The 288358-nt window shown below is 38.3% G+C and overlaps 5 protein-coding genes, 2 non-coding genes and 1 pseudogene across 15 annotated transcripts; 5 read left to right on the top strand and 3 right to left on the bottom strand.

The window, feature by feature from the left end:
• Positions 1-35848: 35848 nt before the first annotated feature.
• Positions 35849-42889, top strand: PTGS2 (prostaglandin-endoperoxide synthase 2). The gene is made up of 10 exons (XM_037159533.2): positions 35849-36015; positions 36818-36934; positions 37054-37197; positions 37757-37900; positions 38328-38509; positions 39173-39256; positions 39383-39629; positions 39924-40210; positions 40602-40749; positions 40902-42889. The coding sequence occupies exons 1-10, from the start codon at positions 35964-35966 to the stop codon at positions 41309-41311; spliced, it is 1815 nt and encodes a 604-aa protein (XP_037015428.1). The 5' UTR covers positions 35849-35963; the 3' UTR covers positions 41312-42889.
• Positions 42890-146816: 103927 nt separating this feature from the next.
• Positions 146817-153207, top strand: PDC (phosducin). The gene is made up of 4 exons (XM_037145710.2): positions 146817-146901; positions 148217-148301; positions 149567-149718; positions 152279-153207. Exons 2-4 carry the CDS (start codon positions 148241-148243, stop codon positions 152801-152803), a joined length of 738 nt encoding a protein of 245 aa, XP_037001605.1. The 5' UTR covers positions 146817-146901; positions 148217-148240; the 3' UTR covers positions 152804-153207.
• Positions 153208-168789: 15582 nt separating this feature from the next.
• LOC119049723 (uncharacterized) lies at positions 168790-168910 on the bottom strand (annotated as a pseudogene).
• Positions 168911-175465: 6555 nt separating this feature from the next.
• Positions 175466-206678, bottom strand: ODR4 (odr-4 GPCR localization factor homolog). Of its 4 annotated transcripts, none has more exons than XM_053658493.1 (14): positions 206538-206678; positions 203164-203284; positions 200773-200907; positions 197801-197896; positions 195455-195561; positions 194409-194445; positions 193528-193668; positions 192674-192769; positions 191837-191905; positions 188197-188325; positions 187398-187486; positions 183960-184147; positions 176988-177098; positions 175466-175805 (listed from the first exon to the last, which is right to left on the bottom strand). In XM_053658493.1, the coding sequence occupies exons 2-14, from the start codon at positions 203260-203262 to the stop codon at positions 175738-175740; spliced, it is 1365 nt and encodes a 454-aa protein (XP_053514468.1). In that variant the 5' UTR covers positions 203263-203284; positions 206538-206678; the 3' UTR covers positions 175466-175737. The 4 variants fall into 4 exon arrangements, 3 of the variants coding, with proteins under 3 accessions (XP_053514468.1, XP_053514473.1, XP_053514469.1); XM_053658498.1 differs by having other exon boundaries at positions 188215-188325; XM_053658494.1 differs by having other exon boundaries at positions 206563-206678.
• Positions 206679-206739: 61 nt separating this feature from the next.
• Positions 206740-266272, top strand: TPR (translocated promoter region, nuclear basket protein). 2 transcript variants are annotated; one of them, XM_037145705.2, is made up of 52 exons: positions 206740-206898; positions 207264-207566; positions 208157-208261; positions 210055-210128; positions 211313-211409; positions 212696-212799; positions 213134-213298; positions 213753-213845; positions 214252-214332; positions 214413-214500; positions 217226-217366; positions 217792-217883; positions 218150-218347; positions 221491-221598; positions 222530-222756; positions 223403-223566; positions 224018-224151; positions 224238-224386; positions 226374-226536; positions 227937-228071; positions 228574-228714; positions 229727-229892; positions 230948-231114; positions 232043-232195; positions 232599-232715; positions 233780-233983; positions 234091-234275; positions 234714-234861; positions 236457-236594; positions 236693-236824; positions 237980-238110; positions 239192-239402; positions 239673-239816; positions 240175-240373; positions 241338-241543; positions 241732-241793; positions 242334-242542; positions 243575-243847; positions 244041-244189; positions 244810-244893; positions 247302-247499; positions 248215-248346; positions 248554-248644; positions 255743-255924; positions 257048-257116; positions 257229-257320; positions 259005-259111; positions 260359-260454; positions 260590-260746; positions 262392-262510; positions 265417-265512; positions 266069-266272. In XM_037145705.2, exons 1-52 carry the CDS (start codon positions 206829-206831, stop codon positions 266122-266124), a joined length of 7305 nt encoding a protein of 2434 aa, XP_037001600.2. In that variant the 5' UTR covers positions 206740-206828; the 3' UTR covers positions 266125-266272. The 2 variants fall into 2 exon arrangements, with proteins under 2 accessions (XP_037001600.2, XP_037001599.2); XM_037145704.2 differs by having other exon boundaries at positions 257226-257320.
• LOC119049722 (small nucleolar RNA SNORA66) lies at positions 218622-218755 on the top strand. The gene has a single exon (XR_005082592.2). It is a non-coding gene; the product is annotated as a small nucleolar RNA SNORA66 (small nucleolar RNA).
• On the top strand, positions 224386-224491 carry LOC119049714 (U6 spliceosomal RNA). The gene has a single exon (XR_005082585.2). It is a non-coding gene; the product is annotated as a U6 spliceosomal RNA (small nuclear RNA).
• PRG4 (proteoglycan 4) lies at positions 266221-281419 on the bottom strand. Of its 5 annotated transcripts, none has more exons than XM_053658477.1 (13): positions 281362-281419; positions 280661-280759; positions 278027-278149; positions 276716-276835; positions 274157-274324; positions 273506-273628; positions 270204-272096; positions 269285-269362; positions 268418-268554; positions 267988-268144; positions 267318-267512; positions 266830-266955; positions 266221-266443 (listed from the first exon to the last, which is right to left on the bottom strand). In XM_053658477.1, exons 2-13 carry the CDS (start codon positions 280734-280736, stop codon positions 266319-266321), a joined length of 3321 nt encoding a protein of 1106 aa, XP_053514452.1. In that variant the 5' UTR covers positions 280737-280759; positions 281362-281419; the 3' UTR covers positions 266221-266318. The 5 variants fall into 5 exon arrangements, with proteins under 5 accessions (XP_053514452.1, XP_053514447.1, XP_053514458.1 ...); XM_053658472.1 differs by lacking the exon at positions 281362-281419 and adding an exon at positions 281089-281225; XM_053658483.1 differs by lacking the exons at positions 278027-278149; positions 281362-281419 and adding an exon at positions 281089-281225.
• Between the last annotated feature and the right edge of the window lie 6939 nt (positions 281420-288358).

Below are 288358 nucleotides of genomic sequence, written 5' to 3'. Positions count from 1 at the left end.
GTGTGCTAATGTTTTGTTGAGGATTTTAGCATCCATGTTTATCAGGGATATTGGCCTATAATTTTCTTATTCATAGTGTAGTTATGTGGTTGGGGGGCTAAGGTTATGCTGGCCCTGGGAAATGAGCTTGGGAGTCTTCCCTCCTTTTAAAATTTTTTTAACAATTTAAGAAATATTGGTGTTAGTTCTTCTTTGAATGTTTGGTAAGATTCACCTGGAAAGCCATCCAGTCCAGCACTTTTGTTTGTTGGCATTTTTAAAATTATTATTTCAATTTCATTAGTTGTAATCTCTCAGTTCCAATTATCTGATTCTTTCTGATTCACTTTTGAAAGATTGTACATTTCTGGGAATTTCTTTTTTTCAGATTGTTCAATTTGTTGGTATATAATTGTTCATAACACTTTCTCAAAATCTTTTGTATTTCTTTGGTGTCAGCTGTTACTTCTCTTTCCTTTCTGATTTTACTTGGGTTCTCTCTCTCTTTTTCTGGATGAGTCTGGTTAAATATTTGGCAATCTTGTTTATCTTTTCAAAGAATCAGCTCTTGGTTTGATTGATCTTTTGTATTGTTTTTCTTAGACTATTTCATTTATTTCTGCTCTGATCTTTATTGTTTCCTTTCTTCTACTCACTTTGAGTTTTGTTGTTCTTTTTCTAGTTCCTTTAGTGTAAAGTCAGATAACTTGTGTGAGATATTTTTCTAGTTTCTTGAGATAAGCCTATAATGCAACAAATCTCCCTCTTAAGGCTACTTTCACTGTGTCCCATAGATTTTTGATTGTTGTTTTCCCATTTTGATTTGCTTTAAGGTAACTTTTGGTTGCATCCTTGATCTCAGTTTGTGTTTTTCAGTTGTTTTTTTTTTATTGTGATTGATTTCTAGTTACATGCCACTTTGGCCAGAGAAGATGCTTGCTGTGATTTCAGTCTTCTTAAATTTATCGAGACTTGTTTTGTGTCCTAACATGTGGTCTACCCTAGAAAATATTTCACGTGCACTTGAAAAGTATGTACATTCTGCTGCTTTGGGGTGAAATGCCCATAAGATGTCGGTTAAATTCATCTGATCTAGTGTGTCATATAAGACCACTATAGTTACTACTTAATCTTAAAATTATTAGGAACACTATCACATAATTGCTACTTAAGTACTATTGTAATAGTTCTAGGACTATTTTTATAAATATTTCCACTCCAAAGAAAATATTTTAAAAATTATATAAATTTTTAGAAATAATAAGAAAACCAATTTATAAGTCCTGATTTTAACTGAAATATTTGGTTTCAAAGAAGACTTGGACAACTTTTCAGATAGTAGGTGTGTGAAACTGAACTATGCACATCTCATTTCCTTTGTTAACAGCTCTTCCCTGAAAACTTTAGGAAAATTCCAAGCTCTCCATTGATAAGGTATTGTTAAGGTAGGCACGGCTGACTAATGACAGCTGCTCAATAATTTACTTTGCTGGCTTTGGGTTTTTCTCCTACCCCCAGGTAGTGGGCACACCTAAATATGCCACTAGAAACTCATTTTAGATTGTACTAACAAGCTTCTCTGAAACAAGTTACTCTGAATAAAAATTAAACCAAACGTGGTAAAAACCTTAGTCTTTGTCATCCAAGGATGAGTCACTACACAAGCTAGGCCTGACTACTCCCTGTTATCCACTCTGAATAAAAAATCAGAAACATGGCCCTGGCTGGCATAGCTCAGTGGATTGAGCGCGGGCCTGCGAACCAGAGTATCGCGGTTCGATTCCCAGTCAGGGCACATGCCTGGGTTGCAGGCCAGTTCCCAGCAGAGGACGCGTGAGAGGCAACCATACATTGATATTTCTTTCCCACTCTTTCTCCTTCCCTTCCCCTCTCTCGAAAAATAAATAAATAAAATATTTAAAGAAAATCGAAAACAAAACCCTGGCGGGGATGGCCTTTTGGCACAAATAACAGATAATTCAATTAGGTCTCACTTGGCAAATACTGTCTCTTCTCTCTGCCAGTTTCTGTACAAGGGCATAATGATGATCACACTCAAATCTTTGCCTTTGAGGCATGTGTAATTTAGAGAATAAGACAGATAAATACAAGGGCAATCTCAAAATCTTAGGATGAGTGTAAAATGACAGGAGTGACATGATGAGTATTGAGAGGCTATTAATCTACGTTTGCGGGGCCCTGGAAGACTTCCCGAAGGAGGTAACCTAAAACAAGAACTTAAAGTAAGTAGAATTTAACTAGCATAGATCACCATCATTCTCCATGGTGCTTAACCTTACAGTCAATTTTCAACCTTCATCTTACTTAACCTATCAGCATTCTAGTCATGGTTGTTTGCTTCCACATCTTTGTAAGAAAAAAGATACTGGGATCTAAAATATGAGTGGAGGAAGTAAATATCAGGAGCTTACCTCTTCCATTGATATGAGAAGAAATAAAGGAAAATATATAGAGATTTAAGAAAGTGAAGTAAAAAATGGTGGTACATTTACGTAATGGAATATTACAGAGCAGAAAGAAAGAGGGAGCTCCTACCCTTCACAACAGCGTGGATGGAACTGGAGAATATTATGCTAAGTGAAATAAGCCTGACTGTGAAAGACAACTACCATATGATCTCACCTATAAGTGGAACTTAATTTAAAAAAAAAAAACCAAAAATAGGAGCAAAATAGAACCAGAAACTTGGAAATAAAGAACAAACTGACAGTTGCTAGAGGGGAAAGGAGAGGGGGTAATGGGGGAAAGAAGGGGAAGGGGCAAACGAAGGGGCAAGCAAAGTAACATGAATAGAGGACTCATGGGCATGGACATCGTGGCAGTAGGGGTGGGGTGGGGGCAGGGGTGAGCAATGGGAAAAAGGCTGGACTACTGTAACTAGACAATGATAAGTTGTTTTAAAAATGAAAAAAAGAGAGTTTGTAAATATAACACTAAGAATTTGAGGTGGCTTCTATCCAATGACCCTTCTTGCATCCAGGTGGCAATATTCAAGGTGGCAGGACTTTTCCTAGCCTTGGTCAGGAAATAAGCACTGTGACAACCTATTAAGACTGCTCAGGGTGGAGGGAGGTAGAGGAGGGTGAGAGGGGGATAAATTGTGGTAGAAGGAGACTTGACTTGGGATGCTGAACACAACATGATGTATAGATGACGTATTATAGAATTGTACACATAAAACCTATATCATTTTATTAACCAATATTACCCCAATAAATTCATTTTAAATATTTTTAAAAGACTGCTCGTAAAAATGCCCACAACAGTAATAAGATTGATCCCACTTGAATGTAGCAACTCACATCCCAGTGACCACCTTATTACAGGCAATAGTTGAGGCACGTTCATTTAGAACTTAATACAAAGGAAAGTGTATGCTATTTTCACTTTGTTGTGTTGTGTCATCTGTTCTTGATGAGATTCTAATCCCCTCAGTAGTAGGACTTCTATTTTGTCAATTCTTTATGTAAGACTATGTGAATCGTGGGTACCTGGTAAGTGTCAACTAATGAGTGACAGTGATAATGAGAGTCCTAACGTAAAAATGTGACAGACTTCAGACACTGTCTTTATCTCACACGAAGGAATGGAGAAGAAACACCCATTATTGACCCTCATCATGTTTAACAACAATTCTGGGGTTTTTGCACAAAGGTTAGAATTTTATAAATTAATTTTACATATGCAATAAAAAAGTTTATCTTAAGGAGATTCACATTCTAGACAAAGCTGGGCGGTGTCAGAACTGGAAATAGGTATTCTAAAAATGATAGGTTACGTAGGCCCAGCACATGCCTCTGAATCACCTGAGGGTGCCCAACTGAATCATCGTTGACCAAAAGTCAGGGTACGCCCAAGTAGAAACAAGTCTTTAAACACCTAGGATAGGTGGGAGTGAGAGATAGGTACAGCAGAAGAGTAAAATTTCTCCCTATTAGAACTCATTGTCCAGCATAAAATGTCATTGGATAATTAACTGGAACAGCTCCTATCATATTCTAAATTTAACTTTAGTCTGACAATTGAAGATGAAGCTTATTGTTTACTGACAGGTATGTTACTTCCAATTCTAGAGCTAGCAGGAAGCATAGCATTCATTCATTCACTTAATCAATCATGCACTGTTGAGTCAGCAAACATTTACTGAACAGCGATATTACATCAGAAATGAGGAATTCAGGCAAATATGAACATGACCTTTGCCTTCAAGCAACTTCACAATCCAGCCTAGCACCTCACATTCCAGTTGTGAATGATTTTTTTAACTGAACAGTAGTCATTGAATTAATATCCATAGAAAAGATTCAGTGTTCTGAGTTTGTATACTTAATATAATTCTCCAACTTCTCAGTTCTGTTAATATATTTTTTTAAATTTTGAGAGTACATTTATTAAATCTGGAGACAGTGAAAGAAGGAAGAGCTTAGGATAGAAGAAGCAACAAGAGAGAACCCGGGCGGGCTGCTTTGGCCCTCTGGAAGTGATACAGCAAAGAAATGAACAAAGCGGGGCTGCTATTGGCTCCTTGGGAAGTTAGAGAAAAGGGGCCTTGGAGACAGGTTCAGGGATTTTGCTGCCCCCTGTTCTCCCGGTTGCTAGGAGGACTCCTAGAGGATTTTTTTTTAAGTACATACCTGAGAGAAGGGCACAAATGCCCTCCAAGAAGTGCTCACCTGTTCTTTTAATATTTATTAGAAAAGGCATCTTAAATAAGCCAGTCAGAGAAAGATAAAGACCATATAATTTCACTCATATATGGAATCTAAGGGACAAACTGAACTAACAAGCAAAATAGAGACAGACTGATAGATAGAAAGCTGATAGCTATGGTGGGGAAAGAAGTTAGGGGGTGGAGGCGCTGAGCAAAAAGGAAAAGGACCCATGGACATGGACAACAGTGAGGTGATTGAGGGGGTGTAAAGGGACTAAATGGTAATGGGGAAATACAATGAAAAATAAAATAGTTCAAGTAATAAGATACATAAGGCCTTAAAATGAAAAGCAAATATAAAATGTGCAGTTTATAAAAAAGGGTGCTGCTCACCCTGGTCAGTGTGGCTCAGTTGGTTGGAGTGTCAGGGTCTGGCTGCAGGGTTGCAGGTTTGATTCCCAGGGAGGGCACATACTTAGGCTGAGGATTCAATCGCTGGTCCGGGTGCCACATGCCCCCTTGTTCGGGCACGAACCAGAGGCAATCAGTGCTTCTCTCTCGCATCGATGTTTCTCTCTCTCCCTTCCTCTCTCTCTCCTGTCTCTAAAAGCAATGAAAAAAACTTGTCCTCGGGTGAGGATACAAAAAAGGTGCTGCTCTTTCAATGATTGTATACTATGCAATAGAATTTTGAGTCTAGGCGATAGAAAACAAGAGTTGAAGAAGAGAGAAAAATCTTTCAAATTTGATTTTAAAAAAATAAGTAGGTTTAATGCCACAAACATGGTTTATTTTTCTACTTTGCAAATTGAGGTCTTGGCATTTAAGATATACTACTTCTCCTATTGGCCAATTATTGACCCGCTGTCCCCTCCCCTTATTTTCACCCTCCAAAGCAGTAGACAGCTTACAGGGACTGTCACTAATTACCAAAAAGGTACTGCTGAAGGTGTGGTTGGGAGGGGCTACTAGAAGTCTCCTCTCTTTTGCCAAGTATACATTAATTTTTCTAAATCATCACAGTACCTACATGACAGGACGCATCTCAGTGATTCAGCACATGAGTCACAGCAGTTCATTTCATGATCAATGTGAGGATTGCAAAGGACTGAGGATTTCAATCAGTAGAGGATACGCCACACAATGGTCTAATATGCAGCCATTGAATTTAAAATTTAAAGCTCTACAAATTGATTTAGAGGGATTTGCTCAAGGTGCAATAGGCAAAAAAAAATGCTAGAAACTAATTGAGTGCTTTGTGCATGGCAGCATTTTTTACATACTATCTTATTTAAAATCATCTACTGAATCCTATTGTTATTATCTCATTTTAAATTGAGAAACCAAGGCACACAAAAACTAACAAATTTGCCCAGGGTCACACACATACTAAGTGGCAGAACCAGAATTTGAACACAAGAAGTCTGCATCTTACCCACTACTCACTTAACTATACTGTTTGTCCAATCAGAGCTTGGGTTTGCTAAAATCTCTATGTGGCTGGTCATCACATTTTATTTACTACAAAATGTCACCGTGCCAGCATTAAATACCAGGATATCAAATGGCTACTTCCAAAGTACTATGAATTGTCAGTGGTGAAAATATACATATATATTATATATATAAATAAATATATATATTTAAATACATACATATTTTAACAACTGCACTACTTTAGTTTCTCATTTAGCATATTTGTTGGTAAAGCTATAGAAAGCCATACTGTGCCTGTTACTGTGGACCGGCAAGTTTCAAATCGTTCTATGCTAAGGGAATAGCAGTTTGTTTTCCCCCAGTTGTCCCATTGCTGCTTTACATATTGCTTCCTCCATTTGCTCTACCCAATTGGCTGGAATCTAGCAGGTACTATCATTTCTCTCTTTCTTCTTATGAGACAGATCATTTTTCTGACCTAGAATAGTTTTATTTTGATAACTAACCTGTCCAGAACTGAATAGACAAAATGCCAAAAGCCTTTAAGGCTAAAATTTGTTCCTTCTCCAAACTCCTTCCCCACCTCAGGTTAAGGAGCTGCAGACTCAAAGTTGGGGAAGAAATGCGAAGATGGGACAGATTCCCTTTCTATTTCTCTACCTAGTGTGTCCAAGGATCTTTCTGCTTTGTGCTAAGCCATAAAGCTTCTCTGCACTGTGCTCGGAGAACATTCTCTAAATAACTTCCATCTTGAAAAATCGTTGCAACTTGTTGATGGCCCAGGGCAATGTCAATGTTTGCAAATATTCCTTCTGTACTAGGAAATAGTGTATATTCTGCAACTGTTAGGTGCTGTCTTCTACACGTGTCCGTTAGGTTGAGTTCATAAACGTGTTGTTCAAATCTTCGATATCTTTTCTACTTTTTATGTCTGCTCCATCTTTCAGTTATTAATAGAGATGTGTTAAGTTTCTTACAATACTGTACATCTGCCTATTTCTCCTTATACTGCTGCAAATTTTTGCTTTATTTATTTTGAAGTATGTTGCTAGGTGCATTCGAATTTAAAGTCACACTGTCTTAATGAACAGAGCCTTATATCAGTGTGAACTGATCCACTCTATGGTAAATTTTGCCTTAAACTCCATTTAATTTAATAGTATAGCTATAATAATCTTTTTGGTTTTTTATAGGGGAGTCTAATTCTAACCCTTTACCCTTGATACTTCTGTAATGTCATATTTTAAGTGTTTGTATTGTAAACAGTAATTAAGTTTTGAATTTGTATCCAATCTGGCATTTTCTGTTCTTCATTCAGTTGGAGTTTTTGATTTAACTATAGTGTAATTACTGTGTGTGTTATAGTGTAATTACTGTATAGTGTAATATGTGTGTTAAATCTCCTTTCTATTGGTTTTATACTTGTTCTGTCTCTTTTATATACTCCTCATTTATTGTCTTTGGGGGGCTTCTCTCAACGTAATTTATTTCTGTCAAATAAATGTTGGTAGAAGGGAGTTTTTACATTAAGTGGTCCCTGGTTAATAATTTTCATGCCATGTCACCCACACAGACTCTCTCTCATGGGACCCGGCTTCAGGAATGCTATGTGCTCAGAATGGCAGCACTGTGTTTATTTTAAAAGAATCAATTATTGTCCTTTTTAAGAATGAATTTTGAAAAATTATTCCATTTCCTTCCCCACTATCAGCTCTTTTATACTAGTTTCAGTGATAAAACCAGAGTTACTCTTGTATCATTAAAATTTAATATAAATCTGAATCCTGAACTCTCCTCCTAACTTATATCATTGTTATCTTATATTTTAACTCAAATATTATATATTCCCTAATACATTTCATATTGTTGTTATTGCTGTTTTTAGCAGTTATTTTCTATTTAGGTTTTCCCTAGATTTATCATTTTCTCTACTTTCTTTCTGCTAACACCCCTGTCTTCAAAACTGGGATTATTCTCCTCCTGACAAAAAGTCTTTGTCCACTGCATAGTCAAGAAGACAGTCTGTTTTGATCAAGAGCTTTATAGTTTTAAGCCTCACATTTAGGTCTATTATGTATAAGATTTCACAGGGTATCCATTTGTTCTAGCATTATTAAATTATATTTGCACCTTTGCAAAAATGTCAAGTGATGTGTGAGTCAATTTCTGGGCTCTTTGTTCTGTTTCACTGATCTGTTGTATATATAGAAGCCAAAACCAAATACTCTATAAGTCTAAAAATAATCTTATTTTTTAAAATCTTTTTAAATTAATCCCCACCGGAGGATATGTTTATCGATTTTAGAGAGAGAGATAGGGACAAAGAGAGAGAGAGAGAGAGAGAGAGATAAAAGTGAAAGAGAAACATGGATTGGTTGCTTCCCATACACACCCAGACTGGAGAATTGAACCCACAGCTTAGGCATGCGCCCTCACCAGGAATCAAATCTGCAATATTTTAGTGTATAGGCTCACACTCCAACCAACTGAGCAACCCAGCCAGGGCTAAAAATAATTTCCATCTTTATTCTTCTTTATGCTTGTTTTGCCTTTTCTTGGTCCTTTGTATTTTGGGGTAAATTATAGAATCAGCTCGTCAATTTCCATTATATATTGATAATATATTAATATATCTATGTATCTGTGTCTATAACTATGTATCTAGATCTATATCTTTCCAAGAGACTATCCATATCAATTTTTCATCTTCTCATCCTCTCAGTCACCTCTTCTGGAGTTAGCAGGTACCTCTAAGAAAAGAGCAGCCCCAGATGCTGGGCTTATGTCTGGTTTTTTTCTTCTCCCCAATGTTGGCCCTCTACATCTTCAATGCCTTGCTAGCTTTCTCGTGTCATTAAGCAGATCATATTACAATATTTTGACCAGGCTTTCTAATTCTCAGTGGGAGGATTAGTTCAGTTCCCTAGTCTACTGTGATTAGAAGTAAAAATCCCAATAGAATTTGTATTTTCCTTTTTCTATTCAGTAGGCCTGGGGTTAAAGAATGGATGGGAAGATAGCAGAGATAAGAGGTAAGAAAAGTCCTACTTAACTGACACCAATATAATCTGCTATTGGTTTCTTCTCTCTGATGCAAGAGTTAAAAACTGTGTCTTTTCCCCCTGAGCACTCTGGGAGGGCTTATCATATTGTACCTGCTTTGATTCAAGCAACAGGCTTCATCTGCTAACTTGTGACCTCCTGTAACCAAAGATTCATTTCAGGATTTTTCTGCTGAGTTTGCCTGGCTCTTTATAAGACACTTTCTCCAGTGGATCTGTCTCAAAACAATTCCAGGATAAGATTTCTCCTGTAGATTTTATATCTGATCCTTAAAAACCATTCATCTTTGACCTAACCTGAGGTGGGATACAGATCTCAAACAGTCTTCCGCTCCTCTTGCATGGAGGCTTTTAGCCTTCTGCTGTCTTCTGAACTTTTTTTTTAACTTCATTTTTTATGAATTTATCCAACATAAGTCTCGGTGTCCCTGTCACTCAAGAGATGCACACAAAGTTCTTCAAGCGATCTTCACAAATCCTCTCTCACTGTGCTTAAAGTAAGGGGAAAGGACTCTTGGTGTATGTCTTGGCACAGAGGTCTTCATAATAAGAATTTGCCTCAGACAAAGGCTCAGTGTCAATCAACTCCAAGTGACTTCACTTCACACCATGTTACATCTGAATGGGTATGAGGAGCTAAGGACAGGAAACTACCTCATTCCACCTTCTTTGAAGTCCTGCAAAAGGACATCAACTCTTCATTTTGCTTCACAGGCCCGTGCTCAATCCACTGAGCTACACCAACCAGGGCTTCAACTCTTCATTTTAGAATTTGGGATTAGTTGGCCCATATTGCTTGAAGTCTTCGCCTAAATGGAGACATATCAAGTCCCAATGTACTGTGCTTTTAAAGGCACAGAGCATGAAGAGAATGAACAATTCTATATCACTTACTCCATGCCAGCTCCTATTCTAATAGCTTTATAAAATTTTCTGTCCTACCTATTAAGCTTTGTGAAGCCATACTGATGGTTGGTTGAAATTCATACTAACATATATTTTTATCTTAATATTGAGTAAAAGAATGAAGAAATAAGAAAATATAGAAGGAATGTAAAGTTAAGAAACATGATAAACTAAGCCATGTGTTTTATGTATTTGACTTAGAAATACCATATATTTTGAAACTTCAAACTTTCCCTTATGGTAAAAGTAAATTTTGTAGCTGCAATCTAATTCATTGCATAATAGGTAAATTACACCAGTAATCATTTCCTTGTGTCTATGCAATCACAGTGCCCTTCCCTTTGATTTTTCTTCGTATCTTCATTTCCATAAACTCACTGCTTTGATTCCTCATTACCACATTCTGCATCAACAAAACAACTTCTTGGCTGATTTCCAGCTTTGGTGTTAGCCTCTTTCAATTAGCCTCTTTCTTGAACACTGTTACAAGACCAATCTTCACAGCACACTGTCTTCATGTCATTCTTTAATAAAAAAAAAAAGAGTACCAAGATATCCTACTAGAAGCTATATCTCCTTGAAAAAGTAATTAAGCACAAATCCAATAATCCTTGACTAGCCAAGTGAATGATACCACAGCTAAATAGCTAAGAAACTTGTCATACAAACCAATGGAATGTGTCCTATTCTTTATTTTGAGCTCAAGTCTTAGGTCCACTTCCTTCCCAGTTTTGCAAGAACAGGAATGGTTCCTCTGAATAGGAACTTTCCCATAGGCTGCCTACAATTCCACAAGAATTCCATGAGACAGAAGTGCAAGAGAAACTTTGGAAAAAAGGTCCTCAACTCAGTTCTCTTTACAATTTCTTTACTACCTTCACTAAAAGCTCTAGACCCAGCAGAATTGGCTTCCATGAGCTCCCCCGGGGAAGTCAGAGCATTTATTAACACATGCTCTACCAAAATAGATTCACAATTCTCATTGTACTTAGAGAAGACCATGCTCATCCCAGCATCATTTGCTTGTAATTGAATAATAGACATACAAGCGGAGTGCAAAAGAATTTAAAAGTCTTCATAAATATCTAGGGAAATATTTGATTGTTTTATCCATTCGTTCATTTATTCACTCAGTAAATATCTTGAGCAGGAGCATAAGTTTTGCTTTTCAATGTCAGCAGATTTGTCTTTCCAACAGATACAAATGAGACGACCTACTAGAAATAAAGAGTACATTGGATAAGTATCTGAAAAGGGAAAAGTACCAAAGAAAAACTCCTTGAGACAGACTCAATTTGCCTTTTCAATTCACTAATTCATTCATTCATTCATTTCATAGTTTTGAGTGCTTATTTTTAATGTCAGAATGTGTTCGGTTTGGAAATTGACTGGTGAAAAAGTATGGTATCTGTCCTTCATGAAGTTAACAATCCTGATGGCTAACAGGTCAGGTGACAGGAAGGAAAGAGAAGAGAAATAAGGAATAGGAAAACAGAAGGCTTAGGGAGACAGATTTCAGAAGGAAGTGACATTTGAGTTGAACTTTAAAAGAGGAATACTTTGGGATTTGTAGGGGGGTGGAGGAAAGGGCATTGGTAGTGCCATGCAAATGTGTTACAGATGTGTCATACATCAATAACTAAACTGGAAATTTACATTTTGACTTCAATAAGATTTTTATTACAGGATTTTTTTTAACTTTAGAGAAAAGTTAGGAAAGAAAAGTCCCTCAAATGTCTGACCAATGACTCAATAAGATGATCCAAAGTACAGTAGAAGCTCAGGAAGGACCCGGGAGGGAATGGGGTGCAATAAAGATAAAATCCTGCTATTCAAATTATAATTTGGGACAACTTTGATCATTGCAATGTTATCTTAAAGGCCTAAAAATCCCACCTAAATTCAATTTATACAATATACCTACAATAAATAAACTTTCTTTCACCAGCACGACCTTGTAGAACAGTCAATGCCTTGCCTTTATACAGACTTAAAAGGCCATAAGAGTCTTTACCTTGACCAGGAGAAAACAAAGACCCAGACAAAGTTAAGGAAACAAAATTACACTGAACTTGTTGGCAGGGGCAAGTAAGTAAGACATAATTCAGTGCTGCATCTACTATTCCAACTGAATAAACCAAAATAACGCAGGAGGAAACATTTGTGTAGAGCTTCATTAAAACCATTTTCTTTGCGCAATCACTGTGTTACACTAACCTTTAAATTTTTCCTCCACAATTTATAATGCAAGAACAGATAGAGCATTTTAGTAGCAGTAAATCTTTGAATGGAATGATTAAAAGCACACTATTTTATTAATCAACTAATTTTTAAAAAACCATCCCTAAGGATCTGGAATTTTCCACTTGCCAAGTTCTCACCATGTTAAAATAGAAATGGAAAAACACAGATTATGTTATAAACCTCTTCAAAGAGATAATGCATTCTCATTAAAAATGTATTAAGTTGAACTTCTTCCATTTGAAGTTAATTTTTGTTTATTATAATTCAACAAAGGCTTATTGAGGACTCTCTTTGTGTATGGACTGCACCAAATGATAAGAATAAAGTAGGGAAATGAACATAAAATAGACTAATATCTTACTCTTGTGGCAAAAGCGGTCTTATAATGTCTCACAGTTGTTTTCAAAACTACTTATTTCAATCCTAAATCCATGTTGCCTTTCAGTGTTTCAGTCATTTTTATTAAAATTAGAGAGACAGATTATCTAACCACAGATCTGTTCTATCTCTATCCTCAAGATACTGACTTTTTAATTTTTGACAACCCGGTGGATATAAATGATAGAATATTGGGTTTGCAATTTGCACATACCTGATAGCTAAGCATGTGGAGCTTCCCATATTTTTATGGGTTATTTGTATTTCTTTTGTGAATGTCTATTTGTCCATATGTTGGTTGAGTCACTAGTCGTTTTCTTTTTGATGTTTAAGAATTCTTTCTGTATTATGGATCTTAGCTCTTTGTGATCATTTGTATTCTTGTGTACAACATGAGAGGCCAGAAGGCTTGACTTTGCCTGTGCTCCTTAGTGAATCCACTCTCAATGTATATGAGCCTGTTTTCGTCTTGGCATGTTCAAATCAGGCTTCCTTTGCCCCAATTTCCTGTCCTGGATTTCCCACCCACCATTAAAGGACATTCATCCACTCCTAGAGGTCCTAATAATCTTTGCGGTATTTTATTACATTAATATGTCCCAGCACTTAGAGGAGTGTCTGACAGACTGTGGGTATTTAACAGGTTAAGAAAATAAATGAGCGGATGGAGCCAATGGCCCAGGACCTGCCTCTCGCAATGTTGGGGCTACTTTATCATTCTTTCATGCACGAACAAATGCATGGGATTGGCTTGTAATAAATAATTCAGAGACTATAAAGATAAATTTTAAAACAGATTTAAGGCCTTGTGGAGGAAATAACACATTAAAATTACTAGTAGAGCAATAAGAATGATAGTAGGATGTAACAATTTATTTGCTTATCTCCTACTTCTTCCTGCAAATGATCCAAATGGAATTTAAAGCAAAAACAAAACAAAACAAAACTAGAATAAAAGCAAAAAAATTAAATATGAATTAAAAAATCAGAATCAAGTACATTTAAATTCAATTAATATGTCGAAATTAGGCATTTAAATATGTAAGTCATACAATTTTCAGATTTGATGTTAAAGTTACTAGCAAACAAAAGGGACAAGGACAGATCATAAACATCAGCTTTTTTGTTAGCAAAATGGAAAAAAACATTACAATATTTTAGACAATGTTTTCCTAGAACATAGTTTTAAATAGATTTCCCAAATGACACTTTATGTTAGAAGTGAGAAACAATGTCCTGGAAAATGTCTTTCACACAATCCTTCGGCATGCAGTAGAGTTGTATGGAGTACCTTCTTGCATCAATAACAGGTACGTACCAAGGGTTTGGGGAGAATTTGGGTGAAGTTTACCCACTCTGCTAACTCCTGTCCAGGGAATAAGGGAGGTGAGAGGAATTTCAAAAAGAGAAATGAGTTCGAGTTGAAAAAGAAGAAAAGGATAGATCAAGAGTGAATCCCAATTCTACGGAATGAAGGTACAGAATAGCACCACGTCTGACGGTGGGAAAACAAAACAAATGTAAGCATAGAGAAGGCAAGGATCAGGGTTGTGTGGGGATCTGAGGTTGAGATGGCACGTTGTTTCTTACAACAAGTCACCAGGGCAGCAACTGGCTGCTTCCGTGTTTCTTTGGAAGTCTCTATTTCATGAATTGGCCTACACAGGTCTTGATGATACAGGCTTTAGAGTATGAAGCTCTCTGGTTGATCCCATTCTCCACTCCTTGGGACTAAGCTGTCTAGGTCAAGTAGTATTTCATAGAAGAGGGCAGGTATTTCTATTCATTGACTTTCTATTTTGTACCAGGCATTTTTCATATATTATGGCACTTCATACTCAAAATATTTTTGTAAATTAAGGTACAATTTTTCATTTTTGCAAAAAAAAATGAATGATAATAGCTATTTATATAAATTTACTGGTAAGAATTCAAGTGAATAAAATTAAGTGAAATAAGAATAAGGTACTAGTCCTAGATGACCAGTCTTGATCTGGTACAGCCAAAACCAGGTCTTGTCACGTTAGAAAAGTTCAACACACAGTTGGATTTTGCATCACTCTATTCTTCATGGTAATCTGTAACTAAACTTGTGCCTGAGGTTTTATAACAAAACTTTTCTTTGGACCAGAATCTGACTTTTAATAATAAAAAAATTATCCAGAACCTCCCAATCATAGGTCTGAGGTTCTAATTCTTCTTGCTTCTCCTCAGAGTATTGTGATCCTGAGAGATTGCCCTCTAAATGAATCGAAACACTACCTCTTTCTTTCTGATTTTCCTGTACAAATTGCCAGGAAAGACTTTTCAAATGCAGTATCCCTTAAAGTTCTCTCTCATTATTCACTCCTCATTCATTAGGAACTGGGCTTTGAAACTATTACAGCTTTCCCAAAAAGCTATGTTCTGATAACATACACATTGGGCACCATGCCTTGCCTGCAGATTCTTTTTATTAGAGTTTCTAATAGAAGCACAGCATCTCCTTTCCCCATATACCAAAATAAAACTCACTCTAAATTTTATATACAATGCAAAGTGCTATTTTTAACATTATTTTTACTATCATCTAAGACACTTTGAGGAAGATATATTTTCTTAGACAATGAAAACTCTCAGAAGTTAAAATGCAGATTAGTGAGCATTTAATAACTATTAAGTAGTGAAGCTAATGAGACAAAATATTTTATACTTAATCATCATCTTTTAATAAAACTTAAGGCACTGTAAGAAAAATATCCACCTCAGCTTTACTATTCAGTGTTATGATGTTATATACTTCAACACAATCTATCATTTTAGTGTAAGATGTTTTCCTTTACTCCCCTTACCAGCTTCTTCCTCTGTTTCATCATTTCTGGTTAATTATGGTTTTACATATAATTTTATCTTGAGATTAATGTCCCATTAGACAACCACACTGAGGAAAAACTGCACTGAGTTCTCTAAAGACAAACTAAGTCATAGGAAATTGGTGTCTATCAGTTGACCCAGATAAACCTTAAAGATATGTCCAGTATTTCTCTAATTGTGACTATTCTAATCAGTTCTGTCATCTAGACTTTGTTTTAAAGTAGGTATGAAACTTACAGGAAGTTTCTCAAAAGGTTTCAACCATTCATTTGTTTTCACATAAAACTGTTGGGCTCTTAGGGATGGTGGTAACGTAAAAAATAGCTTTCTTGACAGAGGGCTCAAATCTTTGATTCTCTGTTGTCCATCAACATCAATTGTTAAAAATTACTATACTGATTTAATGTAGAGACAAGCATGTACACTTCGAAATAATAAATACATCTTAAAACTATCAGGTGACTTCTCTCCCCAAACCTCCAAGAAGCCTCTGAAAGATCTAAACTATCTGTGATAGGCTTTAGGCTTTCAACCCAGCACACCCCAAAAGATGGCAAGTTGAGCCAGGGAATCCCCTCTCTCACACTCTTTGTAAACTCAGTATTAAATTATGTGCTAACCAATGTAAAAAGGTCCAATATCTCCCCCCTCCCCAGCTATCTTTCTTCCTCATTCTTTATCTAAAAAGGATGTGGCTTCTTTTTATCTAAGAGACAATTTAGGTTCCTGGAAAATAAGCATCCATATCTTTCAATACTTAGCGCACAACAGAAATTTTGTCACCATTTCAGATTGAAGAAAGACCTCTGGACACCCATACTGTCGTTTGTGTTTGGCTCTCTGAAAATGAATGACATATGGATGACATATGGAATGACATATGGAGATTTGTAAAAAGACACTTCAAGGCTTATTTCATCAGCCTATTTCTAAAGTGTGAGGAAAGCCTCCTTGGTGAGAGAACTAAAAAAAATGTAAATTGCTTAACAGCAATTTACAACATGGACATAGAAACACATGCACACACTTTTTGTACTAGAATAATATCTAAATAAATGAAAGTGTGAATAAGAAGCCATATTCTTTGCATTTATAATTTATCTTAGTGGTGATGATTTATTTTTTAATTCCCAAACTAATGAAAAATGTATACACATGCACACACACATATATTTCAAAATACATTATCTCATTACAATGAACTTCATGACAAAAGTTTTGTAATCTTGTGTATTATTTGTGTTTTACAACTGAGGACGTTGAGACTCAGACAAATGAACAGGTTTGTCCAAGGCCACGAAGCTAGAGTGTCCAGAACAAATGCACCCTTGATCTTCCGTCCAGAATCTTGCACTACTCACTCCATGAAAGTTGCCTCAGGTTCTCTGCACAGGAAAAGTTCTCAGACATCATCTTAGAACCTTCTCGTGGTTCGGAATTTTGGCAAGTTGCCAAGAAAAATGTTTAAATGATTGAGAGAGAGAGAGAGATGCTACATAGAATAGTAAAGAAAATGAGCTTTGGAGTCTATCGACACTTAATTCATGCCCTAACTGGGACAAATTCAACTGTTCACAGAAATTTATGAAATGATTGAGAGTAATAAAAGTACCTGGCTCATCACTGGCACTTAAGTAAATGGCAGTTATAAAAAGAGTGAAGTGCATGAGAGCAGAAGTGGAACAGTTTGGCTCTTCATCAGAACCACCTGCAGAGCTTCAGAAAAACAGATTTCTGGGCCTTGACCCAAACTTGTAGAATCTGAACCTCCACAGATAGAGCATGGGAATCTCTTTGTATAAAGCCTTCTCAGATGATACTGATGATCAGCCAGATTTGAGAACCCTTGATTAATATGATATAGAATGCAAACATTTCTCTCTTTTCTTGACCTTAAAATAATGATGGAGTGTAGGGGAACATGTATTAAATGGCGTCTATGAGACAGAAACCTGGCCGAGCCCTTGACAGCAACCCAGTGAGCAAAAAGCTATTTTTCCCAAGTTAAAGGAAACAGACACTTGAAAAATTTATACATTATAAAGTCATGATTAGCCCTCAAGCCTAGCTAAGTCTTCTCACTCCACATATTATTTTTCTACAAGTTCATGTTTGCTGCGACTATGACATAGGCTGTCACTGAAGTTGCTTTCAAAGTTAATGTAATTATGGCAATGACGTACTTCTGAACCATAAAATTGTTGATGCTGATTAATGCCACATGAGGTGAATAGAGTGGAAATATACAGCATTGTGTAAATTGTTAGGTTTTCTCTTTAAGGACCAGGGTTGTTTACTTATTTCTCAAGACTGGACTTCTGAATATAGATCACTTTACTAATGTGAATCATCTCTTCTAATGATATTTAGTATAAATGTAATTGTCAAGTAGAAGATTCCACAACCTAACCTTTTCCAATAGAACCATATGCAGGAAAAGCTCACCCACACAATTACAAAAATGTGTAGTTATAAATTCACGTTACAGAGTACCCCTGATTTTTGTAGAAAGTTTAACTCACAATAAGATGTTTGCAACGTTAAATTTCAATGTGACAAATTAGTGGCTACATGGACAGAACTCATGGTCATTTATCATTCATTCCATTATTCATTCAATCACTAGATGAGGTGTACAAATAAGAATATAATGGTGGCCCTGGCTGGTGTGGCTCAGTGCATTGAGCACCAGGCTGTGAAGCAAAAGGTTGCCAGTTCAATTCCCAGTCAGGGCACATGCCTGAGTTGCAGGCTGGATCCCCAGTTGGGGGCCCGTGGGAGGCAACCACACATTGATGTTTCTCTCTCTTTCTCCCTCCCTCCCCCTCTCTCTAAAAATAAGTAAATAAATCCTTTTTAAAGAAACCTCTTTATATAAAAAAAGAATACAATGGTGAATAAAATCATCAAGGTCCTCCTTATAGAACTTATAGTCAAGTTGAAGAGATGGTTCTTACTCATATAATCAAGCAAATAAGCACAAAAATGCAACTGTTGTACTACCACGAGGAAAGGGTATATGGCATCATGAAGGACATTATGGTTAATTTTATGTATCAACTTGGACCATAGAACACATAAAAATTGGGGCCACTGTGCCATGGAATGCCCAGACATCTGCATAAACACAATTTCTGTCTATGAAGGTGTTTCTGGAAGAGCTTAACACTGGAATTAGTAAAGCAGATGGCCCTCCCCAATGTGGGTAGGCATCATGCAAACTACTGAGGGCCGAGAACACAAATGTGAAGGAAGACTGGGCTCACTGTCCCTCGGACTAACTGCTTGAGCTAGGATATTGATCTTCTGTCCTTAGTGCAACTGGTTCTCAGCCACCAGCAGCTTTCCTGAGTGTCCCGCTGCTCATGGGACTTCTCAACTTCCACAGTGACAGGAGCTAATGCCTTGTAATAAATCTCCTTTTGTATATTTTATTGGTTCTGTTTCTCCGGAGAACCCTCAGACAAGGGATTTTAATTAGACGGATTTTATGATAAAGTGACACTAAGTGTTCTTGGGAGGATAAATAAGACTTATTAGGTAAAGAAGGGTAGGAATAATATGCCAGGCAAAGAGAAGAGTCTGTATGTTCAGTTCTAAGAACTAAAGAGAGGTGTGAGTTATAAGGAGAAAGCTGAGATGAGAAGCAGGTGACGCCAGGTTACACAAAGCCCTGTAGGCTGTGTGAAAATTTCTGTCTTTATTCTAAAAGCATCTACAGACAGCAAAGGGTTTTAAATATGGAGATGGCTTGTCGAATCTTATTTTAAAAAGATCGTTCTGGCTTCAAGGAAGAACGTATAAGAAGGAAGTACAAAGAAGGCAATTATGACTTGACCCAGGTTCGTGGTGGTGGATTTAGGGGGGAAACCCACACAAAGACTAAAGATATTTAGGAAGTAAAATCATATAGGCTTTTATAACTAGATGGATAGTAATACACTTAACTCAAAGGGGAAGAGAGAAAGGCAGATTTGGCCTGGTGGATAAGAACCAAAGGCCACTGGGGCTTTCCGGCACGGGCCTGCCGAGTTTGAGATAACACTGTAACTTAAGTCAAGTGAAAAATGTAAGCCTTTAGATACTCAAATTTGGAGCTCAGAGAATCTAAACTAGAGAGGTAAATGTTTGAGCTATTGGCATATACCTGAGCCCAGGGAAAGAGCAAAGAAAGGAGAAAAGAGGGCCTTGGATCAAGTGTGAAAGAAGTACAAAGTAGGACAGGTAAGAATGACCCTACAAAGAGAAGTGATGAAGACTAGTCAGAGACAGAGGACAGAGGCCATGAGAGGGTTGTTTAGAAAAGTAAAAAAAAAAACAACCCAGCAGTTTAAAAGAGGAAAAGATCAACAGCCATTTGTGCTGCGGAGACATTAAGTATCATGAGGTCTGAAAACTCTACTAAGTTGTTATATTATTTTACTCCATCTTCCGTAATATATGCCTCCTATCTTTGATTACTTTAAACAAGTATTTACATATATTTAATTTCCAACACATTCTCTGATTAACCAGGGATGTGACTCTTTTTACAAAGGGCGAAATTTGGGGATCCTGAGAGGTAGCAACTAAAACAGCATTCTTCCAGGTTATATCTCTCAAATTAGAAAACAAATTGTCACCAGGTACTAATAACACATAGACATAATTTTAAGATCACTGAACTGTAAAATGCCAGGTGGAATCACGAGTTTTTGAAAAAATATTTCAAAATTTATCAGAGCTAAGTACATCTGTTGTCTAAAAGTTAAGTAAGAGGTATACTCATATAACCTCAGTTAGACCATTAAAAAAAAATACCTGACTATTTGCAACATGTAAAACACATACTTAAAAATAATTAAGGAAGGCTAAAAGCAAGAAAATTATTAATATAAAACAATATTGAATACAAGACAAAAGGCATTAAATGAAAAAAGAGAACTTTATTATTTTAGACGCCAAGCAAAAACAAAGATTCATTTGTTGTAAACCTTTATGAATGAAACAAAAAACTATTACAAATGATGGAGCAAAGTGCAAATAAATTTAATGTAAGAATCAATACAACTAATATAATATTCCATGTCAACTATAATAAAAAATAAATTTAAAAAAAGAATCAGCCCTGGCTGGTGTAGCTCAGTGGATTGAGCGCGGGCCTGCGAACCAGACAATCGTGGTTCGATTCCCAGTCAGGGCACATACAGGGGTTGCAGGCCAGTTCCCTGCAGGCCAGTTCCCAGCAGGGGACTCATGAAGGCAACCATACACTGATGTTTCTCTCCCTCTCTCCTTCCCTTCCCCTCTAAAGATAAATAAATAAAATCTTTTAAAAAAATAAAAAAAGAATCAGTACACAGAAAACAATATTAAGAAACTTTGACTTAACCTCACTGTATTAAGTTGCTAGGATTGCTGTAAAAATGTACAAAATCCAGGTTGGCTTAAACAAGAAATATTTACTCTCTCTAAAAATAAGTAAATAAAATATTTTTAAAAAATGAAATATTTACTGTCTCATGATCCTGGAGACCAAAAGTCTGAAATCAGGATATCAGCAGGTTGGTTTCTTCTTAAGACCTATTCCATGCCTCTCCTACTTTCTGGTGGTTGGCCAGAAATCTTCAGTGTTCCTGGGCTGGTAGGAGCATGATTCTAATCTTCAAATGGCATTCTCACTGCATCTGTCTTGCATCTAAATTCCCCTTTTGTTAGGAAAGTTCCATGCTGGATTGACAGCCTTTTGTTAATTTAGTCATCTGCAAAGACTCTGTTTCCAGATAAAGTCGCATACATAGGTACGAGAGGTTAGGGCTTCAATACCTTTTGGGGGAGACACAATTCAACTCATAACACTTACCCAGTTTATAATCAATAAGCTAAAAACATACGGATACTATTTAATGTAAGCAACAGAAATAAATACAAAATATGACTTTTTCAAACGGTCATGTAGTATTTATAAAAATTGACAAAAACCCAAGAGAAATGAAAACACAGAATTATATAGGAATATTTTATAGCCACCTTAATAATAATCTACCCAAACTGAAAATAAAAAATTGGTGTATTCCCATAATGGGATATTTCCTAGTAAAAACAAAAAGCAAACAAACAAATGAAGGAATTACTGATACACGCAACATGAATGCATCTCCAAAACATGCTCAGAGGAAAAGGGGAATATACAGAAGTGCACATACTATTTCATTCCACTAGAAAACAGGCAAACTGAAGTATTTATTATCTTTGTAAAAACATCCGTACCTGTAGAGAATTTTTCAAGAGTTTATTTGAGCCAAAATTGACGGCATATTCTGGGAGGCAAGATCTTAAATGTCCCAAAGAATCACAGTGTGGCACTTTCTTGTTTGCATTTGAGATTAAGTGGAGGGGGGGATGTAAGAAAGGTCAGGAGAAGGAGAGAGAAAGGTGGGGATTGGATTACAGAATAGTTAAGATTGCGAGCTCTCTTGAGAAAGGTCACTCACACGTTAGCAGAAAAAGTTCAAAAGGGAGCATTTCAAAGGTGTGTTAACCAAGATACACAGAAACAATAAACAGGGCTTCTTCCAGCAAAAATAAGCCCTTTTCTGAAGAAGTCATATGCCTGGGGCGTGTCTACCCACAATTCCCAGTTATCAATTTAGATCACCTTGTGAGGTTACATTCCATAGAACCCCTTTTTGTCCATATGACTGTGGAACAGTATTGGATCACGGATCCTTCTAAGGGTAAAAGGTGAGAACTGACTGGGAAGCAGCATGAGGAAACTTTTAAGTTGATGGTAAATTATCGTATATCTTAATATGGTCTGCATTACGCCAGTGTACCAATTTGTCAAACTTCAATTAAGGTACACTTAAGATTTCTGTGCTTCGTTACATAGTGTAATTTTACCTGGAAAGGAAAATGAAAAAGCTCTGAATGAGTGCTGAACTCTAGTTAATAAGCATGCTGAAGTATTGATAGAAAGTGGACTGATTTTTTACAGTTTACTTTAAAATGCACGAAAAAATAACATGAGTGGGTAAATAGATCAATCAGAGATAAATAGATACGTGAAAAAGTGAGTATAATAAACTGGTAGAATCTAGATGGTGAGTTGTCTGTAAAATTCTGTTGCCTTTGCTGCATGTTTTAAGAGTTTTCACAAGGAAATGTTTAAAAAACTGACAAAAAATCAATAAATGATAAAGTTCAGTAAATTATCAAAACTTGATCATAATGTAATAAAATTTTTAAATAATACAAACAAAACATAAAAATTTCAACTAAAAATATACAAATCAGGGAAATGCTCTCAAAATCAAAATTGCAAAATACCTAGAAAATAACAATAATGGAAACATCGCATTTAAAAAAATATCTTGGAAAACAGACAAAGAAAAAACAAATTAAACTTTCAATCCAATAGAGAAAGACTATTAACAGCAAAAAAAAATGAAGAGAGCAGAAAGAAGAAATCAACGTGATAAAGTCAGGAAATAATAACCAGATAAGAGAGTATGTATGAGGCGGTGGGGGGGGGGGGGGGGGGGGACAGAGTAACCAATACATGAACTTATGATCTACCTTTATAAATAAACAAAAACCTAATAACCAGCCAACCATTAGCTAGCAGAGCTAATCAAAGGAAAATCCCCAAACAACACAGCATGTAAATAACCACACCTTTATTCTAGATTGGCAATTTTCAGTCAGAGTGCCATAAGAATTTTTAAAGCGTGCAATACCTGACTGTTCAGTCAGGGGCACTGACCTCTCTTCCCGTAGACTGTCACATAAAAAAATGACAAGAGCCAACACCACAATAGCTGTCCATTAATCAAAGTGTGAATTAATCAAAATTATACCTATATTTTTTGGCAAATTGGCAAAAATACAATACAATTTCTTTTCTACATATTTTAAATTTAATTATTTTTCAATAATAAATTTTTTTGTGAGCCACAGAATTTTAGTAGTTTATCTGTGCCATGAGATGAAAGAGCTTGAAAATCTCTCTTCTAGATATTGCAATGTTAAACATTAAGTACTTTGCTTTATTCTATTCAAAAGCCTTTGAATATCTAGATTTTTAAAATCTGTTATTTTCAGAAAATATAAATGCCATATTTGAAACTTTAAAAAATGGTAAATTCACTGATTTTAACAGGGAAGAAAAAATGAGTGAGTGGTCAAAGACCTACTTCCTAAAATGGTACCAGAGCTACACAGATAAATTACATCAATTACTCAAATCATTTCGATAATGTTTTACTTATCCCAGGCCCTACAGAGAGAAAAGAGGTTTCCTATTTCAGGAGGGCTAGGGGAACTGCCAGCCTTGCTTTCCCAGACTCCTTTGCAGCTAGACAGAGGCACAAAACGTAGCTTCCATGGGTCAGATGTACACAGTGTGGACTGTGAGTCAACCAGCCACTCAAGGCCCAAAGCCCGTGCCAAACAAAATCTGAAAACAGGCAGCAGAAGCAGAACCACAGCCACTTTTGATTTCCAGAGACAACAATCAGATTCAGTGGCACCACTGAGAGGCCTGTGCTCCTTGCATGGGCCATTCAAGGCACAGCGTCTGGCAGTGAGCATTTGCAGAGAGCTGTCTTCTCTGTACCACCCTGGAGAGTGTCTAGGGGTCCTTGCTCCTACCTGTGTGGCCCCCAAGTCTAGCTCTCAATATTCTCAGATTCTCTGAGTCTCCCATTTTCTACTACTGTTACAGAGTACATTTCCACTCCTTCCAATTGAGAATGCAGTCAGATACACAGTAAAACACTGGTAACAAAGGTGGACAGAGATATCTTTTAAAAATACAGATCCATCTCACATATGTTATCAATGTTAATGTAAAATTCATTTAATAGTAGCAGCTTTAATAGCAGAAGAATAATTCGCCATGACTCAGAAGGGTTTTCCCCAAAGAAGTTCTTTCACTATCAGGAAATTTACTGCTATAATTCATATAAGTAAAAGGTCAGAGAAAATAAGCATTATAAATGTCACAAAGACATGTGATAAAATTAAACATCCATTACTGATTCAAAATAATCTTCATAGAACTGAAAGGATAGTTTCTTCAACATAATAAAATACATTTCTTTCAAACTCAAATTGTTTCACATCTAATTATTACCATGCTGTTTGGAGAACTGGATAAAGTAATTAGAAAAAAAGAAGAAGAGGCATAAAATTTGAAGAACAAGTGAGAAGTGTCACTTATTTTAGACAGGATGATTGTATATCTGTATCCTCAGGGGAATCAACTGATATTCAATTGTAAATAAAAATAAGTAAGCTGGATAAATGCAAAATAGACAGATACCAACAGTAAAACCTTTCCTCAATCAAGCTTCCTTACAACCACTTAGGAAAATGAAGTCAATAAAAGATTTGACAATAGCAACAATAAAAGATTTTACAATAGTAACAACTACAAAAACATATAGAAATAAACTTAATTAAATGTATAAGAATTATGTGATGAAAACTATTGCCAGAGACAGTGAGTAAAGTTGAATAAAGAGCAATGTATAAATTTGGTTGGGGGGTGGATACAGTTTAGTGCTGTTCAGTTATAAAGTTATTTTGTAAGTGCAAGGCAATTTTAATAAGAATACAAATATATTTTTGAAAGAATAAGACAAACCTACTATAAAATTATATTAAAAAATAAAGGTAAAAATAACAGGTAAATAAAGAAATAATGAAGTCCTAAGAGATATTTAAATCTGTTCTATAAGTACACTATCATGTAAAAAGAACAATACAATGAAGGCATTCAGAAAAAGACCCAAAGAGATAGAGGCATCTATACATAATAAGGCAGTATTTTGCAGTAGTGGAAGATGGCAGACCATGCAAAATATGGATAGTTTGGCTATCTGTTCTGGTGATTGTTTGGCTACCTAATGAAGAAAAAACAGCCATATTCCTACTTAATTCATTAGAGCATGAGAAATTCCAAATATATCAAATATTTCATGCAAATAAAATGAAAAAGTAACTCATATGAAACCATGAGATTTTAGTGGGGAGGCTGTTCTTCAGGTTCAAACCATGAACCATCTCTGTCTTTGGCTTCCTGATTGTGTAGCTAGGATTTTTTTTCAATAGTTATATTTGCATAGATGAGAAAAATACATGTGACAGAATATTTCCTGCAGTGTTGTTTATAATCTAAAAAACCCAGAAACAATATAAGGTCTACAAATATGGAACTGATTCGATACTGAGCACAGGTAAATACAATGGAGTACCAAGCAACTTTTGAAAAGGAGGTGGTAGAATGTGCTGGAAAGGAGCTATCTCCAAGGAATATTTTGTAGGTGTTAGAAGTATAGTGTAAACTAGTGGCTACAGTGTTCTCACATTTGATAAAAATTAAAAGTATACAAAGATAAAAATAAAAATCAAGTAAAATAAAATTAAAACTAAAAGGGGAATCTCCTTCAAAATTTCTGTTGGCTTATCAAAGATATCTGTCATATTTTTGTGATCCTCTATGAAAAGGGTTCCTGACTTATCCTCTTTGCAAATGCTGTCATTGTAGTCTACCCTATTAAATTAGCATCTATCTTTTTTAATTTTAATTGTTGTTCAAATACTGTTTTCTATCTTTTACTCCCATCCCAGTTCACTACCCCAGCCCTCCCCACCTCCCTCCCATTTCCACACCACCCTAGTTTTTGTCCATGTGTCCTTTATACTTGTTCCTGTGAATCCTTCCCCTTTGCCCCTGAAATTCCCTCCCCTCGCCCCTCTAGTCACTGTCAGCCTGTTGCTGGGGCTAGGCCCTCTAAATTGGGAAGTTTTCTAATTTCAAATTTAAAATTCAATAAATAGATGTCTCAATTCACATTTATATATAAGTTAGATAGTTTTCTTTGACTTTCATACATTTTCAAATGTGGTTGTTTTCTACCCTGGTTAGTTACTTCTACCAGAAGTGTTATAGGAAGTTTTAAAGATGAGAGACACTTGAGAAAACATTTTCAATATGAAGAAACTCAAGCTCATAAAGATGAAAGGTAGTAACAAAGATTTAGTACCAGCTACGGCCGGAAGCTGCTAGAATGCTGCGTATGACGGCAGTTGCGTGCCCCCTCTTGTACAAAATGACCTTTCAGTTAGATTCACGGGCAGTGGGTTATTTTTTTATTTATTTTTACGTGGACTGCTCCTAGGATGGTGTACTGTAAAAGTAATGAAGTTGAAGCCTCAAGCCCCCCGCTGGCAGTGGCTCCTTCTGAGACACCAGGAGAAAGCCCAGCTTTGTCCAGCCTGGTTGGTGTCTACTCAAAAGACATTCAAGATCGGTCCCTGCATGAGAAAACTTGATTTGCTCTGAAACCTCACCAAGCCATACAAAAGCAGCTTGATATTTTCCTATGATATATAACCACTTATTTTTGGTAATTAGTGATCATTGTGAATGACTATAATGCAAATGGGTGACTGAATGAACACGGTTCTAAGAATACAAAAGAATAACAATCATGTACCATCTGTCGTTTACCAAATGGTCCCAAGAATACAAAAGAAGGAACTCTATTCACAATTTGTCCTTTGCCAATCATCTCTGGAATAGTTGCTAAGAGCCAAAGATTAGCAACTACCCCCAATGGTATGATTACTCACGAAATCAGTCCTTCATTGTCTGATTGATCTTTGATTCAAAACCGAGCTCTGAATTGTGACTCAGATATAAACTCTATATCTCCTATTCATGCCTAGTAAGTGTTTTGCGAAAACATATACAGCAATCAAAAAGAACAGATATTGTGTCCTGGCTGGTGTGGCTCAGTGGACTGAGCATTGGCCTATGAACCAAAGGGTCACTGGTTTGATTCCCAGTCTAGGCACATGCTTGGGTTGCAGGCCAGGTCCCCAGTAGGGACTATATGAGAGGCAACCACATACTGATATTTCTCTGCCTCCCTTTCTCTCTCCCTTCCCTTCTCTAAAAATAAATAAATACAATCTTTGAAAAAAAAAGAACAGATATTGCATGGAATGAAGGAATATAAGATAGATACGTGATTTACCTCAATGTATTAAGATTATGTGAAGCTAGATTTTGGAAACAAACAATAAATGACCTAGTAAATATTAAACGCACCCTTGAAGTCACTTTGCCATTTTCATTTTGTTTATCTAAATCAATTTTTACATTAAAAAATTAGTAAGGAAGTTGGGGGTGAGGCTCTTCTTTAAATAGATTTTTCCCATCTGCTTCTAAAATAAATTACATGGATCACTTACAAATAAAAACATCTGATTAAGAAAGTAAGGTTTTGCTTAAATGCCAAATTAAGAATGCAATGTCTAAATGGAACCAATGGAAACCACAAAAAGGACACATGATCAGGACTGTTGAGCGTCATATCAGCCCTGTGATCATCTCTGTAGGAAATAAATTTTCTTTCCAACGACCAGCAGCCCAAGGGTTGTTCTGAGAATAATTCAAAGTACAAAGATAAAAATGGAAGAGTGGAAACACAGAGGCATGCAAAGCCTCAATGGCACGACACAGTAACAACCAGGTCACGTCTGAAATCATGGATTTCGAGGAGCCTGAACGTATTGGATTTAGATGTCTTCTGATAATTCAAGGGGGTCCATGTGTTTTATTCATTGTCATTACCAACTGATGTGTAGAAGAAAAAACTGGGAAATAGCAAATATAAGACTTGTCCAAGGTTGTAAGGTCATCTTTCAAACTGTTTCTTTCATTAAACTATGTTGGAAAGAACAATGGGGTTCTTAATATAAAAAAGATCTAGATACTTTAGACTTATCAAATCAGGGAATGTTGATTAAAAGTACTTGATAAGAAGATGGGAAGAAGAAATATAAATGTACTAAAAAGAAGTGCCTTGTAGTTATGAAGAGAATTAGGCATTCTTAGTATATAACAGAACATAATCCACTGTTCTGTGGTGACATTTCATTTCTAAACACATTTTTATTAAAATACTTATTCCTTATGACAAAGTAATAAGCATGCATTTAGAAAATATAGAAATATCAATGAACAAAAAACTGAAAGTAAAACTACCATCAGTCCCACCACTAACGTAGCCACTCTTAAAAAAATAAATAACTAAACAACATGCTTGCTAACTACCAGATACCACTGTTTCCCAGACCTCACCCCCCAAGCTCTTCTCATCTCTGTTCCTGCCAGGAGTGCTGGCCTTCCCGCGTTCCGGGAACATTTCTGACAGTGGCCATTTTTACTGTGTTACAGTTATGTATGTAAAGACATAAAAAGTAGAACAGTTCTTGGTATTTAATGGAACTCAATATATAAACACTATTAATAGTACTTACTTATTTTACTATTGTGAATTTTTTCAAGAAAAATGATCTCTTGCTTTTTTTTTGCTTCTTAAACTATTTTTTCCTCTGATTATTAAGCAATTCTTTGTTGATTTAGTTGCTCATGGCCTTTGCTTGTTTACTTATTGGTATGTTTGATTTTCTTTATTTGCAAGTGTTCTTCATTTCATACACTGTATAATTATTTAGCAAGAAATTTTCTTAGTGTGATTTTCTTTTAATTTTGTTTGCTGTGAGCACTAAAAATACATGAGTATTTAAAATTTTATCTCATCAACATCTTTGATATAACTTGTCTTAATCACCACATATTCTTAGTTATTCATTTAATATTTTGAGCACAAACCATGAATTAGGTATATATACTAGCTACCATACTAGCTGTTAGGGACACAGCAGTGAATTGGAGACAAGAACCATACTCTCATGATGAGTATGTCTGAGACAATCAGCAAGTAAATAAATAAATTTTAAAAATTAGATTGTAAAAAATACAATGAAAGAAGCAAACAGGAATATATAACAGAGAGAGTAACTAGGGGATACAATATTTGAGTTGATAGCTGAGAATTTAAAAAAAAAAAAATCAGCCATGCAGAGGAACAGCATTCTGGATAAAGATCACAGCAAATGCAAAAACCTTTGGGAACAAAAAGTGAGATGTGATTAAGACACGCAGAGCCCCGTGTGCCTGGATCACGGAAAAGGAGAATGAATTGCGTGAGAAAAACTGGGAGAGCTAGGTAGGGCCTTGTAGAGTTTAGATTTTATTTCAAGGGCAATGACAAGCCGTTAGACTTGACAGATGGAATGCAATGGCTAACATCACTTTCCCGAAGAGTCTATCTTTAAAAACTAAGAATATTAAAGCTGACATAAATTCAGCCTAAGTGCTTTCGGTATTAGCTGTTGGAACTCATTTAACTAGAATTCCATGGGTAGGGAAAATACTAGAAGAAATCAGCCAGGGCTTTACCTCAACGATGCCACTGAGGACCCAGGTTCCTTTTCGAATCCTTTTGGTCCATCCTTGATAGGTTGGCTTGAACCAGGTGACCACAGCAGCGCCAGGTATCACAGCGAGGGCACGCCAGCAGTGTCCGCCATCACCACTGCACTTAAAAACACAGATGCCTTTCATTTGGAGATTCCAATGTTAGGAAATGACTACAAGATGAAGTGATTTTTAAAGTTGATTTCACAGAGGACAGATGCACCATTTATTCAATAAATATTGATTGATCTCTAGTAGTACAGTTTTAGGCATTTAGAATATAAGAGTGAAAAAGACAGACAAAAGCCCCTACCTTCATGGGATTAATCTATTTGGTGGGGGAGGCAGATAGTAAACCAAATAAGTAAGTAAAATATGAATCACATTGAGATGCTCATAGATGCTAATTAATCATAAACAGGGGTGGATGGCGAGCCTGTTAACTTCTATGGAGAACATTAAAGAAAAGTAAGTTTTTGTTGCCGGGAGGTTTGGCTCTCAATACGGTCAGATGAAAAGATCCAGGAACAGCTGGAAGAGTAGTTATGAGACTGAGATTAGTTGACAGGGCAGGTGTGCAGCTTTAGAGACAAAAACGCCCAAAGCACTTGGGGACCTAAAGGGAAAAGGTACAAACCTCTCAGACAAGAGAGCAGTTTCAAAAAAGCGAGAAAGAAAGCCTTATATGAGTGCTGTTTCCTCGTATGAGAAGAACGAGGGAAGGAATAAATTCTCCGGATGTTTGCAAGGGGATCATTAGTGGAGAAATGAGCATCTGACATTATTTGGCCTGCAGCCTTCCACCTTTAAGAGGTTTTTTTTGTTGTTCTTTTTTTTTTACTGGTGATGATGACTAGTAGGCAAACAAATGCGCGTTGCCTTCAGCAAAGCAGTGTCGTGGCTCACGGGGTGGTGCACGTTGCTTTCTTGCATCACTAAGAATAAAGTGAAACATCTGGGCAGGGCGAGCCTTAATGTGTGAACAAGTAAAAGGAAAACAGCTAAAATCCAACGTCCTTATTTAGAAGCTGAGGTTCTTTTTTTCAACCGGTAAACTTTTATTTTCTAGGAGAAGTTTAAGGTCACAGCAAAAGTGAAGAGAAAGTACAGAGAATTCCCATGTGCCCCTAACCAGCTCGCCTCATCTGGCCCCATCACCATCTTCGCCACAGTGGCACATTTGTTACGACTGATAAAACTACGTGGCCACATTGTTATTATCCAAAGTCCACAGTTCATTCTTATTTTGAAGAAACCATTATGTGCTTGATCAATTAAAAAAAAGAAAAAGCTTTGTTTTATTCCTTCTATAATGCTCTTCCTTTCTTTATGTGGATTTGAGTTTCTGACATAAACATTTTCCTTCTCTCCAACAACTTCTTTTTGCATTTGTTGCAAGGCAGGTCCACCAGCCACACATTCCCTCAGTTTTTGTTCTTCTAAAAAAAAAAATCCCCTTCACATTTTCAAGGATAATTTCCCAGGGTACAGAATTCTGGATTGGTGATATTTTCTGTTTCAACATTTTAAATATGGTATTCTTTTCTCTTCTGGCTTATGTGGTTGCTGAGAAGCAGCAGAATGTAATTCTCATCTTTATGCCTCTAGAGTGTGCTATTTTTTCCTCTAGCTTCTTTCAATATTTTCTCTTTATGTTTTATTAAAGGCACTTGGACAAATAAACAATTCATGGTGTGTGGTAAGGTGGGGGGGGAGTGTTCTATAGTTCTACAATTAGGGCTCAGTCTTTCAGTGAGCCTGTGCCCCACCTTTGAATATCACCAGTGCTCCCAGTCTTCTGCTCCCACACCTTGCGTGGAACATATGGCTGGCAGGGTGTTCGGGTGCTTCCCTGCTCACCCGTGGAAGCCTTCAAAGGCACTGAAGTTGGGCATTTCCTTCCTCCCCACCCCGGTCAATTAAACTCTGATAGAATCCCAATAGTTAGGCTCTGGTAAAAGTTTCTCTTGAGTGCAGGCCTTATTTAAATACAACAGAACGCTCTGGCCTATGTCAAAATGTTTACTTTTCCCTGCCCCTGTCAATCATCCAAAGGCGGTGGATGTTCCTTCTGCTAGTCACTGGGACAACCGGATAGAACTTTAGAAAGTAAGAGTCATGAAAGGGCTTCCCCCACCACACCCCACAGAGTTTATAACCTCAGACATGGAGCATCCACCAACCCGTCCATTACTCGGGGGCGGTGCTGGTTGCCAAGGAGGTGTCTGGGGGCGGTGCTGGTTGCCATGGAGGTGTCTACTGTCAGGTTTCTGCTCTCCTACCGTTGTGAGTCCCTGGATGGCCTGGCCTCTCCACTTCTGGGGGCAGGTTTTATCCTGTTACCTCACTTCTCTGAGCGACCTAAGAAAAGTGTCGAGTGTTCAGCTCATTCGCTTTTTATTTGTTCTTAGGGTGAAGTGGCAACTTCCGAGCTCCTTGTGGGCCGGATCAGAAACCGAAAGTCCTAACCCTGTCGCTGAATTGGTTCGTGCGCTCTTGCCACGTGCACCACCCAGTTCCTCTGCTCACAATCTCCGGCACTTCCTTCTCTCTGAGATTCCCATCTCCAACTGTGGTCGATCTGCCCTGTCTCATCAGAGTAGTAACAGTACACAACCATGAACAGTGAAGAAAAAAGAAAAATCTGTACATCCGAGGTTGCAGTTATTTGAGAAAGATTATCAGTGTTTTATAAAACTTAAAAATGAATAGTATTTGGTATTTCTTCATTGTCTGAAGTGACGATGATATTCTGTTCATTAAAAAAATTTTTTAGGATTTTGTTTACAGCCTTAAAATTCCTGTCTGGTGTAGTCAGGGCTGGGCACATAACCAGTATTTGCTGAAGGACTAAAGAAGCCTTTTATAAGTAGCACTTCTGCCCTTCAAGGAACAGACATACTCCGTGGCATAACCTTGGTAAAACATCTTTTAAGAATAATGCTGATACACTATGGCAAAGCTCTTTCACTAGCCAGCAGGCCATGAATGAAAAAGGCCAGGGGCAATCTCCACTCTTTCCAAGTGAGTCTCTAAATCATCCAAAGTAGAATGGAGGGAAATGGGAAGAGTCTGCGTGCCTGAGATGAGGGATGTGGGCACCCTTCCCTGTCTGAGTGGTACAACCCTGCTCTGAGCAGTAAGAAATGTCTCTCTGAAAAGTGTGAGCTCATTTGGAATTTGGGGTCTTAACAATAAGTTCATTTTCTTCTAACTCATCTGAATGGCTTGTCACTTCCATTCATAAATATTGTATTCCTTTTCATTATATTCCTATAGATTAAATCTCAGATGAACACTGTACATGCAGCCTTTTAAGTACATGATGACACCAGACAGAAAAATCTACCCAGCGATCTTCACAGCATTACAGAGAAAAAGAAGTTAATGAAAACACAAGTGGCAGAAGGGGGCAGTAACACCCAGCAGAATAGTCCAGGAGACTTTTTTCCATCCAACAGACAACTGCCCAACGAATTTCAGAGACTAATGCAAGTACAACAGACATATCTATTTATCCAAAATACACACAGAAACACTAAATATGTACAAAAGTGAGAGCTCTAATTTTCACACAATCAAAACCTTGTTTTCTGTGGTATGCTATTTCACAGCACAATAGCAATAGTTTCCAAAGGAAATGGGTTTAGCCATTTCAGTTTGGTTTGGGAGACTGGATCTCCTCCCAACAGCCAGCATCGCAAAACGCACTGTTCCTTCAGACTTGTCAGAATGTTTGAATAAATCTCATCATCACGATGCTTCTCATGTCCATTCTTGGGCTTCCTTTCTAAACTGTGTCTGCCTTAGAGTGTCATTTTTCCTTGAACTCTTTCCTGCCTGTGTAGGTACATAGAACTCTCTCCACTCCACCATGCTGTAGAAGTTACAGATTAAACCAAGCAGTTTCACCCAAGAGCTGTTTTTACTGAATTTCCACTCTGAGGCAGACTTCAATTGCTTTCAGTTCCAAGTAGTGCAAACATGAATATTCTCTATGCTCTATTTTGTCCTCACCTTAGAATTCAGTTGCGCCGAACAAGATACACTTTCTGGACATGGTAGGTATATAATTAAGATCTGACGACAAGGATAGCGATGATATGACTTCCAAATGAATTCAGGATTACAATGTAAAACTGAAATACACCATCAGAGTCAGAGTATGGACTTTTACATGGTGACATCTAACCAAGTGTGAACTGGTAGCCCCAAAAATTATTTGAAATTTTGAGTTAGGTACAGACTACTTGAGATGAAACAGAAAAATTGGGTTAAAAGGAATTGTTTTAAAAATCTGTGCTCTTAGTTGGAATTTCATGGAAGACTCAGTACAAGAAATGGGAGTGTCCCAAATGATTAAAATATGACTTAGAGGAGGAAGGAGAAAGGCTTCCTGGATGAAATGGAATTTTAGTCATCTGTGTCTCATGTAGAATGTGTACATTAAGCAAAATGTTAAGAAAATAATTCCAAGTGTGTCTCTTTTTTTCTTAAGACTTTTACAAACTGTGGTATCTGATGTGGTTTTATTTTAGGTGTTATGCCATTCTCCTCTTTTAATGCTAAGAATGTATGGCTTCATTGAACTTTTTATTTGCTGTTGCTAATTTCTTTCTTTTCTTTATTTTCATATTTCACCTTCACGGACCCTTCCCCACCACTACCTAAAGGTTGATATTAAACAAAAACAACGGATGAGAAAATTCAAAATTGTTAAAAATTCCCCTTTCTTTCCATCCAATTCCTCATCAAACTATGCTCCCAAAAAAGTATAGAAAATTACCCCTAGAAGGATTTACAGGAACTAGTATAAAGGTCACATGGACAAAAACTAAGAGAGGTGGAAACGGGAGGGAGGTGAGAAGCACGGGAGGCGTGGCTGGGATGGGAGTAAAAGATAGAAAACTGTACTTGAACAACAATTAAATAAACAAATTTAAAAAAAAAGAAAATGATCCCTAAATGTGATGTTGTACTTTGATCGATTGCCACACCTCATCTTGGAAAAAGGGCAGAAAAGACAAAAAATTACCAAGCTTTAAAAAAGCCCCCTCTTATTTGTATCTCCTGTGAAAGGCTGGTGACCCAAAAGGTTGCAACCACACGGCAAAGACGGAAGTTAATCAAAGCAGACGTTCTGCGCATTTATCATCCCTGCGGACGCGGCGCCCCTCGGAGAAGAGGTCATATTACCACGGGGATAACTCTAGCTCAAGCGGACTGTTCACAGGCTAACTGCTTGGGAGCAGTATTTATCTCCTTCCTCTCCAAGAAGCAAGGAGGGGATGGTGCTTTGGAGAACAGTATTTCTTAGGGTAAACATAACAGAGCTCAAAAGAAAAGTTACACATGGGTGCACTCGCTGTAGCTATTATATTTCCTTCAGCTAAGTTTTTTTAAATTTAAAAAGGTATGTGTGATGCTTATACCGTTGGTTAAGGGTTGTCGCGAAAATTAACCCTGACATGTTTGAAATACTTGATAGGTGTAAAAAATGCAGCCTTTTGGGGGGTTTGCTTGTTCGGATCGGTCCACACTATGACTCCCTAGGCGGCCTGAAGGGAATTCCCTACTCGAGCTCTGAAACCCCTGGGCACTCCTTCCCGTCCACAAACCAGTGTCCCGCCACCTAAAATGGGGAGAAAGAAAAGTAATCTGGCGCAAACCCGAGGTCCCTGAGCAGAAGAACCGGGGAGTGGAAGGGATGGGGAAAAGGGGAGGCGATTGGATCAGGGCTTGCGGGGGCGGTGGGGTGGCCATGCGCTTTGCACCCACCTTGGAGAAGCGGAAAGTAGTTTCCCGAGTTTCCAATTTTGTCCTTTGTGTGCCAAAAAAAAAAAAAAAAATACAGCCCCGACTGACGCTTGCGCAATTGAGGGGAGGGGTTGGAGGGGAGTTGTGGACCAATAAGAGAAGGTGGAAAGAACCAATCAGAGTTACGTGAGCTGCTTTTCACAGCTTAAAAGGAAGGTTCTCTCCGCTAGTTTCCAGCTGTCAAAGGACTTCAGCGAGCTTCAGAAGTACGCCAAAGAATTCTGTCCAGCGCCTCGTCTAGCTCCATCCACTGCCCGGAGTCCACTCGCGGCTACGCCTCCGTCCGCCCGCAACCGAGATGCTCGTCCGCGCCCTGCTGCTGTGCGCTGCCCTGGCGCTCTGCGCTGCAGGTGGGTACCTGGTGCTGAGCACCGCGCGCTCCCGGCTAAGTTTCTGCTCTCATCTCCTGGGGACCTCCTCATTCAGAATACTTTCGGAATGGGAAGGCTGTAGACTTTGTACAGAACTTGGACCGCTTGAGTCCAAAAGAAGTGGGTGGAAATCCCTGCTTTACCACCAACTCTGATCATCACGGGCCAGTTGCTTCACCAGTCTGGGTCTCTTTTCTTAGCCGCTAAATAGAAATAGTGATACTAATTTGCAGGGCTTTTTGATAAGACTGGACATGGTCAATCTATGTGAAATGATTGTGTGTGGTACCCATTGTTACTGAGTGGGAGTAATTGTTTTATTTAAATACCCTAATTAGTGTGTTCCTGCCTCAGGAAAGCCCAGGTTATTTTTTTTTAGATAAGCAAAATATTTTTTAAATAAGCTCTTTATATTTTGCAATTTTCCCTAAACTTTGATTGAGGTACTAGATCTATCCATTTTAATTCTGAGATTGCTACTTATGTGAGCTTCTTCATAGTGTTGATTTGAATATCGGAAAACTTACTAAGAAAAAACTTAGCCACATGATTTCCTGGTTGAATAGCCTGTTATCCGTATTTAGAATAGGAAGTCAGTATTGCTACTTTATAGCCATCGTGTGAGGCACGCTTTTAAAACTTGTTTTCCATCGACTCCCCTGTATATTTCTAGAATTTAGTATTGTAAAGATGACCCGTAGTAAGGAAAACAATTAAACATGTAAGTCAAGATTAAGACACCGAAGAACAATTTATTTACTTGTCCTTACTTTTATTGTAGCAAATCCTTGCTGTTCCAACCCATGCCAAAACCAAGGAGTGTGTATGAGCGTTGGATTCGACCAGTATAAGTGCGACTGCACCCGAACAGGATTCTACGGGGAAAACTGTTCAACGCGTAAGTTTGCCCTTGGGTGCCCTCGTTTGGAAGGGGGTACCTAGAGTTCTCATTTTACAGATTTGCGTCTTATGATGTGTCCCATTAATTTCACCCTCCTTTTCTTTCTCTTACTGCAGCTGAATTTCTGACAAGAATAAAATTATTCCTAAAACCCACACCAAACACGGTGCACTACATACTTACTCACTTCAAGGGGGTCTGGAACATCGTCAATAATATTCCCTTCCTGAGAAATGCAATCATGAAATATGTGTTAACATGTAAGTACATTCTCTTTCTAAGGTTTTAAGCTTCCTTGAAGAAAAAATGGTTTTTGTAATACTCTGCATTGCTAAACCAAATCCAAGAAACTTATTTCCAACCTTGTCAAAAGGACTTTAAACACTTTAAATACACCTTTTTGGTGTGCCTTCTAGCTTCATGGCCAAAAATCTTGACATTTTGGTCCCATTTAAGTTAATAAAACTTAACTGTCTCACACTTGGAAATCTACATACTGTCTGTACCTTTTCTGGGTTCCTTGGATGGTTATTTGAAAAATCAAGATGACTAGACCATCTGGTCTTGTGTAAAGTAACTAAACTTCAGTATAGATATACTTTAACAAATCATTCTTTTTTAGTAAGTACAAGTGGCAGTTAGCTTTAAAGTCTAATTGTTTTAAAGTTAGTGGGTCTTTGTTGGAATTGAACTCAGTCTCTGGTGCCACTTTGTGCAATTAAGTGAGGGGTGGGAAGGGACATTTTACACTAAAAATGAACATTGATTTGCCTTTCATATGGGGACTAATCGAGCAACTTTTTTTCTTAAAATTTTCAGCCAGATCACATTTGATTGACAGCCCGCCCACTTACAATGCAGACTACGGCTACAAAAGCTGGGAAGCCTTTTCTAATCTCTCCTATTACACCAGAGCTCTTCCTCCTGTGGCTGACGACTGCCCAACTCCCATGGGAGTGAAAGGTGAGTGAGAGGGGTCAGAGATATATTGCAATGGGGGCTGGATTACTACTTAGAAAGTTTGGCCCTACATGATTATTCTTTGCTTACAAAAGCATCGTTTTTTATCCCTTTCTTATAGATAGCTAAAAAAATCTCCAGATTTTTCCAAAGTGTGAGAATGTGTAAATTATTGCTTGAAAGTGAATGGGCATTTTGGTTTAATGTCGTACTGTTGGCCAATCATTTCATGAATACTGAAATCATACTAGTTAAACAATAGATAAAATCATTCCATAAGAAGTTTTTCCCCCATATCTTAGACCTGTTATTTATATTAAGATCCTGGTCACGACTGTATCTCTCCTGTATGTGAGAAATGCCCTGAAATTAACAGTATTATCACCTTCCTTGTCTATATCATTGGAATCTTATCTTCCTTATTTTTCAGGGAAAAAAGAGCTTCCTGACTCAGATGTGATTGTGGATAAGTTTATATTAAGAAGAAAGTTTATTCCAGATCCCCAGGGCACAAATTTGATGTTTGCATTCTTTGCCCAGCACTTCACTCATCAGTTTTTCAAGACAGATCATAAGCGTGGGCCGGCCTTCACGAAAGCACTGGGTCATGGGGTAAGACAGAACTAAGTCCAAATTACAGCGAATCACAAGGAGGTGCTAACATGCAAGACCATATATTTATTTGCCACACCACATAATTCGCCCTCTTTTTAAAATGTGTCCAGTCTATAAAAACTTTAATGGAGTTTTCATTTGAATTCACTGGTTCATTAAAAATACACACACACACAGATGTCATTTGTAATTCGGTTCTTGTGTTTCCAGTTCAGAATATTAGCGATGCAAAAAGTTGTGTGTTTGAAACATTTGTACCCTTATTATGCTGCTTTAAATATTACAAGTGAGATTTTCAGAGCACTATTATCTTTTGTATTTCGGTGATATAATTTCAGTTTATTCATAGGAATTTTATACAAATAATAAATTTTCTGATGCCTTTTTAAAGGAGATAACCAAGTAGCAAAATGTATGATATATTTATCAGCTACATAGCATATACTAATGCCTTTAAATACAAAAGACCTATGTGTTTGCAGCTTTAGTGGTCAAACATATTAATTTAGTATTTTGTGGTTATGAAAAAAGTGCTTTTATTAAAAAATGTAATTGAAGCAAGATAAATCATCAAATTATTTAATGATAAATTATGTCATAGACATTTATATACTAACAACTTCGGCAGCAGCGAACTGAAATTTTTCTGTCTTCTTCTAGGTGGACTTAAATCACATTTATGGTGAAACTTTGGAGAGACAGCATAAACTGCGCCTTTTCAAGGATGGAAAAATGAAATATCAGGTTTGTCCCACTTGAATATTAAGATTCAATTCTGACTCACCACTTTACGTGTATTTTTAAACCTCTGACTAAAATTTACTTCTTAACTATTAAATTGATGTTTACTGATTACTGTCTTTTGTGTAGGTCATCGATGGGGAAGTATACCCTCCCACGGTCAAAGACACTCAGGCCGAGATGTTCTACCCACCTCACATCCCTGAACACCTGCGGTTTGCTGTGGGGCAGGAGGTGTTTGGCCTGGTGCCTGGTCTGATGATGTATGCCACGATTTGGCTGCGAGAACACAACAGAGTGTGTGATGTGCTGAGACAGGAGCATCCAGAATGGGATGATGAGCGGCTGTTCCAGACAAGCAGGCTAATACTGATAGGTAAGGAAGGCGAGTAAATAATTGAAATAAAACCATGTCCCCCAGACGAAACTAGTTCATTAGCCTTGTTATGTCTTCAGTCGTTCTGGGGGAGTGCAGTGAATGTAAACTCACATGCTCCATATTAACTCAGTCCGTGAGCATGATTGTAATGTATAACTAATTACCTTTCAGTTTCATGGTAAGGAAAAGGAGAAGTGAAGGAATGGCCAGTCAACAAAACGGCATTTTGGCTGCTTGAAAGATAGTGATCAGAAAGAATTAATGTTCTCGTTTTTCCTTTTGTGCCGACAGGAGAAACTATCAAGATTGTGATCGAAGACTATGTACAGCACTTGAGTGGCTACCACTTCAAACTGAAGTTTGACCCGGAGCTGCTTTTCAACCAACAGTTCCAGTACCAAAACCGCATCGCTGCTGAGTTCAACACCCTGTACCACTGGCACCCACTCCTGCCTGACAGCTTTCAAATTGATGACCAGGAGTACAACTACCAACAATTTCTCTACAACAACTCTGTACTGATGGAACATGGGCTCACCCAGTTTGTTGAATCGTTCAGCAAGCAAATTGCTGGCCGGGTAAGCAGTGTTATTGAAAAACAAAATAGGACAGGAGACTGCTCAGAACTACCATTTCTGCCATCAAAATGACTTTTCTTAAACTGACTAAAAAAGTGATTGCTTTGCTACTAAAATTCTTGAAATGAGAAGCTTAATGTTTTTTCAAATGGTAAAGCTTTTAGTCTACAGTTATCACATGGCAATATGTAATCGTACCTTAAATATAGATATTTTCAACAGCTTTCTATAGTCTTCTAGATTACAGAAATAAATACTTCCAACTTAAAGAGTTTAGGTCCCAGCTGAGAGCATTAGTCTTACCTCCTTTGTGCCCAAGAAATGCTATTAAAATCGAAATTGTAAATATGCCTAAAATTTTTGTCTTATAAATACGATTCATTTTCCACAGGTTGCTGGCGGTCGGAACCTTCCAGCAGCGGTCCGATACGTAGCAAAGGCCTCCATCGACCACAGCAGACAGATGAGGTACCAGTCCCTCAATGAGTACCGCAAGCGCTTTCGGATGAAGCCCTACGAATCTTTTGAAGAACTTACAGGTGAGAACCAGTCTCTGGACTTCCCAAAAGATCCAAAGGGCCAAATGGAAACAACGGGGCAGTTGGAAGCAGGCTGAGCACAGGGGTAAAACTGTTTTTGCATTTTGTACAGTTTTACATCCATCATATCTGTGTCTTTGTCACCTGCACAGGAGAGAAGGAAATGGCTGCGGAGCTGGAAGCGCTCTATGGTGACATCGACGCCATGGAGCTGTACCCCGCCCTTCTGGTAGAAGAGCCCCGGCAGGATGCCATCTTCGGTGAGACCATGGTAGAACTCGGAGCCCCTTTTTCCTTGAAAGGGCTGATGGGCAATCCTATATGCTCTCCTCACTACTGGAAGCCTAGCACCTTTGGTGGAGAAGTAGGCTTTAAAATCATCAACACTGCCTCCATTCAGTCTCTCATATGCAATAACGTGAAAGGCTGCCCCTCCACTTCGTTCAGCGTGCGGGACCCGCAGCCCACCAAGACTGTCACCATGAACTCGAGCCCCTCCCACTCCAGACTGGAGGATATCAACCCTACCGTACTACTAAAAGGACGTTCAACCGAACTGTAGAAGCCTATTGATCATATTTATTTATTTATGTGGATGATTTCTTTTATTTAATATTTATATTGAACTCCTTATGTGACTTAACAGTTTCTGTTAAGGAGAAAGGAGTTATACTGGTGAAGAGTTTCATGTTACTGATTTAAAGATGTCTTATCTCTATGTTAAAGGGAAAACCGGTGGTCGTTTGACATCTTTTTTACTTGAATTTCAGTTTAGATTGTTTTCGTGAGAACCTGAGAAAAGACATTTGAACATTTAGATGCTGTTACTAGACAACCAATGCTGCAAGTTTCTTTCTACACTTTCAATACTTACAGTGTATCTTCCACCACCCAAGGGAAGCAACTACCCGCACAGTCTTCCCCTGATTTTCTTCTAGCCATTTTGCTGAGAGAAACCTTTCTGATTAGTTTACTTCTTCTATTTTGTGTTCCTGGTTTCTGCATCTGAGTTTTCTCTTCTTTGGTCTCTGTATTTTCTTACCTGAACTTCTTCTGCAAAGTTTCAGGAAAATCTCAGCTCAGGACTACTATTTAGCTTCTCTTGTGAGGAATGAAAGAAAACAAAAGCTCTCAAAAAGGGCTTTGACAGAAATAAATGCTCATGTTTTAAGCAAAAGGCAAAACATTTTATTTATATTTAATTTTACTGTGTCACTGAAGATGCCTATCAAGAGACTTAGGGGAAAAAAAACTGTAAGGGAAGAGAATTATGGTCCTCCTCTAATGAATGTCCTTCCACCTCTGAAAACAAAAACCAGCAATTCCTGAGTAAGGCCCAGGAAGATCATACTTCTTCTTTTCCACATCTCATTGTCAGCTGACATTTTCTGGTACTGTATATTATTTAATTTATTGAAGATTATTATTTATATTTGTTAGGACATTATTATTATAAACTGGGTTGAAGCCTGTATTGATTTTTTTTGGCATTATGTCAGGATCACTAGGCCTTCTCTGGGATTACCTCTTTGAATTTTGGAAACTACAGAAGAAATTATTGGATGAAGATGTGAATGAATTTTCAGGGACATTGAGCTATTAGGTTGGAATTTATGTATTTAAGATACACGTACACACCAGCCCCCAGAGAACATCCTGTCTCATTAGCCTGGATAAGACATAAGACTAATCTTTTATACATTTTTAGGACCTGTGGATACTACATTAATTCATTCAGGCATAACTTCTTTGAGAGACAGTTTTTGCCAAGCACTGTATATTTTGATATTTTTTAATCGAGCACTGATTATGAATAGCATTAGTATTTTTGTAAATAATTAAAAGCATGTCTCTTAGGCAGAGGGAGATGAAATTTCATGAAAAAGAAATAACTCAGGGGATTTTTTTAAGATTTTATATTTAAAATGTTAATAGTTAAAAAAGAAATAGTCAATATTAGAAGGGCTTGCACAAAAAAAAAAAACCAACCTGTTAACTTTTCTGATTTAAAAACTGATTTGTTATTAACATCAACCTGCTATCTGAACCTACGAATTCAGAATGTGTATGTGAATTTTTTTGTGCCTTAGACTATATTTAAATTATGTAAAATACAAGTGTTGAAATATGCCTGTTTATTTTTATATGAAAGAATCGAAAAATCTCTTCTACAATAAATTCTGACTGTTTCTACATACCTTTGTCTTATGGCCTATGATTTCTCTGAAGTGTTAGACATACTGTAAACCATTATCTGTACTCTCCCATCTATTCCCCCATCTAGACCGGCCCTTAATGAAATGGTTCTGCCCTCAGTCACACAGAGGCTTCCTAGGATCACTATTTATAATCTCTCATTCACTGCCACACCATATCGAGAAACATGTGCTCTGTGCCATAGAAGGTAGCAACGAACTTGTGGTCATTGCCTAATCTTGAAGAAGGGAAAAAACTAAGTACACAAAGAATAAGAAAAGAATGACTAAGGAGGCACAAAATTAAAAAGGACGTTTAAAGAGGAGATTATACTTAGTTGGGTAAATCACTGACACCTGGGTCTTTGTCTTCTGTCATGTACACCCCTACTCCTGACATCTTGGTATTTCAGCATCCAAATGGGCCATGCGTTTAATGTTATTTTTGGCCTCTCTCTTCCTCAGCCTTCTCCTTCTCCATTCCTGTGATGCCTTTCTCCACCATATTCCCATTGATCATACATACATTCCTTGATCTCATCATTAATTACTGTGCCATTTCCTAAATCTTGATTTCAAGCATCCATTTTTTTACCAACACCTACAGCTTATCTATTTAAGTACTTACACTCTAATTCCCAAGTGTTCAGTTTCACTGTGCCTAATGACCCACCAATCTCATAGCTTCAGTATTTTTTCTTCCCGTTTGCCTCCACTTAGGAATCTAGCTCAGATTCCATTGCCCATCATCATGATGACACCCTCATTCTGGGTCTACTCTCCCTCCACTGTACTTAACTGGCAAAATTTAATTAATTTCAGCCGTCTTCCCAATCTGTTTGACTTCTCAGTAGCATTCAATTCAAATGTCTGTAGCTTCTTTACTTAAAAAAAAAACATTTCTCAGCTTCATGATTTGATCCTCCTCTGGTCTTGCTCTACTTTCAGAATGCTTTTGCAGATATTTTTTAAACTCTTAATTCTCTACTGTATCTATAAATTCAAGTATTTTGTTCCACCTCTCTTTAAGTATACTCTTCCAGGTGAATCTCATCCCAGCTCATACATTAAAACACTAATTGATTAATCATTCCCAAATTTATGTCTCTAGAAGCAACCTCTAATTGTCCATTGACAACTTTCACTCAAATACATAAATAATGGCTTATGTTACATCTCTATCCTCTCAGCACCATATACCCAAACTTATAATAATCCAAAAGATACCACCACCGCCCCTTAGTTCTCAGGCAAAAAACCCTGTGTTCTTCAAGCCCATAGGCAATCCAGTAACAATCTTGTTGACTAAATGCCACAAACAAATATTAAATCTGTCACTTTTTCTCCAACTCCACTCTACCAACCTAGTCAATGCAATAATCTCTTAGTTGTTTTTCCCTTTGCTATTATTGCCTCACTCCAAACCATTCCACTTGTGAGAGTGGTCATTTTCAAACATAATCACATCATGCCCCTCCCTTGTTTGAAATCTTCTGGTGGCTTCCTGTTACACAGTGGATAAATCTGAACTCCTTGCCCTATCCTATGAGACCTAGGAGGGTCTCAGTGATCTGTCACCTGCCTATCTATCTGATTTCACCCACTATGATTCCCCATCCTTGTTCACTGTGTTCCAGTCACGATTCCTCTGGTTTGCTCATTAGCAGTGGTTTCAAGCTGTTGCCCCTTTCTAGAATGTTCCTTCTGAAGATTTTCCCATGGCAGTATCCATCTCCATATTTAAATCTCAGTTCAGATTTCTCCTTTTAGGAAGGTATCCTCTAACACGCTAAGCTAAAGCAAGCACTAAAACAGTTTTATTTTCTTTATGGCTGGAATGTAATTTTTACAAAAGCAAGGATCTTGCTTGGATTATTTGCTGTTGCCCAAGCAGTGTCTAATACTTAAAAGGCATTAAAAACATTCAATGAATGAATACGAATAGGTTTCACAAAAGAAGTAGAATATGTGTTGATTCTTGAATAAAGAATAAAACCTTACAATAAAAACAGAGCTATCCACTCTCAAAAATTGTATGGCAGTTTCTTCTAAAACAAACCAAAAAATTACTTACTCTATATATCAGTTTTTTATTGACGCCGTAATAAATTACCACAAACTTACTGGCTTAAGACAACAGAAATGTATTGTCTACATTTCTGGGTCTACATGCAGGAATAAGAAATAGGTCTCACGAGTTCAACACAAGGTGTCCATAGGGCTATGTTTTTTCGGGGCTCGAAGAGAATCTGTCCCTCAAGCTGCAGCTTCTGGGGGCCACCTGCACCCCTTGTTTTATAGCCCTTTTGTCTGTCATCAAAGCCAGGACGATAACATCTCTGACTCTGACCCTCTTGCCTCTCTCTCAAAACGGCCCTTTTGATTACCTTGGGCCCACAAAGATAATTCAGGAAAATATCCCTTCCTCAGGATCCTTAATTTTTTCACATGTACAAAGTCCCCTTGGCCATGTAAGGCAACATGCTCACAGGTTCCATGAATTAGGGCATTGCCACCTTTGGAAGGCTATTATTTTACCTACCACCTCATACAACCCAGCAATTGCACCCTTGGGCATTTATCCCAGAAGAATAAAAACTGTATCCATGCAAAAATCTACACGTGAATGTTCATAGAGACTTTATTCATACTAGATTAAAAAACTGGAATGATCCAAATGCCTTTCAAAAAGTTAATGGTTAAGCAGAACTGTGCACACGGTGCTGTGTCTACACCACGGAGCACTATGCAGCAGAACGAACAAACCAACCACTGATACCAACTACTGATACGTGCAACAAGTGGGATGGAACTCAAAGGAATTATGTTGAGTGAAAAAAATGCCAACCTTATAAAGTTATCTACTGCAAGATTCTATTTATATAACATTCTTGAAATAACGAAACTGTAGGGTAACAGATTAGGGGTAGGAGACCAGCTATAACTATACAGAGAGTTGTATAAGGAAGCCTTGTGCTGGTTGACCATTTCTGTGTCTTGGCTGAGGTGGTAGTTCCACAAAGCTGCATATGTGACATGATTGCATACAACTCTACACACACACAGATGCATGTATGCATGGAGAAATCTGAATAAGCTCTGTGTATTTTACCAAGGTCGACTCCCTAGTCTTGACATTGTACTAAAATTACGAAATATGCCAACATTGGAGGAGGAGGTATGAAGGTTGCATGGTACCTCTCTGTACATGCCTTTGCAACTTCCTGTGAATTAACAGTTATTTCAAAATAAAAAGTTTAAAAAAAAGAGGAAATGATGTACTGTCATACTAGGTAGAGGGGATAGGTTTACAGGCAATTTTTGTACTATGTGATTTCCTTAACCCTCACCCAAACTGCCACAGCAGATTGGACCTACCTAACCAAAGCTAAGAAAATAAAATGATCTCTCCAAGGAATCTGAACTTAGGGTGGAGACCCTAGCTCAGCCATACAATATACTATTGAAAATGGTGTTGATGAAGTCTAGTTGGGTAAACCAATATACTATTGACAATGGTGTTGATGAAGTCTAGTTGGGTAAACCAATATACTATTGACAATGGTGTTGATGAAGTCTAGTTGGGTAAACCAACATACTATTGACAATGGTGTTGATGAAGTCTAGTTGGGTAAACCAAACCATCTCCTCCTAAGTGGTCTGGCAGGACCTGAACATTCCCCATGAAAAGAAAGAACCACAATTATACCTCAAAATACACACAGTTAATTCAAGATAGTTCATAGATATACAGGTAAAAGATGAAAGTAAAAGGCTTTGAGGAAAAAGCTTTTGAGAAAAAATAGGACATGTCCATAAGTAGGAAAGAATTGTAAATTTTTTTCAATTTGTATTGAATTTATTGGGGTGACATTGGTTAATAAAATTATATAAGATGTGTCCTATAATACATCATCTGTGTGCTGTATTGTGTTTTCACTAACCGAAGTCAAGTACACTCCTTTACCCTCTTCTACCTACCCCACCCCCTCTTCTCTGTTAATCACCATACTGTTGTCTATGTCTATAAGTTTGTCTGGGTTTTGCCTTGCTTAATCAGTCCCTTCATCTTTTTCACCCAGCCCCTGAACCTCCTCCCCTCTGATGTTGCCAGTCTGTTTTCTGTATCTGTGACTCTGTTTCTATTTTATTGGTTAGTTTATTCTGTTCATTAGATTCCACATAAAAGTAAAATCATATGGTATTTGTCTGTCTTTGACTGGCTTATTTCATTTAGCATAATACTCTCCAGGTCCATCCATGTTGTTGCAAAAGGTGACATTTCTTTCTTTTTCACAGCCTAGTAGTATTTCATTATATAAATATACCATAGCTTTTTTATCCACTCATGTACTGGTGGGCACTTGGGCTGATTGTAAAACTTGGCTACTGCAAATAATGCTGCAAAGAACACAGGAGTGCAAAAGAATTATAGATTTTATCCAGAAAGTACTAGCCATAAAAGAAAAAATATTAATACTGTGGACTTACAAAATCAGAAAGTTGTCTCACCAAAAGACTAGACTAGGAAAATAAATAGACAGGTCACAAACTCATACAAAATAGTCACAATACACATATCTAACAAAGAACTTCAACATATAATATATAAATAACTCCTCCAACTCAGTAGTGAAAAGACAAGTAAATTTTTTAAAAAGGACAAGCAAGTACGTACACAGGATGACACAGGAATGTCCAATAAGTACATGAAAATATTTTCAACACCATTAGTCATCAGCAAAATGCAAATGAAAAATAGTGAGATAGTATTATACACCTGTTAGAGCCTTTAAAATTTAAAAGATTAACTACAGTGGTTAATGTTATGTTAACTTGGCTAAGCCATGGTGCCCAATTGTTTGGTCAAGCACGAGTCTAAATGTCACTGGGAAGAAATTTTTAGATGTGATTGACATAGAAATCATTAGACTCTGAGTAGGACACATACTTCGCCATAATGTGGTGAGCCCCATCCAGCTAAAAGCATTGAATAGCAAAGACTGCAAAGAAGAAATTCTCCAGATGGTAACATAAAAACTCTGCCTGACTTTCCAGTCTGCTACCCTGCAGAATTTGGAACCACGACTGCAAAACCCACCCCTACCTGAATTTCCAGCCTGCAAATTTCAATCTTAATTACAGAATACACTGTGCGAAGAAAGGGGGCTTTTCTTGTTAGAACTGTAGTAGCGATTAGGAAGGCACAGGACCATCCTATTCCTTAGAGATGGCGAAGTGTTTGGCATATCAAAAGCAATCATTGTATCTAGATTTTAATACACACCTCTTATATGAAAGTAACTTATTTAATGACCACAACAGTAAGTAATGGAGTGAATAAAAAATGAAAAATCAAAGCAAATCATTGTAAAAGTGAAATATGCATAATGGTTATAAAGTTTTTGTGCTAAAGCTCACATAATTTATTCACAAGAAAGCATTTCAGGACTTCGGTGAAAGGCAATTTATTGTTTATCCTGGCATTTATTAATAGTTAGAAAGATTAAAAACAGACAAGAAAGTAGATACACAGCCCAAAATTAAATTCTAGAGTGATACATGCCTACTACATACTTCACAATATTTGAATGATTACTTTAGTAATCAAGAAACTATTACTTTTTAAATTGAACTCCGGATGTTCCCTCACTTTCCTCATTTCATAGACATAGATATAGATATCTTTGCATGTATTATAACATTTAATAATTATATCTTAACAACTTCATATCACCGACTTAGGCAACTCAGAGATGCTTTTTTCCTGTAGTTCCAGCAAAGCTGAGGTTTAAATAATAGGGACCCAGCTGGGTAGTTGGCCAGAGCATTGTCCGGATATGTCAAGGTTGTGGGTTTGATCTCCAGTCAGAGCACATACAGGAATCAACCAAGGGGAACAACAATCAATGTCCCTCTTTCTCTCTCTCTCTCTCCTCCTTCCTCTCTCTCTAAAATCAATAAAAGTTACAATTCTCCCCCAACTCTATTTCCAATTCCACTGTACAATTGAAGACTTATATGTTAGCAGAACTTAGCCACAGTCTAGCAATGAATTAGAGGGGAGGAGTTTAAGATAAATAGTCCATAGTTTGGTAAGTCACTCAGTTTTATAATCTAGACAAAAAGCGCTACTTTTGAGGACCCTTGTTAAACATTCAAAAGGGACCAGACTGCTCTCACGATAATAATTCATTTAAATGCCTTAAATTAAGTAGAGTTTACATCAGCATTCTGTGCAAATTCACTCAAAAAAATAAATGGCCAAACTGCCTATAAACTGAACTCGTGGAAAGAACTTCATAGACTAGGTCATTATTTGATGAAATAACACAAGAACAGGTATGTCCAGTTTACTTCCCAATCACTTTCTTTCCTAGATGACACATCACTGAATCTGTATGGAAGAAGCGTAGGATCTGGGCTGGTCTTGTGCCTCACCCTGGACTTCATTGCACCTCTGCATCTTTGTGCACGTGAACTCTGTCCAGAGAGCATTCGCTTGCCCTTCCATGCACCTGGCTGTTACTAACAGGTGATGTGGAAGGCATCATAGCACGACTTTCCTTGGCTGTTACTCAACATCTGTTCACAATGACAACACTGACAAAGCACAGGGTGGGGTATATTTAGCATGCTCCTGAATGAGTGCTACTTACACAGTACTCAGAAAGAAGCAAGTGAAAAAGGCCAATGGGTTAACATTCTTTTTTCCTGAAGCCAAAAGTAGTTGGAGATGATGCAGAGGACAAGAATGTTTCTTTCATCCACACTCTGAAAACTATCATTTACAATGTAAATTTTCTGTAACTTTGTCATGGTATATTTTAATCAGATTCAATCCATCACTATTCAAAGTTCTAAATACTGGATTATCTGAAATGGCGTTCAAGAGGGAAGAGACCTGGAGAGAGAGTGAGAGAGAGAGAATGGGGGGTGGGGAAAGAGACTTTGAATGTTAGACACAGTCGAATTTTATTAAAACTCCAGCTTTGGAAAGCTTAACACCAAATAGGTTGCTACAGCTCTCCCTTTTCTCATATTTAAGTATCTTTAGTCACTTGAAAGGTGGTCTAGATCACAAATATTCTTAACAAAGTGAATTAAAAAAGAAATTTAATTTAGAACATGAGTTCTATCCATTTTATGCTTAGAAATTTAGACCATCACTTGAAATAGGTAGAGGTATGCTTGGGAATTATAAAAATAATTATGAATTTCTGGACTCAGTCACATAATTCAGATCTTATAAGTTAAGCACATGACCTTTCACGTTCCTGAGGTTGATAGCTTGGTGATATACTGGCTAGAGACTTGCAGCCAGGATATGGGCTTCGGAATTGGGCAAACCTGGGCTCAGCCACTTTCCAGAACTCTGGTTAATAGGAGCCCCCATGTTCCTTATCTTTAAATGATAAAATGGGAATACCCTGGCTGGGTGGCTCAGTTGGTTGGGGCATCATCCCGAACATAAAAATGTTGTGGGTTCCATTCCCCAGTCAGGGCCCATACCTGAGGCAATTGATCGATGTTGCTTCCTCAGCTTAATGTTTCTTCCCCCGCCCCCGATCTCCCTCTCCCTTTCTCAAAAATCAATAAATATACCCTTGGGTGGTGATTTAAAAGACAGATAAAATGGAAACAGTAATGTCTGCTGCATTCTTAACTCTCAAGATTAGCATTCAATGTAAGATAGATATTTTTATTTTTCTATTCCAAACTATAAATAAATGCAAATTACTTTTCTACCCTTTATTACTCCAATCAATAATAAATAGTGTTGACAATAATACTGTGTTGAGAAAATAAGTCAGATAAAGTGGAAGTATTATGAGGTCCTAATACTGTACTAGCTTGATATGAAGAACTAGGAATCCTTCTAGGTTTCATTTCCTCCAGTTACGCTATGAGAAGGCCACATTCTTCCTCTTCTCATATGAGAGTCCCAAATGAAGTTGACATCTACATGTCCTGCAGTGACTTAATGGAGGCCTTTGTTTTTCAGTTGGGTCAGTGGATACCAGGGGCTGAAGTGAAGAAGCTTTGCAGCTCAGGAAAAGTGTGCCCTGTGAGATTAAAAAAAAAAAAAAGTTACCTGGAATATTTCTTCACTTGGTAGTTGTGGTAGACAGAATCATGCCCCCTTAAAGCTGCCCAAGTCCTAATGCCCCAAATTTGTCATATATTACATAACTAAGAAGAATAAAAGCTGCAGATTTATCGAAGGCTGCGGTTCATTTGACCCTAAAATGAAGAAATTATCCTCGATTACCCAGTGCAATCATAAGGGTCCTTCAGTGTAAAAGAGGAAGGCAGAGGAGTCTATGTCAGGGCAGGATATTGTGAGGAAGCCTTAAGCAGCCACCGCTGGCTTTGAAAGTGGAAGGGATCCACCTTGCCAGAAGCCTCTGGGAGCTGGAAAAGACAAACAGTTTATTCTCCCCTAGAGACTCCTGGAAATGCATGCCTTGATTTTAGCCTCAGGTGACCTATTTAGGACTTCTGAACTACAGAAATGCAAGATAATAAACGTATATTGTTATAACCACAGCCGAGGATGATTTAGATAAAGAGTAAGCGTGGAAAAGTTTATATAGGAACATAAATAAAATGAGTTGTTAAGTACTTCCTTTGAGAGAATCTCCTTAATCTTGCTAGTGTTTTCTTGGCTTCCCAGAAATCATTATCAAACCAGGAAGTGGAACAGCCCGGGGGGGTGGCGGGGAGACAAGATAATCAGATGCTATGTAAACAACTAAAAGACTTTTGAGGAAATCAGCAGAAAATTTACAAAATTTCCTAGACTTAAAATGTTTGCTTCACATACCATAAAGCTTTCCCCACCTTTTCATCATCTTTTACCCTGAATTCTCTAATACAATAGGTCTGTACACAAATTAAGGGTTTAAATATTAAACAACAATGAGCTTAGTAAGAAAGTGGAAATTTTCAACACTACATAAAATGTCTGCTAAATAGATATATTAAATACAGGAAAAATATGGTTGTATTAAATGCAATATAATGACCCTGTGTAAAAACATCTCTCCTCAATTAATTCTAAGAGCTCCATTTATAAATCGCCAGTTTTTGTTACAGATGGGTGTGATGGGATTTTTCTTTGAATAAAGTAGCTCATCCTTGAGGTGTGGTCTACCAACTTTCTGGTCCATATTATCCTTGGACAATCCTTGTTTAAGCATGGAATACCTTGATGCATGACTCAGCCTTGCACTCCCCACAATTCCTGCCCATCTTTTAGAAGATTATAGGCACTGTGTAGATAACCCATTCGGCGCTCTATGATCTTCAGTTCTACTGCATTTCAGCCACCGTCCACCTTTCCAAGGCAACCTTCATTAGCATTTAGCTGTACACTAGCTCATAAAATTTAACCCTTGATCTTTCCACTGATTTCTGTACCAACAGTTCTCTCCCACCTTAATTCACGTATTAATTCTCCCACCTCATGTAGGCCTTATCCCTTATTCCTCAATTTTATTTCAGTCAGTCCATCTTCTCTTGAGTTTTCTTTCTTTCCTATCATACACTCTCATCATTCAGAAATAACCATTTCTAATATTTTGGTATATTAGAATGTGACCATATTATTTTACCTTGAACAGAAATTTTGCTTTTTTTTAATGAAGTCAAAATTATGAACTCATTATTGTTTGTGATCTTAGATCTTGCCCCAAATTCCCTCATTCTAAGGTCTATATTCTACTGTGGTGTAATTTTGCATTTCAGGAGTTCACCTTTATAAAAGGAGAATAGAAGCAAAAACTCCTCTAGGGGCTAATATCTAGGAGGTAGCACAGGAGGCAGGCCAATGAGCTGAGACAGATCATGGCTCATGACCTCACCCTCTGTAGCACTCACTTAGCACAACACCTACCTTAATGTTGAAATGGGAAATTCTGGTACTCTGCAAGTAAAAAAAAAAATGATGCTGTGAAAATAAACTAATTATCAAACTTAAAAAGTCTGTGGGAAGTAAACATATAACGCTCACAGGCAAGAATTCAATATGTGTAGAAAGCTAAATTCAAGATGATCATCTGGAAAGTAGAATAAAAGATATATGAGGGAAATGGGAAAGAAAAGGTAAGTTAGAAAAATCCAGGAGAGCCAACTTCTAGTAAATAGGAAGTGCAGAAAGAGAAAAACAACAAAAATGCAGGGGAATTTGGTTTAAATTATAAGATGTTCTAGAGTGAAAAGAAGTTAATGAGTACTAGCCTAGAAAATGAAAACAAACAGAAACTGTAAAATGTTACAAAATTATGGACCACTGGTGAGGAATAAGTGAAAGAAAAATTTCCAGAGAAAGGATGAGAAGTAAGTCATAATTAAAATCAAGAAAATTAGATGGCATTGAACTTCTCAGGAACAGCACTGGACATACCAGGAATCAGTGAAAGTACACCTTTTACATTCTCAGGGAGGAATTTTAAGATGGCTATCTTTATAGATAGCCAGATTCCCACTCAAATGGGAGGCTCACATTAGACTTTTCAGATGTGCAAGAGCTAAAAAAAATGAAATAAAATAAAATAAAATGGTCCTTTTAAGTACTTGTTCACAGGAAGCTATTGGAGGATTGCTACAGTAAAATAAGGTCACAAAACAAGAAAGGAGAATAGTGGGTCTTGTTAAACAAGGGATCCAATCTAGCAGAGTGATAAAATTCAGTTCCACAGTGATGTTGACACTTAAAGAACCTGGGTGACTAATGTGGCTCAGAGGACTGAGCACCACCTTGTGACTCAAAAGATTGCTGGTTTGATTCCCAGTCAGGGCACATGCCAGGGTTGTGGGTCAGGTCCTCAGTGGGGGGCACGTGAGAGGCAACCACACGTGGATATTTCTTTCCCTCTCTTCCTCCTTCCCTTTCTCTAAATATAAATAAATAAAATCTTTTAATTAAACAAACAAACAAAAGAACCAGGATGAGACATTCAGCAGCCTTAGAAGCAACTGGTTAAATTGGAAAAATAGGACAAAGGGCTTGAGGGTTGAGTTTCCAGAAAGAAAAAACAAAACAAAACATGGGCTTGAGAGATCATCTGACATTAGAGATTTTGGAAAATACTGTTGATAGCAATTTAATACATATGATAGGACATTCCCAAATATGAAGCATAGATTTTTTTTAAAAAACTAAGCAAATGAAAAAGCTAAGTAAATTGGACTGAAGAAAAAACTAAATTTGAGCCAAACAAGGATAACTAATTAAGCCAACAGTGCACCATTGGTTCTGAGTCCTTCATGTAATCACAATAAAATACTCCATTGTTTAGACCAAAAATTTCAATAAAGTTGGATTAGGATGATGGGAAAGAAGATGAGCAAAGAAAAACAAAGCAAAAAACCCCTCATCTGTGTGTATTTGATAAATTGAAAAGTAGTATAAACAAAATAACTAGGAATACAAAGATTAATCTTAAAAGACAAAAACCAAATGCTAAAAGGGGTGAATCTGAAAACCTTTTCTCACTATCAGACTTCTTATTTTAATATCAAACTTGGTGCATTCATAATGTCAGTAAAATCATAATTTAAAAATAAGTTACTTCATGTCTTTTTTGCTCATAAGATGATGAAACCTGAATGTATCACTCTAGAGGCAACACAGAAAAAAGAACAGGGACAATTTTGGAAGGGTGGTGAATGATTATATTTTTAGAGCATGTTGACAAGTTGAAATTGTTGGACTGACCCCCAAAATTTAAATCTGTAGACCATGCTTTTCACCTTCAGCCTCATCTATCTGGTGGTTTGTTGTCCTTTATTTCTTCATTGTTTTCAGCATTGCCTAAGTCAATCTTGCCAAAGCTAACATGATTATCCCTACCTTTACATCACCCTCTCTGGTTCTCTCTCTCTCTCTCTCCCTCCTTCTCACTCCTCTCTGTTGGTAGGAGTTTCATTAACCATTCGCCTCTACAAATATGGAGTCATCCTTGACTATTCCCTTTAACTTATTCCCAGCAGACATTTCCCAAGTTCTGCTGATATTACTACCTAAATTTTTTAACATTCACCGTTATCTATTTCCATTTATCTAATTCAATCCTTTATCATTAAAATCCTGAATTACGATAGTCTGTGTACAGTTTTACCTCCCTTAATTTTATCCTTCACTCAATCACCAAGCAATCTTAACTATGTTTACCGTTCTACAAAATCAGTGGTTCTTACATTTTCTACGTGTGTGTGCATGACGTATTTTAGAAAAGAAAAATAGTTAGTAATGTTAATGTCAGAATAATAGCACCCAACGAACTTCAAATAATTTAACAATGATCATTAATCAATTATTATCATAATGTCGCAATGAATGTCACAATTTCATTCATTCATCCAGTAACTATTAAAGAATGATTACTGAGCACTCACTACAGTGTGCCAGAGGGCACAGAAAATTCTGCAGTGGCCTAAGCAATAGGGTCTTCATGTTCAGAGACAGACAGTAACCAATAAATGAATAGGTAGTGATAAGTACCATAAAAAATAGCATTTCAGTTTGGGTAGGTTATTTTATTTAGAAAGGGCAGTAGAGACTTCATTTGGAAACCTCTGAACAGAGACTTGAAAGAAGTTAGAGAGCCATGTGGGTATCTGAGAGAAAGGGGTTTCAGAAAGAGGAAAGAGAACGTGCAAGCATTCTGAAGTGAGAGTGCTCGGAGTGTTTGAGGAACAACAAGGGGCCCAGTTGGCTGGAGTAGACAGAACAGGAAGGAAATAGTAGAAGATGAGGTCAGAATGGAAGCTTTATGCTGGATCATCTAGGGCCTCATAGGCATGGTGGGTACCGGGTCTATCCTAAACGTGATGGAGATTCTCTGGGGGCTTTGAGCAGAGGTGTGACAAGCACTGTCTACCCATCGTGGATCTGTATGTTCTTCAGATTCTTATGAATTACAGGTGTAGGCATCGCTTCTGTTCTGCTTGTGTTAACTTGGTAGAGAGAAAAATCTTAATGATTGCTAATTTTATGGGATAAGTTTGGAAGAAAGGGAAGTATAGTGATTGAAGTTCTTCAGTCCAGATAGAGGTCCATTTCTTCTTAATGCAGAAACAATCTAGTTTAGAGAAGATTGATTTTCTTTAGGAAACTTATGACTGATAGAGAAACTCTACCCACTTAAAAAATCTCTGACTTCATACTGAGAGAGCTAATATTAACATGCAAAAAAAATAGTCACTCCTTCTTTCCACATGTACTAGGGGTTACATTGCAAAGCGCTCCTGAGTTGACTGCCAACTAGGAGAGCCATGTTCAAATTGCTTTTTCCCTATTGTGAACTAGTTGCCACATGTAGAAAGAAAGATGATAGATGTCATTCTCCTATTCATATTTCCATCTCCAATACCCAGAGGAGAAATTTTGTTCTCTAGTTTCAATAAACACTAAGATGAAAGCCTCTGGTTGGCCTGACTGGGATCACGTGTCATCCTTGGCTCAATCACGAGCTGTTAGAGGAATGAAAGTATCACTCTAACAAGATAGATGCACATCAGGTGCCCTCACCTCAACCAAGCCTGCCGAGAAGGTGCTATAATAACCTGAGCAGGAATGGAAGCCAGCCCAATCAAAGACAGATTAAATATATAAACATCTACTAGATAGGACATACAAAATCTTTGACACTCTGAAGACTGCCTGCTTCTACAGCCTTATCTCCCCCTTTCATCTCCTTAAGTCAGATTATGCTCCAGAAGTAGAGCAGAGTGGTCCAGAAAGTGAGCTTTGAGGTTAGCAGACGAGGCTTACATCATAAACTTGCTTGCAATTAACTGAGTATAAGGGCTTGGGTTATATTTGTAACCCCCCTAAGCCTTAGTTTCTTAAGTTGTTAAATATACTAGATAATGGAACTAAAAGAAATAATACAAAAACAAACAAACAAAATTGTCATAGGGTCTTCCACATAGCAGGTGTGAAATTTTAGAGGGCCAATACATAGCATAACTCTTCTCCTTTCTAGTTTGTTTAATTTAAAGAGATACTCAGAAATCAGAAAATGGAAATACGTTTAAAACATGTCAAATCACATATTTCTGCTTAAAATCTTTCAGAGACTTCCCACCTCACACAGAATAAAAGCCAAGGTCATTACAGGCCTACAAGACCCTGAAATCATCTTCCCTACTCCCCATACCCATGTTACACCTGTGTCCTCACTTCTTACCATTTCCATGGTGCTCACTCTACACAGACACACTGGCCTCATTACTCATCAACAAACTTTCAAGAAATCTCCCAGGTCCTTTGCCCTTGCTTTTCTCACTGCCAAGAAAATGCTGAGCACATGTACACACATGGCTTGCTTCCCACTTAAGAAAGGAAATTTACATAGTCTTTTCCCTTATTGGGCTGATAGTATAGTGGGGAGGCAGGCATTAAGTGCAAAAACAAAGGAGTATGACATGAAAACAAAGTGTGCTCAGCATTATGATAGAAAATACTTGTACTCGCACTCCAAGGAGAATATGGGGTAGAATTACTGAATTCAAAATTATTGACAATGAAAGGGCCTTATAAGAAAAAGGTTAATTAAGCTGCGAGTGGTATGCAAATAGCAATCAGAAAGTATAGAGCTTGTCCAAGACCATTATCCAATCTAGTAGAAATGCAACAACAATGAAGAGTTACCTGAAAGCCAGGCAGACAAGTGGACAGGGTCTGGAATGTTCAGTCACACCCAGTCAGTGGCAGATGGGACTTGCTTCCCCTGGTTTTCAAGCCTTTGAACTACACCACTGACTTTCTGGTATCTCCAACTTTCAAGTGCCAGACAATGGAGTTTCTTGGCAATTGCATGAGCCAATACCTAGTAATAGATCCATAACTGCATGAGCCAAAGCCTAGTCAGAGATTATATGTCCTATTACTTCTGTCTCTGTTTCTACCGCTAACTACACTGCACACCTTATTCAGTTTTCACTAGTTTTGATGTGCACTCATTTGCTTCTAGGGGTGTGTATACTTCTACGCAATTTAGCACCATGTACAGTTTCAGGTAGCCCCCATCACAGTCAACATGCAGAACTATTCATAAAACTCAATAACAAAAAAGTCTAATGATAAATGAGCAGAGGACGAGGATCATAAATAGGGGTCAAATACACAGTGATGGAAGGAGACTCGACCTTGGGTGGTGAGAACGAAAGAGAATATACAGATGTATTATAAAGTTGTACACCTGAAATTTATGTTATTAACCAATGTTATATCACTAAACCTAATTTCAAAGTTCTTTAAATGGGCAGAGAGGATCTGAATACATATTTTTCCAAAGGCATACAGATGACAGACACACATATGTATATACTAACCATCAGGGAAATGCAAATCAAGACCACAATGAGATATCATCTCAAACCCATTAGAATGGCTATAACCAGGGGAAAAAAAGAGAAACATCAAGTGTTGGCAATGATGTGGAGAAAAGGGAAACCTTGTACACTGTTGGTAGGATTATGAAGTGGTACAACCACTATAGCAAACAGTGTGGAGCTTCCCCAAAAAACTAAAAATAGAGCTTCTGTATAACCCATCAATTCTACTTCTGGGTTATTACATTCAAAGGAAATGAAGACTCTAACTCAAAAATGTATCTGTACCCCCACATTTATTACAGCATTATTTACAATAGCCAAGACATGGAAACAGCCTAAGCGTCCACCGATGGATGAATGGATTAAAGAATGTGACATATATAAATGTAAATTCAAATATATATCTCAAACACATATATGTGTGTGTATATATACATTAATTTTACCATAAAAAGAGGGAAATTCTGCCATTTGAAACAGAATGCATGGATTTCAAGGGCACTATGCTAAGTGAAATATGTGGGTGAGACAGAGGAAGATAAATACCATATGGTGTCACTTATATGTAGAATCTAAAGAAAACAAACAAACACTGACCTCATAAATACAAAGAACAGATTGGTGGTTGTCACAGGCAGGGGTGGGCAGGTGAAGTGTCTTTTGTGGTCAAAAGGTACAAACTTGCAGTTATAAATATAAGTCCTGTAGTTAGTAATAGTGTATCGTATAATTCAAAGTGGCCAAGAGAATAGGTCTGAAAAGCTCTCGTTATAAGGAAAAAAACATGTACCTATGTGTGGTGATTAAATAAAAGATACGGATGTGTTCCTCAACATATAGGAAGTCTTCATGCTCCTCTTTCACAGTCACATGTCCCCACTCCATCCCTGCCCCCCAATCTGTTTTCTGTCTTTGTCGTTCTGTCCTTTTGAGAACCCCATGTAGAAGGAATCATACAGTGTGTAAGCCTTTGAGATTGGATTTTTTTTTACTAAGCATAATACCCTAGATCTATCCTGATGTTGCTTGTAGTAATAGCTCATTCCTTTTTATGGCTGAGCAGTATTCCATTGTGTTTGCTCAAGCATTTCCCCACTGAAAGACATTTTAGCTGTGTTCTCTCACATTTATTTTTTGAAAAGTAAGTCAATTTGCAAACTGAGAGTTTTTCACTTTCATAACGAACTTTTGGTCAACCTCAGGAGGGAATGACTCACTGATCAAGAGATTCTGAGTGAGAGGAATGCAGTTGGCAGTAGGATCAGGTGGGTCATGCAAGCTGCTGCCATTTGTAATGAGCATCACGTGGGACCTCACTCTGAATCAATATTACTGTACAAGGGTGACTTTTAACATCCTCGAGGCGCTGATTCATCGATAGCTGAATCCCAAACTAGCAAGTCTCAGGAGGCTGTGTGGGGAGGGGACCAGAGGTGGTGGGCATGAAGCAAAAGGGCTGAGCCAACTGAAATGTTGCAAAGGAGTAAGGAAGAGGGTGACGAGGGAAGTGGGGTGCGAAGGAGAAGAACATCACCTTTCCTGTGGTTCTGAAACAGGAAAGATGACAACGTGGAACTCTTACACTTCTCATTTCCCTCAAGTCACCGGTGGTTGAATTGTCAACACACTTAGCATCATGCCCCTTTGGGTCCGCCCCCTATGCCCGACAATAACCATTTTGTTACTGACTCTACAAAGCCATTTATGGAAATAAAATAAAACATAACACAAGATGATGTTTTTTGTTCCTACAAATTCAGAAGAATGGCTTCTAAGTCAACTAAGTTTCTATACATTTGAAGTTAGCTCATTTTGCATAAATAATTTACCTTTTCCAGTTGCCACACCTGCAGAAGAGAATAATCTTATCTTATCTTCCTGAAGATAATTAACAGGTCAAAAAAATGCTTTAAATTGCCACCTTTACTATTTCATGAAAATAGTGTTTTATCAAAACATTTTATTGGGAAAGAGTTTTTGTGAGGCTCTATGTGAACAAAATTATATTTTAGACACAGTTTCTATGCTCAGTTAGTTCACAGTTTAACTGGAGAAAACAAATGTTGAATGTGGAAAGCATGAACTATATAGACAAGGTCTTATCCTGGCCATTAAAAATAGATGGTTTGGGGGTTCCTTGACATTCTCTTTTCCAATAAATTTTACTCCACTCTGCCTTAGCGGCCCACTTCATGACCATGACCTTAATAAAGTCATCAGACTATTGAATCAAACGCTCTGCACTGGGACCGTATCCTTGTTTTCTCAGATGGCTTGTTTTAATATCCCCAGTGGGGTCACACCCGGATCTCCTTGACCCTCCAGTCCTTCAGTGCCTCTGCTGGATCCCTTTTCTTTAGTTCCCTCTGACTTTCATTTTCTTCTTTTCCAGAATAAACATAAGTCTATCACCTCAATAATTCTCTTACCAAAACCTATGCTCTCTTGTCTTTCTTTCCACCCCGGTTTTATGGTAAAATTCCTGGAATAAACTAAATATCCACTCTCTTCATATTCCTATCCACACTTAACTCCAAAAATGAACCAGCCACACAAGAGAGAAAGCTGGTACGCTTACGCATTCGTGGTTACTAAATTCAGTGTGCCTGATAATTCCCCTGTGTTTTTCTGACAAACTTGCTCTCTCCTTTCCAAGAGGGCTTTCTCATCCCTCCTCTCCTCAAATATCTGGCCTAGACCCATCATTCTCCTTGCCCCCTGAAAATGACATACCTTTACCTTATAGAGAAAACAACAGGCCGGCAGAGGTGAATTCTAACTAGTTCCTGGCAAATGGCCCTGTACCTGGATCCGCTACAACTTTCTTCATTCCTGTGTCAGCCAGGGTGCCCTTCCTGTTGTACAAGGCCTGGCTTCTATCCTATTTCAAGCTCAATACCATCCACGGTTACTTCTTTCTCTGCCTCCTTGCCTATTCCCATAACTGGGACCCTTCCCAGCAGTACTTAAACATGCACATCCATCTCAGAACAAAACTCTTCTCTTACTCTCATTTCCCCCTGTTACCATTCTTCCTCCTTTCCCCAGCTTACCATGAAAAACTACAGAGCTATTTTTTACTGTGATAACTATTTCCTCATAGTGGTCCATAGCACAATCCTCCCTACCTGTCCCTTTTCTAACAAAAGACCACACTTTCAGCTACAGAAGTAGGCACGTTCCAGGCTCAACGAATTGAGGTTATTCTCTGGCCTCAGCCATTGGTGGTGGCCCATGACCTAGGTCACTGAGGCCTCCATAAGGAAACAGAAACCACACTGGGTATTTCAAAGAGAGAGGAATTAATCCAGCAACCTCTTTCCATGAGCATGGAAAGGCTAAAAGAGCAAAAAGGAGACTCATAACTGCTATGTCTGTGGATGCAAAGGTCAGGAGGGGCAAGGGGTAGAAACACAGAAGTTCATGGGAGCGGTCCCTGTAGATCTGGGGACCCAAGTTGTTGGAGAGGCTCTCCACAACTAGGATGCACACTTTTGAGGAGCAGAGTTGACTAGAAGGTCATGCACAGACAGCCAGGGAGGTACAGCCTAGTAGGTCACATGCAGCAAAACAACTGTTACTTCATCTGCCAAGGGGGTTGGTTGGTCCTGGGAGTTGCCGGTTCCTCTTAGCAACACAGTGAGTTCAGGAAGAAGCTGGCAGCTGGAGTGATGAACTAGAAACTAAAATAATGAGAAGACATGCCTTCTTTTTCTCCTTTTTCCTTCTATTTATCCTCTGGTGCCTCCCACTGATAGAATTTAAGAAACTAGACCATAAAGGAATCTGAGAAATGCAATTAGCCAAGTCCCAGCATCACAAAGTAATAGATCAAAACGTAGCTTTAAGAATCTATCACATTATTTCAAATCAAAGTAGTAAAAAAAATTCCAGGAGAAATATCATCTACCTAATAACTATGAGCACTTAGAATGACGTTCTCCTAACTTTCAGCCAAACTGCCTATTGACATGAAACTCCTGGGCTTGGGTTAGTTTCTCTGCTCTATTTGGTAACTGTTGGCTGTTCTCCTACCAATCCAGAGGCTCCAAAGAAAAGCCCTCAGGAGTGTGTATACTGTTTTTCATAGCCTTGCATGGCAACAGGATTTGGTGTCTCCCTCCTCTGAAAAGCTCCTTTCCACACCCCTCACAAGGCTCTCTAGGAGAAAAACATTTTCCATGTATTCTGCTTCTGTCTCTTAGTAGCTGATCACACCTGCCTGTTTGTTTCCAAAATACTGCCTGTTGCAACTTGCACCACTTGGAAGTAGGCATATTGGTTCAGTGTGCGAAAGTCTGCATCTATGTAAAAATGGGTCTCCCTTTTCCTGCAGGTGTCAAAACAGCAGTGCTCTGCCCTTCTGAGCCACTCCTGGGGTTTGAATGGCAGGGCAATGGCAGAGCCCTCACCCATCAGTGCCACAGCTGAAGGCCTGGCTGGTCCTCATGTTCCCCAAGAAAGAGTGTATCTTTCCTACTAGAAGGCAGGGAGGAAAAGCCCTGCATCTCTCACTCTAAGATATTCCTTTGGAAAATTGGATGATACCACAACCTACCAGATAGGGTAACACCATGCCTAGAAACAGTGAAAACCAGACAATTGCATAAACAAAATCTTCTTTATTAATAGCAAATTATTGCACTAATAACATTGGTCATGTGAACTACGTAACAGATTTTCCAACTACAATACTGTGGGTCAGGAGTGCCCCCCAGAACATTGATGGGTGTGCCCAAATATGGATGCTCTCAGCCCTCAGACTAGCTGGCTCCCAGGCTTCCTTTATTTTCAACCATGTCCCTTGAAATAATTATAATGTCTGTTTGTACTATGATACAGGAGGTAAGAAGTAGGTAAGAACCGACCATATTTTTCTCCTTTTATGCCAGGAAGTTGAGACAAATGTAAAGTTTGGCTACTTAAATGACCAGACGTAGGATATCTACATTTTCTTTTCTCTTTTTCCTCTGACTTTCTATTTTATTCACCTGACTCCACATGTCTTTCATGCAAATAAGTAAAGTCTTTTGAAAAATTATCCAGATAAAAATTTCTATTGATATTAGAGAAGCTGAAATAGGAAATGTAACCAGATCAACATTGACCTTGCTGCCGCAAGAAAAAGGGATCCTCCTAACAAGAAAAGTGGCCTTTATTGAAAACCCTGCACTAGACTATAGTTAAGGACGCTTTCATATCTAAGCATCAGTTGTTTCTTCCATGTGATCACTCATGATATTGATATATATTTAATGAATCTAAAATCGACTATATTCAGTTGACATGTATAGTGTGTTATTCCACAATATACGTGGAAATAGTTCATGTGTGACAATACACAGCTGTGGAGAGGATTGGACATGTGAGAGCTTCTGGGATGAAGAACTTGAAACCTATAACTGAAATTTTCTTTAAATAATCCCTTTAATTTCATCTACTGTGTTCCACCATTACAGAATCTTTTTCACTGTAGTTTATGGTAGATGGCCTTACTGATGAGGTATTTCTATGAAAGAAATAATTGTTAGAAATAGAATAGATCTACCATAGTCTAGAGTACAAAAATACTCCATGACTCCATTTCTCCTATTATTATTATACAATAATATTGGGACACTATAAATTTGCCTAACTGCTACAAAACAGATTAGAGTAAGGTAAGATAGAAACATGATCGGCAATGTAATTCATTGGTCATTGGAATTAAAGAAACTTGTAATCAATAAAGGTCCAACTGTTCCTGGTTTTGAGCTCTTAAATAAGCTCCGTGGGCTGCAGTAAATACATGAACACTTTGCTAATATTTTTCAGTGTAGGTTAATGTATAATTCCCAAAATCAGCTCAGTAAATCTGGATGGTTTAACCGAAAAAAATGCCTACAAGAATGAGCAGACTACATATGCTTTAGAAAACAGTTCAGAAATATATGTTTTCCTACCAAACTCCTTTTAAGTACAGAGTAGCAAATAGTATGAGGTTTTTACTCATTAAGAAATTTTTGGAGTTCAGATGATCAATGCTATGTGTTAAAGGCTTTCATAGTAAGCAGAGCTAGAGGCAAAATTGAAATCCAAGATGTATAATTTTAATTAGGATATCAGTCTAAATATATGAATAGGTAGATGCCTAAGAAAGTATTTCATTTTAATAAATATGTTCCAGAAAAAATTCATAAAATTTCATTTGCAATAAGTTCTTTTCACATTGGGCTTGTACTATTAGTGAGAACATGAGTCTAAAACAAGATTTATAAAGTTATCACTTTCCCTCCAAACCCCCAAATTAACATCATACCAAACACTAGAGTCATTTTGGACCTTGGAGAAATTACATAACTTCCTGGCCCTTAGTCTTCTAATATGTGTAATAGAAATGATAATAGTGTCTACTTTATAGGCTTGTTTTGGGAATTTAGTAAAATTACATGTATATGGCAAGGATCACAGGCTCTGGTGCATGGTGAATGTCCAATGGGTGTTAGCTGCTAACGTTGCCATTGGGGTTATTACCATGATAATGATATTTAATGTTATTCTTTTACCATCTTCTACTGGTAACCTCCCATCACCTCAGATTCCAGCTCCTTCCAATATTTTCATAATTCTTTTGCAATTTCAGTTATGAAGAGTCTGAGTAATATCCAAATGATGATGACGACCACGATGATGATGATAGTAATGATAATGGTGGCCATAACTAGACAATGAGGACAATAAAAACAAGTCTTCAAACAGCCTGTTAGGAATGATTATGAAAATTTGGAGAAAGCTGATACTGTATTATAGCCAAGAAACCAAGAAATACTTCAGTCTGGGCTTCGCCTAGTCATTCCTTCTTCCTTGATTTCCACAAAGAAGAAATATGCATGGGATCCATGGAAAATGGCAAAAGCTTACCAGTTTATTACTAGTTGGTCCTGTACTTCAAGTCCAATGCCTTGATCTGTAGTTAGCTAGGACATTCCATGGGACCTGGTGAGAAGGATCGTTCTAAGTACCCTGCTTGCCATAAGACAAATCCATGTCTCATGTAGTCTGACTAATTTCAGGTTGGCCACTTAGAACAAAAGACTAAAAGAGATGACAGTTTGCAGATGCTAAGGCAAAGAAAAAGAGAACAAGATGGCTAGGATCACCTTTGGAGAAGACCCTTTGACAGTTTCTCTGGCTTTTGCTTTATGGGCAAAAGGAAGAGGAAGGGAGACTCACAATGAGGTGCAGGGCCGTTTGCCATTCCATCACATCATGCATAGGTAAGTGTGGTCAACAATGACTAAGATTTGGCTCCAATGAGATTAATATTCCCTTGAAAGGTTAGTGTTTTCTTTGAAGAAGAACCAAGATATTCTCGTCTACTGTTTCCCAAAGAGTGGTTCCCTAATCTTTTCACAATACATCAGGAAATGATAATTGCTAATTTTTTTGGAAAACAATGAAATTTTGTGGGTTTTTTTTAGCACTCCAGAAAATTATGCTTTTAGGAACTAGCTAGAGAGGCCCATTCCAAACATTCTGAAATTATGATCTCTCTCTAGACACAAGAGCTCTGGATCATAGAAAGTTTTTCTTTTTAGAGCAAGACCTTGTTTATGGGTTTAGCTGTCAACTAATCAACAAAACATAGTGAATAATCATCAATGAATATTTTGTATACACAAAGATGAAAGGCCTCCCTATAACAACATGAAAACCCAAATAAAGAACAAAAGTTACATTTTTTGTGTGTATGTATGTGAAATCAGCATAATGATACCTGATGGAAACTAAAAGACTATGAAGAAAACAAACAAACAAAAAAAACAAGAGAAAAATATCCTACAAGGCACTTGGTGCTCTGGCAATCTTCTGCCAATCCCCTAACTATCATATAAATAATTCCTAAAGATATCCACAATGGGCAATTTTATTCTAACCTTTGGAGGTTTCCCCTTCTTTCTTTCCTTCCTTCCTTCCTTCCTTCCTTCCTTCCTTCCTTCCTTCCTTCCTTCCTTCCTTTCTTTCTTTCTTTCTTTCTTTCTTTCTTTCTTTCTTTCTTTCTTTCTTTTTCTTTCTTTCTTTTTTCTTTCTTATCCTCCCCTAAGACCTCCCCTAAAATTCCTACCCTTAGAAAACAGGTAAGAATACTCAGGACACAGGCCCAGATTCAGCTCTCCCTGGAGCACATCCATGCCTTTCTTCCCTCTCAGGTGTGCAACTTGACTTTTCCCTCCTAAATTCTAAGGGTCCCCATGAGACTTGCAACCAGGGAAGAAGCTCATCTCAGACTTGCCCCCTGATGCTATCTCCAAGGCCCCTTTCCTCCAAATTTTTAGTGAGCTGACAGCAGCCACACCATGGGTCCCTTCTAGGGAGCCAAAGCAGAGCACATCAGCCTAGTCTCTGTTCTGTTGCTTCTTCTATCCTAAGCCCTCCCTTTTCCTCCCTAAATACCCAGCATTAAAAAAAATGTACTCTCAAAATCATCTGGATTCATGTTTTGAAACTTTCCCAGCACAAAGTCAAGAACCTGTTACCAAATATCAGTTAGGGTCCTGCTGCTCACCACCACCCTCTAGGCTAAACTCCAGAGGCAAAGGTTTGGTGATAAAGGGAAGGAGTCTTTGTTCAAAAGCTACACAGTTTTCGAATAACATCTTTCCACATGCATTAGTCACTTAAGCCTATCAATGAAAGCTAAACTCTTTAACACCTGAGTTCTCCTATCATTCCCCTGTTAGTTTTAAATTATGTTATTTCTATAGGGTTAGTTTGCAAACTAAAACATAATCTACAAAAGTTACACAATTTTGGAAGAAAGACAGGCTTCTGACTCAGAGATCATCCCCTCTAGAACACCCAAAGAATAACCCTGCCGGGCCAACCTGATCCCAGGCTGTGCCTGGAGTTCCTTCCCATCAGAAATACTGTCCATTGGGAAACACAGGCAGCTGCAGCCCGATCATCCAGGCATCCTCAAGAAAGAAGCCAGAGAGCCCAAGAGCCAAGAGTCTGAGAGCCAGTCTGCCAGACCTAATTTTTTGTTTTGAACATTAAATACATTTTCAAAAGTCCTGCAGACTATAGGACAAGCACCAAAAAGACTAGCCCAAAATTTACTTATTTAATCACAGGAAATAAGAAGAGAAACTTTCTGCCCGTTTTTAAGTTGGTCCTTGTTATGGCTGAATCACTACAGTTTGTGAGTGTTTTACAGATTTCTAGAAATATCAGTTACACTTCAATTGTTCAGTTTTAAAGTACTTCTATATCATAAAAGGAAAATACAATTGGCTCAGACTTCCTCATTCATTCATTCATTCATTCAAGGTATGACCCTCAAGAAGACACAATCTATAGGGCAGAGAGTTGCTGTAATGAGGCAATTGATGCAGTGCAGATGTACAAAGAAGGCATAGGAGCAAAGCAGAGGGAGAAAGCAGTCACTCTGCCTGTGGGAAGGGAGAGAAGGTTTGGGAAGGATTTAAGGAAATGGAAAAGCTGTTTTTAAGTATGTCTAAAAGAACCAGGTGGACAAGGTGGATTTGGCAGGGGTAGGAAAAAAAGCATTGTAGGTGGAGGAAATCTGTATACATGCATGGAAGCATGAGGAAGTATAGCATGTCTGGAAAGCTGACAATCCTTTTCACCTAGAAATCACAAAAGAATTTTTTTTTAAATGCAAGAAAGAGAATGGTGGGAGATAAGGCTAGAGAATTAAGCAGTAGACAGGCGGTGAAAACAACCCATAGTAAGAAGTGTGAAACTGATTCTCTGGTAATTTCTCAAAGGGGCATCAGTGGCAGTTCATTTGAAGAATATGTTTTACTAGAGAAGGAAGACTAGCAAAGAGGCCATTGTAAAAACTAGTGTGCGACTGAACTTTGGCAATGGAAATAGAGGGAAGAAAATATTTAGGAGATAAAAGAACAAAATAAAGGAAGAGATTTGAGAAAGAATCCTCCAAGATGAATCCCTAACGTGATATCAATTCATGAATTATGGAAACCCAGGGAAGACCAAATTAGTGGGGAAATCTTTGAGTTCAATTTTGCACATATTGAGTTTGAGGTGCTTCTGGGATAAATAGGTAAAGCTATTTCATTGTTGATTAAGTAAAGAAGTCTGTAAACAGGAGAGAGGTTTGAGATAAAGGTTGGCAAGTCACTGACATTCAGTTGACTGTCTTGGCTATGGAGTTGGAAAAGACAACCTCGAGAGAAAACTGTAGACAGACTGAATCACTTGTCATTGAGTAATAGCTGAGTCATCAGATGGGATGTCAGGTCTGTCTACTGATTGTAGTAAAAAAAAATAAAATCCTGGGCTGGATTGTCTCAAGAGGCAAGAGTGGAGAAGTTAAGTTTCCTGGCTTTTTTTTCCCTTTGAATTCCCTTCATTTTTATCCCCTTTGATTTCATGCTTGTATCTAATCTGCTAGTCTACTGGCCCCTATCATATATGGTCTCCCTAGATAACCCTCTTCTCCAGTCCATTCCATACACTGTTTCCAGGCCAGTCTTTGTAAACACCAATTCACCCCTTCTCACCATCCTGCCTCCCTCCCCCCCCACTCATATACATATTTCTCAAAAATAGCCAATAAATAAACTTTAGACATTTTTCAAAAAAGACAGTACTACACAGTAAAAAGAGCCAACTTTGGGAGCTAGAGCAATCTGGACTCAAACTCAGCTTCATATAGACAGTGTTATATAGGACCATAGTCAACCTCCACTTTTGTAGGCCAAGATGACTGGATATCAGCAGTTTTGTATGGTTCCACCTAAGAACTTTGTGATCCAGGGGTCTCTAGCAAGTCAAAATGATATCTCAGGACTTAATTCCCATTGTTGCACTTGTCCATAGCTCCAGTGAGCCCTAACTGTCTCAATCTTGTATGGATTATGGGTTTCTAGGAAAACTAGGTAAAAACTATGAACGGTTCTTCTCCAGAAAAAAAATTATGTATGGTCACAAAAACTCAAAAAAATTTGCATAGTTTAAGGAAGTGACAAGCCTGAAATCCTTCATAAGCTATTGATGAAGAGGTCCTTTCTATTATACGGAATGTCCATCTATTAATTAAGATTTTATGGTAAGAAGAAATATAGCTTCTAATTGTGCCCTTGAAGATACTGATGCATCAAAGATACTGATGATCACCTTTAACAGGAACCTTATCAACAAAACAAACAAACAAGCAAAATATAACCAAAGACACTGAAATTGAGAATTGGCTGACAGTGACCAGAGGGGATGGAATTTCAGGGGAAAGGGTGAAAGGTTTGCAGAAACAATTATAAAGGACACATGAACAACAACAGGGGTGGGGGGTGGAAATGGGGGGAGATGGGGAGGGCTGAGGGGTTGGGTTGGGGTGGGGAGAAAAGGCAGAAAACTGTACCTGAACAACAATAAAAAAAGATACTGATGCTAGTTTAAAATTCCATTATTATATTAGCAGAATGTGCCAAGATATGCTGCATGAACAAACAACTCCCAAGTTTACTTCTCACTCTCCTGGGCAATGTAGGTTTGTACATGTATTTGGTAACTGCTGTCACTTAGCAACACAGGCTGATGGGGCTCCACTCTCTCAGCAATATTTTCTGATTGTTGAGACAGGAAAAGCCAGTGTGGCTTCTCACGCTCTGCCCTTCAGAGCTTCTGTGTGGAAGTGACAAGGATCCTTTCTACACAAATTGCATCAGCTAAAGGAAGAGATGTTGCATGTATGTAACACCAAGACGTGGGGAGGAGAAGGAGAAGAGAGAGAAGTAATTACTACTACTACTGTGTTTGCTTCAAGAGCGAGCTATTGGTGTTAGTCAGTACTTCTGAGCTTCTATGAATAAGATCACCTGATGCATTTCTTTGTAATCAAAGGCCTTACATTTTTAAACCTTGATATGCTTCAGAAGGATTCTCATCAAATATTATTTTTCATGAGCATAAGTTCTATTTCTAGTACTTAAATTCTTCTTTAAAGCTATTTTCTGACTCAAATTTTCCAAAATTGGAAAAATTTAAAAACATGTGACCGTGGTTTGGGGAGAGATGGCATACTCACAGTCAATTTCTATGAAGTAATTAGGTCAGTAACACAAGACCTATTGGTATTGTGGTGACCTCCTTCTACTACTGCAGTGGCGTGACATCTTAGGTAAATATTGGACTATTACGTCTTGCTGAAGCCATATCTGGCCACCCAATTCTTCCCATAAGTCTTTGTATGCCTTTCTGAGCTTGCTTCACTGGCCCGTAATTGTCTACATACTTTTCTGCTTCATTAGATCATAAGCTCACTCATTCATTCATTAAACAAACATTTAATTTTAATGTACATAACTCTGCCTGGTGTGGCTCAATGGATTGAGTGTCAGCCTGTGAACAAAAGGGTCTCCGGTTCAATTCCCAGTCAGGGCACATGCCTGGAGTGCAGGCCAGGTCTCCAGTAGGGGAAGCACGAAAGGCAACCACACACTGATGTTTCTCTCCCTCTCTTTCTCCCTCCCTCCCCCTCTCTAAAAATAAACAAAAATGAAATTGTTAAAAAATAATAATTTTATTGTACTTTATATTCCTATTCTTAATGCAGGGCCCTGCACAAATGGGAGTTCATAAATTCTAAATGAAGTAATAATACATTGAAAAATACTGTTATTATGATTAATGTTTATTGTTATAGTAGCAGCTGCTAGTTCTTGTAAGGAAGCCAGGATCCTTAGCTAATTCGTAAAGTATTTTTATATATTCTTGTTTTTCTGTTATATGTTTTAAACGTATTATCTCCTTTAATCCTTATAATAACCCTAGGGTAAGGGCATTATTATCCTTACTAGGGAAATCCACACTCCATCTCTGCCACTCTCTTTTCAACAGCATCCAACTGGTATTCACTCCCTTCCTGAATGAGAGAGTTTGCTTTTAGAAACTTCCCACTCCTTACCTGTAGGAGTGTCACTCTGTGTTGGGTTGACTTGTGTCCTCGTCCTGCCCCTCAATTTATATGTTGACGTTCTGCCCCCGCCCAGCTACTTCAGAATGAAATTTTCTGGGAAATAACATCGCTGCAGATACAATTCGTTAAGATGATGACATTAGGGAGTAGGGCGAGCCTGTAATCTGATCAGTGTCCTTATAAAAAGTAGAATTTGGACAGAGACGTACTCACAGGGAGAAGGCCATGGAAATATCGGAGTTATGTTGCCATATGCCAAGCCCCTACCAGAAACCAGGGGAGACCTGTTCCTAGTTTCTTCACAGCAAGCACGGTCTTCCTGACGCAGTGAGTTTCGGCTTTTGGCCTCCAGAACTGTGAGACAATCCATTTCTGTTCTACTAAGCTGTCCAAGTGTGCAAAACGTCACTGCGGGAGCCCTAGGGAACTAATAGTGCACAATCTCGACATCTCTTCCCTTCCACTCCACTGACAACTGGGAGACCTTAATCGTAACTCACTACATGTCTCCTCAATTTAATGAAGTACCTTTGCTCCTTGTATAGATGGAAAAATAAAAACTATAAGTGGGCATTTCTCAAGCTCATGCCTCACCGTCCACAAGTGTCCACAAACAATAGAAAAGCTGTCCTGTTTCTCAGCCACGGCCTTTCCTTTCACTGGGATTTACCCCTTCCTATCTTTATGAACCATGTTCCATTCGTTTTTCCCTTTCCTCCTACATCCCAACTGCTCAATTCCCCCTTACCCTTTTTGCTTAAATTTAAATATTCTTGACTCTCTCTTACCTTAAAAATGGGGGGAAAAAAAACCATCCCTGGTTGGTGTGGCTCTCTGGATTGAGCACCAGCCTGCAAAACAAAAGGTTGCCAGTTTGATTCCCAGTCAGGGCACGTGCCTGGGTTGCAGGCCAGATCCCCAGTACGAGGCATGCAAGAGGCAACCACACATTGATGTTTCTCTCCTTCTCTTTCATTTTCTCTTCTCCTCTCTCTAAAAATAAATACAATCTTTTATAAAAATGGCAAAAACAGTGTTTATGTTTTCCCCAAAATCTACTTTGGGCTAATACCTACATCTTTCCTATAATTGTATGGGTAAAGTTGTCAGTTATTGCTACAGTTGTCAATAATCCCTGCCTCCTGATTCGCCACCCAGCCTTCCTCAGTTCACTGAGTCTGTCTCCTCCCATCATGCCAATGAAACACCGTCACCAAGGTGATGTCTCTGCTACTTCATCCGGGCAACAGTTCAATCCCTTCCACTGGGTCTTCAGCAGCCCTTGACTCTGTTCCACCTTTCTCTCCTTTTTTAATGCTCTTGATATTGATTCTAAGACAACACACCTCCAAGTTTCATTTCCATTCCAGTCTCCTTCAGGAGTTTCTCTTCCTCTGTTCATCCCTTAAATTTGGATCGCTTCTGTCCATACTTTTCCTCCCCTGCCCACTTTCCCTCCTTTAGACCCCCTCTGTTGGCTTCAGTTACCATCCATTTGCTGCTGATTCTCGTATCTTATCTAGTTTTTCATGCTTTGCTTGTGGTTAATTAGCAGTTAGGATTCATCTCCCCCATCTTCCAGTGTGTCTCCAGGTACCATAGAAGCTTAAAGGTAAAATAAATCAAATAAAAAACCACGCACATATTTTCCTTCTCCTTTGCTTCCAGAGCCTGATGTGTCAATTAAATTCCACCTGATACATGCATTCGCAAGAGATTTGGAAGGCAGAAGCAAATGAAAACCATCTTCCTGCTGCTTTGGCACGTATTATCTCCTTTAATCCTTATAATAACCCTCGGCTAGAGGCATTAGTATCCTCACTAGCTAACTCCACTCTTCAAGCAACAATGAGGAAGCACGGTTTCTCTGCATCATCATTCTGGCTCCGTGGATGATGAAAAACAATGTAAACTGAAAAAGAAGAAGAACAACAACAGCAACAACAACAAAAGCCACGTGGCAGCTGCAGTGACAAGTTCCTGGTACTGGTTTTCCTGATTCTGGATCACAGGGGTGTGTTCTTGCTCTGAATATCACTAGTGACAGCCTCACACTTTCTCTGATTGTGTCAAAGTTAAGAGCTTCCCCTACAAGGCCATTCTGCCTAAACTCTGCTTCTCCAGTTAATACTACAATGTGTGAATTCCATGGATTTGCATCTAATGATCTTCCTGCTTCATAAATTGAACTTTATTGATAGAGAGTTTGATTATTAGAATCAGGGCATTATTGCAACAAAACCAAGCATGTACAGTATTAGCTTGGTGACTAAAACAGATATCGCAGAGCAAAAACTTAGGGATATTTATCTTACAGTGAAATAAAGTGTTTGTAAAACTGTCACATGCACTACTTTGCAAAAAAACCACATCTTCCCACAGCTTAAAATTCAAGTGGAAATAATTAAGAAAACTCTTATCGTAAGAGTGAGTGAGCTGCTTTTTGCCTCTTACCGAAGTTGTGAGAGAGTTACGGATGCAGGTTAGCTATAAGCGGTGGTTCTGGCTGCAGAAAGACAGTTTGGAGAGAAAGAAGCTGTAGCCCAGCCTTCCTCAAGCATCCCCATTAGGACTTCCCAGCAGGCACTGGGACCTTGCTCATTCCAGAAACTTCTCACTGGCCAAAATCAGGCCACAGATGCTGCCTCCCTACTCAAGGCTTTTCTTTCAGACGCCTTCAATCTAGGGGTGAGTGGGAGATGAGAACAGAGCACCAAGGGCAGGAGATAAAACTCCAGAGATTTCAATCACCCTGTGCTTAGAGATATGTTTTGCTCTGGTTACCTGAAAACACAAGAAGCATACCAAGTGTTCGAGGAAAATTTATTGCTAAAAATAACTTGAAAGCCTGCCTTCAAGTTATCTTTAACTTTAAGCCTGTGGTTTAAAAAAAAATCTCGAAAACAACTCAGGTGCCCAACCCTGCCCCCTCAGGAAGCAGGTGGGAGAGATGGTTTGCTTCCTCAGCAGGGCAGAGCCTCACTACCCGCTTCAGACCAAGTCACAGGACACAGAGGGTGGGGGAATCCCTCCCCAACAGCGGAATCAGAGGTTGAGAGAGAGTGTAACTAAACTTACTTTACTGTCAGGGTAGGGAGTTCTTATTTCTGCCAGTGGGATTTGAAACTTGCCAGAGATCTGTGATTTTCAGCTCTTACATTTTCTGAATGGGAGTTTATAATGCACTCAGTTTGTTCCCATTCCATCTCTGAAAACTGGCTGGGGCAGAGGTTTGTGGAGAAACTGTTTCTTTTAGTTTATAAATCGCTGTATCATAAGATCCACATCCAGCCCTAACTGAGAGGACATGCATCGCCCAGAGGAGATACTGGACTTTGAACTAATGCAGTGAACTCAGAAGACTGGGGGACTGTCTCATTTGTGTAGGGATGAATGTGCCCTGTGTGTGAAAAAGCAGTTCATTCCAATTTGGGGGTCACCAAAATTCCGCTCTTTGGCAGAATCCACTTGTGCCCTTAATACCTATTCTCCACTTTTATTGTAATAGACGTTCCAGGTAGAAACACGGCCAAAGAACAGAAGATTCTATTTCTTAGCTTCCTTTGTAGCTAGGTGTGGGCATATAACTAGGTCCCAGCTAAAAAACGTGAACAGAATTGCCCTGGCTGGTGTAGCTCAGTGGATTGAGTGCAGGCCTGCAAACCAAACAACTGCAGTTCGATTCCCAGTCAGGGCACATGCCTGGGTTGCAAGCGAGTTCCCAGCAGGAGATGCATGAGAGGCAACCACACATTGATATTTCTCTTCCTTTCTCCTTCCCTGCCCCTCTAAAGATAAGTAAATAAAATCTTTTAAAAAAAACGTTAACAGAATTAATGTGTCAACCTATTCAGGTTTTTTAAAAACAAAGTATACCCAACCTTCTTGTTCTCCATTTCCCACTGGTCAAATGTGAAATAGTGACCTTGAACTCAACATGGAAGCCACACCTGAGGAACCTGGGGGAACCTTGTGGCACATGCTACCCTCTGGGCCACATACCACCTACCTCAGAACTGTAGGTGAGAGAAAAATGAATTGAAACTGCTGAAGTCTCTGTTGTGTAAGCCTTTGTCCCAGCAGTTTTCTGTCACCCTGTGCCCTCTCCTAGCCCTTCCTTCCCCACACCGCACTGCATCCCACCCTGTTCAAGGACCCTGCTAACATTAGCTTGAAAATTCCTCTTCCTTCCATGCTCATTGGGAGCTGCTCCCTTCCCCTGCTGCCCACCACCCCCAGGGCTGTGTCCTGCAGCTCCTCCGGTGCAGTTATACATGACCACGTTGAATTCACCATATGACTTCGTTGCTTTTTTCTTTATCTTCCTCATTGGAGAAGAACAGCTTGAGGCAGTAGAGATGATCTCTTGTTCATCATGAGTTTCCTAGCGCTGACTGCCTGGGATGTCTGAACACTGAATAAACAGATATTAAAGGGAATAAAAGGTCCATTTTTGGAAACTTCACTTGCACCATTCACTTGGAACATCATTCTACTGCACTGACCCAGAGGATTAGAGGGTCTGTAGGTAATATTTACCTAAGTCTATACCTGAACGTTAGTTCATATGCAGATCATGATAATCACTGATTTCTCCAAAAAACAAAGAACACAGAAATAAGAGGAAAAAGTCAAAGTATTATCAGGAGACCTGGGTGTACATTTTGGTACTACAATATACTGGTCTTCCGTGAATTTTTTGTTTTCATTACCTGATAGAAACTGGTATTCTCTCAGAGTTGTTGAGACCAGCAAGATGAGGGAAATTTTTTTAAATGTCACACTTGTAGACAATTTTTTAAATATCACACTTTTAGAAAATTTTTAAATGTTACACTTTTAAAGAGTGACAAAAAATTAAGAAAATTGGTTTTCCTAGTTTTTATTTCACTTTCTTTTTTATACTGGGCTTGTTTCATTTTCTAGCATATTTGCTTTAGAACATATGATAAAAGGTCTGAGGGATAAATGGAGGTTTGCTAAATGATTAAATTGCATGATGAACACATATTATTTAACCTTTCCCATGAGGTTGATAGGGGGAAACTTTTTTCACTTTCAGTGTTATTTTCAGTTATATTTTCCAATGAATTTATGCTATTCAATCATTATATTAAAACTAAGAATAAGTACTTAAAGGTATATGTATTTTCCTATTGGCATCTATAAAAATTTTTTGTTTAAATGAATGATATGTTTTTATATCAGAAAAATTTTTTGTTTGGCTAGTAAAGTGACCAAGAAAAAGGAATCAAGTCTTTCTTAGGAAGAAAAAAAAGTAAAAAGCTAATACATTCATTAAGAATCATATTGCATCAAAGTGAAAAATTTCTGTGTCCTTGAACAACTGGAGTGCCAGTTTATAAAATGCAAATCAGGTAGTCAATCTCTAAGCATAGGTTCATCTGACCCCCAGCCTTACCCCAACTCAATCTTGAACCTCACTTCATTTCACACACTTAACCTATATCTTCGTAGTGAAATTCAAGAATGGAGTTTAGATGTGGATAAGAGATGAAAGTGTTTATGATGCAATTATTGAATTTTTTTTAAATAGTGTGTTTTTTAAGGGTTTGCCAAAATAGAACATAAAGGTCTGGTTATAATGCCAAAACTGCCATGTCAAATGGTTTCTTTTAATTCTTTCTGCTTTTAACACTTGTTTACATCTTTGAGGAGTCAGAAGTGCTTCTCTGTAATTTTTTATTATATTGATTATGCTATTACAGGTATCCTGCTTTTTCCTCCTTTGTCCCCCTCCACCCAGCACCCCACACTCCCTCAGGCAATCCCCCCACCATTGTTCATGTCCATGGGTCATGCATATGAGTTCTTTGGCTGCTCCATTTCCCATACTGTACTTTACATCCCCAAGGCTATTCTATAACTACTTATTTGTACTTCATAATCCCCTCATCTCTTCACCCATCCTCCCCCTCCCCCATCAGGCAACCTTCTGGTAACTAACTTATTTTTCTCTTGCTACTTTTAAGAGTCTCTCTTTATCTTTAACCTTTCACCTTTTAATTATGATAGGTCTTGGAGTGGGCCTCTTTGCATTCATCATAATTGAGACTCTCTGTGCTTCCTGGACTTGCATGTCTGTTTCCTTTACCAAAATAGGGAAGTTTTCTTTCACTGTTTTTCGAGATAGATTTTTAATTTCTTGCTCTTTCTCTTCTCTTTCTGGCACCCCTATGGGGCAAATGTTGGACTTCCTGAAATCGTCCCAGTGGCTATTTATACCATACTCATTTTTTAAATTCTTTTTTCTTCTTTGTTCTGTGTGGTTGCTTATTGCTTCCTTATGTTCCAAGTCATTGATTTGATTCTTGGCTTTATCCATTCCACTGTTGTTTCTCTATAATTTTTCTTTATTTCAATTAGTGTATCCTTCATTTCTGATGGGTCTTTTTTATGCTGCTGAGGTCCTCACTAAGTTCCTTGAGCATCCTTATAGGCAGTGCTTTGAACTCTGCATCTGATAGATTGCTTATCTCCATTTTGTTCAGCTCTTTTAATTTGAAATAAATATTTAAAGGAGCACATCTGAGGTCTCTGGATTTGCCCTTAGACCCTATCATGTTGTCAGCAGGGAACTGACCTGAGATTTAAAACTTAGCAGAGAGCAGAGCCATTCAGACTGGCTTCACTGACTGGTAAATTGCAACCAATAGCATGTAGATTGATTAAAAAATTTAAAGGTAAAGATTAACTTAATTTCATCTTAACACAATAACACTAATGTCAGATAACTTGCATTTGCATTTCATGAGGTCAAAGTCTAGGAAACAAAGTTCAAGGACCAGTCTGTGCAAATTGTATTAGCTGTTTTTTTCAGTGTCATAGCATTTGAGAGTCTCAGATTTAGAAAGGTCTTTAATTGTCATTCCTCCCTGCAATAGCCTGAAACACTTTCTCCATCAGCACTCCCACCCTTCTTCCCTTTCTTTCCTCTGTAGCTATTTCAAAGGTAGAACTCTAAGCAAGCCTCTTTTGAGTCATTTTGTTTTTCAACCGAGCTTCCAGTTTTCTTTCTACACTTGCCCACCTTGGCATTATGGTTGAGCAAAGGTTTATTCCTTATTTTGTCTGTTTCTTTGTGGCATAGAGGTATTAAAATCTAAACACATGCTCTAAGTGTAGTCTAAGTCAACAAACAATAGCCATGCCTACTATATTCCAGTGTCGTGATGCCATAAAATTAGATGTCTGGAATTTGGCAGTACTTATTATCTATTATTTTTCTGACTGCGGGCTCAAATTTTACTTACTCTTCTACCCCTACTTACAAAATCACTTTTAAGTCACTTTATAGATGCCTTCTTTGAGCAATATCTCTCAGATTTAAAATGCTTTTTAAAAAATTATAATATTTTATTTTTAACCCTCCCTAATTGGGAATACTTAATGCCATCTGTCCTTAATGGGATAGTCGGTAAAACTGGTATGCTATTGCTATTTTAGGGCAACGTTGAGTTCAGATGTTCTGCGTGTTTATAAAACACATTTTATCTGTGCTTTCATTAACAGAAGCCAGGGCTAGTCACATGCTCCTGGCCTGGCAGGGGTGCCCGGGCACTTCCATCTCTAGCTCTGAATTTATAATCAAGCCTGGAATTTTTCAGGGTAGATCTTAATGTTTCTTTCAGATTTTAAACCCTCTCCTGAAATTCCTTACCTACGTGATGCCAAAACAAACTGATACAGTGAACCACGCAAACTAGTTTAACCAGGAAAATTCATTTGATGGCAGTCATTTTGATCCTAAACTGTTCAAAATACATAATAAGATGAGTCTATTATTTTCTTGAAATTTTCCCAGTATTTCAGGAGTGAAGGTCAGGGTATCAGCTGAGGGTCAGAAATTGGTAAGCTAACGTGTGTGTTAATCTGTATTGAAACTATTACCCCCACGGTTCCGTTGGCTACAGCGCTTTCAAAGGACTGCAGGAAAATAAGAATTCCGACTTTTATTTATGTTCTTCTCCAAATCTTAAGGGGAACTCCAGATTCTGCGTAAAAATTTTTAGGTGCTGAGTAGGTGAGACGGAACCTTTTGTAGTGCAGATGAAACAGAGAAAGCCTAAGAAGAGTCACACTTTAATGATTTTTGTCTCATCACCCATACACTGCACGCTAATTTTACGATATAAATATCCAAATATTGGAGTTACAAAATAAGTATGAAAACCTGTATGCCCATGAGAACTAAATAATGGTCAAGAGAAGAGGATGAAAATACAATTTAATAAGAAAAATTATAATAAACTGTTCTCTATGCCACATGGTAATGGAGGCTCAGTACAGGGTCCAGCAGAATTAAGGCCTGCTTGAGTGTTGTTGGTAGGGCAATAATATTTATGGACGTAATAATTTATAGTTTTAATTTGAACATTTCACCTAAGATGTGATATGGTGTGCTTGAGTGTGATATTGTTACGTTAGAGAATTACATGCTTATGACTTTGTAATAAAAGAGTTTATAATAAAAATGGGGGACATTTATTTGTGCCGGACTCTGTAGTTTAGACCCAAAACTACTGGCATAGCAAGAGGGCTGTAAAAATGTCTAATCTTGTCATAAAAGCATTACCTCGTGTCCCAAATTTGGTAATGAGATCAATCTTAAATATAATTCTGAATCAGATACTCCATCCTTTAAGTGCTTTGGAATAGCAATACTCCAAATTCACTACCAAATCATGCACTAATCAGCTGAAGTAACAAACAAGGCAAAAGGCCTCAGGGGCTGAAAACAAATATTAAATTTCCCTCATGTTAAATATCAATGACTGTGGGTCATCCTCTGTGGTTCTGTTCTGCGTATCTTCCTCTCATGGGACCCAGGATTGAGGTGTAATCCCTACTTGGGACAAGCATTTTTATGGCAGGAAGTGTTAAAGCCTCATTGATGTTTTGATACGCAACTCAGGTAACACCTCTCTAGAAAGCTCTCTCCAGCTCCCTCTGTGGGTGGACAGCCTGTTCTGTGAGAGTCCTGTGCATGACTCGATCACGTCACTCAACACACTGCATTGCCATTATTAGTTTGCTGGCTTTTTTCCCCTAAAAACTCAGCTCCTTAAGGGAAGGGAGAGTTAGTTGTCTTGTACACATAGCCACAATCCGATGTTTAGCTATGAGCTATCTTTTTCTGATTGAATGAGTAAAGAAAGTATGAGTTAGTGAGAGATAGGTAGGATTCCTTCGAATCAGGAGGTAAATTCGGAGACTGAGATCAAGTTTAGGAATTTCATCTCAGACATTTTTCCAGAAAAGCTCAAGCCTATAGTGTCCACTACAAAGGAAGGTGGTTAAGAAATGGGTAAGGGGCGTGAGGATTATCTTGGGCCTCAAAAACTTGCTGTGGAGAGGACCAAACAAGAATGGATCACAGCAATATTTTTCAACATAATCTAATATTTTTCAACACCTTATGGCAATTTTTAAATTTTTGAAATTTTGTTTTCATAATCCTACAAACTATTTTATTCTGGATTTTATGAGTGACCTCCTTATAATCAAATATCCCACAGGATTTTATTGCCCGTGTTTTTGTTTGTAATTATGACCATGTGATTGTGAGATCAAACTATTTTAATTATCCCTGGCTCTGTCTGGGAGGTTGATCAGCTAAACTATTAGGAAAGTATCTACTGTCTGTCTATTTATCTTTCTGTCTGTGATTTTTTTTTTTACAGAGAGTTGACCTTGTCCAACTGTGGGAGATGGTTAGGGAGCAATCTGTATAAGTTCTCCGTCTTTCCTTTGGATTCTGGAGCTTAAAACCCATGAGGCAAGCAGTCAGGTAGAAAAGATGAATAAACATAGGGGGCAGACCCCTAAGCACAAGCCGGAAGCTGCAAGAATGGACGGAAACTGGGGTCAGTTCTTGTTGCCTCTGCCTTCAGTGGTGTGAGTGTCTCGGTGCCGTTGGCAGCTTCACCACAGGGGGAAACATCCACACCCATTGCAGGAGTCACAGAAGCTGGAGGAAGATCCAAGGTAAGGTGGAGAAATTGCAGGCCCGGCCACCGGCTCAAACAAATTGGGTAAACGAACATGTGCCAATGCATGCAAGCTACGAAATAATTACCGCTTTAATTCTGCCCTCCAAACATGGCACAAGAATATCTCTTCTGCCTTATCCTAGCCAGAAACATACAAGAAAGGCGCCTTCATTCTGAGAAACGTAGTTCAGGCTAGCCAAGTTGACACATTACAAAGTCACCACCTTGGCTCATGAAAATTAAATTATAAATGATATGTATATGCCAAATGACATCACAGCCTGGGATATAAGTGAGAATAATTACAATGTGTTGAATATTTTGTGTTCTGTTTTTCAGACATTAACTCTGAGTCACCACCACCCAATGCTGTAGGGAGTATTATTGTCCGGTCTTCCAGATGTGGAAACTGAACCTCGAAATGGTCAGGTAACTTGACTGAGCTTATATACCCAATAAGTAGAGGCAGAAATGAACCTCCCAGGGTTAACATTCTGCCACCTCCCCAGGCGACAGTGTGAGAAAAAAGTCTAGCAGAAGTGAGTCAACAGATGACACAATGGTGTCAAAGCCTGTCATGTGCTAAAGGACGTGGGTCCTAGCAGTCAACACTGCTCACCTGATGAAATTAATAATATGTATTTTGCTTGAATTTACTTTCTATAGATTTATTGGGGGTTTATGTTGCCTAAACGCTATGAAGAAACATAAGAAATTTATACAGCACTTATACTTGCATGCGTTTCTATGCTGAAAATAAAAGCGATATGGCTCTCAAACAGTGAACAGCTTAATTCATATTGGGGCAGGCTGGGTGGTTTCTGACAGAGAAAGGGGATATGAGGAGCCAATATATCCAAGAATATCATTAATAAATTGAAGGATGAACAAGTATACTAATAATAAATGAGTGAATCATTACTAAAGCAAGAGCAGAGACAAGTATTTTTCAAACCCCTCAATTCCTATCAAATGAAAATGCTTTTGCCAGATGATATTAAGTTTGTGAATGAGCGTGTGCAGGCAGTTATCCTCATTCCTTCACAAGAAGCAAGATTTTCACAACAAAATGCTTCCTTCTTGTCCCTGGAAGTAAAATGTGCCAAACCATACTCTTGGGAGCAAAAGCAGGGGAAATCGAGGGACGTCAGGATGACTATGGCTGTCTGGTCAGAATCCTTCTGAGACTGTCCTTGCACAACCCCGTGTGTAATTCAGCATTGGAAAATTAAAACGCATTTGGAGTTTTCTATGACAATGGCTTTGTATTGCGTAAGTCCCGAAGTGCTTTCAATCACTTAACCACTTCCCCCTTCCTCAAACTGCCCACATCTCCTTTACAGCATATTATGCGCTAGGAGGAGTACCTGGTCTATCAAATGTGCCTTACCTGCCGGACACAAAGGGGGAAGTGCGAGAATGGGGGGGGGGGCGGCGAGAACAGGGATTACAAAGCACAATTGGTAGGTACAAAATAGACAGGGGGGTATTAAGAATAGTATAAGAAATGGAGAAGCCAAAGAACTTCTATGCGTGACCCATGGACATGAACTAAGGGAGGTAGTGCTGGAGGGAATGGGATTATTGGGTGGAAGGGACAAAGGGGGAAAAATTGGGACAAGGACAATAGTGTAATCAATAAAATATACTTTAAATTAAAGAATCCTATTTGGCGCCAAGTTTGATTCTAATAGACTCACAGAATCTCTATCCTGAAAATCTAATTTGTATGACATCCTAAAACTGCAACTTTAAAAATATAGCCAGTTTTATATGAAGTAGCAGTTCACCAAAACAGATGTCGAAAAAGCCCTGTCTGGAGAGGATCAGCCCTCGCTGGCCCTGGAGGGTTTCCAAGTCTGAGCGGGAGGCTGGTGACCACACCCACCACGGGTCCTGCCAAGCCCAGCTCCACCTTGCGTGCTGCTTGGAATCCTCTCTTGTCTTTTACTGAGTCCGTATCAATTTCCCACAAACCTTTCTCAAACTTCTTCCCCTACCTTGAATCAAATCAGCACCTTCTCCTCTCACCAAACCCTAACCGCCTTCTCTATGTCAAAACACTGTGGGTGTGAAGTTTCTTAGTCTTCATTTTCGTCTCAGGGAAAACTACTGACCAGCTCGAATGAAATCTTTTCTACATTCCACCAGCCTGTATGGTTAAGACTTCTTTTTTCCTGTTGTTTATTGATATTTTTACTTGCCATAATGTACTACAGTTGCTTCTTATTAAAGATAAAAGTTCTGGGTTCCAATTCTGACTCCTTCACTAACTATGTGACATTCTTTAAGTCACCTAATTTTTTGAATACTCAGTGTTCTAGTCTGTAATAGGTTAATAATAATTACAACAAAATGTAACAGTTTTAAAAGGGCTTACTATGTTCCAGGCACTCTTATGGGTGAAAATATAATTTTAGTAATACAGAAGAGTGATTAAATAATTTTAGCCAATTCTGTAGCTGTTAAAAATGATGAGGTATGTTTTATGTCCTTGTTCCTGATGTAACCATGTTTAACTACTTCTTGGTTATACCGGGTAACATTGGGATTAGATTTTATCTGGGTATTCTAGAATTGCTTTTATAACAAGCCAACTTTTCAACCTTTAAAAAAAATACAGTATAATAAAATGTATCAATGATATGTTAAATGGAAAATCAAATATTGGGGCAATATACATAACATGATTATTTACATTAAAGCATACATTAGATGTATAATAGTTCTCTTTATTTCTATGTATACATGCATGCAGAGATATACAGGTATGGTTTGAATTTTTAAAAAGAACGTACTTATACATTTGTATGGTTTAAATTTTGAAATGAACATTTTAACAGGGAGACTATAAGTACTTAATTTCTTAAAGAAAATCATATTTTTACTCATGGTATTAAGCTTTAGGAATTTACCCTCCCAACTATGATTTTTCTGATCTTATGATGAACTTGAAAAGTATAAAAATCTGATCAAGTTCTTTTAAAGTTTTGCAAAACCATCTGTTTCCCTTTTTACATCAATTAAAAGTTATAAGTAAAAATAAATAATGCTTATGGCAGAAGTACTCTCAAATCACAATGAAGAATCTCTGAATTCTCAACATAATGTTGTTGAAATTCTGAATGTGTGGGTTAAACTATGAATATACAGATTAAACTATGTTAGCTGGAAACAGGCTGCAAAGGGGAATGTTGTGGCGTGTCCCAGAAGTGCTTTTTCTTTCCGAGCTTTGTCTGCCGTCACAGAGCCAGTGAAAGCCACAATTCAGAAAGACACCACATAGAAAAAACAGAGAACAGCAATCTTTTAAAATGGACCCGTTGCGTCCTGGCCAGTGTGGCTCAGTTGGTCGGTATGTCATCCTGTAACCAAAAGGTTGTGTGTTTGATTCCTGACCCGGGCATGTGAATGGGAGGCAACTAATTGATGTTTCTCCTTGCATTGATGTTTCTCTCTCCCTTCCTCTCTCTCTCTGAAAGCCATGAAGAATAAAGTCCTCAAGTGAGGATTAAAATAATAACAATAATAAAATGGACCTATTATAAGAAAAAACTTTTAGAACATTTCTGATTTATATTCTCAATAAGATTTAATGGGGTAGTATCTCTATATGCAATCCAGAAGTGGGAAGGAGTATTATAACTGCGAGGGATTTTAACTTGTCCATAGTGTAGTATGTCTTAAAAGTTTTATTAATTGACTTTTCAGGTGTCTGATTAGTTTGGCAGTACATTGGAAAGCAATCAAATAAAATTGACCAATTTGATACTCTATTAAAGAGAAAGATTCTTATTAAGTTTGATTTGAAGATTAGTGATTTGAAAACAAAATGGCCATCAATATATTTTATAGTGGGTAAGTTTTCTATGCTATTTAATAATTAGTGATGAAATTAATTTGATGTCATGACATATGTAATTGCACTGAGTAAGGTCTGTGTCATGCATGCAATATCTAGGTTATAAGTTTGATTGTTGAACTTGGATTAAGGCAAAGTCAATACTTACATACACTGGAGTTCTGTTTCTTGAAGGTAGTAGAATTTAGGGCCTCTTTTTTTTTTTTAATCCACTCAGTCTATGTCCAAAGGAATCCAAGACACTAATTCAACAGAGTATAAGCACCCCTACATTCATTGCAACATTGAGTGGACTAGATTCCATTGCAGCATGGATTTTATTATTTTTTTTAAAACCTGCTAATAAGCCATACAATCACTATCCTCTTTCCTTATTATATCCTCAAGTCTTGATTCCTTCTGTCATTTCCTAGCATATTTTTTAACGTTCCTGGTTTCTAATTCTTCCCAGAATGTTAACATACCATTTAGCTACCCATGATACAGGAAAACTATAAGCTTTTAGAGGAAAAGAGCTAAGCTTTGCTTATTCACCCTCCAAATGTTCAGTTCTCTAGCACATAGTAAGTACCCAATCTGTTTCTGTTGAATGAACAAATGATTGGTTTCCTTTGGATCACATTTGGAAAGTCTGCTCAGGGTATCAGTTGGATTCCTTTGTTGCTAAATATACAAACCGTCTCTAAAGAGACAGTGAGGAATCAAGACTTCGGGGTTATAGCAAGGAAAGAAGACACAAGTCCTCGGCTTGATTAGCGGGGTTTCATTTTTTTAACTAAGAAATAGGAGTCTATTGGAAGGCCAGCTGAAGATCACAAAACCTATAGGAAGGAAAACACAAGAACCAAAGCAAATCTCGGTGAGCACTACATGTAGTGGACATAGACTTCTGGGAGCAGTAAGGCATTAACAGTGGAATGAATAAAGTCTCAGTCTTTATCGCTTTATTCAAGATCAAATTAGAAAGTAATGCCATATAATGGGCACAATTTGTGTGAAATGCCTAATTGTAATCAAGAATAAAAAAATTTTAAAGTTTGGCCCTGGTTGGTGTGGCTTAGTGGATTGGGTGCCAGCCTGTGAACCAAAGGACTGCTGGTTTGAATCCCAGTCAGGACACATGCCTGGGTTGCAGGCCATATCCCCAGTGGGGAGCGCTCAAGAGGCAACCACACATTGATGTTTCTCTCCCTCTATTTTTCCTTCCCTTCTTCTCTCTCTAAAAATAAATAAATAAAATCCTTTTTTTAATCTGAATGTTTGCGTACCTAGAACAGGACCTAGACAGAGTGGAGTCTTTACAAGCACTTGTTCAGTGTTCAAAAGGCACTCAATTTTTGGCTTAGGAGGACAAAGCTGGCTGATAACTGCACAGTCAGATTATAACCAAAAAAGAAAAGGTTAATTCCATAAAAGTAAATATTGTGTTAGAAGCAAAAGATGGCAGGCAGCCATGAACCAGTAAATATTCCCTATATCTACAAAATGCTAAGGATACAGTAGTTTTCATTATATTCAGAATACTCAGGAAGTCCTGTAACTAAGGCTAGAAAATAGCATTTTTGTAAAAAGGAAATTGCTAAGATAAAATTATTTTTTAAAGATTTTACTTATTTATTTTCAGAGGGGAAGGGAGGGAGAGAAACATTAAGGTGTGGTTGCCTCTCGCACGTCCCCACTGGGGAACCAGCCTGAAACCCACACATGTGCCCTGACCAGGAATCGAACCTGCTTCCCAGGCCACACTCGGTCCACTGAGCCACGCCAGTCAGGGCAGATTAAATTATCTTTAAAGATAAAATTATATCAGTAAACCATAATTTCCCCTCGATTTCTTTATGTCCTTATTTTTTGACTTTTCTCTATTTTGTGCAAACTAATGTGCTTTCTGAGATAGGATTTAAATGCTTTGCATTGTTATTACAAGTTTTAGCTGTTCGGACACTCTTTTTATTCCCTATTCTTTTTCCTTCCTCCTTAGAAAGCAAGAAAAATACTTATTTTCTAGTCTGATGATGATCTGTCTCATGTCCTTCTCTCTGTATTTCCTTACTTCACTCTGGAATTTATCTTTTTTCCCTGACCGAACCCAGCCCCCGTTTATTGAACTTCAGACTGTGGTGTAATACGAAACATTTCCCTAACTGAGTCACATAAGTAAGGGTAGCTTTTCCTATTGAAGTTTGTTATCAGTATTTTGAAATATTTTCCCTTTTCTATGTCCACATGAAATCGGATGTGATAGGAGACTGTGATGAGTAAAATTCACTTTTTATAGAAATAAAAATGCATTCTATTCTTTTAATGTATTATTAGTGTGGGGTTGAGATGGTAGCCTGAGATCCATCCAAAGCCCTGTAATTACTGATTATCATAATGTTACCTCTGATCTGTTGAAGAGCAACAGATAGTCTGATTTAACACTAAGGACTATAAAGGACCTGCTAACTGAGAAGATAAAACTCCCAGCCATGCAACACTGAAATAAAAAACATCCACGAGAAAGCCTTTTGGTTTTTTAACCAGAGTGCAATTTATTTATAATTCCTAGAGAATAATATATGAGCTGACTATCATGAGTCTCTCCTGATTTGGGTGAAAGAGAAGTGGTAGGTTTCTCTTTTTGCTTATTTAAGTTGGTTATATGAGAATAATTATATACCTAGATTTTAAAAACAGAGTAAGTGGAACATTTCCCCAGATTAAGCAAGAAAAAAGCCATAAAAATCATAACAAAACAGCCTTTTTCTGCCTTTGTCTCTCAGCCACGAATGTAGGGGCTCCAGATTCTCCCAGCTTGGCCTTGGGAGCAGCTGAGTTCAAGTTCATTCTTCACCGTTAGTTCACAAACCGCGGGGCTTCTCCTGCCCTCCCTCCGCTCCTCGGTTTCTGTTGTGTCCTGTCTGATGGCAACGTTCTGTCCCGCCTCTTCTCTTCCACGTATTGTGCTGGTCCGTACTCGGCCTGCTCCGAACGCAGCCACACCTGGAGACACTTCCCTTCTCCCACAGCGTTGCTACACTCTGTTGCACAGGACACGAGGAAGTGTTGCTTTGTCTTCTCAAGTTTTTAAATACAATTCTTTTATTTTTATCATTTCCTCTTCTGAGGCTCTGGCCCAATCGTCAGAACTAGGGTGAGCTGCAGGGACAAGCTGAGCAACACATCCCCGGTGTTACTCAGAATGACCCTTCCATTATGACACGGACCCTTCAGCTTGGGACTGACTCACTCCTTTACAGAATAAGTACTATTCCTGGTGGTCCCTCAGTCATTATGCAAATTGTCTCGGTTGGGTATTCCCAACCCTGTCTTACAGACAACCCAGCTCTCCAAAAAATAGATAGGCTCCACAAACTCAGAGGTTTTGCCTCACTAGAAAGAGAAAATCCTCTGTAGAATCTGTCGAATACTCCATTGCTAGTGTAGCAAGCCTAGTGTGTCCTCCTCCACCCTGCATCTGATTAGGATCTTGCAAACCATATGGAGGAGGTCTCATTGCCTGATCCACGGGGACCTGGCAGCTTTCATCTTGCTTGACCTCAGGGTCGTATGTTTGGTACCACCTCGTCGAAAGTTTTCCTCCTATTTCTTTGCTGGTCATTGTCTCCTGGTTTTCTGTCTGCTGTGTTCCTCAGATGGCGGTAATGATTTCCATGTCTCTATTTCTAGCCCTGATCACTTTTATAACAAGGAGAATATCTGTTACTTCATATCTAACTGCTTATTGTATATGTAAACATGGTTGTTCCAAAGCATGTTCATTGGACATGTTCAAAACCAGCTTCTATTTCCTTTTTCATTCAGTTCTCATTATGTTTCTGTTCATACCACCATGTAGTTTGCTATTTAAAGACTTTAAATAACTTCAACTTTTCTTTCACTCTCAAACTCCCAGCATTGGTTGTTACACTATGCTAATCGTATCTCCAAAGTGCCCACAATACAATCTTTCTCATGAATTCCATTGTTGTAGCCCCAGTTGGGTCGCCCATCAAGTAGTATTTTTTGTTCAGTATTTTCCCATCCATAGACATCCTTCAGGGTAGGTTTATTCCCAAGATAACCCCAAAGTTATCTCAAAAAAATATCAATTTGTGTTCCTCTATTGGTTAAAAACCCACTACTTTCCATTGCCTGTGACCGTTTACAGTCTGTTTCCAAACAGTCATTCCATTTTCATATCATTCAAATTTCTTACATTCTAGTCAAAAGAATCCATCCATTATTTCTGGAACACACTATTCACTTTTATACCTTTCTGCCTTTCTCCATGATGGTAATTCTCCTGGAATGCCCCTTTCCCACTTTCTAGTAAGCATCTTTCAAGTTTATATTTGAATTCTACCTTCTTTCTAAAGTCTTCTGCCATTGTCTTTCACAAATCTCATGCTCTCCAAGATTTACATTACTTGTTGCAGCAGATCATGCCTACACATGGTTACTTCATGATCTTTACCTAGAATGTACCAGCATCTTAATCTTATTGCCTGGCACACATCCGGAAAGGACAAAAGCAAGATAGCAAAAGCAGAGTAAACTAAAGATGAGGATTTTTAAATTACAGTATGTATGTTCAATCTTTTTGTTAACTGATTAAAGATTAGTTGTGTCAGAATAATAGCTTGTCTAGTATTTTCTGCAAACTGTGCTTATTACAAGGAACTGGATTTAAATATTAAATACTAGTTGAAAAAACAAAATCTGCATTTTGTATGGATGTCATGATTGCTGTAAATTAAATGTCATGGCTCTGCTTCTACTCAATAATTCAATTGTTTGTGCTTAGATGAAGCGATTGTAATTCTTTTGGTTATAAGTAGCTAAAATTGACTCCGACTCAGTAAACAATAAGGGGTGTGTATTGTAAATAACCCGTTTTCTTACTGAACATAAGAATAGGCTATGGCTGCTTCAAGTACAACTGAAATGGACATTTAACTGTAAAATCTCTCTCAACTTTCATCTTAGCTAATCTCCTTTCCTCCTCCTCCTTCCTCTGCATACATTTGTTTGTAAGAATGTTAAGTTCACTTTTATTTTGGACCAAGATTTAATTATTCAAACTTTGGAACTTTATTAAATCTTCATTATGTTGATTTCTGGTAAGCAGTAGAAATTCATGGCATAAATTATTTTTACAGGGCAAGTGAGGAGCAATAGAATCATCCACTACATTCAGAATTTCTCATTAAACTCCAGATCTAATGGGGATTTCCAACGCCACACACGCCCTACAAAGCTTTAAAAAGAAAACTTTTTAAATAGTTAATGTGGAAGGTGACATCTGTTAAACAGTTAGGCATACATTGAATTTCAACATATATGAAGTCATCATATTACAAAGCATGTTGACACAAAGTCGATAGTGTCATAGGAAACTAAGAATTAATGGATTTTGCACTAAAAGGAAATGGGATTTTGCCAAGACAGTTACCGCTACAAGACAATTTTTTTAGTTAGGTTGGGTAGCTTCTCCTTTACTGGTATTTCAGTCAAAATGTGACTTGTGAGTCACAGAGTATAGAGAAGGACTGGAGTGACTGGACACCACTCTTTGCCAGGTGTTTTCTAGTATGTCATTTATAAAAAGGGGTCGTGGGGCCATCCCGCAATGTAATTATTTAATTATGAGAAACTTAAAGGGAAATATTTGAAGACTAAAGATTGGAAAATCCCAAATGTTTCCATTGTAGTGGAAAAATCCCATGGAGCTGAACAAATAAACAAAGGCTATATCTAAACAAAAGTCACAAACAGGCCATCGTGTAATTACAGGTATAGATCATGCCCATGCAAATACTGTACAACAAAGAAACCTATGCGGGAGGGGCAGGGAAGTGTTTTTAAATGTGAATAGAAAGGTACAAAAAAGAACGTTAGAATCATAATAACATTACTTTCTAGTCTTTCTTCATCATTCTAATACATGTTTGTCAAAATTGAAATTTTGTGGGATATGAAATTGTTTTTTTAAATATCAATGCATGGTTGCCTCTTGAGCACTCCCTACTGGGGACCTGACCCACAACCCAGGCGTGTGCCCTGACTGGGAATCAAACCAGTGACCCTTTGGTTTGCAGGCCAGCACTCAATCCACTGAGCCACACCTGCCAGGGGTGAAATTTTTCAACCAAATTATTTTCATTTAATATTACATTTTGAACAACTTTTTATGTCAGTGAATTTGCTTTAACAATGCCATGTTAATAGCTGCATAATAATTCTTCTTGTGGCTATACGATCATTAATTTCTTCATTTCTCTGTTTAGTTTTCTTTTTTTCTCTTTATCTTAAAAGGGGTTTATGAATAACTGTTACAGCACTTTTTCATTTTAAAATTTGTCTCACTGCATTAAGAGCCATGGCGCCAAATCCTTGGCAAACAGAAACATAGGAATTCTCAGTGGTGGAATAAATTTCTTTCAGTTAAGTTACTAATCATCACAGTGACTAATAACCCAACCTCAACAATGACAGCAAAAAAATACTAATGGTGTAAATATTGGAGTGTATTTTACATGTGTCTGTCAAAGACATTTTTTGTCTGGGGGTATTCTCTCCCCTTTCTCTCATGTGGCCTTGGAGGTTATGTTTAGCATCGAATAAAGTAGGTGTTCTGCAGTCATTGGTTCTGAATTCAAAGTGGGATTGCCAACCACTAAGAAAACTGCTTTCCAAGGGTGGGTTCTGTGTATCCTAGCATAATGTGCCATGTTTTAAAATAAATAACTGCCCTAAGTAAAAAGCTCTTTGTGAAAGTAAAAATTACTGCTGAAGTTTTTATTACAGATATTTGGCTTCAATCTAAAGTTCAAATGCCAAGTGTATACATTAAAATAGTATTTATCATCTCCTATTTGACAAGAAAGCGGAATCTCTGCCCTGATGAAGCCTCTATTCTAGTGAACAGACAGACATCAATCATGTAGTCATGCAAATAAAGTTGCAACATGTCTTAGGAAAGACATGCAGTCCCTATGAGAAAACCTAACAAGGGACCGGTTTTAGCCTGGGGAGGGTCAAGAACGTCTTCCAGATGGGAAGAACAGTAAGTAAAAGGCTCATTAAATAAATACTCCCTGTTATGAATCCTTGGAAGGAAAGTATACTATTTTACAAATAACTAGTTCAAACTACTATTTAAGCTTTCACTAGAGCCCAGTCAGTTTACCAGTCATATGTGAAGCATTTACATGAAATGGCAACGTTATTTACTAGGCAACCATCACTGACTCCAAACAGCGACATATAAATGTTAAAAGAGAAAAAGAAACAGCATTTGAAGCAGAGCCTCATTTAAAACAATAAAGACCCATGCTTTGCATGCTCTTACACATCAGTAGAGTATACAGCAATATTTGTGGAGGCTAGAACCCAAACACAGAATCACTACTTAAGATGTTCGTTAGCTACAAAGACAGGTTTTTTAGCTTTCTGCCCACAGTTTTTCACACCAATTAGAAAGAAGAAATGACGAGTGTTTTTCATGGGTAAGTAACATTCAGAAATATGTTCATAGTCCTCATCAAAAAGTCCTTCAGTATATATTTTAACCAAAGTCTCCAAGACTGCTGATAAACAGAAGTAGTAGTAGGATTAACAGTAGTAGTAGTAATAGCACCAGTTGTAATAGTTACTGAATTTACCATAAACTTACCAGGCTAGTGCTTTATCGCTAATACATTTTTAATGGTTGTCAAATGATCTTTAATTAAAATATTTTCCTTCGTTGTTGTTGTATTTTATTGATTTGAGGCAGGAGAGAGAAAGAGAACAAAATTGATTTGTTGCTCCACTTACTGATGCACTCATTGGTTGATTCATGTATGAATATGTGCCCTGACCGGGGATTAAACCCACAGCCTTGGCATATGGGGCCAATGCTCTAACCAACTGAGTTACTGAGCCATGGCTGTTGCTAGTACTTACAATTACTGTCCAAAACAGGTATAATGGATCTTTGCTTTATAGAAGATAAGGGTTTTTTGGGGGGGATCTGCAACCCTGGCATGTGCCCTGACTGGGAATCAAACTTGTGACTCTTTGGTCCCCAGCCCATACTCAATCCACTGAGCTACACCAGCCAGGGCAGAAGCTAAGGTTTTTAACAAAGAGGTTAAGTGAGCCATTCAAGTTCACACAGACAGCAATAGAGAGAAGATCCAGCTCTTGACCCTCTGTCTCTCTTGCAGACACTGTTGCTTGGACCCTGCCTGGCTCTCATTCTAACAATATAGTTTCTTTGGGGGTAACACTCTATTTTCATAGCTGTCAGATGGTGATGCCCCATTTACTTTTATGTATCTCAGTTTAAAGCAGAAAATGTAAAAATTATGTAACTTTTCTTTCAAAGTGCTAGACGAATGCTCAACCACATGTTTATTAATCACTTAATAGAATCTGATGAAAGATGTGAAAATGTTTCTTGTCAGACAAAATACTCTACAGAGAGGATTTATTATCAAAATAAAAATGTGAATGGCAAGAAACACCTACCACCACAATGCTTGTGATTATCATTTCCTTAATTTTTGCAACTTATCTGGTTCCAATCATCTTCATACAACTGACTACTTTCTAAATAGAAACAACAGTTAAGAGAGATAATAAATCCTGTTTTCAATAAGTGATTACTCCAGGAAGGAATGATTCAGAAATGGCATGCAGCAAAAATTTGTTATAATATAACACAGGAGTTTACTAGCAACAAGGGTCATGTCCAGTTCAAAATCACAGACATGACTATAAAAATATAATGTAATATTATTTGAGCTGTGTGGTGGCAGAACCCATAATTAAATCCATACGTCTAATCTGGATTTGCTGTTCTTCTCCACAGCTTTGGGAAATTTTAGAATAAGTGACTTACTGAATGTATTGCAAATAGATGAGCCAAATCCTTCACATATATACAAACTTAACAATATCTGGGTAAGTTTATTCTGGGTAAGGGAAATGGGTGAAAATGCAATTACATATAAGAAAAGATGGGGATCCCTGGTTGGTGTAGCTCAGTGGATTGAGCACAGGCCTAGGAACCAGATGATTGCGGTTCAATTCCCAGTCAGGGCACATGCCTGGGTTGCAGGCCAGTTCCCAGCAGGGGACCCATGAGAAGCAACCATACATTGATATTTCTCTCCTTCGCTTCTCCTCTAAAGATAAATAAATAAAGTCTTTTAAAAAAAGAAAAGAAAAGATGGGGAAAATAATCATTAACAGAATTCTGCTCCAGATAAGAGGAAATACAAATAAAAAGGTGATTAGAAAATAGTTATGATTACATTAGAAAGTTTACCTCCATCTCCTGAAAAACACTAGTGAAGGAAAAAAAAAGTCTCATCTTTTTTTCCTTTCTACAACAGACAATATGAAAATGAGGCCATTGCTTATGGCAGAACCCAAGTTTGATTTGATAGCTCTCTCTCCCCTAAAATATGCAAGAACACCCTGCCAATTCTGCCCATAATAATCAGAGAAAGGGGAGAGAAGAGAGGGAGGGGTAGGGGGAGAGAGGGAGAGAGAGAGAGAGAGATACCTCCTGGATCAAAGTTCTCAATAGTTTGACTTAACGTGAAATAAGAAGAGATGGAATGATTGGCAGTCCCAGAAGTCTGTCTGATAGGGTTAGTGTGTGAGGAGAAGATTTTAAAATCTTAAATAGCCCTGTGGCAGGATGAGAAGAAAGAGCGAGAACTCCACAGATGGCACAGAAGAGGAGCTGGAGAGGAACAGCACATGCAGCCCACACTTTAAAAACTAAAAGCTTCTCTGTTCCTGGAAGCACAGATAGAACTAGTTAAATAGAATTGAGTTTCCACTCAAAGTGGACTCCAGATGCATTGCCATGAGCAGCTTAAGCCTGAGGGATAGACCTGCACATTCCTCTGAATTCTGTGTGTGTGTGTGTGAGAGAGAGAGAGTCAAAGACAAAGACAGAGATTGAGAAACTTGAGTAGATCCTGGCTAAGAATCTGTCAGAATTAGATTGTTTAGTTGCATGACATAAAAAGAGACCTCCCTGTCTGCAGGACCTCACTACTTCCCCAAGGCCCAGAGTCTGACATGTTTGAAAACAAGGTTTTTATTTAAACAGTGCTACACAATTGTAACGGAAACTTACCCTAACTGGCTACCTATATGATTGATTAATCACAGGATTAAAAAACATGTCATCATTTACTTTTGCACCCCCCAAAATATTCATAGGTATAAACCTAACAAATTATGTACAAAATCTATATGAGGAAAACTACGAAACTCTGATAAAAAAAATCAAAGAACTAGATAAATGGAAAGGTATTTCATGTCTGTGGGTAGGAAGATTCGATCTTGTCCAAATATCATCTCTTCCCAAATTGATCTGTAGATTCTCAAGGCAATTTCATTCAAAGTCCCTGAAGTTATTTTATGGATATAGACAAACAGATTCTACAGTTTTTACAGAGAAGCAAAAGGCCCAGAATTGTCAACACAGTATTGAAGAAGAACAAAGTTGGGGAAGTAATGCTATTGAACTTCAGCACTTACTACAAAGTTATAATTATCAAGACATTGGGGGAATGACCAAAGAATAGACAGATAGATCATTGGAACAGAGAGCCCAGAGTAGACACACACAAATAGAGTCGATTGATCTTTGACAAAGAAGCAAAGGCAAATCAATAAGCAAAGATAGTTTCTTTAACAAATGATGCTGAACAACTGGACATCCACCATGCAAAAAAAAAAAGAAGATTCTTGACACAAACCTTGCACTCTTCACAAAAATTAACTCAAAATGGATCATATACCTAAAGGTAAGACTAGAAAACTCCTAGAAGATAATACAGGAAAAAACCTGTATGACCAGGGTATACTGATGCCTTTTCAGATATAACACCAAAGACACAATCTATGAAAGAAATAATTGATAATCTAGACTGTTAAAATTAAAACTTCTACTCTGCAAAACACAGTATCAAGAGAATGAGAAGACAAGCCACAGGCTGGGAGAAAACATTTACAAAAGACCCAATATTTATAAAAGATTGTAACACAAAATATGTGATTCTGACTATATGATATTGTGGAAAAGGCAAAAACTACGGACTCAGTAAGAAGATCAACAGTCATCAGGGGCGGTAGTGAGGGAGTGGGGGAGAGATGAGTAGGCAGAACATGGAGGAGCTTTAGGTAGTGAAAACATGATATGACGATGATGAACCTGTGTCACTATACATTTGTCCAAACCCATTGATTTTTCCGTTTGGAAGTCCCAAAGAGCCAAGCGAAGCGAATGAAGAAGCACTCATGCTCAAGTGATCAGTAAAGCATTGCCTGATCTTCCCCTCACGACCTGTATGCCCTCCTGCCATTAAATCATCTTTTCCTTCCTCCCGTTACCAGGGAGAATGCGTCCATCCCCCTCGGAAAGCTAATCTCTCACCTGTAGCCTGGGTTTGAGAACGCACATCTGCTTAAAGCCTTTGCTCCCTTTGTGCCTTGCCTTCCATCTGTGCCGTTTCCATCCACAGGCAATTATGTTTTTGAATTCTTACCCTAAAGTAACAAAAAAAACCTTCCTAGCATTACATTCTGTCTTAGATCCTACCTGATTTCTCAGCTCTCCTCGAAAGTGTTCCTTTGTCATAGAGATTACTTTTAAAATTCTATTTATCAATTGATTGAGAGAGAGAGAGAGAGAGAGAGAGAGAGAGAGAGAGGCAGGAGAGAGAGAGAGGCATCAACTCATTGTTCCACCCATTTACGCATTCATGAGCTGCTTCTTGTAACTGCCCTGACCAGAGATTGAACCCACAGGTCTGGCATATCGGGGTAATGGTCTAACCAACTGAGCTACCCGGCTGGGGCTGTTGAAGAGATTTTTAAAACATAGATTATCTCTTCCCTCTCTAGTATGTATATTTTTTTAAAAAAATGAATTGTCTACTTATATTGCCTTCAGTTCCTCATTTCCCATTCACTTAACAGCTCACTTTTAAGCTGGATTCCACACCCCAAAATCTGCTAGCCCTGCTTTGGTTCAGGATATCTGACTGTGATCAGAACAGCCAACCATCCTACCCCAAAGCACACTTATTTAATACGGAGTTTCTCAGCTTCAGCACTGCCGATCACGTGGGCCAGCTACATTTTTGCTGTGGAGGGTTAATCTGCGCCATGTAGAATTCATGTCTTTCTACAGAGTAGAAAAGTAGAAGTAGATGCTCATCAACACCTACTTCTGACAACAAAAAAATGTCTTTGGGAATCAACAAATATCTCCAGGGCCATAAAATTATCCTCGGTTAAGATCTATTGACCTAACATAATGACCAAGAGTTCACACTTCATTACAAGCATCTGCTTGGGATTTTAAGCCAAAAGCAATTTATAGCAGTTCATTCTCACAGGATCATATTATATCCACCCCTGAATACAGGCAGAAAGTGCTACGGGTCCTATACAAAGGGCAAAGCACATTGGTTTCCTGTGAAACTGCTGGTTTAGTATGTACTAAAGGTGTGTTAGAGCAAACTTCACCTTTACCAAGTACAGGATGTGATCTCATACACACCAAACCTGCTTTTCGAATCAGCCAACCCCTCTCCAGAAACTCGGGCTGGGTCACTCATCAATGAAAAAGGAAGGACCCTAAAGGGGAAATTCTCTTATAGGTAAAGAATATCATATTGGGTGCCTGTAACAGAGCTTAGCACCAAGCTCTTTCATCACCCCCTCGTTCATTACACATACCCAACCCAATCCCTCAATAGTTCTCCCCACTGCCAGTGAGCTCTTTCACACTGTTACTAATTATAAACTCCTTTCCAGAAAAGATGTTTTCACTGAGGGTGAACATGCAGGTACTTGAGCCCAAACAAACTCCTTGGCCTCAAGGCCTACACGTCTGTCTGAAATGTCTTCTCTAATACACAGGACAATGAAAACGGAAGCCACAAGACAATGAAAACAAAAGCCACAGAACTGAGTGAACCAAGTCGAAAACCTTGTTAGGCTGATTATTTTCTAATGTATAAGGAATTCAGAGAAGTGCTGCAAAATGAACGCACCTCATTATGATCCGATATAACAACAATCTATACCCCTTATCTTTATGTTTCAGTGTGTTTGTATTTATCCGACCACTACTCGAATATGTCATTTTGATAAGTGTGACATTTAAGTGATGAAGGTAAAATTTATAACTTACACACATACATTTTTTTCCTTTTCCCCCTGCCTCTTAGGGTGAAGCTAACATAATTTTTGCCTTTGAATCTAGATTTAGGTTGAAATATTAATTTTTATTTTAGAATTAGCATGTGGATAGATACCAAGCCTGATTTATTTTATTTTTACTGGATTTCCATGAATATTTTAAATAGTGAACAGCCAGAATATTAACTGATGTAATAATTTCTCACTATACTAATTCTACAGCCTAATTCACATGGAGCCACTTTTCTCTACCTTTCTACACCAAGATGAAGAAAGTGAAACTTTAGATACTGGATCAGATCAAGCAGCTTGCCTGGTCACATATTTATTAACATATAAATTCAAATCCTGGCTGAACACCAGACTCTGTATTTTTCCCATCAGTCCTCTGACTTGTTTCAGTTTTCTCTTTACAATAACCAATGAACCAGTGACATATCACTGGTTCTGGTTCTGGTTCTGGTTCTGGTTCATATCAGCATGTCAATTTAAATATCATTCCTTAGGAGATGATGAAAGCAAAATATCCATGAAGTAGTTCTGTTTGCTTTCTGTGATCTTTTCACTTTAGTTCCCTTAACACTAAATAATAAACCTATCTGTTCTGATTAATCTGAAAATAACTAGCAATAAAGGGAGAACAAGAGAGAGACAAAATAAAGGAAAAAATTGTATACCATCATTTTGCAATTCTCCATTGATTATGAATTCAAGGTATGAATCCGAATTATGATTATTCAAGGTATGATTATGAATTAAAGGTACAAATTCAAGGTATGAATTTGTACTCCCTCTTCTCTTCTCTACATATCTTCTGATTCTTTAAGCCTGCTATAAAAATCATCTCCTATATGAGGTGATTTTCTTCTTCAGTGAGACTTAACCATACACTCTTTTTAGCCCATAACACTCTGTCCATAGCACTTACATAATATTAATTTCAACAAATATCAATTTCAGTATTGTGATAAAAGTATTCTGATAGAGATGAATAAATCATATATAGTGGCAAGGAGAAATAAAAAATTATCTCTTGATAATCTGAGTCCTATAGATTTTACGTTCCCTAAAGACAGTGACTTGGGTTCATTCATTATCCAATCAATTAATTTCTACCATGGACACATGGCACGTGTTTAACAGTCTCCTTGGAAAGAAAGTTAATTACTAATGCTTATCAATATTTTAACATTGGATTTCATGTACTTATAGTTTTCTCCAATTGTTTCAATTTTCACCTAGAATGACTGCTGAGGAAGCTGTTAAGTTCCTAGAGGTAAAAAATCCCAAAGATTTATACTGAATTAAAGATAATGATAGTCAAATTAAATCAACTATTTTTACCTCCAAATTAGTTTCCTGAGTTAAAGTTTTTTATGATTTCTGTATAAAAATATCAAAAATACCAAAAAATCTTATGCAGTTTCCTAGATGGTCATTACTCAATCTACTTGGAATATGATTTGCATATGTTAATCATTTAGGGAATTTTTTCCATGAAGATGATACATGAGGCAGAGGAGTATCACAGAGATGACACAACAAATCAAAGAGGACCCACCAAGACACATCATAATTAAAATGCCAAAGGTTAACATTAAAGAGAGAACCTTAAAAGCAGCAAGAAAAAAAGCGTTACCTACAAGGGAGTTCCCATAAGACTGTCAGCTGATTTCTCAAAAGAAGCCTCACAGGCAAGAAGGGGCTGGAAAGAAGTATTCAAAGACCTTTACAATAGTTCCTGCAAACCCTTCACAAGGAGGGGTGGAAACAAGGGAGGGAGGGGAGGGGGGAAGGCTGGGATGGTAGGGAGGAGTGGGGGCAAATGGCAGAAAATTGTACTTGAACAACAATAAAAAAATGTTAAAAAAAAGAAGTATTCAAAGTCATGAAAGGCAAGGACCTACATCCAAGATTACTCTATCCAGCAAAGCTATCATTTAGAATGAAAGGACAGATAAAGTGCTTCCCAGACAAGGTAAAGCTAAAGGAGTTCATCATCACCAAGCCCTTATTATATGAAGTGTTAAAGGGACTTATTTAAGAAAAGAAGGTCAAAACTATGAACAGTAAAATGACAATAAATTCACAACAATCAACAACTAAACCTAAAACAAAACAAAACAAAAAACTAAGTAAACAACTAGGACAGGAACAGAATCCCAGAAATGAAGATCCCATAGAGGGTTATCAGCAGGGAGGGGATGGGGAAAGATTCAGGGAAAGGGTATAGGAAATAAGATGCCTAACTGGCAGGTACAAAATAGAGAGGGGCCCTGGCTGGTCTGGCTCCGTGGATTGAGCGCAGGCCTGCAGATCAAAGAGTTGCTGGTTTGGTTCCTGATGAGACACAAGCCTGGGTTGCTGACCTGGTCCCCTAGTGGGGGCATGCGAGAGGCAACCAATCAATGTTTGTCTCCCTCTCTCTCTCCTTCCTTTTCCATCTCTCTCAAAAGAAATAAATAAAATATTTAAAATAAAAAACAAAATAGGCAGGGGGAGGTTAAGAATAGTATAGGAAATGAAGAAGCTGAAGAACTTATATGCCTGATCCATGAACATGAACAAAGAGTGGAATTGCTGAAGGGAATGGGGGCACTGGAGGAGGGCAAAGGGGAAAGACTGGGACAACTGTAATAGCATGATCAATATAATATACTTAATTTAAAAATAAAGTTACAGTGCGAATCCCATTGGTTATATGGATCCCATTAGTTGTATGATAACCAAGGATAAAGCAGAAAAAATGGCCAACCTGGAAACATCACCATTGTAAAGTTTCCAATGTTACCATTGTTTATAGCAATTGTAACAACCTGAATAAAATTCTAGTGTTCTGTGTGCGCTTTTTATTCATTTGTTTGGATTTTTCAACAATGTAAAACTAGGTAAATCCTACTCCTTTATGAACTTCATATTAAGTTTACAGATTTTATTTTTTTAATCACTGGAAATATCTTAAAGTAACTCCCAAAAGGTTCTGAGGGTTTCCAATTTCCTTGATATAAATTTATAATCAATGTTCTTCTCAATAACTTAGAATTTTTGATTGTTTCACTTTGGCTAAGAATAGTTGTTTTCTTCTCTTTTTTGCCACTTGACACCTCTAATTAGAGTCATTTGTAATTTAAAGTATCTGATTATATTATACATTGTCTAATATTTAAAAATAAAGTCTGAAATCTATTCTAAAGAAATATTTCAAGCTAAAAAGCATGTCCATCACATTTTTATATTCTACTAAGTTGAATATAATTTTAAAAACTAAAAGTAAATGATTATAGCAATGTAAAAATGATTCTGTGAATTAAATTTTTAAAAGAAGAATATAAAATTATATATTTTTTAATTATATTTTTATTATGATTATAAATATGCAAAAAAAGATTTAGAGGTGGATGGTTGGGGAACCTTAAAGAAGAAATTCCAAACTGCTAACAATGGTTGCGTTCAGTTCATGGGCTTTGGGAGATGACTTTTCTCCCTTTATTTTCTGAATTCTCTATAAGTTGTTTTATTGGGTTTGCTTGGTTTGGTTTTTTTTTTAACTTATACTTTAAAATACTATTTGGCCCTGCCTGGTGTGGCTCAGTGGATTGAGTGCTGGCTTGCAAACCAAAGAGTTGCCAGTTCGATTCCAAGTTAGGGAATATGCCCAGGTTGTGGGCCAGGTCCCAAATAGGGAGCAAGCAAGAGGCAACCACACATATATGTTTCTCTCCCTATTTCTCCCTCCCTTCCCCTTTCTCTAAAAATAAAATCATAAAATAATAAAATAAATGCTATTTGTAACAGTATATACTCAATAAACTATTCTGGTCAAAAAAATCTATTTGGAATCTGAATTTACCAATTACTTTATTACTTTGGGCACTTAAAATAACCTGTAAGACTTCTTTTTCTTAATTAATTATTTAATTGAATTTATTGGGGTGACATTAGTTAATAAAATTATATAAGTTTTGGGTGTACAATTCCATAATACATCATTTGCATATTGTATTGTGTGTTCACAACCTTTGACTTATTTTTCAAGTTTCAGATGAAAACAAAGAATAAATTTTTGATTTTGTGCATGGTAGGTTCTATTCTGATTTAAAAAAAAAACTCATTGTGACTATTTAACTTCTTTTCTAAAGACAACAAAATTAAACTGAGTCATATCTTGGAAAAACATTGACCAAAATTGCCCTAATGTGCAGGGGAAAAAAGCGGTATAAAAAGTGAAAAAAAAAACTGAGTGATAAAAGAAAACTTTCCCGTATGTTAGAGAAAAGTCATCCCCTTGCTCAATACAGTACATCCTACTATTATTCAAATAAACAAACTCACACAGGCACACTGAAGAGTAGCCGTCACTCAGAACGACCCAGGAGGCTTATTTCCTGTTAGATTCCAGCCCTGGTTCGGCTCTCTAATTCTCCTTGAATATATTTCAGCAATGAATCACTTTGTCATCCTGCCAATAGTCTTTCCTACTGAGCAAGGGGCATGTACTTCACGTACTTTAGCAGGAACACAACTGAGATTTTTTTTTCTGGGTTGACCCCAATTACGATATTTGCTATCTAGAAGTATCATAGGGTCTTTATCAGTAACATGCCTCTCCAAGACTGAATATCATATAACAAACAGTGGAAGTTCATCTAAAACCCCAGGGGAACTTTATCCAGAGATGACTTTGAAAGGTTGTAGGGATGACTGCATTTGGGGGACCTGGCCTTTATCAGAGTCCCACTGACTGGGGCCTGCGTGGAACCTGCCTCTGGTGTCCAGAAAGAGCCACCACTTTCTAGATTCAGCCTTCCCCAGTGGGTGCCATGTCTGAGATCACCACCTACATTCTTTTTTGGTGACTTTTCTGCTCTAATACATTAGTGAGGTTTTAGTCACAACCATTATTTCATTGTTATATTTTCACCTACTCCTTGCTGCCTGCTTCACCACCTCAACACTCAAGTCTGAATTCTTTGAAGAGCTGCACTCTTCAAATAATAATAATAATAGTTAATATGTATTGAGTTATTATGTGCCAGAGATTGTTCAAAGTGCTTTGCAGGTATTAATTCATTTAATCCTCATAAAAACCACAGCAGACAAGGAGAGATGATAACATTTTCACAAATAAGAGAACTGGCCCATGTAGCGGTAGAGTTGAATGAACTCTTGTTATTCACCACCCCACAGAGCTGGAGAGCCCAGGCTTTTAACCTCTGCCCTGCAAACACTCTCCTATACTCTGATCTAAAGGTTCTTCTCTAATGAAGACTGTATTGGATGTGCTCATTGACTGTAGGAGGTTTGACTCCTTTTGGACACATCCTATCAGTCAATGTGTCCCACCACCGGATGCAGCTCCATAGCTGTGGCCCCAATTTAGGCTCCAGCTGAGATCCCTGCTTTCCCCGACTCCTGCATGACAGTGACCCACAGTCCTTCCTTTTTCTTTCCTTCATTTCCATCAAGTCATACTTGACAACTTGACTTTTTGCTTCTACTTAATATCCATGTTGGAGATAGCATTCTCTCCTCATTTGGGGATGAGCGAATAGAGAATCCTTTCTTCACTGAGTCAGAAACAAGAAATTAAGGAAAACCCTGTTCTCCACTCCAGGATCCTAAGGAAGCTTGGTTGGCAGCAAGGACCATGTGTTTCTAAGATCCAAAATTCTCAGCTGCAACTATCTTCCCCCCAGAGAAAGCTGATTAATAAGAGAGTTGTTTCTTTAACGCTCTCACTTCCATACAAGCAGCACATGTAAATTGTCGTTGCGTCCATCCATGTCCCTCCACACTCATGCTCATTAACCTTATAAAGGTAAAATCATCTCCCATCTGTATTACTGAAAATGCCACCTGGTTTCCCAGGCTCCCCCGCCCCCACCATTCCATGTCATTTTTCACATTTTAGCCAAAAAATCTTTACAAAATGTAAACGTAGTCAAGTTACTTCTTTGCATGAGACCCTGCAATGACTCTCCATTGCTCTTAGGATAAATCAAAACATTTCAACATTGTTTTCAATGATCTGGTCTTAACTCTCCAGACTTGCATTGTATCCTCCCTCCCAAAAGTGGCCCTACATCCTCTTCTGTCCCATCACCAGTAACTTCCCCTAGTTTCACTGCAGTAATACAGGGGCAGACAAAACTAGGTTGATGGTAATAATAATAAATAGTATAATATTAATACATACATAAGAATACAAATACACTCTGTGTTTCATTTACCCACAACTGCAAACCTCCTTCTGCCCACCCAGTTTTTTTCTGGCCTACTGATGTTTGGACATCCTTCCTTCTGCAATTATCAGTGCCCCGTCTCCTTTGTCAGGCTAACCTCTCCACATCACAAAGCACGTATCTCGTATCTGCTCTCGTATCTCCCTGTACTTCCTCTACATTTTCATGTCTGAGTACATTTTCATTGCTTGGCTTGTATAGTTTGTAACTCTGGCTAAACTATAAGCCCTGTGAGAAGAGTAACAGTTTTACTTTGATTACTGTTGTGTCCCCAGCATTTACTGCTGTGCCTGGCCAGTAATAGGCACTTGGCAAGCATTTACTGAAAGAAAGAGCACGTGAGTCATCTGTTAGATTACAAGTTAAATAGTTTCCCAAGGGTCTTATATAAAGGCTACACTTCCAAATTAACATCTGAAACAGTTTTTTAATAATTTGGGATTTTACTCCATTTTGTCTGTCCATTGGTTTATTTAGAACTAGAATGTAGTCTTACACAAGCATCTCTCCCTTTCTTCACTAACAACTGCTTCTAAATTTTGTATATGCGTTATTTGGTCAGACAGGAATATAGAGTAAAACCATGATCCAAGGTAGAGAAGTTAAAAATGGCAGTAAGAGTACTAGAAAGATTGGAAAATAGAAAAAAATGAAGTGTTGTTTATGAAAGTAAATGAATTGATGTTTATTGAACACCTAACAAGCACAGTATCTGGGACTTACTAGACACATCAAAAATATGTGTTGACTTTCTGAATGAAATACCTTTTCAGAGTGTTTTATCTCACTGTCCCTGAGAGAGAAGCCTGTTGAGTCAGTGATACAGACACCTCCCTGCCACAGAATCCAGTCTAACCACTGACTTAGGAAGTTTTGTGAGATCTTCCTCCGGGCATTACAAGCTGTGAATAGGACAGAGTGTTTGAGGCATTGCGAGTTTTACTAAAGTTTTGAAGGTTCTCTTTTAGTACCTTTCTGGGAGGAGGAGTGATTGCAGACAGAGTTAGCTGTGTACAGAGCTGGGAGCCAGGAGTAGGAGACAATCCGTGGGGGAGGGGATCCCCTGAGAATCTGGGGCAGATGCTGGTGGTAGCACTGCCTTTGCGATACCAAGCCTTGGGGCAGCACTGAAGTATCGAGTTGAGCCTTCAATCTCTTGGCTGATCCAGGATCTTTAAAGGGAACTAAAATGGTCCTCAGCTGTTGGAGCCCCTTGGGTATTAGCAGAAGCACAAGCAAAGGCATTCTGCTGGACTGTTTCCCACTAGACTGCCACCTAGTAAGACAAGGCATTTAGATGCTGATTAAAGGCTACAAGGAAAAGAGCAGTTAACATTATTAAAGTCAGTAAAACAATACAGGACAGTTTTGGATCCCCAAAATATCCTGTGTAAACTTATAAGGAATTTTAAGCAAATGTGTGTAAAATGTTAAAAATAAAATAAAAGATACCATCAAAAAATATAACCGATTAAATAAATTTAAAAATCCATATATTTGAGGGGAAAGTGAAATAGCTGAAAAACGTAAGTGCTAAAACTTGGAAACAGCTGAGATGGCCTTCAGTATGTAAATGATGAAATAAATGGAATATTATTCAGTACTAAAAATAAATGACCTATTGAGCCATGAAAAAATGGAGAAAATTTAAATGCATATTCCTAAGTGAAAAAGCCAATCTCAAATGACTATTTACTATAATTTCAAATATATAACACTCTTTAAAAGAGCTATGAACACAATAAAAATATCAATGGTTTCCAGGGTGATAGCCAAGGGGTATGAGGAGGGGCAAATGATTAGGCAAAGCAGAGAGGTTTTAGGGCAGTGGAAATAATATTATAAATGATAGATATATGTCATTACTCATTTGTCCAAACCCATAGAATGTACAATATCAAGAGAGAGCCCTAATGTGAATTATAGACTTTAGATGATTATGATGTAACAAGATAGGTTCATCCTTGGTAAAGAAAAAAAACAGTTCTGGTGAATTATTTTGATAACGAGGGAGGTTATGTATGCATGAGGATAGAGAGTTTCATTGATCTGAGAAGAGAAAACACAAATTCAAGAAGTCCAACAAATCCCAGGAAATCATTTGTTTAGTGCTACATTAAAATGCATCATAATGAAATATCAAAACTCAAAAAGAATAAAAAGATTTCAAAACTGATCAAGGAAAGAAAATGATGATTGGTTTCAAAAGAGCCGCAGTGACTCTGAAGCTGATGTCTCAGCAGCAACAACGGAAGGAAGAAAATAACAGCTTTTATCTCAGAGAAATGGGGGAAAACCAGGCATCAAAACTTCAACAGGGAAAATGAACGCGAAAGAGTTGTCACCAGTGGGGGGTTCACCAGGCAAAATTCTAGAGGACAAATTTCAGACACAAAGAAAGTGGTCTCAGATGTCCCATCTAAGAATCGGAGAGGAATGAAAACCAAAAATCGATAAATATATAAGCAAATTTAAATGAGTATTGATTGTATAAACAAGTAATAGTAATATCATGTCGCTGTTTTAAAAGTATTAAAACACCAGATAGTAATATATTAAGTACAAAGTGGGGGCGATGAAAGTTATTAAAGCATTACTTAAGGACTTGAATTCTATGTTAACCACTTCTAAACAAGTAGAAAGAGAAATAGTGAAAGTGTAAGAACCAACTTGACAAATTAGAAAAAGAAACACAAAGGCTTAAGACAAATAAAAAGTAGAACATACAGTGAGAAAAAATAAATTCAATTATATATCAATAAATACATTCAATGTACATACACAAAATATTTTAAAGATGAAGTCTGACAAATGGATAACAAAAAACAATGCTATTAAATTAAGTCGACATAAGTTATTTCTCATAACTTCTAAAAACTACTGCATACTTATAGAAAGAATGAAAATTATAGGACTGAAAAAGATATACCATGAAAATTCTAAGTAAAGGTATTCTAGTCTAGCCCCATAAATATGAAAAAGGTTACTTTAAGCCAAAACAGAAAAAGAAAGTCAAATGATAAAAGGTTTAATTCACGATGAAGGTATAACTATTCTAATTTTGTATACACAAATAATATGATCCCAAAATACATCATTTGTGAACAATAGCACTTCCATTTGTCCTTTCCAATCCTGTGCTTTTGTTTGTTTCATGTCTATTTACATTAACTAAAGATCTGGTAGAAAGTTTTATAGAAATGGTGATAACAAACATCCTTGTCTGATTCTCGGTCAAAAACAGGAAGTTTTGCCCTGCCTGGTGTAGCTCAGTGGATTGAGCACGGGCCTGCGAACCACACGATCGCGGTTCGATTCCCAGTCAGGGCACATGCCTGGGTTGCAGGGCGGTTCCCTGCAGGCCAGTTTCCAGCAGGGGACGCACAAAAGGCAACCATACATTGATGTTTCTCTCCCTCTCTCCTTCCCCCCCTTCCCCTCTAAAGATAAATAAATAATAAAATATTTTAAAAAAAAAAACAACAGGAAGTCTTTAAAAATGTCAATTGTGAGATTTACTATGTTTTTGTAAATACCCTTCATTAAGTTAAAAAATTCTAATCATAGTTTTTATCATGACTTGATTTTGAATTTTTTATTTATTGAAAAAATTTTAAGATTTTGTTTATTTTTAGAGAGAGGGGAAGGGAGAGAGGGAAACATCAATGTGTGGTTGCTTCTCGTGCGCCCCCTAGTGGGGACCTGGACTGTAACCCAGGCATGTGCCGTGAATCACACCAGCTACCCTTTGGTTCCTAGACTGGCATTCAATCCACTGAGCCACACCAGCCAGGGTTATTTACTGATTTTTAAAAAGAGAGATAGAAAGTGGGAGAGGAGACAGATTTGTCATTCCACTTATTTATACCTTGATGTATCAGGACAACACTTCATCAAACTGAGCTACCAGGCCAGGGTTCAATGTTAAATTTTAATAAATGTTTTATTTGCATGTTATGAACATTATAGAATATTTTTCCTTTAATCTGTAAATGTTGTGAATTATAGCAATTTATTTCCCAATGATGCATTTCTGGGCTATAACCAACTTGACTGGCATGTTTAATCCTTCCTCTGCACCACTGAATTTTGTTTCCTAAACTTTTGTTTGGAATTCTGTCTCTATGCATATGAGTGAGATTCTTCAGTAATTTTCCTTTCCTTTTTCATACTGTTTCTGTCAAGTTTTAGAATCAAGGTTACGTTAACCTCTGACCATGATAGACTTAACATTCTCCTCACCTGACAAAGCTTCAGACAGACTTTTTCTGACTCTGGGTCGCTGACCTTTCTTTTCTTACTGCATTTACGCATCTACTTTAGAAAACTTGCAATCCTTAATGTTTTCTTTGTCCCTTGAAGATGTAAATCTTCTACAACCCAGTAAATATCTTTCTCTAGAACCTGGGAATCATGTTCCCCTTTGAAATATAATCACCAAGAAAGATGGGATTGTAAAGGATTAAGTAAAACTTGTTTATTATTAAGAAATTCTTGCTGCTCACGTAGAAAAATCTAACAGAATTTGCAGCAAAACTATGAGAATTAATAAGAGACTCCAGCAAGGCAACTGGATGCAAATCTATACACAGAGATCAATTGAGCTTTTACGAAGCACAAACCAGCTATTGTTACCGAAGGACAAGAGGTGGTCCGAGGGAGGGGCAATACAATATTTGGCCCACCTAGGGATGCCCAAAACTGCTATACAACAGGGGCCCCTCCCAAAAACAAAATATTATTAATATCTACTAAAATCTACTGGGCCCTTCTGTCCGCCGCCAATTGGAAAGACATCTCTTAATGCCAGAGATTTATGAAAAGGAAACAAAATGTTTATTTAATGCTATTCAGGCCTAATGCCACCACTAAAATATCAAAGTCCTTTAGGGTATACACCTACACCCACACAGCGCTCCCTTCTCCCACTGTCCCAACTCCGGGTACCGTAAATCAGGAAAAGAGCACACGTCCCTTTTTCAGGCCGCTGGTGCCATCAGCTGTGTCACTGTGCAGGATCTCGAGTTAATCCAAAGTACGGTGGTACCCTCTCATGGTCCACTGGCAAGAGGGTACCCAGTTCCAGTCAAAGTCTCTCTTGCTTTTTCAGGCCACGCGGCCAAAGGGGGCACCCCAAAGTCGCGTGGGCCTCTTCTACCAAAGCTGCAGGAGTCCGCACTCCACCAAAAGCATGTGGCTGTCTTCTTCACCTGGCTGCAGGGATCTCCATTCTGGCAAAGCTGCGTGGTTTTCCCCTTTCACCTGGGAAAGAGGGGGTCCGCACCCTGCCAAAACCACGTGGCTCCCTCTTTCACCTCACCAAGAGGGGGGTCCTCACTCTGCTGAAACCGCGTGGCTCTCTCTCCATCTGGCCAAGCGGGGACCCTTCATGTCTCGGAGCCAGTCTTTTCCAAGCTCCCACCCAGGCCATCTCACTCAGGAGCGCAGCCCCTAGTTTCCATCTTGAGTCCTCCTAGTTCCATCCTCAGTCCCTGCTACTCCCTTCTTCCTGGCTCCAAACTTGGCCACAGCTATTTAACATATCTATGAAACCAGTTAAAGGTTATAGATATGTTAAAAAATCATTCCAGAGGTTAGCTGCAAAACTGTTGCTATGCAAAACAGCTCTCAATGGCCTTGCTCCATTCGTTTCTTCCCCCTGGGGGGAGGGGTGAGGACATCTTATATGTCTCTCCAATATTCCTATACACTTTGAATTCTGGGCACCATTCTAAATCTTTTTTTTGGGCCCCCCCCCCCGGCTGCACCCTTTATCACTATGACAAAATGAAATTTTAAAAGGATACAACTTTCCATAGCATTAAAACCTTTAATCATCAAAAGGTTTAATTCCAGAATGTATAAAACCTGCTCCTACAAAAATATGAGAACACAGTAGAGAACTCGACAGTAAAGTAGGTAAGAGACGAGAATGAATTCTTGGCTCAAGAGAAAATTTAAATGTCCAGTCAATGTATAAAAATATGCTTAATCTGTTTATAACAATCAGCATTTTAAAACCATATGAGATATCACTACACAATCTCCAGATTGGTAAAACTTTTAAAGTGCTAATAATACCATGTGGAAAATGTGAAGTCACAGGAACTCACTACACATTGAATAGAAGTATAAATTGGATTAACTAGTTTTGAAAAGTGTTTTGCTTTGTGGGGGCGACTTTCCTCGCAAGTCTCCCCCCCCCGTGTGCCACAGATGAGAGCAAACAAGACAAGATGTGATCTGCTCAAGGAGGAGAGGTGGCCAGTTTCTCAGGGGAAACAAAGGCCAGGAGTGGCCAGTTTCTCTAAGGAAAAAAAGGCCTCCCTCGAGCCCCTTCCTCCAGAGGCTTTTGTTGGGTTGTAATACACAGGAATACAGGGTGGCAGGGATCAAACAATAGATAGTCTGAGTCAGAGTCTGTCAAGCAGAGAGTATTAGGGTTTCCTACTCAAACCCTTAACATAAGAATGAAAGCACTCCTAGCAGAGCAGATTTCACAGGTTTATCAGGAAGTCTTTGTGATGCCAGATTTTCCCCCAGATATGCTCTAGCAAGGCAAGGAGCTGTACTCCTCCCCGAAAGGTATTCAGGCTTAAGTGGATTAGAGTCGGGAAGCGCTTCTCCCAGAGGACATGGAGACTCAGGCTATGTCAAAGCTGGGGAGGGGGGGTGAGAATCCATTGCTCTTTGTTGCAGCCCCCCCCCCCCCAGTCCTTCCATGAAGGCCTCCCAAGTGATCCAGTCTGGCTTAGGTTGACCCCTGCTGTGAGGGGTCTTACCTGTCATCGGCTTCTGACCAAGCTTTAGGGGCAGGGAGAGGAAACTGAGGCAGCGTTTGCTACCAGAGACAATCTTTGTCTCCTGTGGCTCACATTCCAGAGGTCACTGACTCCTCCTTAGCCACAGGGGGTAGAGTTACAATTCCTAGAACCAGGCAGAGCCGTCCACAACATTGCTTTATTCACTACAGTTGAAGTTATAATTGGCTTGAGCACAATAATAACAATTCCATAGGCATATGGTGTAACATGCAATGTTCTTAGTTACATTATTCACGGTTTTCAAAACCTAGAAGAGCCCAAATGGCCATCAACAGTTGATTGGATAAACAAATCATGACATAATTGTACAATGGAATGCTGAAAAGGAATGAAAATGAACCAACCGACCATGTAGTTAGAGCTACCTATGAAAAATGTACATGAATTTTAGAAACAAAGTTGAGGAAAAGAAGCAAGCCATAAAGACAAACATGCAGTGTGACCGCATTTTATAAAACTCAAAGAGTAAAACTAACCTTTATTTGTTTTGGATCATATACAACTGATAAAGCAAGAAAACTATTATAAAGGTAAGGTTTAGTTCTAAATAAAGAGAAGAATTTGTGATTGGGATGAGAGAGACAAGAAGTTTTTGAGGGTACTGTTCATGGTTTTTAACTGAGTTGTGCACAGGTGTTTGTTTTATAGCTGTTTATTAAACTGCACCCCTCATTTTTGTACTTTTCCTTGTGTAATACTGTTACCAAAGAGCAATTGGGGCCCCACTGCCCACGGCCACCCTCTAGGCAAAATTCCAGAGGCAAAGGTTGGGTGATAAAGGAAAGGAGTTTTATTCAAAAGCTTCACAATTTTAGAATCACTTAAGCCTAACAATTAAAGCGAAACTCTAACACCTTAGTCCTCCTATCATTTCTGTTAGTTTTAATTATCTTATTTCTATAGGGTTAGTTTACAAACTAAAACAAGATACAAAAGCTACACAATTTGGGAAGAATGGCAGGCTTCGGCCTCTGACGTCATCCCCTCTAGAACACCCAAAGAATAAACTTGTCACCCTCTGCCGGGCCAACCTGATCCCGGGCTGTGCCCGGAGTTCCTTCCCATCAGAAATACCATCCATTGGGAAACACAGGCAGCTGCAGCCCGGTCATCCAGGCGTCCTCCAGGAAGAAGAGCGAGAGCCAGAGAGCCAGAGAGCCAGCCCTCTTTTAATTTCCTTGTGCTCTGAAGGCATTGGGCTTCCCGAGCCAATCCCGTCCCAGAGTGCTTACCATTGCCTCTGCAAACTGCTCCTACGGCCCCTCCCTACTATTCCCACGAGCTCACCAGATCTTTCTGTATCAATACTTCATACCTTCAAATTTTATTTTAAGAAAATATTGTGGCCCTGGCTGCAGTCATTTGGGACCTCAATCCCCAATCAGGGCACATACGTAGGCTGTAAATTCAGTCCCGTGTCAGGGTGGGTATGGAAGGCAACCATTGATGTTTCTCTCTCACGTGTATGTTTCTTTCTCTTTCTCTTTCTTTCCCTCTCCTCCCACTCCACCCTTCCTTTGTAAAATCAATAAATATGTCCTCAGGTGAGGACAAAGAAGAAGAAAGAAAGAAAAACTAAATGTTGTGCAGTTTAGACTGTGGTTTTGAGTACAGCCACTAAAAGAAAAGAAAATACAAAGATGCCAAGTCAGTTGAGAGAGGGGGAAAATGATTCTGGACAAAAAAATTTAATCGGTCCCAAAAAATGCCACAGGAAAGCAAAGATGAAACTTCACAGATATGGTAGTATTAGCTCCGAATACATGACAATGAAAACAAACATAAGGGAACTTAAATGAAAATCATCAGTTGAAAGGTGGACATGCTGAGATCACATTAACAACAAAAATAAAAACCAAATGCCTGTATTTGCTGTATATAAGAAAGTGGGTGAGCCCTGGCTGGTGTAGTTCAGTGGATTGAGTGTGGGCCTGCAAACCAAAGCGTCAATGGTTCAATTCCCAGTCAGGACACATGCCTGGGTTGCAGGCCACGTCCCTCGTAGGGGGGTGTGCTAGAGGCAACTAGACATTGATGTTCACTCTCCCTCTCTCTCTCCCTCCCTTCCCCTCTCTCTAAAAAGAAATAAATAAAATCCTTAAAAAAACATAGGTGAGGCCCTGGCTGGTGTAGCTCAGTGGATTGAGCGCGGGCCTGCGAACCACACGATCGCGGTTCGATTCCCAGTCAGGGCACATGCCTGGGTTGCAGGCCGGTTCCCTGCAGGCCAGTTCCCAGCAGGGGACGCACAAAAGGCAACCCTACATTGATGTTTCTCTCCCTCTCTCATTCCCCTCCTTCCCCTCTAAAGATAAATAAATAATAAAATATTTAAAAAAAAAAAAACATAGGTGAAAGTAGAAGAACAGAAAATGATGGATGCACTAGACAAAGGCTAATGACAAGAAAATTGATGTAGCCACACCCATGGAAGATTAAATCAGCTATAGAAGAAGAAATGCTGTTAAACATGGACAATCACAGCATCAGTGGACCCCATGCAGAGTCAAAAAGGTTTTCTTCTCTAAGTCGGTGTGGCAGGCCCAGTATGTTCAGACTCTCTTCCTCCTTTTCAATTAAGATGTCTATCCTAACCAAAAAAGCCATTGAAATTGCATCTCCTCTCATCCCACATTGCTTGCTCACTCTTTTGATTAAACTAATTTGGTGGTTCTCAGTGCTTCCTGTATTGGAATCTCGTAGAGAGCTTTCATGTAGTTTCAAGATTATGAGTCATCAGTCCCCAGGTTAGGGCACAGTCATCAGGATTTTCATAAAGGTCCCCAGGGAATTCTGATGCAGCGGAGATTAAGAACGCCTGGATGGGGAACTGAGGAGGAAGCAGTGAAGTCCAGGTCCTCTGGGCTCAAGGTGGGAGTGCCTCCTGCAGCCTTTTGACACTCAGAGGTTGGTCACCTCCCAGTTTCTCATGACACACCCTCACACTTAACCCTTGAAGCCTTACACCTGGGGTCTTCTGTGGGGTTCTGTATGGGGTTCAGCCTTTTGCAGGTGAGCTCTGCCTTCAGATTCTGTGAGTCGGGGGTTGGCCTGATTATTCTCCAGTCTTGCTCTATGCACTGCGGCCAGAGTATCCTTTCTGACCTCAGTCCAGTCTCGATTCTGCCCCACTACCACTCATGAACCCTTCAGTGGTCACCCATGGCCTTTAAATAAGGTGCAAATATTCTGACTTGGCTTCCAAGGCGATCTTGGATGTGGGCTCTGCTTTCTTACCCAGACTTAGTTCCCGATACTTGTTCCCTCAACAGTGATGTGCCCGAGATACTGACCTGTCTTTATACTCACGCTCTCCATGCTCCTGTCTTACAAGTTATAAACTCTCCTTCAAACTCTCTCATCGGCTTTCCTCCTCCTACCCCACTCCATGACCCCTCATGTTCTACTCTTTACCTGACTAACTCTAACTTCCATATTAGGTCTCAGTATGCATTTCCCTGCCTCCAGATGGCTCTGAACCCTAGGATAGATCTTACTGTTCTGAAGCAACCTAATATCTGTATTTTGAAACATGAATTTTGACTGCTTCAATTATTATAGATTACTATTTGTCTGCCTTCCCTCCCGAACTCTGAGTTCCAGGAAAGCAGGGATGAGTGACTTGTTCACTACTTCTTTCCAACAATGAGTATAGCACTTGGAATGAGAACAATGCTTCATAAGCATCAAATAAGTGAATCAATGATTGAATGAATGAATTAAATGTAAAGAGTCTCCCTTCATCCACCCAGCCTCCCTTCACCATTCCCAGATCTTGCAAACACTGAGGATAAGGTATAATAACAAAAGGGGGAGAAATTACCATATGATTAAGATGTGTGGGGACGAACACTTCCTGTAAAAAAAATGACACTTGAAAAATGCTAACTTGAGGTTAATCAAACAAAGTTAATGGTCTCAGATGCTCTGATAGAAGGAAGGTCCACTTTCTACCCTCAGAATTTGGAGTCCTATGCCCTCTTTTAACAATTATTTTCATATTACATTTATATATTTTTACATTATTTTAATTCTGTGAGTCCTTCTTCCTTGGGCATTTCCTATACTTCAGAAGATAGTGTACTACCTGATGTTCATCTGACATGACAAATAGGATCATTTGTCAGAATGTCAAGTTTTGTTCTTTTAAACTTATATGCCAAGCACCTCACACAACCTTTCATTCCACATGCATGCTTTGCCCTTCTCAAAATAGCTCTTAGAAATCATTCTTCTCATAAGCAAAGAGACGAATTCCAAGAAGTGGAGTGAAATGTAGAGGAGAGATTCCAAGGGCAGCATGTCCATGAAACAGCCACAGGTCAACAACAGCTCACTGTCCCCCAGGTACACATAGTCAGTGTCTCCTAGAAGCAAAACAAAACAAAAAGCCCAGATTAGCTTTTCTTACATGATATATCTTAGGAATTCTATTATTGTTTCACCAAAGTATTCCTGTCATAGAACCTGATGAAGTTCCATGTTATCTTTCATAGCAAATATTAAAAATATACCCCCACTACATATTGAAAAATTTTTAATTGTTATTGTTTCTTTTAATGTAAAGATAATGAATACTTAGTAAGAAAAAATGACATGATTGCTTTAGATATAAGATATCATAAATAGCTTTCTGAAATATAAAATAAATAACTCACTTTTAAAACTTAAGACAAAAAAGAGATATAAAAGTGAATGCTTAAAGATCCAAACCTATATTATATGACTCAATAAATTATACTTTTAAAAACCCCTAAATGGACAGTAATACAGCAGAAAAATACAAATAATCTCAATAAAAATCTCAACTATAACTAAAGCAATAACAAAAATGGACAGTCAAGAACAATACAACATTAAGCTAAAGACATTTATAAGGACCCACACCAGTGACCTAAACTGATGTTGAGAAAGTAATATCCCAATACAAAGAAATTTCTATGCCTGAAATTCTCATTTAATAACAAAATTTTAGTAGCTAAAGAGAGCAAAAAGTAGCCTCGAAGAATATCATGGTAGAGTGATTCTGTGTTCTCAGTTTCTATGTGAAAGTCCCACACAACTGTGGGTCAACTGAAGAGTTCAGACCAAGATATTCAGCCTGTGCTTTTAATAGGTATTCCTGCCCTGGCTGGGTAGCTCAGTCGGTTAGAGCATCATCCCAATACAACAACTAAGGTTGTGGGTCCAATCTCTCTCTGGTCAGGGCAACCAATACTGCATAAATAAGTGGAAAAACAAATCAGTGTTTCTCTCTTTCAAAAATCAATCAATAAAAAATAATAATCACAGTAATAGGTACTTCTATTTTGTAGAATAAAAGAATGTCTCTGAGTCTGCATCCATCCAGAATTAAGGTCACTGTTTCTGTGAATTCCCACATTTGAGAACATGTGATTCCAATAAAGGGCACCCTCTGCCAGGGTTTCAAAAAAAACTACATGCACATGTCGTTGCTTGTAACTGTCTGTAATATTCATACCCCATTCATTCCTTCCTTTCACTCTCGGTTCTGTTCCGGCCATGAGCATAGGTTACTACAACGGCACTTTGTACACACTGGCCTAGGGCATCTTCTCTTGCTGGGGGCCTCAGTCAAAGCTGGCAGCTTTTCAAGTCATCTGGTAAGTGGCCAAAGCAGGATATACAAAGTGGGTAGATACGCTCTTTCCAAGATGTGCCAAGTATCAGGCCTCTTACAGATTCTTAATGGTACGGGGCCAAAAGCATAGCAAGCTGTTTTTCTCTTTGATGGGCTATCTTGACATCTCCCCAGGGCACACTGAGTGTTACAGCAGGATCTGACATCAAGGTTGTCTGGTCTTCCCTTCATTCAAGGGGATCTGATAGTGTAAACAATTAGGTGAGAAAACTGTGAACTGTGACTTCTTCTTTTCACGGCTTAAATAAGACCTCTGTTCACTAGACCTGGAGGGGTTTTTTGTTTTGTTTTGTTTTTTATGATGTGGTGGTTGCTCCACTCCCAATTTTTAACTAGGGAAACTCATTCATTATCAAGTAAGTACAGCCAGAGAGCTCTTCCAGACAGGCCAGGTTGCTGATTGCACCCATCCCACTGCCTATTATGGTCATGTCTTGTCTCTGTCACCCCCATGGTTCTGTTCACTTGCAGTGAAGTACTTCATACCAGTATTTTTGTCCTAGGGAAAAACAGCTGTTTTAAACAGACATGGTAAGTTTATATACGTACCCTTCTATACATATATATTTCAAGTGTTCATCTAGACCCTCTAGAGTTGGCTACTTCTATAATTTCTGAAGTAAGATATTCCTAATGTTCTAACATCCAACTTTCTTTGACTAATGCATTTTGAATGAATGCATTTTTAAGTGTGTGTCTGTGTATGTGTGTTAACAAAGACCAAAAAAACCTCAACAAATAAACCAGCATTGTTTGGATCAACCCAGGTGGTTGGTTTCATATAGAAACTCTGATACATGAACCACATTGACAAATTCAATAAAACTTTTTTTTAAATCATACTGAGTTCATTTTCCTTAGTCTAGCATCCATGAAATCTATTTCTGCATATATTTCCCACATTACATTCCTGTCTGCCATACTTCTGTTGTGTACTTTCCAAGTCTGATTTTGGACTCTAGACTCTAGGGACATCCCAGGGTATAATTCTAATAATTGGTCTATGGATGAACAGATGTGGAGCAGGAGGAAGATTGTTGACTTCTTTCTCAATGCTAACTCTCTCAGGTGAAGGTATATAGGCATCTACAAGCGTGGAAGAAAGTAGCTTTTCAGACAACGAACAAAGAAGGACCATTCTTTGTTGAGAAAGACTCAGGAAGGATTTAGAGGAGTTTGAGGATTCAAATTACTCTGCTGCCTCTAGTTCACTTTTTCCAAATGGATGCTTGAAGTTGCATGTAAAAAATCTAGCAAAATTCTGCTAGGAGTCCTTGGTGCTGCCCACCCATTATCTCTAGTTCTTAAACTAGGCAAAATTGTATTTTCTTGCACCCTTGAAGTTGTAAAAGGCCAGATGGTTTGCTTTGACCAAAAAATATATGAGCAGAAGAGATGTTTCTCACTTTCCTTCAGAAGCTTCAGAAGGCATTTCAAAATTTCCCACACCTTCTTTCCTTCCCTCTGCCCCAGGGATGGATGTTCAGAGAGTGGCTGTAGCATCAGTCTATGTTCAGAGAGTAGCTACCATGTCGGTCTGGGTCCTAGAGCGAGGATGATGTGAAGCAGAATTGTCAACCCCCCTACAATAGATATGGAGTATGAATAAGAATAAACCCCCTATTGTTTTAAGCCACTGATATTACCACAACATAATCCAGCCTTTCCTGATCAATAGAACTCTGAAGTCAACTGGTAGATGAACACCGACTTTGATTCCTGGCTGTCTCAATCTAATATGTACAAGACAGAGGACATTCTTTGAACACATTCATATAAAGTACCTGAGCTTACATCCACTCTTTTAAAACTGAAAATTCAATATTTTGAGTCTATAATTCCTTTGCTATTATTCACCCAATGCCATCAGGAGCTCCCTTACTTTGCCTACCTTGGGCTCCTCCCACCCTTTATATTATTGCATGTAGAGACTACTCCAAGTCCCCAAACTGTATCTTTTATTGAGATATGTTGTTTCAGATGACCGTAGGTAATAACTTTATTAACCGCTTCACCAACGGGCACCATACTTAGGGAAAGGTGACATCTTGTCCTTCCCTAAGGATCGTTGTCTTAAGATTCCTCATCATATTCCTTGGTTGAAAGTAGCTGACTTTCTTAAAAGGGGGAGTTTCTTGGAAGGTTATTGGGATCTCAACATAGAAGACACTAAGTTAGAAGATCATACCTGACAATGAAAGGAAGCAGAGGGAGCTCTGGAAGAGAAGAAATGAAGAAGCAGGAGGGAAGAACTACCCTACAGCTGGAGCAGCTGTTGCTGCCTTGAAAGACCTCTGGCTGTTCTGTCTGCACCACTGTCTCAGACTTCAGAGTCCTGGGAAAAAATTTCCATTCAGCAGAGCTTAGATCACTCTCACCTACTAGTAGTTCCAGAGAGTGGGAGACGAACAGTGTGAACTTTCAAAGTTTCATTATTAGATGCATAGACCTGAAGTTCTCTCCCAATATGATAACACACTGTGAGTAGAGAGGTAAGTCCTCAAGAAAATCAGGTCCTACTCTGGAGAAGAATTAATGCTAGTCAACAATGATACAAAAAAAGGTAGCTGTCCACCAGGGACATGAAAAATAAAAGAGAATAATATGGGCCTTAATAAAAGAAAGGTTTATGGCTTCATTATGTTATTAGGTTACTGTAAGAACTCAGGAAATATCCACTTATCAAATGCATTTTTTTTCTTGCAGGGTCATGTAGTTAAAGGTAATTTGGAATGATATAAATCTGACTTAAAACCAAAGCATATCATTTACTAAATATTTTAGGGAAAGTTTCTTACTTTCTTTGAATCTCTGAGATCTTGCAGAGTTGTCTGAAGTTTCTGAGTTAATATGTATAGCATGCTTGGCACACACCCTACACTAAATAAACATTTGTTTTCATGCATTGCATATGAAGCAGGGCTCTTCTCAGAAAAGAACCAACAGGATGTGTTTATATGTACAAAGAAATATATTTTAAGGAGCTGGTGATTATTTTAGGATTACACAACTACAGAGGCTGGCAAGTCCAATATCTGCATCATGGGCCAGCTTGCTGGAGACCCAGAGGAGAGTCGGTGCTGCTGTGACCCTGCAGTTCCAGTCATAAGGCCAAGAGGCTGAGGACTCAGGGAAAAAGTCCCTGCATCACAGTTGAAATACAAAGTGTGTCTGCTACAGAGTTCCCTCTTGCTCAAAGGAAGTCAGTCTTTCATCCAGTTGAGACCTTTAACTGATTGGACGAGACTCACTATGAAGGGCAATCTGCTTTGTTCAAAGTCCACCAATTTAAATGTTAATTTCACCAAAAAACATGCTCATATAAACATCCAGAATAATGTATCCCTATATAGGTGGGCACTGTGGTCCAGACAAACTGGTATGCAAAATTAACCATCACATCCCAAGAGATAATATTATTCAAGAAAATAGTCTTCTTTCTTTCTCTGCATTTAATAAAAACTTTCTAAAACTGTTTTAAAGTTTTAAAACTTTAAAACTTTCTAAACCCATTGAGGAAGAGGTGCCTGAGGTTGGGACTATGGGAATGACAAGGTGGCAGGTATAAAGCAGGAAATGACAAGTCCCAGAGATTAGGTACTCAAGCTTTAGAAGGGCCTTCCCCCCAGGGAGTCCTCTGCTATTGCAAGGAAAAGGTATGGTTAGGCCATGAAATAAAATAACATCCAGCAACATCCACTCCTACCAGCCAATCTCGAACCTGATCAAACATGAGCTGATCATCTGCATGCTTGGGGATGCACATTCATGGGACAACGCTGGAATAGCACTTGGCCCCACTGTAGGGCAGACACATGGATGCAGTGAGCGAAATGTTTACTGCCAATATTCCGATGCATGAGGATGGTGTGGATGAGAAACACAGTTTCTGCAAGGACCTCTCAGAAGATATATTGAATCCAGAAGACTAAGAGCTAGATGTAACATGGTACAGATCAGGTGATGAATGAATGTTCAAAATCAAGATCTTCATGAACGACACCCCCAGGCTTAAAGGCAGACAGGGTCCAAAGAAGCGCTTGGACTATGACTGTGGAACAAGGAGCAAAACTAGATGGAAAGAAGCCAAGAAGGAAAAAATCATTCAGACTCTGTCCAAGAAGGAAGACACTAAGAAATAAACCTTCTCTTCTTTCATATGATCCAAAAAATACAAGCCTTTATATGGGGTGGGGGGGATCATTAAGTAAAGAAACAGAACATCAGAGAAATTTAATTATTAATGATGTATAGAAATTAGGGCTTAACCATGTGCTACTGCTATTATTTGACCGCTTTTCATTTTCAAAAATGTCCATTACTCATGGTTCTGTTTAATATGCTAAGAGTCAAGGTGAAGCCAAGGCACCATCAGCAAACAGGCAAACCTTGTCCTATAAGGATAATGATGATTATTACATCATCATTCTAAATCCAAGGAAGTACAGCTGCTAATTGTGAAAGGGAAGCAGAACTGTAAATGTTAACATTTACAGTTCGACATTATAAAATCAAGACCTTGAGATCAGAGGAATATAGTAAAAATGGTGCCAATGCAAAGTATAACATGTATTGTACATATTCATATAATAGAAAGAACTCCGTCCTGAGTACAAGAAAAGTGGTTTGGCCAAGCAAGGGCAAGGTGACTACAGGCAAGGGTTGGAGACTGAGAGATAAAAAGTACTCATGAGTGTGTATGCATCTGTATCATAGAAGTGTGTATTGGTGTGTGCAGCAGTGTTATGTGTACATACATGGGTATGTAGGTAGGTATATATGCATGCACAAGTATGAGTGTGTAAACATAGGTGTAGGTATAAGTGCTAAAGGTATGTGCTAAAATTTTCCAGTCATGGTGTTGACAGTATTAGAAAGAAGAAAAAGACTCAGGCCTTGCCATCTTATTGCTTAGGCCTAGGTGCTGTCCTAAAAAAGTATATGTAAAGTAATCTTTTACAGTCAAGATATGAATGAGATTCCAAAGAAGAAAAAGTTTAGGCCATATCACCTCATTCCCTAGTTAGCATAGGTGGGTCTAGGCACTGCCCTAAGGTTTCCGGTGGACATACAAAGCAGTTGCTGGCTTGAGTCTGGACCAAGTTTCTTTTCCTCCTTTCACTTCCTCCTTGACATTTCTTCACTCCTTCTTTTTCTTTTTTCCTGTCACGAAGTATGGGAATAGGGAAAGCCTTTCACATGGGAGATACTGGCAGCCCTCAGGGGAGAAGCTGGTCCCACTCCTCTGGTAACTAATGATTTTCGCATATTCTCCTGGCCTGGGACATCTTCTTCTGGCAATGGATTCACTGGTTCCTTACCACGCAAGAGACCGGATGAGACTGACCCATTAAACTGCTTTACGAGTTTTGTTCTGTTTTGTGTTTTCCCACACAGCTTTCACCTTTTCTCATGTTCCTCTTAAGTAAGAAGGCGTAGTATGTGAATTGTTAAATTCAAGTGGAGAGAAGAAAAGATAATTCTACAAAGCCTAACAGATTTACTCTAAGGAATTCTCAGGAACTGCATCGTATTTTCTTCAAAGCAGTATTGTCTGAACCTATGACTTCACAGTGATCTTTTAGGTTTTGTAAAGATCATTCACAGACCGAAAGATTAGATTCAGGAAATTAAAAGACAGCCAACATCCAAGAAAATATCCTGTCTTAGAAGCGGTACAAAGAAAAATGCATGATACCAGTATTGGACTACAATCCCTGGGTTATGAGTCTGATTACCACCTTAATCACCTCATTTTCAATTTATACTGCTAGGGAGTGTTTTACAAAATTTGAATTAATTCAAGGCATAACAAATTCATAAAAAGCAAACTTGTCTTAACTTAAGTATTGAGCATCTACTCTGTGCCAACACTGTCAGAGAAATGAAATTAGTATAAGAGAGTAAATCTCTAAGAAGCTCAAGATGTTTTCTGGGAAGAGGAATTTCCAATTTTGGTAGTGGCCCTGTGAAGGCTTTGTTCACAAGGTTCCACCAAAGCTAGACATTCCAGCATGCTTAACTCATGACTTTTGAGACTGCCTTAAGGTTGCCCATGTCAGAAACATGAACACACCTATGAAAGTAGCAAAGGAAGTGGCCATCAGAAAACTTGTGGACCCCTGCTTGGGTTCTGCAAATATTGAAAAAAAAGGCAACCACTTTGAGTCCAGGGAGGATACACGTGTGTATTTTTTCAGCCGGTTTGTCTCAAGACACAGGTGTTGCTATCCCCCACCAGCTCCCACAGCTCACCTTCCTGTGGCCATCAGGACTGCGGATCCTGGAAGACTTAGCTAACACCGCCTCCTTGGAAATCAGTCCTTTTTGGCATAACTAGGCTGGCGGTACTTGATTTTTAGTAGATCATCTCCCCACCGATCCCCCAGGTTCTCATCCCAGCATATGATTCAATTTGAGTGGGCGTGAATTCTTGGAAATTTGACAGCAAGAGACAAAGAGACAGAAGGACTGATGATTGACACAACTAAATTGTCCTTGACCAACAGAACAAAGCAAACTACAGATTGGGCTCTGATCCTGGGTATAAAGAAGAGGAAATGGACATACAAATAGATTAAGCATAAGAAATATGAATTAAGCATAAATTAAGCATAGTTGGAACAAGAAATAATGACATTGCATTGAATAAAGTGCCATGGGAAGGGGGGTAAGAGAATGGTCAAAATGGTATAAAATAAATATGAGAAGGCTTCTTGAAGAAAGAGAAGTGCATTCAAGATAAAGGAAGTGGGCAAGAAGCCACAGAAAAAAAATTACTGAATTTTCAGCAATCTTAATTTTTATATCCTTAAAAAGCATATAGCAATTTTAGATAAAAGACATTCTAGGGACAGATGTTTATCTATTTAGATTTCTCTTTGAATTGATGTAGACAGAAAATAGAAATGATACAGGTATAGAGTGTTATAGTAGTAGTTTTACTTATGAATTGTGGACTGTAAAAGAAATCAACATTGACAATGTGTAAGTCTAAATTTATAAATGTCACTAAACTTATAACATCGGCACACCTCAATCTAAGAAGAAGGCTTGGAGCTTGTCTTTTGACTTTAAAAAGTAATATTGTATTCCTCTCCTTGTTTTTAATAGTAACTTCAAAATCTAAAAAATATGTATGTAGTGTATTTTAGAAAAGAAATAGATGGTTATATCAGGAGCACAAATTGTATCTCCCTATAAGGCTTAAATGAGTCCAAAGTGAAGCCATAGGATTGGGTAAATCTCTGTTACTGAAATGTTCAAAAGTAAACTAGCTAAAAATTTACAAGAGTAAATGAATTTGTAAGGTCTCTTCTAACTTAAATTCCATGAGTCCAAGGCTCTAGCTTGGAGCTTTCTATGTGAGTAATCTCCTTTATTCAATGCAGAATCTTCCATAGAGCCAACAATTCCACTCCATTTCAGCAATGAGGAACAGCTGCAGGGATTCATGGCATGGCCTGGCAGTTTACAAAAATCTGGCTCTAGAAGCATCTATAATATATCACAGTCTCTGGAATGTATACTAAACTTGGATTCCTGGGCCCCACCTCAGGCCTACAAAAAGAAAAAAAAAAAAGATCTTTGCCAGTAAATCCCAGAAAACTGCCTACGTAACAAGCTGTCCCAGTGACTGATACAACACTATAATTTGTGAACTGCTGTTCTCATCCTGGACCATCCCGCTGAAAGGCAGACCCGGAAGGACTGTTTGCAGTTCCAAGTGCAGTCATATAATCTTCTGTTCCTCCAGGAATGAGTTAAGCTTGCAAGCATCTCAAATGCTATTTAAATGTCCAACCACTTCTGGGGAGTAAATTTACAGCATGTAAAATCTTCCTTGACCTCTTCCTTACAAGAGACAATTTGTAATCTCTCGGACATTACATTACTAATAGTAATCATTCTGAAAATTCCTTGTCTTACCAAAGAACATTGAGTGAATAAGGCCCCAGTTATCAGCAGTGTCTGGTCAAGATTTAAATCTATAGATATCTTAGGCTTTTTTTCATTTTGATGTGATATTAGAAAAGAACACAGTATTCAAATCACATCTGCAACCTAAGCCACAAAACACAAGTTAAGAAGTCCAAGGAAATCTACTGACTTATCCCAACTTTACTGTAAAAATATTAACTACTTAGTTACATTACCAAACTATAACTGATTTACCATCTGTCCTATGATTTACCATAGCATAGGAAAAATTGAGGGTCCTAGAATCTCACCTATTATTTTCCCATTACAATTTTTTAAGTGCATGCCAAAGATTTAATTATGGTATACTGAAAATATGTAATTAATAGTAAAAATCTGGCTAAACTGGGTTAATTGAGGGAAATCTAGTCCAAATTAATAAAAATACTGAGCACTAATCCTTTTATGAAATATTATTTTCAATAATATATAGGATATTAAATTTCAAATGTGACATGCTAATAGAGAGCATGCAGAAAGTAAAGAAAATAATTAATATTACTTAAGTTTTGGAAAATTCATTCTAGACCAGGTCCACACATACATGTTCCTGTGTATGAAAACCCCAGGAAAAAGTACATAAAGGTATACATAATAAATTGTTACTAAGTTCTGAGAAATTAAAAAATGGATTCTCAATAAATTCGTATAATAGAACATTAGGAACATTACATAGTCATTAAAAATCATACTTTCAAAGAGTAAGAAATAACATGGTGAAAGTTAGTGAGATAATGGTAAAAATGCAGGAAACGAAACTATAGACTCTATGAAAAAAATGTATGCATAGAAAAGAAGGTAAGAAGAAAATTCCTCAAAATGTACAGTGCTGCCACTTTCTGCTTGGGGGCAGTACAGGCAGGATTACATGGGATCTGATTTCTCTGATCATGGTCACTGTCCTCATACTCTCCTGTTCATTCATGTACTTTTAAAAGGATTGATTTTTGAAGCCCTTAATTGCACATAATATCCACATGGGTTTTTGATACAACAAGATGATCACTTACAGTGATCTGAACACTTGTTAGACAACCAAAGACGCATCTGTTTATTGAGCACATATTGAGCCCTTACTCCTGTAAAGGGCAGAGATAATAAACACTCCAATAAAGAGCATACAAAGTACTGTAAGGGCACAGAGCAGAGCAGTCGATTTTTTTTCTCAGATTTGGGGTAAATCAGCTGAATTTTGACATCTGAGTTGGAAGGGCTTTGATTTCACGCCCATTAAGTGTGATGCACGTAAGATATCCTTATGGAATTGTCCAGTAATCTGTGGGATACATGAGAGTAGAAATCAAGAAAGTTCTGGGATGAAGGTGAGAAATTGAGAGCCCCTGACACACAGGTGATAGTTAAAGCCATGAAAATGCATGACATAGTAAAAGTGAGCATGAAGAAGGAAGGAAGCAGGGATATAGTTTGGAAACAGAAAAGGCACAAAGCCCTCAAAAACAACATTAGTTAAGGGAGGTACTAAGAGGGCCCCACAAATAAAGGCCAAGAAGAGACAGCCAGAGATGTAGAAAAGAAACCCCAAAGGAGCTGATGAGGAAGCCCTGTACAAAGTTTTTTAAGAAAGACAGGATTGGCAGGACCGGTACTGCCAGTACCAGTAAGGTGAGACATGAAACTGGTTTGTTGGATTTAGAAGCGAGGTTCTTTGGGGTAACATTTGCCAGAGCAGCTGAAGTGTGTATCTCTGTGTGTGGTGTGTATGCGTACTTGTGGGGATGGGAAGTTACAGGCTGGGGACACTAAATTTAAAAATAAATGAGATATCCGTTTTGAATTTTTATCCACCACATATGGGGGAGAGCTCAGCCTGTTCCATATCTGTGTCCCTCCTACCAGTCTGGATGGATGTGATTTCTTTAACTCCATAGTTGTCAGACTCCCATTCAACTCAATTTCTAACAGTTCTGAATGAGGGTTGTTCTATATTTTGGTTGTAATTTTGATGTGGTTGTATGAAGAGGGAAGCCATGTCTGCCTATGTCGCCATCGTGACCAGAAGTCCCACATTTTATGATTTTAATTGTTTCAGGGTAAGTATTTTTCTTGGTTTAAGTCTCCACTTATCATCTCATCATTCTTTGAGTATGAATTTTGGAAGCTATTCAAAGCTTCCTTAGTCAAGTCATACCCTCCTAAAACTGTCATACCCTCTACTGTTCAGCTGGCATATGACTAAAACTATGTCTAACAAGTTTATTGAGATTGATGGAAATGGAAAAAGTATAAATTCAGTTGGTATTTGAAGTGGGAAAGTAAAGAATGAGTAGGCCTTAGTGTATTTTTAATGTACTTCATACTTCCCAAACTGTAATTTTAATGAATCACCAGAAAGTATTGCATCTGTACATACTATTCAGGGACTCTCAGGAAAAGTACAGTCATCACTGGTCCCTCAGGAAAACAGGTACAAGATTTTACGATGCCCCTTCTCTGAGCACGGAAGTACTCTTCACCATCAGCACTATCTGGTGTTACTCTTCTAGAACTGATCAACACTAGCTGGAGAGTGAACCACGCCAGCCCTTTCAAAGAACTTGGCACTTTTCTTTAAGTCTACCAAAATTGCACCATTTTTTTTTTTGCTTGCTTGTGAATATAATGAAATGAAAACAACTTGTCTAATTAGGCACTACTGTCTTTTATGTCTCAAGTCAGTGATGCATGACAAGGGGCGATTCTTGCTTATCACAACTCAGGGTTGGGGTGGAGGAGTGTTGTTACCAGCATGGAGTTGATAGGGGTTGTGGATACTACGGAACATCCCACAGCACACAGGGTAGCCCCATACACAGATTTGTCTAGTTGAAATATCAGTAGTGCAAAGGTTGAAACACCTTGTGCTAGTTGATGGAATGTGTCCTACTCAACTTTGAGTTCCAGCTAAGCTACCACCCCTCACATGAGGCTTTCTCAGATCAACCCACAATGACATCTTCACAGGTTAAACTCTCCATAATTTAGGTTTCACTGGATGGTGACCCAACCCATATCAAAGATTTTTGGAGGAATCCGATATGTATATTCACTGCTGATACTTCTTGCTTCCCTTTTCATGATTTGCCTGTGTTTCAAGACCAATCAAGGCACTCACTTCTTCAGTTACTTTCTCTTTCCAAATTTTTCAGTATCTTTACTGTAATACTGGTTTCACAGCTAATAAATTTTGAAGTGGAAAAGAGAACTAATTATTCCATTGTTTTTCCAGCAGAAATGTGAGTAATGTTTCTAGTAATCCCATTATTGCCAATGTCCTTTGTCATTCTACTAATCTTAAAAACAAACAAAAAGGTTATGATTTTTGGCTTCTGATCAATCGTGTAATTCTCCTTCTGTTTCAAGTTTGAATGTTTGGCTTGTTATTTCTACTGTCAAGAATTCATAACCCCCTGAGCCAGTAGTGGTAGGAATGGGAGAGAGACAGGAGGGTGGGGCTGGACTCTGAGTGAAAGCTAACAGTTGCATGGGATTCTTAGCAATACTCTTACAAAACAAGTGATTTTCTTGAAAGAGAATGGTATGTTAATAAGTCACTGCCATATTGATCATTTTTTCTAATTCTTGAGGAACTTATATTTATTGGTCATGCATAAACATAGGAACTAAGTACATATGCAAGAGTTTGTCAATGGTGTAAAGTTTTGCACAAAGTAATATTAAGGCTTATAATAATTATTCTTCTTTCACCTACCCATTGTATTTTAAAGCTAGTTAGATAGCCAGGTTACTTGGTTGCATATTTCCAGGAAATGAAGAGTGATCTGGCAAAGATCTGAATGCCACCGAAGGCTGAAGGAAAGGATGATGTGGTGAAGTGACCAGCAGAGGCCACCTAGAAGATCTTAGTTTTCACCCTGCATGGAAGCCTACTGCCCTGTTACTTCCATGCTGCTTCCCTCCTGAAGCCACACAAATGAAGGCCCATCTCTCTTTCTCAGAAAATCCCTTCAGATACTTGAAGGCAGTAGCCCTATTTTTCCAAGGTCCTCCCTTCGAACTCATTTTGACATTGGATGCAAGACAAAAAAAAATTTAGAGAGAACATACTCTATGATGCTGACACTTGAGTGCCTTTTGACATTTAAATACAATTTGACTTGAAATTCAATCCCTATTTATTGGAGCATGCCTCTTCCAACTGTCTTCAGGGGTTCTCGAATGGGGAGAGGAGCTGAAGATTCACTTTTCTCCTGGTTACCCTGGCTCAGAGCTTATGTTTTTAGCGAATATTCCATCATACTTGGTTATTGCCTTACATGGACGTTGTTTTTCTCTTCTGTCTTGAGCACAAACTCAAACATGAAGCACAAACCCTTGTCCTGCATTTTCCCAAAATCAATTACACAAGGCCTTTGTGTTTGTATCAAATTTATAGTAGTTTGTGGGGCAACAGAGATGCTTGCAGTGTAGAAATGCAAATAACAAAATGTATAGCAGGCATCTTTGTAAAATTAAATGGTAGATATCCTTAGTCTTCAAAGCCCTTTAACCATCCAGGTTAGCCCTCTGCCCTTTTAAACACTCTCACATCTTAGCCTTGACTTTCAGCCTGTCTTCACTACCTTATGTGGGGTGGATCTGGGTCTGGTATATTTGCATTATCAATGGTACCACTACTAAACTTGTCAGCCTGGCTCAAAACCATGTTGTTGCACTCAGGTGTTCTTTTCTTTGCCATCAAGTACTGTCTACTCTTAATTAGTTGTACAATTAATTAAAATGGTACTTACATGTAACCCACCCCTCCATTTGGCCTTATGTCTTTCAAACATACACCTACACATGGCTTTTGCTTTCCGTCTTGGTCTGCTGAAAGCCCTCATACCACTGCCAGATTCAGCTTCCAAAGACCAAGAATTCATTCCACTTCTCCCCCAAGCCCATGACCAGATTTGCTGGGTGAAGTGTCACCTTTTCAGCTTGCTTCTCTAAGAAACCAACAAAACATTTCTCAATACCAACCTGATAGGGGAACTCAAGAGTTAAAGATTTTAATTTCAGTCATAGTTGATAGGCTTAAGTGATGAGTGCATATGCAAAGCTGGTATTCTAGGAAATGGAATGATTCCAGAAGGTCCATAATCAGTTCAACCTTGGTGTCACAAGGGGTCTGAAAAGTGGTGGAGATGGTATCTGAGCCATTGTGTTCCAGGGAAGGTCACAGATAAATTGTTGATCTACAGATAAAGAAGTATCAAGGAAAATCTCCCAACTGCAACCTTTGTCCCATTAACCTTTTCCAAAGCCCTTTCCTACCCTTTCTTCTCCTTATAAAAATGTCTTCTTGGAATGAAATGGTAAGACAGTTTTTGAGGGTACATAACCCAAAGTCTTCTCAGATCACTGGCATCTGAATGAAGCGCCCATAAAGATTCAAATCCTTGTCTCTACTTACTGTTCTGGTAGTGACAGGCAGCATAAACACTGACTTTTCCAGTTTCAAAACCACTATTTGCTTGTTAGTCTTCTTCCAAGGAAACATGTTATTTCTGCTCTGTTCATAATCTCCCCCACTGAGGGCTACCACAACCAAAGACCACAATATGAGTGGTTCAGACAACAAAAATGTATTTTCTCACAAATCCTGGAGACTAGAATCTCCTTACAAGAGTCATATTAAGTTAAGGTCTGCCGTAATGACATCAGTTTAATGTTATCTCTTTAAAGTTTCTGTCTCCAAATATAGACACATTCTGAGGTATTAGGGGTCAGGACTTTAATAAATGATTTGAGCAGGGGGATTAAAATTCAGCCCATGACACCCACTAAGTTTTCTTCTTCCTTTTTCTCTTCTCCAAATTCCCACAATACTCAAGGCCACAGTCAAATCCTTCTTCCAGTTCTGCCATCCAGTCATTCTGGCTCATCTTTCCTTCTTCCTCTAAGCGCTTCCCTCATTCACTTTGGCATTTCCTTAGTTTCACCTTCCGGGTGCAATTCTTCTATTTCCAGAATGTTTAAGCTCTTTTAAGTTCTTGCTAAGTGCTCACTGAGTATAGATTTGAAATCCAATAAGATTGAAATTCCTCAATATGAATTGTCTTTTCCTGACCCACTTTTCAGGGTCAAATTTACTATGATGATTTTCACAGATGACAGCTAAGTGCTTACATTAAAAAAAATAGTCACTAGGCTGTTACCAATTAAAAACTAATGATTCAAGTCTTTGAAAAGAAGAAAATATTCTCTTCTATATAAGCACATGAGATCTTTCCCCAAATCTCGAGTTTTTAACATGTTAAAACTCAATAACATGTTATTTTATTTTTTATTTATATTGTAGTATTTGTCTGTTGCTGGATAGAAAACCCTAATTCATAATGAATACTCTCAAATAACTTCTCCAAACATATTTTTTTCCAGGATCTTTGGGACCAAATATCATAAAATGCGATCTAAACATCTCACTAAAATTCGTTCTTTCACATTGGGCTCTGATACTTAGGATCTTTTAACTTGAAAAGTTCAGCATTTATCTGATGAATAAAATGCAAACTAACACTTACATTTCACTTACTTTTAGAGTATATTCAAATTGGTCTACCTGTATTATCTCATTTAATCCTTAACAACTCCAGAAATGTATACTAGGATTCCTCCCACATTGTATCTGAAAGAATTAAGGCAGAGAAATGTTAAAGAACTTGCTCAAAATATTATGGTGGATTAAAACAAAATATTCAGACACAAGTGCCCAGTGGCTTCACTACTATGTAGGATTTCATCCACAAACAGGAAAGAAGTCAATCTCTGTCTCTCTATAGTGTTCTTTTTTAAACCCTAAATTTTAAATTCATAATTTTGTTTCCTCATGTAAATCACATCCTTTTGATAAGGAGTTTTAATTATAGGAAATATTTTTATTTGTTCTCATATTGTTGCTTTGTGTTCCATTCAGGTGAACAATGTATGTGGAAAAAAACTGATTCTGCGTGCTTTTAAGTACGTTTTGATTATGTTATTACAGTTGTCCCATTTATTTTCTCCCCTATCCCCCTCCACTCTGCATCCCACCTCCCTCCTGCATTCTCTTCCCTTAGTTCAGGTCCATACGTCGTACATGTAAGTTCTTTGGCTTCTGCATTTCTTGTACTATTCTTAACCCCCCCCCCCCGTCTATTTTGCACCCACCAATTAGGCTTCTTATTCCTTGTACCTTTTTCCCCATTCTCCTCCCCCCTCCCCACCAATAAGCCTCCATGTGATCCCCATTTTTATGATTCTGTTCCTATTGTAGTTGTTTGCTTAGTTTTTTTTAAAGGTTTGGTTGTTGATAGATGTGAGTTTATTGTCACTTTACTGTTCAGAGTTTTGATCTTCTTTTTCTTAAATAAGCCCCTTTAACATTTCATATGATAAAGGCTTGGGGAAGTACTTTATCTGCTCTTCCATTCTAAATAATAGCTTTTCTGGTTAGAGTAATCTTGGATGTAGGTCCTTGCCTTTCACAACTTCAAATACGTCTTTGGAGCCTCTTCTTGCCTGTAAGCTTTCTTTTGAGAAATCAGCTGATAGTCTTAAGCAAACTCCTTTGTAGGTAATTCTCTCCTTTCTTCTTATTGCTTTTAAGATTCTCTCCTTATCTTTAATCTTGGGTAATTTAATTACGATGTGTCTTGGTGTGGTCTTCTTTAGGTCCAACTTGTTTGGGACTCTGAGCTTCCTGAACTTATATGTCTATTTCCTTTGCTAGATTGGGGAAGTTTTCCTTCATTACTTTTACAAATAAGTTTTCAGTTTCTTGCACTTCCTCTTCTCCTTCTGGCACCCTTATGATTCAGATGTTGGAACCTTTAAAGTTGTCCCAGAGGTTCCCAAGCTTCTTCGTTTTTTTTTAAGATTTTATTTATTTATCTTTAGAGGGGAAGGGAAGGAAAGAGGGAGAAAAATATCAATGTATGGTTGCCTGTCATGCGTCCCCTGCTGGGAACTGGCCAGCAACCCAGGCATGTGCCCTGACTGGGAATTGAACCATGATCATCTGGTTCGCAGGCCTGCACTCAATCCACTGAGCTACACCAGCCAGGGGAGCTTCTTCATTTTTTTTGAATTCTTGTTTCTTCATTCTGTTCTGGTTAAGTGTTTCTTTCTTTCTTTTGTTCTAAATTGTTGATTTGAGTCCTGGTTTTTTTCCCTTCACTGTTGGTTTCACTTTGCATAGCTTTCACTTCTTCCTTCATTTTGCAGCTATACTCAATCATTTCTCTGAGCATCCTGATTCCCAGTGGTTTGAACCCTGCATCTGGTAGGTTGGCTATCTCCTCGCCTCTTAGTTCTTTTTCTCGAGTTTTGATCTCTTCTTTCACTTGGGTCATATATCTTTGTCTTGGCACACCTGTTACATTGTAAGAGGAGCCTCATGTATTCACCAGGGTGGAGGAACTTACATCACTGTGTTGTGGCACTATATGTGGGGAAGTGGTCAGAAAGGGAACAATGCCACTTGCTTGGCTCTCACCCCACTTTCAGTCACTTCCCTTGCTTCTCGCAAGTGACTTGCACCCTTCCAAATGTTAGCCTGGTGCTGATACTAGGGTGGGTAGACTTGTGTACATTCTAGGACCCCATGGGCCCCTCCAGTGGACTCTCCTGTGAGACTGTTCCTTTCTCCTGCCACCGCAATCCTGAAAGGTTTTTACATCTAGAGGTTTTGAGGCCTTATTACCCAGCACTGGGACCCTGGGTTGCATGATCTATCTTGCTCCTCAGTTGTTCCTCCTGGTTTATCTGCACATGAATGCGGGACCACCTGGTCCACCAGCCACCTTCTCACCTGCTAGGTCTCCCCCACCAGCCACTGCCTTGCCATGGCTCATCCTTTCTGCTCTGGCCACCCATCTCTGCTCCTCTACCAGTTAGACTTCTATGATGTTCAATTTCCTGGCCCTTCCGGTTGTTTTTTGTTTTTAAATTGGTTGTTATCCTTCTTTTAGTTGTGTGAAGAAGCAAAGCATACCTATGCCTCTAACTTGCCAGGAAGTTTGATTCTACATGTTCTTAAGCTTTGTGGTTTCCTTTGTAACCAATTCTCTGATTTAAGGTCAACCCAGACAGCAGGCCTGTGTAAGATTATGCTGCCCTCATGTGACAGATGTTGTCAACTACCATTACCTTGAACTCCCAGCAGAGACTATGAAGCCCATCTGAGGAGCTGAGAGTAGCTACTCCCCAACTGCTCACGGACTACCCTCAAAAGCCAATGCAGTTTTCACAGAACAAACACACAGAATGGGAGACTAGCCAATCAGTGCAGATATTTAAAATACTATGTATGTATTTACAGGCATTATCTACCTTTACAATTTGGTAGCAGGAAATACCAGAAATGCTCTCCCTGTGAACTCTACATGCTAACAGAGAGAGCTAATATATTAAATTGAAAATGACGTTTACGAAAACTGGAAAATTCTCAAAACTTCTCCAGGGGAGTATGTAATTTACCTATTTGATTATACAGCCTGGCATGACCTGCCATTTTAAAATCTTAATCTTGGAAACATGAGCTTTAAAACATGCGCTTAAATCCTCTGCTCGTAATTATGAGTACGGAAGAAGCCAGTGTTGTGTTGATGAGATAAAACAGCAGAGACTGTGCCGTTCAACAGAACCCAAGGCGGATCTTGAGAAACAGCCTACTTTCTGGTAAAGGCAGCGACTAAAATCCCCCTCGGTCATCGTTTCACATGATAAGTCCCATCGAACGTGGAGTTAGACATGAAAAACAGAGCATCATTGGAGGCTACCAAAGGGTCTCCAGACTGTCAAAGCGTCCTGCTTCTGGAGCCTAGGATTCCTGCCATCAACTACATTCTTTTCTACTTACAACATGATTTCTCTAGTAGTTCCTCTGGTAGTCTGAATTTGAAATATCAAAACACAACATTCTCTGGAGAGATAAGACACTATAAAGCACAAATTCTTAAGCATAGGTTAATTTATCAGAATACGTACTGTCAAAAGAAAAGCAGTAAGTAAGGCTTGGGAGGACCGATGCAGCTGCAGACCTTGTTTGATGGACGGGAAGATGGAGGGATGACCCAAAGCTCACTCGCACTGCCGAGGAGAACAGCCTTGTAGGCTGTAGACCTGGGAGAAAAAGAAGGTCACTTCCCTTGATGACAAGAAGCCAGCACTGAAAGGGAAGGGGGAAGAGGCTGAAGCAAAACAGACGACTTGAGAATTTTATAGCGGGCTGGCCTTGTTGGAAAGTTAGCCGAGAAAGTAATAATGTAAATAGGTTTTCTTTTCTGTATCTCTGAGAATGCAGTTGTTAGCTGGTCCTTTTGTGGCAACCTATTCCAGGTCGAACACTTATTTGCAGCATAGTAGGTGTTTTTTTCCACAGGAAATAGGGGTACAGTATCTGTGCTCATCTCCTAGTGAATCAAGCATCTCTATCATTGGTTATGATAGCTCTTTATCATCTAAAGAAGGCACTCCGAGATCACGTTTTACATTCCTTCTGCTTACATCCCTCTGTGTGTGACCAGAAAGACCCCAAGCACCAGGAGGAATACAAACTTAGACATAGAGGTGAACCACGTCAGATTCCTTGACTGGTTCTAACGTCTGAACCAAGGCAAAAGCAGCAGCCCCAGCTGCTGGCACTGCACCTCCCAACAAGTCCGAAACTGGGTTCTCTTCTCCTCTATGTCCCTTGTCCTCATTTAAAAGACAACATACTTTAAGCAGAGAAGCACTTCTTTTATTTGCAATCTCTAAGGATGATAGCCAAAATATCTTTAATAAAGGCAAGGTGACACACTACCCAATCAGAATAGATTCTGGATGTAAACAACAGGTCTTGGGCTGTTTTGTAAGTTTTCTACATCTTTTGCTGAGTCTCAGTTCCACTTTTTGTTCTTAGTTTTCAATTTTCATAAGACTTTAAAATAAGTCTTTTTCATGATTTAAAATAAGATCTATGTTTTGAAAATAAAGCCAAAATAGTGTTGCTTAAAACATTTTTTAAAAAAGAAAGGAACTCAAAGAAGAATCTACAACCTTCACACTGTCAACAAGGTGAATTAACATACAGATTTTTCCCAAACATGTTGATCACATCCTAATAGTCCATTTACCATATTAAAATACAGTACAAGTTTTTAAGGTAAAAAACAAGAATATTCATAGCCTATTCACTTGAGACTATATGAGAAGGAATACAAACTATCAGATGTAGAAATATTACTAGAAAAGTCAAGCCATGTGTAACCAGAATATTAAAAACATAAAATAAAATACAGCTCATCTGGAGTCAAGTTAATGTCCAAGTCCTGGTTCCAACTCCTTTTGTCTGTGGGATGTTGAGAAAGTTACTGAACGTCTCTTACTCTGCTTCTTCATCTATTAAATGATAACAGCTCTCCCTCTGCTTGGATTATTACAAAGGTCAAAATGAAACCATGCCAGTAAAAGTGTATTATAAATTATTAAGTGATTCCATATTACCTAATGAAGCATCAAAATAATAGTAATATTAATAATAAGCTAAATCCTAACACAAGTTCATAATTCATCAAGAAAAGTTGTTTTCTTCATGTACTATGCCTTGAGATATGAGAACTGTGACAAGAATGTAAAAGCTAGACAAACACTTTAGGGATTAACCCTGAATTAAAAAGGCAGCAGGCTTGGGGTTCTCTCCAATCACCATGACTATGCCTTGGAATCTCACACCTGAAAATGAACGTTATTTATAGATAGAGCCGCCCAGTTAATTCTCCCAAGAGGATTACAAGACTGCCAGTCAAGGCAAAGGCCCTGCAGGTAGGATTTGGTGAGCTGATAAACAGGTTTTGTCAAAGCACTTGTACCAATGAATTTCAGAATCACTGAGTCTTCCACACCCTATTCTTATTCCAAAAGAAATTATATCCTTCATTTAGGAAACAAAAATAAGAGGTTGATATTAAATAGATGTGCTTCACCTAAAATACATTGCAAATTATACAAAGAATATATGTGTTCCATATGCCCAGATTTTGGAAATTGTACTAAGAATTCAAAAAGCTGGCGTGGAGGGGGATGAAAGGATTGATTCTCTCTCTCTCCTTCCCTTCCTTAAGATAAAATAATAAAATAGAAAAAAAGCTGTCTGATTTTTCAAAGGTATCTCAAAGTAAATTATATTTCTTTGTCAGTTATAACAACATTCTTTTATACCCAAACTTGGACTCTTTTTCAAGCTCCAGGCCCAAATTTCCCTGTGTATTTAGGACAATTTACCTGGACCACCCAAAGATACTTCGTATTCATTGTGTCCAGAAAAATTGTGATGGTTTGGTCTCAGTGAAAATTCTGCTATGACTGTAATCCCCTGGTTAAAACTTTACATCATTGTTAATCCCTTCCTCTTCCTCACTGCCAACACAGCCATTAACTGACAAAAGTTTTTTTTTTATTTCTATCCCTGAGATGCCCTTTGTATTTATTCAATTCTCTGTTCTATTCCTGTTGTCACTGCCCTTGTCCAGAAAGCCATCAAATTTCAGCTGCATCATCTGTACATCTTGGCTGTTCCCACTGGCTGTCTCCCCATTCCAATACACTTTTCATATTCCTAATGGAGGGTCATCGTCTACGGCCATACCACCCTGAACACGCCCGATCTCGTCTGATCTCGGAAGCTAGGTAGGGTCGGGCCTGGTTAGTACTTGGATGGGAGACCTAATGGAGGGTCATCTAAACAGCAAGACAGCAAGATTAAGAGCCCTTAGCAAGGCACTTAATGATCTAGATCACCTGTCTTTCAGACCTTTCTAAATTGATTATCTCCGCAAACTCCAATCTCTAGCCACACACATATCCCTACTATTCCTTGGATGCTGTATACTCACAATTCAGGGCTTTCAGTCATCCTGTTCCCCATAACTACAAAGCTCTTTTATCCCTTCTTCAAATAGTAACATTATTTATCTTTCAAAACCAAGTTCAGGTCCTACTTTTCCACCTTCTTTCATTTGGGCTATACCACAACATTAAGAATGTACCACTATTCCCTAAACCTTTATAAAGTCCTGTTTGTATTCCTAAAAAAGCCCTTCTTTCATATTGTTGTTTTCATGCATGTTGTTTTCTCACTAAACTATAAATCCCAATTCGGCAAGCATGTTATTTTTAGCTTGGTATTTCCTATGGTCTCCAGTAGTGTGTGTGTGTATGTGTGTGTGTATGTGTTTTATCCATAGGTAGCTCATGGCACGTTTATCGAAAGTGATGACTACCATTAAATGAGTGCTTATTATGTACCAGGCTCTATGTCCAACATTTTTCACTACACTATAGTCACTTAATCCTCAAAATAAATCTATGAAGTAACATCAGCCCCATTTTATAATGGAAGTTAACAAATATCCAGAAAAGTTCAGCAGCTTCCCCAAAGTCAACACTAGGGCAGAGTCAGGGTTGCAATCAAGTTCTTTCATAATTTACAGCTTGTGCATTTAATATATATCTCTGGATAGTTCATAGTTAACCTCCAAATCCCCCCAAAATTACAGTAGATAAAAAGGCTGCCATATGAATACTGATTAAAACATCAAGAACATTGGTGCCATAGACTATTTTGAAGATTAAATAAAGCAAAGTATGCAAAGTGCCCAGGACAGTACCTGGAACACAGTAAGAGTTCAAACAAGTTTGTTTGTTTTTCAGGTGTGAATAGTATAGAAAGTATACTTAAACCTACTCCCTAAACCATGAAGTCCCAAGTCAAGGGGACATGCCTTAAATTCACAGTGGCTTGAATGTGAGATAAAAGGAAATACTATTTTAAACATAAATATATTAAATGTTTCTTAGTATACATGCTATAGATAGAAAATATAAATATATTAACAAAATTGTTTGGAAAAAGTCATGATGGTTTCCTAGATAATATTACAAAGACATCTACGTACTTAGCTTTTGAGGCTGATGGTGTCTCCCACAAAGTATTCCTCTCCCCCTTTTCCAGGAAGAGAGTTCTGGAGTCTTATGAAGTTCTTCCAGCAACAATAATCATACCAACGATATTACTATTCACTGAAAAATTATACATAAACTCTTTTACTTTTCATAAAACACCTAAGAAGCTGGTTTTGCTGTTATTTTTCTTGTTGATATTTATTATTATTATTATTATTATTATTATTTAAGTGACAAAACCAAAATGCGAAGAGTTGAAGTAATTTGCCCAAAATGACACTGCCGTCCATGACGAAAACCAGAATTTGAGTGTGTGCGTGTTTCTGACTCTGGAGCCCCAACCTCTTAATCATTCGGTCCACTTCAGTCAATCTGTAATCTACTGTTGCTTTGACTTCTTTTTCTTTTATAAAGGGAAATTTTAGTGTGATTCATTGCATTATAAATACTAGCTTCTTTTAAAAAATTCACTCAAGGAAAACACTCATTGTCTAGGAAATCCCACTTCTTGTAATTTAACGCAAAGAGCAGACATAAACAAATTATAATTTGTGTAGTCTGAATTCCGATCCCGGAAGACCAGAAGGTCCCATGTACATTCATCTGTCCACACAGTCTCTTCCTAGAATGGGCTGAAACCAGGAGTGACATTACTGCAGGGCAGACTAACTTCACACCACGTCACTGAGGGATGGTGACGTGTTCTGGGCATGTCTTTATCTTGCTCTCTATAATGGTCATATCCATAATAGGTCAAATAAGGTATTTTAAACACTTCAGCTTTTCCCAAGTCAGCAACATGGTCCAGTCTTTACCTCTACATATTTGCATTGCTGTTTTCCTAGAGATTCTCTTTTTCTAATTTGATATCTACCACTACTTTCTTTATGATGTGAACTCTCACTTTAAAAAGGATCCTATAAATAATTAGTCACTTGAAAATTCCCTCTCCTGTAGAGAATTGAAGTTATAAACTGTGTGCTGGACTTGCTCACTGAAATCAAAGGGGCACACTAGGGTTTTACCATCACTGCCTCTGACCTCCCCCTTCTCCACCACATAAAGAAGCAGAGATGACAGAGAGAGTTTAATTTAACGTGGTGGTGGTTTGGGGGGGGGCCATCATCTGAGGACAGTAATTAGAGGCTCTTCTTGCCAAATTCAATATTTTAAGGCTGAGACAAAGCTTTCATTTAAACCTAACTTTTGACTACTCATGAAGTTCGAAGTTATTTTCCTTGTTTCTTCAGACGTCTTAAATGATCGTTCTGAAACACCAGAGATACCCACTAAAAGACATTGTTTTCCTTAAATATTCTGAAGTGTTATGTTTGGGGGCCAGTACCCCTTTCATCCCTTTAGCTTTGTATTTCTAATTCTTTGGCCAAACCTAGAGTCATTAAAGTTTAGAGCTATTCCACAGGGGAGTTAAGGTCCTGGGCAAGTCATGTATTCTGTCCAAAAATGCTTTATTTGAATAAATTATTTAAATTTAAGTTTGAATGTAAAATGGCCACACAGTCCAGAAGGGTGTATATGGAAGAGGAGCAACCTTTTTGTAAAAAGCAGAAGATGCTGTATTCTGGTTAAGGTAGAGGAGGAGCCCCGGGTGTACTATATGGCACAAAGAAACAAACAAATGAACAAATCCACACAGTTTGGCAGCACCAAGGAAGCATCAGAACCAGTCTTGGGTATGGCAGAAACATTAGAATTATCAGACTGTGCATTTAAACCAATCATGATTAATAAGCTAAGGGCTCTAAATGGAAAAAATAGACACAATGCAAGAATAGATGGGCAATGTAAGTAGAAAGATGGACATTCTAAAAAAGAATCAAAGAGAAATCTTAGAAATTAAAAAACACTGAGACAGAAATGAAGAATGCTTTTGGTAGGCTTATTAGGAGAGCGGACATGGCTGAAGATACAGAGAATATGTCTATAGAAACTTTCTCTTTATTTTAAAAAATAAAGAGGAAACCCTGACTGGTGTAACTCAGTGGATTGAGCATGAGCCTGCGAACCAAAACATCACAGTTCGATTCCCAGTCAGGGCACATGCCCAGGTTGCAGGTCAATTCCCAGCAGGGGCCAGTTCCCAGCAGGGGATGCACAGGAAGCAACCATACATTGGTATTTCTCTCCTTCCCTTCCCTTCTAAAGGTAAATAAATAAAATTTAAAAAAATAAAGAGGAAAAAACTGGGCAAGGGTTGGGGTGGGATGGCAAAAGCAGAATATCTAAAAATGGTGGGACAAATGCAAAATAAATGAAAAGAAAAAGAAAACCCTACACCTAGTCATAGCATATTCAACTGTAGAAAATCAAAGGTTAAAAAAAAATCCCCAAAGAAACAAAATGAAAAAACACCTTAACTATAGAGCTGCAAAGATAAGATTTATATCCAACTTCTTCTCAGAAGCCATGCAAGCGAGAGTGGAATAAAATATTTAAAGTGTTGAGAGAAGAAAAGTGAGATAGTCAGAAAAATTAAACAGTATTTTTATATCAGCCAGAAAGGCAAACATATTTTTCAAACAAAACTATCTAAATGAAATACAATGCAAACATGAGAAAAGAAACATCTGCGAATCAGGAAACATACGTAGCTCAATCTTTAAGATCATTTCTTGAATCAGAAGCCACAAAATATTGGAGAGGCTTATGCAGCAACTGCAGCTGCGGCTGAGATGGAAATTGTAAGAGACATTCATTGTGGAAAAGGAGCTACACCTACACAGGAAGATAATGGTGCCCGTCAGGAACACGGTGCAGAAATGTAGAGAAAAAAATAACAATACTTAAGACGTAGCTCACTTGCGGTATGTAAATTTATTTACGTGGATTGACTTATTTATGTGGATTGACTCATTTAAGTGGATTAAGGGAAAGATGCCTGATTCTCGGTTCCTAAAGCCACACACGTGGAGGGCCCAGGTGGCCTGGCTCCGGAGTCCACACCCCTAAGCACTGGGCTGTTTCCAGGGGACTCCAGAAAGCAAACGCCTCGTTTTCTTCCCTGCCTGTAAACGCTGTCCATGTGAGCTGGTTATTTGTTTGAGGTAGCAGTTTGAGCTACCAATTCAAATGACTATCATTACTTAGGTTTACAAAAGACAAACACCTTTTAAATGCCTCTAATCCAAATTTGTTATGATTTTCCCGAATAAAAATGAGTTTTATTTGAAACTCCAAATTTCTATTATCCCCTGATATGAATTCCATAAAATTTTTTACTTCCATGTAAAGAAAGTTTCTTGCATTAATTTGCTTAAATTTATGTCTTTCAAACTTAAGGTGTTTTCCTTATGTTGATGACTCTATATTCCTAAGGCCCACAGCCTTTAATATTTTATAAATTGCAAGTGTATTTATTTAAAAATAATATTTTCCCAATTCCTAAGATTCTATTGAAAATGTTTTTAACTCATATAAGCTCTCTTAAAAGTGTTTCCAATTACTTTGATATTATCATTTTCCTGGAAGGTTTCCATCTTTATTACCACTTTTTTAAAAAACTGAATTCAATTTTTCTGATGTGGCTGTACTGTGATTTTATACAAGAGCAAAATGATGTGCTTTGTTTTATTTCTAAATCCATTCCTGATTCTATTCACTAATTTTTTGGTTGTGAGGATTATAAGTAGATCATTGGTCAATTATTTAAGAGACAATCATCAATTCCAAGTTCTCCATTGGAGTGAAATGTGACTGAGGTCACTTTCTCTAAAATGCATTGGTTCACCAAATACATAAGAAGACTCTGCTGTATACGAAGCGCCATTGAGGGTCAGAGCTACCTGAAGAAACACTAAGTGCAACAAAGAGAATTTCATATAAATCATTTCCAAGTCCTGTAAATGTTTCCTTTATTCATTGACTTTACACATTATAAAACAGCATCAGATGTACATGTTTTCTTGAGTTCATCATCCTTGTCTGGGTCAAAAACAAACCTGTTTTCTTACATTTTCTTCATCAGTTGCTCGCTACCCATTGTTGTTTCAATAAAATGACTCATATAATTTAACTTCAAAGAAGGAGGAAGAAGAAGAAGAGAAAGTCATGATGAAGGAGAAAAAGAAGCCACTGGACAGTTTAATCTAAAGGCTATTAATGGTTTTACTATGGTTACTTCAATGAAAAGATCACTATGGTGAAAGTAGCTGCGTTACAGACTCATGTTACATGTACTGTCTGCAGAACTGAACCACAAATTCATTCTTACCTTATGAGTAGTATTTTACTAACGTGGAGGATTCGCCTCATCTGGGTGCAGTGTCTAGCATAATACAGCATTTGTAATAGCAGGGACAAGCCCCTTTCCCACAAGCTTTCCAGCAGCAATCTGAACTTCAATGAAATGTGAGTCCTAGTAGCCAACAATGTATTACAAAGGAACAACAAGGAAATATTCACCTAATTCAATAAAACAACTCTCCAATGTTATTTTCATAGTCTTCAAAATTTTAAGCCAGAATAAAAATAAACAAATAGCTGAAAGAAATATAATCCAACCCAATAAAACAAATAGTGTATCTCCTACTTAGTTTTCAAGATTTCACTTTTAAAGATGTGCAGGTTCTATAAACAGTGTAAATTTTACTACTAGGTCCCAAAATGCAAAATGAAAAATTTGGGTAAAAAACTTCAAAAGAGAAATAACATAAATACATTTATTAAGTATGTCTTTCTATGCCTCAAAGGCCAGATATATATATAGCTGTCTGAGAATAGCAAATTAGTTTCCCACAAAAGAAATGAGTCCTGGAGTTTTAAAAAGGATAGAGTTTTCAAAGTCAGCACTGAAATAATTTGAATTCCATCAGGAGAGGAAAGATACATAGAAATGAGAGAAACGGATGAAGCAAAAATAAGAATAAATTATTATCTGCTCCTTGTGGGACAGCAATGGTGTTAAGTGGTTCGTGTTCATTAGATTCTCACAGTGGACCCTCAGATCAGCATTCTTACCATTTAACACTAGAAAACAGGCTCCGAGGAGATTGTCACAACAGCAGTCAGAAGGGCCCGGGCTTGAACGTGGGCGTCTCTTACTCTAAAAATAATGTTCTGAATCACTGCCTTATACTAGTTATTTAAACAGGCACAAAAGAAGTAGAAAGTATTCACTCTTTTAAACTTTTGTGCCTTTTTACTTTTAAATCATTTCAAGCGCGCCTAGGATTTGGGGCAGTCGAAGAGGATTTCACTCGGGATGTTGAACACACATTACAATACACAGAGGTTGTATCACAGAATTGTACGCCTGGAACCTGTACAATTTTAACAACCAACATCACTCCAATAAATTCCATTTTTTTAATAAAAGAAAAAACAACTTTTCCAGAAAAAAAAAAGAATAGGATGAGAGAGATATAAATAAACAAATGTGATAAAATATGAACAGTTGGGGGGTCTGGGGAAGGATATATCAGTTACTTGTAGTATTCTGGCCAGTGTTTTTGAAATTATTTCAAATTTAAAAGCTACAGAATTTCAAAGAGTGTGTATTTTTTCTTAATCAGAATTATTAGAAAGTAAGTTTGAAGATATGAATGCCATGTTACCTTAAATTACTTCACTGTAAATTTCCAGAGAAGAACAAGAATGTTATCTTTTACAACCACAGTATAGTTGTCAAAAGCAGAGCACTGATATTGAGTAATACTATCATCGTATCTACAGATCGTATTCATATTTCACCAATTGTCTTAGTAATGCCCAGGAGCGGAGCCCAGAAGTATTGTAATCCAAGATCCTACAATCCAGAATCACGTGGTTCACTCAGCTGCCATCTCTTTAATCTCCTTTGATCTGAAACAGTTCTTCCCACTCTTTCACAAGTTTCTTGTGAAAAGCCCATTACTTTGTACAATGTCTCTCAATTTTGGTTTCGTCTAATATTTCCTCACGATTAGATCCAGACTACGCAATTTTGGTTTGAATTCCACAAGAGGGATGCTGCCTGCCAAGATCTTTCTCAGCATCAGAAAGCACACGATGCCAGTTTGTCTCCCTGCTGATGATGCTCCACTGTCATTTGTTAGTTTTCTCTTTTGAATGAATATGTAAATTGTAAGGAGATATTTGGAGACTGTGTAGATATCTTGCTCCATATCAGACTGGCACATAATGTTTACATCCATTTGTAAATTGTCCAAAACTTGACCAGTGAGGCCCTTTCAAGTTTGTTCCTGTATCATTTTGACGCGTCTCTGATTTTTGAGCATTCGTTTATTTTTGTTATGACATCTCAGGCTAATTTTATCATTTCCCTGGTCCGGCTCTTGCTTCTTTTCCAACGATCCTTGGTTCCTTTTTAGTAAGGATGTTATTTAGAAACCAAGATTTGGCTACTAAGTATACTCACCGCTACTGGAGTATTTTTTCTATGCCCTCAGAACACAGAACTAGGAGCCGTATATGTGCATTTGTATACACACATACCCAGATAGGTCGGTAGGCAGAAAGAACAAGCCATAAATTCATGTTGATACTTCCAATCCCAATCCAAAATAAGCAGCTTCAGGCTAATCTTCTCCCAGGGCATAGCTGTACTCTAATGAACAACAGTACGAAACTAGACTTCTTTTACCCTTAACATATATACTTACGAGCACGCCACACACATCAGATAACAGATTGCTCACCGCAATGCTGCAAAAACACAGTCCTACTGACTAGAGTTCAATATTGGAAGAATTAGAGTTCAATTTTTCAGGTCATTAATCTAAGGTTAAGTTTTCAAACTATTGTATTCAAAAGTGACTTGGGCTGATTGCCCCCTGCCTTCAATGTGGTTGTATTTTTCATTGGAAATATTTAGTTTCACTTCCTTCTAGTTCTATTCCATTTTAAGTCCCCTCCATCTCATTGGCTTTACATCACTTTGTGGGTTTAGCTTGTGTATATAAGAAATATTATCATCATTACAAAAATCAAGCTGTACAACAAATATACTCGCAGATGAATTGCTCTCCCTCACTCCCAATCCCTCACTTCTGTTCATTCCTAGTAGATAGCCAATCTTACTGGTTTCTTAGCTTTTCCTTTCCGTGTTTCTTTTTGACACAACTAAAACACTGATGTAATTGCTGTCTTTCAACCTGTCGATGCATCCTGTAAACTAAGCTGACTGCTCTTACTTCATAAAATATTCATCCCAGGACTGTTGCAAACATCTAATTTCTGAAGATTGCAATATCACTTTTGGTAAGCATCCCCTAGCAAAGGGTAGGTGGTCAATAAATTATTGTTGAAAGAAGTTCATCATTTTGAATGGCACAGGGAAGAAAAGTGAAATGAGCAACATGATGGAACAAACAAGGACTAGAAAAGATACAACAAAGCAGAGGTTATTAATAGCAGCAAAGACTGTATTCAAACTTCTCTGGGATTTTTCTTTCTCCCCCCCCCAAAAAAAAATAGTAATAAGGAACAGTAGAGATTTTAACATGAGACATTTTAAGATCCTAAAAGGGGAGAAGAAAGTAGTCGTTTGGTAAATTCAAGAGGAAAAATATACCATGCCAAATGTTGTTGAAAAAGGATAGCTATTACAGTTAACTCAAGAAAAAGTTGTTAAACACATAGAACTAATTTTTCTCTCAGAAAATGGCAAGAATAGATATCAATTCATACTGAAAAAATAAATATTTTTTCTCAAATAACATACAATAGTTGATGAAGATTGCATATACTGTAGGACTTGAAGCCCTTTTTTTAAGCTTAGTTGTCTGTTTTTGCCTTACTGTTAATGAATAGGATTTGTTAATTCTATTATGTCAATCCTATTACTTGTTCAGAGCTATTTCTGCAAAGGTCATCAATATCCAGAGATCTTAAATCTGAGCTTAAACCTTGTCCAAGTTCAAGAGGAGTTCTGAGTACAGGAATTCTTATCCACTGACCATAATCAAGGACACCAGGCACAGAGAACCAAACTGTGAGTCACAGTTATTCTTAATAATATAATTTTTAAATTTTACATTCAGGGAAAGAAGTATAATCTCACTGTTTATATATTAACGTGTGTTCTTTCGAAATAGTGCAAAGTAACATTAAGTAATAATTTACTATAAAAACAAATACTGTGCATCTTTCCACCTTAAAGTGATTTGCACAAGATATCTTCACTCATGTAAATTCAGAATAAACACAGGATTTCGAGTGTAATTATTCTAGAAGTGTGTTGTCAAATAAAACTATGAATAGAGAATTAATTTTGAAATTTAAAATTCTTCAGTACTCTCTTTGGGTGAAAGGAGAACTGAAGGGAAGAAGTCATGATTCCCTGCTCTTTGTACTTGAAGATCTGGCTACCAAACTGTAAAATGGAGCATAACCCTCAGCACTGAAAGACTCTCAGGCCCCGGCACCAAACACCCAGTTGTGTGTCCTTGGGCTTTTGTTCTTAACATTATATGTTGTGTTGTTTGTTCCTCTTAACCTTTAAAGTGGGAATGATAATATTTGTTCCAGAAGGCTACTTCAGAATTTAATGAAACAGCAATGATGTCTTTTAAGAGAAAAGAATACAGAGTGCTAGGTTTTGCATACCGCTCGATGTTCTTTCGATTATCGTTTTTTAATGAAATTCAGAAGCTGAATCTGTCAAACTGTATTGAGAAAAATGGCTCTGTGATAGTCTGTTGCCTTCCGTGATAGAGCAATGGTTTAAGATTTAGCTCTGAAAGTCAAACGCAGATTCGAACCCTTGCTGCACCATTTACTATAAGCTTCTGAGCAAGTAACTTCACTTCTGTCCTTCAGCATCCTCATTCATAGGGCGGCACTAACAATTATTCCGTCACACGTTGATGTGTGACAATTAAAGGATTTTGACACAAAATAATTGGGACAATGTCTGGCACATAGTAACTGTTCATGGTAAGTAAGTATATAATTATTATTCATTAAAGCATTTCATTATATAAAATGGTTGAGATATAATTTTATGAAATTCGGTACAAACAGTAATTGAAAAAATCAGTAAGAAATAATGTTTACTAAGTACATAGACCTAAACCGAAGATATTTTAAGTAAAAGAATATAAACTATGAATTACGCAAAATCCTTAGGCCCAAATATCTTTAATAACACAAATATTAATGTTCTTTTACCAGCAGATAGAAACATACTAAACACTGTATCACTTGGTAATAATCCTTAACATCCATGGAACCTGACAGCAGAAGAATATTTATTTGTCTATTTACTTATTTCTCATTTGTCATTATGTTTTTTGTTCATTCTATAGAGTATATCAAATCTAATCTCTACAATGGAAGAAGCCAAAAGCCAAAGTTTGGAAGAAGACTTTGATGGACAGGCCACACATACAGGTAAGCAAGGATATGGAAAGAAAACTAATTATTAAATTATAATTAAACCCGGAGATCTCTACTCTTCCTGTTGCCACTATTCAGTATGAAATTTTTTATAGGTTTCAGGGGTCTGATGAAATCATCTAAAAATAATTGAGTGGGTAAATTAATTTGAGATCGAATACTTTTAAAACCATTTTATTTAGATGTCAAGTAATGAGAAATTTAATTAAAAACTACTTATGGAGAATTTCTTGCCTCCCAACTTTCATAAGACCTCTCCATAGGCACTAAAATCAAGCTGCTGTCCTCTGTCCTAATTTCCCACAGTATAAACTTTCTTTGCAATTGTAAGCAACGGAATTAAAGTGATATAAATAACAATTATTAGGAAATAGGTACAGAAAGAAAAGTACATCCACCTATATAATACAATATTAAAGCTCTGGATATGGCTGAGCTTTTGTGAAAAATATGTAACGTTGCATGTTTTCAAGAATTTAGACCTTCCGCCCTGGCTGGTGTAGCTAGTGGTTTAAAGGATGTGGGCAACTACAGATTTTCTCCCTTCTCTTCCCCTCTGTATATTCTAAAAAAAAAAAAAAGAATTAACCTCAGCACTGTTACTATTTATCAGGGCAACTGGACAACAGAATTCCATTCAGATCATCCTTGATTTGAATCTGCAAATCCTATCCTTTCTGCATTTGTAAAAGGTTCGCGGAATCCTAAAAAGAATTGGATGGTTATGTAATGATGTTTTGAAGGTCATTTTAGTTTTGTTAGTTGAGGTTAGGCCTCTCTCACTGTTTTTCTTTTATGTGCTATTGTTAAGGTTGTTTTCTGAATCTTGATAACATTTTTGTTTGTTTATCCAACAAGCCTAGTTTCCTTTGTTACCGGTGCTATGTCAGCTTTAGTTTATTGCTGAAGCCTCTGTCTTATGTAATAAGTGATATTTTTCTAAAATTCTAGTTTCCTCCCTACATTTCACTTTTAAATATCTTTTGAGATATAGTTTTGAGAATAAAGTCCAAAATTCATATTTTCATCAATGCAGATGTTTCAAAAAGATTCTTAGCCAAAACCCATTTACCAAGACAAATGTGGGAAAACATTTTTGTTTTCTGACTTATGACAGTCAGAACTTTCTAGCCCAAACAAGATGCTTATTTCTGAAACACAACACAGGTCTATTCCCATGGTGATACTTATACAAATTTCAGGTGTATTAAGTCCTTTTGAAAATAAAGAGAAACAATTTGTTTTTAATTTTATTCCAGGACCAAAAGGAGTAATACATGATTGGAGGAAGTTTAAATTAGAGAGTGAAGATAGTGACTCGGTCCCACCAAGCAAGAAGGAAATTCTCAGGCAAATGTCTTCTCCTCAGAGTAGAGATGACAAAGACTCAAAAGAAAGATTCGGCAGAAAGGTAAGCTAAAAAAAATCAATAATAAATAATTTACGAAGTGTAAACATGAATCACATTTCTTTCCAAATCACATCTTGGGAGGGTTTTTTTTTGTTTGTTTGTTTAGTTACTTTTAGACAGAGGGAAAGGGGTGGACAAAGAGAGGGAGAGAAACATCAATGTGTGGTTGCCTCTCACTCGCCCCCTACTGGGGACCTGGCCCACAACCCAGGCATGTGCCCTGACTGGGAATCTAACCTCAACCCTTTGGTTCGCAGCCCGCACTCAATCCACTGAGCTACACCTGCCAGGGCTCAAATCACATTTTTTACAGCACCATCTTTTTAATTTCACTTATTTACTTGTTATATACTGTGTACGTCCATGTGCATAAAGAGATACATTAGAAGATGATCTCTGTGATATGAATGGAGATTATCCCAGAGTATGAAAGCGGTGAAATTACTTTCTTCCTTTAGCTTTTAGGTCATTTTTGGATCTTTATAATCAGCATGATGATTAATTTATATGACAATAAAAGTATTAATAAAAGAAGCCATGAAGTGGTTTTCACTGTGGGGAAAGAATCACTTTAGTGGGTTATCTCCAAACCAGTCCAGATGAGTTGTTGCCTATTGATTCTCAACAAACAGACGGTGCTTCAGAAATAGACTTGTTTTTAGACTCTGGTCATTGTAGACATTGTGAAGTCACAGATCTTATTTTCAGGTCGGGTTCCTTCACTGAGTCACTATATGATGCAGATGAGACAATTACATTTTTTCCATCTTAGGAATTGTAACAGCACCTCCTCCACTCACTTTAAAGCCAGGAGAAGAGAAAATAAATGTAAAAGTGTTTGAAACGTGTGAAATGCTACACAAACACGAGACCATATAATTATTAGAGATGGACTAATGTGAAGCTTTAGACACGTATCTAAGTGCCTGGATATCTATCTACATGCCCAAATATGAGAATAGAACAAGTCCTTATAAAAAACCTCAAGTGTATGAGTAAATATGTGTGTGGGTTAGCCTATTCGATTAGCAGAATTATAGTAGCAACTTAAAAACTATACAAAACATTTACCAATTTTTAAGGTTAAAACAAATGAAACCAGGACAATCATCTTAAAGCAGAAAAAATATGATAAGAAAAAGGATGAAGACTTAGAAACACAAATGTAAGAGAAATGGGAGGAGGATGTATGAGAGCATCAGGTGCTTTTACTAACTTGAATCTCAGTATCTTTTGTAAAGTTCTGTAACAATACCTACTGCATAGATATGTTGGGAGGACTAAGTAAGATAATCTACGTCAACTGCCTAAGACATAAATTTTTCATAAATGCCATTTTCGTGCCTTCTCGCTCACGTACTTCACATACTGTCAGCAGTTGCTGTTTGAGAGGCTACTTGATGATAAGGCTGATTGGTGCCCCTTGGAAACCGACCTCCTTCCTTGGCTCTGGGCTGCTGCTCATTTCTTAATCACACCATGTCCCATCATTGCTCCTTTATAGCCTTTCTTCTCTCTCTTTTTTTGAGTGTGTTAGGGGGTGGGTTTTAACATTCTATTGAACAAGTTGGTAATAATGTAGCTATTAAGAAAGGTTCTGCAAATAATTTGTATTCTAGCTGCAGGGATACATAGCTGTCTTAGAAGAAGAAAGTTAGGCTATTTCTCACTTTTGCCTAAGACAGTGGATAGGAACTACGTGCAGGGCTTGGTTAAATACAGCTCACTCAGCCTCACCCTGACAGGTTGTGATTTGATAGGTCTGGCCTAGTGCCCCTGAATTTGCATTTCCCAGAACTTCTCAGGTGATGGCAATACTGTTGGTACAGCACAAACCTCCTGGCTAATCTGATGGACCCTAAATTGTAGTAAAAGCTGTCTTGGCTCAATCCCATTCTACATATTCTACAATCGGTAAGGGATGAGATAAAATCTCTTTAACAACTTCTGTGCAGGAGACACTAATGTCCGAAGGCATTTGTTGAGCATACATTTAAATCGCGTGTGCGCGTGTCTGTGTGGGTGTTTATGAAAATCGCTTGTGAAGCAGGTCTTGCTGGGCTTGTGTTTTTCCACCCGCAGCGATCGGTAGTTAAGTGACACATTTCTGACCGAGATAGTGATCGTCTCCTGGCTCAACTGTATTCGGCAGTACTCCTGCATGCGTTTGTATCACGAAATAACTCCTGAATCCTATTATGTGCCCGACACTATAGCAGACATTAAAGAGTAGTGACCGAGATAAATAAAATCCCTGCTCCCATGGAACATATCAGTTAGAAACTGAGTATTATACAATCAAATACATTTATCATACAATAGCAGGTAGTGTTTCTTGGTACAAAGCAAAAATCATATAAGGAATAGAAAGCTTGGGGCAGGAACTCTTTTAGGTAATCAAAGAAGGTGACGTTGGAACGAAAGCTTGAACGAGGTAAAGGGAAGGTTGGATTGAGGGAGCGCAGCACACAGAAACTCTTTGAGTTGAGGAAGGGGTTGGTGTGTCTAAAAATTAAGCCCCTGGCTGAACGATCTCTGTCATCCCTTCATTTATTTTCAGATGAGCATTCAAGAGTATGAGCTAATCCACCAGGGCAAAGAAGATGAAAACTGCCTTCGCAGATACCGTAGACAGTGTATGCAGGACATGCACCAGAAGCTGAGTTTTGGGCCTAGATATGGGTTCGTGTACGAGCTGCAAACTGGGGAGCAATTCCTGGAAACCATCGAAAAGGAGCAGAAAAGCACCACAATCGTGGTTCACATTTATGAAGACGGCGTTAAGGGCTGCGATGCTCTAAACAGTAGCCTCACATGCCTTGCAGCCGAATACCCTATGGTCAAGTTTTGTAAAATGAAAGCTTCCGATACAGGAGCTGGTGACCGCTTCTCCACAGATGTGCTCCCCGCACTGCTTGTCTACAAAGGTGGGGAACTCATAAGCAATTTTATTAGTGTTGCCGAACAGTTGGCCGAAGACTTTTTTGCTGGGGATGTGGAGTCTTTCCTAAATGAATATGGGCTACTACCTGAAAGAGAGATGCATGCCCTTGAGCAGACCAATATGGAAGAAGATATTGAGTAAAGATTCGCTCTGCCGGTATCTCAGATTTCTCCCTTACACACCGAACATTGATCGATTTGGTAGTATCCATACTCCTTTAGAGAATATCAAATGTGGACATGACTATTCTCAGGTGGAAGCAAAACCAGATTGATGTTGAAGTTATATGATTAGCATTATTTAGTATTTGTTACTCAAATTTACGTAAGGCTTTATTACAAAACCCTGTCGTCTTCAGAAACCGGTTAGTAAACCAAGAGAATGGGGATTATTTGGTGACAGTTTTCAGAAATCCCTTCCATGTTATGTGTTAGCGTTTTTGCTCCTTGTTTTTCTCTGCAGTGTTATTATTTGGAATTTCCAAAGGACATCATTAATTATCATTTTGCCTACATAATAAGAATAAAGTCTCATGAGGAAATAAAGATTCTATCTGAAATCTATTCTTTCTCAAGTATTACAACATCAAGGCCCTAAAAAATATTATATAACCTAAAATATGAAAAGCATCATTCAGAAAGACATCTTACAGTCTAACCAAACTAAAGCACAGGAAACTTAGAAATATCGTCCTGCATTAATGTTGCAAAAAAGAAAGTATTTGTTAAAAATAAAATTTTAGAAGTTAAACTTACCTATGGAAGAAGGCAGTATAGAAGCAAGGATTTCTTATTTGTTGGATGAAAGAACAAAATTTAGTAGTAGTTATAATTATAACTGTCATTTATTAATTGCCAAATATGGGCTAGTCATTTATACATATCACCTCTAATTCTTAAATACATTCCTGCAAAAAGATATTACTCTCACTTTGTAAATGATGAAGTTGAAATTCACAAAAGCTCTAATTCCTTTGAAAATACTTCAAAACCTCTGCTCCTACACAAACACATAAAAACACAAAAGAAGGCTTGAATAGTGTTTTAAAGTACGTGAATGGGCTGAAGAGCAAGAGAAAAGAAACCTCTAGGAGTCTGAATCAGAGTGGAAAATGAGGGTGAGTGAGAGCTACAGCCGTATTGCCTGTGAATGAAAAATTCATGCTGTTTGATAAGTAACCAGTGATGGGCTCCCTGCGAGAGGTGAGCTCTGTACATTTTCCCTGCTGGACCAATGCTGAAACCAGATATCACTCACAAATTTCTGTCTCCGCTCTTCTAAATTACTATTGTGTAGCTTCTCACTCTTTCCTTAACCCTTTTCTGTCCTTCTCCTCCCAGTCTAAACATTTTGCTTTGCTCATACTTCATTGAGAAAAGAGATGCTATCAGGTGAGTCCTACGTCATCATCTCTCCGTCACCCAACGGAAACCTGCACCAACATGTAAATACTGTTACCACTGATGTTACCATGGAAGTGTTTGCACAGTGGTGAAGGCCAACTGAGTAAAGTAGGCTTTGGATCCTATCAGCCACACAGTAATTTTTCTTTTGCAATTAAATTATTTCCCCTTTCTCTGCATCATCTGTTTTTTGGTGTTGTATTATTCCCATTGGCTTATCAATGAGTTTTTAATTACCCACTATTTAAAAGATGCCTGCCGATAATTTTCAATTTCCAGCTATCCCTCACTTTTCTGCTTTACTTGGCAATCATGTCACTTGAAAGAAGTATCACAAGTACTATCTTTATTCCTCATTTCCAGTGTTTCCATTCCACATCAATCAGGCCTTCTTATGGACCAGTCCCTAACAGACAGTTGCTGCAGTAGGTACTGCTTCTGTGCATGAATACAAAAGTCAATCTTTTATTCCTCTTTATAACTGAGAAAGGCATTTTAAATCCTCTATGGCCTATTTATAAGTTGATGAACACCAAGCACAAGGTGAAAAAGTTCTAGGAGAACTAAGGAGCCTGAACTAAGGAGCTTGAAATTATGTATAAACTAAGGAGCTTGAAAACAAACCAAAAAAACACCCATGATTTCTCCAATCAAGTAATTGCTAACAAATTTATTAATCCCTTACAGAGTCCTCTGTTAAGGAATTACTGGATTTAAAAAAAATAGAGCAAAAAACAGGAGCCTTGTAGGAGATGTTTATAATTTTAAAACTCCTTAGTAGAGCAATTCTTTAGATTGACATTAATTCTATGGACTGGCAGTAAATACTTAAAAAGATGATGGCAAGGCAGTGAAGGACAGTCAAATGGGAATCTCAAAAAAGAATAATATTTTAAGAATAAAACATAAGGTCTTTTCAATCACTAATTATTAAGCACAATGTAGTACAGCTTTGTAGGCTGGGGGATAGAAAGGTATAGGTAGCTAACAGAGAGAGAAGGCTTTCACCTATGGATAAGAATAAAAATGAGTGCTCTGAAAGATTCTTGTTCAACGAAAGCTTTACTCTCATAAGAAATAACCCACCACACATTAATTTAAAGTAGAGAAGCTAGCAAGCTTATGCAGGACTAAACCCAGAAATGTATTTAACCCATAATTGTCAAAACAAAAGTAACTAGGTGGCACCTTTGTAGGGAGTGATGATAGCAACCGTGTTCAAAATAAGTACTTTGGTGACTAATGGATGCCAGAGCGATGCTTTGACAGTAACACTCATCAGCAAGAGTCGGACAAAGGCAGGATTTGACGAGAATATTTGAAATCCACTGCTTCAGAAATCCTGGGTTACAAACTGTCCTCATGCAAACACTCCATCTGCTATTAGGCAAGAGGGGAGGAAGAGCTGGTTTGTGTCTCAGCAGAGGAATGATGTCTTAAATGTAAAAGTGTAAAGCGTCATAGCGTGTCCCATAACAAATAGTACTGGAATAGACTTGATAGAAAAGCCAAGAGTGTTAGTTGTAAAATAATATGAAAATAGTAGAAAAATCTGTAGGGATTATCATGGAAAGTGTGAAGCTCATCCCTTCATTTGTTCACAAAACATTTATTGACAAGTTTGCAATGTGCTATGCAGTGTCTTTGATCTTAGGGAGCTCAAGGTAAAAAAAACAGACCCTCAGACAAGCAATAGGTGTTAAATGCACCTACATTTGCATCTCTAGATTAGCAGTGATAACTAATATCTTGAGCACAGTTCGAGACTTCCTAGGTTTAAATCCACTCACTAATTTTGTGATCTAAGGCCCTTTTGTTAACCTCTCTGTACCTATTTCTTCATCTGTAAAGTAATAATAATAATTGCTCATCCTCACTGGGTTGTTATGTGGGGAGAAAAAAACCAAGTAAATGACTTGTAATAGTGCCTGTCACAAAATTAGTCTTACACAAATGCTATTATTATTATTATTACTAATAGATATAAATGAAGCAAAAGGATGCATAGAGTACGTAGATATAAGATCTTAAACATACAATTATGTAAATAAAGATTAGTCAAGGAGTTGGGATGCAACTCATCTATCTAAAACACAACCTCACGTTCTTTACATAAGGATTTAATTAAAATTCTGTATCTTTAAACTGAAAGATATGAAAAAAACTGCCATTTTAAACTGACCACAATAAATATAAATTAAATTGGTTCTGAAAACAGCAGTGCAAAATAAACATTACCACACAAATAAGAAATTTGTGGAATTTGGGATTTAATACTGAATTTCTTACAGAATACAATTGTGATCATATAATTTAGCTGTTCAAATCTATCTAGTAAACTGTTATCTGATGATGAAAATTTTGTTTATTTTTCTCTGTTCTCTTTTTCAAATATTGTACAAAAGTTTGAGTGTTTAGTATACACAAGAGTTATGTTAGATAATGGGGAGTAATAAAAATAGGTAAGATACAGTCAATCCTTCTCAAGGGATTTATGATCTAGGAAGGGAACTCACATATTCTTGAAATTAAAAGAAATGGGGACTTATTTTTGCTTATTAATTACTATTTGAGGGATTATATTCTGGAACCCAGTTGATAATGGATTTCAGGAAAGAAATTGTCATCTCATGCCCCTCTGATCAGTAAACATATTCTGTGATTATATATTCAGCTCTTACTTTTACCACCAAATTCCTGTTTTAAATCTTCAATTTCAATGTACCATTCTTTGACAATAGCCACCTACCCTTCAACTTTATCCATCCTTTACTCTCACTACACATTCTTTAAGTCCTGCCATTTCTCCACCTTCCCTTTTTAATACTTTCTCCACATGCACAGTTTCTGTCTTTCCTTTTCTGTCTTTCTGTCTTTCTGTCATAGCCTAGACACTTGGTGGATGATGTCACTCACTTTCCTGCTAGTATAGTCCATAATTTTGTCACCTTCTTCTTCCAAAGCACTTCTCTTTTAAATGTCCTACTTTCTGAACTTTTCAACTAGAGTATGTAGCTTGTTCAGCAAACAATTCCCTCTTTCATTTCCCTCAGCCACTGTTTCAAGCCTTTATTATTTTCCTTCTCTCCCATAGCCTTCCCCTCTGAACACAGGGCCTTGCCTTCAACGTCACAGGGAGAAAGCACACATAGCGTGAGGTTCCTCATTTACCCCACATGTACCCATCAATTCTCTATTTCATTGTTCTTGTACAAGTTGTCTCTTTGTACGAGGCTCATTCTGCCTTCTGTGCTTTTAAATAGATTATATCACATTCAAATTTCACAAGTTTTTTGCTTATATCATATAATTATATCTGCCTGTTCTGCATCAACTTCTTATTCACAACCTAAAAGCAAGTCTCTGGTTCTTCAGAATTCTTACTGGTTATGATGTTCTCTAGCATTTCCCTTTCATTTATGAACGCAGTATTTTCTAAAAATCCATGTCTGTAATCTTTTCTTTCTTTTTTTCATTTGCTTTTTTACCCATCTTCCTCAACCATTCCACTGTAAGTGATTCCGATAACAACCAACCGTGGCCCATGTTGGGCAGGTTCTTGGAAAGACAGAGAGTTGCAAACAGAGAAAGTATGATTGGAGGGAGTTTAATAAAGAGGCTATTTACAAGGGTGTAGGCAGGAAACCAACAAGATGTGGTGAGGACCACAAGGCTAGTAGCAGGCGAAAAGGACTATTGCCCCACAGGCCTTGAGGGGCAAGACCAGTGAAACGTGTAGCTACGGGAAAAGAGCTGACCGACAGGAGCTCCAGTGTTCTGGAGAGAACCCTGTGGCCCAGCAGTGAGAGAGATGGGGCAATACATAATGGGAGCTCTCTCTCCTCCTGTTCTCTTCTTTCTCTTCAATGCCTTCATTTGTCCAAAACCAACTGGACCACATCTTAGGAATGCCAGAAGGAGAAGAGAGTGAGCAAGGGATTGAGAATCTATTTAAAGAAATAATGATCAAAAACTTCAATGATCTGGTGAAGGAAAAAGACACACAAGTCCAGGAAGCTCCGAGAGTCACAAACAAGTTGGACCCAAAGAGGCCTACACCAAGACACATCGTGATTAAAATGACAGGTTTGAAGACAAGGAGAGAATCCTAAAAGCCTCAAGAGAAAACCAGGTAGTTACCTACAATTAAACTGTCATCTGGTTTCTCAAGAGAAATATTGCAGGCCAGAAGGGAGTGGCATGAAATATTCAAAGTGATGAAAAGCAAGGACCTATAACCAAGGCTACTTTACCCAGCAAGGCTATCATTTAAAACTGAAGGAGAAATAAGGAGCTTCCCAGACAATAAAAAGCTAAATCAGTTTGTTAACACCAAACCAGTACTACAACAAATGTTAAAGGGCTTGCTTTAAGAAGAAGAAGAAAAAGAGGAAGAAAAAAACAGAGGAAAATAGTCTAACAATAAGATGATACTAAATACCTATCAATAATCACCTTAAAGTAAATGGCTTAAATGCTCCAAGTAAAAGACATAGGGTAGCTGAATGGATAAGAAAACAAGACCCATATACATGCTGCCTCCAAAGACCCATCTCAGAAAGATACACGCAGACTAAAAGTAAAGGGATGGAAAAAGACATTTCATACAAATGGAAAGCAAAAACAAAGCTGGGGTAGCAGTACTTATGTCCAACAAAACAGACTTCAAAATCAAGGCTATAGTACAAGACCAAGAAGGACACTAAATAATTATAAAGGGAACAATTGAACGAGAGGACATAACCATAATAAACATTTATGCACCCAAAATAGGAGCGCCTAAACACACAAAACAAATCTTGATGGACACAAAGGGAGAGATTGACAGAAATACAGTCATAGTTGGGGATTTTATTACCTTATGACTTCAATGGATAGATCTTCCACACAGAATATCAACAAGGAGACAGCAGCCTTAAACGACACACTAGATCAAATGGATTTGATAGATATCTTCAGAGCATTTCACCCCCAAACAGCAGAATATATGTACTTTTCAAGTGCACATGGAATATTTTCTAATCTAGATCACATGCTAGGACACAAAATGAGTCAAGAATATTGAAATCATATCAAGCATCTTCTCTGACCACAGTGCCATGAAACTAGACATCAATCGCAAAAAGAACACTGAAAGATACAAAGACATGGAAGCCAAAACCACCTGGCTGCCAGAGAAGATGCTGTTGGTGAAAAGTGTTGAATCAACCTTCTTGGGACAAAGCAGGATGGAGGACAGAGGGGATTTTCTGAGAAAAATGGAGGATATTTAACACAACTACCCTATCACCACTAGAACCTACTGCTTTCATCCTACTTAGTTCTTGGCTCCATTGAGTGCTGATGACCACTCTCACACTGAAATCCTTTCCTCACTCGGTTTCCATGATACTACTATCCAGATTCTTCTATGTTTCTGAAGCCATTCTTTCTCAGTTTTGTCTTTCGGTCTTTCTTCTTCTCATATGGATGAGAAGAAAAGTAGTTTTTTTGGATTAGCCTCCAAGGCCCTTTGCATTCTGTTATTCACGTGGATGGCTTCAGGTACCACCTATACCAAAGCTTCTGAACCTTGCCACTATTGATATTTTCGGGTACATCCTGTGCATTGTGGGATGTTTAGCACTATCCATTGACTGTGCCGTCTAGATGCCAGCAGCACCCCTATTTCAGTTGTGACAAATAAAACTACCTGACAATTTTTTTCAAACATCAAACACCAAACATTGCTGAGTGTCCTCTGGAAGGCCAAATCACTCCCCACCCTGGCAAGAACCACTTACCTTTACCTATAAAATATACTCTTCTGTCTCCTGAGTTGCATGCTGATGAAAATTTAATCATGCATCATCCTTCAAATGTACCACTATAATTATTTCCTAACTGGATGTAATGATTTCCACTTTTCACATTGACACCAGAATGATCTATAAAAGGTTGTGAGTGGGTGAGAAGTTCCCATCAGGCCTTACAACTGAAAGTCTCGTGGAACATCAGTGAAACAAATAAAAGTAGAATTGTAAAGATTCTTTTTTTCATTTTGTAAGTATTTTTATTGATTATGCTATTATAATTTTCCCAATTTTCCCCCCTTTATCCCCCCTCCACCCTGCCCCCCAACCCTCCAGTATTCCCCCCACCTTAGTTCATGTCCATGGGTTGTACCTATAAGTTCTTTGAGTCCTCTGTTTCCTATACCATTTTTATCTCTTCTCATCTATTTTATGCCTATTAATTATGCCTCTCCTTCCCTGTACCTTTCCCCCCTATTCCTCCCTCCTCCCTCCTCACTGATATCCCTCCATGTGATGTCCATTCCTCTGATTCAGTTCCTGTTCTGTTGCTTGCTTAGTTTTTGATTTTGTTGCTTTTCTTTTCTTTTACACACGTTTGTTGATAGTTGTGAGTTTGTTGTCATTTACTGTTCATATTTTTTATATTCTTTTTTTCTTGACAGACACTCTGAAACATTTGGGGATACAGGCACTCTTCTTGATGACCGATGACTTGTGGGAGTGAAGAGGCTGTGTATAGAAATATTGTACCTCCCATTACTAGAAAAATATATTCCTTCAAAAGAACATGAATTGAACAGCAATTTTTCTCTAGTCAATTTTCAATTAGAGTATGATCTCTAATTGAAAGTTTAAAATCTGAAAAGATTATAGAGGCTACCATGGTATTGACATAAATTTAAAGATATGTAGGTTTTATGACAAAAGTTATTATTTTTATAGCAGTTACATTTGTTTCGATCACCCTAGTGCCTTTGATAAGAAAACTTTGACCAGTTATTCAAGAATAAGTACATTTGTCACGAGTTGTTGGTATACCCTGTTATGAAAACAAAATACCTCTCAAACAAGTTAAATATTAAATTCCTGGAACATATTCAGAGTTCAAACACTCTGCAAGTCATGATTTCTCAAGAATTCATGTGAAGACAGCACCATCCATGCCGTGAAACAGTGGCTATGGAAACTCAAATCACACAGCCGACATTTTCGTAGCATTTTATAACATATATATAATACATAATACATATACAATTTCACATACACTATCTCATTTTATGCTCATAATTGCCTAATGAGGCATGCAGGACAATGCTTTTAACATGCCCAGTTCAAGACGGAGAATTTTCCCCCCGGGCTTTGTTGAAGTATAATTGACAAAAACAATTGTAAGACATTAAATTGTGCCACATGATGATTTGGTGAAAGGATTCCACCCTCTTCCCAGTTGGATTAATTAACACACGGGATGAAGTAGTTGAAGTGTTTGTGGTTAGGTGACTTGTCCAGGTTTATACAGCTAGCACATAACATAAAGAGTTTGAACTTAACCTTGAGTCTCCCAATCCTAGAGCCTTCACATTGTATCATATTCCCTACCTGGTATCTCAAACACAACGAATATGTCAATAACCAAATCTGGGCATCTTTTCTAAGATTAGAAGATCTTTCTTAATATATTATATGTCCATATATCAATACTTTAAGGGAAAAACATCACAAAGTTACCAGATAAAGCTTCATTAAATCTCATATCTCCAACGACTAATGCAGTAGCTTCACGAAGCTTGGGCGGAGAGGCCAAGGCTAAGGGGACAATGATCTCAGTTTTCAATTTCGGCATTTCCTAATGTGGGCAACAGCATTTGAAAAAATACATTGGGTTTCATCTTTACTTGAAGCTCGTTGCTATAGCTCATATCAGTCTTTTTACCTTTCAGGTTTATTTTGGGGTTGGGGTTGCTTTTTTATTGTTTCATTTTTTGCCATAGTGTACAAGACAAGGCTACTAAAATTTAGTTTTCATAAAACCAGGTGTTTTGCCCTAGGCAATTTTATTTCTGAGTGCCCACTTCCAATTCCTAATATCCCTGAAAACACGCTAGCTTGATTTATTCATCTTATCTCAAAAACAATAATTCATTTTTAAAGGTTGACATTTATTCATTGCTGACAACATATAATTATCTCCCATATAAAGTTCCTGTTCTAACAAATTAATGCACTCTCAACAGGCAGTACTAATCACATGAGATTGAACTTGCTTAGGCAACTTGAATTACAGAGATTCACGTAATAAATCATGTAAGTCTCACAGTAGTTCAGAAGCACAAGGCTATGTCTGCACATTACATTTACCTTTAATTGACAATCAATACAGATGCCACTTTTGCTCAGAATTTTTCCTGCTTTGAGTATTTAAGGATAAAGAGGACTTTCAATTTTATTTTGTTTTTGCTTTTGTTTTTGCTGATCACTGAGGAGAACTTTCCAGACTCCATTTGACTTATTCTGAGATCAATCATCAGTGAACTCCTCTCCAGTTGAAACAGGAGTGACTGAACTGCTCTTCTCAGTTCCACAGTGGAAATTTAAAGTATAAGTAGCTCTAAACATAACAATAATAACAATAAACCTAAGGGATATAAACTCACCAGTAAAAAAGGACATATTGTCAAATTAGACTTTAAAAAAACAGTTTAAGAGAGATACATTTAGAGCATAAAGTTACAGAGAAGTCGAAAGTAAAATGATGAAAAATCTATAACAAGCTAATTATTTTTAAAAGCAAGATTCATGAAATTAATATTAAACAAATAAGCTTAAAGAGAAAAAACATTATTAAGTACAGAAATGGTCATTAAAGAATAATAATATTTCATCAGCAAGATCTATCAATTTTAAACTTAAATATGCTTAATAAAATGTCATAAAGCATATATAGTGCAAATTGTATATATAGAACAAAAGTATAGATAGAACAGAGGGAAAAGGTGACTGTTCCATCATCAGAGATTTCAGTACAGTTCTTTCAATCCTTAATGGATTAAACAACAAAAAATTAGCATCAATGTAGATATTAACCACATAATTAACAAGCTTGTTCTAAAAGACATGTGTAAAATGCTGCAACCAATAATTAGTAAGTTAACCATTTTCCCCTTCTAGCACACAAAGATTTTTCAAAAGTTAAGAACTAGGACACTAGAAGACAGATTACATTTTAGAATTACAATGCAATTAAGTAGAAGTTAATAACATATATAAACTTGTTACTAAAGATGAATATATACATACAATACTAAACAACTTCTGTGTCAAGGAATAAAATTACACTGGAAAATTCAAATTATTAAAACTAGAAAATAATAAAAATTCTTTATATCGAAACTTCTAGGGTACAGCAAAAAGCCTATATCAGAAAAAATTTTATTCTTAAAAATATGTTACGAAAGAAAAAATAAATAACCTCAGTATCTAACTTAATAAGTTTAAAAAGAGGTAAACCAGCAAAGCAAGAAAATGAGGAAAGAAATATAAGCAGAAATCAATGAAATATAAGTTTTATTTATAGACAGAATCTAATCCAAAAAGCCAAATTTGGATCTTTCAAAAAAAAAAAAAGCCTGAGAGAATAGAGGAATACACACCAAAATGATTCAAGGGCATAAATAACATTATGAATTCTTTTAAAACATATATATGGATACCTGAGATGACAAAGATACGAAAATTATGATCAACTGAATGCCAACAAGTTTGAAAACAGATAAAATAAGAAACATTTCTAGACAAATGTAACTTACCAAAATTGACTTAAAAATAAAAAGTCTGAATAATCCTGTAACAAGCAAAGACACTAGGAAAATATTTACAAATATCACCATGCCCCCACCAGAACACAAGGTCCAGATATATTACATGTTAATTCTACCAAACTGACAAGAAACAGGTAATTTCCTACAGGTGTTGCCAGAGAATAGAAACAGAGAGAATAATCACCAGCTTCTTTATGATGTAAGTATAATCTTGATACCCAAACTGGACGAGGACAATTAACAAGAAAAGGAAATTACAAGCTAATGTCACTTACTTGTGTGGACACCAAAATTCTAAATAAAATATCAGCAAATAGAGTCCAACAGTGTACATAAAAGATAAAACACGGCCAGGTCGGACTGAAGCCTGGAGCGGAAGGCTGAGTGTGTAAACTTCATAACTGCAGGTTAGGCTCCTGCCCTGCCTTGATGTCTTCCATTGCATCACTACCTGCACCCCTTCCCCCTTCCAAGCTGTGTATGCACAGGTGCAGCTACCAAAACTTAGTGCCGCTGCAAAAGCTACTCACTCAGGTCTAGTGAGCCAAGTCCTTTGATTATTTATTGGATCCAGAATCCAATCTCCTCAAAGACAGAGATGCAATCTGCTGTGGTTCTTAACCTTGCCTTCATCCAGCCAACATCCAAAGTGGAAGCTCCCCACCTCTTCCCACTGACTATGCTTGCCCACTCCCAGCTTGCCATTTGCCATCATTGTCCACAGCACAATATCTCCATCCTTTCCCATTCCCCTTTCTCTGTAGAAGCAGCACACTTCCCTTTATTTTCATCCTATCCTCCAAGTATTTCTTCCACATCTTTGCCATATCCGAAACCTGGGTCTTCAAAGAAGATACACTTTTCCTTCCTCGTTTTCACGTGGTGACTGCTTATTCTTTCAAAATCTAAATACCATTCTTGGCACTCTCCTTAACTCCAGATCATTATTCCCACTTGCTTTTGTAAAAAGTCTATGTACTTTTTAAAAGGCTCTTACAATTTGTCTGTATCACTCTTCCTCCACCCTCGTGATTGTCCATTACTGACCTTCTAATCGCTCTTTCTCACTTATAAAAAATTAGATATTACTTAACCCACACAGCCTTCCTTCAAGTTCTATGGCCATGTTATTCTAGCAGACCATCTATCTATCTGTCCATGATCTGGATGCTGTTTCTTGACTTCCAATAAACCTACTTCAGCTCTACCACTCTCTCCATTTGCTGTCATGTCTGGATTCTTTCTTTCTAAAGCACTATTTCAAGCATCCTTAGTTTTGATCACAATCATGTCTCCTGATAATGTCAACTACTACCAGAATTTTTGGTCTTTGATTTTTTTTCTAGATCTCCACTGCACTGATGCCTTTATGTAACATTTACGATCCATCAAAGAATTCCACCCCCCCTCTCTCCCCACCATTTCTTTCTCTTCACTTCCATTTTTATTTAACTTAGATTTCATGGTTCATCATTTAAATGTTATTCAACCAATATCACAAATTTTCTAGCCCTTCTTTGCATTCAACTTATTTTGTAGACAAGATTTTCAAATATCACTATTCAATTTTTCTAATCTTAAATCTGAGATGATAAAGACTATAGGGAAGAAATATCACATGATTTCATTCATTTATTATTATTATTAACCTTAAAAGGGGCTTTACCAAAGTCTAGCAACCCCCACTATCTTTCTTTGGTCAACTTGATCTCCCATTCTTTGCAACAGTTACTTGAAATCTTTACTTTACTCTTTCTTCACTCTTAGCAGATGACCTTGCTAACTTCATAGAAATCAGAAGGCATCAGATGAAATGATCTTCAACTCTCCATACCAAACCTTCAAGCCCATATACTCCTGCACCAGCTTTCTTCCCCAAGCTTCTATAGTAGATGTTCCTTCTCACATGGCCAGTAGCTGCCCATGCCTCAGAAACTAACCCCTCCCACTTCCCTAGGAATATTACAATCATGTTTTTTTACTTCTTATGCAGTCATCCCTCATGTTCTACATGCTCAATTAATCACTCCTTTTCATCAATGTTTTTCATATATATATATATATATATATATATATATATGCACACCTCACTGGCTACTAGGTTTAGCAAGCCACTTTCCTGAATCTTAGCCTCTGTATGAAAAGGACACAGTAAAAACAAAAATACATTGTAACTAGTAAAGCACTATACTACCTAATGAGTTGGCTTAATATTGTTAAAATTTGTTCCAACCTAAAAATCAAAGGACTTAAGCAACTTCCCAAGGTTTTGTTATTTCTTCATTGAAAAGTCTAGGGTATGATTACTCAATCCTCTGTTATTCTTGGCCATCATTCCATTTATTATTAAAATCTAAAAAAATATTTTCAATAGTGCCAACCCGAAAGCGTAGGAATATTTATAAAGCCTTGCTACTTTTGTTTACATATAGATATTACAGTCTAGCATCTTAGCTTACTGACATTCAGAAGTTTAATCATGAGGACAAGCATCTGGTGTGTATCTACAGCTAAATTGGATTTGACTAAAATAGAATGTGAGAGCTGATTAAACCACCTTCATCCCCATCATTAAGGTCCCCTTCACAATTCTGTAAACAAAGGTCTCCTTAAGAAACTAAACAAATAGAGTGAAAGATCTCTTCCTAAAAGATATCTTTTTAACTTAACATATACAGGGCTCGTGTAGGGTCAGAATTTCAGGCGTTTCACAGTGCAGTATGAAGTCTAGCTTTATTGGATGGTGCTAATTTGAACTCCTTAACAAATCTTTGCCCTGCTTACAACACTCACGTTGTAAAAATCCAACAAGGAAGGGTCTGTGGAAACACTTCAGAAATGGCAAAAGTAGAAACAAACATTTCACTTCTAACTTCACTTTTATCTCTTGTCCTTAATCAGTAGATCAAAACTTATTAAAATATTGATTTACCTTATAATAGGCTATAGGTTATGAATTGTGTGAGAACTCATTGACTTCCTTTAGTGAATATTTATGAAAATACTTGCCATTTTCAAAATAATACTTATTAAGGTCAGAAATATAGAACAAGTTACTAGGTGGTTATTGTACTTTGGCTAATTTATATTTAGACAAGTCATTTAAATGAGGGACAACAAACACAGTAAGCATTTTAATAGAATCTGTTTATTCCCAACTACTTTGGTAATATAGTTATGAACCTATTGAACTTTGAGCATTATAAGAATAGGTGAAAGGAAAGGACATTTCATATATCTGCAGAAATATCACAACAGAAATGAGGTAGACAGAGGCAAACTGGTAAGGGTCATGGGTGGAGTATATTTTTAAGGTAATAGTAGTAATTATTTCTCTATGGAACTTAATTGTCTTTCCCTTCCCCTGTATTTTAATCCTTTTAAAAACGTGACATGCCCTGAAGAATATACATGTAGTAAGTCTCCAGTGATGAATGCCATCAGTCTTTTCCTCCTTATATGGATGCGTTCCCACTTCCCCCTTGAGAAATGGCCTTTTTCCCCTCTCCCCTGGAAACTAGCTAGGCCCACTTTGTTTTGACCAATCGAATCCATAGAAACGACATTCTGGGACAACTGAGTCCCAGAAGTGGAAGTTGTTAACTTTCACCAATTCCTGGGGCTCCTCCTTTAGGAATTCAATGCCATGCTGTGAGAATCCTAACTCCTGTGCTAACCAAAATGGAATTGGTACCTAGAAATAGGGTCTAAGGGGCCAAAACCGAAACACATAGCCTTAACTTAGGAACTGAGCAAACGATGAAGGCTTTAGGGCCTTCAGGAAACAGGGTGGCTAAAGAACAAGGAGGAGATTGCTATGTAAAGGCAACCCTAGTTACAAAAGGCAACACTTTCCCCTTTCTATGAAAGACAGAACTAATAAACTTACGGAAATCACTAATGGGAAAATAATTATCTACTAAACTTATGGAGCTGACCATGACTACCAGGCAGAATGTTGAAAATGCCAGCTGAATTCTACTAGCTGGCTAAGCTATGAGAAGCAGATGAACTAAGGAAGAAAGTGTTCAATTTTGGAGCAAACTTTATAGGAAATATAAAGAACCCAGAACACTTTTTCCAGCCAGGAAGAGATTCTCAAGGAGGAAATGATCTCTGGACAAAGATCAAATCCAGGGAATTACCAGTGAAACATAGCATGAGGGTAGCTTAGGAGGCAGGGTTATAGCTATCATACTCTTTAAGACTGCAGAAATATTTAAATCAGTGCCTGAACGACCTCTTAACTAAAGAAAAAGACTTCTGAGAATCTTCCGAACTCGCACTGTAGTCTACTTAGCTAGACGATGGATTCCTAAGATTCTTACGAGGATTGCTCTTTATCACCCTCTCAGCTCAAAGTACAGAGAGGCCTTTCTTGAACAGATCTGTGGGTGTGGCTTCTGTTTAAGAGAGCACTTTATCATTTGAGTTATAGGAAAGATAAAGTATCTTTAAAAGAATCCCATAAATTTAGTCTAAAAGGGAGAAAAGGTTCAAAATAAAAAGGCATTTCTGGGCCTTCAACCTTCAAAATTAGGAAGCAGCGAAACTACTTAGTTTCAAGCATAAGCCATTTCTCATGAATAAGAATGACTCAGAATAGAGTCAGTATTTCCTAGCGAAGACCCTAGAGTTGAGAACCACTCTCAGGGAAAATTAGGCACCAATCAACATACATTCTTTGCTTCTAGAATCACAATGAATTAGAGACATGTACCCAACTGGAATTCAGAACTGCTATAGACAATTCATGGCGTTGTGCCTCTCATTTTCCTTCTTTTCAAATAAGAGTGTCTATTGCCTATCTTGTCATTCTATACTAAATGAGTAGGGGGAAGAATTTTTTGAAGTTCATGTATCCTCAGTCTGAGAGTAACTGCAGTAAAGATGGATTATATGTACCTGAAACTGATTTAGATGATGAAATTACAGGCTTTGAACCTGAATCAGTTACATTGAGATGCAATTCTAATGTGTTTTAGGAGGTGGTGAGTGCATTTTCCACATGTCAGGAGTGTAAATTGTTATGCCCAGAGTATATTAACTAATCTCTAAATATGGCTGCCATTAAGGCCTTTTCTTCTTTTCTTTTCTTTCTTTTCTTTTAACACTGTACTAGGATAGAATGGACCAACCACCTAAGCAGCTTCTGAGGCCAATACGTTTCTATCACCACAATTACTTCAGCAAACCTGGTTCCCTCAAGCTCTTTTCTTCTTGTATCTGCAGGCCCATTGAGAAGTAAAGTTTCTTTTTCCCCTTCCTCTTTAATCTACACTGGTCCTGTAGGCTACTTTGACCAATGCAATGCAGACTATAGAGGAAATGATGTTCTGAGACTTCCAGGCCAGGTCCTGAAAGAAGATGCAGTTTCTGTTTCTCTTCATGGAATGCTCATATTTGGGATGCTACTTCTTGGACCCAGGCATCATGACAGGAAGAACCCCAAGCCACATGGAGAAGAACTGCGGTGTGAGGTGTGAGCTGAGGTCCCAGCCGACAGCCAGCATCGACTGCCAGCCATGTAAATAAGCTCTCTTGGATGTTTCACACGCAATCAAGCTCCCAGAAAAATTGTAGTTCTAGCCAACATCATGTAGCACAGAACTACCCAACTGATCCCTGTCTATTTAGAATTGTGAGGAAAAAAGACATGGTTGCTGTCTCAAGCCAATTAAGTTTGGGAATGGTTTGGTGGTAATAAACAACCAAAATAATACACACATTAATGCCATTAAGTAATCCATATTTAGCATAGTCTAAATGTGCTTGTTTTGAAGCTTTATAAAAATTGTACCACAGCACATGTAGGCTTCTAAGACTTGGTTTATCACTTTCTCGTGTAATTCTCCCTCCTAAATAAAATTACAAAATCCATATATTTTAAAACAATTGCTAAGCTTATTGAATGCTTACTGCATACCAGGCACTGTTCCATGTTTTTTATTTATGCAAAGTAATTTAATGCACAACTCTACAAGATAGATACTATTACCTCCATTTTACAGATGAGAAAGAGGCACAGAGTGGTTAAGTAATTTGCCCAGGACACACAGCCTGTAAACATTAGACGTTAAATACAAAACCTACAATTTATTTTTATTCTTGTCAGTGGATACTTGGTTGGTTACCAACTGGGCTGACTTGAACATCCTCACGTGTACTCCTGTGCACAAATGCAAGAATTTTTCTATGGTACATAATGTCGAATAGCCAGATATTAGAGGATGTGAATGCTTAACCTTACAAGATGATGCCATGTTGCTTTCCAATGTATCAGTTTAAAACTCCATCTGCAGATGTCTTCTTGATGCACATCTTCATCATTGATAATACAATTTTTCAACTCATTGGATATAAAATGGTATTCATCGTGGTCCCAGTCACTCATGAGAGTGAACATCTTTTCCTGTCTAATCATATACTCTTTAGAAGTACCTGGTTTCTCTTTTGTTGCTCTTTTTTTTTTAAAAAAAGATTTTATTTTTAGAGAGAGGGGAAGGGAGAAAGAGAAACATCAATGTGTGGTTGCCTCTCAGGAGCCCCCACTGGGCATCTGGCCCACAACCCAGGCATGTGCCATGACTGAGGATTGAACCAACCCCCTGGTTTGTAGGCCAGCAATCTCCTGAACGACACCAGCCAGGGCTGTTTTTTGCTCCTTTTATACAGGACAATGATGAGTAGAAGGGGCAGTAACAGGCATTTTCATGTTCCTGATTTTTAATATATATAACTTAATCATTATACATTTTCTTTTCATACATGATGTTGAATAACTTTAATAGTATTTTGACTTTCATATCTATACTTGCAAATGCTGTTAGTCTGTACTTTTCTCCCACTGAATTGAATGTGTCTGATTCTAGTACAATAAGTTATACTGGTCTCACAAAATGAGCTTACCTATTCTTTGGAAGAGTTTGTATAAAATGTTGAAATAATACGGTCCTTGAAAGAGGAGTAAAACATCTGTAAATGGAAGCTATTCTCTTTGTCAAAAAACTCTAAACTATTATTTACTATTCAAACTATTAAGTCTATCTAGCTGGTAACCTCTTCTTGAGTCAATTTAAGAAAACTGCATTTTTCGAGACCATTGTCTAGATTAAGATGTTTCTGGTAGTCTCTTACTCTTGTTATCTTTACTATATGTATAGGTTAGAACTTGAGTCCTGCTTAATTCTTATTCAAATGATGTCAATTTGATCACGGAACAACTTTGGCACTGTGTTTTTTTTAAATTTTTTTAAATTTATTTTTTTATTGATTATGCCATTACAGTTGTTCTATTCCCCCCTTCATTCCCCTCCACCCTACCCCCCATCCCCACCATTACCCCCCCTTTAGTTTATGACCATGTGCCTCAAGTTCTTTAGATTCTATATTTCCCATACTATTCTTGCCCCCCATCAATTTTCTATCTACTGTCTATGCTACTTATTTTCTGTACCTTCTCTCCCCTTCTCCTCCTCCCCCTCCCCTATTGCTAACCCTCCTTGAGATCTTCATTTCTATGTTTCCACTCCTGATCTAGCTGTCCTTTTAGTTTGCTTTTGTTTTAGGTGTGGTTGTTAATAACTGTGAGTTTGCTGTCCTTTCACTGTTCATGTTTTTTTAACTTCTTTTTCTTAGATAAGTTCCTTTAACATTTCATATAATAAGGGCTTGGTGATGATGAACTCCTTGAATTTGATCTTATCTGAGAAGCACTTTATCTGTCTTTCCATTCTAAATGAAAGTTTTGCTGGATAGAGCAATCTTGGTTGTAGGTCTTTGGATTTCATGACTTGGAATAATTCTTTCCAGCCCCTTCTTGCCTGTAAGGTCTCTTTTGAGAAATCAGCTGACAGTCTGATAGGAACTCCTTTGTAGGTGACTGTCCCCTTAGCTCTTACTGCTTCTAGGATTCTCTCCTTCATTTTAATCTTGGCTAATATAATTATGATGTGCCTTGGTGTGTCCCTTCTTGGGTCCAACTTCTTTGGGACTCTCTGAGCTTCCTGGATTTCCTGGAAGTCTATTTCCTTTGCCAGATTGGGGAAATTCTCCTTATTATTTGTTCAAATAAGTTTTCCACTGGTGGCTGTTCCTTTACCTTTTCTGATACCCCTATAATTCAGATGTTGGAGCGTTTAAAGATGTCCTGGAGGATCCTAACACTCTCCTCATTTTTTTGAATTCTTGCTTCTTCACTCTTTTCTGTTTGGCCATTATTTGCTTTCTTCTGGTCCACTCCATTGATTTGAATCCCAGTTTTCTTTTCATCACTATTGGTTTCCTGTGCAATTCCATTCATTTCAATTAGTTTCACCTTCATATGTTTGTCTAATTTGTGGCTATAATCAACCAGTTCTGTGAGGATCCTGATCACCAGTGTTTTAAACTGTGCATCTGAGAGTTTTGCTATTTCTTCATCGCTTAGATTTATAGGTTCTGGGGCTTTGAGATCTTCTTGAGCCATTTTTGGTCTGTTCTCGCCCGTTAAGTATGAGTAGCGGAGCCGTGGACTCTCAGGTCGCTGGGTTGTGTCACTATATGTGGGTGCGTGGTCAGAGCGGGGAAATGGCAACCCCCTCTACTATTTCTTGCCGCTGGGTGAGGAGCAGAGCCTTAGGTGGTTCACCAGGGCGGGGCCACTCAGAGTCGCTGGGTTATGACACTGCATGTGGAGGCGGGGTCTGAGCAGGGAAATGGCAGTGCCCTCTGCTGCCCCTCACCAACCACAGTCAACCCGCAGCCCTGCTCCCTTGCTGTTTCCCCGCGGTCGCTCGCTGAGTCGCTTATTAGGTCCAACCCTGCACCTGGGTTCCACGCGCCCGAGTCCGTCTGACCGAGTTTTTCTGTGCAACCCCGCTCCAACAGCTGCCCCTCTTACAGGTCAGGCTGAAGAATTTGTTGTTATCAGACTTCCGAAAAGTTCAATTTTCTGTGTTCTGGCTGTGTTTTCTGTTGCTAATATTTAGTTGTCTCTAAACTTGGTTGTGAGAGAAAGCACGGCTTCTCCACCTATGCCTCCATCTTGGCGGAATGGCACTGTGTTTTCTAATTCACTCATGTCTTCCATTGCCTACATCTCCATGTTTCTACATTGCTTGTTCTATCATTCTTTTCCTAAGTTACACACTTAGCCTTTTTCCTTAATTTAAGCAAATAAAATCACGTCCCCAACGTGCTGTTTCTGCTTCACAATCCAATTTTCCAAATGTAGCACTTATAATTTAGATTCTAAGTATGTTTTCTTCTTTAATCTATGAAGATTTATTAAACTTGTAAGTATACAATTTTAAAAAGTTAACCTTTATTACTGACCTCTAACTTATTTCTGATTATCCCTTTAACATTAACTTTTTGAAATTTACTCTGCCTGGTAACGACCTGGTCATTTTTGCTAATATACAATGGTTAAGAAGAATATTCTCTAACGTTGAGTATTCTAAATATGTTCATTGAATCAATAGTTATTCAAATCAGTATTCACTCATTTTTAGTCTGCATGATTTATCAGTAATTGAGAGCTGTTGATTTAGCCCTGTAGTTCATACATTTTGAGATCATTTTATAAAGAATTTGCAAATTTATCCAGCAAAAAGGAAAAAGGGCTCATAGACATAGACAACAGGGTAGTGATTGTGGGCTTGGGGAGAGGAGTAGAAGGGGTTAAATGGTAATGGAAAAATGCAAAAAAAAATCCAAATATAAAATTGTTCTTTCTAATGAATTGATCCTTTTACCATTATTTAGTAGCTTTTTCCACCTTTAACACTTCATAAAGTCTAATATTGATTTAACATCACTGAAGTTACAAACATTTTCTTTTGCTACTTGCCTGATTTTTTTAATTCACCCTATAAAAATCAATATGGTGGTTAATTTAGTCTATTCATATTTACTTTAATTGACTTCTATTATGTTTCTAATTTTGCCCCTCCTCCCACTCAGTTTCTCCTCTTTTTCTGGACTGAGTTATTGACTTCCTATTTCATATTTTAAACTTCTTTTCCTCCAGAATGATTCATTCTGTATCTATTCTTTAGCAGTTACTCTTGAAATCTGACTATACACTTTAAACATATAAATAGTATCTTACCCACTTTCTGAATAATAAAAGCACCCCAGAATACTTTAATCACCCTCCTCTCATCTTATAAACTATTGTCCATTTTTCAATTATATCCTATTTTAAAAGTACACATAAACGTTGCATAAAATGTTTATTTGGTTTTATATTTGTTTACAACTTTACTTCTTATAAACACTTTACAATTGTTTTCCATGAATACTTGATTTACATGTTTCTCATTTTATTTGCTCACTAGTTCTTCCATTTCAGATCATCCTTTTGCAGTCTCTTAATGAAGGTCTGTTGATGGTAAAATCTGTTTTTCATCTGAGCATGCCTTTATTTCAGTCTTGCTTGGTATAAATTCTAAGTTGATAATTAGGTTTTCTCATAATTTTGAAAGCATCAAATTACCATCCTTTGGGTACACCGTTGCCAGTAAGAAGCCTACTCAGTATTTGCCTCACCTTCATTAATCTTTTTCCTCCTTTGATTACTTTAAAATCTTTGGTATCTTGCAATTACATGGCATTGGGTTTAAGTATGAATTTTATCTATATATGCTTGGGGTATATTGTGCTTCCTGAATTCATGTTTTTCCAACAAATGTGGAAAATTGTTATCCCTTCAAATATTATCACTCTTCCATCCTCTCTATTCTCTCTCCCTGATGCTTCTGGTTTTTATAATTTTCCCTCTATAACTCTTAGAATTTGTAACTTCTAGCTCATTTCTCCTTGCTGCAAACTGAGTCATTTCTTTAGCTTTAGCTTCCAGTTTATTCATTCTTTTCAGCTGAGTCTAATATGATGTTCAACATGTCTAAGGTTTTTTAAAATTTCAAGTAACATTTCTCTTTCTAGCAGTTCCATCTGTTTCATGTTGCATATCTGCCAGTGGTTCCATCCTTCATGTATATTGGTGATGAGACCTTAAAAAATTTAATCCACAGCTGGTTCTTTCTCATGCTAGCTACTTTCCTCTTGTGCCTGGCAATCTCTAGTCATGAAATAACATTGCTTATCTTACTCTGTGAGAGTCCTGGGCCTGTATCCTGCTTCTGCCAGGGGTCAGAGGGCACTACGAACTGAGGGCACCTCAACTGTCCTGGCTGGGGAAGCCTCTCTGAATCGGACTCATCTCCTGGTCTCTGGCCCGAGGTAACCCACACAAAGCAGTGCTGCACTTGGCCTCTGCTCCCAGCAACCACAGGCCACCTGTACACGCAATGCAGCGCACACGGTTCCCGACTCCAAATGCATTTGTTTTGTAGGGAAAGGAAAACAAAGGTATGGTTCTTGGAGATTTCCCCTACTTTCTCTGAGCCCATGAATGCATTTAAAGGTAAACTTTTATTTAGGATCTAGGTGTTTTACAAGACCTAGTCTGAAGTACTGCTGGAAGAAGAAGTCTTATTTAACATACTAAAACAACTATGATACACAAATGTGAGAAAGTGCATCATTTATGACACGCCTTACCGATTCAAACCTGGAAAGGCTTCCTACCTCTTGATCAGAGCTGGATCAGTACTTTGGAACTGAGTATACAGGTGCTACAGTACGAACTTGCCCTACAGGTTGTTACCCCACTTTGAGGAAATTACTCCTGTTGTTCTAACACTAAGATGCTCAGCCAACCCTGACTATTCACATTGTCAATGTCCTGATGAGCATGTGGTCCACATCAAGAGGTCTAAAATCTGTGAAAATAAAGGACTGTTTTGAACATTAAAAAAATAGGTATAATGACTTGTTACATGCAGCTTCCATCTAGATAAATAACTTTATTTTTGGAAGCCTGAGCAGATAGAAGCAGGGCTAAACAAGGCAGCTGGTGATTTCACATTATGTTAGAAACACACCTAAGAGGCATTTGGCAACAGATCTGGCTGCTACTCTTAAATGCAGATGGCTTGGTGGCATATTTATTATTCATAATTGCTGGACAGTGTTCTCCGGATGATCAGAAAGGTCTTTGTGCTTTATCCTGATTAATCACTGAAGTAATGAAAGGAGATACCAGCAGCGAGGATTCCCACTGCAAAAGCTGCAATCACACCTAAAAGTAAAGAAACACAAAACAAGTGGAAACGGAATGAGCAAAACAAAGGCTTAATGGCCATTAGCCTCTGACATATAGGTACTGACGGACCGAAACAACAACACAGCCACGCAAACACAAACACAAACGCAAATGCAAATGCAAATGCACACATGGGCATGTCCTAAAATCTGACAAAGTCTTAAAGGAAAATATAGCAATAAGCTGAAAAAGTCTGATTGCAAATGTCAGACTGGTAATCATGTATTTCCACATCGTAACAGAACCTCCAACCACAAACTCAGTGTCTTTGTCACACATGTGCACACTCACATACATGTAAGGGAAAAACTGACACGCACTGCAGAGGGTGCTATAAATTTATACTGACATTCAGCTGTCTCCTGCTACTGGGCCTAAACCAAACAAGACAGCTCCAATGTGTAGGGGCCCTCGGTCATTTCACTGCAAAGTCATTCGTGCAGCTACTGAAAACTGCAGAAGCCAGATTCCACCATTCTAAGAATTAATAACTCTATGTTGGTAATTCATTTTTACCCCGATTATTGTTGAGTTACAACAGAATGGACCAGAGTATCCCAAACACACACATGCACATACACACACGTACAAAGGATTCACCTCATTAACAGGTTTATCTGGTAAGTGACAAGAAAAACAACTAAAACTGGCTCTCAGTCAAAAATCCAAATACTTATAAAGCATGTCTCAAAATGGCATTCCACGAAACGATAGCTACATGTTCTTCGATCAGTGAGTTTGAAACTCTGAAAGTGACTGCCACATTATCTTGGAGCCTTTGAAACACTGAGGAGAAGTACAAATTTCCACACTGGAATTTGACTTTTTTTCATAGTATACACATCAAAATCTGCCATAGCAATCCTGGGAACACCAGTTTGGGAAACACTGTTCCTACTGTACTAATGAATTCCCAACACTCAACATGCTTTTCTTCTAAAAACACAAAAAATTAGTAGGAAGTGTCATTTTTGCAGGCACTGGGGCTAATGTATTACTTATAATGTTTCTGTCTCCGGGGCCTAGCGCTTTCCTCAACACTCAGTAAATACTGGCTTAATCTAGCACTTTTCAGTAAAATAAAATACAGTAATTTTAAAGTAACAAGGAAGCTCAAATGCAAAATACCATTTTCAAGTTATAAAAGAAATAAAATACCTATATTCTGATGAATTTTCACCACTATTGCAGTTTTAATTGGTTCTTTTGGTTGTTCATCATCCGTGTTGTCCGATGAAGCTTCGGTATTCATAGAGGAACTTATACAAGCTGCAAAAGGACAATAATGATTCTTGCTGTGGTTTTGGCAATTAACAATTTCAAGTAATTAGGTATTCATAATAAAGACAGGGTCAGCAACCTGCAGGCCTCGGGCCCGCCCTGGAGCCCATTGGGCAGACTTTCTGTGCTCCATGAAGGCTAAAATACTAACTAGTTGGCCCTATACAGAAATATTTTCTGAATCTTCATCTAACATGATATTTGAAATATACAAGCAAAATATGATCATAAATTTGGACTTAAAACGACTCAGTGCTAAGCAAGGGAAGCGCGTTATCTCATTTTACCGATGGAACATGACACCTGAGAAGTTAGTGCAGATATGAGGGTTGTGGGCAGCAGACTGCAGATTCAGGTCCGGGTTTTCTTTCTTCTTGATTATGCTGACGATTTCTGTAGGTCTGTGTGGCTGAATTTATTTAACACTGACTAAAAGTATTGGAACTGAACACATGCTTAGAGATCACAGGGACCACAGGGTTTCATTTCCCCCCAGTAGTGAGGAGCCTGACAAGAACCAGCCCCCACAACAGGTGAAAGGGGAAGGGGAAGGGGAATCACTCAGGTCGGAGAACAGGGGGAGGCCCCTTCTTCCTCTCTGAGGTGGCAACGGACTACTGCTCTCTAGAACTCTAGGGAACTGTGTGTGAAGGTGACTACTTCGTGTCGATCCCTTCAGAAGAGAGCCACAGTCAGAGACAGTAAACACTGCTGCTTAAATTCAAAGTAAAATGGCCTACTGTGTGGCCTGCAAATGTCCTTACGGACACGTGTGCACCCCAATGTACTAGCACACGCTCACATGGGTGACGCATTAACTTACTGAAATGGGAATCTGTGGTTCCTAAATCCTTATATCAGGTTACCAGTGAACAAAAACACTGACTAAAGCGTGAGTTACACCTATTTGCCAAAGACGTTTTTCACTTGAATGCTTGTATACAAAGAGCACAAAAATGGTTTTGTCATTGTATGTTATACATTTAATGTTGAATTGTTATATGTAAAGATCATGCTCTGGTAGGTCAAGTCCTCTGCACAAATAATTTATTCATTTTAAAAAAGACATTCTACTGCTCTGTTACTTCCATTTTTTAATCTGTCAAAATCCTGTGGTTTAATACAAATGCAAGATGATTTTACTGAAGCAGAGCATTTTTCAAGAATGAATTAGGCCTTGTCTTATCACGACAATTTATTTCTGTTTACTTTTGGTGGAAATTGTAGGATTTTAATTTTAATTTCACACATGACGTTATTTTTACCAAAACTTTAATATGTTATCTGAAAATCAAATGCAAATGACATCTGATGCAATAAGAAATTAACTATTTCTTGCAATAGATCTTAACTATTCCTTTAAACTGGTAATTTAACTTCCGACAAATCCCAAAATAATCAGTAAGAAAACAAGTTTCTCAAGCAATTCAAAGGGCCATCATGAGTACATGCTACGCTGTCAGTGTGTTTCATTTTATTCCAAGCGTTGATAGGTGGACAGGGCTATTTGGAAGTTTAAAATGATAGGTCAGGACTTGAACTCCGTTGGTTAGCTGTCTTCCTCATCTTCGAATCCTAAGTTAATGAGGTTTCACTATAGTCAGTGATCTAGCTATAAAAATACATCCTCAGTATTACTTTTTCTTTATAATTATATTATCAGTGTTTCATCAAACAGGAGAAATTAGTTTCAGTTCAGATATCAAGGCCGAAATGGCAAAATGAGTTTCATCAGATTTTAAAGGCGTGTCTCCAAAATTTTAGCTGATGCTGTGGATGTAGCACATCTGCACGGTTAATGTCTCCTAGGAGACGACTCATGCACCTAAGAAATTTTAAAGCCGTAGTTGTCCCTCACCTTGTGAGTCACTTTGACAAACAAATTGTTTTCATCCCTTAAGTCATTTAAAAGCGTGTTATTTTAAGATACCTGGCAAAATATGTATTTTAAACATAGCAACTACTTGGCAACTATATTACAGAAGTTATCAAATAATAATCAAGCAAATAATAACGCTGAATACTTAGAAAATAAAGCATATCCTTAAAAATTTAATGCTGACTATATAGTAATTCAATTTTTAAATTTAAATATTTGAACTCCAATTTTTCCGGTTTATTTAATACGAAAAGACTAATTTCACATATTTACAAAAGTCTATGTATACTATAAAATATCACTTTCGTGGTGTAATATTCATGTTTTTCATTACAATTCAGGAGTCATTACTTTAAAGCCAACAATGCTAGTCGATATCACACTGCATTCGTGTATCTTTTTCTGTTTCGAAAGTACCTTCCCTGACAATTTTACTGAACTCTCCCATCAACCGCAGGAGAATCTGGGGCTCAGAAGGAACCTGTTTAAGGTCATACAGCTGTAAGTGGCAGGCCTGGATGCAGCTAAAATACTGTCTTCGTAAAATTAAGCATCTACTATTTTTGAGTAAATTAATAAATGAACAAATGAGCTCATGAGCAAGTCAATCAGATTCTAAACTAATAGGATGTTTATGTAAAAGCAGTTAATTTTTCTATAAAAATGTCTGTTTTCACCTTATCCTATAATTTGGGAACATGTCACTTCATTATTAAAACTATAGTAATGACTAAATCATTTCTCCAAATTTAACAAATATTTGATAAAGCACAACTAACATAATTCTAGAAAAGTCACGTTCTTGGCCATAATACAACTGATGCCACTGTTCGCTCCCGAAAAGGCCTAGGATTACTTTTACTGTATTCATCCTTCAGAATGAACTCAGATGTCACGCTCTGAGGAGTGTCCTTGAATTCCTCATAAATATACCACCTGTGCTGAGTGTCCTGATAACTCTCTGTTCCTCTACTATGGAACCGGTCATCTTGTTTTGGAACAGCCCATTTCTCTGCATTTCCCACAATACCATGAGAGTCAGAACTATACACCTGATCCCTAATGCCTAATAGGCAATCAACAAATAGTAATCGATCACTCAGCAGAGATACATTAAGTTTCATAAACAGAATCCTAAAAGAATCATACCTATTTTACTGAAGTAACATCTTCAAGAACACATTATATGACACTAGAAAAATATATAATGTGGTCTAGAAACTATGAGTTGATATGGTGTGTACAGGGTGGGGGCAAAAGCAGATTCACAGTTGCTTGAATGGAAAATAATAAACAACACAAGAATAAACTCTGCGTTTCACATACTCTTGACCCCACCATGTAATGTATGTAAGTGCACACACCTAAACTTGCCAAAATGCTGTTTTGTTTCCTTTGTCCTTATAATATTAAACTCTTCCTACTCAGATAATGCATCTCTATAAACAAAACACTGCCAAAATAAACAAAAATAGACAGGAAATAATTTTAAAATACAGTGCAAAACATACAACAAAGTGCTAATGTTAAAAGCTTATAAAAGTAAAAAACTACAGAAAAGATAAATGGGTTAATATTTACGACATTTAAGATTTTAAAAATTTAGTCTAAAATACTTTATAACTACTAGTAAATGCTAATATTTAATAAGGCAATGGTAAAGCTTCATGAAGAAAAGCTGAGGAACAGGACATTTACTATATATAAATAATAAGAATCATTCATCAGGAAATAGCATTTAAATTTGATAATAGATGAGGAGTATATTATCTTAAGGCTAAAAACAAGTCTTTTAATTATTTGTAAAACTATTTCAAGGGATCTGAACAATCATTAAAACCATGCGACTTTTAATATACTTGGGATTATACTTTATATATTATAGTAGCATTATGTTACAATCAATTTATACAATACATGTGCTTTCTATTAAAATGAAATACAAAAGGAGAGGAGTAATAAAGCATTTACAAATGGAAAGAATTGACTAAAATTTAAAAATACTAATGTCGAAACTTTGCTATTATAGAATATAGGTTATTGCTGACCAAAAGTCAAAACATTTTTTTCTGATTAAATCATTAACTGAATCACTGGAGACCCTAAACTTCTGGCCATTAATCCTGACTACATTCTCGGTCACCATCAGGGACGCACCACGTGCCCTGCGTAGGTCATAACGCAAACGCACTCTCTCCTCCAGGTCAGACCGCGGTGTGGCGGGTAAAGAAATCTGCTCACTAGTTTGTATCTATCAACTGCCCTCAAGACAGCAGATGCTTCACAAATATTTGACAAATAGACATACTAAATGCTGTAAACCAGAACACATATTTCTGGGGCAATGCTTTAAATGTTCTTCACCCCTTAATAGGCTCTGAACTACTGAGCCACAGAGCTATGACTATCACGCTCTTTTAAAATCTTCCTCGTGTTCAGTGTAGTGCACTACACAAGCCTTAAAAACTTTGTGTGGCTAGGCACAAGCTTGTAACTTTTCCCACGTAAAACAAGTATCTCTCAGTCAGCTGGTAATGACATTTACGAATACCTATCGTGTTTTAGGCAGGGAGCTCAGGGAAATAAACATTGCAGGTGCTTGCTTTAAAAAATCTTATAGTCTTGTGAAAAATTATACTGACATAATCAAGGTGAAATTAAACCAGGATAAAGTAACATCATTTAAGTTTTAAAAAAATTTAAATATCAGAATTAAGAGGGCCAGGCTAAAATATGTATCTCAATCATAGACAGTAACAGTCTTCGAGTGTGTATTGGTAAGGTCCCACGGAAAGGTGGTAAAACAAAACAGAGAAAAACACAGATTCTAGAACCAAACTTAAGTTTAAGTTTAAGCTTTACCATTCACTAGCTTTGTAACCTGGCAAAGGTACCTGACCTTTCTGGGCCTCAAATCTCTCATTTTCAAATGCAGCTAATAATATCTACATCACAGGGCTGTTATAAGGAGTAAATGACTTTGTATTTGCAGTGTCTGGCACAAAGTAGCTTCTACACAGATAGCTAATATTGTTATTAGAGTATTAGGTTAAATTCAGGGTAACATACCTCAAGAATTGGCAGATCAGAGTATATTTAAAGAAGTAGTTTTCAATCTTTCTTAAGTCACCAACCCTTTGAAAACTATGTATCTCTTCCCCAGAAAAAACTATACAATTACTTTCCAGCGATTTGTGGATCTCCCTAAAACCGTCCATAACCCCAACGGTTCTGGACACCCCAGGTTAAAACTTCATAACCTAGAGGAGGGTAACCAGAGTGGTATGAAAAAAATGAGGTCTGGAAACTATAAGAAAGAGAACAGTTGAAGGGAGGTGGGAACACCTGGCTCTGAAACATTCGGAAGGTGACAGGTGCCCTGAAATTTAAAGCATGGTCCCCCAAGGGAAGTATTCGTGTTTTACTGCTCCAGATTCCTGAACAGAGTGTAAGTTGCAGGAAGGCAGACCGGCATTTAGAATAAGGAAGAATAGGCTGTACATGCCCATCTGCTAGGAATACAGATTTCAGTATGATTAAACCAGAGGATGGACTAGGTCAATGCTAATGATCACACACAAAATTCATTCAGATTATCAACACCAGGATGGGTCCAGAACTACTGGGAGGCATTAGTGGAAGAAGTAAACAAAACGAACAAAAATCCCTGCCCTCGTGATTCCAAGTTTGGTCTGCAGAGACGTCACAGTCGCTAACGTGGCAAAAGGTACTTTGAAAAGGAGTACTGGTGAAAACATTTTCACCAGTCTACTTTCAAAATCTTTACCGATTAGGCGATATGATGTAGCTCTTTAAAAATACTAGTTTTCAAAAAACTGAAACACAGCTGCTGCTTTTTTTCCCCTTTGAAACAAACTTACTATTCCACACCATGATTAATACCAACCTGGACCTATTAAAAAACCAGAGGGAGAAGAAAAACCCAACCAACCACCCAAGCTGGTGGTCTCCCACTAACCTGAGGCTTTACTGACAGATGGCTAATCCACCAAATACCTACCTGACTCACCATACTAACAAGAAAACTCTGAATCAAACACTGCTCTTGGGAGGGGTGGGAATTAGTTCAACAACAGAGAATAACTAAGGAATTAGAATTTAAAAAGGACTTAAAATTGCTACATTCAAATTTCATAAATATCCATATTCACAAGGAACCTAAAGACTTTCTACTATGATACCAGAAATTTCAAGACTGGTAAATGGCTACGTACCCAATATTCATTGCTATCTGCGAATACTTTTACCACGTATTTTTAAATGTTTCCGGAAGTCTGTCATACACGTACACATTTATTTAGAAAGATGTTTTCATAGCCTGCTCTCACTAGAAACAGAAACAAATCATGAAGCAAAGCAAAGCAAAATAAAACAAAACAAAAAACCAGCTTCCCAACACATAAGGTCAAAAGTGAAAATGATGGCTGGGGGAAGACAACGTGTCACGTAATTCAGATAGCATGGTCAATCTGTGCCCTTAAAAATAATACTGACCTACTTTCTGGAACTCTCCCCATTTCAGCTTAGCATCCAAATTTAATATAAAGGGAGTAGGAAAATAGTATGGACAAGATATGTCATTAAGTATTTTTAAAAGCTCTGTAAAGATGTTTAACCAAATGATTAATCAAAATAATGGGTTTTCAGAAAATTTCTTTTAAAAGAAATACCTTAAAACCATAATTTCCACCTACTTAAGGCTACCGTTGTTTTACACAGATCTACTTGCTAGGCTTAGAAACCGTGAAGTACAGTAAATGTTGGCACAATTTTCCAGGCAGACACTGACTGCGTTTATATACGGAGAGATTAGACACGTTTTTAAAACCATGCACGTATCCAACATAACCAGTTTTAAGGAACTCTAAAGACGTGTTATTTAACTAGATGTCTCATAGGTAATTTTAGCAGTAGTCCAATCGGGTTCTTAAATAACATCACATAATTACCTGTGTTTATTTCCTCTGCAATTTCCAGATCTTCTATTTGAATCCTATGATCTAACATCTCTATAAAATGGTCTCTGATTTCTTCAGCTGACTCATCGCCAAATTTATAATCACATAACATGACTGCGGATCCCGGAATGGGGGCAAAAACTCGGTGAGGGAGGATGTGAAACTCCTTTTCGGAATCTAAAAGGAGAAGAAACATCATCAATATTTAGATGGTCTGTCATGGACATCAGTGATATATATTTTATAAGTATATGAAAGCATCATACATATACTAATAGAAATAAAACCTAAAAGTCATTTTCACTTTCTAACTGGCCTGGCACAAGATTGTTCTTACTGAATCCTCCTGTACCTCAACACACCTGGTGTCCACGAGGAACCTAAATTATACTCCCATGAACTATGAACTCATCACTGCCTTCAATATGAGGATGTTGTTGATTACACAGTCCTGTATTATCTACTCTCCTATGAAAGAATACCCAGGAGAAAATTTTGTTCCTGGTCTCAGGAATTGCTATTATTGTTTTAACTTTATAAACAATTCTCCCCTCTTCATGCAAGTTCAGACCCAAATTAGTAGCCAATCTATATCAAGTGTCTAGAACATGATAGCATGCATTTTTGTATATGTGTGTATATACATATAGATACACAGTCAGCAACCTTATTGCCGACTTCATCTTATGAGATGCTAGTAGCCCCCTGTGTCAAACATATGTATTTTATATACTATATATTTTATATACTAACATCAATATATATTTTGTATAGTAACCTCACTACCAATTCCAACTTGCTTTCTTTTCATTTTCCCTTTGCCTCATTCTTATTACTAGTATTTATTATCCTGATCATTAATCTTGATTAAGTTCTTAGTTACTCTTAGGAACTTACTACATGCTCTCCATAATTAGTAAGGCATACACATCCTATCTTTCAAATCAGATTATAGGTTTCTTGAGCCCAGGAATCTGGTCATTGACTTGTATCTATCACGTTGCCTTGAACTGAGCAAACATTTAATGAATATCTAATACACAGACATACTAAATGCTGTACACTAGAATTAATATTCTGGGACATCAATCAGCACTACATATTGTCATAAACAGCGTTAAGTAATTTTTAGAAAAAACAATCTGGACCTAAATAAATAATGAGAACTATGTTTCCTTCTTCTTTGCATACTCAAAATAAAATGTATTTCCCCCAATTTTCTAACTAATCCCCCGAGATTTCTAACATCATCTCGGGTCCACACGAACACAGTTTTGTTTGGCTCAACACCAGGATTCCAATGAACTAGCAACAAAGATCAAGACTTTGTGCACAGAATGACCTCTTCCAGCAATGCATGTGATTTAAAAAGCTATCAATACATAGACCAAGTAGAAGTGGGCTCACTTTGATAGTAACCTGCATTTCCTGCCAAAGAAATGAGTGGTAGCTTTATGTAACCACAAACAGAAGACGAAGGATGTCTTAAATGTCAGGGGAAATGCAATGACTTGAATTCTATGTCTCTGCCGTACTCTGCTTATCATCTTGTCTTCATAAGAGAATTAGAACAATTTTACTTTGACCAGACTGCCATCTAGCTGTAAAACTATATTACTGAAATTGGTACTGTAACACATAAATTGTTCACACACTGAAATCAGGAATATATTATTTTATTTGAGGCCACAGTTTCTTTAAACAGGTTAAGTTCAAAACTTTCAATGATGGCTATAATGTCTATGTTCAATTGGCATTCAAAACTTAAAAACTATTTCAAACTGCATTCTTTCTAGCTTTTCCTAAAAAAGAGATAAATATGCTTGCTATAAAATTAAAAGTTTACAGTATTGGTTGCAATGAATTTCAATTACTCATTAAAAAAGAAAAAGCACATAATTTTCAAATTAAAAAGTTAAATTAGCCATTTGGTATCCAAATAAGACCAAGTTTTCTAGTTGGTCTGAAGTTTAAAATGGGAAAGGGGAACCTTTTAAAAGACATATCTTAAAAACTATTCTAAAAAGAGTCCTTTAGGAATATTCCCACAGCAGAACAAACAGTTCAACATTATTTGAGTAGTTCAAAACAGAAAAAAATTTAAATTTAAGCCAATATGATAAGAACTGGGTATCTACTGATTAACAGAATCCTAACTCATACTCAAGTATTACGGCACTTTTTGTAGAACAGGTGATAGCTGAGCTGACTCCTGAAAGATACGCGGCCCTCTGCAGGAAGGGACGAGAAGTGCCGTCCAGAGCGAGAACCCTGACCGCAGGCGGAGGCTGCAGTTGCTCAGACAGTGAGGACCCAACACCAGGAGAGCTATACTGTACACAAAGTCAAGGAGCAAAAATAAGCCGCAGTGAGATGAGGCTGTTAGGCTGACTGGGTGTCTAAGTGAGCAGGTTTCACACAAAAGTCTCAATCTAATTGCTACACCTAGGATTCAAATTCATTTCTCAGCAAAACTATACTTGGCAAACACTATACATTTCACTACTAGTGGACAGAAGTTCAGGGTTATTTGTCAAGTACAAGAAGGACAAATGTTAAACCTGGCAGTTCCAGTAATCTTTCAAACTAGGAATACAAAAAAGATTACGATTTGCCCATTGAACCTAAGGTACTGTCAGTAGCACTAAAGGAAGCCAGTTTTACAGAGGAGCTACGTTTTCTTCTATAAATATAAACATATTCCCTTTAACAAGCTAATACGTATGTTTCAATTACGTGTATATTCAACTGAATTCTAATCTACTCACATCTGGACAGTGGCAAGGTGAAGATGAATAAATGTGTAGAATTAAAAAGCATACTCAATATTATAATTTTGTTTGAATAAAATAATTGTTTTTAATATAAATTATAGGAACACTGTAAATTATGTTTCAAAAATATAATAGTTATGATAGGCTATAACATGATGACCCAGACTTTTTAAAATCTAACAAAGTCTGTTGAGTAGTAGGTAAGAAGTATATATAAAATAGCACACAAAAAATTTGGTAGGAATAAGATATCAATCGCACATATACCACACATTAATACCTATTAAAGAATCTATTATATAATACTAAACACAAATAAAATTTTTTATTGCAAATTATTTTAAGAAACCTAATGCATATTAATTTTAAAAGTTAGGTTTAAAATGTTACCACAGTTTTCCAGTCTGGCAGAAATTCATGAAGAATTGTTTTAAAAACCTTCCCAGAAATTGTTAAATGTTGACAGATTTGCTATTTTAAGGTGCTCAGAATTCTTTTTTGGTGCAACTGACAATTTTTCATCCAATAAGAAAAGATACACATGACACATTATTGTTAAAGACAGATACAGGCACTTATAAAAGATGACATATACATCTTGACAGCCATCAATTGAACACATGCAAAAAAAGTACTTAATTTTATACTCATAACTTTTTTCTCTGGAATCTCATTCAAAAGCAGATCCTCAAATAGTATTTCGCAACGATCAGCAACTGTATTCAATATATCTCTCTTCACTGCCTATGGAAAAACAAAACAAAACAAATTACAAATAAGAAACAAAACCTGTTACTTTCAATTTGCATTATTTTACTACCAAAAACCCTCACGTAGCTGGTTTCCCTGTATAATCATGTCCACTAAATAACTGATACATTATTCTCTTTTAAATGTCCATTTACTTAGCATGCTTACTAACATTAATAGTTTAAAAGCAAATCTGCCTACCTCATCTAAATAATAAATTAAAACCAAATAAATAAATGAAATTTTGCATCTGAACAAATAATACTAGCGTTCCAAATTAGGAAATGTGTAACTCTGACAAAAGTGCCAATTATCCTTTTTTAAATTTCTGAATTATAGAGATTATAGAACACTACCTAACAATTCTCCCAATGGAATGCTTTTCCTGTTATTTAAAAAGTTTGATTTCCCTTAGCAGAAACCATTTCCAATGTACTAATAACTCACAGATAACTCGCAACTGTGGAGCACTTACTAAATCTGTATAACCATTACTTTCAAAAAGTCACAGAACAGATATTCTACATATGAAAATCTTGCAACCAATTACATGGTATAACTGTACTGTCCAACCAATTGGACCTTTATTAGTTAAATGAAATGAATAATTATGAAATCTGAGAGTGGAAAAAATAAAATTCTAGCATTTTTGAGTAATGACGGGAACAGGCTTCTGTTTTCCACGTGCAGTACCCCCCTGGTACCTGCACAGCCTCTTTAACCTTGGGTTTGTTGCTCTGGATGTAAGCTCTGCACTTCACAGCGCCCTTCAGGTTCACGGAGCCGCTGCAGATCTGGACAGTGGCTGTGGATCTGTGGTCTGAACTCAAACGCTGAAAGACAGAAACCACTTTAAGTTCTAATGGCCAACAGTATATTATTACCCATATAAACTACATTATTAAGTAATTGAAATACTTAAACATTATAGAAGCCATTTCATAAAGAAGAAATTTTTGACTGAATCATGTGTTTGAAAATATTCTCCACATTTATTATTAAAAGACGTTCATATCTCTCTTTGTAAGTTACATATTATTTTCTGAGAATTCTGAAGATAGTGTGAAAGTAAACACAACTACATCTAAACTTTCTCTTACTGATCTATAATCCAGAACACCAATATTCAATCATCATATTCACTAAAATATATATAATTTGCAGATGACTCAGGTAAGTATTATTACCATGAAAAGATGTATAAGGAAGACATGATCTAACAGGGGTTACATGGCATGCAATGGAAGATCTGCACAGCACATAAAGCCGGATATGATAAACATGGCAAAATCATGAGCAATGTGTAGACGCCCGTTTATTTCTACACGGTCAACTCCTAACTTTCACAGACAGAAGCAATGCTACACGCTCCACAGCAGGAAGAAAGCAATCAACTACATCTGTCACCAGAAATGGCGTCAGTGGTCAGAAGCAGAGATTTTCATCTCGGAGTCTCGGTCACCTTTGTCTAAAGAGAGTTGGTTCATGCTGGGTGCTGGGATGTTTCAGAGACATTTCAACCTTATCAGTTTAACAACAGCCAAAATGAGGACACATGGGCAGCGCTACCAGGGGGTATGAAATCCCAGTGGAAGTGAAAACGATGTGTAAAAATCCCACACAACGGACACATAACATGGATTCTATGTACACCTGGAATACAGCGTGCAACGATAAGGTCAATTCTGAAGGACAAAAACAAATCATGCAACTTATGAACAGTGCTAACTGTGCGTGTGCAATAAAGAACAATCAGGAATTGATGAGAAAAATGGTGACGAAATCAAATGACTTCAATATTTTAGCTACTGAAAAAGCATTAATAGTCAATGTCTAATGTAATTCAAGCAAAAGCTAGGTTTTTTTTTTCTTGAAGAATTTAAATTTAACACAGTAAAGGTCTTGGTGGTAAAAAATCTGTAACAGACCAAATGGTTCGAAATGTTCCAGGTTCATTCAAAAGTGTCCACAAGCCAAGCAGCAGGGGACAAGGCTGACACATATCTGGAATAGGCTTCCAATGATACTTGCAGACGTCACTGGGACATGGGCGAGGTGGGCGTGCAGGAGGAGGAACGGGCTTCTCCTCCACTGCGAGGAGCTTTTCTGTAAATGAAACTGTTCTATTTTGGCAGATAATACTCTATTTACACATCCACCTTTAATACGTATCTTATAGTATGTAACACGCTGATGACATATAAACCATATGTGTATAAATTAGTGCACTGTTTTCCAAAGTAAAGGAGACTATATGTACAGGAACACACACACACACACACTCACCGCCCCCCCCAAGGAGAAGAGTTTTTAAAAGACATGGAAATCGGCTCACTCCTTTTAGGTGGACATGTATCTGAGTTCTACACACATCAACTGCTCTTGGTTTCTTTGGACTTAGGAACAGACCAGCTCACGGAAAGGCTTTGGGAACCCAACCTGTTCATAAATGGAGGGACTTCTGTGACACCGGCATGGCACGTAGGAAAAGGAAAGATCCCTCTGGTTACAGAGGCCAAATGAAACTCTACAGAAGCGGCAGCATTTGGGTGAGACCTCACTGTCCAGAGAGGACCCTGACCGTCTGGACGATGGAAGAGACGCCTGGCTCCGGACACACACGGGGTTTGGGAGCACAGAGCACATCCTAGAAGAGTACGTTAGACAATAACGGAAGGACAGGCTAAGGCCATGAAAAGCCTGGAATCAGACCTTCTAACTAGTCAATATAGAGCAATTAAGGAATTTTAAGCAAGGATAACCATCAGTGTCTGATCCTTATACACACTTAATAAGTATTTTCTGGGGAAAAAAAGTAAATGAACAAGTGAATAAATGTGATTTAAAAAGGATCATCTGTAAGATATGTCTAATACATATTTTAAAAAAAGAATCAGAATTTTCAGAAGCACAATCACTCTGGACAAAATGAATAGATGGAGGCACCATTTCCAAGTTACTTGAGGTGACACAGGTAAAATAACAATACTGCCAGGCCAATGGCAGCGGGACTGACTACAGGAAAAACAATGGATGAAGTCAGCACTGCAAAGAAAGGATCAACAAGACCTGATCGAGGCTGAACAAGAGGAAAGCGGCATCGAGTATTTATTGACTACTTATTATATATTGATTTTAAAGTTTCCAGCTGACTGACCATGGAATGACTAATAAAAACATACTATGCTATATAATATTAAATGTCATTACAACAAATTACCTATATGATAATTTATAATATTGACTTCCACTCTTCTCTCAATATTTCCACTCTATATCATATCTTCCCACTGTAATGTTATCACTAAAATAATTTTAACTGAATTGTTTGATAAACCAAGAGGTCACATAAGCATAACTAGTAAAAACATTTAAGTAAAGGAATGACTTTCAAACAAAGGACACTTCTAAAATTAAATTTAAAAAAGAAGGAAAACAAAAAGTTAAAAATACTTTTAAAGTATTGAGGAAAGACATTAAGAACTAATGTTGACGGGCATAAACCCAATGACGATTTAGTGATGCTCTACTGCTCAACAGAGAGAATGAAAAGAAGAAATCAAAACATTTTCATAAGTCTATTTTATTCAGTCAAAAAATATGCAAGTCCTAAGACTATACTTTCAGGGATCATTTCTACAGTCTGTTACTAAAAAATATGCAAGTCCTAGTAATATTTTTGTTTCAACATTTCTAGCATAACACTGAAATTATAAGTTTTCTAAAAACATGGATGTACTTTGTACCCTGTCTGTTTTCAAGGAAAATTCCAAGCAGGATTAAAATCAAAAGCATGCATAGTTTTAGGAATAATTGGCAGCTTTAACTTCTTATTCTTCAAGATGGCCCAATTTTCAATTTCTGAAAAGAGATGTGTAACTTAAAACAGCCATAAAAAACTTAAAATTGCTGATAATGTGTGATTCTTATCAAATCATAAGAGGAGTAAATCTACTTCATATTAAGTAAATGACAACCCCTGGCATATCCGCGCACACATACTCTACCTTTAAGTTGCTGAGAATTACATCTGTGCTCATACAATATACAACCCCAAATACTGCACACGCATGTGCATATATGTGTGTGTGTGCACTTGTGTGTATTTACACTTAAATGCTATCTACTTTATGGCAGAAGTTTAGTAGTCTTGGGCTAAAAGACCCAAATAGGTTTCATTAAAATTGTGTTTCTTGGGAGTAACTTTCCTAGAACGGGACATTTTTTAGTCTCTTACATCTCTAAAATTTTTTACTGTAATTAGAAACATTAAAACAAACAATTTCATGAAGGTTATTGTTAGAAATAACGTATTTTAGACAAGTAGGATTTTAAAATATTTACCAGCTGTGTTAGTACTCTGACATCAAAAGAATGACCAATCGCTGGGGCATTTCCTCTAGAAGATTTTTTCTGGAAAAAAAAAGTTAAAAAACTAGATTATTGAGATCAGAGTGGAACATAAAAGATGATTTGGGAACTATCCTACACACACTAAATAACCTAGAGGAAAAGACCTTATTATTTGTTTTATTTTAGCTTTTTCTACAGACATGTTATTTTGTGTATTCTGCAACAACCAATAAGGACTATTAAAAACCATTAATTTCCTACTTTTATTGCTCTAGAGCAAGGACTGGCAAACTATGGTCGAGGGGTCAAATCCAGACCCCTCTTTGTAAATGAGGTGTATATTTGTACACCCGTCTTTGTAAATGAGGTTTTACAGGCACACAACCAAGGTCATTCACTTACATGTTGTTTGTGGCTGCTTTCATGCTACAGCATCGGAGCTGAATAGCTACGACAGACACCAAATGGCCTGCAAAGTCTAAAATATTTACCGTTTGGTTTTCTCCATAAAGTTCCCTGACCCTTGCTCTGAAAAGACAGTGCACCACAGTTTCTCCTCAAATTAAAGCTATTTTTGGAGCCCATAGAGACCCCTCTTTAAAATGGAGAATCTTAGTCTTCAAACTACTATCAGGGCAGGATTCCAATTACTTCAGAAATTATCCTCCATCATTTTGAGGGAAACATCTGCCCTTTACTTTAAAAGATCTTAGAAATAAGTAGACGAAAACTGTTTTCATGAAGAAAAGGACTAAAGAACTAAGAACAGTCATCTTTTATTTTGCCTTAACACAAATAATTTCATCAGATGATTTTCTCATAACTCACCTGTCCTTCTAGTAGGTCACAATCTTCAGCTTTAACTTGTCCATTAATCAAATAAACCCCATTTTCTATTTGCTTGGCCCAGCGTGCCAGTCCGTTCTTAAGAGAAACACAACATGGTAGCTTTCAGACATGATGCCATCTCAGATAAACTCCCTAGAGTCAACTTCTTCCACCTAATACACTGAAGTAGTAAAAATCCCTAAGTATCGGTAAATCCCTAAGTATTGGTATGTAAACTTGGTCTCACAAACAACAAAAAATGTGTAGCCTCAAATTTTGGCACCTTACTTATATTTAATAACAGTGTTTCTAATCTTTATCCCAAACTACCATTCATATCACAGACTTACGAGGCTTAGTAATTTGCATGGACACAGTCAAATACACTCAGTAACTTCCATTACCTTTTAAAAATGTGAGAAAAGAGAAAGCGGCTGAAGTATATAAGGCGGCATTAGAGGGAAAAAGAAGTGACCTCCATTTGCCTCCTTCATTGGAAATGAGATATGAACAAAAGAATGATACAGAAATTTTTAAAAGGACTGAAGAGAAAAAAATCCATGAAACCCAAGAGAAAGCAAAAAGACCAAACAATATATATTCTTACAAAACTGTATTTTATAACATAGACAATTATGTTAATTAGCAAATATTTATGGAGCGCCTATTATGCTAAGTATGAGTATACCAATATTATGACATTGTAATCTTGGGTCATAAATTAGTTACCCCAAACAGTATCATTATAATTAGAATGCAGTTTTTGAGGATTATAAAACAAATGGCAGACAACCAGAACAAAAGCAGATTACCTATTCAGCAATCACTACAGGAAATTCCTTTTACCCCGATACCTTTGTATTTCTCTCCAGAGTATAGCTGACAGAAGTAGCAGACAGTGGGATGTGGATGTTAATATGAACTGTACACTCTAAAGAGTGCCACGAGGTTGAGAGTCCGTTCTGATACTTCCAATCTGCGGGTTTTGCTGAACTCTTTAGCAGTGAGGAAGAAGGAAAAACATAAAACGTATTAGGTCATAATATGTACGACTTAATAACTCATACAGCATACAGCTAACGAATGTGGCCACATTCTTTCATTAAAGGTCGATAGGTTAGAATTAAGCAGAAATAAATCATGTATTTCAATTGAGTAATCTTCAGAATACTGCACTTGGCAACCCTCCAGCAGCCTGGAAAAGGACCAGACAGGCCCCGTTCAGAACTCTGCCCAGTCCTCTGGTGTTCTTGTTCTCTTCTGCAGCTCAGACAAGGCCAATTCGGAAACTGCACACACGAGGCAAGTAACCACCGGGTGACAACGTGTGCCGGACATTCTCCTGCCTGTCCCATCCTTGCTAACACAACTCTAAGCAGTTACTTTCTCACACTGCTTTCAAACACCTTAGTAAAATGTCACCATGGATTCTGCTGAGTACGGGTAAGTTGCTTAGTAGTCACTGGAACTACCAAGAACCCACATGGTTTTACTACCAGCCTCTCAAATATAATACACATGAACAAGGTAGGGGAGAGTAATAAAAATATGTCAACGACTAAAAAACACTAAAGTTTCTTTGTAATAAAATTAATATTTCAAAACTAAAAAACTGGTGGCTGTGGACATCAGTAGGAGAGGATAGCATTGAGAATGATAAAACTAAATACAGAATTAAATTTTATTTTTAAAATAGTTTGAAACAGAAAAATCTTTAAAGAGCAATTTTTCTTACCTTTGGATCATGGACATCATAAGTTCGACAAAATATTCTTTAATAATTAAGGATATAAATAACCCAATAGAGAATTAATTCTTCATAATCAAAAGAAAATAAACCATCCAAAAATAAAAATAAAATAAAGTGTAAGTATCCAGGAGTTTTTATAAAGTCATGCCACTTTACACACTTAAACTGTATGTATATATGTGTTCGTACAAATATACACACATATAGAAATTGCTCTGACTATAGTTGTGGTGCCTTAAACTATTTCTTACTACTTGTAAAGGCTGCTGATCACAATGAATAGAATGAAAACACTTGCAACATTTCCCTCAAACACACACCCTGTATAACAAATAGGAGTGCTGCTTTGGACAAGTCAAGCCTGAGATTTTTAGTGGTTCAAGGGGCCCATGCATGGAATGTTTTCGCTGAATATCCAAAGAAGTTAGAAGCCCGGCTTCTGCAGGAAGAATCCCGTTCTGAATTTTGTCTTTTGCCTCCTCGCTCATTGGGCCCCTGCGCTGCTCCGCCCCCTCCGGGAGGCATTCTCTTGCTTTAGAAAGACGTACAGTACAGAGGCCAAGGAGGCCCTGTAAGTGGCTTTTAGTGTCACTTGATCTTGGCTAAAGACAAAAATTTCTTGGATGTCCTAATTGTCCAGTTCAGTGAGCCTGCGTTTTCAATTGAACATTTTATCAATACCAATTGGAAGTGAAAATTTAACATAATAAAAGCATCGCTTGGCCAAGACTGTCAGTTGGGACGTCTCCCTCTCTGCAGGGGACCCACTGTGCCTGCGGAGGAGACGGCTGTTGAACAGTTTCCAACCCTCATCTTCGCCACTGCCGTCAAACCCTGCAACCCTGAGACGCGATCGACAACCATCATTACGATTATTATTGGCAGTCCCAATTATGTGTTATTGACAGAAAAACTTACAAACTATGCCTATTTCTTAAATACTGATTTAAATAAATGTTTGGGGGGGACTTGCAGGAACATTATTTTGGTATCATATACTTTTAAAACACAAGCACTTAAATAAAAGATACTTTTTCGTAGAAGAACAAATGTGAAGTGCCACACGATCTGAGACTTCCTCTTCTGTGAAATTCCACAGTCTTTTTTTGCTCATAGATTTTTCCATAGCAAATACCAGCTGGAATGGAGGAAAACACAGAGCAACTGAATACAAAATGAAAGAAGAAAAGCGACTGTAGAAAAAAAAACAATTATAATGTCCCTAAACAGCACTTAGCTTTAAAATTCCATGATTTTACCATTAAATTATCTTTTCTTCAGAAGAAAGAGTAAAAGTGTTTATTAATCACTTGGGTTCCCTATTTACATAACAAATGGCTTTTAAGTAGAACACTATAACCCACCATTATTAAGCATCAACTGGATGTGAAAAACTAATTTGGGGCAACTAACATTTAAGTGAAATATAGAGACTTCTATTTTATATTTTATTTTATTAGTACTTTTTTAATACTCACTCAAGCATATGCTTGTTGACTGTTAGAGAGAGAGAGTAATTGATGTGAGAGAGAAACATCAATTGGTTGCCTTCTGTACGTGCCCCGACTGAGGATCTAACCCGCAACCTAGGTGTGTGCCCTGAGCCAGAACACAACCACCCACCTGCTGGTGTCCAGGAGAATGCTCCAACCAACTGAGCCACCAGGCCAGGGCTAAAGACTTGACTTTGATTAGAATGGGAATCAATAAAAATGAAGCATGTCACCATTTGGCATCTCTCACTTAAATGTCACAGAACGTTTAAGGCAATACATAAGGACACATTAAGTATAGTATTAACATAAAGGAGAAGTTTTAAAAAGTCAGAAACAGCCCTGACTGGTGTGGTTCGATGGGTTGGGCATCACCCTGCACAGCAAAAGGTCACGGGTTTGATTCCGGTCAGGGCACAGGCCTGGGTTGTGGGCGTGAGACAGGCAACCACACATCTAAGTTTCTCTCCCTCACTCTCTCCCTCCCTTCTCCTCTCTCTAAAAATAAATAAAAATATAAATCTTACAAAACTCAGAAATAGTAAACATATTTATGCCAGAAATAAGAATTATAAAAGTACACACTTGATCTGGCAGAGGAGTCATAAATTTGGCTCTAAGCTTTCTAACAACGATGTGCACAGAGAAACCTAATCTGTTAGCTAATTCGCATGGTCCATCAAGAAGAAAACAACTGTAGAAAAGGCACAACTTTTTTCACAATGATATCAAAAGAAATTTTTTCAAAGACAGTATTACATGATACAATGAACAAAGTTTGTAACAATGACCTTATGGGAGACACTGGCAAGTTTTATAAAGTTAGCTTCTTACAGTGTCCCTTAATGCTGGCCAATTGAAACAAAGTTAGACAATTCAAACTCAATGCAATTTCTGAAATACAGCATTTATAGTCTCACAGGCTTGCCAGGAACAGAGATACACAAGCAAAAAGGCCTCACTGTGTCTCTCCCGCCAACATTCGCCCCATCCAATCCAGCCCCAATCACAAAGGATGCACAACCAATGTCATTCAATACCTAAAGATTTAGATTATATTGCAGACTGCTAATGAAATTGAGTAACTGTGAAATATACATTTCTTTAAAACGGAAAAGACGGTCGAAGCTTGAATAACTTGCCAGGGCAGAGAAAAATCGGCCCTTTTCCCCCCTCATTTCCTTAGGTGCAACACCAAGGTTTTGACAGCGGGGAGTGTGACAGCAAAGGCTATAAGACCGGAAAAACCTGGGGCTCCTGGAATTCTTATCTGCACACTTTCTCACCAGAAGAAGTGTCGGGGGGATTCATTTCAGTTTGCTTTGGGTTTTAAGGGGTAACAGCTTGTGAACTTTCATCTTTACATCCAAACTACGTTACCCAATTCACTGGTGTAGGAATAAATAAAGAGCGGGGATCCATGATAACTACTCTGTCCAAGAATACAAAATAAGTATCTGACTGTTGTTACTCTCAGGATTCTGAGAGACTTGAACAGGTGAAGAAACACAAAACCCACTCATTTCACGTTACAGCCACCACTTGAAACTAAAAGGAAGGTCTAGCCGAACAGGGCTACTGCATGACAAAACCAGTCAAATCATCGTAATTTGTTTCATGACAGTAAAAATGAATCTTTCAAAATATATAGTTTTGATTGGAAATATAAATACTGACACTTATTGAACACAAGATACCAAGCAAGTCGGTGGGAAAGCTGTTTCAACATAATCTCAGCATAAAGAATACGGAGTGGTGATCTACATACGCCTAGGATCACTGTGTGTGTGTGTGTATATATGTACATATATGTGTGTGTGTGTAGATCAAATAAAATAAGGGATAACTGTGATCTTATTACGAATTATTATAGTTCAGACTTACTCTGCGCAGAGCGTTTTGAAAATCATTTCCCATTTCCAAAGTTGTAATAATAAACACTCCAAGAACTAAAAGACCCCCAGGGAGCATTCGGGATACCTAAAGGCAGAAATGTATTACATTAACATTTGGCTTTGTGTTTGAGAAGCTAAATATTAAATCAGCAAATACTTACTGAGTACCACTGCACAGCACTGAGGTAGGGGCTTTGAAAAGTGGTTAAAACATTGAGGAAGGTATGCTAACCAAGATAAATGGGGTTTCATCATATACATAATCTTCCTAAAGTATCCTGAGCTTTTATCCTAAAATTACCTTATGAATAAAACCATTTAAGAATGAAACCCATTAGCTACATAAATAAGCAAATCATTTTCTCAAGAGATCAAAGACTGAAACACCTTCTAAAATTTTTTCAACGGCTTCCACTATCAGCTAAATGAAACATCAATTTTGCCTTATAATGCTATTTCGGACTCTAACATCTGGCTAATCTGATATTCAGAGCACCCTCATCCGACACGACTTTCTGTGAAATGTTAAAACACCTCTCAGAAACCTCTCTCTGTTCTTCACGCGTAGGCCTAGGCTTTCGGACTCCACACCTTTACTCGGGCTGTCCCTCGGCCTGAGCGGACTTCTTGTATTTTGGGAACCTTACTACTTGGTCTGGGATCCTTAAGGGAAGAAATAATTCACAACTACCTTTTACCCTTTTATCCCTATAATATTTAGCAGAATACTAAAGCCTGGAATTTGAACAGAGTCTGACTTGAAAATCTATCATTTTCTATTGTTTAGGTTTACCTCAAACTTTTAAACCTATTTACTGATATAATTGAGCATTTATGTTATTTCATATTGGATAAAAACACTAGCAAGTCTTCCTGTGTTCACTGAATGTGTGCTCAGGATAAACCTCCTACGGTGGAAGTTCAAGAAGTTATGCATATTTTTAAAGTGTCTGGTACATACTGCCAGCTGGTCTTCCGTGAGATCTACGATCTCCCCACACACCCCTCTGGCTGCCTCTTAACGCCCTGGGGACTTCTTCATACCACCTCTCCCCAGTGATAAGAGTGCTTTGGTCATCTCTTGTGTAGTTAAAATATACAAACAAGCTGATCATAAAGTTCAGTCTTCAGAAAATTAGATACCATAGTATAGTCCCTCGTATGTTGCTATCGTATCTGCTGGTTGTTTCCTCTGACTGCACAAATTCTAATTTACTATAGTAACAAAAACTTGAAATACAAAGAATAAACTTTTCATGTTTAGCATGGGGCACCTGCATATCTTTTCAAAATCACCGACATAAAATTAAACATTCTTTTCTAGAGGAAAAATATGAATATACTTTGCTACATATATTTTGTTTCTATGTGTCTGTATGTGTATACGTACATATATACATATATAAATAAATACATCTTTCTCTATGCACATGCACACACCCTTGGGAAATTTAACTTTAAAATATTTAGTATTTTTAGAAGATGGTATTAAATATTTCCTTGATTTTTTAATAACTACGTACCACCCCGCATCACAAACACAGACACACAGACACTAATAAACATGTGTATGTGTTTAAAAGACTTAAAGTCGATTTTGGAGAAGGAAATAATTCTACTTTTACCTTACTCCTTATTAGATGATAGAATCCATTCAGTGACGAGTTTGAAGTTAACTTAAGCGTCGTTCCTTACCCACACCCCAGTGTGTTGTCCAGCAGCACCACCGTCCTCCCGGAAGCCCAGGCTAAAAACCTCAGTAATCCTTCGCTCTCACAGTCTCTCTCCACTGCCAGTCTACGCGGTCACTAAACTGTCCTGATACTAGCTCTTTCTCTGAAGTGCTCTGGCAATGAAGTGTTGTTAGCTAACTGCTTAGCTCATTCATTTATCCAGTGCTTTGGAGTGTTCTTTAAACACCAGGAAAAACTGTGCACAACAGACAGAACCTCTGTTCCTCAGGAAGCTGAGTCTAGTTTAGGTTCACATCACTGTTTTGCTTGGACTTTGCTGTTGTACCTGTGTGTTTTCTGTTCTGTCCTCAGTCACTCTCCTTTCTACTCATACTGTATCCAGGCATGAAAATCACTCTCTAAATTACTGACAGATCGATCATATGAACCTCTCAAAGTAGGGAACTCCGCATGAAAGTCTACCATATAGCTACTGCCTACCAGACTCCTCACTTCCTAGGATGGGACTCCCAAGTCATCCATAACTGGCCCCTTATGGCCGTACGTCTGATCGCATTTTTCTCAGGCCCTGGGTTTCAATTATAACCACATGCCTGCTCTTCTCCTGACATACCATTAACTTTCATGCCTTTTGGGTCACTTATCCACACCGTCGCTGGGCATCCAGTTTGTTCCCTGACTTCTACGAGTAAAGTTCTATTCATCCTTCCCATTCAAAGCCTTCTACGAAGCTGTCTGAATCCAGCCACTGGCACATGTTCAGTCATTCCCACTCTACATTCCTTCAGCACACTTCCATTTTTATCTCACTTCTCTTATAACTTATTTGGGCAATCTCCTTCACTCTGGTTGAAATATAAATCCTGAGGATTTTTTTAAAAGTTAACCACCATTTTATTGCCTTGGTGCCTAGCTTGTCTTTAAAACAATCTGACCAGAAACTGTATTATCAATAATTACTATTACTTTAAAGTAAAATCAGAAATAAGCTGCATGACTAGTAGTAGGAGATAAGTTGAATAAAAACATAAATATTGACAATGGGAAAGCACAGCACGTAAGACCAAGAAGTCAGACCACCTGGGTTCCGATCCCAGCTCCACCACTTACTCTGTAATCTTGGGGAGGTTACTGAACTTCAAGGAAGAAAATGCAAGTTGGGAAAACTTAGGAATGAGCACTCTGAAGTCCTAGTCTAGTGATCTGAGGGTAACATGCTGTCAGTCAACAAACACAAACCGAACCGCACAGAAGAAAACTCGGTGACCTGCTTTGCATGCTCCGTGGCCCACTCTTCATCCACGTCGTCCAGCTTATCCCTGGGAGGCTTGGGGTTCTCATTTTTTTCCTCTCTGGGTGGTGTTCTAGTGGCGAGAACCACATAATCCTTCTGTGAAGAACACTTAAAAACAAATTAGAAATGCTTATTAGAGTGATACCTGACTGAGGAATGTAATGCTCTTATGATGTGCAAAAACTGAGCAACATTTATAACAGCTTAAACTGCTAATACCTATATTATATGGACTCTAGAGAAACCAATTTTCACGGGTAGCCTCACTCTTCTCATGCTATCTCCCAATATTTAATATCATCCTGCTATTTATTTCACATAATGGTCACTGCCAATGGCAGTGAATCAACTGCCATTTAAACCGAAAGATAATGAATATGCTTGGTCAATTTTCTAGTTATTATATTTACTTCCTATATAATTTGAACAGATGTGGTGGTTCAGTAAAATAAAGCAACAAATGGCCTTATGCATCTTACTTTCATTGAAATGAAGAATAATGTCAATAGAAACTAAAAAAGAAAAAAGCAACAAAAACAAATAACAGTGGAGAATTTGTACACGTGTGCCCAAATTAAAGTGACATCAGATTTATGTTCCTTAAATGGTAATCAAAGGTGGGGAACTGAAAGATAAATCTAGGGGACATTTAATAACTCAGTTTTATTACACTAGACGTTTCCTATGAAGAGTCAAAATAAAGCTGATAATACAAGTTAGTACGGTGTCACCCTCAGACATGACCTGAAATTCCCATCACTGGTGTCATCTTGGCCTAGAAGATACAGGAAATTATTCCTCCAAAAACTGTTTCCAGAGAGTTGCACTCAAATGGACATGGGAAAAGGTAGGCACTGATGATGAACGTTCTTCCTTCTCATAAAATCTACGACTTTGAAAAGAAAATGACAGGAGGAGTAGGAAACAGACAAGCCTGAGAGGAAGGACAAAACAGCGATGAGCCCTGGAATGAAGAGGGGAAAACGTGTGGAACAGTGGAAGAAATGGAAAGGCAGCAGCGAGAAAGGCAGGAAGGAACGTCCTAAACTGCGGGAGACTTGTTTGTAACAGAGTCTATGCGCACTGCGGGAAAGTTCCAAAGAGGGGATTTCTCTCTGATGGTTTACCTTTATGGATCCCATCTTTCTCTACAGCTATTCTTCCTTTAAATTTTTTTTTTAAATAATGGGAAGTGAAAAGCTTTACATAAAAAGTTCCTGGCAAAAAGAGCCCTGTATTAGATACTAAGCACCCTGAATGAAAAGGTGCAGACTGTTGCCAAGAGAGTCAAGCCGGCCCCCTAAGGAGAGGCCTCATTGGACCGCACTGCCTGGGAGATGGGTGCAGGGTCTGCCCTCTGTCTTACAGGCTACGGAATCAGATTTGTGACCACCAAGGGCTGTGGCAACGTGAGTCCTCTGGACAGTGCTTTCTTTATAAGTAGGTAACGTGGGGCATCAAATTGCAAGAGGAGGTTGCTTGGGAATGTGGATAGAATCAGAACAAGCAAAGTTAATTATGTAATTTGAATGTTCTACCCCATCGTGATAAACTGTCCAGAAAGAAAATTGTTACAATAGAGCTTTATTTGCTACTAAGCCTCAAAACCACGCCCTTGGGCCTAGTGCGTTCCTTGGTAAGTGTGTTTAGGCGGATGTAGGCAGCTTGTCTATGTAACTCTTTTTGTTGTTGTCACCGTTACTTTGTATTGCTGTCCAGTCCTCCTTGTATATTACTTCAGTTGGTGCTCATGCTTTTTAAAATAACTTCAAATCTCTATTCCAGTTTGTGTTGATTTTTAAGGCTTAACTCTATAAGGAAAATAGAATATGACTCATATTCAAATTTCTCCCAACCCTTCCCCTACCCTCTCTTTTGAATCAACATTTTAAAGTCAGTAAGATAGGTGTTACACTGTGCAACAAAATATATGACCACTGTTGCTACAAGTCTGAGTTCAGACGAACTAGCACTGGAATAAAACTGTCAAAAAGGTACTTCTATAAAAAATAGTATAACCAGGAATTAATAAAGATTAGATGGGAGTACAATATACTTGGAAACACACATACACACGCAGATACAAATAATGTTGTCAGTAAAAATTCTAATTTTGGAGTTTTCACATTATAAATTATTTTTACAATTTTGAAAAGAAATGTGTGCTGACTTGAACTAGGCTGGTCTTACTGTTGCTCCACATTTTTTTTTTTAAATCCATTTTAAATCTCCTTCTACATTCTATCCCTCCATCCCCTAACCTTGAGTTTACTGCTAAATAGCATATATCAGCTTTATTTTTATGTCAACTTTAAGTAAACAGGTAATTTGCTCTGTCAATAAATACACATGAAAGACACATACCTGTCCTATTAAAAGACCGGAGACAAAAGACTTTTCTTGGAGATTGAGGTTGGAAAGATACTGGCCAACGGTCTCTTCTACGATGTAGGTTCTTCCCATTACTGATAACTAATTCAATCTCCTAAATCACCAAAAAAACACACACATAGTATTTTTAGGAAAAAATATAACTTTCAATGTTTTCCTTGTGGGGGAAGTATAGAGAAGTGGTACTACTTCAATGCCATCACAAAACTTACAGTGATTGCTTCTCAAATAGGGTATTCTTACCTGCAAAGTTCAAGTGCAGCTTCAGAATTCTCAACACGGTGCTGCAGTAAGCGACTACTAATCAGAGCTGATATGAGATGAGACTTACTTACATACTGAGGACAAGGGAGAGGACCCGAAATTAGCAGTCAACACACGTGACTTCTCATTTCAGATACACTGCTCCTTAGTTATCTCTGATAATCTATGGCTGAGCCTCAGCACCTGCATTTCTCATACAGAGATGTAACTTTTCATTTCCTCACTGGGAGGTGAGAAGAATCAAATTCATTCACTCAATAACCACACAGTGAAGAACTACTATGTGCTAAAAACTCTGCCTAGAGGGATGGTACAAAGATAATACTTGATCTCTGCTCCTGAGTAACTCACAGCACAAGAGGTAACAGATAAATAGCAGTGCAATAATAGCAAACATTTGTATAACTTCTACTGAAACAAAGAAAGGGAATGTAACTTGCCCAAGTGACAAGGCTGAGAAGTGGCCAAGGTGAGGTTTAAACTCATTCTGGTGCTAGAATTCATGCCCTTAAATATTGTGCTCATCTGTTTTGTAACTCTGACATACAACATGCTCATTGATTTATAAAATAACAATATGACTAATAAAAATAGGGGAGGGTAACAACATTTGAAAACAATGAAACAAGGGATAAAACAAATATGAAATCCTTCAAAACCAACAAAAATTCTGAATAAAAAGAGATTATAAAACTTCTCTTCAAAGACTTCTTGAAGCGATGCTGCAAAGATACTAGTTTGTCAGAAAAGTGACTAAAATTCATTTCTTACCAAATAATTATTTTGACCAAAACCTTATTATTGAACTACTTTCTTCTAAATTTCTTTTAACGTAATTCTATTTACTGACTTTGGAGTTGAAGAAGATAAAGCAAAGGAGTCAAGAGATTTGTATCACAGAACAAATTAGAATGTATGCTTAATTCCAAATCTTGAACGTTGCGTTAATAAAAATGTGGTGCTTCCTAAAACAGTTAAAAAAAACCCCTCAAAACTATGCTCACACTGAGGAATCACACCCAGTCTCTCTATTAAACGATACCAAAGGGTAACTCCTGACTGTGGATGAGAACCAGTGTGTTCCTCCTACTGGTTGATGTTACTTTGATTTGATTTTCTGTAGCTAAAATACAAAGATAGCGACTAAAAGAGCTAGGCCGTAATGAATGATGATCTCAAGGAGTTCACACCCACTGTGGGAGACAAAAATGTAAAGAGAGATGATATTCAAAACTGTTATAAAAGCTATAAAAGACTGCAGGAACACAGAGGCAGCATTCCGCATAGAAATAAGTCGTCTGAGTTCTACACATAATTTCAGTCTTAGTACAACACAGTCCAGGCAACTGCAGACGTGCTGGGGCGGCATGTCCAACACCAGGAAGCTGCCACGTCCAGTGATTTTGCCTTATCTAATACTAAAGCCCAGAGAATCAGTGCCAGTTTGAAATGGCCTACTGGATGCTGTTTTGTTTTTGTTTTTCCAAAGAGCCTGTTCAGTTCTGCCTGGAAATGCATTAAATTACTTCCTACCTCTTTTCTGACGACCGTGCAAATAAGTGGGTTTTGCACAGCATTTCTGTTTGGATTGAGTCTACATAGATCTTGTCTAAATCATTCATACCTCTATGCAGGTAAGAGCTTTCCACTTTTAGTAGTGACTTAAGGTCTGTATGCATTTCTACGTATTAAACTTTCCTCTGCTTCATCATACTATGCTACTCCTGGGGAGAGCCAAGCAGGATGATGTGTGCCAAGGGAGCTGAAAGCAGGCCTTGGGTTCGGCACATCTGCCCTAGTCCACAAAAGACTGCCTGATAGATTGTTGTAAGGAAAGAATGACTTGGCTGCTTTGCTATATCACTGTACCAAGGAGCAGCAAATGTTCTTAAGAAATAAAATGTACCTGGCCTGGTGGTTTGTCTTTCTCACCCTCTGCTTCAAAGCTGGCTCAATATATACAGCCTGACTTCACCAACAAACAGTTCCCTCCTCTGCATCCCAGAGAAGGGACTCCACCTGACCCCGCTCTGATTGTCTCGATTTCTCAATCCCCTGTCGCCTTCCCCTGGGACCTGAATCGGGGACCTGACCGATCGACCCGAGCTGGTTGAGGCGACTCCTGTCCTTCTGGCCCAAAACTTCCTAATCCTTGGAGGAAACAGCCGTGAGAGCGAACACAAAGTTATGGTATGTAACTTTCTAATCATATGTCTTCCAAGGTGTCACCTACCAGCCATGTTAATGTATAAGAAACTGAATGCAATAGGAAGATGAAAATGTATTGGGTTATAAAATCTGGTTGAATGTCAGATTTCCCCCCCCCCCAGTGTTCCTTTAAAACTTTTAAATATAACAAACCTTATTTTACAAAGTACACTACTAAAAAGGTAGGTCTTGCTTTCCAGAGGTGTCCAACCTTTTGGCGTCTCTGGGCCACATGTTAAATATATTGCGACACGTAATCACACACCCTCACACACACGCACACGCCCCTCATCATGTGTTAGGTAAATTTACGGTTTTGTGTCTGGGCCACATTCACTGCCACCCTGGGCTGCATGCGGCCCGCGGGCGCGTTGGCGGGTAGGACAGCCCTGCCTTACACAGCTCAATTTTCCCGAAATGCTGTGTGTTCGCATCTTTGCAAGTTGTCCAAACGCTGTAACGAGACCATTCAATTTCCCTGCACTCTGATTACGTAGTTTACAAAGTAAAGATTTTGGATCAGAACAGGTCTGAAAACCTATGTAATTTCAGGATTCTGTGAGTTCAAACTTCTCCTGGCTTCTTTTAAAAACCTTCTTCCTTAAAAATGAACCAGGCTCCTTAAATTCCTGTTACACATCACTGTTACACACACACACACACACACACACACACACACACACACACGAACACACACACGGCATCTAAATAAGCATTTCGAATAAGGTGAGTTTGTCGTAATATGATTGGAGTGAGTTATTCCGTAGTGTCTGCCCATATGTTTCCTATAGTCTCTTTCTTCCTTCAGATAGAAAGCTGTGTCCAAGAGCACACACATACACACACGAATTACAAACATCCTTAAACTAACTCACCTGGACGCGTGGCCGATAGACCCACCTGAGAAGTGAGTTTAGGGTTCAAGTACCAGTCTCCAGCGGCCAATGAACTCATCAGAAAGCGACAGACTTCCCACACCTCACTTCCCACTCCAAACCCTGGGTCTCCCTCCGAGTTGGGTGGCGCAGCCTGATGACGCCACTTGCCCCCTGCCTGCACCGCAGCGCCTCGGCCAAAGCCACTGCGGTCGCCACCCCGCCCCCTTCCGGGCACCGTTGTGAGCTTGGCGTGAGCCCGGTGCTTGCGGTCCGGCCCTGCCGGGACCAATGCCCTCTAGTGGCTCAGTGTCTAGAAACCGCCAAAGAGGACTCCCCATGGCATCCCGAAGCTTAGACGGTAAGATTGCCTTGCTTTTTGGGGAGGGACATAGGCTAACGAGTACTCTACGGCGCCACCTCGCGGACAGCGGTCACGCGGCCGGGCTAGGAGCGCCAGGGGGCGGGGAGAAAGGAGGAAGCTGAAGCGGCTTTGCGCACTTGGCTTCACCGGGGGCATTGAGACAAAAATACATTTCCCAGAATCCTGCGAGGCTTGAAGCGGAAGGGGAAGGGGAACCGGAAGTCCGAGTGCCGGGTTGCGTTACCGGCCTCCTCCGAACTCGTACTCCCAAGGTGCACAGCTTCCAGCGGTTGCGCGCGCACCCGGGTTCCGAGGTTGAAGTGTTACTGTTACCGCCGCTAACCTGAGACTCTGCTACTTAGGGTCCCGCCGCGGGAGTCTCCGGCGGGCCGGCACGCGTGAGCCGGCGAGCGAGGTGGCAGAGGTGGCAGGCCAGGCTTCGGGGTCCTCCTGGCCTTCGCCTTTCTTCTCCGTGTCTGCTCCATCGGCCGCTGTGGCTCCCTGCCCGACCGACATGGCGGCGGTGTTGCAGCAAGTCCTGGAGCGTTCGGAACTGAACAAACTGCCTAAGTCGGTCCAGAACAAACTCGAAAAGTTCCTGGCCGACCAACAGTCCGAGATCGATGGCCTGAAGGGGCGGCACGAGAAGTTTAAGGTGGAGAGCGGTGAGTACGATCCACTTCCCGCCCTTAGTTCTGGGCCCGAGTCCGCAGCCGTGGCGGGTCTCTTCCCCTTCAAGGTTCGCCCTGTCCCCGATTTCACTGGCAGCATCGCTTCCTCGGTACCGTGGGCCCCTTGTCCTTCCTGCTCTTCTCAGAGTTTGATGCGAAGGAGCCTTTCTGTTCATTTGTTACTGTAAGTCTGAATCCATATTTGGGTCCGTTTTCTTTGTAATGAGGGTAGTGTCATAATAAGAAATTGGGAAGATCTGGGTTTATTTACACGGGACTGCAGACTCCACAACCCCTACCTAAGCCTCACTTCATTTATTGAGGAAATATTGAATGGTGTCTAATGGTCTGATACTGTGCTAAACAGCACATCCTCAGGCCCCTTCCCACGGTAAGTTAACACATTTGTTTTTGCATAAGTTTAACCATTTAATGTTTTTAGATGTTATTTTGACTATTTCAAGCCCCTAGAGCAAAGCAGCTTTTAATCTAAATACGATTTTTCTCCATTTAATAAAGCTTTCTTGCATGCTTTATGCTAGGGTTTGTGTTTGACTTTATATTTTTTCTCCGCTCTCGTGTAGAACAACAGTACTTCGAGATCGAGAAGAGGCTGTCCCACAGTCAGGAGAGACTTGTGAGTGAAACCCGAGAGTGCCAAAGCTTGCGGCTGGAGCTGGAGAAGCTCAGTAAGTGTTTAATGACATCTTTATAATATTTGGAGGGCCAAGATCTCAGGCACCTTCGTATGCTTCGGAAACATTTACTTACTGATAGGAAACTATTGATCAAGTGTCATCGCTTTCATGTGTGGTAATGTTTTGATTTTTCATTCCTGGCGAAGACTAAAAGAACATAGAATTTAATGGTCAGGAAGTCTGGGTTTTAACTTTGCCTGCTCTTAAAAAGCTCTTCTGCCACATTTAACTCATAACAGTGTCTGAATGTTGGAAGGGTTTTTGAAAAAATGAAAGCAGTCATACAAGGGAAAAGGTAAGGAGAGTGACTTGTTTTTATGTTGTTGTGTTGAAAGCTTAAAACCTATTAGTTCCATTACACTTACTTGTGTTTTACCTCTCTTGGTTATAACTTTTATAAATAACTAATCTCAGGGTATTTCCTACTTCACTCTAATTCCAGGTGAAAAAAGAGTAGTTTATTTCCTTAATTACTTTTCTCACACCATTAAGTCCTAGGAGGTACACAGGGTCTGACATTCTGTGGGAGGAGGATGTATATTACTTTGTCTGCAGCAGAAGAAAGCAAATGTCAGGGAAGACCTGTGTGGAGTAGGGGCATACCCGTTACTAGGTACATCTAGATTTCAGTTGGGGAATTCAGAAAAGTAATGACAAGAATGCTTAAAAACGTCAACTTTCTGTATTAACCAGGTTCTTGTTCATTGGCTGTTTGGGTCATAACTTTTTTTCCAGCTAGTTTCAGCACAATTCATTTTTAAAACATTGGACATATAATGGTATGGTGTGGCTACATGTTAAGAAGGGCATAAATACTTACCGAGTAGTTAGATCCTGTTTATTATTTGTACATCCTGTTGCCTTGACACAATCAACGTGGCCTGTACAGTAGTGATGGTAAAGAATTTCAGAAAAATTACTCGACTATAGCTGCTTGCCTGAGATCTGGAAAAGCGAGAGGGAGGGGAAGATGGGGATAAACCTACAAAGAAATCTGACGTGTACAGTTACTTTTGCATTTTTTTGGTTTATCATTCTGGATCTGTAAGTTTGGAAGCAGTAAATAACCTTAAAGCAAAATAGAAAATTTAGCAGGGTTTTTTCTTTTAACCAACTAATTGTTTAAATAGAACTTAAGACTGAAAGTATAGTAAGTAGTAACATCTTTGCTCATTCAGTTGCTGGCATATAATATAGGTGAGTCCTAATGGAAGAAAAGCTTTAGGAAGTGCAGTGTTTCCTAATTACCTGTTTAGAAGAGAAACTGCATAAGGAGAGAGCCCGTTATAAGTGGATATGGTGGGATTGATAACTCAGTATCGAGCATAATTTTCTTCCATGTTAAAGGCTCTCTTTGGAGTGATAAATAAACTGAATTGCAATTATAGTATTGATTATTGTGATTTATTCTGTGTATATTTTATATAATTTAAATGTTGTTTCTTGATATTTTTCTACTTCATTTCCTTGTTTATATATATGATTCACTCTTTTTATAATTTACTTAGAAGATGTCTTTGCTTAAGGAAATTCATATGTTTTTTACCATAAGTTTGCTAGAATGATAAGTGCAATTTGGGAGATAAGATGGCTTATTTTAAAATTCGGTCTAGAAGTACAGTAAGTTTGGGATATATTTATGAATGTGGAATACATAGTATAACTCAGTGTTTCTAAGACTCAGTTTCTTATTTTTAAAGCGTGTATGGGTGGCAGTCGGATAAAACCTGTCATTGCGAGTTTTAAGCCTTTGTGTGTATAATTATAAAACTCCTTTTCTCCAGACAGTCAGCTGAAGGCACTAACTGAGAAAAACAAAGAACTTGAATTTGCTCAGGATCGAAATGTTGCCATTCAGGTAAATGTTCTTCCTATGAATAAAGCTAATTGTATACATGATACTTGAGGAAGTTTTCTATTCTGATTTTCTTTATTAGTTACGTAGTCAACAACAAGCTAAAATATGTTCTATTAAGAGAAGCTACTAACAAAAACATGTATACATAAATTTCTTAATTGAATATATGTTTTATTGATTGCACATTTCTTTTACTCATTAGAATATATTGGTACTTGATATTCAAAAAACTTTTTTTTTTAGCTTCGATGCTTTTAGGTTCTAATCTTATTAAATTCTTATTATAAGTAAAGTGCCACAGAATTAGACGTAGTATAGATATTTATAAGTTCATCCACCCACTCATCCACTTATCCACCTGCCTTTCATCTTTCCTTTCTCTTAGAAATTATCTGTTTGATGATTACTCTTGCCTAGGCATTATTTCAAGTGTTGTGATACTGCTGGGAATATGGGTGGATCCACACCAGAAATCATTTCCTTAGCGTAGTGGTATGAATAACAAATTGAATGCGATTAACAGGGGCTGTTGACCCGTTTGTTTAATGAAGTGATTATATCTAGTGATGTTTTGTTTTTAAGGTTTTGTATTTTTTTCTAGAGACTGGAAGAGAGGGAGAGAAACATCAATTGGTTGTCTCTTATGCACCCCCCATCCGGGGACCTGGCTTGACCAGGAATCTAATCGGCAACTTTTCACTTTGCAGAAGGATGCCCAGCTTACTGGGCTGTACCAGTCAGGGGTGTCCAGTGATTCTTTAACCAGATTGAACCTTAGACTCTTTTTTTTGTTTTTTTAATTGAAAGGTACTTGATATATAAAAAATATTGGGAAAGGGTAATAGAACTTGATTCAAGGTATAAATATGTATTTACACCTTGGTTCAAAAAAAATCCCCAGCGTGTTTAAGTAGGACACTTCCAGATGACAGTGACATGAGGAGTTTTTTCATGAGCCAAGGAAAAATAAGTTTTAAAAATCTAAAACATGAACAGAAATGTCGAGAGGATAGGTGATTTTTAAACTTTTTGCTGTGTGAGTTATAGGATAAAGAAAACCAGCAGTCTTTAAATCTTAGCTATCATTAACTAAAGTGACAGTTTCTTATTCAAGTTCCTGTATTGATTGAGGAGCTTGATTTTTTTTCTTATTTATGTATTATGCTTATTCCTCTGTATGACAGAGCCAATTTACAAGGACAAAGGAAGAATTAGAAGCTGAGAAAAGAGACTTAATTAGGACCAATGAGAGACTGTCTCAAGAACTTGAATATGTAACAGGTATGAAGTGCTTTAGCCTCCAACTTTGCTCTCTTCCTTTTCTTCTAACGATGCTAGGAATTGATTCCCTGTCCAGGCCTGTGGTATTTAGTTATTATAGGTCAGAATACAGTTCAGGGTAATAGCCTATTGTTTCTCCCACTCACTTATCTTTAGATCATTATCAAAAATTAATAATACCAAGTTGGCAGTTTAAATGTTCGTTTATCGAGGCTGAACTTTAATTTATGTATGAACCTTTGCTAGTATAAACTGTCCACAACCATTCAATATAGGAACCTGAAATGAGAGCCTGTATTTAAAGACGTGCACTGAAGTAGTTAGGAGGCAGGGAAACAGTGTGTAAACATGTAGACCATAATATATAATGCAGTTGATATATTCAGGTGAACATGACTCTTACACAGTTTAATGGTATCAAGTTCCCTTTGGTTACTTTTTGTAAGAGTTTTAAAAAGTTCCGTTGCTGTTCAAGGAAAAACTTCTGGATGTTTATGTTATATAACATTTAACTAGGCTTTTCCAGTCTCAGGAAAAAGTTACTTCAAAGTGTTTGTTGATTATGATCAGCTGATGGGTAGATAAAAGTTAGTCGATTTTTATTTAATTTTATTTTTTCATAAAAACCTTGATGTAAGGAACATAAAGAAAAGTAAGCGTATATACGCTGATTGTTTTGAATGGAAGCTCTTTGTATATATATATTTCTTTTTTTTTCTTTTACTTAACAGGTAAGCTACTTGTGAAATTTTAACGGACTTTTCATTATATAACAGAAAAGTTAATGTTAGTTTTGTATATTTAACTTAAGATGCTACATTTAAATAAAATAACCAGTGTAATTTAAATTGTTGGTTGAGGGCAGTAACTTGGCTTCTTTATCATTTATTCAAAACAATTATAATTCAGTACGGCAGAAATAAATGAAAATAGAGGAGGAGTTGAGAACGACGTATTTTTCGGACCATAAGATGCACCTAGGTTTTAGAGGAGGAAAATAGGGAAAAAATTTTGAAGCAAGCAAAAAAATGTAAAATATTTAATAACAAATAACATAATATTTCACCTAGTAAATGTAAACAGAACTAAACAGCAGCATTAACAACCATCATTCCTTCCCAAATTTGGGAGAAGGGTGGAGGGGAAGGTGAGTCTTATAGTCCGAAAAATATGGGCACTTGCTTAGTATTAATTGTTTGTATCCCTAGATTTAATGCATTTTTGATGTTTAGTTCTTCTCAGCAATAAATAATTACTATTTTCAAATTCTCTTCTGACCTTTCTAGAGGATGTTAAACGTTTAACTGAGAAACTTAAAGAAAGCAATGCAACAAAGGGGGAACTTCAGTTAAAATTGGATGAACTTCAAGCTTCTGATGTTTCTGTCAAGGCAAGTTAACAATTCATAACACACAACATAAAATTTTTGCTTAAAATTCACCTAAATTAAATTTAGGCCAGTCATTTATAAGGTAATTAAAGCTGTGTTTTTGAATGTCAGGGAATTAAGGATTAAGGCAGTGTTAGTTGAACTGTTTTGTTTATGTGATATTTAAGTTTCTTCTTATCTGATTATGTTTTCTGTTAAGAATTCTTGCAGATTCTTATTTGTATTATAACATAAAATTCTGCCTATGTTCCTTGGTTGCAGAAAAAAAAATTTTAATAATGATGTATTATTCTTTACTGTAAATATAAATGCTATTTTTGGGGAATTTCTTTAGTATCGAGAAAAACGTTTGGAGCAAGAAAAGGAATTACTACAAAATCAAAATACGTGGCTGAATACAGAGTTAAAAACCAAAACTGATGAACTTCTGGCTCTTGGCAGAGAAAAAGGAAATGAGATTCTAGAGCTTAAATGTAACCTTGAAAACAAAAAAGAAGAGGTATGTTAGTAAAATTGTATCTTCATATTAGTTACAATTTATATTTGTGTGGCAATTTATTAAACAGTTACTTAGTGGCATGCAAGAGTAAGTGCAGGATTAAGGTCAAATATGGATGACATAACTCATAAACATTTTGCCCAGAAAATTAATCAGTTGCTTTTAAATAAAATTTGTGATATTCTTTGTTGAATTTTGGTAGTACTACTCTCTTATGGTATATCTTTTCTAAGATGTGTTTAAGAAGTGGTCATAGGTTTTTGTGAACTAAATCCAAACATGTTTGCTTGTGAGCTATTATTTTCATTTTCTCAAATATCCACATTTTATATGTAATGCTTTTTAGGGCGTGAGGAATTATTTTGTGCTTAGTTGGCAGCTAAACTTAATATCAAAGTAATTTCAGTTAATACAACAACATTCTCCCCTGTCTGACTCCACCTTTCGTTTCTAGGTTACTAGGATGGAAGAACAGATGAACAGCTTGAAAACATCAAATGAGAATCTGCAGAAGCACGTAGAGGATCTGTTGACCAAACTGAAAGAGGTACAGTGACCACTATAAACTGTCTGTCTTACAAAAATGCTACAGCAGTTACGAAAGTGTTATTTGATGAAGCTGCTTTACGGTTTGTACTGCTCCCCGCACTATAATATAGTCAGGACCCTTACCTTAATCCTATGTGAGAGTTACATGCTGTATCCAAAGTAATGTCTCAAAATGAGTGTCATTAATTCTAATATTATTTTAAGTATTTCATTTTTAGATAAAGATATCATTGCTATTTATCCTTAAAGTAATTCATCTTTATCATGAGAACTGATTTTAATTTAAGATTTTAATTTTATTTGTATATAGAAATGTTTTGTTTTGTTTTTTTATCTTGGTGTTTGAATCATTCTAAATTCAGTTCAAGTGTGTCTGCTGTAATGGGTTGGTTGGTTTGTTTCAGGCCAAGGAACAACAGGCCAGTATGGAAGAGAAGTTCCACAATGAATTAAATGCTCACATAAAACTCTCTAATCTATACAAGGTAGGAACCCTACCACACATTTTAGTGCCCTAATGTTACTTGGTTGCACCTTTTGCTAACTTTTTAAGGTCAAATTTTAGAGTGCTGCCGATGACTCCGAGGCAAAGAGCAATGAGCTGACCCGCGCAGTGGATGAACTACACAAGCTTTTGAAAGAAGCTGGAGAAGGTAACTCTTCAATTACAGGAAGATGATTTTGTTTTTAGGTAGAAGGTACTTTTTTCTTTACCTTTTTGTAGCTTGTTGGATTTAGAAGTTAGATTAACTACATAGGGACACAAATTTTAGTATAAAAGATTCTGGATTTGCAGAAAATAGTGTATTTAAAAATACAGTGTTTTTCTCTTTTGTTCAGCTAAGAAGCTTATGTATAATATAATTTTTAATAGTTTTTCTTCCATCTTTAAAATATTTTGATTAATACATGTGGGTTTATAGTTTGGGTACTCTCTTAATCCATAAGAAAGACTAACTTAAATTATAAGTAGTGTATTTTGAAGTCTTTGATTTTCTTTTCTTTCTAATATATTTTATTGATTATGCTATTATAGTTGGCCCATTTCCCCCCTTCATTTCCCTGCACACCCTCCCCCACCCACATCCTCCTTAGTTCATGTCCATGTGTCATACTTTTAAGTTCTTGGGTTCTACATTTCCCATACTATTCTTACCCTCCCCCTGTCTATTTTCTACCTACCGTCTATGCTACTTATTCTCTGTACCTTTTCCCCCTCTCTTCTCCTCCCACTCCCCTGTTGCTAACCCTCCATGTGTTCTCCATTTCTGTAGTTCTGTTCCTGTTTTAGTTGTTTGCTTTGTTTGTTTTTGTTTTAGGTATGGTTAACTATTGTGAGTTTGCTGTCATTTTACTGTACATGTTTTTTTGTTTTTGGTTTTGGGGGGTTTTTTGTACATTTTTTTTTTAATCTTCTTTTTCCTAGATAAGTCCCTTTAACATTTCATATAATGAGAGCTTGGTGATGATGAACTCCTTGAACTTGACTTTATCTGAGAAGCACTTTACCTGCCCTTCCATTCTAAATGAAAGCTTTGCTGGATAGAGCAATCTTGGATATAGGTTCTTGCCTTTTATGTCTTGGAATATTTCTTTCCAGCTCCTTCTTGCCTATAAGGTCTCTTGAGAAATCAGCTGACAGTCCTATGGGCACTCCTTTGTAGGTAACTCTCTCCTTTGTCTTGCTGCTTTTAAGATTATCTCCGTATCTTTAATCTTGGTTAATGTAATTATGATGTGCCTTGGTGTGTTCCTCCTTGGGTGGGTCCAACTTGTTTGGGACTCTGAGCTTCCTGGACTTCGTGGAAGTCTCTTTTCTTAACCAGAATGGGGAAGTTCTCCTTTATTACATTTTTACATAACTTTTCCACTTGTTGCGCCTCCTCTTCTCCTTCTGGTACCCCTATAATTCAGATGTTGGAATGTTTAAAAATGTCCTGGAGGTTCCTAAACCTCTCCTCATTTTTTTTATTCTTGTTTCTTTGTTCTTTTCTGATTGGATGTGTCTTTCTTCCTTCTGGTCCACTTTATTGATTTGAGTCCCAGTTTCCTTCCCATCACTATTGGTTCCCTGTACATTTTCCTTTATTTCACTTAGCATAGCCTTCATATTTTCATCTAATTTGCAGCCAAATTTAACCAATTCTTTGAGCATCCTGATTACCAGTGTTCTGAACTGTGCATCTGATAGGTTGGCTATGTCTTCATCGCTTAGTTGTTTGTTTTTCTGGAGCATTGATCTGATCTTTCCTTTGGGCCATTTTTCTTTGTCTTGACACGCCTGTTATGTAGTGAAGGGCAGAGCCTTAGGTGTTCACTGGGTAGAGCAACCTGCTTCACAGGGTTGTGATGCTGTGTGTGGGGGCGGGGTCCAAGAGGGAACAAAGGCACTTGCTAGGCTCTATGCCAGGTGTCACTTCCCCCATGTCACTTCCGCCACTTCCTGCAAGCGAATTGGGTCCTTCTGGTGCTGATTACCGAGTGGGTAGGTTTGTGTAAGTCCTGGGATCCTGTGGGTCTCTCCAGTGAACTCTCCTATGAGGCTGGGAGTCTCTCCTGACATCTCAACCCCCAAAGCTGTTTTCAGTCGGTGTTTTGAGGCTTTATTTCCCGGAGCTGGGACCCTGGGTCTGCCTCACTCCCCAGCTCTGCCTGGTTTATCTGCGCATGTTCGAATTAGGGACCGCCCAGCCTGCCAGCCGCCTTGCTTAGCCTTGCGTGCTGTGGCCCTCCACAATCCACCGCCTCACTGGGTCTGCCAGCCACCTCTTTGGGAGGCTGGGGTCCACCCACTGCGGCCTTGCCTTACGCACCCAGGGGCTGCGAGCCACTCTGCTTGGAGCCCTCTCCTTCCCAGCTGCCTGTCTCCGCCCCTCCTCCTGGTCTGTACGAATGTGTCTACTTTAACTCCTTGGTTGTGGAGTTCCACGCAGTTCAATTTTCTGTCGGTACTGGTTGTATTTTTGTTTTTAAATTGTCCTTATTTTAGTTGTATGAGGAGGCACAGTGTGTCTGATTTTCTTATATTTTCACTGTTTTTTTGAAATGTAACTTACTTATGTATGATCTTTTTCAGTTGTTCCCTATGCTTTAGACTAAAGATCAGATAAAATCAAAGAGATACTTAGAGGCACTTTTTTTACAATTTGAGTACCCTTAATTTCTCTATGGATAGGAGACATCAAAAGGAGAAATAGATTTGCCAGGCCAGGACATTCAGGATTTATAAATAAAACAAGAGTTTTCAGTGGATGATAACTGCAGTCTGTCTAAAATTTAGTATTGTCTGGTGGAGGGAAAAATAACTATTCTCTTACATTTCATAAGCTCTAGCATTTTAATTATATATTTCAATATTGTCTTTAAAAATGTTTTTAGCAAATAAAGCAATTCAAGATCATCTTCTAGAGGTAGAGGAATCTAAAGAACAAATGGAAAAAGAAATGCTTGAGAAATTAGGTAAATTGGAGAAGGAACTAGAGAATGCAAATGACCTGCTTTCTGCCACAAAACGTAAAGGTATGGATTAAGATGCTTATTAATGTCTGGAAATCCTAGCACTTCCTTACATGGGTCTCTCTCATGTAATTTTACTAATAGAATTTCTCTGTCATTTGTAATGTGGGAAACTCCACTGAGTTATAGCATTAGAATGTATTTGTAGTTTAAAAGTAGTATTCCATGCATATTTTTACTGTATTGTCAGAGAATAATATTATTTGGTCACATGTAATTATGTGTCAGTTTTCCAAATATTTTTAACTATATTTACTGCATGATTTTTAGAATTGAGTTGTGTTACATTACTCTTTGATGACATTTTTAGGTCTTTGCGGAAATTTACATGTAATGTACCATAGGTGTCACTTCTCATTTGAAAAACATATTAGTGCCTTTAGTTTGAAGTTTTACAAAATACAGTCGATTTCTCTGTGTTGGCACAGGAGCCATCCTGTCTGAAGAAGAGCTCACAGCCATGTCCCCCACTGCAGCAGCTGTAGCCAAGATCGTGAAGCCCGGCATGAAGCTGACTGAGGTGAGGGGGGTTCCATTCTGTTTTCCCTTCAGCAGAAGTGCTCAGCTCTCTCCGAAACTCAGTCCTAAGAAAAACTACTGTGAAAATTATCTGTACCGGAAATATATCATACTGGGAGAGACTTTCTTGGTTCCTAGTTCTGTGTAACATACAGAAAATATTTCCATCTTTTTAAGTGCTAATGAGTGTTCATTATGAAGATAGATAGAATATGTACACTTATATTCTTATGTCTGCATTTGAAACAAACCCTCTTCTGCTTTCAGTTGTATAATGCTTATGTGGAAGCTCAGGATCAGTTGCTCTTGGAGAAACTAGAGAACAAAAGAATTAATAAGTACTTAGATGAAATCGTAAAAGAAGTTGAAGCCAAAGCACCGATTTTGAAACGCCAGCGGGAGGAGTATGAACGGGCACAGAAAGCCGTGGCAAGTTTATCAGTTAAACTTGAACAAGCTATGAAGGTTAGTTCCATTCCTAAATTTGGGCTCTGGGAAAAATACATGTAAGAAACAGTGTTTAGACATGTTAAAGTTTGTCATTACATTATGAGAGAACTGTAATGACAAAATATTCTACCTTCATTTGGCTAGAATTGTGAGAACCTTCTATGTTTTCTAGGACATTTAGGACCGTTTCTGTCGGGTTCCATAGCAGATGGTAAATAGCCACTTCGGGTCTGTCTTTGTAATAGAATACTTCTAAATTTAGCACAGTCTTGTGTTGTCGAACATTGTGGTGCAAACTTGATCACTAACTCCGCATGATCCTGCCGAAGTGAGGGTGTTTGAGACAGGTTTGCTAAATGGTGGTGATAGAAATGTATTAGCCTCAGAAGCTACTGAGGTGCTCCATTCTATCCTAGTACAATGTAAAAAAAAAAAGCATGATACTTGTGTCTAGAAATGATAAAATTGTTTCACCTTAGGGAAGAACATTTTTATACCATTTGATAGTCTGGCAAATCTTCATATACATTATCTGTCTTTTAATTTTTTTAAACCCACGCTCAAGGATGTATCCAATGATTCCAGAGAGAGAAAGAGAAAAGCATTGATTCTAGAGGAACATCAGTGGGTTGCCACCTGAACGTGCCCCCAACCGGGAACCAAGCCTACAGTCTAGGCATGTGCCCTGACTGGGAATGGAACCCACAGCCTTCTGGTTTATGGGACGATGCTCCATCCAACGGAGCCACATTGGCCAGGCTATATATATTATTTTGTTACTGTTTCTTTACATGTCAGAACCATCAAGGAAATTCATAAATGTATTTTACCTTTTAAGATTGCTTTTTAATACATAATAATGAAAGCCCTGGCTGGTGTAGCTCAGTGGATTGAGCGCAGGCCTGTAAACCAAACAGTCGCGGTTCGATTCCCAGTCAGGGCACATACCCGAGGTTGCAGGCCGGTTCCCAGTAGGGGACACATGAAAGGCAACCATACATTGATGTTTCTCTCCCTCTCTCCTTTCCTTTCCCTCTAAAGATAAATAAATAAAATCTTTAAAAAAAATACAACATAGATTAAGTTTTATTAAAAAAATACATAATAATGAAATAAGAGTATAGTCTAGTAATTTTACATTTAGGGCACACCTATTACTATTACTGAGAAATCTTTAAGATTTATTAAATAAGGTTTTTTGAGGAAATGCAATTAAATCAGTTTGTATCTGCTATTCTCGACTGATCAATTTTCTTCATTCCTCCTTTTCTTTCGTTCCTCCTTCCCTCCCACCCACCCACCCTTCCTTTCCTAGTACAAATAAGTTGTATCCTTCACTCAGACTTAAACTTTTATTGCTATTACAATTTAAATAGCAGTTTAAATCGGGATATACCTAATTGTCTCCTGAATCAAATGACATCTACCAGTTTTGCTTCAACCAGAATATTGGCTTTTTGACACCCCTGTTCTTCATCTGGTTTGAAAAGGGATCCCTTAGATCTAACTAGAAGTTGAGTTTTTCCACTGCTGAGAGTGAGCATTTTGTCTGGAGCTTATAGTCTGAAGGGGATAGATGGTGAGACAGGGGGGCTTTGAGTCAGAAAAAAGTAGCTGTTAATTATGGGAAAAGCTGTTCTTCACCAGTGTTAGGTAAATCTGTCTGTAATGTGCCCCATGTGTTCTTCAGTCTAGACTCTGTGATGACTATTTGTTAGAGTTTTAGGGTTTTATAACCAATAACTTCCTTCCTCGACATCTTAATTAATCCCATTGTGAAATCAGTAGATTTGTATTATTGGAGTAGTTCATGAATGTTCACTTGTTTCATTTTGTCATATACTAGTTGTTTTTGAAATTGGTTTATACACACTGTTAGGGCAGTGCACTACTTAAAACACCAGGATAAATATGAGCCATATTTTACTTGAATAGTATTTTTAATTTTTTTATTTGCAAACAATACATTATAAAGCCAAATCTGTATGAATATAAAGTAACACATAATGTCTCAAAGGTATTTTGGGCATATATGAGGCTCCTTAAAACTGCCCCTAAACCCCTCCTAGTCCTGTGATGCAGAACTCGGCAGAGCACTACGTATGTCACTGCGTGTTTTGTTGTTCTTTTGTGTTTCTCGATAGCTTCGTAACATTTGCTACTGATTATTTAGAATTAATTCCTAATGTGTTTTTTACAAAATCAAGTTTTTTATGCATCTTACCCAACATTTTTTACTTAATTTGGTATTTATTTTCAGGTCACCAGAGTAATAAATTACCTTTGTAATATTGTCCTTTGTTTTTGTCTTAGTAACAAAACTTTTGAGATTATTTAATGTGGTGGCGTGGCTATAAGATTGTGACGGTTAATTTGGGGAAAGGGGCACATTGCCCATTGTTTTTATGTAGTGATGAACATTATAATGAGCAATTATCGAGATACTAAGAAATACATGTTTTCATATTGGGTTGGCCAAAAAAGTTTGTTCAGTTTTTTCCATAGGATGGCTCTGGTGGTGACTGTAACTTCGTTTGAAACAATTTTCTTAGACTGTACTGTGATAATAGTGTGCATTTTTTAAAAAAAGTAGCAAAACTGGTGAATTTTTGTGCAGCCATTTTAATATTAAAGATGGAAGAAAACATTTTTGGCATATTCTTTCATATTTCAAGAAAGGTAAAAACGCAGCTGAAACACAAGAAATGATTTGTGCAGTATATGGAAACTGTACTGTGATCAATGTGTCACACGTGATTGGCCCAGTTTTTTGGTGCTGTTGACACTGTGGCCTAGTTCTTTGCCGTGGCTGTCTGGCGCACTGGAAGATGTTTTTGTAGCACCCTGGCCTATGCTCACGAGAAGCCAATAGCAGGAGATAGCCGACATAATCATATATCCAAACCAATACGTTACTTGTGAAAATTAAAAATGTCTTTTATTTTATGGAAAAAACTAAGCAGACTTTTTGGCCAAACCAATAATTATAAAGAATTTCTCTTAGGGTCTGTTATATAGAATATATGTTATATTGAATGTTTTTAGTTTGTAAGTTGATTACTATGGTACTTGAGCACTGTATATTTTTGTTGCTCATTTACTGCTTCATTTATCTCATAAGGAAATACAGAACGTTAACTTGAATTCACATTTTATAGGAGATTCAGCGATTGCAGGAGGACACTGATAAAGCCAACAAACATTCTTCTGTCCTTGAAAGAGACAATCAGAGAATGGAAATCCAAATAAAAGATCTTTCACAACAGGTTAGAATTTTTTCCTTTCCTACTTTCTTTTCCCCTAAACTGATGGCCCAATAATACTTGAATCTGTGTCCAGGTATCTAAGAGAGAATTGCCACATGCGAAATTTTCATCAGTTAGGAATACTACTGTATCAGAATTGCACCCTAGTCATTGATCTTCCATAGCCCCCTTTTTTTCTTTTAAGTTTTTGGTAAATTTTCAGATTATAAGTACTCATTGTAATAAATGAAACAATTCAGAGATAAATATAATTTCTTTCCCCCTGCCCATGTCCCAGGGTATAACCAGATAACAGACTTCTATATATCTTTCATGTCACTCTTTTTATATTGTAAACACGTGAGTAAATATAAACATGTGAGTTTTCTGTGTTTTTACTGATGCAAAACTATGCCATATTCATTTCTGTGCTACATTTTTTTTCTAAGTGAACTACTCAGGAAATGTAGACCTACTTTGGTCATAAATTTTACCCTAATTTTTTTGTTTGTGAGTCTATACACACAAACACAACACTAAGTTTTTTTCTAAATGGATTTAAGTCTATTTTCACTCTCTCCTTCATTAGACAGTACGTGCATAAGGACGCGAGTGCTAGCATAGTTGTACACACAATGAGTGTATGTGTTTCTGTATATTGCATCATTGTTTTACAGAAATTGAATAATGCTTCTGGAATTGTCATGTGGCTGCTTTGTAAAAGTAACAGCCTTCATTACATACTTGATAGAAATAAAAATTTTGTCACTAAACATTTTTAGGTTTTAATATTTAAAATGATATGCTTGATATTTTGCCTTTTAAGATAACGTAATACAAGTTGATGGTGTTTCTAAAGTAATATTTTTATTTGAAAATTTTTCTTCCAAACATTTCCAGAATCAAAGCCAATGCTCTTCGATATTTGATGATATTAACCCTTTCTTTTCAGATTAGAGTGCTTCTGATGGAACTTGAGGAAGCGAGGGGCAACCATGTAATTCGTGATGAGGAAGTAAGCTCTGCCGATATAAGCAGTTCATCTGAAGTAATATCCCAGCACCTAGTGTCTTACAGAAATATCGAAGAACTTCAGCAGCAAAATCAGCGTCTGTTAGTGGCTCTTAGGGAACTTGGAGAGACCAGAGAAAGAGAAGAACAAGAAACAACTTCATCCAAGTAAGTTACGGACTACCTTGCTTAGTTCAGCAAACATTCATTGAAAACTTCCGGCGTGTCCCCTAGCAGTGCCGGACTGGGAATATAGTGATTTAGGAGAGAGAAAGAAGGTGAGCAACAATGCCAAGAAAAAAATTTCAGGGAACTCAGTTTGTGGATGAGCTTGATAATTAGGTAAGTAAGTCGGTAGTTTTAGTTCAGTATGATCAGTGTATAATAGATAAAAACCTACTCGAGCGAGCTTTGAGGCGGAGGACCTAGCCTAGATTGTAGAGAACACACCAGACTTCCTAGAGAAGGTATGTGGGAATTACTCAAGCAAAGTGTTGTTTTGTTTTGTGTTTTTTTAGTGTGTTTGGTGCTAAGGGAGGAGTGGCTATGAAAGCAAAACTTCTGGAGTTTAGCCTGAGTAGAATTGGTTTAATTTTTGCAAACAGATTTTTCAGATGACAGTGATGAGTGTTTGAGTCCTTTATGGTGGGGCTTTAAAAGTGGTTATTACAATGTTAGTAGAAGAAAGAAAGGATAAGAGAGAAAAATAGGATACTTAATGATAGATGGTAAAAATGCTTGGTCTGTGTTACACAGTAGAAATGACAACTGCCTCTCAATGTCAGTGAGATGGATTTAGGATTTTTTTTTGTAGGATTACTGAGCTTCAGCTTAAACTCGAGAGCGCGCTTACTGAATTGGAACAACTCCGTGGGTCCCGACAGCATCAGATGCAGCTCGTTGACTCCATAGTTCGTCAGCGTGACATGTACCGTATTTTGTTGTCACAGACAACAGGAGTTGTCATTCCTTTACAAGGTAGGTTTCTATGTTGTATCTTAATAGTATCCAAGTATTTGGGGCCGTTTTCCTGAAATGGATATTAGGGACCATTCCATTTTTTTTGCAACATAAGCAACATGCACTCTATTTAACTAACCAGCATATGTGATTGGTCATAACAGCTCTTCAATCCTAAAGCGTACTATTGTTTAGTTGTCATTAAGGAAGCAGAAATGCTGACCATTGTTGAAATGTGTGCATCTTAAAAGTCAATGAATTATATATTTTTGGTCATGTTTTAACATTTAATCTGCAAATTTATCTAATCAGAAACCAAAAATAATTTTAGTAGGTTATTTAGTAGATTCTTTGTTTAATAATTTCTGTAAACTATGGTCCCTCAGTAAGTCTAGTTTGTTGATTTTGGTAAGGATATATTTGCAGAAGAATATTATATCTTTTCCCCCCCACACACACATTTCTGAAGCTTCAAGCTTGGACGATATTTCACTCATCTCAACACCAAAACGTTCAAGTACGTCACAGACGGCTTCCACTCCTACGTCAGTACCTGTCATCGAGTCAGCAGAGGCCATAGAAGCCAAGGCTGCCCTGAAACAGGTGAAGGTCCCACCTTTACACCTTCGTCTGGGGTTGGGTTTTTTGGTAACACAGTGTCATCTTCTAATAATCTCTCTACTATTTAGTTGCAGGAAATTTTCGAGAACTACAAAAAGGAAAAGGCAGATAATGAAAAACTACAGAATGAGCAACTTGAGAAACTTCAGGAGCAAGTCACTGATCTGCGATCGCAAAACACCAAAATATCTACACAGCTGGATTTTGCTTCTAAGCGGTAAGTTTTCATTTGTCCATGTTCTAAAATTGGAATGACGCAGAGAAGATCAGCGTGGTCCCTGCACGAGGATGACTTCAGATTTGCAAAGCATTCCATGTTTTTTGACTCCAGGTGTGGACATGCCGTTCAATACGCAGGTGATGTATCAGAATTGTACACTTGAAACCTATGTAGTTTTATTAGCCAATATCATCTCAGTAAATTTCATGTTAAAAAAGAGATCACATTTAGATTATCAAAAAAAATTGATGAAGTCCAAATGGCATACTTCAGTACTCAGTGAATCAAAATCAGGGGTTAATTTGCAATAGTATTCCTTTTTTGTGAACCATAATCCAGATGAGAAACTATGGGGGTTCTATTTTAATACTGGTTAATGATTGCCTTGGGCCATTGCTGAGCAATCCAGATAGTTATTTAAAACTGAAGTTTATGTGAGAAATGTTGTTAGAATTCCTTCCTGACAGTGAAGGGCTTATGGTTTCTGTAGGACATAATTATTTCATAAATGCACCAGAAGATAAGCACGATGTGAAAAATTTCATTCAGCCCTTTTCTATTTTAGGTAGAAGACACACAGGTCTTTTAGATAGTTAATTTTGGGACAATGCACTTTGTTGGTCACTTACAAAGGAGTAATAGTAAACTTCATTCCCTAGTTGTTGTTAGATCCATTGGATACTTGTTAGCTTAATAAGTAGGGCAAATTTTATTTCTGTGAATACAGCCACGGCCCTGGAGGTATCACAGGTTTAGTTCCAGGCTCCTGCAATGAAATGGATATCACAATAAAGCGAGTCACACGAATTGTTTAGTTTCCCGGTGCATAAAAAAGCTGCGTTTGCACTCTACTATAGTGTGTTAAGTGGGCATTGTCTAAAACATAATGTATGTACCTTAATTTCAAAATGATTTATTGTTTTAAAATGCTAACTATCATCTGAGCCTAAGTCATGATCTTTTTGATGGAGGAGGGTCTTGCCTTGGTGTTTATAAAAACGCAGTATCTGTAGCCCTGGCTGGTGTGGCTCAGTGGATTGAGTGCCAGCCTGTGAACCACAGGGTTGCCAGTTCAGTTCCCAGTCAGGGTACATGCCTGGGTTGCAGGCCAGGTCCCCAGTTTGAGGCATGTGAGGGGCAACCACGCATTCATGTTTCTCCCTTTCTTTCTCTCTCCTTTCCCTCTCTCTAGAAATAAATAAAAAATATATATCTATATATGTGTATATTTTAAAGATTTTATTTATTTATCTTTAGAGGGAAAGGGAAGGAGAGAGGGAGAGAAACATCAATGTATGGTTGCCTTTCATGCGTCCCCTGCTGGGAATTGGCCTGCAGGAAACTGGTCCGCAACCCAGGAATGTGCCTTGACCGGGAATCGAACCGCAATTATCTGGTTCGCAGGCCCGTGCTCAATCCACTGAGCTACACCAACCAGGGCTAAATATATATATTTTTAAATGCAATATCTACTAAGCGCCGTGAAACAAGGTTTGCTGTACTACATGTTTTTGTAAGGATGTGGCAGGCAGTTAACCTCTATAATATAATTTCAGGTTTGATATTCAAAATAAAAGCATCCTTTTCCCCCTACGTTCATAGTTCTAGCCAGCCATTTGCTAAGATTTCAAGCACATAAGAAAACAAGATGAAGTGTTATAGTGGAAAATAGAAAGGCAAAAATCTGTTACTAATTGCATAAATGTCTAAAATTGGATACTGCATTTTGGTGTCTAGTGTATCAACATTGTATTGACATTTTCAATATGGTTAAAATTCTTATAAATGAACAAGATTAAAAAAGTTAATTCAGCTTGAAATATTGTGCTTAGAGTTTAAATTGCTAACTTTGAAGTTAAGAAAAAAATACATGTTACAAAGCCACTTTTTAAAATATACTTTTTAAAACTAAGCTAATGTGAAATTCTTTAAGGAACTAAAATAGGATGTAGTGTCTCACAGAATTATCTGTCTTTCCTATAAGGTATGAAATGCTACAAGATAATGTTGAAGGATACCGCCGAGAAATAACATCCCTACAGGAGAGAAACCAGAAGCTCACTGCAACGACTCAGAAGCAGGAACAGATCATCAACACAATGACACAAGACTTAAGAGGAGCGAACGAAAAGCTGGCTGTTGCAGAAGTAAGACCAATTTCTCTCATCTGACTTGCCTTATAAATTGCATTTGTCATTCGATTTTTTAGCTATTTGACTTTACTGGTTGGTATGACAGAATTGAGAGGTTTGTGCAAGTTTCTGTTACATAGTTTCCAAATATAGTTGGCCCTTGATTAAGGTTTGAACTGCACAGGCCACTTACCCATGCATCTGCTTGTAAGTGAACCCAGTACAAGTAAACCTGCACAGTTCAAGCCCATGTTGTTCAAGGGTCAACAGTAGTTAGGTCCAAGATTGGAAATCTGTATGTGGAGGGCCAACCTCCCTTTGTGGCTGATCGATGGCTGATCGAGTCCCAGATTGCTACATTGTTGAAGGGGCAGCTGTATCCAGTTGTGTATCAGCTGGGTCACTGTTTCTGTTCAAACTGAAGGAGAAGTTTCATTTCCTTACAAGTCTTCCATTTCAGAATAAATCTGTAAATCACTCTTTCCATAGTTGTAACAAAGACAAGTGAATATTTTTCTTGCTTATTTATAGTAAGAGACGATTAAAAGTTTCATTAGCATTGGCTTATATTTCTGAATTTCACCATGAATATAAATGTCTTGCTTGAAGACATTGACATTACTTTCAACTACATACTGAATTCTTTGATGACTAATTTTTCTGAAGTGTTTTGCTTTTTTATTAAGTTATCTCTCAACTTTTGTCGAACTAGGTGAAGTTGTCCCCCATTTTACTTGTTGAAAAACAGACTCAAGAGCTAAGTAATTTGCCTATTTTGGCACAATTATGCAATATGAGTTGGTTGGGACTTAAACCTAAGGTTTTCTGAATCTGTTGGCTATGTTCTTTTATTTTTATCTTGCTCCCATTTCTTTCTGGGGAGTGCATTTTTTTCAAAATGATGGTTTGATAATTGATAGTTTATGACTTATGTAAATATGAATACTTTGAGGATATTGATCTTCAGATCACCCTCCCAGATGCCCTGAGACTCGGAGTCTATTCTTAATGGGGGACAGAAAAGTTAAAGTGCATTAGTCAGCACTCTTTAGGAGTGACCATGCCGCCTTACACAACTCGCATAGTTTAATAGCATGCAAGTGTGACTGTAGCATAATTTTGCAGTTTTTTCTCTTACTCTGACATTTTAGATTTTACACTGTTTTAGAGCAAAGAAATTGGAACTGTTTGTGGTAAAAGCAAGATTTTTCTCTTTTGATCTACTGGTGTTTCCATTTATCTTTGCTTATTTCAACACATGTAACTAAGTTCTATTTTCTTATATATACACAGAGACAGTCTCTAATTAGCAGTAAGGAATGTGGAATGATGAAGGAGCATATTAAATTTATAATTGTATTACTGCAGTTGACACATTGTTTTCCAATATTTTTTTCATTTGTAATTTCCTCAAGGTAAGAGCAGAAAATTTGAAAAAGGAAAAGGAAATGCTGAAGTTGTCAGAAGTTCGTCTTTCTCAGCAAAGAGAGTCTTTGTTAGCTGAACAAAGAGGGCAAAACTTACTGCTAACTAATCTGCAGACAATTCAGGTAACTAAATAAAAAGGCACATACAGAAACAGTTTAAATAGCTTTAACATTATATCTTCTTACTTATCTTAATTAATTAGAAAATTTATCTCATTTTTGTCATGTATTATGATGATCATGGAATTTTGATGTTTACTAAGATGTGTCAGTATTCTAAATAACATATTGGAAAAGACCTGAAATTCATGCAGTTGGCAGTTTTGATCTTCAGGTTTCTCTGTATTTAAAGAGCGCTGTGCAATTGAATTGCTTACAAGATTAAATTTGTGGTGTTTGTTTTTTGCTTTAAAACTTGAAGAAATCTGAATGACTATTGTAATATGGTTTTTCCCTATTTAATAGATATTTTAGTATTTAAATGTCAAACTAACTTTCTTAGTGTCACAGATCTTAATGTAGAAATGAGTTGTGATTCTATAATTCCCTATATCCTTTAATCTGTATTGCTTTTTTGACCTTTTTCTTAAGCGTAACCAAATTTTTTTTTTTTTTTTTACTGTAGGGAATACTGGAGCGATCTGAAACAGAAACCAAACAAAGGCTCAGTAACCAGATAGAAAAATTGGAACATGAGATATCTCACCTAAAAAAGAAGTTGGAGAACGAGGTGGAACAAAGGCACACGCTCACTAGAAACCTAGATGTGAGTGTCAGGATCCGACGAAGTCTGTAGGGTTATAGGTCAGCAGTCAGTTGGGTGTGGACACACTGCTGTCTTATGTTTTGATGAGACTTCTTACAAACTCAAGTTTTTCTTGCCTTTTTATATGCCTGATAATTTTTATTGGGTGCCATACATTGGGAGGTTTCTCTTCTGGGATGATGGATATTTTTGTATTCCTGAAAACCTTGAATTTTATTCTGGGACATGGGAAAGTTACTTAAAAGTAGTTTGATTCTTTTGAGTGTTACTTTTTAGGATTTATTGGGCAGGCCCAAAGCAGTGCTCACTCTTGAACAAATTATTCTCCATTACTTTTAGGAGTTTAGAGCTTCCTGAGTACTGGTCCCTAGTGTTCAGTGGATTATGAGTTTTTTCAGTTGGGCTACTGGGGACAGGCATTGTTCCTGCCTCTCTGTGCACACCAGATACCCTTCACTCCACTCTCTCCATATGATGCTTTACCTTGTCTGGGGTAGTTTCGCATACATGAACTGATCAGTTTTGCTCTATATTCAAGAGGGATTCTCTGCAAATCACCAGGGTATTCTTATCTGTGTGGCTTTCTCTCTCTAATAGCATATCTTATGTATTAGAGCTAGTTTCTAATTTAGCCTTCTTGCACTCTCAGTTGTGTCTCCTCAGTTCGCGTGGTTTGCTGGCCTCTGCCTTATTTCCCTTTCCCTGTGCCGTAGCCTGTGACACTCTTTTAAGTCAGTAAGCTAGGGAAGTTGTACAGACAGCCTTTTTTGTATCCTGTCAACCCGTACTTGTAAAACTGTTTTATACGGTGTATCCATTTTTGTTTGTGATTTTTGTTTGTGTGTTTGTTTCTTTAGCGGGGAGAGATGGTTTCAGATGGGAAGGTAAATCTGGTTTCTCTTATTCTATCTTGGCAAGAGTTTTAAAAACCTATAAAAAGATGGACTTGAACTTTGAATTACTGAAGAATCTAAAAACAGTATTTGTAGGGTTAATGTATTTTTTCTTATAGGTTCAACTTTTAGATACAAAGAGGCAGCTGGATACTGAGACAAATCTTCATAATAACACAAAAGAACTATTAAAAAATGCTCAAAAGGAAATTGCAACATTGAAACAGCACCTCAGTAATATGGAAGCCCAGCTTGCTTCGCAGTCCTCACAGAGAACCGGTAAAGGTAAATACGTGATTAGACTGGTGGTAATGTGTTTCTTTAGAAACATTTGTAACATCTGTCAATAAATAACCGGTGGGTACCAGCAAAGGGAATAAGAAACACTTCGTGTACTAAAGGCATGATGAGTAGAGCTTCAGACTTGGAAGGTTCAGAGTGGTTCTGCAGGCATCTGACCAGGGTGTGCTCTCGGCTTTCTGGTTGGTGAAACCGTTTATTGACACTTGAAAAACAGTTCTGAAGACTAATGTTTGAATTTTAAACTCCCACTTTTGTGATATGGTACTTGTTAAATATATAACAATAAGGCTCGTTTACAAAATAATTGATTTTTTTGCTGTCATTTGGAGCAGTCTTCCTGAGTGTTGCTCATTGATAGCCTCAGGTAAAAGATTGCTTTGATTAGAGTTTGTTTCTTTTTGGGAATATACCATCTTAAATGCAAAGCTTTTGTGTCCATATAATCTTTCTATATGTTGTTATTTCTTACTAAAAATTTAGTCAAACATGATAAAATAAAATAAAAATATCAAACATGATAAAATTGCATGTGTGTGTATTTATATGTATATGTGTATGCATAGATACATAGATGTATGTAGTGTATGAATGATTACCTTAAAGTCCTCTCTTATTGATGATACCATTTAATAAGAAATACTTCAAGTGCAATATTTCCCTTTTCCAAGGATTTTAGAGCGTAAATTGGGCTAAGTGATTAAGATTTGCTGTTTTAGAGTAAGCAATGTTTAAATAATAAATATTCTGGTAATTCCCTCAACACCTCCTCAGATTAGTGGAAATATTTTATAGTTTTCTCTTTGAAATATCCTTACGATCCATCACAGAGGATTTCAAATATTTGACTTTTTTTAAAAGATACAGCATACTGACAAAATAGCTATTTTTATTTTGGTATTCAGCATAGGTTGAAATATAGTTCCTAGGTAGTGAAGTGCTTGTACATTCGAGCCTTAGTCCCAGTTTTCCAAACTCTTTGATAACACTTATCTCTTAGATCATTTAGAATATGATGTTACGAATGTCAAACCTCTTAGGTCAGCCCAGCAGCAAAGAAGATGTGGATGATCTTCTGAGTCAGCTACGGCAGATGGAGGAGCAGGTGAACGACTTGAAGGAGAGGCTCAAAACCAGCACCAGCAACGTGGAGCAGTATCGCGCAATGGTGACCAGTTTAGAGGAATCCCTTAACAAGGAAAAACAGGTACACACGATTTGAATTAAGTATGAATGCACTTGTTAACATTTTCTTTTCATTAGGAGTCTGCTGTGTGTAAGGCACGGTGGTTAGGGTGAGTTGAGCTGATGTCATTCCGCTTAACCTCTCAAAAAGTGCTTGAGTGTAATCAGTGAGATTAAAACAGCCCACAAAATTCATAAAACAAGGGAGGGTATAAACGCTATAGGAAAGGTACAGATCAGATGTTGATGTGAGTGGGGGTGTTTGTCTCCTGACCAGGTACAATGTCATAAAAGAGATGGCATTTTTGTACAGTCTTGGAAGTATCATTTGGATAGTCAGAGAAAGTTACCGGGTAGCAGGAACCGTCTGCCAGGACAGGAAGGCTTCCAGAGGGTAACAGTTCGGCTAGTGTGAAGTACTGAGCAATGTAATCAAAAGTGTAGTCCAGAACCAAATGTGAAATGTTTTGAATGTCCTCTTTTGTAAAATGATTAAATGACTCCCCCCCAACATATTGTAGGTATAATTTGTTTTAATTAGCAAGATCAATATAGTAGATTGAAGAATATAAAATTCATTTTGGGAGGCCATAGCAGTAGTCTAGGGCCACAGTTTTAAAAGATCCTTTGTGGTTGGCATCATGGAAATCAGAATATGTGGGGGTAGGGGAATCCTTTCACTCGTACAAAGGACAAATTTGGCAAGTGGTTATACAGACTGAGGGAGAAATGAGAATTGGAAATTTCCCTTCAAAAGGAAAAAATGGCCAATAGCCAAGTTGAGAGGTAAATTATGCTCATAGTTTTAAGCTCTTTAATCAGCTATGGATGAATTTTTTAAAAGACAAACAATGTTAGTACTTTTCAAATTTAGTTTAGATTTGGAGAAAGTAGTGTTTTATTTTAAATGTGTATAATATGTGTATCCTACTGTTGGGGTGGTGGTGAAGGTGACAGAGGAAGTCCGTAAGAATATTGAAGTTCGTCTGAAAGAGTCGGCTGAGTTTCAGACTCAGTTGGAAAAGAAGTTGATGGAAGTGGAGAAGGAAAAACAGGAGCTTCAAGACGACAAGAGAAAAGCCATAGAGAGTATGGAACAGCAGGTAAAATATATCACTAACCATGTAAATCTTTCTGTGTGTATGGATTTGAATTCTTTTAAATAGCACATTAGTTACCATTTTATTCATCTCAGCAGATACTGATTGAACCCAAACCCAACAACTTTAGTTTTATGGTTTACATTGCTCTGGAAATCTATTCAAGTTTCCTTTGATTATTTTAAAGTACATTACAGTGTAGGTCCCTGTGCTGCTTTTTGGAAGCCTTTGTAAGTATAGTAGGGAGGGAGTATGGAGCTGTAAGTTTGCAGATTATATCAGGTATTAACTATCTTAAGTTACTTGTAAGAAGGCCCAATTGGGCTTTAAAAAAATACCTGTCCTTCAGTATCTTAAAAGTAAGTTTATAATTAACTGTGACTTTAATCTTGTTCTTTCAATTCAGTTGTCTGAATTAAAGAAAACACTCAATAGTGTCCAGAACGAAGTACAAGAAGCTCTTCAGAGAGCAAGCACAGCTTTGAGCAACGAACAGCAAGCCAGACGTGACTGTCAGGAGCAAGTAAGTGTCACTGACTCTTAGCCATGCTGACAGACGAGCTTTGGGCCTAGGGAGCAGTTCTTGGGGCCAGTTTGGGGATTGGTGAGCCTTAAAAATACAAGGTCATTTCCACTCTTGTGGAACTTAGACTAAGATCAGTTGAAAAGTGTAGAGGAAGGCTAAACATAAATAATCGTTAACAAAACAGTCTTGATACATGGGGGTGAAATACAAAGGTAGGAGTAGGACATTAAATGTGTACTTGCTCTCATTTGCAAACTTTTTTATTACTGCAGCCCACTAGTTCTGATTGTGAAACTGTGCTATAGGCGAGATAGAGATAACTTCCTCCTCAAAACATTTTTAGTACATTACTGAGGTTAGAGTTTTATATACCACTTTTTATGAAGCTTAAAGAATATAGAATGAAATTATTTAAGTATATGTACACACATGCTTATGTGGTAAAGCTTTTTATATTTTTAATGAATAAAAAATAATAAAACACAGTTCAGGAGATTATTAAAATGGTAGTGTGGGAAATATCTAAGATTATCACTGATGTTCTCATTTTTTATTTCAGTGGTATGTTAATAAGCCAGTTATTTGGTCTCATCTTTATTGCTTACATATTCATAACATGTATGTGTATCACAGTTGCTTTATAAATGGGGTGCAGGGGAACATGCTTGAGATGTAAAGGAGAGAAAAGGAATTGTCCTTTTCTTATTGCCAAACAGCATAACAGTGGGAATTAAAATCAGAGAATGTATCTATAATTCAGTTTTCAAATTATTTTCATTTCTTCTAAGTTTTTGCATGTGTATTCATGTATTTTTCATATGTGAGTTATATTTAGCTTTTATTTGATAAAATCTGTCCCAGATTGCTACATAGTCTTTATAAGTTTCATTTGAGCCAGTTCTTCTCATTAAATAGATAATGGCATGACTTTAATTATTTTATTTTGGTGCATTATTATTGTCCCCACTTTTATTATTTTACATAATGCGATGTGTACTTTTCTTGTGCTGAGTAAATCGGGGTTTTTATTTATTCGTGTGTGGGGGGATGATTTCTTGCAGGCTAAGATAGCGGTGGAAGCCCAGAATAAGTACGAGAGAGAGCTGATGCTGCACGCCGCGGACGTCGAAGCTCTGCAGGCTGCCAAGGAGCAGGTTTCCAAAATGGCATCTGTCCGCCAGCATCTGGAAGAAACCGCCCAGAAGGCAGAGTCACAGTTGTTGGAAAGTAAAGCATCTTGGGAGGAAAGAGAGAGAATGTTAAAGGTATTATCGTACATCATCACAGAATGTTTTGGAGAATTGAAAGTTTGGGGTTTTCTTTTTAATATGCATGGGGAAATCTGCAGTTATGACAAAGTCTTGACTTACAGGATGAAGTGTCCAAGTTTATGTCTCGCTGTGAAGACCTAGAGAAACAGAATAGATTACTGCATGACCAGATTGAAAAACTAAGTGACAAGGTTGTCGCCTCTGTGAAGGAAGGTATACAAGGCCCATTGAATGTATCTTTCAGTGAAGAAGGAAAATCGCAAGAACAAATTTTAGAAATCCTCAGGTAAATGCAATATATTCCTAATGCTTTGTTTCTGTGGTGTGACAACTGTGAAGTGTTAACAGATGTATACATTAGAGAGGCGGGGGCTATGTGCTATTTATTGTGTAAAGCTCATACTGTTACTGGCCAACAGACCCACTGCCGTCCACGTGGTGGTCACTTTTGACATTTAGACATGCCAGTTTAAATAAATGGCTTTAAGTTGAGTTTGGTAGTAAGAACTTGAGTGGGTTCTTTGAAAAACTAAATGCCTTTTGGATCATTTTAAAGATACACAATTCCAAAGCCACCATCTATAATAAATATGCCTCTCATTATTTATTAATGAGAACATTATGTAGAAGTAGTTATTAAAGTGTGAATGGATCTTGTCCTAAAATTACCCAAGTTTTGAAATGTCATTTTTTATTCAAATAAAATCTTAATACATTCTTATAGATTTATACGACGAGAAAAAGAAATTGCTGAAACAAGGTTTGAGGTGGCTCAGGTGGAGAGTCTGCGTTACCGACAGAGGGTCGAACTGTTAGAGAGGGAGCTGCAGGAACTGCAGGACAGTCTGAACGCCGAGAGGGAGAAGGTCCAGGTATGTGTCCGAGATGTAAGGCAGCAGCTGTTAAAGCAAGTGAAAAGGTCATTGTCGTTTCTGGTAACGTAAAATTTAACTAGAAATGAGCAGTCTTCCTGAACTCATCAATTCGTTGGACGTTATTAAACACCGATACAGTTTGTGTTAGTGTTAAGAGGCTAGTGGTAATGAGATTGTGTGGTTTTAGATTCTAGCTTCGTATCATTAGATGTGTGCCTCGGGTATATTGTTTAACTTCCCCTCTCTATTGTAAAATTGGGGTGATGATAATAATTAGGATTAAGCGAGTTAGTACTCGTGAAACATTTAGAATCATGTCTGGTACATAATAAGTGCTTACACTTTCGTAATCTTAATTGTTATAGTTGTCATTATATATGGGTATTCAAGGATTAGTGGGTAGAGACTGCTATAGAATATTTCTTCTCAGCAAAAGAGCAAAAAAATTGTAATAACTGTCAACCAAAGAAAGAAAGAGAACATGCTAGAATGAGTGAATGGTCTCAAGAAAAGCTCAACTCTTTAACCCTCACTAACGCCCAAAAACTTAGGGCATGACCTCATTCTGAGGAGCGACAGTAAAAAAACCCACGTCTGGAAGGGAGGCAATTAAGACATTGAATCACTTCTCTGTTTTTAACTGATATGTAGTTGGAATGACTGCTAGACAGAAAACATTGAAACAGGAAAGTGAACAGTTAGATTTTTAGAATATTTGTTTTCATAAAGAAATGAAAAGTTCCAGAATTACATCATGTTGAGAAAGTAATCCAACTTCAGATATATCCCATCATAGATACAATAAACAAATCCTCTATTTCATTTGGAGGAAAAGCAACAGAATCAGGGTTATTAACAAAGATTACGTATTCTCAATCTCTTCTGCTTCCTTTGTTGTTCTTTTGAGTTATAGGAAGACAAATAATACTAGAAGATTCCCAGCCCACAAACAAGTTCATAGGGGAAAAAATCAGCTCTTAACAGACAGTGAAATAAGGTCAAGAAGTAACACATATGTCAGAAATAACAGAACATTTATCCACTATGAACACTGTAGGATGGTAACCATGAGCCATGGCTTTGGAAAATGGCTAGGGATACTAAGTGCGTGTGTAGAAGGTGGATAATTACACTCAGAACCAGAAAAAAGTTCTTTACAATTGAACAAATACTCAGGAAAGGTGCTCGCAGCCAAACTGATGAAACAACTCAATGAAATGAGAAGGATTTTCTGAACAAGGGTTGGAGGAAGACAAAAATAATGTGTTAGAATTATTAATAAATTCAGTACACAGAGAAAAAGAGTTGATATAGAAAGACAGAGATCTGGATTGCTGTTTTTACCTAATGGTAGGATGGGTTATTTGTTGGTGGGGCTTGGAGTATATTTTCACTTTCATGTTTGTGATTTCTTGCATTTGTTTAAACTCGTAATTAGCAAGCAGCACAGAAAAATAAACATGTAAAACTTTCAAAATTTTAGTTTTAGAAGTTGACATTTAAATTCTTCAGGAAAGATAAGAACTGGTAGGAAAAGCTAGGTCTTCACCTATTGTTAGATATTGGTATATACCTGTGTTTCAAATCTTTAGGTAACTGCAAAAACAATGGCCCAGCATGAAGAACTGATGAAGAAAACCGAAACAATGAACATCGTTATGGAGACCAATAAGATGCTAAGGGAAGAAAAGGAGAGGCTGGAACAGGAGCTACAACAGATGCAAGCGAAGGTTTGTAACTCACTAGTCAAGAGGATAAGCATGTTATTTTTATTAAAATTACAAGGATTTATACATCAGGTGTTAAAAACAAATCGGTGTTGTTTTAGGTGAGGAAACTGGAGTTAGATATTTTACCTCTACAAGAAGCAAACGCTGAGCTGAGTGAGAAGAGTGGAATGTTGCAGGCAGAGAAGAAGCTGTTGGAAGAAGATGTCAAGCGCTGGAAGGCCCGTAATCAGGTAAGTACAGTTAAACCCATTCTGAACACGGAAACACGTTTTTCTTTTAAATAGGATGAAATTTAAGGGGTAAATGATTTGAAGAACTGGTGAAAATAACTTGTAACATGAAAGTCTAATATGTTACATGTATGTGCAACTTAGTTTTCTAAATTTTTGGTCATATTTTGCTTTGTATAAGCAGCTAGTTAATGTCTTTTCATTACAAATTTAGGGTTTTACTTTTTTATCTCTGAAATACTTTTGTACATGAAAAGTGGGTTTATATAGTTTATCAAAGCACTTTGAGAAGATTTGTTCACTGGAAACCTTTTTGGGGGGGGCAAAACCATCTTGCAGAGTGCGGTTAGCAACTCCAGCTCTGTACTCAGTCCGAAGGGTGAAACCCTGCCTTGCCATGCGGGACTCGTGGGACTTCCTTAATCTTCTGGGCCAGTTTTCCTCATTGCTGAAAATGAGGGTGTAATACTTATTACTTTTCATGTTACAAAAATTAATAAATGCAAAGCAGGTCACCCATCACCTGCTACCTAGAAAAATGCTCTCAGTGTTACCTGAGTAGGACTGTAGAATTTAAGAGCCCATTTAATCTTTTCTGTTAAACTTTTCTGCCTTTCCTAGCAGATGTTTAGGATTTTCTTTTTTTTTTTCTACATTACAATATATTAGAAACATTTTTTTCTTGTGAATGCTACTTCAGTGAAATTAGGTGTTTAATATTAAAAGCTTACAGATTTTTGGATCTCTGTATTTGGCTCCATTGTAACTATTCTGAAATGTTTGTTTGCGACTATGAAAATATAAGGTGGGGCAAAAGTAGGTTTATAGTTGGGAGTACACAAAGCACAGAGTTTATTCTTGTATTATTATTTATCAATTATTGATCAGTTATTGTATTATCTTCCATATGAACAACAGTAAACCTTCTTTTGCCACATCTATATAATGAATAGTTAATGACATTTTATTTGCCCTTTCCATTTTGGCTACACTTTTTTAGCTAAATAGAGTAAAGCTTCATTACCCTATGGTTTGGTGCTTTGTGACTGTGTATGCAGGATACCTGATACAAAAATAATTAGGGATTCTGCTATTTTACAGCACATTAATTTGATAAAACCTATAAAATGGCGTTATGCATTTTTGCTGTTTTAGCATCTAATAAATCAACAAAAAGATCCAGACACAGAAGAATATCGGAAGCTCCTTTCTGAAAAGGAAGTTCATACCAAGCGTATTCAACAGTTAACTGAAGAAGTTGGGAGACTTAAAGCTGAGATTGCAAGGTATATGGAAAGAGCCTTAAATTGTATAGAAAATGTGAAATCTTAACAAAGTTAGTTTCTATTCTTTACAAATAAAGACTCTCCCCCATGTACTTCCTGATCTTAGCATGGAAAGTGCCAGAGCCCTCACCTGGGACTTTCCCTTTATTACTTTCGGGAGCCAAGCATAGAGTAATTTATTTTATGCCCTTGCATACAAATTACTTTTCTGTATTTTACTTTTTTAAAATCTACACAGTTGGTATAAGTCTAAAGTTTAACATGTTTATCTTCTAAACAGTCAAAATAACTTGTACAAATTGGTTTCTATTTTTCTTTTGGTTAAAAGATATTTATGAACCTATTTTGAAAGATTTCAATGAAGGATATAAGTTAAAAATTTTTTAATGAACTTACATTGTCCTTTTAAAGATAAGTTGAATATTAAAATTAATGTTTATAGTTTACTTTTTTAAAGATTTAGTGTCAGTTGTCCATGTCATAAACCCTATTTACATAATGCTTGAGAAAGCTGAGATTCAGAAAGGTACCTAAAGTTAGAATTAGTAGTTGTCAAACCCCCGTTCTTAAATCAGGGCTATCTGACTTAAGTTTTTGTTAAAGTACAGGGTTTGGCAAGCTCTACCCCACAGGCCTGTTTTGTATGGCTTATACACTACGAATGATGTTTACATTTTTAAAAGGAAGAACAACATTGACAAAAAATTGTATGTTCTCTACAAAACCTAGCATTTATTCAGCACCCGATCAGGTGGAGTGTAGATTTTGCTATCAGACTGATGCGGATTGAAACACTGTGTACCAACACTTAACTCTGTAAAACTGTGCATGTTACTTGACCACTTGTAACTCAGTTTTTCTCCTCTCTAACATGGGCATGTACAGCATGTGTAATAAGCAAATAAGATCTTTGTATGGACTACAGGTTCATAAGTTGAAGAATTATCTTTTGAAGTATATGTTGAGTTTTTTAGGAGTTTTAAATAAAAGTTTTACTAATGCAGCAATAAAAATGTAAATTAAAGGATTTTAAAACACGAAAATGTCATATACTTAGTCTTTGACTGTTTTTTTTGTTTAGATCAAATGCATCTTTGACTAACAACCAGAACTTAATCCAGAGTCTAAAGGAAGATTTAAATAAAGTAAGAACTGAAAAGGAAAGTATCCAGAAGGACTTAGATGCTAAAATAATTGATATCCAAGAAAAAGTCAAAACTATTACTCAAGTCAAGAAAATTGGACGTAGGTACAAGACCCAATATGAAGAACTCAAAGCACAGCAAGATAAGGTATTTTGAAGGGACTTCCTTATTATTCTTATTATATGTGTACTTTGTGTGTGTGTGTATAAAACATTTTTGATGTATACAGTTTTGATCTACACAATTTGCACACAAATTTTATATATCAGGCAAATGGGCCAAGGACCTGAACAGAGAGGATGGCTTATAAAAACCTTATTTCTTCATAATTTTGATTACTGATTTTTACATTCTAAACTTGAATATAAGCTAATTTATGATGCTGTTATTTAAGATTCTTTTTTGTTGTTATGTCAGGTCAACGAGACCTCAGCTCTGTCCTCTGGAGACCATCAGGAGCACCACGTCTCAGTCCAGGAACTGCAGGAGCTCAAAGAAACCCTTAACCAAGCTGAGACAAAGTCCAGGTCACTGGAGAGTCAAGTAGAGAATCTGCAGAAGGTACAAGTGTGAGACAGTGAGGGGCGGGCTTGTGACACGGTTCTTTCCTTGTTGAGTACCTAAAGAAGAATAGTGAAATGCTGTTCAGTGGTATAGAGGAATTGAAAAATATATATACAGTAAATACTGATTTTTACTTGTCATATGGAAATATCTGTTTTCTCCTTTTTACTCTTCGTAACTGGTGTCTGTAAGTAATACCTGATCATTTTCAAGTGTTCACTTACGTGGTTTGATCAGCACTTTCTACTTCCACTTAAATAAGCAAAATAATGTTTTACATTTTAAGTCTGCAGGTCATACGGTTTATGTTGATTTGATTGATTTACGTAGTAAATACTTTGTTTTCCTTTGAAAGACATTATCTGAGAAAGAGGTGGAAGCAAGAAATCTCCAAGAGCAGACCTTGCAGCTTCAATCCGAGCTTGCACGGCTTCGTCAGGATCTGCAAGACAGAACCACACAGGAGGAGCAGCTCCGGCAGCAGATAACTGAAAAGGAGGAAAAGACCAGAAAGGCTATTGTAGCCGCAAAGTCAAAAATTGCACATTTAGCTGGTAGGTTCCTGGATGCTTTAAGGTTTAAACTTGATTGTGAAAGTTAGTTCATTGATGTGGGCTTAAAGTTAAGTGGAAAAGAAAAAAGTAAATGTTATAAACCAATCTCTGTGTATACACCAATCTCTTAAAACCACTCTAGTGTGTGTTTTAAGTATGAGGTGTATTTAAGTGGTCATACAATAAGAGCAATCTTAATTTTCAAAGGGTGAGGAGGTACTTGATGTATGAAGTTTTCCTTGTTAACTGTGATAAATAGGGAGTACTGCTGACTTTTTCTTTCAGTGTATAACTATTACGGCCTTTTGATGGAGGTCCTTTGAGTCCACAGGCCCTCCGTAGACTCCTGGAGAACGCTGGCTCTTTCCAGCCCAGGGATTTTTCTGTGCCTCACTTCACTGAGGGCCTCTCCAGCCCTTTGGGGAGCATACGAGGTTTAACTTCACTGTAACTTGCTTGCCCATCTCTTAGTAGATAAATAAAATGCCAAATGGGCTGGGTTTTATTATGAGCAATCTTTTAATGACCTCCAAGATAGTGTCCCAGGAACAAATAAGATGCAAAAAAATAGTTAATTATTTTTGAGTATATGCAATAGATGGTATGAAATGAAAGTTTTGTAATTTTACTGTTTTTGCATTTAATGATATATGTTGAAACCTTAAAGGCCATATAAAAGGACTTATGCTGACTACAGTTTATGGTGAATTCTTTATCTTTTTGAGATCTTTGTTAGGAAAAGTTACATATTTTTATGTTGGAGTATATTTTATACTGGAGCAATAAAAACATGTTTAGAACCTCACCTATTGAGATGTGCCGTGTGTCAGAATTATTGCAAATGTGTTAATGAAAGTTCAAGAATAGAATCTGATGACCTTTGGATATTTATTAAGTACATAAATATTCTTTATTTCCAGTGTTTGCTTATAATATTAATAGAATCACATGTTTACTTCTTTAGGTGTAAAAGATCAGCTGACTAAAGAAAATGAGGAGCTTAAACAAAGGAACGGGGCCTTAGATCAGCAGAAGGATGAATTAGATGTTCGTATGACTGCTCTTAAGTCGCAATATGAAGGTCGAATTAGTCGCTTGGAAAGAGAACTCAGGGAGTATCAAGAAAGACACCTTGAGCAGAGAGATGAGCCTCAAGAACCTACTAATAAGGTGATTAGCTGATTCTGTCACAGTGACAGATCTTACTGGAAGATGTTTGTTGATTGAGGAGCCTTTATCGGAGTGAATTTTGGCTAAACCAGGAATACAGGGAGAGTGAACATATTTTGATGGCACTGTTCGGTGGAATGCTGTGGTACAGGCGCCGTAATCCACAGTTGTTTTTCTTGTATGTGTAGGTCCCAGAACAGCAGAGACAGATCACGTTGAAAACCACTCCAGCTTCTGGCGAAAGAGGAATGTGAGTTTCGGTTTGTTTCTGTTCTATCCCGTTTTTGTTTTAAAGTTCCGTGGAAATAAAGATCTTTGGGGAGAAAACAGATCATTATACTCTACTACAAAAAGTATGTCCCATCGGTTAGAGCTTTGTGACAAAGAACGCATCTTTCATCCTTTAGTCTGTGAGTGACATCTAAGATAGGCTGCCAGGTTTCCCTGTGATGTTAAGGATACAAGTATAAGAGCCTGGGCTGAGACTTAGGTACAGTGATCAGCAGTTGAGTTTTTCTGCACAGATGTTAATGCTTAAATTCAAAATCTCTTCAGTAAGAGTTTTTGAAATACTTAGTGAACAAAAACTGTAGAATAATGTTTGCTATTTGTTTGTTTGTTTATTTTAATCTGCCAAGAGTCTACCCAAAGCAGTGTCAGGAAAAACATAGTTAGTAAGGTCTGAAGCACTCCCTTCAGGAGATAATGTGCTTTGTTTTCGACAAAGTGTGTGTGCTTTATAAAGAATATTTATGAGATTTAATTATTCTCGTATTTTTCCCTCTGTAAGTGCCAGCACATCAGACCCACCGACAGCGAATATCAAGCCAACTCCCGTTGTTTCTACCCCAAGTAAAGTGACAGCTGCAGCCATGGCTGGGAATAAGTCAACGCCCAGGGCTAGCATCCGCCCCATGGTTACTCCTGCAACTGTTACAAACCCTACTACTACCCCAACGGCCACAGTGATGCCCACTACACAGGTGGAATCACAGGAAGGTGAGTAAAGCCATGCAGGTACCACTGGACTGGCTGCTTATTTAGATTTGTTAGGGGAGGTTGGCAGTAACTCTAGAGAGAATTGACGCTTCCGGTAAAACTCTTAAGACATGATAATTAAACTAGGCAGTTAATATCTTCAAGTGAATACCTCCCAGGATACTTATTAATGCAGCAAATTTTCTCCCTTGTTACTTTGTTGGGTTTTGAATTAAAGAAGGGATAAAATTCACCCCTATCAGTATATGGCACATTTTTCTAGGACCAAAATTTTCACTTGTAACAGTTAAGAAGATGTGAAATCCACTTTGGGAAACCATACTAAGTCACTGGTTGAATCCAAATACCACTTCTTAATTGAAATTATCTGATCCTTTAATTGTTTTCTCCACTTTGTTTCCATGGTACAATTTCCTTAAGTACCTGCTTTTTTATTCCACTAGATTAAAAGGGTAAGAATTTTCATTATTTAATCCTTTCATTCAACACCAAGTTAGGTAGATGTTTAGTAAAACTTTACTAAATACAATTTCCTTGGCTTCTTGTCTTAACAAATGTTAGAATTTAGTAAGTTATTTAAGTATTTAGAAATATATAATGATGTGTATATGCTATAAAAGCAGAATATTTTACTTTAGCTACATTCAGTATCATGATTTTTAGATGTATTATTGTACCAGTTAAACTTTGCTAGTCATTACTTATCAATTAAAAACAATAATGCTCAGTAAAAACTCATAGTTCACTCTGAGCTCCTAAATTTCATGTATATTATGTAATTTTCTATTATTTAAATAGGGTAATAAATAAAAAACAATTTTGCATATTTATTTAATTCAGCTACTTTATCAGTCATACAGACAAAACAAAAATGAATAATACATTACCGTCTCTTTTGTCTAGTGAGTTATAAGAGACACATGTACACACATAACTATTCAAGATGTCAGCTGTAACACATAACGGGTGGTAATTTCGCCTTTGGTAAGCATAGAAGACTTTAACCTATCAGATCCTGTAATTCCTTTCCAGCCATGCAGTCAGAAGGGCCTGTGGAGCACGTCCCAGTTTTCGGAAGCACGAGTGGGTCCGTTCGTTCCACTAGTCCTAACGTCCAGCCCTCCATCCCTCAGTCCATCCTGACTGTTCAGCAGCAGACACAGGCCACGGCGTTTGTGCAGCCCACTCAACAGAGTCATCCCCAGATTGAGCCTGCCGGTCAAGAGCTGTCCCCGAACATAGTGGAGGTGGTTCAGAGTTCACCAGTCGAGCGGCCTTCCACTTCCACAGCAGTGTTCGGCACTGGTGAGACTGGTTTTTAAACGAAGTTAGGGGCAGGCCTGTGCATTTGTAGTGTCTTAGACATAGTACATACCTTCCATATTCTTTGTACGTACTTGTTTCCTACCAGGTATTAGACTCGATGGATGTGTTTAGTTTTTTAAGTTAACTGCCTAAATTGAGGAATTAGGCGCTAATTGAAGGTTTCCATTCAAAGTTTCAGCGACCCCAAGTTCTTCTCTGCCGAAGCGCACACGTGAAGAAGAGGAGGACAGCACCATAGAAGCACCAGACCAGGTCTCAGATGATGCCGTGGAGATGCCTCTTCCAAAGAAACTGAAAAGCGTTACACCTGTCGGAACCGAGGTGTGTGAAGGTCCTTCCGTTCATTTTTACTTCTGTCAGTAGAGCTAAGATACCCCTTCAGTTACAGCATTATGAAGGGGGTGGGCCTTTGGGGCCCCAATCCAGAAAACTAAAGTTACTACAAAATTTCCACTGACAGCTCAGGTATTATTGCTGTTGCCAACAATATGTATACCCTTTGCATATCTTTGAATGAATTAGCTCCCATTTAAATTCTAAAAATATAGTTACAAAACCAAAGTTGAACTCCTTTCATTTTTTTCTTTTAACTCAAAGAATAAGGAAGTTTATAGTCTCATGGACATTTTAAACTGCTACCTGCTATCTTTTTCTTAGGCAAAGTTGTACTCCTTTACTTTCTTTTTTTGAGGATAAATTGTAGTGAATTGTTTTACTGTCACACATTGAGACTATGAAATTAATTTCATTAGCATAACTAATGCTCATAGCTTTATTTTACTGAAGAGGTATGTGATTATATTTTGTAAGTAAATATAAATAAACACGGCGTGTATAGCTTTTTAATTACAGATGAGTTTTATTTCATTGGGAGAACTAGTTTAGTTTAACACTTTATCTCATGAACTGATAGACTAACCCACTTGTATATTGTGATTCAGGAAGAAGTTATGGCAGAAGAAAGTACTGATGGAGAGGTAGAGACTCAAGTATACAACCAAGACTCTCAAGATTCCATTGGAGAAGTAAGGAAAACGTAGTTAAAGTAACAAATTGCTGCTTTTAATGAATGAACTTATCTTTGACAATTCCGTCATTGTTTGAGCTTTCTTTTAATTGGCTGCTTTTATGTCTAATGAAATATTAGAATTACCAATGCATTTTCTGCTTTCTTTTACTCCTAATTAGTATAGTGCTCTCTAAACTTCATTAAAAAAATGCTTTTGTTTATACTTAGCATGGATTAACATGGACAACACTTAGCTAAGGTTTTCATGAGAAAGATTATCCACTCAGTTACTGGCAAGGACAAGTGCTGCTTGAGTCTTGCGTTCACCCATGTTTGGTCTTCTGCTGCTTCCCTTACTGAATTACATCACATTAATCCATGGAAGGAAATGCATGTATACGCTTCTCCAGTTTTTGAACTCTCATTAAGGCCTCTCTAGAGACAGCCTTACTAGTAGAAATGCATAGACTCTGGCGTAACAAAGCACCTTGGGTTCCATTCCTAATTCTGCCACTTAGAAGCTGTGTGACTATAAGCAGGTCATTAATTCTCTCTACACCTCAATTTTCTCACCTGTTGGAGTAATATAACGTAAGTTTTAGTATTGTAAAATACCCAAAAATATTATCACGTATTAGGCACTCAAAGTTTTCTTAGTTTCCTTCCATCCCTCTGCCCCATAAATTGAAAATTCATAATATAGTAATGCTAATAGTTAACAGAGAGCTCATTACCATAGGCCAAGTGTTGTTTCTAGAAATTTGCATGTATTAACTAATTTAATCCTCAAAACAACACTATTTTTTTAAAATATTTTATTTATTTCCAGAAGGAGGGGAAGGAAGGTAGGTAGAGAGGGAGATAAATGTCAGTGTGTGATTGTCTGTCATGCGCCCCCTACTGGGGACCTGGCCCACAACCCAATCATGTGCTCTGAGTGGGAATCGAACCAGTGACCCTTTGGTTTGCAGGCTAGCACTCAGTCCACTGAGCCATACCATCCAGGGTTTAGACCATCGAGATGTATTGTCTTCTTAAGCTCGAGACAAATGTGTTCTGCCTGGATAAATTTTAAGGATTATTTTATTTAAAAATTATTCTATCTTTATAAAATCAAGGAATTATTTTAAGCTAATCATAAGTAACCATAGGTTATAGGTAAACTTAGTTTCTTTAGATGTATTAACTCTATAAATTAATTTTCCCATTTTTCTGTGGCTAAAATACAGGAAAATAAATAAAACTTCAGGGTGAAGAGCTAACAATCTTAAGTGACATTGTTTTCATGTATCTTTCAGCAAGTATCATCTGAAGGGTGTAATAACAATTGAAACAATAAGATGTGAATTTCTGTTTTACTGCTAGATTTAAATTATACTAAAACTGCAGAGTTTTTCTCGTGTCTGGCAAAATTGTCTGTGACTCGGAAATGCTGTTTGGCTTTTCATTCTGCCCTCTAGTGCTGTTTACTGAACGTAAGAGTTCACTTTTCTGATTTTCTGATGATGGAGCAGATGTTCTTGATAAGTCTTGGTTTTCTTGAAATAAGCGCATCACTTTGAGGCACATTTTTATATCAGGATTCACTCTTTTTTTCTGTTACAGTAAACAGTCTCCATGAACGATTTAGTTCAGAAGACATTTTTGGTTTATATAAAAGACAGTTTTTGCTGAGTGCTTACTAAAATAGGTATTTTTTAATATAGTAAATACCAAAAATAAAGTTAAAAATCACAGTTCATTTGAGCAGCTAACAAAATGGAATTGTGAGGAAATAAGCAAAGAATAATTTTTGTATCTGATATTTTTGTATGTGGTTTGAAGGCTCAGAACAGTCAGTTCTGGGGGTGGTGGGAGTGTATTTGTAGAAAGACAGTAACAGTGGCTTATTTAGTGTGTCTTCCGGACTGTTGCTTATGTAGAGGATGGGGGTGTATTTCTGTGCTGTCGGGTCCGTGCAGTTCTCTCCCTGCCTTGGGTCTGCTGCTGCGCTGTGACGTGACCGGTCGGCTGTTCCGGAAGTTGGAATACGCTGAAAATGTAAACTACACGTTGGATTTTGAAGACTTACTACAGATTTGAGTACATGTTGAAATAATGTTTTGGCTCTGTTGAGTACATTATTAAACTTATTTCACTTGTATCTTGTCGTTTTATGTGACTACTAGAAAATTTTAAATTGCATATGTGAATTACATTGTGACTTGTTATATTTCTGTAATTCTCCTCTAGGAAGACAGTAAAGAAATCCTGAAGTTTAGCTTCTTTTATTTGTTTTTTAAATTCATCTTTTGCAAACCATATTTTTAAAAATAAAATGCTAGTAGTCCATAAGCATTCTTGAGTCTTTACGTGGATCTGTGGTATGTTGCTGATAGTTTTTAGGCATTTTCAGCTTTCTATAATTTTTTATAATTTTTAAAGGGGGTCACCCAGGGAGATTATACACCCATGGAAGACAGTGAAGAAACCTCGCAATCCTTACAAATAGACCTTGGAGCCCTTCAGTCAGATCAGCAGACAACTTCATCCCAAGATGGTCAAGGCAAAGGGGATGACGTCATTGTAATTGACAGTGATGATGAAGAGGACGATGATGATGAAAATGACGGAGATCATGAGGTAAATTTGGTTTGAAGTCATCCATTATTTTTATACTCCTGGATGAAATGCTGAAATCCACAGGACTACTAATGTTATCAGCCAGTAAATTCTGGTTCTCGGTATAAACAAGTTTCTTACCTTTCTTTTATCCTGATTAGCTTCTAAATGAATATTCTATAGTGAAATTGAGCAAGTGATAGAATATCCCAGCTTGTTTTTCAGGCAATTGCTAAGCACTTGAGGATTTATTAGAGTACTTAAACTTAATCTTAAATCTTATCGATAAGTGACTGTGGACTTAATTGTTAGATCTGTGGTTTCTGGAAATTATAGAAGAAACTAGGATTTTTTTTTTATTGGAGCCCCTTGGTTGTTTTCAAAAGATATTGAAGTATCATGGTAATTCAAGTGTATCGTAAGTGAAAGTTTGTGTTTTAGTTCGAGTTAATCCTGTGTTGACAACTACACATTTTCAATTCTTTCTTAATGTGTTAAAACCTTCTGACTGACCTCCTGTGAACAGTTAAATTTCAGAGTTGGTTGGTATTGTGCTCCTCTTGGTAACCTTCACAGTTTGAGATGTGCTGCCACTGAACTCTAACGCATGGCCGCTTTCAGGACAGCTCTGTGTCTGATAGGCAGCGTCACGTAAATGTCTAAACACGGTGCCTAGATGTGCAGAACATCTGTGCTGTATTCTAGGTCTTTATTTGTACTTGGGGAATTTTTCTAGGACTATGAAGAAGAGGAGGAAGAAGATGACGACGACGAAGATGACACGGGGATGGGAGACGAGGGTGATGACAGTAATGAAGGCACCGGCAGTGCGGATGGCAATGACGGATATGAAGCTGATGATGCCGAGGTAACTGGTGAAAATTTTGACCATTTGTTTGAAGGGCCTCCTTGGGAAACTCATGCCTCCCCAAGGGTATAAAAAGGCCTGTATCCTCAGCACACTAAAACTTTTTATGCCTCTGGGTCTGTTTTTACTGTGGTTTGGCTTGGTTAGTGTTTTTGAAGGTGATTACCACCCACTTACTTACACTCAGTGCTCATATTTTGTTTCTAGGGCGGCGACGGGACTGATCCAGGTACAGAGACAGAAGAAAGTATGGGTGGAGGTGAAAGTAATCAGAGAGCTGCTGATTCTCAAAACAGTGGTGAGATTTTTAGTCTTTTCCATTGAACATTTCTGCTGGTATTTTCTGAATTAGGATTGCATTTAATTATCACATAGGTAATAAAACTTGGTTATTAAATTGGCATGCAAAAGATTGGCTCTTGTTCTAGCTTTGTCATTTTATTGTCTTAAAGTCTGCTGTGTTTGTCTCTGTAAAGTGCACTCGGTGCGCTGTCTTTTCTACCTCATCGACTGTAAGGTTAGAGCGTTTGGAAGTCGGTAGAGTGTGACCAGTGTCATGTGTTGCTGCTGTCCTTACTAAGTGGAAAAACTAGGTCAGGAACTCCTCACAGCAGTTCACAACTGGAAGAGGTCGGTCTAATCGAGCCGCGTGTTTCAAGAGTTGTGGGCATTGGACTTTCACAGTATTGTTTGACTATCCAACAAATAAAATACTTTTTGACCAATAGAGCATGTTTTTTGTTAAATCTTTGAAAGGATGAGAGTCCTGGAGGGCCACTGAAATGTTATAGGCAGCAAACGGTTCTGAAATGCATAGAAAAAAAATTTCATTTTAGTATCATTTTTAAGTACGTTTTAAAGACCTGGTGATAATCTGGTATAATATCCTGGTTTTAAAGGTAATATTAAGCCAGAATCATTAATAGTAATGCAGTAAAAACCTTACATATTTAGGTTAGTGGGAAAACAGTGTCTCTGAGTTTTCATATGGCCTGTGTGTTTTAAAGTACAAGGTATATACTCATTTAAATGAAGGGAAGTAAGGACAGATAGTTTTTCCTTTTAAATTTTTAAGAGAAAAATAAACTATAAAACCATATAATGAAAAACCATTTTAAGGGAGATGAGGTAGGGGGTGACCAGTGATACTTTGGGTAACAATTTACATTTTGCAGAGCATTTTGTAAATATAAGATTCATCTTTTGTGTATCACATAGTTGAGATATAGAGAAGAATTTTTTTTGTCAAAACCAGAGTTTGTGTCTGATGCTTTGAATGGCCAAAATTCAAACATCAGAGTTTGGAGCAGGAGAGGTTTGTTCATCGAGAAGATTCCAGCAGAGATGATGGAAGACCTATTGGTACCTCGGATCCATCTTGTTCGCTGGGCTAATTTAAGGGGGGTTAAGTTCAGTTAGGGAAAGTGCGGAAGTGCTGGTGGGGCAAGCTTCAGTCGGAGGACCTTGGAACTTGACAGATTACAGTAAAGGGTGGCGAACACAGGTTCTCCCTGGGCAAGGGACTCTTACCATCTGAAAGGATTCCGGTGCTCAAGTTCCAGCTGTGTCCCAGATCTTGGGTGGGGGTGGAGGTGGGGGGTGAGACTTCGGGTCCAGGTGCTGCTGGAGGTGAAAGTTCTCTCCTCTGCTTTTGCTTATCTGTGACGTGTGGTTTTGGTCTGTTGTCTCAGAAAAGCAATTCGGTATTTTGTTATAGGATAGGACCATTTTGAGCTGTTTCTGTGCTTCCAAATCCCCATTAATATTCAGAGAAATTGGGCACATAAGTCCAGATTCAGTTAAGTGGGAGGATTAGCTTCCCATTGTGTCTGTCTCAGCTCTTAAGCCTACCTCTTCCATGATGGTCCCTGAGCCTTATAGAGGGGCAGGCAGGGTGTGCAGTTTCTGAGCAGACACCTCAGCAATGATAGAAGCGGCAGCAGGCCAGGATGCCTGTACTCTGAGGACATAAAGAATAAACAGTACTTTCTGTTATCATGTACTTAGGGGCCCAAACCATGATGAGCCAGCACGGTTCAGAAAAAGGGCAATTTTAGTTCCCAGTGATTTCAAGTCACCAGAAGGATTCAGGCCCCAGTCCAGTTTACAGAAAATAGAACAAAACTCAGGAGACGATGGACAGCACTGGAATCTAATATCCACAAAGGTGTGTTGTAGTCCCTATTGAAACATAATTTTCTGTTTAAAAATCACCCTTACATTTACCAAAGATAGTCAAATTAAGACTAATTTACCTGCAAAATAAGTAGGTAGTTTCAGTAAACTTGGCCTGTTTGTATAAATCCAGCAGGACTAGTAATTAACCATATAGGTTTCTTCACATCTGCTTTGCTGGAAGTTTCCTACGGAATATTCAGCTTGACCCTTAAATAGCCTTTCAAGACTAAGAAGCCCAGCTGTCAGACTTGTCAGTGCCTGTAGATTTGGGTGACTTCCTCTCTTCTCGAGGTCCCAGCATATTCTGAGGCTCTTTCTTTGCATCTCCTTAGAAGCAGCCTTATTATCTCACCTGCTAAGGCCACTGTGAACCATATAAACAAGGCACCAGGCCATTTTCCCAAGGGACTTATTGGCTTCCAGAGTTAATCTGAACTCCTAAGGCTTTCTGGTCATATCCAAGTCTATGCGTGACTCTCAAAAATGACATTACAGTCAAACATTGGTAATAAAACCAGTTTCTAATTGTATCCTGTTGCAAAGAGAACACATTCTTACTGAACTTTTGTAAATAATCACTTTACCATGAAGATAAAAATACTCCTTAAAAGTTTCTAGATTCTGGAGGGATCAAATAGGACCAAAAAAATCAATGTTTCAGTTCTGCTAACAGAAGTATAATTTGCCAGATTGCAAGGTCATTGTTAAACAAGTTTCCTTTTATCTGGAAACCAAAAGATTAAAATGTCAACAATCTCAAATGTAAGAATTATAAAAATTATAACTGTTTTCATCAGCTCATTCAGTGCTATGAAATTAAACTCATTCTCCTTGAATCCAGATCTTCCTGATAATTGCAAGGTTGTCTCTCAAGGTTCTTGTGGTTCGCCCCGTGACGTGAGTGGCTTGGTCACTAGAGCTTCGTTTGGGAAGGTCTGCCCCACCTGGGAAACACATTTTCTAACCATCTCTTTGCCATTGCAAAGGCACCCACCGTGTGACAGGGGAAGGCTTCCGCTCATTCAGGATACACACACACACACAAAGAAGAACATACTGATAACCCAAATTAAGTGGTAGTGGAATGAAGTCTAGCTTAAATATCCCATGGTGGGTGAAGGTGTGCAAAGGCCAGAGAAATGCCAGGGAGCTGAGTTAACCAAGCAGGCATCTGGGGTTTCCCGTAGCCCCAGCTATTCATTTAATTTGCAGTCATTGTTTACCCATCTTAGTTTCTCTGATCTGGAAACTGACTTGCCATGTTACAAGAACATCAGGATGGCAAAGGTCTGGCAGTGAGGAGTCATTTTTGCAAGGACAGAATGGACTTAAATCTACATGTGCTGCAATTTGATACTCAGGTTCAGTCATTTTAATGTGGCCCTCAGTTTAGATCAGACTTCTTGCATCAGGATATCTCAGATTTCAGGTACATTTCTGGAACATTTATAATACACAGATACAACAAAAAGAAGGCTCGTTGTTAGTTTTTACTTGACAGTGCTGCCTGTGTGATTTCAGCACACCAAAATAAGCCTAGTTTAGTATTTCTCTCCTGCAAGGAGAGAAAACAGACCTTCTGAGATGCTTCAGGGGCCTTTCTGGAATACTTCAGTTATTCCCAGGTCCTGGCTTTTTCCAACTTAAATTGGGGAAGTTGGTCAAAATATGTCAAAGGCTTGGACATTTGACCACAATTATAAGTAATTACGAAGCAAGACTGAACTGTCCATGTGCAGGAGACGTGCCGACGGCACGAGCACTGCGGTGGGGCTCTGGCCGAAGCCGTGACCACCCCGGTCTCGCCGTTTCTTGGGTCCAAAGTTGCTATAACTTTCAAGCAACGTGAATTTGCTTTGGAAGATAATCGTTCTTTGTCCCTATAATATGAAAATATGTGCTGCTTTTTTTTTTTTTTTTGTAAAAGTGTGTATCTTTTCTTTGGAGCCTTCTTCAAATTTCCCATAAAGTTCCAGAAATTTGAAGGAAAAAAAAAACCAGAAATTTACATAGCAAAACTTTAGTTCTTACTATTCAGGAGATTCAGTTTTCTTAAATAATCAAGTACCTGACTATATAGCACAAAGTTATTTTGGTAAAGGACAGAATTTTTGCTTTTTAGGCAGAAATTTTTTTACAGTATAGTAGACCAGTAGTCCTTTTTAGCAGAGAGAAAACCTAACTCTTATTTTGTAACAGCTTATTCTTATATTAAATTCACTTACTTAACTTTTTTAGAATTCTTGTTTGGTTATGCCTTAGATATTCAGTGAACATCCATCATTTAATATATTTAGCTAACAAAACTTTAAAGTTCCAAGTTACCAAAGAGATTCAGAAAACCATTCTAAGTACACTTAACACAGTATGGTTATTACCAAAGAGTTAACCTAAAAGAAACTTTCTCTTTGTACTTATATTTATCTAATTTACTTGCTCCTAACAATTGAGTTTAGATTACTTGGTATGAAAATTTTATCCTATCAAGTTAATTTTCTTGCTGACAGATTTTGCAGCAGAGATAACATGAATTTATCTAACAAACAAAGGTAGGATAAAAGTATTATTTAATGCTGATGATTCTGAAGACATGCCTATTAACCAAACCAACTTAAAACCAGCTTTAATGTCAAATATTTTCCCAGGTCACATGATTCTGAAAAGCATTTGGGTTAGTCTGTTCCATTTTTTGAGATTTCTCATATAAGACCGTGTTTGTTCAAGCTAATTTAATACAAATTAGCAATGCCATTTAGGGTAGAAATACCCTATAGACCTGATAGCTTTCTTTGTAAGGTGCTAGCTTTTATGGCCCAGGTACATGAAAAACTCGGAGGTAAAACGGGATCCTCTCCTTCCAGGGTGTCCTTTACTGTGGACTTGTCAACAAATACAAACTACAGAAAATGGAAAGCAAGTGTGCACAATAAGGGGGGAAGCTCAGGAGGTACAAAGGGCGGCTTCAGAAGGCTGGAATTAAACGTAGTTTTACCCAGAGGAGGATGGCACCAAGTTCAGGCCTGAGTGCAGATACCAGCTGCCAGGTGTCAGGAGGTGCGGTCGGGGAGGGGAGGAGGCCACAGATGCAATATTGCTTCTTAACGTCCAAGCAAGTAAGCAAAGTACACACAGAGGAAGATCAACACACAAACCAGACAATTGAGTGCTCTGCCGACCACATCTCAGATAAAGTACACAAGTTACAAATTTCCAATTCAGGTGCTCAGACAAATAAATGCAAACAAACTGGTTGAAAAATCAGATAAAAATTCTACAGTTATTCACCTCACCAGCGGGTACCCCAAATCAAAACAGTTTGGCTATTCCAAGGGAAAATGGATGAGAAGGGAGTTCCCCGTGGTACATACCAGGGTGACTTACCCTATTTCCACATCAAGCCCATCGGCTGGCAGAGACATGTAGACATGACAGGCACACTGAAGGTGGCCGGCCAAAAACAACAGATGGGTAGAGCCCAACAGCCCCGATCCTGCTCTCAGAGGGGTGCCCCCAGCCGGGTTTAAAATACAATGGCCTTGTCCAGAGGGAAAGCCCATGTACTGAGATAGGATTCTCGACTGTGTACTTACCCTCCAAATGAAACAACTTTCCCAAAACAAAATCAACTATAGACCGAAGTCTGAAGCGTTTTCTTATTCCAAATGGCCTGTGTGCCAAGGGTGGCCAGCACCTGCCAGGGAAGGCTCCTTCCAAGCCCCTAAGGCAAAACGTCCTTGGTGGTGGTTCAGGACTCGTAGAGGGGAACCCCAGCCAGGGTTGGCCATCCAAGAGCACAGTTCCTCGCTGGCTCACCCAATTGTTACTGAAACCAGAGTTGGTATGCCAGCACTTCGAAAGGCCACCCAAAACATTGGAGTTTGGAGTAAGGAAAGGTTTATCGATCAAGAAGACACCAACCAAGAAGACGAAGACCTGATGGCACCTCATATTCATCTTCACTGAACTACGTTAAGGGCTTTTAAGGGGCTAGGGGGAAACAGTGCTGGCAGGGTGTGTTTTAGTTGGGGAACCCTGGAACTTGGCCACGTATGGTAATGGGGTGTCAACGCCAAAGCTTCCTGGACGTCTGAAGAGATTCCGGTGTTCAAGTTCAGTTACGTCCTGATCCTTTGTTTTGGCGGGGTGAGGGAGCGAGACTTCCGTTCCGGGTACTGCTGGAGGACAAAACTCTGCATAATTCTGTCTGACTTGCGGTTTCGGTCTGTTGTCTCAGTAGGATAGGGCCATTTTGAGCTGATTCTGTGGTTGCTCCTGTAGGTGTTATTATCTCTAAAAGTTCAGTATTTTGACGGAAAGTGTTCATAACCATTTTTCCCAGATACAAAGCATGTAACAGACATTCATCAAATGCTTGTTAGAGAGTTGTGTTCTTTTTTGTTAATAAGTAAAAATAGGCCTAGCCGTCTGGATAAGATTAAGTTAGTGGATAGGTTATGTACATTACCAGTGGTATAAAAATGCTTTTCCTAAGCATGCACACTTGTCCTGACTTAATTCTCACAATGAGATGATCAGGTGTAAGTACCAGTGTAGAATCGCAGAAACAAGCCAAGTAACTTAACCGAGACCTTGGTTGGTTAAGGAGCAAGAGCTGTTACGTGTGAGAGCAAGAATCTGACTGTAGACCTCAGGCTTTTAAACTACTAAATTCTGTGCTGTCCTGTCCAGCTTTCAAAGTAGGGAACAGCTTCTCTTGTTCCTACAGTGTATGTAGAAGACCCAGTCATCTAAAGAACCATTAAATTCTAAATGTAGGAAAATCAAAATATAAGAGTGTCATCGTAAGGCTTTTTCCCCAATTTTCTTCATCCTGTTTGAATGACACTGATAACCATAGCGGTCTGACCTTTAGGTAATTTGCCCATTTAAATAATATGAGCCAATACTTATTAAATATTTCTTTTATCACGTGTTAGGCTAAGTGCTTTGTGTCTATTCTTCAATATCTTCAGAAAAACCTTTCTTACAGGTTACACTTGTTCCATTAACCAATCAAAGAAGTAGACTGAAAGGGGTTAAGGGACTTGCCTAACAGCCACACACCTGTCATCTCTCAGTCCACTCGGCCTCACTACTGTCCTTCGGAAAATGCTAGTGAGGCAGACATTCCCGGTAGCAGGATTTATACTTCTAGGGATTGTCCACCTTATTTTGTGGTAAATTTGGTAGTTCAAAATAAGCTGCTTTCGTTTTACAGGTGAAGGAAATTCAGGTGCTGCAGAGTCGTCTTTTTCCCAGGAGATTTCTAGAGAACAGCCGTCATCAGCATCTGAAAGACAGACCCCTCGAGCACCACAGTCACCTAGACGTCCACCACACCCCCTGCCCCCAAGACTGACCATTCATGCCCCACCGCAAGAGTTGGGACCACCAGTTCAGGTATGAAAAGTACTGGTCATTCCGAAAAATGAGCTTTTGAGAATCTTGACTTTTCCCCCTTTCCATTAGTTGTTATTGTTGTTTTTATTATTATTATTGTTATTATTATTATTACTAGAAATTAAGTGAACTCTTCATGTTTTGGCCTATTTTCATAAATTTTTGAATTGCAATTATTGTCTGATTTCTCCTCCTTAAAAAGGCAGAGCTGACTAAAAGTTGTAAGTTGAAATGATTATAGTCACAGCAAAAATGTCTGGTCTCTTTCCACAGGTTACAAAAGGGAAAAGATTTTCTTGGATTTTAATTCATGTAAAATGTATTTTAGCATCTGACCATGTGTTTTGAAGGTTTCTTTCTCTAAGGTGCACATGTTTGTGTTTTAAAAAGGAAGCCTTCTGTTCTGTTGAAATTTTTCTCTCATTTTCTTACGATCACACATGTTAACCTGCATTTGAAAACTGATGAAGGTGCATGTGGCCCTTTCCGTGGGGCTCTTTGGGCGTCTCTGAGTCGGGAGCCCTTGCAGAGACAGGAGGGAAGGTGCAGCACAGGCTCTATAATAATACGTCTTGAGTTTTAACCCATCGGTACAGCTCATGCTGAACTACCACTGGTGAAGAAAATGGCATTATGTGAAAATGTAAAGTCTGAAAAGATTGTATGTGGATCCTGCAAAATATACCAGATGTATCAATTTAGAATGATCTAAATTGAGAAACAGTTTATTTGTAGTTAGTACTGCTGTTTGAACTCCAAAGGATAAATAAGCCATAAGATCCAAAAGGATACTTACTAATTAAATAAATTAGTTACAAAGAAATAAGACATGATCAAAGATTGGTTTAAAATATTGGCTGATATTTTGTCTTATTGGTTAATGAAATCTTTATCTGCTGGTTAATATCGTGGTCTGTATAATTAAAAAGTTACACTGTTTAAAACTGATTTCTATAGTTCAAGATTAGCAGCAATATTTTCTCCAGAACTATCCTGACGATTATTTTACATCATCTGCTGACATTTCGATTATTTTATTACCAGCGTAATAAGCTGTATCTGTGGGTGTTTCGTGTTTGTTTCGGTGTCTAATTTCTTAAATGCAATTCCTTTCTTGACGCAGAGGATTCAGATGACTCGGAGGCAGTCTGTGGGGCGTGGGCTTCAGTTGACTCCAGGAATCGGGAGCATGGTGAGCACCTACCCCACGCGAAATCAGTTCATGGGTTCTGTGGGTGTTTGTGTAGTGGAGTGTGACTTCTGTCATCCTGCTCGGCTCCCACTTCCTGCTTTTGTTTCAGCAGCAGCACTTTTTTGACGATGAAGACAGAACAGTTCCAAGTACCCCAACTCTCGTGGTGCCGCATCGTACTGATGGGTTTGCGGAAGCGATTCAGTGAGTTAATGAGAGATTGATTTCGGGGCTGATCAGATTCTTCCTGTCTTCTTGTTAATCTGTTTACGTTTGATTGATTCATTACTGTAGAGTCCTTCCTACTGTGTACTAAGTTTTAGGGGGTAGGGTAGGAGGGTTGAGGATGTAGTTTGAGGAAAATTACGTAGAGTTGAATGCAATACGGTTACTTCCACCAGGAATTTGAAATTCAGAGTCACTATAACAGTGGTTAAGCACATGGACTTCAGAATCAGAATACCTGGGTTTGGAGCCTAGCTATTCAAGTTATTTAGATTCTCTGTTCCTGAGCGCCCTCATTTTATTAATGGGAATAATGATACAGTACTTCCTACCTTGTTACTTGTGAGAATTAAATAAATTAATTCATGTTAGCATGTTTAGAATGTTACCTGGCACACAGTAAAATGCTTTGTGCATGTTGGTGATGGTGTTGGTAATTACAATGATCCTGGTGGATGGCATTATTATGGAAGCTTAGCTATGAGCACATTACTATAACTAAAGAATTCCTGACACTTATTGAGCATGTCCATGAATCAGTTCATTTCATCTTAATGAGTAAGAGTAGACTCTGTTGATGTTGCTCTTTTATGGAAAAGGAAGCGCAGAGATGCTACTGAATTTGCCAGAGGTCAGCCAGCCAGGACAGGGCAGTTTTTGTGCAACCACTCCACTTAAAAACAGAACGTTTGTGAAAATCGTGGTTCATTGTGGCTGAAGTGTTAGTTACCTCACAGGATATACTGGAAGATCAGAATTGAAGTTTCCACAGACTGGGAAAAGATCGATTGTTCTATGGTATGTGGGAACACATGGCATTAGCACCAGTTTGAAACTCCCTCAGCTGACTGTTTGTAAACCAGGCTGTGTGGGCCCCGCTTGGCTGAAGGTCAGCCGGGCAGAAACCCACTCACTGTGATACACAGCTTCTGAGCGCCAGCCCATCAGCAGTGTTCCGTTCTGGCGTAGCTCAGAAGAATGCAGGGTTTTCCCAAGTCTAAAAATCCACCTGAAAGAGAATGTCCTTAACTAGAGTAATAGTGTTGACCTGGAAAAGAAAATATTCGAGAGTTATCATAGAGGTACACTTCATAAACATTAGCAGCTGGCTAAGGAAGGAAGGAAAGGTAAGGAGTGGGCAAAGAATGGAATGATGCTGCTTTATATCCTGGTTGTGGGCAGGACATGGGTGATAGAGAGATTAGGACAGGAAAATGAGTTTCTGGTCATCTTAGATTTTTCCATGACCTTGGAAGTCATCTGGTGAACTCTCTCAGATGGGAAACGAGCTAGAGCAGCAACCTGCTTCATGTCTGACTAACCAGGGAAAACTGAGACAGTTTGGTCTCGTGACCGCATTCTCACTTGGTTACATCTCCTGCCGAGTTTGTGTGGCTTTCAGGAGACCTGCACAGAGATTCCTGGCAGATTCGGGAAATGTGAGACATGTGTAAATTGCATGTAGTGTGAATGGATTCATATTGTTAACCAATTCTTTGACTGCTAATATTTTGAAAATATTTATATAAGAATTCCTTTATCAACTTTATTTTTGATCTGTTTCCTTCCCATTTTGTTTATGCTTATTCTTTCTATATTCGTTCGATCACTGTGGTTTAAACAGCGTAACTTTAAATTTCATCCTAAGTTAATTTTTGTCCAGCTCCCCACAAGTCGCTGGTGTCCCCAGATTCCGGTTTGGGCCGCCTGAAGACATGCCGCAGACAAGCTCGAGTCACTCAGATCTTGGCCAGCTGGCTTCTCAAGGAGGTAAACTGCCCAAGAAACACTTAGATTTCCTGGGTTTGCATATATTTGGTAATAAACTAATCTGATGTGATTTTCATTTAAGTGAAAATTACGCACTTTCAAATAGTTTAAAAGTTGATATATAAATGACTCCTATGCTGATTTATGGGAAAAGCTATATTTACTACTTAATAAACATTGTACTACCTATAAGGTCTGAGTTCTTTGAACATGAAGACTGGCTTTTACATTTGTATCTTTTCTGCTCTAGTTTAGCATCATACACATACTTAGTATTCACAAGTAGTTCTTGAACCGGTAAATATACCTAGATACTACCAGCTGGTTTAAAGTTTTTAGAAGGAATGCAACATATTTTTTCTTGGTTCAACATTTAACATTTCTAATTAAATGCATAAAAAAACTAGTTAGACATTTTCCATTAACATTAAAAGTCGGAAAAATAAAATGTTAAAAATTTGTGGAATAAAATGACCCCTAAACTAAGTAATAGTAGTGGGTTATTTGGACATGACTCATGCTCTTTCGGGAATTAATTACCCTTTAACTTTCATTTGGTACTAGAATCGCCCACTGCGTTTCTGGGGTGCCGTGACAGCATTTTATAAGTGAACATGGGTGCAGACTACTTTCATAAGCCCCAAACAAAAGATCAGTCTGCAGTGCTCACGTGTTTCATGTAGTAGATCTCTGTGCATGACAGTGTAGGGTGTTCTGACACTGCACGCCTCTGCCAGTGTGAAATAGTGAGCTGACTTCATGTAAATTCACATTTCTAGACTGGGGAGTCAGCCTTAAGTTTTATGCAGAATACCACCACTTCACTAGCTTTGTCACTTTCCGACAGTTAATTAACCTTCTTGAAATTCAGGGTTGGTTGGTTGGTTTGATTGTCTGTTTTAGCAGAAAGGGGACTGATAATACCTTGCAGTTTGGGTGAGAGGTAGTTAGTTTCTAACAGTACCTAGTTCATGGTTGGATACTCAATAAAGTTAGCTTGTATAAAACTAAGAGCAGCACTGTAGCTGGGTTTTGTGGGGTTTTTTTAGGATACTTTATATTAGTGTTAGGGAACTTAAATGATGTGTTTACATTGTATTTACATTTTTAGGGGACTGGTGTTTGGTTGATGTGCCGCTTGTGGTCCTTAACAGTTGTGTGTCTCTGCTGATTGTTTTCTTTCGGGACCTGCACGCTGACAGTCTGGGTTCTCTCCGTCCTTCGCTAACACTCACAACTGTCTTTAGGTTTGGGGATGTATGAAACCCCCCTCTTCCTGGCTCACGAAGAAGAGTCGGGGGGCCGCAGCGTCCCCACCACCCCTCTGCAAGTCGCGGCTCCAGGTGGGTGTCAGAGGCAGACTGTCGGGTTGTGTGTGTTGTTGGTGAAATGGAAACTTGTGAGGCAGCTTTTGGCTAAAAATGAGGTAAACTGCGAAGTGAAAGCATTCATTGCTTTTCTGGTCTTCCACTGTGAAGTGAACGTGTTCACCGAGAGCACCGCCTCTGACGCTTCGGAGCACGCCTCGCAGTCTGTCCCAATGGTGACCACGTCGACTGGCACTTTGTCCACCACCACCGAAACGGCCACAGGAGATGACGGCGACGAAGTGTTCGTGGAGGCGGAATCTGAAGGGTGAGTGTTTACTTCGTGATTTTCGCTTGCTTTAGATTTGCCAGGCTTCACACTTGTTTTCCTTCAGCCTGGAGTCGGTCTGCTGAGCTGTGTTTTCAGCAGCATCCTGCTGCTAAAGTAAACCGAGCCATACGTTTTGAAAGACTGGTTTTTGCGTCTAATAATATTTTGGAGGTTGTTATTACAGAAGACAAGTGTTAGCTTCCTGAAAATTGCGTGAAATACTCATTCCAGAGCAAAATATTTATTTAAAATCACTGGTGTCCTTCCATTAATGTAACTGCTTGAACTTTTCCCCAAGAAAGAAGTCTTTCTCTGAAAATTAGCAATATCAGGAAATGACTCAACTCTCCACGCAGTAGTGGGCTTTCGGGTGAACCTGCCTTACCTTTATTTATAGGCACTCAGAACTTCCTACAAATTAGAGATTATCTGGTAGTTCTCAAGGCCCGGCTACATGTGGAACACACGTGTTCCACACAGTTTAACAAAGGAACTGTTTCATGACAAATCATCTAGATTTTTTTAAGCCAAAATAAGTAATTTACTAGGAAGAACTAGCGGACAGTGGTATTAGAGAAGTTTAACTTTGAAGATGGGAACCTAATTCTTTCTTAAATAAAATAAAACGTTGTACTGGCTTATGGTCAGAAGCAAAGCTAGATGTAGAACCCACATTTCCTTGGTAGAGCCCAAAGGTTTTATGTAGCAGTATTTTCTTAGCGTGATTATAGGCCAGTCTAGTGTATGGGGGATAAAGCAGGCCTGTTATCATGCTCGAACACGGTGCTCCTTCACTTAGGGAGGTTGTAGACCCTGCTGGGAAGACAGCCTGCCGTTAATTCCATACCTTTTGTGCTGGTCACTTCACACATGTCGTTTTGACCCACACATACCTCTGCGAAGGTCATCTCCTTTTTACAAATGAGAAAGCTCAGAGTCAGAGTGTCCACCGTGGTGACTGACTTCAGCCCCTTGTGCTCTGTGCTTTTCACTTGTCCAGCACTGTTCAGTACCCGCAGTGGTCACGAGGAAGGTCTTTCAAGTACATTGTTGCTCCTGACTGTGCTGAAGTTCACGGTGATGAAGACCAGAGCGGACCCGAGCTGGTCTTATACTCTCATCTCCCTCACTTGCCTCCCGGAGTGGGGAAGGGGTGGGTTACTGCCATCCCTTGGGGAAGGGATGGAGCCAGGGGTTCTCCCCGCAGCCTGGCTCATCTGCACTAGAGCCCCAGCTGAGTAGTGGTCTGTTATCCATAGTTGGGACCGTCGTGAATTATTCTAGTACTGTACTTTCCTAGAAAGTTGTTCTGAGAGTTATCAGAATCTGGATAAATATGTCCCCGTCAGTGTTACGAATGTAAACATCCCTTGTCAAAAAGAAAATATATATAACAAAAAAGAGTGGGGAGGTTTGGAATGTGTACTAGTAAGAAGAGGAGGAGGGGGAAGCGTCTTGAGCTCTCTTGCCCCTGCCCGCTAAAACACTGCCTGTCGCTACCAGGACCAGAGCCTGCGGCTTGGGGCTGGGGTAGAGCTCTGTCTACATTAAGTGATAAACTGTATCGAAGAGTGTGGAAAAGCAGCATGCGCTCTAGGATTAGTTTTGTATTTCCTAATGAGTTTTTGTTTTCCTTTCTTAGTATTAGTTCAGAAGCAGGCCTGGAAATTGATAGTCAGCAGGAAGAAGAGCCTGTTCAGGCATCTGATGAGTCAGATCTTCCTTCCACCAGCCAGGACCCTCCTTCCAGCTCTTCTGCAGGTCAGTTCCTGCTGTTGACCGCAGCACAGCCTTGCTCATCGAGCCTGCTTGCAGCGGACGCTTTTGGCAGTAACAATTTAGTAATCTCTTCTCCTGAATCTTACATTGCTTTATTGAAAATGGAGACTTTATTTTATTTTAGGGAACGTGGTTTATATGGAAGGGAATGGTCTGTGCTGTGTTGGCAGTGCTAAGGGGCTGGGGTGGGTGCCTGGGAGGGAGCTGAGGAGCAGGGCTCCAGGCCTGTCTCTCACCTGTTTAAACCAGAGCAGCTCATTGTTATGTGGCTGCCTATAGGGGTCTACATGAAATCGGGGGGGGGGGGGTCTTTAAAAGAAGTTTGAGATGCACTGATGGAAACAGTTTTGAAGTGTGACATTTTAACTTTGAAAAAGGTTATTTTATGTCTTTTTTTAAGAGTATAGTTATTTCTGCAGCAGTGCTTTTTAAAGATAACGTTTGTTGAGTACTCGCTGTGTTTGGGGCACTATGCTAAGCTCGGGTCCTCCTTTTATAGTCGTGGGGGCGGAGACACTGAAAGGTCGCAGGACTGCACTGCAGTCACATGGCCGGCAGAGCGAGGGGTAGCCGGGCGGGAGCTCACAGAGTTTGGCTCCAGAGATGCTCGTCTTAACGTGCCATACCAGTCTACCTACCTCGAAATGTTACGTGTGGAGTTACTTTTGTTGTTAAAGAAATATAGTCCGCGGTCACCCACTCGGATTATTTTCATCGAATTGTTACAGCGGTCATTCTCAAACTGCGCCAGGTTTTACGGAAAAGACTCTGGTTGTTGACACTTTTAAGTCATGGCACACGGCCACATCAGGGTCCCCTCAGCCGAGTCTCTGTGACACGTCAGCCTGTTAGCCAACATTTCTAGTTTCCAGTCTCGCATCCACCTTTTATCAACTAGTAACTTTACATCACTGCACATTTCATCAGGAAATAGACATTCACAACTAACCTCACAGCCAGAATTAGAAATAATGTATATAAGTTGTATAACTCTATACTTCACACACAGTAAAGCTCAAAAATTATAACTGTCATATTTATTATTAACACAGTTAGTGCCCTGGCCAGGTGGCTCAGTTGGAGCATCATCCCGTATACCCAAAGTTTGTGTGTTCGATTCTTGGTCGTGGCACATACCCAGGTAGCAGGTTCGATCCCTGGTCAGGGCATGTACAGGAGGCAACAGACTAATGTTTCTCTCTCACACTGATGTCTCCCTCTCTCTCCCTCCCTCTCCCCCCTCCTCTCTTAATTCTTCCCTCCCTTCCTCTCTCAAATCAGTAAGATACTTTTTTTAAAAAAACCTTATCCTCAGGTGAGGATTAAAAAAATAATAATAGCCCTGGCTGGTGCGGCTGAGCGGATTGAGCACTGGCCAGCAAACCAAAAGGTTGCCAGTTTGATTAAGGCACATCCCGGGTTATGGGCCAGTAACCCAGCTGGGGACGCATGAGAGGCAACCGATTGATGTTTTTCTCACACATCAATTTTTCTCTCCCTCTCTTCCTCCCTCCATTCCCCTCTCTCTGAAAATAAATAAAATCTCTTTTAAACAAATAAAAAATACAATATCAGTGAAGTTCTGTGCCCCCAATTATATTCTGACGTCCATGAGAATTGTCTTTTCTCAGCACAGTTGGAAACTTCTTACTAGAGCTGGCGTGAAAAATACTGTTCTTCTTCAGTTTTACAGTGTATTATGAAATTAGGGTCTCTCTACATTTATTCGATAATATAAAACACAAAACTTTCCCATCTGAGCAGTTATTCATTTAGTAAACAAATATTTGAGTGCTTGCCATGTGCCAGGCAGTTTCACTGAAAGCACTACTAAGAAAGTGGCTTTTTTTTTTAAGTTTATTTATTTTTAGAGAGAGGAGGGAGAGAAACATCAATGTGTGGTTGCCTCTCATGTGGGCCCTGCCGGGGACCTGGCCCACAACGCAGGCATGTGCCCTGACTGGGAATTGAACCAGTGACCCTTTCGTTCGCAGGCCGGCACTCAATCCACTGAGCCACACCAGCCAGGGCAGAAAGTGACATTTAAGTAAAGACCTGAAAGAGGTTCGGGAGTGACGCTGTGCAGTCATGTGGGGGAGGGTGTTCTAGGATGAGAGAAGTAGCAGACACAGAGTCTGGGAGGCAGGGGTGTGACTTGCTCAGGGTCAGCAAGGAGGCCCGTGGCTGGACTACAGCAAGGACAGAGACAGAGAGAGACCGCAGTAACAGAAGCTGTGGGGAGGGTAAGCCTCGTGGGCCATCGTAGCTGCTTTCACTTCCAGGGCAGAGGAAGCTTTTGCGGGGCTCGGAACAGCAGCAACATGATCTGACCTAGACTTAGCAGGGTCAGTTTGGCCGCAGCGTAGAGGAGGGGCTGCAGATGGGTGGTGGGCAGAAACGAGCAGAACCTGTGGAGGGCGTTGCCGTAATTCAGGGCAAAGATGGAGTTTTAGACAGAGTCGTAGAGCTAAGGTTGGGAACGGAGGTCCGGTTCAGGATATGTATTTAACGGAGAGCTGGCGGGATTTCTGACGATCGAGTGTGGACGTCTGAAAAGGGGAAGAATCAGTGTATCGTAACGGGCTGTCCTTTTCCTGTTTTTATTCTCCGTTGTGTTCCTCACCTGCCAGCTCGCGGTTGACACAGGGATAGGCACCAAGTGAATATTCAGTTTGTTGAGTGAAAGAATGGAAAAGTCAAGAACTTACCTTTTCAAACAAAATATTTTCTTTTTATCCTGTTTGTTAAAAATGCCATCTTAAAAAACTTCTAAATACTGAAAACAAACGGACCCCTCTGCATTTTACCCCTGCATTCAGTTTTTGCCATTATCACTGCTTTTTTGTTTTTTGACTTGCTTTCCTGTATCTTACTGCCTTCCGTCTTAGATACGAGCAGTAGTCAGCCGAAGCCTTTCCGACGAGTGAGACTTCAGACGACTTTGAGACAGGGCGTCCGCGGCCGTCAGTTTAACAGACAGAGAGGTAAATTCCTAACATACTGACTACGTGGTGTGGGGCGCCGAGAAACAGCACTTTTCAGTCCTCAAGCTTCCAATTTGTATGTTGTTTTTTTAATGTTCTAAGAATTGATTAAATAATTGTGCATTGAGTATGTGACATTCACTGATCTGTAAACGTCTTGTAGACACATGTTTATACCATAGGTGTGTAATGAGTGTGTGCTTCTGTTTGTTTATTCCTTGAATTCGAAGTAATACTTAGAAAAGCTGACGTGCTTCAGTGCTGTGTACTCGTTTGGGGTGTCTCTGCCCGTTACAGTTTATTCCACAGAGTAAAGCTTTGTGCGGCTGGTTTAAAAAATGTGAAGTTTGAATACCTCCATGTTTTCTAATGTAACCATTAGAGATTGCATTCGCGTGATAAAAACATTAATCTAATTGTATTGAAAATGCGAAATGTTGAAATTAATAATCTTTGAAACACATTTTAGAATGAACTAGAGTAAGTGAATATTCTAGCTTCGGGCTAACTTCTTGAAAGACACATTCAGTTTGACTCTTCTTTTTTTCTCTCATAGGTGTGAGCCATGCAATGGGAGGGAGAGGAGGAATAAATAGAGGAAATATTAACTAAATATCCTATAAACTGTAATAACTGTGAATAAGATTGTTCAGACTGTGTTAGTGTTACGATTGTCGAGCTTAAAAAAATTTTGTATTTAAATCGGTATGCTTATCTCAACATTCTTTATTAATAAAATGTATTTCAATGTCAAAATTTATCCTTTTTTGCTTTCATTGTCAAAATGCATCACTCTTTCCTCGCTTTCATTGTCCCTTCCCCTGCTCGCCGGCCTGAGGGCAGTTGTACCAGACGTTGGCTAAGGTCCTCCCGGGGCGGGTGGAGAGGGCTCTGGCTGTCCTCCTGGGCACGTCGATGCTGTAGTGTTGGTCTGGAGAGAGAGTGTCGTTCATTAACAGGGGAAAACGCACTCGCGTTTAAAAATAGGTTATGTTGATTATTATAGTCAAAGGCGGCGGGGCATATCATGTTACTATCAGAAATGTTTCTAATTAATTTGAACTTTCTAACAAGAGGGAAAATAGTTATGTTGACAGGCTGACCTTTCACCACCTGTTAGTAAAATTAGGTTTAACTCCTTTTTCAAAGTGAAAATTTGAGAAAGCCAAGTTCATTTTTAAAAAAATATTTAAAAATTTTTACAGTTTAACTTCTCACCTGAGTTACCATTCAGCACTTGGCGGGTTTTGTTTTGATTATATTTGTATTTCAGAGATTAGAGCGCTTTTCTGGGAGGCTGTTCGGATTTTAACTCACCCCTAGAAAAGGCGTAGTAATCGTAGCCGTCGGGTTTCCTGATGTTGGGCAGCGCCACGGCCGAGGTCACCACGCTGGGAAGTCCTCTCCACAGTGAGCTCACTTTGACCTCATTGTGGAGGAAGCCTGTGGGGGACATTGGGAAGAGCAGCCGTTAGAGTCAGACAGACCCGGCTGGCCTGGTCGTGCCCCTCTGCCGACGTGGTGTGAACACCTACTTCTATCACTGTTCAGAGGGTTACAGATTTGTATGTAATGTTGTCGGTAAGAGATGCTTGATAAACAGTATTTATTACAATTCACAAACATTCAAACTGCAATCCTTACCTACAGAGAAAAAGTTGATCTTGGATCATTCATGGAGGCAAATTGATGTCAAAGTGTTAGGGTTGTTTGGTCAGTATTTATATTTAATAAGGCTTACTTTATAAGAAATTCTATTACATCCGCTTCACATGTAAGCATTTTGACACAGGAAGAGACGTTACCTTTGTCTTGGTAATGGACTCTGACGGGCGTGTATTGAATTCTGATGGTGTGCATTTGCGGTCCAATCGCCCGCTGGAAGCGACGTCTCCTGACCTGCGTGGTTTCTCCAAACACTGGGTAGTTAATGGCAGGCCTTCTTGCAGCGCACTTCCTGGTGGGTTCCTGTTTGTAAGTGTACTCCTGCACTCTGCCGCCTGGCGTGTATTAGAAAATCATACTTAAATGGAATTAATTTTAATCCCCCTGCCCCCCCAAAAAATGGAAAAGAGCTTTTACAAGGTGGAAGAAACAATGTTTTTCATAAAGGAGGTATAGACAATAATAGTGCTCAATCAAGGGTATTTTGAAACCGATTACTACATCATGCAATACTTGAATTAATAAAGCCAACAGACTGTGTAGTTCTGTACTTAACTTTGTGTAAAAGTAAATGATGACATTCTTTTTATATGATGACTAGAAACTCAGGTGAAATTATGGTTTGCATGTTGGGAGATGTAAATATGTCTTAGTGCCCTTGATTTTTTTTTTTTTACTGAAAACTTTTTATCCAGCTATTAAAGGTGTCTTTTGACAGTAAACCCAGTAGAAAGTGGAAATATATTCAATAAAATTGTCCTGGCAAATCAGTTCTTGAAAGTTGTACAATGTCGATTATGTAACACACACCTCTCTTGAAAAAATACACAGCTTCAGGTCTGTCCTTATATTTAGGTATGGAAAGAGCTGCCACTATTTTTCCCGTTAGTCCTCCAAAGCCTTTTACAATTTGTTTGGGGTACCCAGGGTCTTGTACATCATTGGTGAAACGCCAGTACTGGGAATCCTGAAAATTTAAAAGAGGAAATGAGGTTAACAGCTTTGGGGGAAAAGGTTAGGAATTTATTCTTAGATTTAAGTATAGGGAGAAAGTTTTAACTTCAGTATTTGAATAAGTTGGCCATGAATGTGACCAAATTGGGGTTAACTTTTTATTAAATTTTGATGGCGGAAGAGTTCATTAAAATATGGAACCCTTCTGAAGTGGAAGTTAAGCTGATTTGTTTTTATAATAAAGAATAACTATTTGCTGATTTCTCGCCGAAGATACTTTTCTTACCTTAAAGAAGAAAGTTTTGCCTTCACAGTTGCACCTCGTAAAAACAGTGTCGATGGGGGAGGGGATACCCCAAACTTCAGTAATTCTACGGGGAGGAGGTGGTGGGCTGGATGGATTTAGCATCCAGAAATAATGACCTAGAATTGAAAGCGACAGATCAGCCTACAAGAGGAATGAATACTAAAACCTCTCCAAAAGAAACCAAAGTGAAAAAATTGTTAATCATGGTAAAAACATTGAATGGGTTCACAAGCGTTGTATGACCAGAAGTTCAGTGGGAACTGGGCTGGTACAGAACGCAGTATTTGAACACCTCGGAGAGTAGAACATGAGTCTCAAGTCTGAAATGGAGCATAACCTTGGAAATATTTTCGTTTCTCTAAAAGCCTTCTGACTTTGTGACTTAGAGAAAGCAAAGCCAATTTTCTCTCAATGTCTTTAGTCTTTCAGAATTAAGGACTTACAATTAAAGGACTACTAAAGTCGTTTCCGCCTCCACTGAACAAGTCAGAGACTGACTGCCTTTCAGATTTAATCCAAGTATAAGAAGCCAGGCCAGGTGACTCCTCCGCAAAGAGGGGAAACGACTACAACACAATCAAGGGGTTGTTTTCAAGTGCAGTTAGAGCAGGGAAAACACGTCCATATGTCATCTACTTGATAGGAAGTTAAAATCTGAACTAACCTTTCAATTCCTAAGAGTAGGAAAACTCAGTATCATTTCCAGCTCCTTGTCTGTTACTCTAACATGTCTAAACTTGTTAATCCAGTTATTCTAGTAATTACCCTTCAGGTTTTCCTAAATTGTGTGAGATAAATGCCGAAAGCAGAATGATGGGCAGAAAAAGAAGTATGTGCATAGCTCACCTCGAAATGCAACCAGTGTCCCGTTGGCCAGCGTCGTCAGCCCGTCTACTGGCTTACCGTTGCACAGATTAGTCTCATCTAAAACAAACGAAAAGTTAAGTCAATACAAAACGAGACAAGGGTTTGCTTCTTTCAGTTCCTCGCAGAGTTCCATTTTCTCTGTTCACCCCTTCCCGAGCACTTGAAGGGTATGTAGTTTGAGGTGTGTGAATTCCGCAGGTGGAAGAGAAATATATTTCATAATTGTTTTTACTTAAAGGTGATACTGTTCAAAAAGTATATAAAAATGAGTGAGAGCCCTGGCTGGTGTGGCTCAGTGGATTGAGTGCCGGCCTGCAAACCAAAGGGTTACTGGTTCAATTCCCAGTCAAGGCACATGCCTGGGTTGGTGGGGGGAGTGCTAGAGGCAACCACACATTGATATTTCTTTCCTCTTCCTCCCCTCTCTCTAAAAATAAATAAAAGCTTTAAAATTTTTTCAAAAAGGAGTGAAGAATTAGAATAGGCCACGTTAACTAATCTTCAAGTAAATTATTATTTCCTTGATCTCAACATAACATTCCATTTTCCTGTTCTGATTGCCCTTTGGAATTGACTTGGAAAAGAACGACACTGCAGATTTTCGCTTTGCATTGCACCTTCTTTTAAGGATAGGCTCCCAATTAAATATTTTTGGCATTCTGTACACTCTCTCTGCTTACGGATGCACTAAGTTCTTAACCATGGACATTACTCCATTTTCCAAAGATTAAATAATCTTACAGGGATTAGTTCTCTGCTTACCTAGAGAGAAGCTGTGAAATTTACCGAGTTTGGGGATCTAGGTTAATACACATTATATTAAATCAGGGCTTTCCAGTTCTGGCAGAACTACGTTAACATGACCAACTTCAAAAAATGAGTCACGGACCCTCTTTACCTGAGAGCATGGGGTTGATGCCGATGGCTTGGTTGGGTCCTTGCACTATGAGATCGGAGCCTGGAACGATGATAGGAGTTAACACCTGGGGCCTGAGGATCACGGGAGGTTTTTCTCCTTCAGCGGCATTTGCATCTTCGTCGTTTGGATTTTCTCCAGCCACTTCTGAGTTGGGAGCTTCATGAGAGCAGGGGCTGGTTGGGGGCGTGGCTTTCCCCGGAGAGGCAGGGTTTGGTGTAGGCGCCGTTGATGGAGTCATCTTGGGGGGAGACGGTGTCGGCTTCGGTTTTCTCACTGTCGGTGTTGTGTTTGGCTTTTTGGTAGAAGTGGGCGTCCGGGGTGCTTTAGTTGGATTTGGGAGTTTAGGAGTCACTTTAGGGTCAGTAGCTGTGTCTTCTGGTGGTGTCATTTCTTCAGGTGTATTCACAGACTCTTCGGTCGTAGTAGTTGTCTTTTTGGTTGTCGTCGTCACCTTGGAAGCAGGGGTTGTTTCCTTAGGAGTAACTTTGGGTGATGTGGTGGCATCCTTGGTTGTGGTAGTTGTTACCTGCACAGTTGTGGTAGTTTTTTTGGATTCAGTAGCCGTTTCTTCTTTTGGTGTTGCCGCATCTACTGTTGTACTCTTAGATGTAGCGGTTGTGATCTTAGTTGTAGTCTGTGTGGCTTTTTCTGTTGTCTTATCCTTCACTGTAGTAGTCGTTTCAGGCTTGGTTCCTTCAGGAGCCTTGGTTGTAGGTACAGCAGGCGCCTTGGGACTGTTTTCCAGAGCCTCTGGCAGGGGTTCTACAGGAAACTCAGGAGTTGGTGCAGCAGGATTCTTGGGAGGAGGGGGAGGAGTAGAGGCCTTTGAGATGGTTGGAGCAGGTGTCTCAGGAGAAGTGGGAGCCGGCTCCTTGGGAGTGGTGGGTTCCGGCTCCTTGGGAGTGGTGGGTTCCGGCTTCTTGGGCGTGGTGGGTTCAGGCTCCTTGGGCGTGGTGGGTTCAGGCTTCTTGGGAGTGGTGGGTTCAGGCTCCTTGGGAGTGGTGGGTTCCGGCTTCTTGGGAGTGGTGGGTTCAGGCTCCTTGGGGGTGGTGGGTTCAGGCTCCTTGGGCGTGGTGGGTTCAGGCTCCTTGGGCGTGGTGGGTTCAGGCTCCTTGGGCGTGGTGGGTTCAGGCTCCTTAGGGGTAGTGGGTTCAGGCTTCTTAGTGGTGGTGGGTTCAGGTGCCTTGGGGGTAGTGGGTTCAGGGTCCTTGGGGGTGGTGGGTTCAGGCTTCTTAGGGGTAGTGGGTTCAGGCTCCTTAGTGGTGGTGGGTTCAGGCTTCTTAGTGGTGGTGGGTTCAGGCTTCTTAGTGGTGGTGGGTTCAGGCTTCTTAGTGGTGGTAGGTTCAGATGCCTTGGGGGTGGTAGGTGCAGGCTCCTTGGGGGTGGTAGGTGCAGGCTTCTTGGGGGGGGTGGTGGGAGAAGGCTTTTGAGTGGTGGTGGGAGTAACAGATTTGGTTGTAGTTTCAACTTTGGTTGTAGATTTAGCAGAAACTGTCGTGGCTCCCAAATCTTTAGTAGATGTTGTTTCTGTGCTGCGTGTCTCTTTGCCTGAAGTAGTTTTCTCCTTCTCACTAGTTGAAGTCTCTTTAGTTGTTACAGAAGTCTCTTTAGTTTCAACTGTTGTCTCTGTATTGGCCGTCGAAGACGTCTCTTTGGATGTTTCAGAGGCAGGCGACGGGCTGGGTTTAGAACTTGTCGTTGTCACTGTTGTCACCTTGGAGGTTGTGGTTACTTCACTGCGTTGAGTGGCAGGTAGGTCCGGGGTTGAGGTGGGCTTGAAGTCACCATTGTCCAGTCCGCTTCCAGCTTCATCTCCAGCTGGTGGTTCTGGAGCAGGTTTCTTTTTAGGAGCTTGTTTCTTGTTATCTTTTACTGGAGAAAAAAAACACATGTTTTATTTGGGGGTAATTTCCTTGTCTTTAATAATGATATACGATCCCATTCTTATCGCTGACTAGCTTTGTGTCTCTAGGCAGGTTGCCAAACTCTAATATGTCTATTAATTTATTATAAAATGTTAAATACTTAAGCTATCTTATTGGGCTATCTTAGGGAGTGAAGTAGATAAGGAGTGAAAAGACGAGTAAAACTATACAATTGACCCATGGAAACAAGTGGCAAATTTGAAATTCCAACATGATCAATGTTTGTGTCTTTACACGAAAGCTCTTGGCCCTTCCCCTGCCCCACTGTTGTAGTCCCCACTGCTCAGTGCCCCTTTCTGCCTCCTGGAAACCTAGTTCTAACATCTGGAAGACTCTGCATCAATTCCCTGAGAGGCCTCTACAACTACACCCAAGGATGCTCCAGTCCCCCCCGCATGCTCCCTGCTGAGCCCCAGGTCCACACACAGGACTGTTAGTTGGTCTCTCCTCTTCCCAGTCCCAGGGGATGCGAAGAGGAGAGTAGGATTCCAGGGCAGTAAAAGGACCCCTTTTAACAGTATCCGCCATAGCAGCTGCCCCAGGGAGGAACTAGAGCCCCAGGGGCATTTCACTGAGACGGGTTCCATTTCATGGACTCAGGTTGCATTCCCACTGTGTGCAGGACTCTGTGGATGACTCAAAGATTAAATATCTGGCTATCCAGCTAGAGAGAAGGCTTCGGGGAAAATCACAACCACCCAGGGAATAGTTCTTTAAAATTCCAGTATCCAAAATCCAGTATTTTCCTGGAGAAAGAGAATATAGTTTAGAATTTCAGGAAATAACAAGCAGAGCGAAGGGAACCTCTCCTCAGAAGGCAATAATAGCCTACCCTGCAGTATATTTTCCACTACAGACAAATCAGCCAGATATGACACCTAATTCATTAGGAAAATAAAGAAGACCTGTAAAAATGTGGAGAATAATATTGTCTTTCCCAGAAAGGTGTATGAGAATTTAATAAGTGAACGGGCTAAAGCAGTGTATAAAAAGTGTTTGTGAAATAAAAGAAATCTGGGAAAAGAAAAATGAAAATGTAAGGAAGATAGAGGACGAAGAAAGGGAGATGGTATTGGGTAGAAGGGACCACAGTCATTGCCGGCGCCGTCCTGTGGATCTGCAGTTTCTGTGAAGCATCTTCTTAACCTTTGCTTTAAAGGGGTTTCTCAGCTGCGTGGCACTAATGTCCTATAATAAGCTTGCATGGGCATCTTCTAAAATAACTTGTAAAGTCATACCCATGCCCCCCGCCCCAGTTCTGAAACATCCTCAAATCCCTCTACCCACTCCCATATACTTTTAGGTAAGCATTGTAATGGCATTGATATAGTCTTTGATCTTTATCAATGCTCAAACCTTTGGGTTTCTTCTTTAATTCTTTATTAGCAGCTGAATTTTTGGAAGACTTGAATTTCCGAATACTCGAAGAGGAAGAGGAAGAGGAGGAGGAAGACTCTTGGTTTTCAGAAACAGAATGTTCTACAAATTAAATAAAAAGGTTGATCACACCAATTGTGATTTAAAGCAAAAGAGAAGCGCCAGTCCAAATACAACACAAAAAATGCTGTTTTCTGGTCTATAAAAGTCTGCGTTCTAGTTTTATCAGTAACATGGCCCACTGCCCTTCTGATCTGTCAGTTAAAAGCTAGACACCTGAGCTTATCACAGACACTAGAAATATAATGATAACTTTCTCAAGTCTCAGCAGAATCTATTATTCTGCAAAAAAAAAAGATCGTGCTCTTTTTTTTTTGGTAACATTGAGACTTGTTTCTTATGATTATTTTAACCTAGACCCTTCCTGGGTTCAGTAAATAAGGAAAATAAATATCTGAGTAGGGTTTATACTTTAGCTTAAACTTCAACTCCAAACAAAGTAAACAAAAAGTGTAATGAGCCTTTAATGACTCAAGGTGACCCTGTTCTATGAAGAGTCTTAAAAGAACCGTCACCGAAAGGTTATTCCTTCTCAGAAACCTCCTCTTGTTCCATCTGTCATCTTCCTACCTTCTGTTATTTCCTCTGATTCTACAACTTTCTTAGTCTTCTTCTTGTCTGTGGATTTGGGTGAACGTTTGGTGGTTGATTTGACGGGCGGACGTGCTCCCGCAGGCGGAGGCGCTCCCGCAGGCGGAGGCGCGGTCTTTGGAGATGGCGGTGTGGTGGGGTTATGCACTGAGGCCAAGCAAGACAGGCGGGTTAACATCTGTTCACACGCGTCACCAACTTAGCGAGAAAGCCGTGGTGCATCGGCCTTCGAGGGGACATGCTGGTGACCGCCAGCGTGGCAGGCTTTAGCCAACCAACACTAATGACTTGAAACCAACAAATTCTGAGGGTGCATCGCTATAAAATATTGGTTCCCAAATTGGTATAAACTATGACCAGGAGCTCAGGAGTCAGAATTCCAGTCCTAGGCTCTACCATTGTGACCTTGGGGAAATGGGTGAATCCCCTTTGAACTTCACTTCTTGCTTGCAAACTGAGATGTTTCTCCTAGATGATTTCTGGAGCTCTGTGCTGTCTAAAAATACTTCATAAACCCCGTCCCGTGGGCCCGCCTTCCATGAGGATCAAAGTAATGACTGTGTGTGGGTGGGAAATACGATAATTACACTGTGTTATTTTCATATTCTTCTAAAATAAAGGATGTCAATTTACCTTTCATTTACTTTTTAATTACGGAAGTTCTACATGAGTATCTCCTCTTGTGAAACTTCCACGGCTTCACATTATGCTTCTCCCAAAACTCGTTACCCTCCCCCAAGTTACACAGCTGTTAGGGGTTCGAGTTTCTTCTAAACTTTGAGTCACCCCTCCGCCCACCTCTTTTCTTGTCTAGAGGAGAAGCTGTGGTTTGATCATTAGGAACCTGAAGAAAAGGCGAAGGACGTCTGAAAGATCAGGCAGCAGAGAACAGCATGGGCGCCCGGGTGGCGGAGCCTCGTCCCTAAACCCAGCTGCACTTCCCAAGCCTCTGCAGTGTCCAAGAAGTGACTGTAGCCCCTCTCTCCCCAGCTTTCTTCCCCCAACAAAAGTGACAAGTACTCAATCTGAGAAACTGTTCCACCACAGACTACTAGCTAGGGACCTTCAGCAAAACACTTAACCGCCTGGACTGTTTTCTCACCCATATTCATAACTGGACAGCTGATTCCTTCCATTCTTGAAAAGTTAGGACATTGAGATTCACAGATGCCTACAGGCAGGCTCTCTGGTAATCTCGAAACAGCTACGTGGTGAGTCACAAGATAATATTGCTTGCTGTTGTTTAAAGTGTTGAAGCTCTGGCTGTTTGTTTGTTTGTTTAATTTTCAGATGGGACCCCACTACCTGTGAATTCTGCACCTGAAAACTGTAACCCTCATCAGTTTTTTCCACTGAGTCCTCCTCTAACCTCGGGCAATCTGACCGACCACTTAGTAGCAGAAAGCTTCTTCTTTCCAAACGGGTTCTTCAATGCCTCATCACTTTCCCACCATCCTCATTCCCCACCTGTGCTCTGCCCGAAATGCGTTCTTAGTTTTTTGTCTCTCAGCCAGAACAATTCTCTGGGCAGAGAGTACATAGGTCCCGCCCACGCGGGTCCTTCTGGTAGCTGCGGGAACTCTGCACTCTGAGTTTTTGATTACAAGGGTGTTGCCTCCCTTATTTTTGGAACGCTTTCCAATGAAAACATTGAACGGTGAAGAAATGTCCGCTCTACCGCTTAGCGGTTTTCCACCCTGTTTCTCCACCGTTTGAAAGAAGCAGCAGGCGCAGCCTTGTTTAAATAAAATGATAAGGTTATGCAAGCAATGCTTATTTTCACGTTCTTCCACAAACATTCTTGTTTTAACAAAAGTAGGCTTTAAGAACAAACATTTGGCAAAAAAAAAAGGAATCCATTACTTAAACATATTTTTAAAAGCTTGTGGGTTTCTTGGGTAAAATTCAGAGGGGTTTATTACACTCTTGGAGGACTCTGCAGGCCCTAGAACCAGAGAAGATTTTTGGTGGGTCTATCTCGCACAGGCACTTGCCAAGAGAGTCTTGAGCCGGCTGTCAACAAGGTGGGAAGAGACATACAGTGGACAGTTAACAAATCCTTGGCAGGCTGGTTTGGAAATTTAGTGCCTTAAACTAAGTCCTAAATTTACTAGTTCAAAGAAGCTAAAAGTGTGGATTCCCTCCTTGAACACACTGAAAAACGTTACTGCCCAAAACACAGATAGCTCAAACGACAGTGGACACTGCGGGGTCCGCACCACTCAGGCGAGACAAGAAACCATCACGTGAGTGGGTTGCTGTGGATGTAACCCACAACTGAACCACACCTGAAGAAAAAAGCATTTACACTCAGGCCCCGCCCTCTCTCCCCGAGCCTGGCTGAGCCAGGGGGCCACTGTTGGAAGAGGCTTTCATTCTCTAGTACATCTTGGTGAAACAAAGTGAATAAGGAATGGCTTATGTGTTAGTAAAATCAAGACCTTGGAGGGGCTGCGTGTTAGACATCATGGGAGAAGATGCGGCAGGCGCACGGCTCCGGCTGCGCCCACGTGCGCTCACTGGCCCTGGGATGCTTACCTTCTTCGCAGAAAGCCTCATAATCCGGACAGCACTTGCCGTACTTCTTACAGTCTGAGTCACAGTCACACTCCCTCCCTCGAGAAAAGGACTCGAAGCAGCGGCCTTTACAGGAAAGCTCTACCCAGAGCAAAACAAAACATCAGGAATTATTGACATGCGGCCACGCCCCTGTATGGAGAGCCGTTGCCCACCTGCTAGCTACCCAGGGCTCCAAAAGTGTCTTCCTATGGACTTTATATAGAATTTGGAAAATGGGTGGTGTCCCAAGTAAGAAATGTGATGATTTAGGGCTACTTTTCTTGCCCTTCATGGCTTCGAGAGATACATCCCAATGCTACCTGAGTCATTTGCCTGTAGGGACAGTGGAAAACTGGGAAAAGTCTGTGATAAATCACCCTTTGTACAAAATCCCTCCATCCTCTCTCCTCCTCACACCACTGCTTTGTAATAGATGTTTTGTTAATTTAATGTACACATTCTACAACAATAGAGTCCAAGCGGGCCCATGGTTCAGCTCAGAATTATTTATAATGCGGAGACCTTCATTAATGACAGACAGGGCACCGTGTCAGGTTGAAAGATTTCAGCCGAACCCGGGGCAGGACCATGTAAGACAGGTCAGCTCTTATCAGAAACAGCTTCGGTGGAAGTGACCCCACCGAGGCCTATTTGAAATAATTTCCTACATAACACACACATTGCATGACAATATACTTATCACCTTCATGAGCAAATGCTAAAGCAAAAATAACTTTGATACACTTTTAATTACAATTTTTTTATAGAGAGTAAATATGAAATGTTTCTAGGTTGACAACAAAATGGCCCAAAATACATTCACAAGTGAAATACTATCATTTGAAAATCAGACCCTTTGGCTATTTATTGAAACTCATCATTAAACACTAATTCTTTGTCTTTCAAGTGCCATTTTCAGGTAAATTAGAAACATGTTAAAATAAAAAACAACATCAAGTGCTAGACAAGATCATTGTATGTCCATGGATTCCAGTGAAAGTACGGAAGGGCCCCACCACTAAGCAATCACATCTCGTTACTATTTCCTTAATGACTTTGGAGCCAGAGCATTAACTCTGTCTTTAGAACGAGACGTTTTACTTGGCTCTGATCAAAATTCTGTACAGCCTTTGGCGCCGTCCTGAGGTACAGCACAGGGCAATAGGTAGGCAAGTGAAGGGAAAGGCACCTGAGCAAAAAGAGGTGAAGCAGGGTGGACACAGCACAGCAAGGGGACTCTGGAAGACAGCGGTGATGACAGAGGAGGGGACAGCAGCTCTCAGGACTTACCCACGGTGCAGACTCTCTTGAAATCGGGGCAGCACTCCATGTAGTGTTGACAGTTATAGTCACAGCTGCAGGGGGTATCTCTAGAATACCCTTCCCCACATCTCCCTGCACAGCTTGATATATCTAAAATTATACAATATAATGTAAACATGGCCAATCCACTTTACAGATAGGGTGAGGTCCGATGAGGACAGAGCCATCTGGGGAGAGAGAATTCTGTCTGTTGGAGAAGGTTGGGAATGAAAGCAACAGGTCCAGGTGATCTTTGCCCGATCTTTTAAAGACCCTCTTTGTTCTTTTACTACACTGAGCGGAGCAACACTCTTTAGAAAATCACTCAAAGTAATAGCTTTGCACCCCTCCACCAGGAGGAGGATGCCAGCGACAGCGCCATGCTGCTGCTTAGGTGAGGGCTTGTTGCCAGTATTTGAGCATCTTCATGCTGGGCACTGAGTCGTGCATTAGAATAATGCGTATGACAACGTTGTCAAGGGGTATGGTCACCTCCTCTTTAAGAGATAGGAAAGCTGAAACATTGACATTTTAGTAATTTGTTCAAGGTCACCCACCTAGCAAATAGATCTGGTACACAGGTGTTACAGTTCTGCTATTTAGCTAATCAGAAGTGTCCTGATTTGGATGATGAACTTATGTGGCCATTTAAGTCAACAGCCCATCCACAACTGGATGTACGTGATTCTGAAGCCTGACTCGTTCAAGCCAATCACAGTGCCTCTTATTTTTTAAATTATTTTATTGTTTTTCAATTACTGTTGTCTGCATTTTCTCTCCACTCCTCCCCCTCAATAGTGCCCTTATTTTTTATGATAAGTTTAAAGTAAGCTGGTTATACCAGCTCCAACTTTCCTAGGCTTCCTGTTTTTGTTTTTTTAATTGGTGGGGGTAACTGGGTTCTTTAATTGCTGGGGAAGTCAGATGGTCACAACCACTGCAAAATAGGTAACTCTTGAAATAGCATCTGGACACGAATATAAAGATCATGAACAGAGTTTTTCTGGGTAAAGCAAAACAAAAGCGTCATTTTCCTCATATATGTTTTCAAAGTCATTTGGAAAACACCTAGAAAACCTCCCTGACCGATGACCACAGATTTCTTATATTAAATCAAGTAACTTTTCAAATACAAATTAAAGATATAGCCATCCTCTTCTTGACACGAGACTTTTTAACGTGATCAGCTGGAATTCTATAGTAAATGTTTGAGCATTGGGTTGAATCTTATGCAGAAGAAATCAAGTCACCAATTTTTCTGTAAGAAAGCTCAAAACAACCGAATCCATCTCTGGAATAGAAATTGGCAGGTGCAATGTCCTAAATCCATAGAGAGACGTGGAAACACACTGAAAAATATCTCAGAATGATGAGTCCAGGAGAGTTAAAGTCTTAATATGCAAATAAAACAGCAAATATTAGGACGAGTGTCAGACGTATGCACACAATACACACAAAAGACATAAATAGCACATATATATAAATACATATATATAAAGAAAAAAGGGAAAGGGAAAAGGTTGAGAAAAAGGCATCAATAGCATATGTATATAAATACATGTATATAAATACATATATATAAAGAAAAAAAGGGAATGGGAAGAGGTTGAGAGGGCAAGACAAGCAGACGACAACATCAAAATTCTTCTTTCACAGCAGATTTCTGGAATAGGAAATCAAATGTATTTATAGGAAAACTTATTTTCATAGGTTAAATGTCTGTCCTACTCTTGCTATTCATTTTAACAACTGATTTTAAATGCACTTACGCAAAGGAAAGCAAAATAATTTCAGTGAACTCTCGACTCCCTTTCAGAGGAGAGGTGGGTGAGGAAATGCCCCCGGTGTTGGGAACCCTGTAACTTTATTCTGAGAGCAGACAAGGGTCCGGAGGTTCCCAGATGGCCATCCTTCCCCATGAAATATTTGTATCTGCTTTGGTGCATTTCCAGCTTTTCTTATCTAAGTGCTTCTCTGAGGTTTGTGATAACTTCAATTATTTTACTGGAAATGTCTATTTTATCAATGTGATTTCACCCTAAGAGCTGTGGACCTAAGACCCAATGACATTCCCACCTGGGTCAGTCCATCTGGGGATGAATGGTCCTTATAAGAAAGAAAGAGCATTTTAAAGATTAATAAAGTGCCATTTCAAACACTGCAAATGTTCTCTGCGACGTGATATCTATATCTACAGTATACCAAAGTAAGTTATTTATCAATAATTTATTTTATGGAAGAGATTAGATTTCTTCGTGAACACGTGGATAAGAATTATATGCTACTTAAATATTGTTCCTATCAGTGTATCCTGTAATATTGTCTTTCCAGCAACATCCATATATTTTTTAACTTTCGAAAGAACCATGGGAATAATGAGTACAAAAATATTCTATTCGAAAGCTCAAAACATCTTGAAAAATTTTGTGATCCAGGGGGAAAATTGAGGATTTCAAAATGCTTACAAATATGTTCCATATGTTTTATGTAACTATAAGTTTTTACTCTGCATTAAACTTAAACTATACATCCTTAGAAATCTAGTTCTTTTGCTGTCATAAAAGTCAGAACTGAATGATCAGCAATGGCTGTGGAATAAAGTTATTTTTGACGTGAAGGTACCTTGAGAAGAAACTTGCTGAATCAAGAACACAGAGAGCAGCGACAAGTACACGGGAAGCAGTTTCCACTCCATCATGGTTCTCAGGTACCAAGCCTTTGCTGAAAAGAAGAAAAAAAAGCATCAGAAAAAAAGCATCAAAACAAAGCATCTTTTATGCTACCACTAGTTTACATCTGGGCTTTATACAGTGTTTCAGTAATTTTAAAATGCAATTTAGAGATAAAGCCATCTCCTTCTTGAAAAAAGACTTGTACCAGTAACCAGCTTTAATTTTATAGTAAATATTTGACCATTGGATTGGATCTTATGCAGAAGAAATCAAGTCACTGCCTCAGTCATGTTGTGGAACATTACAATTCTTTAGAATTTCCCCCAATAGAATACAAACTTATCTTAAAATTCTATTCAGATTAAAATCTATACTTACAGTGCAAAGTTTAAATCCTCTCTTGGGGAAAAAAATAGCCAGCTTCAGTATAATTTAATTTAATAAACACAGAAGTTACAGTTCCAACTTTCCCTCAACTCTCAATATAAATTGACAAGCTTCCAACAGGTGTGTTGCATAAATGTGAGCTTTTTTCCCAAAATTCCTAACTGCTGTCCTTGTAAATCTTTTTCAAATACCTTCAATAAGGTTTCCCTCTCCTTAATTGAAAACACATTTACCTCCATGAAGCAAGTTAACTTTGACACTTACCCGTAAAAGGAGAGATGAATTTCTCCAATATCCTGGAAGTCTTATATATCAGTGCAAATACATTGAGATGAACCAATTAGTCCAAAGGTTAGACAAAACCAACAGCGACAGCCAATGAAATCAAACTTTCCTCATTTCTTGGAGGGGAGCCCAGACGACCAGACTTGGGCAACATCTGGAAAACACTTCCATTAAGAAAAATGACTACTACAAAATAAATTTAGATTCATTGGCCCAAACACTTCTAATTTCTAAGTGAACAAATTGTTCTCAGAGGGTGAAGCGCTCTGCTAGCTCGTGGCTAGTGCATTGAAACAGCAGTTTTAAAATGTCAAATGCTGGTATCTTTTCTTTCTTTTCCTCCCAGTTGATCCAGCAAAGAATGGTCTTGAAATTTATCTAGTGTTAGCTTGTGTCCTGTGTTTTCGGGACTTCTATTAAATCAAATGTACATTTTTTTTCTTGAGGTTTGTTGTTTTCATGGAGCTCACAAAATTGGCTTTCAATGACTTACAAGTGCCTGACCCACGGTGTGGATTTTCTAGTTTCATTTATCATGTAAAAAAGAAAAACCTGCTTAAAAATTGTATTGCTCCCTTAGTTCCATTCTTTAAGCCCAGTAGTGTTTGGGAAAGGTCTTTTAAAATCACTAATTTAGCTTCCTTGCCACAGAGAAAATGTCAACGATCAGCCTTGCAGAGCTGAGTCAGCTCCGTTCCAAGTTTTACCCTATTTTTTAAATGCATTTTTTAAATGCGAATCCTGTCTATCTCCATAAGGCCTTGCTTTGCCCTCTAGTCTAGCGCCTTTGTGAAACCTTCCCAGATCAATCGCAAATCAGTCACAGCCAGAATCATAGTCAACACATGCACTACATTTTTTTAAGTTTAATCTTTATTATATTTTTTCATTACCATTTAGTCCCCTTACATCCCCTCCTCCCGGCTGTTGTCCACGTCTAAAAGTCCTTTTTCAAGCCCTGGCTGGTATAGCTCAGTGGATTGAGCGCGGGCCTGCAAACCAGACAATTGCGGTTCGATTCCCAGTCAGGGCACATACTGGGGTTGCAGGCTGGTTCCCTGCAGGCCAGCTCCCAGCAGGGGACGCATGAAAGGCAACCATACATTGATGTTTCTCTCCCTCTCTCCTTCCTTTCCCCTCTAAAGATAAATAAATAAAATCTTTAAAGAAAAATAAAATAAAAGTCCTTTTTCTTTTTTGCTCAGTCCCTTCACCCCCTCACCCCACCACCACCCCTGGCTGTCATCTGCTCTCCATCTCTGAGAATGTCTCTGTTTTGCTTGTTAGTTGAGTTTGTTCGTTAGATCCCACATAGGAGTGAACTCATATATTTGTCTTTCTTTGACTGGTTTATCTCACTTAGGATAATGTTCTCCAAGGCCACCCATACTGCTGCAAAGGGTAAAGTTCTCTTCTTTTTTATGGCTGAGTAGAATTCCATTGTGTAAATGTCCCATAGTTGTTTTATCCACTCATCTATGGATGGACACTTGGGCTGCTTCCCAATCTTGGTGATTGCAAATAGCGCTGCAATGAAAATAGGGGCGCTTATGTTCTTGCAAATTTAATATTTTTTAACATTTTTGTTGTTGTTCAAATACAGTCTTCTGCCTATTTCCCCCACCCATCCCCACCATGCCAGCCCTCCCCACTTCCCTCCTGTTTCCACCCCCCCCTTGTTATTATCCGTGTCCTTTTTAATTGTTCCTGTAAACCCTTCAACCGTTTCCCCTATAATACCCTCCCCTTTCCCCTCTGGTCACTGTCAGCCTGTTCTCAATTTCAGTGTCTTTGGTTATATTTTGCTTGCTTGTTAATTTTGTTGATTAGGTTCCTGTTAAAAATGAGATTGTATGGTATTTGTCTTTCACTGCCTGGCTTATTTCACTCAGATAATGCTCTCCAGTTCCATCTATGCTGTCACAAAGGGTAGTAGCTCCTTCTTTCTCTCTGCTGCATAGAATTCCATTGTGTAAATGTACCACAGTTTTTTGATCCATTCATTTACCGATGGGCACCTAGGTTGCTTCCAGCACTCGGTTATTATAAATTGTGCTGCTATGAACATTGGGGTGCATAGGTTCTTTTGGACTGGTGTTTCAGGGTTCTTAGGATATAATCCTAGCAGCAGAATTGCTGGGTCAAAAGGAAGTTTCATTTTTAATTTTTTGAGAAAATTCCATACTGTTTTCCATAGTGGTTGCACCAGTCTGCAATCCCACCAACCGTGCACTACATTTTATTGAAATCATCTGTTCACCTGTTTCCTTCCAACCCCAACAGACTGGTTTCCTCAAAGACAGCCAGCATCTCTGTCTTAATTCTGTTGCCAACATCTATCCCCGCGATTCACCAAGGTATTTAACACAGGCTCACTGTAACACACTGTTGTAACCTGTTTTCTACCATGTTACCTATTTGTTGGGTGTTGCATCTAGTTATTGCAAAATGCCTTTAAGTTGAATTCAATTATATCCGTATTTTACGTGAAGACCCACAGATGAGGAACCTGTGACCCATCGAAGGACACAGAGGAGAGGGAGCCAGAGTGAAGATTTGAACCCGGGTCTTTTCATTTTAACTTCCGTCACATTCCCACTCTATCCTACTCCCTTTGAATGAAAGCCATCACTTCATTATTTAATCATAGGACTGAATTTTACTCCTTAGTATGCGCGCACATAGATTTACGAGATTGATATGAAGTTCCTGTCTTTGTAAAGACAGAAATTATGATATAAGCATCTCTTTTGTTCCCACAATGTTTCTTCTAGGCTAAGTATGTAATGTACAAAGACGATTTAGAGACTCTCTGCTCCCCTCGAAATAATTTCCTCTGTCTGGGAAGTTCCTCCTTCTCTTCAGGGGTATTTCCCTTTCAGCCAGTGTTATATACGTGATCTTGTTGCACCAACCACAGCTGACAGGGTTACCCACAGGAACCTGAACTCAACTGGGCCGATATGTTCCCCTGTCCTGGAAATTTGGAAGAGTGATTCAGAGATTGTAAGTCTGTCTAGGTAGATAGTTAACCTATTCACTTCTGCCCATGGTCTAAAGAACTAAGAGAAAGTGCTTCAGAATAAAGAGAAGGAAAAGAATGAAGCAGTCATGCATGCAGAGAGAATTCTGATAGCTTTGAAGGTCTTGCTTACTCTCTGGTCCTGTGCTCTTGATATCTTCTTGCTCTTCTTTTTTTTTTAAAGATATTTTATTTACTTATTTTCAGAGAGAGGGGAAAGGTGGGAGAAAGAAAGGGAGAGAAACACTGATGTGTGAGAGAAACATCATTTGGTTGCCTCTCGCATGCCCCCAAATGGGGACCTGGCTGGAAACCCAGGCAGGTGCCCTGACAGGAAATCAAACTGGCGGCCTTTTGGTTTACTGCCTGGTGCTCAGTCTGCTGCACCAACACCAGCCAGGGCTGCTCTGTATCTTTATGGCAGGCTCCCCTTTGGGTTTGAAGGTGGCTAAAGATGCTTTCTGTTCCATAAAGCACTAATCATACATAGTAGATGTTCAAAAGACCATACCGGATGGAATGAAACCAAATTCTCTTAGTCTTTCATTTTACTGAGGTCCAGAGTAAGAAACTGGGAGCTTTGTAGCTTTTTCAAGTCAGACCTTGACCGCATTCCCTTATTATTTTGTTTGACGTGCTGGGAATACCAAGAAACCCGATACAGATATATACACAGACCCATATTATTAAAACAGATATAAATTTGTAAAGCAAATACAAATAAGCTTTCTGATTATTGCCTTTTAGAACTATCTGTAGTATCATTTTTCTCCATTAGACAAAGTCAATATAATGGTAAGATATTTTGAAATCGATTGAATAATCGGCTCCAGTAACATGTATTCTTAGCTTCCAGCTCTAGGCTTGGAAAACTGACAAATAAAACCACACACACACACACACAGAGTTATGGCCAACCCATTAACACATTCTCATGGTCATGAAGCATGTTTTCTCTGTATAAGAAAGTATGAGAAAGAAAGAGAAACTTTCTTAGATGCCAGGTTCCTGAGGTTTAACTTGTAAATACCTGATTTGCATAATTCTGTTGGAGAATGAGGCTGTCTGGATAAATAAAGCTTGTCTCTAAAGCATGGAAGCATTTTTAATTTTATCTATTTTTTTATACACTGTACTAAACATTCTGGTGACTCTTGGGCCGTTTGACCTCCCTAAGTTGATCTCACAATGATCATTTCCTTAGGGTTAGGTTCTTCCTTTGAGATTTCTCTGCTCATTAAAGGTATTTTATTCATGTTCACTTAAATCTCATTTGATTGGGATAAAATTGTCTCAGCATTGGCTTTCGTAGAGGGCAGAGAGAGTAAAGAAATGGAAAGGATGTAAGTAATATTGGATCCTGTTCTCATCTCCTAGGCATGGCTTTCACACCGTTCGCCCTCCCAGACCTCCAACTCTCTGCTTGGCAGTCCCACAGTGCTGCCTTCAGAGAACAGTCAAGTGTTTAGAAATGTTTCCTCTGCAGTAAATTACCCCAGACCACTGAGCCCTCCCACTTGTGCGCCCTGTCTCCATCCCTGCTGTTCGCTGTCACTTTGTTCAACATCCAGTGTGTCTGTACCTAGTGGCTTCTCTCCACCTTTTCCACGTCGTTGATGTGTTTCATTTCCTTCCAGCAGCAGCCTAGGAAAAACTGCAGCGCGCCAGGGGGAAACCGCAGCTGTAAGCCATCTCTTTATGGCCCCAATTTGCCTCAATTTTCCCCACGATTCTAAGTCCGTGTACTCTAGAAGTGGAATATTTTCTCTGCTCTCATTTGGAGGGAAGAACTGGACGTGGCTTTGTCTATTCTGTTGATGGCATTTTCACATACTGAAAAAAAGCCATTGCCTTTTACCCGGGTGTTGATCAAACATCTGAACTTTAGATAAGTATTGTGGCATTTGCTTTTGGAGATGGAAGCAGTCTCATAAGTGCTTCTGATTTTTGCTTCCTTTACTAGCTGCCCAGCTTCCCTTTCAGCTGTGCATGGTGAAGTGACTCTGTGACTCTATTTTCTGCAATGAAATGTGACTAGAAGGGGCATGTGTAACTTTCGCTTTCCCAACAGAAAATTGCTTGACCTGGACGTCTCTTTCCGCCTCCTTGCAGACTGGAAGGCAGCGTCCGACTCCAGCATCGATCCTGCAGACAAGAGGGGCAGCCTGGGAACAGCATCCCTTACTTCCTTGGCCTGGACGAGTCAGGGAGTTGTTTACAAGGAAATAAACCTCCACTTTATTTGAACAGCTCTAATTTGGGTTGTTTTTGTTATTTCAATCTAGATACCACCTTAACACAGAAATCCTAGGAAACTCCCAAATATTTGTAGGAATTGTATTCCAAAAATTGATGTATACGACAGAGCAATGCAAAAGAATGAACTGTTAGTAATGAACTATTGATACCGAAAAGTAAGAAGTAGGCTATTTTATTTGTAATTGACATGATTGTACATGGAGAAAACCCTGAGGAATCTACAAAAAGCTTAAAAATGAATGGATTTATCAAGATCCTACGATACAAGATCAGGAACAAGATTTATGTGGAGACCGTGTTAACGCACAAACATGAATGTGTTGTGTTTTTTGACTGTTCAAAGTTTCTTCATTTGTTCATTCATTCAATTCTTTTGATGAGCAAATAGTGCTCACTACTCGCCAGCCCTAGTGTGTTACTAGGAACACATACAGGGTGGGGCAAATTATGTTTATAGTTGTTCATATGGAAAATAATACAATAATTAATCAATAACAGTACAAGAATAAACTCTGTATTTTGCTTACTCACAACTGTAAACTTACTCCCCCCCCCATATATATACAAGATAGCATCCCTGGCCCTAGGATTTCTTGGTCCAGTCAGAGAGCCAAACATCAAAATCACTAGTTCAAATCCCCTGTGAAAAGGAGGAGGCAATGAGGAAAACAGCCAGAACTGGTCTTTGGCATCAGTTGGACCACTGTTGAAATCTCAGCCTCAAAACGTTCTAGCTGGTGGGTTAATATATTTCTTTTGCCTTACCCAGTCCTCAGGTACCTTATCTGCCAAGTGGGAGTGGTAATTCCTGTTATAACTTGGCACCGCAGAGGTGATTCAAAGAGAAGAGATAAATATTTTAAATATTAGTGACAGGTGCTGAATAAATTGTGGGTAGTATGATCGTGGTTCTGACTATGCCCCTCGCGCTGTGTGTGAACTGCTGTAGAAACCTGAATGAGGGCATGCCAAATCCACCCGGGGAATTCTTCCTGGAAGGAGGATGTGTAACCTTGACTTGGAAAGCTCCGTGGCCTGGAATGGGAAAGAAGACAGAGGTCGTGGTGGTGGACGAAATGATACAGCTTCTCGTTTTTATTCCTCTTGCCTATTTGTGCTGCAGCTCTGATAACCTGACTGATTTTTTCTGTGTGGAACTGAACTGAAGTAGATAAAAAAAATGACCTTGTCATCATCCTAATTGAGGCTTTTCCCAGCAGATCATTTTAGTGACCCAGCACTAACAGGTAACATGTTCAGCATTTACTCTATCACGTGGTGCGTGTGCCTGACGTTACTGAACTTCACAGTGATCTTAGGAGACGATTCTTGTCATTAAACCAGTTCTACCTTTGAGATTGCTGAGACACAGGAAGTTTAAGTAACTTGAGTGAGTTACTTAACTCAACTCAACAAAACTCAACAGCTAGTTTTCTAACCCAGGTAAGTTAGTATTCTAACCCAGGTCTGTCTGAATTTAAGCCGATTATTTTAATCAATTCTATGAGCCATGGGCAGTAATATCCAGGATTAGTAACTCCTTTCTTTGTGCTCCTACAAAACTTTATTTGCATTGCTGAAGTGGCTTTTTTACACATAGCAATATCAATCTTTCTTACTAGGTCATAAGCTTCTTAAGGTTCCAGAATGATTCCCGTCTTGTTCCTCTTGTATGTAGCCTTTTTCACAGTTAGC

Source organism: Artibeus jamaicensis, unplaced genomic scaffold, assembly GCF_021234435.1.
Source record: "Artibeus jamaicensis isolate MK-2021 breed Jamaican fruit bat unplaced genomic scaffold, CSHL_Jam_final contig_2170, whole genome shotgun sequence".
Lineage (NCBI taxonomy): Eukaryota > Metazoa > Chordata > Mammalia > Chiroptera > Phyllostomidae > Artibeus > Artibeus jamaicensis.
The sequence above is the reverse complement of the archived record's forward strand: the minus strand, read 5'-3'. Positions and strand labels throughout refer to the sequence as shown.

Bases quoted from the DNA above. Each gene is read 5' to 3' on its own strand.
- PTGS2 (XM_037159533.2), top strand. From the start codon at position 35,964: ATGCTCGTCCGCGCCCTGCTGCTGTGCGCTGCCCTGGCGCTCTGCGCT. The intron at 39,257-39,382 runs GTTTGTCCCACT...TCTTTTGTGTAG, and splicing joins ATGGAAAAATGAAATATCAG to GTCATCGATGGGGAAGTATA. The intron at 40,750-40,901 runs GTGAGAACCAGT...TCACCTGCACAG, and splicing joins ATCTTTTGAAGAACTTACAG to GAGAGAAGGAAATGGCTGCG.
- PDC (XM_037145710.2), top strand. From the start codon at position 148,241: ATGGAAGAAGCCAAAAGCCAAAGTTTGGAAGAAGACTTTGATGGACAG. The intron at 148,302-149,566 runs GTAAGCAAGGAT...ATTTTATTCCAG, and splicing joins TGGACAGGCCACACATACAG to GACCAAAAGGAGTAATACAT. The intron at 149,719-152,278 runs GTAAGCTAAAAA...ATTTATTTTCAG, and splicing joins AAGAAAGATTCGGCAGAAAG to ATGAGCATTCAAGAGTATGA.
- ODR4 (XM_053658493.1), bottom strand. From the start codon at position 203,262: ATGGGAAGAACCTACATCGTAGAAGAGACCGTTGGCCAGTATCTTTCC. The intron at 188,326-191,836 runs GTAAATATTTTA...TCTGTCTTTCAG, and splicing joins TCAGAGTACTAACACAGCTG to CGTTTGAGTTCAGACCACAG. The intron at 184,148-187,397 runs AGTTATGAGTAT...TCTTCTCCTTTT, and splicing joins AATGAGATTCCAGAGAAAAA to AGATTCCGAAAAGGAGTTTC.
- TPR (XM_037145704.2), top strand. From the start codon at position 206,829: ATGCCCTCTAGTGGCTCAGTGTCTAGAAACCGCCAAAGAGGACTCCCC. The intron at 232,716-233,779 runs GTAAGTGTCACT...GATTTCTTGCAG, and splicing joins GACGTGACTGTCAGGAGCAA to GCTAAGATAGCGGTGGAAGC. The intron at 241,544-241,731 runs GTGATTAGCTGA...TTGTATGTGTAG, and splicing joins CTCAAGAACCTACTAATAAG to GTCCCAGAACAGCAGAGACA.
- PRG4 (XM_053658477.1), bottom strand. From the start codon at position 280,736: ATGATGGAGTGGAAACTGCTTCCCGTGTACTTGTCGCTGCTCTCTGTG. The intron at 278,150-280,660 runs GTACCTTCACGT...GTATAATTTTAG, and splicing joins TCAGCAAGTTTCTTCTCAAG to ATATATCAAGCTGTGCAGGG. The intron at 266,444-266,829 runs GTGAGTTAAAAT...CTCTCTCTCCAG, and splicing joins TTACTACGCCTTTTCTAGGG to ACCAACACTACAGCATCGAC.